This window comes from Anoplopoma fimbria, chromosome 21, assembly GCF_027596085.1.
Source record: "Anoplopoma fimbria isolate UVic2021 breed Golden Eagle Sablefish chromosome 21, Afim_UVic_2022, whole genome shotgun sequence".
NCBI lineage: Eukaryota > Metazoa > Chordata > Actinopteri > Perciformes > Anoplopomatidae > Anoplopoma > Anoplopoma fimbria.
The window spans coordinates 16,026,928-16,295,034 of NC_072469.1; the positions used below are offsets into that span (position 1 = coordinate 16,026,928).

Here is a 268,107-nt window from a genome sequence, read left to right on the forward strand (position 1 = left end):
GTCAGAATTTATGCACAGTATGTAGTTTGTGTGGCAGTCTACTGTAGTGCACCCTAGTGTACAAATTCATAAACCACCATCCGTCCAGTACACCACTGGAATACACATCGCTTATTGTGTATTTATGTGAAGTAAATCATGCAAGCTTCTGACTGCGATACAATTTTCGTCTTTAAATAAAGATGACATAGTAGAGGAGAACTCCCTTGGTGGTGTTGTTCCACACATACCATGATAGAAAGGCCCTTAAAGGCGGAGGTGGTGATGGTTGATTGTTCATATACATTTCTACGTTTGCTAATTGAATTGCCTGATAGCCCAACAAGGCTAATAAATATTAAATTGCATAACAATGGCAACTACTATAAGTAGTATCTGTTATCGTATCTATTTGGAAGAGAGCGAACAGAAACAAATAAAAACAATAGTGTAACAATAGTGTAACCAATACTTATAATAATAAGGGGCGGCTGTGGCGTAGTGGAGAGCAAGGTAGTTCCCCAATCAGAAGGTCGGTGGTTCGATACCCGGCTTCAGCAGTCGATGTGTCCTTGTGTCCTTGTGTCCTTGGGCAAGACACTTAACCCCAAGTTGCTCCTGAAGGCTTGCCATCGGTGTGGACTGGATGTTGCATGAATGTTAGTTAGAGTCTGATGGTGGCACCTTGCATGGTAGCCTGTCATCAGTGTGTGAATGGGTGAATGATATGTAATATACTACTGACTGTAAGTAATGTAATGTAAATAATGCTACTAACAATAATATCTAGAAGGGCTGCATTAGAAAATAGTCAATTTTCTCAAAATTAAACATCAAAGGTAAACTTTAACTTAAATAAAATTTTGTTCTGAGCATATCCAGCATTTAGATTTGACCTACTATTACATTAAACAAATGCAAAGCCTGGATGATTAAACAAATGTTTTCCTTAATTTGATTCATCACATACAGTATATATCTGTAAAATCGAAATATTTAAAGATAGCAAGACAGTCTAAAGTCACATATCAAGGTATCCATCAGGGGTGATGATTTATTTGTCGTGGTACGTGAAGCTGGGGATCTGAAGAGGTCCCGTTAACACTGTCAGTGGCTGCCATTAAAGCTACGGGGAGCTTTAGTATCAATGCAAATCCTACTGCCTACCAGATTAGCTCAGGCTTAAAGCTCTGCTAACGCTGCTGGGACAGACCTTTGCACGCGACCATGTGTGTGTGTGTGTGTGTGTGTGTGTGTGTGTGTGTGCGTGAGTGAGTGAGTGCATGTATGTGTGCTTACAGCAGGTGTGTGTGTGTGTGTGTGTGTGTGTGTGTGTGTGTGTGTGTGTGTGTGTGTGTGTGTGTGTGTGTGTGGTTTAACACACATTTCAGAACAATGACCACAGAGCCAAATAGGACTTACTGAAAGCCATCTGCCAGCTGCAATAGTGTATCTTTCATTGATTAAGATTAAGATGTCTGCGTTAGCGTCACCGTGGGATTTCAGGAGATGTGCAGAGCAGTGACACGACAAGACTAATGGACATTCATCATTTATGGGATGGTCGATATTAGAAAAGATAACTTAAAACATAATTAACACATAGTACAGCTAACAATTTTAACGAGTGGAAACAAGTTTGAAACAGGCGGTTGTACTCCTTTGAGAAAACAATTTGACAAAATATGCTTGAATTTAAGTTTGTTGGACTAAATTTTGATCATGGGTGGGGCCAACAGAGGTGACGACATCAGCCACGAATGACCCTGAACTGAGCAGGGGGGAAGAGTTCAAAGCAGGGATGTTGTCGTCAGGATTTGTGGAGCCAAAGTATAATCCATGACAGCAGGTAATTGTTATGTCCATGTTCACATACACACACACATGCGTACTCCGTCATGCAAAAACAATAGTGCAACTGTTTAAATCCATTCATTTTGACTAATGCTGGACTAAACAATCACACCCTGACCTTAAAGTGTTTAATACCACGTTTGAACGGATGGAGGGCTTTTTGGGGACAAGCTGTGGATCTATTTTGATCCCATAAGACTATGAAATTGAAATCCAGGACACAATTAAACATCAGACTTAAAACGCCTAAGATGCACAAAATATTTTGACAAATATATCTACTAAAATGTGTAAAAATACACAACTTATCGACTGGGAAGTATCGCAGGTGTCAGTGTAGATCTCATGAATGATCCAGAATTACACTGCTGTAAAATGTGTCAGTGTAGATCTCATGAATGATCCAGAATTACACTGCTGTAAAATTCTGAAACACATAACAGGGCTTTACAAAACACGGAAAAGCCTTGACGTAGTTGAGCTTAAAGGACTGATGAGTATTATAAATGCTTCAAAAGTGTGCACCTATCGTCAAGTAAATTACAATGTGCCAGAGTAAAAAATGGGAAGCCAAATGTGATGCACCATTGTGTGCACACTCCTAGAAGCAAATCAAGTAAAAAACGAACCAAGACACTTTGAAATACAACAGCTGCGATACTCCTCTTTCTGTAAAATACTGTATTTCTTCACAATCTGGATGATGTGTAATGAGGTGTAAATAAAAAAAACATGATATTTTCTCAACATGAGATTTTCTGTCAATCAGGTAAGAAAGGTAAGCAAATTAATACTCCATTTATTTTTTACTGATCATATTAGTGATTAGCTTTTCATTTGGTTCTAGCTTATAGTAACATGAAAGATTGTGGAGTTCAATTTCAGTGGTTTTGAGCATATATGTGTTTTGCTGGTGGCACACAAGAAGGCAATATCACCCAGTGGAGCCGAAAGCTACAAAAATCACTTCAAACTCGTGCTTTGCCGCCACGTGTCCGCTCTGTCAATCGGTTTGAGAGGGAGAACTGTGTTGCGGGACTCTGTGGGGATAATCTTTTGTTGACATTTGGATTTGGGTTCTGCAAAGTTCAGTTTGTGGTCAGAACAAGGGTCAGATGGAGGGAGGTTGTGTTTCTTCTACGCTCTCTGTAATCTGCTCTGCCCTGTTTCTGTGGATCTGTTTCTATCTGCGTTTGTTAAGCGAAAAAAGAGATGGGCACAGAGGGACGTCAAAAGGGGGCCACAGTGTTGTGTAACACCTAGGATGCTGGGAAATCCTCCGAGCAAAATGAGTTTGCGAGGATGAATGTTGACAGTGGAATGCTGATGTGAAATCAGGCAGCAACTGTTTGTTTGGACAAACAATACACAAGGCCTGTGATGGCTGTGCATGCTGCTTATTGGATTTACTTTAGTTTTGATTAACAATGTTTAAAACGTGTACAGTTTGCTGGATGTGTTAAAGTGCTGGCACGTCTTAGTGTAAAATAAGAGCTCCAGAGGGCTCAATCCTGCAATCCCTGTTCCCCACTAAATCACAGAGTCTGCGGGACCAATCATCACAGGACACACACACACACACACACACACACACACACACACACACACACACACACACACACACACACACACACACACACACACACACACACACACACACACACACACACACACACACACAGTGTAGTAAAGCAATTGCCCTAGGTGATGCACATCTGAAAAACCGCACTGGCTTGTACAGCCAGAGGCCAATGGCCACACAGAGAATTTCACAGCAATGGAACCCCTAAACGCCGGAGAAATAGAGTATATCTGGCAACTTGTGCAAAATGTGTCACTGCTGGCAGAGAGCAAGTCACTTCTTTTACATTTCTCCATGCACACACCTGGTGGTGTTCAGCCCCACCACAGCTCATTAAGTTTAGTACTTAATCCAAAAATGTTGTTAGTTTTTTTTAACAGGTGACACCGATTGGGGGAGAGTTTACTTGTTTCCGATGAAAATGAGTCACTGTGGTAAAATAATTTACAGTTTTCTACCTTGTACTAGGATAATGTCACTTGTTCCAGTACTTTTAAAAACAGATTAAATTAGGTAAATGATCTTAAGCAAATTACTTTTCAAGATTTCTGCATTTGTGAGATGTTCCCTAACATTTGACAGTTTTGGCAACATAATACATTTTCTTATGCTTATTACATTAAGACTAAATGCGCCTAAGTATATTATGTCCTATTTACAACATAGGTTTATTTTTGAGTGAAACTGTCCTCAGTGTGTCTGTTGAGGACACTGCTATAGGGAAGCTTGGGAACTAAGTGAAAATGTATCTCTTCAGGGGATCTTAACCTCGGCTTTAACTCAGAGAGACTCAGGTTCCTTCAGTCAGCCCGCTTAACCACAGACAGGAGACCACTTTCGGCCAATGAGGCAGACATCTTGGCTCAGTCTTTCAGGGTCTAACCAGTAGCAGGGGCAATTAAAAGTACGGTCAGGTTGAAAGAAATACATGTATTGGTTACAGAAATCGTCTTTCTGAGTCAGTTTCTACATCACCTCTCTAACGCACCCATGATCTATGTCCCTTGTTCCTTGCTCTACTGCATGACTACTGTATTGACAGTTACAAACAAGATAAATGTTATTCAATCCAACCAAAACCGTATGCGAATGAAATCTATTGGTAGGAAATTGAATGAGTCACTCCATTTGCCGCGCACATGCCACAGCGATGTTAATATATTCCAAATGGATTTTTCTCTCCTTCAGTTTTTTGCACAGCTCACACATGACTGTACATCTGAACACTCAATCTGCCACAGCCCTGGAGAGGAAAGCTTTCCTGCACTGAGTGATGCTTTTCATTAAACTCTACAGGAACCCTGTCGCCTGCCTGTCGGGCCAGTCTATATCCAGGTCATCAATAATGATTTCAACAACGCCAGTGTGTTGCTATTTAGTTGTGTTTTGGGATGGTCTATGTTTCTGAACTTTGGTGAAAGCGGTTTTAATCACTCCTCATTTTTAACCGACACATTTCTCAGCTGCTTTAAAAAACAAAAACACTACAGCCAACTTGGACAATGGTGTATTATACTAAATGTGTATTTCATTAAAGCCCCCCTTCACTCAAAAAAATTACTTATTTTTGAACTTCACTGTGCAGAATGTGTTAACCCTAAAGGGGAAATCCACCACCTTTTGTGTGGATGTCCAATCCATTGTGAATGTAGTTTATTTCGTGACAACATAAAGTTCGGAAGCCAATCATGGTCCAGTACACAACTTACACAAGTATGAAGTGGAAATCTCCACTCCAGATACAGCAATAACAGATTTATAAAAAGAAGACATCATGTACAGTAGTTTAACTTAATATCAATAAAGGAGGAGTATATAATAAAACCTTACTGGACAAGTTATTATTCAAAGTAGAGTAGTTGTTTTGAACATGTCCGGAGGAGATTTTAAAGTTTCAGTAGTAGGAAACTTCTTTTGAGCTCCTAGACAAGGCAAACTGACTAAGTAATATCAGTTACACAGTCAAATAAATCTAATGTTAGCATAAGCTAAGATGTAGAGTAAGGCTGTAGAGGCAAAACACCAAGTGTGCTCAAAAGATATAGGTATAGAGTTTTATTGCTGATGAATTCAACTTTTCATTTGCTAGAGAACAACGTAACATTTGTTCATTGAAAGGTTGCTATAATGTGACAACTAAAGCTGAAGAAGAGACCTCGATCAGGGAGCTAAACATACGCTTCACAGAACAGTTAATTACAGCTGGAAAAGTATTGCTCTGATCATTTATTGCCCCAATGGAAGGTCACTGCCATCTTGTGGAAGGAAGACGGCTTCACAGCAGCTTTGATTTGGTCTGCGTGAAGATTTTACACAAGCAAAGCTGGACACGATACCTGTTCTCCAACCAGTAAACCTGAGCACCAATGATTAGAGTTTGTATTCAGTTTATTTTTCATTTTGCAGCAATTCATACTGGACAGATTTGATTTGTTTTTAGTGATTTTATTCATCACCCAGACTCCTTGTTTTAAATGGTTACCAGATGCAGTACATGAACAGGATAAAATATCAGTGTGTCATCTCGTGTTTAACTGAATCCTTTGGATTTAAGACATAAATCAAAATTACTTAATATTTAGGAATGATATAGCGATCCATTGGACCAACTTTATTGATTGAGCCAGATGCAAAAACATAGAAAAGACTCAATGGAAACTATTGCTCAATGCCTCTCTTTCAAACAAAATTTATGCGGCCCCTAAAATGCTCCCAAAATGTTTTTGCCAATGCTTTCTCATGTCAAGTCCAATAAGATCTAAAACATTTAAAAAAAACATAGTTATTGCATCATTGTAATGTTTATTTATTCATGACAGCACAGTCTAAAAAATGATCCGTTTGTATCATGGCAAAAGAAGTAGCTCAGCTAAAGTCGCTTTCTCTCTCCATATTATTTCCTCATTCGTGCTCCTTTTTGGTCATTGCAACTGCGTTGAAGTCTAAAACCAAGTATTACTGGCTAATACCTGTTTTATTGCATCTTATTGCTTTACTCATGATCTCCCTTTTCTTGTCTCCTGACTTACCTTGGCATTTCTACAATACATATGCTGTATCCTTCACATTTGTTTGGATTAAATAACAATCCCTCCCTCAGCTCATGCTCTCTCTCCCTCTGCTGTTTATTTGATCTTCTCGTCTGTAAGGACTCTCTCTGCGCTCTAACCTCTCTGCGCTACATTAGCAGTAGATGTGGCAACCGTATCACTATGGCAAAACAAAATAAATCATTTGTGCTTTGTCAAACAGCAGCTGCTTTGTCAACTCAGCCAGTCCTGTCAAACCTCGCCTGCTTTAGGATTCACAGGAGGAATACTTCAATGCCGTTTGGTCCAGGAGAGTTCTACAAGGCAGGTTATCAGGGTCTATTAGGTCGTTTTGCTGAAGCGTCCTCTTGCTCCAACGCCGCGTCCAGACACCAGCGTCCAGAAGACTCCTTATTATTCATGCCTTGGCTGGAGGTCACCGGCATTTTTACTCTTATCTTAAGTACCTTTGGTGTACTTCCTGGATGGGCGTCGGGGCTGCCGGGTTATCTTTTGTTGGAAGCACGAACCTGGTGTCTCATCCAACCCGTTGGTGCTGATAAAGAAAGGTGGGGAGAGAGAGAGAGAGAGAGAGAGAGAGAGAGAGAGAGAGAGAGAGAGAAATGGATAAAGAGGTGGAGAGACAGATTATGATGTTGTCTTTGTGTGAATAGTGCTCCAATTTCAAAGTTCCCAGCTCAGTTTTTTGACACTCACAGCGTGGTTCACCTGGTTGTCTTTGGTTACTAGCGCTGCTACCAAAGGAAGACTGGAAGTTATGGATGGTCTCTTGAAGGATCTGCCTCTCTCGGCCCTGATGACAGCCAACAACAGCCATTATGAAACAGTTAACATTTTCAGGCAAAGATGACGCTCTCGCTATACTTTCACATGTCTTGTCCCTCTGGTACCAACTGTAAGTAGCTCCCTTTAGGAATTTCCATCCATGTTCAAAGTAATTATTCCTATCTCTGCTGGCTCGCATTGTTGACAGTTTGTTTCAATATAATGTGGGGTTTTACTGAGGAAAACTAGAAGTGTAAACATATATAACCTAAGCCAGTAGAGCTCCCTGGAAACACATAACTGGGGAGGAAAGTTTTCTTGAAGATGCATAATGTAAGTTCAACCAAATGCACCTTTCCAGCATTGAGCTCTGATATGGCAGCTAAGATCTGCTGTCTGGGTCCGTCCGTTTTAATGCCAAGCTCCCTCAGGTCTCCATCTGTTAGAGTCAGGAAAGCCTCCATGTCCACCTAGCAGAAGAAAAAAAAAGAAAGGCCGATTGAAAACTCTGTATGAAACATGTGCAATGAATTAAACATATACAAGGGTCTTTTTTAATATGAGTACAGAACTGTACGGTCAATGCAGTCCTTTCAGGCAATGCAGTTCAGTGATGAGGTTATGGGAAAGCAGTTTCCTTCACTTTGAGAACTCATGACTCAAAACAGAGGGGAAAAAAAGAAAGAAAAATGTTTTAGAACTCCTTTTTTGATGTAAAAGATAGAATACCTCTTGTTCCTCAAATATGGGCTGGTATTTCTCGAGGGACAGTTTCTTCAATATACCAGATAGCTCATCTGAAAAAAGACATTAACAACACATAGTGTTATGTAAGGAAAGTACATCGAGTTTGTTTGATTTCATGTGTGTCGATTTCTTCTATGTCAAGGCTCATGGTGCATGATTCATTTCAAATAACTACATTCAATAAATCTATGAATATTGTTTTCTGGCTTTCTCTCAAAATATTAACAGAATTGGTCTAAAAGTTGAATAAATGTGGAATTGATACTTGAGCTGGCCGAACATTGTGGCGTACAGAGGAAGGATTTCAGTTTATGGCAAAAACAACATGGTATCACCTTCATCAGTTATGGTTCCACTGCTGGAGCCACCGCTGCTCTTGGAGCGAGGATGAGAAGAGGCTGAGGACAGAGAGTCTCCCGGCCCAGTGGGAGGCTTTGGCGTCGGGGAAGGGGACGGAGTCAGAGTGGGCGACGTGCTCTTGGATGTGGAAGAATTCCCCGACTGAGGTCTCTTCTTCAACTCCATCTTCTAGAAAGGAATAAGCACCAGTTCGCTGACATGTTAGGAGACACTTCCTTTACTTTGGCTGTTAAACACAGTAACGACAGAGAGGAAAGCGCAACACAGACCCTTCTAGAGTGGATGTCGGGAGCCACCAGGCTGGTGTGGGAGTGGATCTCAGGAAGGCTGATATCAGGCAGCGGCAGGCCGGATGCTGAGGGTGGAAGCGAGGGTTGGCTCTGTGTCTGGGTTTGTGGCTTCTCTGGAGCTTGGGCCTTCGCATCTATCAGGCCTGCTGCTCTCTTCCTTTGGGCTGCTATCTGGGAGAGAACGCTGTCTGCACTGCCCCCTGGTGGAAGAAAGAGGCAAGGGTGGGTCATTTGGTTGTTTATGTTCCCAATGTGTCAGGGTATGTTTGTATCTATCTTCGTTAGTGTGAACCTGAACGGTTATGAGAGTCCCGGTTGATCCCTGCCACTCCATTGGAGCCTCCTGAGGAGTGGGGTGAGTGGTAGTGGCCAGAATTTGAAGGAGAGGAGGAGGAGGGCCCCTTGGGGATGCTGGGAAACTTAATGGACCTGCTAACCACGCGACTGATAGACGTCTGACATATAAAGGAGAGAGAAGGAGAAAATAGCAAAAGACGTATCAATGATGATAAACATACAGTGCGGTTTTACCAGCACCGCCCTCTCACCCTCAAACACTCACAATATCTGAGTTTCCACTGCTGTTCAGCTTCCTCTGGGGTGGCATCGGCAGCCGGGGCGCTTCGCTCTTTCCCTCCCCGAGGAGGCGTGACCGGTCTGAGCTCCACGGTTCAAAGTTGGACGGAGGAAGGAAGGGAGGGATCACCGCTTTCAGCTTGTCATTGGGCAGCCGAGTCAAGGGCGCACCACTTCTGAGCTGGAGGACATGGAAATACATACAATAACGCTACTACTAAAAACTACAACCATAAACTGTATCTATACAGCTCTTATTGAATGAACTACAAAGTTCAAACCCCAAACCTTTAAAACAAAATATGATTAGAAAATCACAAAAACACAGGGCAAAAGAAGCATCACTTTGTGATATGCTATCTTTCTGTTGTCCTATAAGGCAGTTCATTATAAGCACAAGCTTGATGAAATGTACAAAGAAGCATAGTTGACATCAAATCAAACACTCCTACCATTGTGGTTATTAGAAAGTCCTCCTTTTCTGAGGATGTCCTGCAAAGACCTGAAAAAGGAACATAAGTCACATTGACACATGCCCTCCATCACATCTTTCAACCTACAATGTCATGCATTACATCTTTCTAAATTCAAGGAACAACATGCACATATGCGAACTCAGTGGTGGAAAGTACCTAAGTACATTAACTCAAATACTGTACTAAAGTACAATATGGAGGTACTTTACTTAAGTAAGTATCTCCATTTTATGCTAGCTTTCTAATATTGTACATTTTACTCCACTTCATTATTTTGACAGCTTTAATTACTGCTTACTTTGAGGATTCAGATTAATAATACAATATAATTATGATGTATCATATACATTATTTTGAAATTTGGCCATTTTTAGTGTTGTAGTTCTTTTACTTTTAGTACTGTATTTTTAAGTTAATACCAAATTTGAATGCAGGAATTTTACTTACAACTGAGTATTTCTACTCTGCGGTATTGCTAATACTAGCTAAGTAAAAGATCTGACTACTTCCTCCACCACTGTGCAAAGCCAGTCCCACTCATCATCAGTGTCTGAACAATACTGCCAACAATCGAAAAGCAGCTTCCTCTGGAGAGAAATAAAAGTTTTATCCAACTTTTTCACTCCTCAAACGTGCACACAGACCTCTTCAAGAAGTACTACCCTGAGCCTTCCTCGTAGCACTTATTGCATTCGTATCAGTTCGCTGCACTTATTGTATTCGTATTCGTTTATTGCACTTATCCTATTCGTATTAGTTTGTAGCACCTATTGTATTCGTATTAGTTTGTTGCAATTATTGTTTTCGTAGTAATTTGCCTCTGCACTATACTTTTGCTCTGGTTTATGCTTTTAGATGCTTGTTTAAGAAAGGAGATGCACTTATGACTTCTGGTGACTAGTAGTTCTCTTGAATACCTATGTTGAATACACTTACTGTAAGTCGCTTTGGATAAAAGCGTCTGCTAAATGACTGTAATGTAATGTAATGTAATGTAAAACAGGTGGGGATCCCCTTTAACTAAACACCTGATGAATTACATACTACGTAATATTACTCTAACAATGACAATGAAATAATGTTATCGCTCTGTCTCACCAGTATCTTTGCTCTTGCCTGCCCAGGCGGTGTTGATGTCATTCCCCCCCAGGGCAGGAGTTGGTACCAGCGCTCCATTGGACACGGCAGCCGGCTTCCTATTCGCCTTCATAGTGGCGTCCAATGAAGCTTCAGCATCGTCTGGAAATGGAGCCAGGCGATTGGAGGAAAGGCCGTGTCTCAGGGTGTGAGTCAACTTAAGCCGCCGGAACCGATTGGACATCCGACTCCACCAGGACTGGAAGGGGGGGAAGGTCAAACATGTAATGGGGCGGAGATATAGAGGTAGCTTATTTTTTTTTCCCCCTTAAAATTTTTATAACCAGTCATTTTATTTAAATCAGTTTAAATTTGATCATTTTTAGATAACATTTGAATAAAATAATAATTGATCAACACAACATGATATGTATTTATATCTGCAGCATTACATAATGTACTGTTTAATATAATACCAAAGTAACAGGGCTTCTCCTTTACCTTAAGGCCTCCCTTGTCGTCAGGTGGCACCGGGACATTGTTGAGGGACTGTCGGCTTTTAGAGCGAGTCAGTAAGGCTCTGCTACGGTGCTTCAACTTGTCCTTGTCTACTTGCATACACACTGATGCTAGCAGACGCACCAGCTCTGTGTCTGAGAAAGTCCAGAGTAGACACATAGAAAATAAAGAAGAATTCACTGAGTGAAACGATTTACAAACATCATGTAAACGACCTTGCATGGACTGTGTCAAGTGCTACTGTAAGCTTGTTGTCAAGACATAAAAGGCTTCTTAGCCATAACTTGATTTCAATATGATTTCAGCTTTAAAGCTGTCCATTTAAAGAATGAATGATGTTAGGAGGCCTCGCTCATTACATATCACAAACACTGATGCATACATAAAAACAACATCCTTTTAAAAATAAAATGCCACTTATTCAAATTGCTAGTTTTGTCCAGCCAACAATCCAAAAACAGAATATATAACTTACTATTATAGACCACTCCAAAAACAAGAACATTATCAAGACTGTTACATTGGAAGACCATGAGATGCGGTTGAAAGCTAGTAAGTGGACCTTGAGCTGAAATGATTTTGTCAAAGCAAATGTTTACATTTGAGGATCTAACACCAGTGACATTTTTTTTTGCATTTTTACTTGCTTATAAAAACAAAACAACTTATATCATTTGTGAGTTATCAAATTTGTTGGAAATTTATTTTTAGTCTACTGAATAATCTATTAATCGATATAATTTCAGCTGCTCTACAATTTACAGTCAATGTAACATCTAAAAGGATTTAATTCCTGAATAGTTTGTACACATTTTGGAAAATGATGCATATGAATTATTATTGTTTAATATCTAAAACTCACATTAAGTACCTCTACCCTCTAACCTAGGTCAAAGTTAAAGGGCTATCAAGAGTGTACTGCTATTTTCACAAATAGTGGAAAACTGATTTTATTAATCCTGATATTTATTAGTTTATTAGGGAGGAGTTGTTTGTTAAGTCTGAGTACATTTTCCCAAACGGCTATAAAACAGAGTGACGATAGTGCGGGTACCTGGGTCGTTCAGCAACATAACCAAATCAAAGGCTGTGTATCCATTCTTAGCTCGAAGGTTGACATCAGCCCCTTGACTCAACAGGTACTTGACAATGTCTTTATTACTGGAAGAAGGAGGGAGACAGAGAAAACAAAAGAAAGAGTGGGAAAGGATTGACCAAACATTACACTATCCTAAATAAAGTTTAACATAATACACCAGCATGTCTTTCTTACCCATGATATGTGGCCTGCATTAAAGCCGTCCACCCATGGACGCCATCTTGCTTGTCTATGTCGGCATTCTTCTCCACCATCAGCTGCACCACTTCTAGCTGACCGCTCACTGCCGCTATCATGAGAGGCGACGCTCCCTCTTGATTGGATGAATTTACCTGAGTGGGATCCTCCTCCAAGATCTCCTTGACCAGCTGGGAGTTTCCTGAGTCAACATACACACACACACACACACACATATATGGATACATAAATATGCAAATTGATCGACTAGGTTGTGCAAAGTATTCGATTTAACTCACCTAACTTGAGTGCACTGAACACATCAGGTCTTCGCCTTTCATCGTCTGTGGAGAAAAGAGCACTGCTGAGAACAGGAGAGAGTTCTGATATACTCTGAAACAATAAATATTTATCACTGCTGAATTCAACACTCACACAACTAGAGGTGAACTTCAATAACAAGAAAAGAAAGAAGAAAGAAGTCAAACTACAGATATGTAAGATATGTTTAAACATTCTGCTGTTACAGGAACACACTGAAAACAGTTTTTCATACACAGCTGGATTTATCTTTGAAAAAATTGATAGGAGTTAAGGTTTTATTTCAGAAGTTGAGGTCATATGAAATGTTCTGTGCAGGAAAAGTGAGCCAACGAGAAGAGCTATCGGACATCAAAGGGGCTGAGAACTACCACTGTTGGTTTTGCTCTCACATCCGTGTTAATTGCTGTTCATGACAGCACACACACACACACACACACACACACACACACACACACACACACACACACACACACACACAGACACACACAAACACAAACACACACACACAGATACGAAACTCAAATACCAAGAATTCAACACAGTCTCACACAAAATTATAATTAAATATTTATGGGAAGTTATAGAATGAGCAAAACATGAAACTGTGCTGCCTCTTTTTGATTAAGATTGTACTGCTTTTTATCTACCGTTTATTACCACTATGATGTTTATCATGTAGTACTAAAGGGTTGCCTTACCGGTCTGGGGTCGGACAGTGGTGATGGAGTCCAGATAGGCCTTGATGTCTCTCTGTTTAAGCTGCATGGCTAATTCAAAGGCCGTCTTGGACAGAACATTAACCCTGTCTGGGTCAGCTCCACGCTCCACCAACTGCTGAGCCACAGCCACCTTCAAAAGACCACAGCTTAATTTGTCAGCTCTACCAGTTACTCAAAACAAAGACAACTTTCTACCAGTTATAACTTCATATGCATTTGGGCCGCAACCGTGTTTTATACAAATTTACTTGTATCAAGATGTAAATACAGCTTATGTGGTACATGCTGTAAAATGTTGTACCCAAAAGACGCCTACAGTACCCATAATGTATTCTTCGTCCATCTTGTTCATCTATCCAACCATCCATCAATCCATTGAACCCACCTTCCCACTGAGGCTGGCCACCATCAGTGGTCCCCAGCCAGTGGTCTTCTGGGAAAAGTTGACATCAGAGCCCCATTCTAGCAGCAGACGCACCGAGGCCTCGTGGCCATGCTGAGATGCCACCATCAGGGCTATGATGTCCATGAATTCTCTGCCGTTGACTCCTGGACAGCCTTCAGCACCTCCAAAACCAGCCCCGCTGTGGAAAAAGAGGAAACCACGCAGGTTTTGCATAAAAGGATTAAGAACAGTTGAAAACTTCAGGTGTTATTCGAAAGGTAGACAGAATTGCGTTTTGTTTTAGTGGTAGGCTTAATGCCTGTCAGAATAAACAACCCAAACCTGCAGCTGTTGTTGTTGTTGCCATTTGAGACTGCCTCCGCAGCAACAGCCAGATGATCATAGTCATCGACGTAGGCGCCGCTCTCCAGGAGTAGCTTTAATACGTGAGTGTGTCCCCCTCGGGCCGCCATAGTAAGAACACTTGCACCTAGCCTGTTGCGTCCATTGATCTCTGCCCCGTTCTCCAACAGGATGTGGGCAACCGTCAGGTGACCAAACCTGGGTGGAGAATTGGAGACAACAAATGAAATAGAGAGTGGGACTTAACTGTCTATATCTCCCAAGTTTAAGAAGGTTCATCAAAGATTTAAAAAAATGCATCAGGGTACTTTTCTCTGAGCCGAATCAACTTGGGATGAGAGGGCATGGTCCTCCAGTCACATGCCTAGCACCACCAAGTTAAGTTATGTCACACTTTATTGATTTCCACAGGGAAAACCATCCTAAAGTGTAAACCTAACATGTAATAGAGATGTCGGTTAGAGTTAGAGTAAATTGGAGCATCTAGTAGATTTCCACACAAACACCACATAGACAGGCCCTAGGGAGGAGTTGAATTGCTGACCCTTGCTGCGACCCACCTCGCCGTCTATGTTGTCGATCATTTTGGAAGAAAGATATACAGTACCAGTCAAAAGTTTGGACACACCTTCTCGTTCAACTACTTTGAAGAATCTAAAATATAAAACATATTCTGGTTTGTTGAGCATTTGTTTGTTTACCACATAATTCCATATGTGTTCCTTCATAGTTTGGATGTCTTCAATATTAATCTACAATGTAGAAAAAAATAAAGAAAAACCATTGAATGAGAAGGTGTGTCCAAACCTTTGACTGGTACTGTATGATGCTTGCATTACAATCAATCTTTTCAGATAGAACTTGACACAGAATTTGACATCAGACACCAAAACTGAACTGAATGATTTCTCAGAGGTTATTTGTCAAAGTTTCATGACCCTTACAGCTACCATCTTTTGATTAAATAAACATGAATATACCCAGGGGCGCCGAAAAGGGGGGGTAAAGGAGACGGATTCTAGGGGCCCATGATGGAGGGGGGCCCAGAGAGGCCCCTAATGATGATGAAATTAAAATTAAAAATCTTCCCCTACTGTACATGTCAACTGTCATGCTGTTCTTCTTTCACAAATATGGTAATGATAGTCAAAAATACCATTAAAATGCATAATTGTATGTAAAATAGCATCAAAAAATGTTGCCGCTGTGTTGGGGGCCCTGTAAAGATTCTTTTTTTAGCGGCGCCCCTGAATATACCTACCAAATACACCTAAATTAACTGTTATTTTTTTCCTCTAAAAATGTGTGTTTCTGTTTAACGAATTGAACATACGAATTATCCACTCAACACCAGAAATAATTCACCATCACCGGCATGTAAAGTTGGAAAAAATGAAATGGCCTGATATTTGAATCTTTTGTTTGTGCTTCTCTTCATACATTTAAACAGAGCATGTAGCCCCACCTAGCAGCCTGCATCAGCGGGGTCCAGCCGTAGTTGTTGCGGCTGTCCACCGAGGCCCCCTTCCGTAACAAAAACCGGACCAGGTTCTCGTGACCACTGGCCGACGCAAACTGCAGGGCGGTGTTCCCCTCCTCGTCCGTGGAGTCCACCGGCACCAGAGACAACATGTCTGCGGCGTTGCACTCGGAACCCGCCTCTGACCGCAGCCTGCTCTGCCGTCCGGACTCCTTCGGGGCACCGGGCTCCAGGATCCCCCGGGCGGTTTCATAGTCCCCTTCGTCGCAGGCACGGAAAAGCAACAGCGAATTAGCGGGGACACCGAAATTCATCTCCTCATGAACAGCGTTACTCCGTCTCCATTCAGCTGAAGTTAAGGAAACTTTTCCTCTGTCACTTGGCGGCGGTGTTTGGGAATCATGACGCACGGCAAAATAAAAGTTATTTCCCAAGTCATTCACTTATACTCTTCTCCTCAAACCCTCCTACACTGGGAGCATCTTTTACCACCACACCACATTCGTAGTATCTCAACGGGTTTGGACAAAACAACTTTCTGGCAACCAGCTGGTTCCGTTACTTCTTTAGGAACCTGAGCAGCATCAATACACCTTAAACACGACACGTGACTTCCGCCTTCACCTTTCAAAATAAAACTCGGTTCTCTGCACTCAAGTTGGTTGTCACATACGGGAACTCACACAACACACACTCCGTTGCAATAATATGGAGCAATCCACAATATTATTGTATTTCATAATAAGATATTACTTTTTTTTAATTTAGTTCCTGTTTAGTACTAATGTTAATATATTTGTTTTATTTTTTTCTAAATGTCTGCCGGATTTTATAGTATGTTGTCGTGTCTACCCGTCAACAACACACTGGTGGAGCGGGTAGTTGTCTAGTGTTGAGTTTACACTTTACTACCCCGATGGTCACATGTTGAATGCCTGTATTCTCTTGGCATCAAAATGAACTTCTATTCCATCTTATTTGAGTGTGTTTAATAAGATAAGATAAGATAATCCTTTATTTCACTGGCAATTCTGAATATTATTAATGTCTTACATGCGTGATGTGCCAGATGTGGTATTGATTATCATGCTTGTAGTTGTGCTTGTCATACATACAATTACCATCATACATAAATGAACCAAACGATATGAACTTCTATTCCATCTTATTTGAGTGTGTTTAATAAGACAAGATAAAATAAGATAATCCTTTATTAGTCCCGCAGCGGGGAAATGTACAGGATTACAGCAGCATAGGTTATAGTGCAAACAAGAGACATAGTAAAAGGAAAACAAGATAAAATAAAATAAAAAACAAGTATTATAAATAAGCAATAAAAAACAGTAAATAATCCACAATAACTGAAATATTATATGTACAGACATCTCTGCAAAACTGGGTTCATGTGATCTTTTAGATAGCTAGAAAGAGGGCCATTTCATTTGTTTCAATTTCTGTCAGGTGGACATGTTTTTTTCTTTCATTTAGGAGCGCAGCCACTAGATGTCGCTGTTTGGGTAGTCTCAAACACCAAAGAAGAAGAGGCATCAGAGACCCGGATGGACAGTACATAGGCAGGAAACGGGCCTTTCACGGTCCTTTTTTCTGAAGAGCTAACCACGCTGGTAGCTCCTGTTCCTGGCTCACCGCTGTTCGCTTGAATTTCTTCCGAATAAGTCGGTCAGGGATAATCGAAATGGTACGTGATGTTTGAATATAACCATTACTCTTGTACGAAGTTCATTGTGTAGTGGTTTTGTAAATAAATAGCTTAAATTAAACGTCGAAATTGTGCGGAGTCTGTTGGCTAACGATAGCTCCGACAGCTCATGTCGTGAAGTAGATGTCCCGCCACAACCCGTTCACAAACTGGACTCTTAAACAATAATATGTATAATGACAAAGTTATAAACCTTTCAGTTTATTCTTAAGTCTTAAATACACTATTTATAGTTCGTTAAAGCTTTAAGGTAAAATATCTTGCTTCGTTATTGTCTCTTAAAGTCACACAACTGTAAGTAAATCTGAAAATGACGTCACGCAAGCTTTTTTAATTTGGATATTAGAAGCTTTACAATCATGAAAGACGGCAACGTCACCGTAATCCGTGTATTTCAGAAACTATCATCGGAACAATAGACATTTGTCCAACACTAACTGACCACGTGTAGATTGCTACTTAGACAAACTATGAATAAAGTTAATGTACGAATATATTCAGTTTAACCTAGACAGCATTATTTACACTATAGCATTTGTTCTTCTTCTGGTAAAGCATTGGCTTATTTCATTATTAGGCGCGCCACGTGCTAACGTTAGATGGCCAGTGCTGCATTCAGGTGCTCCCCGGAAATAAAGGATGCATACAATTATCCTTTAACGGTTCAATAATCGTAATCACTTCCCAGTATTTAAACAGCAATGCAGAGTTTCATTTGGAATAGGGATACTATTAAATTAATACATTTATATTGATATCCTGAGATTATTGGTGAGTTGTGGTTTTCTTATAATGGTAAACCATACAGTTCCATGTGATGTAATCAGAGACTGGGCTGTTACTGTGTAATACAGGAGGAAATACTCAAGCCCTCTACTCTGCTGGACCCGTCAGTACATCCCCACTCTCAAACTTGTACTGCAGTACCAGGTCTAATCTATAATCTTGTGAATATATCTTCAATGTCAGGCCCAGCATTTTGATCCCTTTTTGTTTCCACATATGCAGGCTTTCAAGGACACTGGCAAGGCACCTGTTGAGACTGAGGTCGCCATTCACCGCATTCGCATCACCCTCACCAGCCGCAATGTCAAATCTCTGGAGAAAGGTAATTAAGCCCCAAATGGTTCATGTAGTGAATTGAATGTATATGTGTGCTATGAGGACAATTTCCATCTGATAAATCCTGAAGACTGGATATACGCTATTCTGAGCCATTTCTTTCCAAGTATCATGAAGTGATTGTTGGTTGCTTGTGGTTAAAACTTTGTCTGTTTATAATCCTCAGTCTGTGCAGACTTGATCCGTGGGGCTAAGGAGAAGCAACTGAAGGTGAAGGGACCAGTCCGCATGCCAACCAAGGTACTAAAGTCAAGCTTTTTATTTTTTATTTGCTTGCGTATTAGACATGGATTTGCTGTTATGTGCATTGAGGACAGACAAACACTAATTATACATGTTGAGTTATATAGTAAGTGGGTTATCAAACAAAAGCTGCTCCCTTTTTTTTTTTGTACCTGTCCCCTCTATTGTGATACTGGTTTACTATGCTAGTGTATCACAAATCTAAAAGGGTTGAATACAAAAGATAGTCAAAGAGAAGCATCTGCACACTTATTTCCTAGGCAAACCACCAGTTTATTTTAAGAGCTTTATCAAACCATTACCTGATCTTATAGGGAAACTTTGCACAAAAGTTAAGTTCTGAAGTGAGTGATGGTCATGTTCTTCAAAGTATTTGTAGTGTTATAAGGTACTAAATAGTAAACATGTAAGAATAGTTTAGATGTGGATTCCTGGTTGGGTCAAGCTAAAATCATTTTTTTTCTGCCCCTTCCAGACTCTGCGCATCACCACCAGGAAAACTCCCTGTGGTGAGGGATCCAAAACCTGGGATCGCTTCCAGATGAGGATCCACAAGCGCCTGATTGATCTGCACAGCCCATCTGAAATTGTCAAGCAGATCACCTCCATCAGCATTGAACCAGGTGTAGAGGTTGAAGTTACCATCGCAGATGCATAAACGATGCAGATGATTCAATAAAGAATGAACAAGGAAACTAATGTGGTGTTGGGTTCTTTTTTTTTTTATTTTTGGTCGGAAGCAAATAATATAAAAAAATATAAAGTGTAAAAAGCTGAAGTGCCACTAAATGGTTATCAACCAGCAAACTCCATTATTTGTGACATTTCCATGAAGAGGTGGTCTGGTAGCAGTGCATTTCTTCCACAGCAATTCAGAATGAAGTAACTAATGGAACATCATTCATCATGGGGAGAACCGAGGCAACAAAATCAGCACTCGTCTAAAACTAAATGTTTTCAGAGAATTTATAGCAATTACTGTTTGAAAATAAAAATGTAAAATACATTTTCTGAGGTAGTTTAGTTCAAGGAATTTTAAAATATAGCATGGCCATATTTCCTTCAGAACTTTTTTAGAGCTGGATAAGTAACTTATTCAAATGAGAATGATACTATGTTCATTCATTCACATAGAGCCCAAATCTGCTTTCAGTGCATGTTTTTTTTTTTTTTATTTTTTTTATTAGGATCTACAGTGGGGATGGTTTGTGTGGAGAACTGACAATTATGCAAAGTAATTTATTAAAAGTGAAAGTACAAATTATCATTCAAGGACTTTCCATTTTGAAAGTAATGAAATCTTATGATTGCATAAATGTGTCAGGCTTGCATTATAATTGTTAAATAGTATTAAAGTCAACTGCTTCTATTTGCTTTTTTTATTTTCTTTGCAAAGCTCCATAAATAACAATTCTACTGTTGACTTACAACTTACTTGCAGAAGGCACTCAAAATTATTTAGGAACTTTACATAAAAACCCATCTATCTGTATCAAATACGTTGACTAAACACATTCTCTCTCGCAAACTTTATTTTAACCCAAGAAGTAAGGGCACATTTAATTTGTATATATTTTTTTGTCTCTTACTACTTATCCAAGAAACACTGACTTAACTTTAAAATCCACTGTTGCCAGAAGTGAAAATTACAAGATGATGGTTAATTCCAAAACATGAGGTAACAGAAGCACAAGTGGACTAACTCGGTAATGTCAGTTACAGCCATTCATAGCTTTATGTAGTTCAAATTAATCAAGTAGAGCTACCGGTCTTTAATGAGATCAAGTAAAGGTGTAGCTGCAAATAAACTGAGTTTATGGATTAGACCTTTCTCACAGCAGATTTTTGACTTGTCATAGAGGGTAAAGCACAGGTGTTACTAATAACACTAACAATGTGTCTGTTGCATCCAAGTGTCCTAGTGAGAGTCACAGTGAGCCAGCAGTCACGATACCACCTTAAATTAAAGCAGCTAAGTGGAATTAAGCCACCATTCATTTCATTATTTAGATCTGTGATTAGCCTACGGAGACAAGTTAAAATGTCCTCCATGAAAAACGACAATAAACAAGGATGTATTATTTCTGCGTAGGAGTGTTACATATTCTGGCTTTACAATCCCCCTTTACAAAATGTCACAAACAGTCTTGAAACATAACTTTAAGTGACAGATAGAAAAAAAGTATTGGTATTATTTTGGTATTTGAAAAAGAAAAAGAAAAACTCAAGGCATCTCCATTTCCTTTTAAGTAGTATTATAACTTTTAATATTCAGAGATTGATCCTCGGATAAAGATTTCATCTATCACTGTTGAACTCAACCCAGTGAAGCCGGAGTAGAGTTCTCAGCTGGTTGGTCATTCCTGGTGATTTGCTTGACTTCACACCTGCTTTCAATTAAAACTAATTACAAGCTCCCCCTGGATTCTCAGTGGGAGAACACCATCAGACTTACATGTAGGTGAAATAAGTAATTCTAAAGGCCAAAATCTCTTGTGACTTGTCTTCCAAAGAGTCAGGGGGTTGTAAAATCTCTGTTGATCTTCACTTTGTATAATTAATATATAGTGAATTAATACATTAATTGAAAGACGTGTTGGCGCGTCCTTGCATCAAGATGAGCCCAGTTAATTTGACGGACGAAGACAGCGTCAATATGCAGCCTGTTGACATGGACTTAACGTGTAATATTCCCTCTGCCAGCGCTTCATCCGGGCAGGTAATGTACTTTTCAGTTTTTTGCACTACAGTTCAGAATCGCTTTAACTTTGTTCTCTCATGAGTTGTACCAACACTGACAAAGGATGCGTGTTCCTTGGCCCAAAAGGACCGAAATAAACCCTACGACTCTGCTCCTCTGCACTGAGGTTTAGGTTCTAGTCTGATTGTCTTCTTTGTCTGTAGACTGATCTGCCAGGTGGTGCTGAGCAGCAGACCATGAGAGTTTACCTCAGAGTCAGGCCCTTCTCTAAAGAGGAACTCTCTAACAAGGAGGATCAGGTACAGTGTAGTCCTGGGTATGAAATGTGTCCACCAGTACATCTAGTGCTCGATACAGAAGCTCATAATCATGACAATCAATGTGATCAGTGCTTTTTTAAACCCAAAGGGTAACATCAGTCCATAATGCTACACAGACCATGTTTACCTGTGATGAAGTTGAAATAGTCTTTTTTATTTTTGATAAGTGTTTGTTTATTTATATTATGAGTTGGATTTTCACTGAGGTAAGGGACTGTATGGAAATTGTTTAAACATATTGTATTTAATTCTCTTAAAAAGTCAAGATCCTCTCCAGCATTATTGACTTAAGTGTAATCTACTTCCCCACTACCCCATCTTCATTTAAATGTACTAAGATTATTTAATATACTAAATCTATCCAACACATTTATGTTTCTAGAGTGCTTTGTGTTCTGATGCAGATTAAAGTGGATTTGGGAGCTTAGAGATATTTGCTGAATCGGTAATAATTATAAATACCATGTGTTTCAAACATGACATATTGGTCCTATCAATTGATTTTTGATTAGGGAAATGAAACTCAGAAAGAAACTACACTGTTGACCTCTGCATATGCACAAACACAACTTTTATAAGTCATTTTGCACACAGAAGCTATCATTTAGATGCAACCGTACGAACTGTTTTCTCCTCAGGGCTGTGTAGTGATTGAAAACAACCAGATGGTGACACTGAAAGCACCAAAGGGTTCTGCCACCATGAAGAGCAGTGAGAAGGGCATCGGCATGTCACTCCATAAATTCTCCTTCTCACAGGTCTGAAAATTATGAACTTCTAGCACTGTTTACCTATCTGCTGGAAAGATATTGTAGATGAGCTTTGTGCCCTTTTAGACCAACCGCCTTTCTGTTGGCTTTTAGATTTTTGCACCAGAGATGACACAGTCTGAGCTTTTCGAGGACACCGTCAAAAGCCAAATGTCTGATTTCTTGGATGGGAACAACGCACTGATATTCAGCTATGGTGTAACCAATGCAGGGAAAACCTACACAATTCAAGGTAAAAATAGAAGTTAAACATTTGAATGATCCGACAGTCCCTGTCAGACGTTGTTCCGCCTGTCTTAAGTATGATGTGAAATGTTTTAGGATCTCCAAAAGAGCCGGGCATACTCCCTCGAGTGCTGGATGCCACCTTTCACTACATTGGAGGCTGTCGGTATGAGGGCATGGACCTGAAGCCCTACCTCAGGAATGATGCACAGTATCTGGATCCTGACCAAGTCAAGCAGGAGAGAAGCGCTAAAGCTGCCGTTTTTGCTTCAGTCAAAGATGTAAGAGAAGTCTCGCTAACTTGAGAAGTTTTATCCAGGCTTCCCCAGAAATATGGCTAAGAGTTATTTAATCGATAAGAACATGGTGCTCTCTATATTTGTTTTGCTCCCATCTAGGAGTGTGATCCTCTCAGAGCCAGTGGTGGTTTAGAGTCCTTGTCTTCTCCCTCCCCCGGTTTCTCTTCCTCGTCTTTGTCCTCCGATCAAACCGGTAGCTCTCACAATTTCTTCCCATTCTTGCATTTTGAAAACATTTTAAGCTTGAAGTTTTCCCAGTGTGGACTCACTTGAGGAAGTGACAAAAATGTCACAAGAGTGACACCAGTGCAAAGGGTCACTTCAGGATGTCATTCAGTATGATCCTTTTTAGATGTTTCTGTTTCACTCTCTGTATTATTCTCCTTTTGAGCGTCGGCAGGCGACCCAACAGAAGCAGGAAGCAGCCAGTTTGCCTTATGGGTGGCATTCTTTGAAATCTACAATGAGTGTGTGTACGATTTGCTTCAACCTTCCCTGTGCACCAGGTCCAAGAAACGTGCCGCTCTCCGAGTGTGTGACGATGGTGCTGGAAATGCTTATGTTAAAGGTGTGAGTGTGACTTAATCAGGTGTTCTTGAGTTGGTAAAAAATACACCAGCAGTAGTCTTCACGTTGCTCAAGGCTTAAAACTGAATCGAAAGAACAAACGTGTGTTTTCAAATGATTTCAGATCTCAGGTGGATTAACATCCAGACCCTGGGCGAAGCCTCCAAACTGCTACAGTTTGGAAACAAAAACAGAAGTGCTGCAGCCACAAAGATGAACCAGTCTTCGAGCAGAAGGCAAACTTTTCGTTTTATCATATTTTTGCTTGGTGCCATTTGTCTGTTTTCAAAACTCAACCCGGCTTTTCTTACAGCCATAGCATATTTACCATGAAGTTACTGAAGATTGATGGCAGTACAGTTAGAAGAATCTCAGAGTACGTATCTGCCAGAGACATCATAAATATTCATAAAATGCTTGTGTTTTTCTTTTTGTGTCTGTACATTCGTGTGAGTAGTTGTGAGAGGAATGTATTTGCAGTGAAAACATAAGCTAATGTGTACTAAAATCTACTGTACTACTGCTAATTTGAAGCAAGTCTCTAGGAGAACTATGGAAAATAAATTTGGTGGCCAAGTTTGGCACATAATGCGATTGTAATGATGATAATTAAAAGGTCTTGCAGTATTAAAAAAAACAAAACAAGAAAGCAGACAATTTAAACACTTAAAGTGCATCCAAAGACATGACTGTGACTTTATTCAGAGCCTTACTGCTTAGGAGTTATTGGACCAGATTTAAAGTTTGATCATGATTTGGCACTCACCAGCACCATGAAAGGAGCGACGATACATAAAATGATTATATGTGTGTCTAAGGTTTTCTTTGTGTGACCTGGCCGGCTCAGAACGATGCAACAAAACCAAGACAATCGGTGAGAGGCTGAAGGAGGCGGGGAACATTAACAACTCCCTTCTAATCCTGGGGAAGTGCATTACTGCCCTTCGCAACAATCAGACTGAAAGGTACAGTTGGTTCTTTATTCGTCACTGGCTGCAAATACTTGTTTGACAAGTCAAGCAAAGCAGCAACGTCCCTGGAGGATTTGGATGTTTCTGCATTGCTAATACCAACGTGTGCTTTTGCATTGTTTGAACCCTCTTTTATTTTTTTTTCCTGTGCCACTCACCAGAATGAAGAGCAGCTACATTCCTTTCAGAGAGAGTAAGCTCACCAAGCTCTTCCAGGCAGTTTTCTGCGGGAAAGGAAGAGCGTCAATGATTGTCAACATCAACCAGTGTGCTTCCACCTACGATGAGACTCTCCATGTTATGAAATTCTCTGCAGTAGCCAAACAGGTTAGTCATGATGTGAGAGGAAATGGTGCCGTTAGCTGGTCTTTACCACACCACTGATCTACACCACTGATCTGACCTATGGTGTCTGTAGGTGGTGCAGGTGATCCCAGACAAGCCACTGGAGTCTCTGGCTCCTTGTTTGGTCGGCCGTGATGGCAAGCCTCTGGTGAGGAATGGAGTGATCGACAGCCAGGCCCTGGAGAGCTACCTGTCTGAGGATGAGCTGCTTGATGAGGAAGACGAAGCGAACATGTCTTTGCTGCCACAGAATGTAAAACTGCTGCTCCATGTCACAGTCCTTGTTTCAAAAATGTATTAGAGATGGACTGTTCTCCAATTATAGTTTTGGTTTCAGAATCATTACATGTATTTTACCTGGGTGAATATACCCCACCTGCTAACTCAAACACATTTTTGCACATTGGGGAAGTTTGCCTTCAGGACTTAATGTCAGAAATCTCCTTAGATTAAGGCAACAAACCTACTTGGTCAGGTTGAGTAAAAGGTCATGGTTTGTGTTGAAAAAAACCACCCTTCTGGTAGAAAGCCATAAAACGTGACATTTTTAAGCCGTTCTTCCATTCATGTATAAGGAAAGACAAGACGGGTCAGTCTACAAGTTTGCTCCTGACTGAAATATCTCAACTATTAGTTTGTGCCGACATTCATGGTCCCTATAGGATATAGCCTACTGACTGTAGTGATCCCCTGACTTTTCCTTAAGTGCTATCATGAAGTTCACAACTTCTGGTTTTACTTTTGGTTTTATTGCCGTGAAATTTTGTGCCAACATTCATTGTGGCCAGATAATGAATCTTAATGACTTTGGTGATTCCCTGACCTTTACTGTATCTCCACCATGAGACTGACACTTGTAGTTCACTATGAGATGATTGCCATTTGGAAAACTTATTCTGTTCCCCAAAGGATGATTTGTAGTAACTTATGTTTTATCCAGCTCCATTATCAGGTCAATCAATACCTGCAAAACTGACATTCCCATCAACATCAGCTTTAATCCATGTTTAGTGCTAATTGGTAAACAAAAGCGAGAAAACCAGCTAAACTAAGATGAATGCCATAACTTCACTTATTCTAAGATGCAATGTGCTGATCAGAGTTATCTCCATTAATGTTTTACTTTTGCTCTTCTAGGACCTTGTGAATATGATTGAGAGCCTGCGAACAAAACTCCTGGCTGAGCGAAGAAAAAACCTTATTCAGGAAATGGAGATTCGCCAGGAAATGGGAGATGCCATGTTACAACAGCTCATGGAGAGCGAAGAACAGCGCATGTAGGTTACTTTTTAATTTGAAAGAGAAAGCTACTCAAGCAGATCTATGCTATTGTGTGCCGGCAGTCTTCAGATTTGTGATTCCAATTTAATGTTGGCATGTTGGCCCTAAATGCATAACCCTGCATATATATCTATGCAACCATGGTGAGGGGTCAGCAGCAACATCCCTGAGTAAACCTTTTTGTTAAAAGTCAAAATTTGGTTTGCTCTGAATGTTTAGTCGACAGATAGAAGAGCAGAAGGAGAGCTACCAAGAAAAGCTGGAGAACACTTTTGAGATGTACAAGGATGCTGTCAAAGAGCATGCCTACCAGTGTGCAATGAACAATCTGGAGGATGACTATGTACCGCTTGACGAGTTCATTGCTGAACAGGAGAAAGTGGAGGTATGTCATTTGATCAGCTGTTGTAATTGGTTTTGTTAACAAATGATGTCCTACTAAAATGTACTGCAATAATACACTGACATTGCCCATTGCTATATTCTGTTGTTAAAACTTCATATCTGTCTCTCATCGCCTGTGTGTAGGCCCTGAAACGTAAATTGTCAGAGTTGGGGACCTTAAAGTCCGGTATTGGACAGGGATTGTTTGCAGTTGCAAAAGTGGACCAGTCGTGCCAGACTCAACCATCTAAAGCAACAGAAGCAGCAGGTTAGCATACAGCCTATTAATATACACAGCTCAGCACCTTCCTCTTTCAGGAAATGCCCTCTTGGATGATTGTAGACACGTTTGTTTTAAATGGGAGTGGTTCAAAAGAAGTGAAGCCTTATTCCTTCTTTGAATTTTTCCTTTCAGTCTTCTTAAATTGACCTCCCCAGCTTTTGTTGTAAGGGCAATCAACGTCACTCGACTAATTTCTTCCCCTCAGGGGACGAACGCTGCAAACGGCTGTACAGAGAAAAATGTGCCATAGAGAATATGTGTGAGGATAAACAACAGGTAACGAGGGCAATATTTAAATTCTGGCTAAGACTGGTTATGCGATCACTTGCTCAGTTCTACATTTAATTTTCGGTTCAGTTGATTTTGTCCCTAGAAAAAAGGCTGATGGCGCTCAGTGAAACACTTCAGAAGGTCAGAGATGGCTTCCTGGAGAAATCGGCTGATGTGGAGGTTTTAGAGAGGAAGTGTGACAATCAGGTGAGATGGTAAAAATCATACTCATACTGGCTTATTGAATAATGCCTCATTATGACCTTGCCTGTATGGAAATTATTGTATATTTGTGTTTTTTTATTTTATTTTTTTAAATCATCAAGACAAAATCTATGGAGGTCATTTTACGGCAGAATGGTGAAAAGGACCGGGAGATTGCCTCACTGAAGGCAGAACTTGCCAAGCTCTCCCAGAAGTCTCCTGTACAGCCCAAAACCAAGCGAGGACTACTTGCCAACATCAAGGAAGCAGTGACTTCTCCACGGAAGGGTTCACCTGGGCGAACGCTCAGGAAAACGGTTAAGACTGCAAACCACTGAGACGATCAGCATCTGGACAAAAGGAGAGAGATTCATTTTGGTTCTTTAACTTTAACATGGACAGTTTTACCTGTAAATGAAACCCCAAGTGTGACTTATTATTTATTTTATTCAGGTATAGTGTGTTTTTTATGATGGCACTTTTAATGTTTTTTGTGTTTTTAATCAAATTAAATGGCTCAAACTTATAGATGTGAAGTAATTTATCTTAATAATTTACACATCTATTTCACTTTTTTTGATTAACCCAAATTTAAAGCTCCATTGATATGATGTAATTTCATGGCCACATGCATACAGTTTCATTTGTTGTGTGCTGTATACGCATAGAAAGCCCACCATGCACACTTCTATAGAACTATCACGCGAAGGAATTCATGCCTTGAACATGCTGAGCCTTACATCAACCTGATAAAAGAGGCCATCCATTATATAGAGCCTGAGGGAAGGTAAACCACAAAAACCCTGCTAGGACAAAGAACAATGTTAACTTCCTTAAGTGCATCAATATTTTGTAAGCTATTAGTCTTTCTTTGCACCCAACCACTAAGATCCATTCATTCTTAACCAATGCAATACAATAAATGTGACCAATAAGTCAATTATGCTAATAAAAATGTGTGTTATGTAGCCTATTGAACAATACAGTTGAGTGAATGAGGTAACAGAGCGCAGCCTCCTCTCAGTTAGTGAAAGGGCCATTGTGGTAGAGACAGCCAGCTGCTCTTCTATCTCTGTGGTCTCAGTGATACTTAATAAGATTAGCTGTTCGTCTTGGCCTGCGTCAGTGCAAAGGGGTCAATCACAGGATTAACACCTTGCTTAGGAGTTACATCAGTTTATTACACTTTTTTCCCCCTCATTACTTAGTCTTCCCCACTTCTGGCTCTTTGTGAGATTTTTTTTTTTTGATCCACCAAAGCATGTTCAGCACCCGTTTTTGCAATTCAGTCATTGGAGTGGATTTTTGCAATGCATCATGCGGCTCTGGGACTGAGTCCGTCTCATCCCTCAGCCACTGAATGAAGCATCTTCCAGGGGAAGAAGAGGAGCAGGGGCAGCCAGAGAAGTGAAGGGCAGCTGGGCCAAAATCTTGCCTGCTGTGGCAGAGTCTGAGACTCTGGACAATTTATCCTCATGCCACTTGTAAATAACAAAGTAGGCGATGATTGCACAGTTGGCACAGACAAGGCTTTGGTTGACGGAAAGGCTCTGGTGAATTCTTTGATTAAGGTAAGCTGCTTGAAGTTTAAAATATTTTGTATTTATAGCATGACTGTTTAGGACATAAAAGAATGTTGTGGTGTAACTCTGATATATTACGTTTATTTAAGTAGTATCAGTTATTTATTTTACAATTGAACAAGCAGAATATGTCAGAAAACACCTATGAGGTTGATATAAGTATTTTTTTACACTGCATTTTATGTTATAATAGTTGCTATGCTTATCCGCAATTTTTCTATCCTTGCTATCGTTTCTTTAAACTACTGTGTTAAAATTTCAGACTACATTTACACGAACATCTTAGCATCATTTTTTTCACCCCTCTGGCTAAAAAAGCACTCTCACTGAAAAGAATTACTTGGTCCACTGGGTCTTTGTGACTGTTCCAATATCTTTGCTGGATAATGCCACGGCCATGAATGGCATTTTGTCTGTTATTGACATGCATGTAGTTGTTTTAACCATCATTTACTATAATATTTTTGCTGTTTATGATGTAGTTATTTTATATGATGAAAATAGTTTTTGCACAAATTTAGCTCCACACTGAATATTTGCTTAATATGCAGTTAATCAATTTCTTTGTACTTAAAGCTTTCACTTACAGTAAGCATACTGTGTATAAGTTGCTGGCAAGTTATACAGAGACAATATGAGCAAACATATTTTCTATGGTGAAGAAAAATAAATGACAAAAATAAAAACAATACAGCATATATAGTTATCATTGTTGTACTACCTCATCTCATCTGTCCATGCTCTGAGCGCACAAGGTTGTTTTGGCTTATCTAGAAATAGATCAATGATAATGAGATTAATTGTGATATTTTTCATTGATGCCACGCCTGCTTATCCTCCAGGGCTAAGCTAATGCCTATTAATAAAACACTGTGTTAAGATTTTTAGTTCATAAAAGCAAAATTGTCCCATTTTGCATAGTTATTGTTACAAGCAGCCTCAGATAGCCAATGGATATTTGTCAGAATTGTTTCTTACCAATCCAAAGGGCCAGTATTTCATTTTCTCATGCAGCACTGATTCTGTCCAATTTGTCATTTTTAACATTATTTCAAACTAAGGATAATAATGTGTTCACTAGAGGACAGTTCTTCAGAGGGCTGCTGGGTGCACAATACATATTTATAACCAGGATTAGTTGTCTACTGTATACTCGGGCGGTTCAGTTTGGACGTGTATTGAAACCAAGCACATTGGACGTTGCTGTTGTAAACTTTGACTTACAGGAGGAAGGCACAGATTCTTGCCTCCAAAGCCTGTCTATCAGACAGTATTCAGGTCTGAGTTGTTGAAGCATAGCAGCCCCAAGCTACCAGGAAGTAAGATATCCGACAAGGACACTAACACATATTTACTCCAAGGAACTACAGAGGTGTGTTGGTTGGTAGCACACAGCTTCAGATTCCCCTACTTTCCCCCAAGGCTTCCAATATGAGTTAGCACAATTAAATCTTTAATTTTCTTTCTCCACACAGGTGGTAGCATGTTACCGACACTTGGCCTCATGTGTCGGTGGGTGCACGGACAGTTTGCAGCTACGGGAAGAATTGCGACAAACCCGAGAAAAGGCCCAAACGTTGGCCGTGTCCATCTGTAGTCATCTGACCTCACATCTTCGAAACAAGAGCCTGCCTGAGGGGCAGCGTAAGGAGACGGAGCTCCTCTGGGTGGCCTTCTCCTCCAGCCTAGAGCTCCTCCATGTTGACATGTGCAAAGTGTTCAATGTGGCTGAAATCTTCTCCCTGGCCAACACTGATGCCCTGGTGAAAACTGGCATACAAGGTAAATTATAGCCGTGCCCATCTAATTGTATATGCAAATAGTACTTCAGGGGGTAGATAGTCAAGGGAAGAAGATCAGATAAATTGTGTACACAAGATTAACCAGGGACTAAATACAACAGGACTATAGTAATCTACAAAATCATTTCAGAGATGATTTAGCTGTGAATATGACTCATCGAAATGATAATGAGTAGCAAAATGGTTATTTGTGTTAAAATGTTGGATTTCTCCCCATGCATGGTAGTATTCAGCGATTATTGGTCAGGATGGTTGAGTATCAATAAAGAGATAAGAAAACCGTTTGTACAAATACAGTGGGGCAAAAAAGTATTTAGTCAGCCACCAATTGTGCAAGTTCTCCCACTTAAAAAGATGAGAGGCCTGTCATTTTCATCATAGGTACACTTCAACTATGAGAGACAGAATGGGGGGAAAGAATCCAGGAAATCACATTGTAGGATTTTTAATGAATTAATTGGTAAATTCCTCTGTAAAATAAGTATTTGGTCACCTACAAACAAGCAAGATTTCTGGCTCTCACAGACCTGTAACTTCTTCTTTAAGAGGCTCCTCTGTCCTCCACTCGTTACCTGTATTAATGGCACCTGTTTGAACTTGTTATCAGTATAAAAGACACCTGTCCACAACCTCAAACAGTCACACTCCAAACTCCACTATGGCCAAGACCAAAGAGCTGTCAAAGGACACCAGAAACAAAATTGTAGACCTGCACCAGGCTGGGAAGACTGAATCTGCAATAGGTAAGCAGCTTGGTGTGAAGAAATCAACTGTGGGAGCAATTATTAGAAAATGGAAGACATACAAGACCACTGATAATCTCCCTCGATCTGGGGCTCCACGCAAGAGCTCACCCCGTGGGGCCAAAATGATCACAAGAACGGTGAACAAAAATCCCAGAACCACACGGGGGGACCTAGTGAATGACCTGCAGAGAGCTGGGACCAAAGTAACAAAGGCTACCATCAGTAACACACTAGGCCGCCAGGGACTCAAATCCTGCAGTGCCAGACGTGTCCCCCTGCTTAAGCCAGTACATGTCCAGGCCCGTCTGAAGTTTGCTAGAGAGCATTTGGATGATCCAGAAGAGGATTGGGAGAATGTCATATGGTCAGATGAAACCAAAATAGAACTTTTTGGTAAAAACTCAACTCGTCGTGTTTGGAGGAGAAAGAATGCCGAGTTGCATCCAAAGAACACCATACCTACTGTGAAGCATGGGGGTGGAAACATCATGCTTTGGGGCTGTTTTTCTGCAAGGGGACCAGGACGACTGATCCGTGTAAAGGAAAGAATGAATGGAGCCATGTATCGTGAGATTTTGAGTGAAAACCTCCTTCCATCAGCAAGGGCACTGAAGATGAAACGTGGCTGGGTCTTTCAGCATGACAATGATCCCAAACACACCGCCCGGGCAACAAAGGAGTGGCTTCGTAAGAAGCATTTCAAGGTCCTGGAGTGGCCTAGCCAGTCTCCAGATCTCAACCCCATAGAAAATCTGTGGAGGGAGTTGAAAGTCCGTGTTGCCCAGCGACAGCCCCAAAACATCACTGCTCTAGAGGAGATCTGCATGGAGGAATGGGCCAAAATACCAGCAACAGTGTGTGAAAAGCTTGTGAAGACTTACAGAAAACGTTTGACCTCTGTCATTGCCAACAAAGGGTATATAACAAAGTATTGAGATGAACTTTTGTTATTGACCAAATACTTATTTTCCACCATAATTTGCAAATATATTCTTTAAAAATCAGACCATGTGATTTTCAGGATTTTTTTTTTTTCTCATTTTGTCTCTCATAGTTTAGGTATACCTATGATGAAAATTACAGGCCTCTCATCTTTTTAAGTGGGAGAACTTGCACAATTGGTGGCTGACTAAATACTTTTTTGCCCCACTGTATGTCTTATGTTAAAATATGTCTTGGATTCCATATAAATGTGTAAATAGTCTGATATGCCAAATGTTCATCTAACTTCCTAATTTTGCAAATCAAACCATGATGTCATGAATATAGTGGGGGCTTTTTGTGCAGGCATCTAGCCACTACTCTTAGAAAACTACTGTTGACAATAGATCAGATTTTGTAAAACAAATGCAGTCTGATAAACAGTAGTGGAATAAATCTTACCCCATGAACACTATAATGTTCAGTCTTTGTTGAATTAATTTTAGAGAGGTGTTTTTTCAACTGTATGGTCATTTTGTAAGATTTACTTTGGGGTGATGTTGAAATGTATTGCATCATACAGAGACGTGTCACCGTTATTTGGCCCAGTGGTTCGCAACCCAGAGGGTTGTGGAGAAAAAAAAAATAATGAACATATGAAGAATTAAACAATTTTTTTTATTTTTACATTATATCGCCTGTACCAGCGAAATAACTTTCCTTCAGAAAAGGCTTTATTGAGGGTTTATGAGAGTCAAAGTAGGACTGCACATGAGTTTCTGATGGTGGGTTTCGAGCGGGTCAATGGGGAGAGAAAAGTCCCGGAATGCACAAAATACCCAATGTGCCTGGAGCACATAGACTATGCCTTCATGCTAGCTGTTCAAATTAAATAAAGTGGGGTGGTGCAAGATAAAAATGTCGAGAACCACTGATACAGCCGACCCTCATTGATATGAATGATAGAAAATAATAGAAACACTTGAACATTATAACCTTCATGAGGTTTAAATGTATTTCAGGACTGTTGTAGGCTGCATGAGATACAGTTAAATCATGTTTGACTGAATGAAAAGTTTCATTTTACTAATGCAGGAGGAGGCAGTGAGGTGGCAGCCCGGGCACTCAGTGTGCCAGACCTGAACCAGGCTCAGAGCCCAGCCCTGCCTGATGGGCTAGAGAGCCAGGAGCGCAGCACCATGGAGCGGGAGATCAGCCAAATTGACCAGATGATCGATGACATGGAGATGAAGGTCAACGTGATGCGCTGGATGGTGGAGCCAAATGGGCCACAGTATGCAGACCCTCTCAGCAGCACCGACAGCGCCTCCCTGGCTCTGCTCTCCGTCGATGAGGAGCAGCCTGGACATCAGCCTCTATGCCAGCGCAGTCAAATCTTTGTGCTCTTATTGATGTTTGCTGTTGTTTTGGTGGCAGCCACTTTGTCTGTCTGTATTGTCTTTTTCTCATGAGCAAAACCTTAATACACAAGTTTTACTTCTTTAAAACCCCTGTGATGCTCAGTACAACTGACAAAAAAAACTACTGCAAGTACAGTAGATTTCTCTTTCCATACTCTTTCCAAAACGTTACATTTTGTAATAGCAGCTAAACGAGCTACTAGTGCATAAGATCAATTTTTTTTTTTTTTTTTTAAAGATACACTGAAATAAACCTGGATGCAAAAACCAGTTTGCCATTAATTGCCATTAGTTTGCCAAATACTTTAAACTATCTTAATTGAACAAATTGACAATAAAAATACATGGTTGCCATTTGGAACTGGTTTAAAATGAAATAAATAATTCAATATAGGACAGGTGGTTGATTTTACTTTACCCAGTTGTAAAAATGATAGAGCTTATATTTCCCCTTGTTCTGTACAGTACATTCTCCTTCAAAAAAAGTCAGAAAGACACTTGTCACATTTTATTTTCCGGTTGGCCATGGAGAAGACATAGGTGCTGATGCTTTGTAATTACTATACTGTAATAAGTAGAATATTCACCTCCAATGACTGAAGCTTTTTCTGATTCCGTGTTACTTATTGTGTATATAATCTTTTCGGTAGCGAACTGACGATGTATAAATATGCATTATTAAGGTATCAACTTTGATAATACACTGTGTTGTTTTCATTCATATTATTGACTAGCACATTGGTAAAGCACCAAATAATTGTATGCAATACAACAGGAAATGTACAGAATTCAAACGACATTAAATTACTCATTCTAATATTGTTTTTCAGTTGTTTTTTTTGTTTGTTTTTACTAAAAAAAGGTTTATACAATAGAAATACTATTGAATCTTTGAAAGGCTGTGAAGCTTATATGGCTTGAAGGATACTGTAATTGTGGTTCAGACTTATGCCTTATTATGAAGAAATACAAACGGACCCATCAAATGTAACCCAAAAATAAAATGTAAGACAAAGTCATAACTAAAAACTCTACAGCTAAAACTCAAAATATATTGATTAAGAACCATTATTTCACATTTTAACAATTGTTTGTTTTATTTGGAAACACTTTGATGTCTACCAGCCAATGTAACTTCTGCTGCCTACCCAATACAATAAACATACAAGTGAGCACAGGTGAGCTTTATTTTGAAGTGAGTCCTGCATACCTCATTCCTGTCTAACTTGATAGTAGGGCGGCTATAAGTAGGGGGAAAGTTTCAATGCAGCCACGGCAGAGAGGCATTACTATGCTCTGGATGTTCACAGACGGAAGTACAGCCCTGCTGCTGTCGTAACACAAGCCTTGACAATGGTGCTCAAACAGTGTCATTCACGACTCAAACATTTGGGTGTCAACCACCCAGAACAGCGATACGACCTTTCTTTTAATCCAAACAGAGTGAGCAGTTTTGTGACAGCGACGGTTTCCCCGAACATGTCAGCTTTGACAGCTGGAAACAAATCCCGGTGTGTCGTCATTCCACCTCTGAGCAACTTTGAGAAGCCGCTGTGGAGAGGCAGACGCGCTGGACTGAAGAGTATGCACATGTCTGCAGTGAGAGGTAACTAAACTCATTCATTCTGCCTCTTTAACAACTGCCTCAACGTCAATGAGCTCCTCTCTAAACCCGCTCACAGGCTTAACCTTATAGCTCGGGTTGGTGCTCGAATGGACATAAACGAAACATTTTTTCGTATTAGTTTGTTGCACTTATTGTATTCATATTAGTCTGTTGCACTTATTGTATTCATATTAGTCTGTTGCACTTATTGTTTTCGTAGTAATTTGCTTCTGCACTATACTTTTGCTCTGGTTTATGCTTTTAGATGCTTGTTTAAGAAAGGAGATGCACTTATGACTTCTGGTGACTAGTAGTTCTCTTGAATACCTATGTTGAATACACTTATTGTAAGTCGCTTTGGATAAAAGCGTCTGCTAAATGACTGTAATGTAATGTAATCTTGCATGTATTGACAGTGCAGTGACCTTTCTAATCTCCCACACGACACATGCTCATCAGACAACACTGTGTGTGACTGTAGGACCATTCGTGATCTCTTGTTTGAGTTTCAAAATAAAAGTCCTCTACTTGCACTGCTGCCATGGATAAAATGAAAGCATCAATGGGAACTGTTGAAAGCACCAACTATAAATGTCTTCAGTAATAAATATTTGTAAGCAACCCATTGTCTTTCTAGATATATGTCTAAAGCCAGGCCCTGATGCTGCATCTGCAATGTTTTCAGTAGACACTTTTGCCCACATCCCTAACCTGTATTTACATAATATGCCACATGGCCTGCCATTATTTTCAGGTGTGTCACCACCAGAGTGTTTAGTTTTGTGTTTTTAAATATAAATGCTTCATCAATTAACTCTCTTTAAATTGTTAAAATAGTTGACATTTGTAAATTTGCTCCCACCTGTGCTCACCCACCATGTATCCTGAATGATGATGATGTTGTTGTTGTAATGGATAATAAAAATAAGTTACATAGGAGGTATAATGGGACAAAATCTATAAAATATGCAACATAAAACAGCCATACACTTTCAGAGTATCAAGTGATGTTGATAAGTGATAAGTAAAATATGATGCTCCTTAATATAAAATAAAATGACCAATTTTAAGTAAATGTATAATCCATTAAATGAGCGCAATATGTGAAAAAACTTTCCTTAAACCACCTTTTGTTATTAGTCATGTCATTGTTTACAGAATATGTAGAAAATGTGCCATTTACATTGCGTTATTAAAATGCTTCAAGACGAAAAAGTTACATTGATACAAAAGAATGTGTAGTGTTAAAATATGCAGTGAATATATTGTGAAAAACAAAAGAAGGGAAAATAAATATTTCAAAAATTCTGATGTCTGGATAACGCTTGATTTCATGTATAATCACTTCCATCTTCACATCATTGATTTCAGAGCTAAGTACCTCCATCAAAGCCCCCCAGTATCTGAAACCAGATGTACCAAACTCTGAAGGCGGGAAGCTGTTTTTTGATACCCATGCAGTGGTGCGACTCTTTGAGGAAAATGGTTCGGCTTCAATTATCACTTACATTTAAAACATATATATAACTATGCTTCATCAAAAACAAGCTGTTGATTTACCTCATAAATACGCACTTTGTTTTACAGGCTTCACGACTCAGCAAGCTGAGGTGATGGTTAAAGTGCTGGTGAGGATGACAAACTCGAATATGGACCTCATCTATAATGACATGGTAACCAAAGTGCAGCAGGTGAGACTGTAGGAGGAGGTTTGTTTCTTGTACCTTTACTGTAAATACAGAAGTAAAGCACTATGTCACCCACTGTTTGTTTCTGCTCTGTGTATCACTCAAAAAACAGTGTATCCAGTCCTGTAAAGGTCACTGAACCCAGACTATTGTGTTTATTTTCCACAGTACATTTATTAAATTAAAATACATGGTTAATTCAGGAGTTAATTCATCATTGCAATTAAATTAAAATATATTGTCGGTATTTCTATAGAAAAAGCCCACCACTGAACTCCTGGAAAACTGTGAATCTTGTGTAGACAAACCCATAGCAGGACATTAAAACAATAAAAACAATAACATGATCATATTTTTGAATATGATGCTGTGCGATTTGGGAATTCTTGTCCCAGTGACAGGAATGTCAGAGAAATCTGGAGTATCAGAAGAATTATACATCTCTCCACCATGTGGTGGTCACTTGATAGAAAAGAGATGCTTAACGTGCAAAAAGGAGTGTAACTCAGTATTCAGACCGGTGAGATTGAGTGTGCAATGTAGGCAGAGGAGGCAAATAGGATAAATTAAGGAACTAATTGTTTTATTTGTTTGATTTACCATGATGCCTTATTAGCTTAAGAAAAACCTCTACGTACTCACTTTCAAGTCTCAGTGACCGATGTGTGAGACCAAAAAGTCTAGAAAGAAACCTGACATACCATCCTGACGGCTTGCAGGATTTTTAGTTGTTCTCTTATTACATATCTTTCCTGTTTTTGTGTCCAGATGAGTAATTTGCTTTGAATAACTACGTTTTTTCGTCTTTAACTTTTGATGCAAATTTTTTGCAGGAGATCATGTTGCAGCGTGTGATGTCTCAAATAGCAGCTGTAAAGAAGGACATGATAATCCTTGAGAAGAGCGAGTTCACTACTTTACTGGCAGAGAGTGAGGTAAGTGTGTTTATCAGCAAAATTTAAGCCGTTTCCCAAAGGTAATTGTTGCACTGCACCTGGGATATAGAATATATTCAAGTTGGACAATTAAATCGTGAAAATCAATAATCTGAATAAAAAATATAAGGCACAATTCATACAAATTTAAATATATAAGAATCAGTCACACCACCTAATAAAGGAGTGTAAGTTTATTTTACATGAATAACTCTGTGTACTGTACAGTGGGTTCTGTTTGTTGTTCTGTGTTTTTAATTCATATGATTTAGGATTTTTGATATTTAACATTTATTCCAGAAACTCGAGATCCAGTTATTGCAGCTCAAGGTCCAACTTTCGGTAAGTGGTCATTCTGATTTACTCAAATCACTTTATGTCGAAGTTTAATGGTAGAAACATGAATTTAGAATCATTTCATCTCCTTTTTCCCATTCAAGATGTTTTTTATTTTATGTTTAGATATGACTTTCCTTTGTGTCTCTCCACTGCCACCTTGCAGGATGTCATGAATAAAGTGCGCTCTGACACTATTATGGACATGAATTTGGAGAAAAGTCGTTCAAAAGAGTTGGTAGGTGTTTGAGAATGATAAATAAGCGTTTGGGGATCCTTCGAGTGTCTTTTCTTCATCTTTAATTGTACATACACAGTAGATAATAACAGATAATGACTTTCTGTTTCTATTTCTCTTCTAAATAAAACATTGTTTATCATTTTCAGAAAGTAGAGCATGAGAAGATGCTTCTAGAAACGCGAACTGAGATAATGGAAATGGTTTGTATATGTGCAGTACACTGTCAGTACACATTCACATCTAATCTTAAATTCATGGTTATCTACATAATGTACCATCTGGTCAGACAATGATATAGTAAACAGTGTCGGGTACAGTTATGACAAGTGTTCTTTTAGATAAATATGATAGCCTATACAATACAATGTTGTGCAAAACGTAGTATATTTTAGTATACTAAAAGCTTTTGCAGTGTCAGTTATAAATACCTGGTAGGTCTTTGGTCTTATCTTTATGTTTCTGTCTCATCTTTAATGCTCTTCTTTTTACAGACAGCAGAGCAAGATCGTCATTTAAATCAGACCAACATGAAAATAGACACCGAAGTGGCGGGTTTGAAAACCATGTTAGAATCTCATAAACTGGATACTATAAAATACCTTGCAGGTAAGACATTGTGCATTGTTGTTATGTGGAATCAGAGATCATAGCATTGAGAGCTTGTGCTGTCACATAATTAATATTTAATGGCAACTGTTCAAAGTCTGTATTGCAGTAGGGATGAAACAGTTTTTAACTGGGTTAATATAGTTACAACTATTGCAATTTCAACATTAAGTATTATTAATTTAAAACATATTCAATACAATAAAGTGCTAGTTTTGAGTGTCTAAGCTTAAATTTCAAGGAAACTGAATTTTCAACTGTTCAGAAGTAGTTATAAACCATTTGGCAGAATAAAAATGAAGTACATGACTGACTTACTTAAGCAAATAGACTAATGATTGACCTATGCTTTTTACTCTTTTAGGTTCAGTGTTCACCTGTCTCACGGTGGTCTTGGGTTTCTATCGTATTTGGATGTAAGCAGGACTATGATTATGATTTTAAACAATCAAATCCCCTGAATCTAACAGTCGGACACCAAATGTCTTTTATGTCAGAAGGTTTGCGTTCATCGGTGCAATCTTATTATTTTGTCTGAAGAAAGAGTTATGAAATAGAGGCTCTACTGACAGATCACTTGTGGAAGTTTTGTATTTATGTTGTATGTATAGATCAACCTATATAGAGAAGATCAGAAGAAGAATGTGTCACTGTGACTCTCAACCTCATAGCTATTTTATCACAGATATTTAACCTGTGTCTATATTTATGCTTTGTGGTCTCAAAATTGTTTTAACATGATTGATTCTTTTTAATAAAATGAATTGTCAATAATTGTAAGCTTTTTGCAAAAAAATGTGTCCCTTTCAATTGATAATTTTGTGTAGGGATATATTTGATGTTACTGTTGTTGCAAACTGGCAATAACTCTACTCAACATTATAAATCTTATGTAAACAGATTTTGATTTACTGTCTTCTCTGTGTTTCAATTGATTGTTTTCACATTGATAATCCTTACAGTGGACTAACATAACATGTGATATGTGTGTACTGCAACTCAGTAATGTGGAAAAGTGAGCAAGTTCTAGTAGTGATTGTAATAGTTTTTTAATGATGTCAGGGGTGAGCTGAGTAGAAATATGAGTTGTCTTGAGGTAGATAATTTCAGGAAAATACGCAGCTGACAAGGCATGTCATAGTCAGTGTACCCTAGCTCTTATTTTGAAAAACTTCTGAACTGGAAGTGCTTGTCCTAATGAAGGATGTGTTCTCCACTTCCGACACGTGTGTAGATGTGAAATACGCGCTTATCCGCCAACAACTATCAACACTACATACAATTGTGAGTTTACATTTATGCATTGTATATGTAAGTTTATGAATGATAGTTTGTGACTCATTAAACACAGACCAGCTAACAGGCGGAACCAAAGTAACGTCATAGCAGGTAACTGATGGTTTGTGTACATTTTGCAAGATAGGTGTCGTTATCTTGTAAGAAAAGACTACAATTTCCCCATGAAAATGTTTTGAAGTGGTTGGCTACAGTTTTGCTTCATAACAGCCATTTCTAAATGTAATACTTGCCTGTACTCTGCGTGGGTTAACGTAAATATAATGCTATATGTATATATAACGACTTTAGTTCAGTACTATGGTTCAATCAGATGTATTCTACGCTGGCACAGTGAACCATTAAGGATTTTGGAAATGTAAGTTATTTTTTCCATAGCTGGGCTGCGTTGTCACCACCTGATATGCTGTAATATGGGTTATTATTCAATGTTTACAGGCACTGTTTACTATGCAACAATGGCTGACGCATTCAGCAGCAGCTCGGAAACTGTAATTCAGCGTGTGGTGGACGTCACAGTGAAGACGAGTACCCCTCTGGAGAAACTTGAAGAGCTGTATCAGATCAAGGAGACCTGCGACTTCATCAGGGAGCATCAGTTTGAAAAGGTGAGGACATACTTTATATGTATACATTTAGTCATGTAAATCAATAAGCTCATTTGTATATAAAAGCATGAAAGGACAAACACAATTCCTGTTAATAAGCTGTATAATAAGGTTTTCAGTTAAGCAGCAAAATCCCTTTGCAGGAATGTCATATGAACTTTTGAGCGGGTTTAATGGTCTAAGATGTTTTTGTGCACAGGTTGCGCTGCAGTTTCCCGATGAGCTGCTGGTGGATTCAGTTGCAGTAGCAGTGGAGATTGAGAGAATCAGTAATGCTAAGCCGTTCATTTTGGGAGATACATCCTATGGCAGGTAACTCATCAGGTTTAGCAGAAAAAAGTCTTACGTGGTTTAACTATGCATTGCCTACACAATTATGTCATTTTTAGTGCTTCGATTCTTGATGCTAAGTGAGGTGAAAAAGCAGTGGCCAGTTGTACCTTTTCTGGCGTATCTGAAAAAGACATAGACACTAAATCCTTTACAATATTTCATACAGCACACACATGCTATTTTGAATTTCAAACAGCTTTTCTCACACTGATTTACTAAGTGATGATAATAAGCTTTTGACATTTTCATTCTTTTTTTATTTTATTGATCTGTTAATCATCAACATGCATGATAATATGCCTTAGTACAGTGGCTTGTTGTACCTGAAAATACCAGCTTTAGCTGCTCCACTGTGAGTTTAAATGAGATGTTTTGCAAAGTGAAATGCTTTGATAAAGGTGTTGGTGGTTTTGGATTCTCTTGAGCAGTTGCTGTGTGGACGAGGTGGCTGCAGAACACATTGGAGCCAACTGCATTGTGCACTACGGCAGCGCTTGCCTCAGTCCGTCTAAGAGGCTGCCACTGATTTACATCTTTGAGCGAAGACCGGTGGACCTTGAGAAGTGCAGCTCTGCCTTCAGAGAACTCCACCCTGACACACAGAGTCACGTCGTCATCCTCTATGATGTCAACTATGTTCATGCTATCAGTAAGCTATTCTTCTTATCTGATGTATGAAAGATATCATTTATATTTATTCCATTATATTGTTGTTGTAGTTATTCATGTTTATCTAACGGTTCATCTTTAAATCATGATGTGTAATTCTTCAAGAAAATGTGACAGCTTTAAGATGAATATGGGACAAATTGTTTTTTGTTAATATACCTATCAGTGTACTAAAAAATATGAATTCCAGTTAAGTCATATTAACCACATCTAGAGTTTAGGTAGAAAATATTGAAATCTTGCAGATCCACATCTTAGCTTAATACAGGTTTGTTAAATGTTTCCTCTCAGTGACTGAATACAATGTGTTTTTTTATATTTCAGATGATCTTCTGACACTACTGTTGCCAGAGTATCCAAATATTGTCGTATCAGAACTTGTTGTGGAGGGCGAGCGGTGTTACAGTCACGGAGGGATTAAAAGTCAGCATGACCAGACCCGTCTGTCAGAGGGAGACAACGGCCAGATCTTTTATCAGTTTGGAAGGCGGTTCTCCTTGAAAAGTGGTTTAAGCATCAAGGATTACAGCATGTTCTTTGTAGGTCAGGAGGGAGCAACGCTGAACAACTTCATGATGACGTGGAACCGCTGCTCATTTTGTTCTTTTGACCCCATAAAAGTGACTGGCAGAACTGAGTCAGTGAGTATCAACCGTGCTCTGATGAAGCGATATTACGCTATAGAAAGGGCCAAAGATGCTAATGTGGTTGGCATCGTAGTTGGCACACTTGGGGTGGCCGACTACCTCAGCATCATCCAGCAGTTAAAGGAGACCATCCGAGGAGCTGGCAAGAAGAGCTATGTGTTTGCCATGGGGAAACTGAACGTTCCCAAACTAGCAAACTTTCTTGAAATTGACATTTTTGTGTTAATTGCGTGTCCCGAGAACTCACTGCTGGACTCAAGTGAGTTCTATAAACCTGTAGTAACGCCATTTGAGATGGAGGTGGCCTGCAACAAGAAGAGGGAGTGGTCAGAGGAATATGTCACAGACTTTCGACATCTCCTACCAGGTCAGATTCAGATTTATACACGTCAGAAAGTCCTAAATCAACTCCTATGCATGGAAATTATGATGTAGATCTATATAGTATTATAAAGATATACAATAAAGTGATTCAGTGTTATTTATATTTATGTATCATGTAAAATTTGCAAATATATTATAATTCAAGTTGAGTCTTTTATGTGGGCTTTATTAAAAAGTAGACATGCATAGCTTAAGTTGTACAAAGATGTGGAAGTTTTCTAATTCCCCTTCTAAAATGTGCATTGGTGGCTACAAGGAATATTATTATAATTCAATCAATATATGTTTTTGAGTAGATAACTCCATCTTAAATTTGTTATGCTTTTCCCCTTTTAATTGTTAATGATGAAAGGATTTGTACCAACACTTATATAGAATAGATATTAGGGTAGGTTTTTGCATTTTTGAGAAGTGAAATATAAAATTCAGCCCTTTCTCAACCTCCATAATTTGCTTAATTTAAATACAGTTTTATATTTAATATCCAGACTTGTTGAGCCTACTATATTTTTACGAATATGTGATGTATATATATATATGTGTATATATATCACCAGTAGCCTAGTGAAGGCAGTAGAACTCTTTTGCTACATCTTATTTCTACTTTTTATCTCAAACTTTCATCAGGTGGACAGAGTCATGTGCCTCTGGCCGAGCAGGAGGAGGGCGATGAGCCTGACGTGTCTTTAATCACAGGAGCTCTGCGAAGCCATAATCTGTTGAGCAGTGAGCCTGCAGTGTCTTCATTTGGCTCCTCCGTGGTCCTCAGGAACCAAACCCTGACTGTAGCCAACACCAACTCAGCTGGTATGAGACGGTCACAAACTCAAACATGCTGCACATAAGACACTGTTTGAATTCATTTTTCATGCATCCATAAGTTTATTGTAGATTTCTGCACACGTACAATAATTGCTGAATCAAACAAAACACATTTTGCTTTCTCTTTTCAGCATCTTTTCTGGCAGAGCGAAGCTGGCGTGGCTTAGAGCAGATGTTGGGAGAGACACCTGTGGTGAAGGCAGTAGAGGGCAGGAGAGGCATAGCTATTGCCTATGAAGATGAAACAACGTCTCCATGATGATGCATCAATGAACAATATGTAGACCCTGATTATTAAATGTAATTGATTCTTTATTGGTTTTGGTAAGGGGGTTCCTGACTACTTTTCAGCGTCAGCCACAGAGCTGGAGTACTGGCTCTAGCTTCTTGTTTGTTTACGTGTATTTATTTCAATTACTGGCCATTGACAGGAGCTTCTTCCACAAAGGATGCAGGAAATATACCAGTGTTCCCATTACGTTGCCCTTCAAACCAATCCTGGTTAACTAAAGGAAAATAAGAAATTATTAATTAGAATCATATTTCTCAGACAAATACGTTTTTTTTTAAATATTTTTGTGATCCATATGGCAAAAAGATAGGAGTCTCACCTTTAGAGAGTAATTTGATTTTATCGCCTTGCTGAAAGTTGAGATCCTCTGGGTTTGATGACTCATAGGAATGAAGTGCCACAAAGTGAATCTCGCTCTTTGGATTTCCATCAGTTTGCTAAAAACACAAAATGCATATCGATGATCATTTACTGCTCAATTTCATAATAACTAAAATAAAAAAAAAAAAAACTTGTTTTGCACTGGCTTCATGATACATGGTATAACTTTCCCTTAGTGAATACAGTAAGATATTGTAGCCTGTAACCTGGAGAATGAAATGCTCCTATGATAAATTCCTATATAACAATATTTAAAGACAAAAACTCCACGAAGTTCTTCTTTAACTTTTCAGTACCACCATGATAATTACCTCTTTGGCGTTACACCACAAGGTGATGCGCAGACCACTGGCACGTTTCCACACACTTTCCATTTCTGTGCTGGGGCTGATTACACTTTGTTCCGTTGCCTCGGAGGTTAAACTAAATCGCCCCAAAAAAAGGTTTGAATTTTGTTCTCTATCAGTAACACAATTTTTCAATTTAACTGTAATATTTTTTTTTAATGTGCACCTTACCTCAAAGTAATTGCAGCAGGCGGGAGATTCAGTTTCTTACTGATTTTCTCAATCAGTGTTGCATAGGGAGACCCAGGTGGTACTGAGACGGCAAAGTTAAATGTGAAACGGACCTTGACAATACACAAGTTGTCAGTAGGCCGTATATCCTGCCATTAATGAAAGGACACATTGATGGTATTAAATCAACAGAAAATCCACCCTAAAACACTTGAATACTTTACATGTTGGAACATTGTGTGGTTTATAGGTGTATCATACTCATGGGCATGTCTGGAGAAATCGAGGATTTGATTCGGCATACCTTTTGTAAATCTCCACTGCTGTTCCCACTAGGAGTAGAACCTTCGATACAGAGAATGAGTTGGTCAAAGGTCATGATATTAGGAACCAATCAGAGAATGTTGCCAGTAGTAATTATAGTTTTCTAAACTTGTGTCAGATGAGTTTACCTAGTTTCCTCTGAGGTCTGGTGGGTGGTTCTCGACTTGGACGCTGAGGTATTGCCTGTCCATGAATTATACCATCAAAATAATGCCATTCAAGTAGAAAATAAATAAAGATCTTATTGCGTAATACAAAACTTGAACAAACACCACATTTGCACCAGTTGCCATTTTAGTGAACTGCAGAGTATGCTAAGAACAGTAAAACAAGACGACTGATAATGTATTAAACAAACCTTTTAAAGTCTTAAAAATGTCTCACCTCGTTCTGTTTGGATGCCAAGGAGATCTCCAAACGTTCAAGGTAATTGTAAGGAACAAGTCCCCTCTATAATTAAAATGATAATGATGAATACTCTGAATTGATAGTAACATGAATAATGGTTTTATGTGCATATTTCATCAAACAAAATAATTGCCAACTGGAGGTCTTAAGAGACACACTAGCATAGCGGTTTCAGCTGTTAAGATTCTGTATGTAGTGGCCTTACTCTTTCGTTGAAGATCACAGATGCCCAGTTGTCGGCACCCTTCTGCAGTACAAACACAATATTGCCCGGAACTACAGCCAACTCATCACTGGTCTCAGGAACAAACTCAAACAGGACAGTGTGGGGTTCTCCTTCTAAAGCCCTGTGAAGACAGCAGACATCCACATAGCATCAAGAGCTCTGCTGGCACACTAGTCTTGAATGTTACTGTACAACAATACAGCTCTACACAGTGACTCAACATGTTACTAATATGAAAGCACAACATTTCATATATTTGAATGATATTTTTTCCATTTGTTCTCCACATTCAAAGCTTATTTTTCTATCTATCTACCATCTATCACAAGATCTCACCAAGTAATAAGGTAATGTGCAATCCTTTTTTTACTGCAACGAGGCTGAAATAGAACAACTGTAAACTAATACTATTTTTTTTATATTAAAATGTATTAACATATTTTAAATATAACTGCTTCAAAGTTACTGTTGTACCTCAGAACCTCAGGTTCTTTTGGATAAGTGGGACCATCTTCAACCTGTCAGATGTAAACAGAAACACAGCATCCAATCAATAGAGCTGAAGCTCTTTAACATAATAGGTTAATAATAACCCAATGATTTCTTTGTCATAAGATTGTATAGTCTTTGTTGTGTTTCTATTGCCAAAGAAGAGCCCATATGTCACCTGTGGCTGTAAGGGGGCAAATCCAGAGAAGGCATCCTGAGGAACGACTGAGGCAACAACCTGAAAATAGCATGTAGGTTATGTATGGAAAGTAATTATTGCATTAAGTGATTGACATTTTAGTGAATTAGACGAGCTGCTATCTGGTGAAGTTTAATAAAGCTGATATCACATTGAATGTGAATAATATAGTACCAGCTGTTACTAATGCGGTGTTACCTTTGCTTTGCCCAGGTAGTCCTTCTTCTCCAGCTCAGCAACATAGTGCTTATTCGGTTTGAATAGCACTTTTGATGGGAACTCGACTGGTTTGAAAAGTTTCTGTTTCTGTTAGTGAAAATACATTGCAACAGATTATATTTGTCAAGTATTTCAGACATTCCAGAAAATTCTGATTCAACAGAATATCACTTTGAGCTACACCAATGTAAACAAATAGCACTCTCCATGCCTCATCGTTGACTGATATTTATGTATATTTAGTTGCAAATACACTTGATGATAAGGGGCTTTATTAACAATTGTTCACTGGCTAGAGAATGTAAAGCAAAGAATCATAAAAAAAACTTTTCTGATTTGTGGGTAGGTGAATCACTTCGCTCTTAAAAGTGGCCATCTTAAAAAGAAAGTTGAATAGTCTGGGTTTGTTTATATCTGAACCACAGCTGAATAAATATCATTCTTTGTCATAAATATGATTACATTTAGAGATATTGAGTAACTGAACCAAATTTTTCAATGTTTAAAATTCCAAGATTTTGCAATGGGTGAGGACTGTTAAAAAAAAGAAGGTATGTATGCATGTTTGTTAACTGACCAGGGCTGAATCCAGAGCTTTGTCAATGATATTGAGCTTGGTATCTGTCTTGTAGTTGAGAGCCTTCACAAGGTTATCATGAGCTTTTTCCCAGTGACCCAGCTGAGCCTCAGCCAAAGCCACATTGAGGAGAACCTGAGACAGGAAACATTGATATTGCATCAGATGCATGTCACTGTTTCATTCCCTCAGGCATTTGAAGTCCACATGTTATTAAGGAGTTAAAGTGCGTCACACTGTACTTTGAAAGCCAACATCAACAGTGTCAAATAAAAACAGCAAAGCTACATTTTGAACCATTTGTTCATCATAACATTAAATTAGCATTTAGGAGAGATTAGAAAAACGTATGTAATGTATGTCTCTCAACTGTTTGACAGTAGTAGACAAAATAGAGAGGGGTAGACAGAAATATTTGTAAATTAAATAATGAGGTTTTACAAGAACCTATAAAAATGATTGAATGGTTTTGAATACTTACCTCACATGCATATAATTTGTATCTGAGACCAAGTGCTTTGTAATCTATCAGTTGGTTGCCTCTTAGTGCTTTGAAGGCTTGCTGGAAATCAGCTAAACTCTCCTCATACCTTTGAATGTAAATATTCCAGTTTATTATTTTTGCATGTAATAAACCACAAAAAATATAAAAAAATCGAATAAAAACAGTAGTGACTAGGAATCAAATTTCATGATATTCAAAGCATACTGTGTTGAGTATTTTTTTAAACAACGTTAAATATGAAAAATGAATGTGGCCATTGTATTGTAGATGACTTCCGTGCTTGCCTCTTCTTTCTGTAAAACGTCATCCCTCTTTGAAAGAAGGCAACAGCCAGATGCTCATCCTTGCCTATGCTGCAATCAAACGCCTGAGAAACACAAGTAAACACAGTGACTTCCTCAAGAAGAAAGGAGAAATGGTAAACTCTACTTCTCCTTTCTCAGTGACTTGCTCTTTCAGATTGCAACTATATCACAGTTTTTCATCTCAGCTTTCATCCAAACTAGATGAAAATATTTAATGAGTACTATTGCAAAATAGAAAACGTGGATAATTGTGTGTCATGTTTTGACTTGCATTATACCGACAACACGTCAAGACATACCTTTTCAGCAGCATCCAGGTCTTGGTTAAGAAGATGGAGACAGCCAATGTCAAAATAAATTTTGGAGTTTGGTTCTTGGATAGCCAGGAAAATCTTGAGTGCCTCTGACAAATCCTGTCTGTCAACGCAAGTTACAGCATTGTCCCACTGGCGCAAAGTGTCCACATAGGACATTGTCGCTGGTTTGGAGTACACTGAGCTGTAGATCAAATTAAGGAAGCTCTTGTGATTTGTACCAGCTAGTTCAGGAAGTGTGATGACAGTGTCTTTGTTGCACATTTGCATATAGACCATCCCCAGGTTTGAAGGCCCAATCGTTGTTTTCTGGCACTTAACTTGTCTGGAGTGTGTGTGTGTGAGTTTATATACATCCCCATATTACTTCCCCACCTTGACCATGACAGGTTTTACATGGGAGAGCCATCATCAGTACAAAGACAGAGACAGGCAATTGGAAATTGATGAAGTGTTTTCTTCCTTATGGATTTAAAAGCCTTAAATCTGGAGCGCTTGGTGGAGTTTTTTTTTGTTTTTTTTTGATTAGAATAAACAACTTTAAAAATAAAAATACAGCAAGCAATAAACACATTTCCCTGAGAAAGCATCAGACGTGTTTTGTGTGTTTTGGCCGTGTTCGCCCTCTTCTGTATCCCAATATAAACGATGCTTTTATTGTGAAAGAACAGAGACGTATGTCCGTCATTCAGCAGGCTGACCTGAGACCAGTCGCCCTGATGCAGTCGTTGCGAGCTAAACAAACATGTCTCTGCTACACAATGAGACCACGGACCTTAATGATACGTAGGCAGATGGAAACATGCGACGATCTATAAGAAACGTGCCAAACATCCAGCTGTAGATGGAGAGTCGATGCACTGTGCAGTTGGTTAGCTGTGTGTAGCCCTTTGTGACCGTGTTTACACACTGCTAGCTTAGCTCCCCAGTCAGCTAGCAAAATGGACCTTGGAACAATGTTGTACAACAACTTAAAAGATGTCACATGGAGCACCACGTCTTTGCCATTAGATCAACTTGTCAGTGCTTATAGGTTGCCTCAAATTGCCAAGCTGGATAACGGTCAGTAACTCGCTGTCACTACTAAGTTTTCTTTTGCTAGCTGCTAAGTTGCTAACTAGTTAGCAGCTAAAGGTAAACTCACGTAAGTCAAACGCAAAAAACGGAACCAACTTTTTAGCGTCTGGTTTTGTGACGTATTGTATTCATTCCCAACAAAAGTATCAAGTCAGAGCAAAAGGTTGACATTTGTTGACGATTGAGGTTGTGTCCCTTTTATTTTAAAGCTTTTATCTTTGGTGGACTCACCAGATAATGCTGTTTGCTAAGGTAGTCAGTGTTGTGCCATGTGACCTAGGATAGGTAGGTTAGAATACAACTACTACTGTTTCAGTAGTATGCCAAGTTTGGGACAACATATTGAGGCACCAGAAGACTGTTAATTGTGCAACATGGTGACTGGTTAAACATGTGTGCATGTAATTCTACTGTAAAGGCACATTTGCAGTGTGTTGCCATTTTTATATAAAAAGTGAGGGCAATGGCAGAGCTATAAGGGACAATTGTAGCAGGAGGAGTCAACTTAATTGTTCAATCAAGGCTGATCTTACACTGGGTAAAATGAGATACTCATTTAGGCAAAAACAATACAAGATGATACAGTAAACTGACATGTAGGTGAACGTAGAACAAAATTACAAATGACTGTATTATGGGGTCAGGGAATTTACCTCTACATCAGCGGTTTTGCCCAACAGTTGTGTAATAACATAAGCATGTATTTTATGTTATGTACTGTAAATATGAAGCCATTGTGAGATCTTCCCAATTTCTGTCAAATTCTGCCAAGTGTCCCATGTAGAATAGTGGTGGTGTATTGTGCTTTTAGATTGGAGTGCTTGCTTTTTTAGAGAGGAATGGATTAAGGCATCTGTCATTGGAGGATAGGGATTTAGGAGTGCTGACTAATCCAATGCTTTGGCCTGAGTGGAGCAGCCAGGGAGGCTGACAAGTGGTATAAAAGGAAGGACAGAGTAATCATGGCATTTTTTTAGGATACTGACTTTGTTTGGGATAATCATAGAAAAAATGTTGGATGTTAAAATATAAATATTGCTGACCCACACACTAATCAGGCCAATTTATACAATCGATGCTGAGCCACATTGACTAGATATATCATAACTCCAATAAAACCTAGACCATCAGTGTCTGAGATATCATACTTAATATTTCAACAACAACATTTTACTATTAATTTTTTACATTTTGCGGTTCTGATGTCTTATGACATACGTTTATGATTGTGCAAAAGGGGCATTAGTACAACAGAAGTTATTCTGACAGTTTGTTAGATTTAATGATGTACAATTGATATTTTGTCTACTACCTTGCGGTATTACAATATTTATTTGAAAGGTAAAATCTGTGTTCTGTTTTTTGTTTTCACTTCTGCAGGCCAGCTGGTTGAAGGGCTCAGAGACAATGACTACCTCTTGATTCATTCCTGCCGTCAGTGGACGACTATTACTGCTCACAGTCTGGAGGAGGGACACTATGTCATTGGGCCCAAAATAGAGATCCCAGTACACTATGAAGGTGAGCTACATCTGGGGGGATGCTCAATGCTCTTGAATTTGCTTTACATTTTGTTTTGATGATGTATCTTTGTATGTTTTAAACCAAAAAAAGGTTAAATAAATATCAGTCAACGATGAGGCATGGAGAGTGCTATTTGTTTACATTGGTGTAGCTCAAAGTGATACTCTGTTGAATCAGAATTTTCTGGAATGTCTGAAATACTTGACAAATATGACCATCGTGCTTGATCCAGTTGGTGGCATTGATATGTTTTTTCCTGTTTCAGGTCAGTTTAAGCTACTGGAGCAGGACAGAGATGTCAAGGAGCCTGTGCAGTACTTCAACAGCGTCGAGGAGGTGGCCAAAGCATTCCCTGAAAGGGTTTACGTCATGGAAGAAATAATTTTCAATGTTAAGGTACATCTAATTTGTTATAGGGAATTTTTGGGTTCTGGATTCTGTTTTGTTAATTGAAAGTAGTCTATTTCTGGAATATTTATACCATGTTATAAACCTCTCAATAACTCTGATTTCCAATTCTGACATCAGATACCATATGTCGTCTTTTCACAGATGGCTTCAGGGGAATGCAATGAAGATACCGAAGTTTACAACATAACACTAAGCACCGGTGATGAACTGACATTAATGGGCCAGGCTGAGATCCTCTACGCCAAGACCTCCAAAGAAAAATCAAGGTTCAACACAATTTTTAAGAAGATTGGGAAGCTAAACTCCATCAGCAAGATTGGTCGAAGCAAGATGCCCTGCTTGATCTGCATGAACCATCGCACCAATGAGAGCATCAGCCTGCCTTTCCAGTGCAAAGGCAGGTTCAGCACCTGTAGTCCACTGGAGCTTCAGATGCAGGACGGCGAGCACATCATCAGAAACATTGTGGAGAAAACCCGTCTCCCTGTCAACGTCACAGTACCCAGCAGTCCACCCCGCAACCAGCACGACCTCCACCTCATCCGTGAGGGTCATCGCTACAAATTGGTCAACATTCAGACGAAGACGGTGGTTGTGTGCTGCATTCTGCGAAGCAACAAAATTATCCCCATCCATTTTCCCTTTCATATGGCCATGCCTAGATTTATTATTCCAGAAGAACTGCTGCAAGGAGAGTTGTGGCTAGAAACTATGGTACATCGCTGGTTCTCCTTTTGCCAGGAGCAGTTTGACATAGACGACTATTCTCGCGCCGTCCGGGATGTGCGGACAGACTGGAACGACGATGGGAAGAGCCCTAAGAAAAGCAGTGGGAATGGCAGTTGCAGTGGAAACAGCGGATGCAGCAGCAGCTCCAATGGTTGTCCCAATCAAATGCAGATTCCCAGCTCTTTAACTTACGCCCGGGATGAGCTCACCCAGTCCTTCCACCGACTGTCCGTGTGTGTGTACGGCAGCAACCTGCACGGTAACAGCGAGGTCAATTTGCAGGGCTGTATGACACTATGTGGAGATTGGACTCTTCTGCCCTCTGACAGCATCCCTTCAGAATCAGGAGAAAATGAACACTTTTTCCCCGATCTGATGGAGAGCACAAGCCAACAACCAGCCCTCAACAAGTCGGACGTTCCTTATGAGGAGCTGTGGTTGGATCATCTGAGAGGTCAGATCCCAAAACCTTCTTTAAGCGAGGGAACTCGAGGCATCAACAATGGCTGTAGTACAACAGCAGCCCTGTCATACCAAGTGACTTCTCCTCTTGGTGCAACACCCAGTTTAGATGTGTCTCTTACTCCACCACCAGTTCCACCCAAGTCTGAAGCTGTGAGTATAATCTATCATACTTAAAGTTGTAATCCTTAAGGTTACTGTGGTAACAGCAATTGCAGTTTAAGACTAAAGCAAACAGTGGCTTCTTTGTCAGAAACAGAACCGAGACAACTGGTGTATTAGATTACAGTGCAACTAAACAAACTCACATTGTTTTAATAAAGCAGTCATTCGAAGAAGAAAAAAAAACGCGATTCTGATTTAATACTATGCACAGCGCAAGTATTTTTCCATACTACAGATGGCCACAGTAAAGTTGGTTAACTTGCTGAGTTGGAGATGTGCAGCCTGCCGTTCTTCATCTTCAACAGGTCACTGTGTCTGTTCCTTATCGCTATTCTGCTGGAAAAAATAAGAATACCCCCCCTGTTGAAATCAATGCAGGAAATGACCGTTGCTTTGAAAGGTCATGATTTCTGATAGAAAGTTGCCCTGCATGCCATGTTGCCAGGTTGCAATTTAGTGTTGATTGTGGTGACAAATACATTGTGTTCCCGGTGGCTGCTTCACAATAAAAGTCACCCTGTGCTTTGCTGGTTAAAAGCTTTTCTAATGTGAAGCAGCAGGATGTTCAGTTTGTAACTTAAGAGGGACTGACTTTGAGGCTGTTGTGAACAAGATGAGATTGCACTGGATTTTATGGATAGATTGTTTTCCTTTAAATGCCTCGGGCTAAGGAAGGCAATCTGAATGCGGCAGTGGGAATGATGGACTCTGCCACTACCAATAAAAATTATTATACAGAGAGAATTACTGAATGTAAATAAATGAATGGCTATTGCAGATGAATTGCAGACCATGAATGGTAAAACAAAGGGTTTGATTTCGTGAAAATTATAATTTAAAGCACTGTCTGACACCTTTTAGTTTTACTGAAAAAATAATGTGTTAAATTTGCCTTCAGTTTCAAAGTCAGTTCTTTTCCTTTCTAGGTGAAGGAAGAATGCCGTCTTTTGAATGCCCCACCAATTCCTCCACGAAGTTTGAAACAGATGCCATCGGTGCCCATCCTGTCTAAACCACGGCAGCAAGAGACTCGGTCTCCAAGTCCAACCCTCTCCTATTATTCTTCTGGTCTCCACAACATGTAAGAACTGGTGCCATTTCATAGCAACATTTTGACAGCAATTACACCCAAATTAAAAATAGAAAGAAAAAAGCAGGACATGCTGACATTTCATAGTTATAGAAAACAATGTTGTGTAGGTATTTCTTCCTTTTTTGTTCAACTCTTTTCTTTTCTTTACCCCCATTCGGTAACAGTCAAGTTTTTGTTTGAAATGTGAAATATGTCGAACTCATATGATGAGGTCTACAAGAAGGGTTGCTTTATAACCCCAAATTAATTTTATTCTTTTCCATCAGTAGTGGAGCATCTGAGCAAGAGGCGGCCGACACACAAGAGCCAAGCCGAGTGTGCTACCCTTGTAAATGGGTTAAATCCAACAGCACTGAGCCAAACGCTACGGTGCCCTGTGGTAGCCTGCCTTCGGATATGATGTCCTCCAGGTTGTCTTGGCCAAATCATTTCAGTGGAGGAGAATCGCACAGCATGGAGGAATTTCTACCAGCCAGCTGTCGAAGTTACTACAGTTACCCCAGAAAAAGATCCCTAAGCACCCCAAAAACCTGTACAACCAGCCTGGTTGACTTTGATGCCCAAGAGCACGCACACAGCAGTAAGGACTTCATGTTGCAGAAAGCTTCTCTGAATCAATTCTGCACTAAATCCTCAAGTTACAACTCAGAAATGTACAGGGACAAGCCAATAGAAGAATCTAACACCAAGCAGAGCCTCTCTTGCCCCATCTTACCACCGAGAACACCAAAATCTAATGCCGTACAGGAGAGCACTGATTTGCAGTCAGGCTCTGTCTGTGACAGTGAGCTGGAAAATGCCAACTGCTCACTTACTCAACATGAGCAGGGCACAAAAGACTTATTAACTCATAACTCACCATCCTTTCCCCCCACTGCACAGTGGCAGCCCCCGTCCAGTCTGGCTGGCCTTTCTATTGAGGAGGTGTCCAAATCTCTTCGGTTTATTGGCCTGCCAGATGACATTGTTTCTCTTTTTGTGTCTGAGAAGATTGATGGGAATTTACTCCTGCAGCTCACTGAGGAGATTTTGTCAGAGGACTTCAAGCTAAGCAAACTGCAGGTAAAGAAACTCATGCAGTTCATAAATGGGTGGAGGCCCAAGATATAGCTAACAGTATATGACACTAAGTTCTGTTATAAAGCAGAGAGTCATGCTTTCAGTATATATGCTATGCACACCAGGCCACAAAGAGTTTCTTTTTGTGTAATATGAATTTATGTCTTTGTTACTATATTGTGGGGACTTAAAGTCTGTGACTGCTACTTACTTACTGAATGAAACCATTTGGCACTTTCATGGAGACGTTTTCATGTTGCCTACTATGTACTTTTTTTGCCCACAGCCTTCTAGTGGTCATGTCATCACATGAATCCTAATTTAATCCAACAAATGTAAAGGAAAACACTGATGTGACAAGAGATTTGCTTAATGAAGACGTTGTACCATTCCTTAAAGATGATACCACAACTTGAATCAGAAGCTATTTCCAGGATTTCTAGAGCGCAGATGATGTACTATGGTATATGCTGTTTATTTACCATATTAAAAAACAATGTAAAAACTTTTGTAGGTGATACACAATTTGACATTTGGCTGAATTTGGAAACCAAGAAAAAGCTTGCTTCCCAAACTTGCAATTATATAGTTATGCAGTTAGTGATATATGAAGTATGCACTATTTTGACTAAGTCCGGGATGTGATGTCAACAGAAACAGTGGAACTAATTCACTCCTGTTGAATGAAGTCAGTACCATGTGCAACAAGATGTCAGATTTATAACTCTACTCATGCAAGGTCTTATTTCTATTTGATGCCTTTTTAATCTAAAGTTGAATTCAACTTGATTGCTAATTGCTTTGACTTTAAACATCTCTGCTTTAAAAAAAAAAAAAAAAGAAAACTGTTTAGAGATTATCTGTTGCAAAAGAAGACTGACTGGGGCCTGACAAATAGATATCCTTTCTCTCAAACTTACATGGAAATAACCAACAGAGGTGATGGACCATGACATTCTACATAAAATACAAATTATGCATCATGCACTTTGGTAGATTTCAGAATCATTAATTGCAGCTAAAGTCATTAAATATAAACCTATATAAGAAAAGTGTCTACGTAGAGAGTGAATGCACTACACGCTTTTTCAAAACTAAAATGGTACTTCTCCTTTGTTCTCATTGTATGTATTGTACGTGTGCTCTAATGCTAGAAACTATATAAAAAAAATAGCTTTTCTGCGCCTTAACCCATTGACCTTAATATATATAATGTTTCACTTTGGCTTAACATTTTCATTTAGCCAGTCTTTTTGTCTTGAGAATATCTTCTTACATAAACGCCTCAACCTGAACATGGGGGAATGATGTTAAGCGTGTATTTCCCCATGCCCCGAGAGGCATGTAAGCTAAAATTGAAAATGATCTGCTTAAATGAAATATTGGCTTCTATTGGTACCAAACATTTTCTCTGTAGCCTTGAATCAGAGTTGATTTATTTATGCAGTATTTAACATAATGCAAAATATGCAGATTAGTTATTTTCAGACTGTTGGTATGGCTGATCTATGAAGGTGCCTTAGCAACAACAGCCTTTCTACAACCCAGGACTGATCTGTTGGCCAACAGCTGTTGATTTTTCCCCCTGACACTTTTTTGCAGTGGGTTGTTACATATTTTACTTGATATATTTTGTATGTAAATGAAAATTTAATGTGATTTTTTTTTTTTAAAGAAAGTGAATACTAATGTTGAAATTAATTGTATTGAAAAACAAGCTTATGTTCAAATTGCTGTTCTTTTTCTTTTACTTTCTGTACATCTTGCTTTCTAGTTGGGTTTATGAATCCATGAATTCAAAAAACATTGATCATGAGGTAAGAAAATCCCTGCAAGCCTCAGTCACTCTACATGGGCAGTGACCAAAAAGAATAATGTTAATAAGCCATGTGTTCAGGTAATTTTCCAGATTCTCTTCATGAGGAATTCATGTTTCCCTCGACAATGTTATTAAATGATGATTAATGTACTATGCAATAGACATGGCCATCCAAAGAGACCATGGGAAGGAACAACTAACCCAGGGAGTGATAATGCAAGGCCATTAAGTATTATGCATATTGAAATAACTACAAATAGAAAATAGTGCATGCAAAAGGAATTATTTTAAGTCAGTCATTTTACATGGATACCTCTGAGATATAAACTGTGAACACACTACAACAACTGGCCCAGTCCCATGAATACACCATCATCAAGCAGTTAACACTAATCGGTGTTCCATGTTGATGGTGCCTGTCAACCCACCTTAATAATTAGCACATGTGCAAAAGGAGTGAAAATGACTGTGACACTGGGTTTTGACAGCATTATTTGTGAGCATTATTGAAATCTTGAGTTATGGACAGCTATCTTTGAATTAAGTTTTGTTTCCCCTATTTTTGATTGTATTAAAAATGAATTAACTGGTGTTTGTGTTTTTTCTTTTTTTTTAGTTAAGTAGCAGTTCAGGGCTGTTTATGTGGAATCAGGAAGAAGTTCAAGTTTTCACATTTAATCAGTTGCACAACAATGTCATACAAAACCTGGATTATGAAAGAGGTCTGTGCTTAAGCAACACGATACATTAGGCAATGCAAATGATTCGTTGATAAGGGTGATAGTGTTATTATCCTACATTATACTTTTTGTATAATATAACCTGTTAATATGATCATAAACTACACAAATCCAGCTAACAGATGCCGCTTCAATGTAGGCAGACATACAGATAAGTGATGAACATAATGATTTTAATGACCTCTAAAAACAAACAGGATCTGTATTGTTTTGGCACTCTTAGGGGACTAAGTGTTATTAGGTTTTAGAGCTGCAAAAGTTGATTATCAGACAAACAACCGTTAATTAACTAGCAACTATTTTAATAATTGATGAAATGTCAAAACTGACAAACATTTTATTGGCCCAGCTCCTCAAATATGACAAGGTGCTCCTTTTTAATATTGCTGTCTTAGCATTTCAATGTTCAAAGTTTATATCAGTACTTTCTATAGATTCATTTATTTAATACAGTTGCATTCCAAACGGCTCTAGAAATATTGCAAAATCAATCAGCAAATTGCATAAAGTCCTCAGCAGAGGTTTGCTGGGTTTAGTAACAAAATGCAGATCCAATCTGAAGCATTTCAGGAACCAGTTAGTACTTCATCAGTTCTGCTTTATTGAGGGCTTGCAGTCTCTGTTTCCTGTCTTACATCGCACAGGTTAACTTCTCACAGTTCAAAGAGAACTGCAGTTCTGCTTTTTATGGCTCAACTTTCACAACTGGTTTATATTTGAAGCCCTAATTATAATGATTTAAAAAAAAAAAAGCCCCAGTATTTCACCCAGTTGGCCTAGAGTTACAACATATATGTTGAAGTCATACTTGAATATCATCTCTATGGACATGCATCAAGTATTACATGTAATACTTTATAGTCAAGGTTATATCTCTTCCAAAATGTGGAAAAACAAAAGCTACATATTTATGATGCTCATTCATGAACCATATCAACAGATGTTCTGACATTTTATTAGGAAGAAAACTAGAAAACTATAACGGGTGGCGACTGATACATATCAATTTCAATGCAGTTTATGTATTTATATGTACTCATAGATACTATAGTCTGGGGCTCACTATCAAGGATGAACCTACACACACATTTTTCTCACATACACAACTATCTCTTTTACATGCTCACACAGACACATTTATAAGCACCTCGACACAAACAAATGTAGATTATTAAAAAAAAACTAATAACTAATAATATATAAAAAGTCAATAAAATGTTTTTGGGCAGCTTTTGTAGCAGTTTTAATTAATTCACTAAGTGTCAAAACCTGAACCTAACTTTAATCAGAACATTTAAATACTGAACTAATTTACAACATATCCTTTATGATCAACAGAAGCCTGTTGACCTGCAACTATTTTTATGTTAATTACATAATCTTTCATAGTGAGTGAATGTCTTCTATCGGCTATCCTGTCAGACAAGTAAACAGAATTTGATGTACAGAATTTGATTTTAACCCAGTCACTGTTTAATCTTACCTCCTTATTGTAACCAACCAACCAACCAGGACGCTCTCAGGTCTCTTGTCTCCACTCTACAAGGTAAAGCCACCCCTCCAACTCTGTTAGGCCAAATATGGATGAAAAATTGAGTAGGTGGGCCAAGTCAGCTTTATAAAAAGCCTTGAGATATGAAACATTCTCCAAGACTCCATTCAGCTGCTGACCAACCAACCAAATTCTACTCTCTGACCATTTCAACGGCCGGACACTGCACCAACCCATCAGCCACCTGGGCATCCTTCCCACAGAAGACCAGCTCTCCAAGCCAACTTCCAGGTCTGCTGTCACAGTTGATAGATTTAATTTGTATTGTTAAGATGTTGGTGAAGGGTGTGATATCTGCAAGTGAGGCGACTAGTTATAAGATACAGAGTATTTGGAGTGCATATACTTTTTGTGTCTCTATATGATGAAAAATAAATTTGAGTAGTGCATTTGTTGTAAAATTCACACCCTCCATTACTGTACTTTTTACTGAAATTCTATATCTATATAGGATTCTGATGCAATTCGATACCAAATTAACATAATCCTATTCATGGTCATCTTATTCTGCCTGTGACTTTCACCCAACATACCTCACTAACGCAGTGCTGTTGGATAGCCAACCTTACGCTACCAATGTTGGAACATCCAGCTCATGAATGCACAACACATAACACGTAACCACCACATACTGTGGTAACAGTACAGCCTTTCTTCATCTCGCTTATTAAAGAAAGTAATACTGAGCAGAGTCATAAGATGTTTTTAGTAAACCCCACTAAAGTGAGTAAAATGATTGTGATATTGTGTTTGTTGTTAGTCATGTCACCTCCAGGCCTGCTGTTCCTGCTGTTGATGTCCTCCTGCCTTGCTGTCTCAAGCACTAAGCCAGGAATTCGAAAGGGGACTTCTCTTGACGAGGGTAAACTGAAGCAAGAATCGCATCGAATCATGGAACCGTTGAAAAAGCTTAATGCCTGGTTTAAGAAACATTATCGGACTATTGGAGAGGTCCTTGTTGAAAATGTAAACCAGATACCAGTAGTTGGGCCAGGCCTTGCTCAAGCTATCAAAACCCTGTTGCTGCTAACGCCACAGGCAGGGACAATGGACGCTGTCAACTCTGAACTTAGAGTTCTTAATTATAAGATTGACAACTTTGGCTCAGAACTGAAATGGGATGCCTGGGCAGCTGGTGCCTACCAAGTTACAGTGAACAACATAGAGAAAGCCTGGATGAAATACAAAGAGCTCGAGCTTAGTTATCAGAAAAGTACTAACACAGAAAAAGAGGCACTCAAAAATATTTTTTTCACATTCTACAGCCAGTATGCCGACAGCCCCTTGGTACTGTACGAATTTCTAACAGCTAAACCAGCATCTATAACACAAAACCTTGGAGACGCTCTGGCTGATAGATTAAGATGTCATGAAAAAGATGTCAAAGCCCAGTTTTTTTATTTGAATGAACTTATGTGTAAAGGTGATATACTCAATGATAAGTACTACAGTTACAAAGGCACAAACACCGATGCCAGGGTTAATACTGCCCACCAGCTTGCGTCCAAATCTGCCCGAGCTTTGATCGAATCACACCAGAGATGCTTATCTAACAGTTATGCTTACATAGAAAGGGACATTTTTGAGCGTATTGATGACACCAAAAAACATCAAGAAATAGCAGACAGTGTCATGGCTTTTTTGGCCGAAACATACAACAGGTTTGACTGGATGGTTGTTGCATTTACAACCCAACACTCAAAGCATGACCTATCATTATTAAACAGGCATACCTTTTCAGGGTTTACAGAGGTACAGAGAGGAACAGTAACAGTGGCTGTAGCCAAACAGGTGAAAGGGGGTTACACCAAGACTGCTGCTGTTAAAGAAGCTATTAAGAAGTGTTTACCGCAGCAGTTTGAAATCTGTTCAAATGTAGTACAGAAACTCGTTGAGTGTCAGGTAACCATTGCTGGAAAACGCTTGTCTCAGACATTCACAGCAGTGCATGCCTATAAAAGAAAAAGTCAAACTTCCACTAACGCTGTGGAAGCATCAGATGATAACGACTTTGCATTCCAACAAAGCTCATCTCTTAACCCCCACCTCTATGAAGGGAAATGTGGGAATTTAATTGGGAAGTTTATGGTCTTTATTAAAAGTGACGAAGAGCTAATGGGTAAAGAACATCTCTGCTCCAAAGTAAACTGTGGGAAAAATGGCAAGTGTGTTGTTGTGGCAAAAACGTTCATAGCAATGTGTGAGTGCCAGTACCCATACTATGGTGAGCTCTGTAAGGAGAGCTTTGATCATCATAAGAGGCTCCTCCAGCAGGAACTACAGCCAAACCAAAACCCAGTGCCTCCTGCTATTCCAGGGCGGTCTGTTAATGGTAGATCTGGTCAGAGCGCCTCGAAACACCCTGTTGAACGTAGTTCTAGACGAAGCAACTCCCAACACCCTGCGGAACGTAGACCTCAACAGAGCAACTCCCAACGCCCCACTGACAATAGATATCAACAGAGCAACCCCCAACGCCCTGCAGAACGTAGACCTCAACAGAGCAACTCCCAACGCCCTGCAGAACGTAGACCTCAACGGAGCAACTCCCAACGCCCCGCTGACAATAGATATCAACAGAGCAACCCCCAACGCCCTGCAGAACGTAGACCTCGACAAAGCCGCTCCAAACACCCTGCTGACCGTAGATATCAGAAGGAAACCCCAGTGCGCTCTGACAAAGACATGATAATATAAAGTAGTTTTGTGGTACTCTGAGCCGTAAGAAAGACGTAACCACCAAATCTTAAAAATGTTTTCCGTCTCCTGCACATGCTTTGAGCCAAATGCTAACTTTTCTTAAATGACTGGATGTTGATCACATGCTGATGTATGCCAAGTGTTATGATTTACAAGTAAATTAACAATGATCATGGTTTAGAGCAAATAGAAATGAAAAAATGCGCAGCTTAAGTTGCTTGCTTATAAAAAGTTATTTCAAAGTAACTGCTGTCTTTGCTTCTTCAAAATAAATGCTTTAAAGATAAAGGTTAAAGTCTTTGCTACATTGAAAAAAGAATGATTTGAAACAATGTAATTTGATATGTCTCATTGGCATACTGTTTTTTGTAAATGCTATTATATGTGCTAATGTTGTTATCACCTTGAGTGTGGATAGACAACAGAATGTGATACAGAATTGTAATGGAGAAGATAAACAATTCTTGAGTTTTAAATACAATGTGACACAATAATATCCTAATAAAATATTAAACAGTTATAAGTTTGGGACCAATTATTAGTCAGTTCTCGGCAGCGATACCTTTTTCTTTTTTTTTTTTCTTCTTTTTAATAATTCCAACAGACGAATTGTCACCTGAATGCAAGAGCATGTCCTTGTTTCAGCAAGCGTTTGGTGATAAACCCAAGTGGGAGAATTTGTACAAATTGATGACCGACGTTAAAATGTTAGAGGCTCACCAAAGTTATAACAATTAATAATTGAATTAAAGTAAATATCTGTTCCAAATTTCCCAGCAATCCATCAAATAAGTGTTGAGATATTGCACTACAAACCGAGACGTTCAAAATCAGAACGGCTAAAGCAAAGGTCACATGATATTAATCCTTAATCCTCTGTGGACCATGAATGTACACGTTCTCATGGTCATCCAATCATCAGTTGTTGAGATATTTCAGTATGGTCCAAAGTGATGGAGTGACACTACCATCGCTTGAGTTGCTAGTGTGGCTTAAAACAGATTAAGTGATGTTTGTGTTTTTTAAGTGAAGTAACAACTCAGTTCTTTTCATAGGATATTGGGTAATATTTCAAGATAGTGCCATGATAAGCACCACAATCTCAAACGGCTCAAATGTCATCTATGCCGTTGGTTTATGAGGGTGCTTCTATAAGTCAGCCATGTACACAAAAAGTACATATGTAGAATACATTACAGTATTTTCACAACAGGGGTTCAATGTGTAAAACTCCTGCATTCATTTGGCAATATACAGAGCCTATGTTCTCTGCTCGTTAGCACAGGGGCCTACAGGGGTGAGTGTTTCATACCGAAAATGGAAGAGGATTGGTGGAGGATCTCTGTATTGAGGCGAGATTTGTCATTTCTTTGCATCATATTGGACAGATTACATATTTCAATCACCTTTTCATTTTTAAAGAGATCTGATTAGAAAGAGTTGTCTTTAAATGCAACTCCCCCTTTACATGATTTGGTTATGAGTCAAGTGATATTTTAATTCACATCATTTAAAATAATCAATTGTTGCAAGCTGGCAAATATTTATAATTTGCAAATAGATGACCAAAGTGTGCATATTTTATATATCAGCCTCTCAAGCATATTTAACATTTTTATTTCAAACTGAAGTTACAAGACGTTAATAAATGATGGTAATGATTATCTTCTAGTAGAATCAAAATCATTTTTCCAGACATAAGATTTCTTGATTTTATGTCAAGTATGAGATAACATGCTGATCCTGCCATACAAACTGCCATAACTCGATATATGAAAATGATCTATTATAGCTACAAAAGAGGAAACTTATGACATTACAGGGAACTTCTTAAGACCACTAAAAATGTATTTTCCTTTTCTTCACATTGCCTGCCCCACGGCTGCTCAACTTTGATAAGATTTGTTTCCCAATTATTGTGAAGGACTATTTTAGCAATATTTCACATATATCAAAGAATCAGAACCATGATTCCCAGCCCACCCAAACTCTGCCAAGCACATTTGGATCCATGGCTTGGTCAAGCAGACAGTCCACCTGCTTCTCCACCGACAAGCCTGAAGCTGGAAGCTTAGCACGAATGTTGTGCTCCTTAGTCCCGAGGGCCACAGCCTGCATCCCAGGGAAGGCAGCGTCCTTCTCAAAGCCCAGCTTCAGCTCCTCACTGACCAAAATAAAGCAACATCTAATCACACACGAGTACAATTCAAATGAACCAAATTATGAGTATTTTGGATTGAAACCGAAAGCGGATTAAAAAAAAATATTGAAACAAAAAATGTAACAGTGTGTCACATAGGTAGTTTTAATTTTAGAGCTGTCATATCAGATTGGATTATGTGACAGATAACTTAAACTTTCCACCCCTTGTTTACATCAAAAACTGTGTAGAACTTAATAAAAGTGTTATTATTAGTAATAGGGCTTTCCCAAACCCACCAATATAACATTTTTGCAATTCTTTAATTATAAAAATTCTCAGTGTAGTCTGACGTGAATGAAATCCTATTGATTGGTCTGCCATGTTATGATTTGATAATATACCTGGTTATAGCTGCTGGATTTGCTCCTTCTAGTTTTCTTCTGGCAAAGTTCACCTTCTGTAGGGGATACCAGTTGATTTCTTTGGTGTTCACGCTGTCCGTCCATGTGCCTCCTTTCTTCATCTGTTTCAGCTCAAAATTCTGTTCAGAGCAATGGAAATCATCATTTTCACTAAAGTTCATGTACTGTTCACTGTATAACGAAGGTCTTAGCTTAAACCTACTGTCTCGTATTGCATGAACTCTAAAGAAAAATCGGAATCACACCACATAACAAATTTAAAATTCCCATTTCTACTTACATCCTCAGCGAGATTATCAAATGCCTTTACCTTTTTTATCTTCAGTTTAAACGCTAACAGTTCAAAAATTCAATGTGAAATTTAATGTGATCTCTGCAGCAGGAGTCATTGGTTACCTTCCAGTCCAACGAGGGCTCTTTGACGAACACATCCATGGTGTTTAGCAAAAGGTCCGGCTCGGCACTGTAAGCTCGGAGGGAGTGGACCATGATGCTCTGGATCAAACCAGACTCCCTCAAGGGTTGCATTAGATTCACAAACTGCTGGGTCAGCCGGAAAGGCATGAGCTCAGGCACAGGGAGGAACTGTGAGGAAATACAAGATTGCACGGAGTGGGAATTATTTATACGAGAGATGGTTGTGTCGCATTTATACAGCTCGGCACACACACATGTAAGAACAACATGGCCACCTTCGACTGTTTGATACATTTTTATCCATGCTAGTGGTACGTCTCTGGATGCCAACGTTGGGCTGTCCATCAATCAGATCACCACTTTGGTCCGGACTGAAATATCTCAACATTGAATTAAACCGAAATGTTTTCACTTCTGCCCTCGGTGAAACAAACATGACAAACCTGTGTGGCTGAACCAAATGCATGACCAAAATCGATGCCAATCATGCCTCCCGTTTCCATGTTGATCATGAAGTTGGAGAGATGGCGGTCTCCAATTCCCAGAATCCAGTGGCTGACACACAGCAAGGCATGAGAGCTGATGAAGTGGGTGCGCAAGGAGAGAAACGCCTCAGGACTGTTGCACATCTTCAGAAAAGCTCTCCTAGACATTGAAATAAAGAGAAGAAGTTGTTTTACTGCAAGTGTTAACCTTCATGAGCAGTTTTATAATACAGAGATTCAACTTACTTAAGGAGATCACTGGGCACATACTGCAACACTTTGGAAAAGTTGTTGACCGTCTCAGTACGTTTCACTTTCCTGGCAAAGGATAAATATGCTGTAGATCACATTTGAAAAAACTGTATTTCCCCCTGTGGCATTGCCGAATGTTAAAACAAACTATATCAGATTATATATGCTGAAATAGTTGAGTTGCAAATTTCCCCGCTGCGGGACTAATAAAGGATTATCTTATTTTATCTTAATTAAAGGAACTTAAACATGAGGGGAGACTTACTTGTAAGCCAATCCATACAGTGCAATACCATTTGACTTTGGATCAGATGTTTGGAGCCATTTATTGTAGTCTTCAACACATCTTTAAGAAAGAGAAATGCAAGTTAACATAGAATGTTTTCAATAGCTCTGAAGAGGACATATCAACCTCAACACTGGACGGTGGGCTGACATCTAGGTTATTAGATTGAAATATATACCGTACCTCCCTGCCCTTTGTTGCTCCTCGTCAGTCATTGTGCTATACAGGAACTCTTTGAGAGTACAGGTATTCTCCATCCATTCAATTAGACCAATTCTGTAAAGGCAGTGAAAGTGGTCAATTAAGTTTCCAGACAGTTTATCGTCCCAATCCCTAACAACAAATTTAAAGAATAAATAATAATAACATAATTATTATAAAAAAAATGAATCTCAGGAAACTGTGTTGAGTTGTACGGCTTATTTGCTGGATGCTGCTATCAAAGAAAACAGGAAACAAGTGTGGTCTCGTCTTACTTTGACTCGTGTAATCAGAATATGCTTTAAGTTTAAGTGAAAGGACAGAAAGATGGATGGACAGCACCTTGTGGTTATGGGAATGACTTGATAGGTGCGCAGCTGCATGCCTCTGTGTGTGCATGCGGCGTCATGACTCAGCAGAATGTTCATGACAGCAAAGAGCTGCTCAATGCGTTGGTCCTGGCGGAGGTCTTCTCCACCCTTCACCAGGAAGGGATGGTCACGTTCATCGTCCCCGCGGATGATCAGACGTTTGGGGCGACGGATAGACGTCATCACCTTCACCTGCGGGACATAAATCCAAACTATCATACTGACCAGCCCACAGTGAGAACTTACATAGGGCTGCTATTGGAACATTACAATTATTATTTGACAGTAAATAACTATAAAAACATACCCTTTCGTCAAAGCCTTTTATTTTTGCATGATATTCTGGCAAAGGTTTGGATCTGCCATCATATTGTCCTACGAGAGCAAAGAAAACATCTTCATCGGTGAACAGGATAGAGTTCCATAGAATTATAATATATTTTTACAACGGCAAACATGATTTTCTCTATATCAGCCCTGTCGGATGACATCAAGTATCCCTTCATTGACACCACCATTTATTTCAAACATTTATCAATCAACTTTAACAATCTCTTTATTCATTTCCCCATCTTCAGCTGACTCAATGTGAGGATATATGTATTTAATTTAAATTAGTTGAGCTACTCTACTACTATCTCCTATTCAGACTTATCAAAACCAACAATGTGCAATATTCTAAAGACTTCGATTGCCCTAATTGTTACAGCACCAGTTTCCAACTTCACTGACCTGGGATCTCCAGCTCATTGCTGAATGTGTCTGCTTTAAATCCACTCAACCAGGGCGAGTATTCCTTAAGGTTCCCTGGTTCCTTCTGAAAAAAACCACGCATGGATGCTGCCAGTTCATCCACCTGCCGCACAAAGCTTTTATCTTTCCTTTTTTCAAACAGCTTGCTGCCTTTAGATCCCAGCAGTTCCTCCACATCTTTGGCAAATTTCTGTTAAATACAAAAAGAAAAGACAAAATAGATGAATAGATACAGACAGTGTACTTATTTGTGCCGTATACATGCTTTTTATATACATGAGAGATGAAAGCAAACTACAAACTTTGATAAATTTGGTGCGAAACATTCCATGTCTGCCTGTGTTCCAATCCCCGAGTGAAGAGTGCATCTCCTCATACATGATGCCCATCCGCTTCTTGTCAAAGCTTGGTTTTTCCAATACATTTTTCACACAATCCCACCAATCCTGTTTGGACCAAACAACAATAATCAATGACAGGCCAGTAACCACCAAGTGGCAGCTTGGTTAATTCATGGCTGAACTTGCACTTATTACTTTAAAAAGCATCTCAGGGTTTGTCAGCTGCTGCAGTGCATCCACAAAGTTCTTCACAGGTCCTCCCTTATCCAGCATGCTCCTGAGCCTGTTGACACACACACAAAAATATTAATAAGCAGACGTTTATATATATCATATTGTCATTTTCCTTTCTTTCCAAAACAGACAAAACATTAAGCAGTTTACCTGTTGACAAATCCCTGCTGCTGGTGGCCTGTAGCAGACTCCTCAAATTGGTAACTCTCACTGCTGATCATAACAGCGTAAACCAGAGCTTGAGGGTAGCTCTCCGCTATCTGCTCAATGATGCGTTGCACCGCCACAGCTTCTGGCTTGTCCAGTAGGGCGACCATTTGACTAATCCAGCCAATCAGCATCCAGCAAGGAACTGACCCCATCTACAAGGGGAAAGAAAGTCAAGGCAAAAGCTTGTAACTGCTGTTCAGATTTTTACATTGTTGTCTGATAATTTTCACAGTCCCAGCAGGGGGAAATGGATGGATGGAACAGAAAGTGCGATAAACTGTATTAATGTGGCTTTAGCTTCCACAACATCCACTAACCTCTTTCATCATGAGGTCCAGTGTCTCAGCGGGGTACAACTCAATGATCTGCAGCAGACGTGGGAACTTGAGGCGAGCTTCCTCGGAGTTCATCTTCAGTGCTTTCAACAAGCTCTCCACTACATGAACAGGCAGTGCCAACAGATCTGGAAATTGGCTTTCTGTAACAAAATGCACAATATATAAAGTTAGATCACTGGGTTACTGGCGCATGCTGGCATGAAAATACTCTAACAGTGGGTGTCCTCTACAGGTAGGGCACCATTATTTCATCTCCAGAGTGCATACATTGGTAAATCAGAATAACTGGTAAGTGTTCAACAAAGACACACAATTAGTCAGTATCATTACTCACCAGCATCACTTTGCTCCTCCTCTCGCAGCCGTTTGTCACAGAAATTAGCCAAAGTCATGTATGTCTCAATGATGCTGCTGCTTTCCACACATTCCTGAGTATAAGACTGAAGCTCTTCATCAGCCTTTCTGGTAGCATCACACAGCAACTTCAATGCTTTCAACTGCAGCCCCACTTCCACTTTCTGCAGGGAAAACAGTTTTCAACCAAATAAGTGCCTTCTCTAATTTAAATAGACTGTTTGCACATGCTCTACTGATACTGTACACTATACAGTATGTTATAAATAACTTTTAAAATGATAAAACATATGAGTAGAGTACCTTTGTATTTTCATTGGGCCAAGCAGCTCCAGAAAGCTTTGCAACTCTTTCTGCCTTCTCAGCTTCAATAGTACCCAGGACGGAGGGGCTCCTGCCTACAGCTGTAGCCAGGATGTGGAAGGATGTACCCTGGAGTATCCTTTGGGATCTGAATACTTTAGCTGTGGCACTCTGACAATCAGCCTGAAGGTCCTCTGCAGAGAGATAAAAGCTGACATGAAACATCCCAGCAGCAAACAAGAGGAGCTGAACTCACACTTATCCAGTTGTGCATGGTGCAGTTGCATAGTTGAAACTAGTTTTAAAAAAAAGTATTGTTGAGTGAAATCATCTCACCAATGTCACATGCTGATTACCTTATATTTAAAATGTTAGTTTTTTTTACTATATAGAAATGTATAGACTGCTAAACTTCAAACCTTTAAATGTTAATATTAATTAGTTGACACTGTGACTAGAATGTTTTAAACTCCAGAGCAAAGTGCAAAATGCTTAAAAGATATCCTGTGGAGTTTTTGACCACTAGAAGAATTAAGAAGCAACTGTTTTGTTTGCATTGTGTAAGCGCACAATGACATATTCATTAGAATGCCAGCGGCGTAAGTCAGATTCTGTCACTGGCACCACCAAAGGCAGGGAGGAAGATTTTGTAAACAAAAATACTTAGAAAATATGCTTTGCAAATGTTTAGAGAAAGGAAATGCACGAGTTAGGTTCGTTAGAATTAATATACACAGATGTGTTTTAGTGAGTAATACGGAATGTGCACAGAACTTTAGTTTGTTTACAATAAAACTCCAAAGGGCACCTTTAAGTTTCAATTTATCAAAATATCTGGCAAATCAAATGTAAAATTTCCTTGTGACAGGGAGAAAGACAGTAATCACGTTGAGGCTGTCTATCATTCTCTGTCGTGTAATCCATAAGATAAAGTAGTCTTTTCTCTGCTTACCCAGGAGTGGGATAGTCTTCAGCATGGCACTGATTTGTTCAACAGGACCCTGGGTGTGGCTGCGTTTCTGGTTGTAGCGGCTAAAACTGTGGACCCACTGCAGCAACCAGCCTCGGTTTGTTTTAGCTTCTTTGTGAAGTTCCTTCAGCAGCTTGGTGGCCACAGGAAAGTTATTCTGAGAACAATATTCGTGTTTTAAGGTCAGTTTATGGTAAACATGTGACGGCACAAAATAAGTAACTTCCACAGTTGTTTCTTCACCTGCTTCCAAGCGCTGTCGGCCATTTGTAGCTTCATGTTGAGCTTGCAATCATTTACTAATGTGTCAACATCTCCCGCTGGGTCTTCTGAACTGTCCACCTCCATACTGTCACCGGAGGGGCCTCTTAGTTTTACCCTGATCTTGTCCAAGAAGAAACATCTGAAACGTAGAGATCAAGTATAACACCGCATTACAATTTGTAACCTGATAATTTAAAAGATTGGTAAGCAAAATATTTTACATATTCTTTCTTACCGAGATGTAATGATGTCATCCCATAAATTCACTGGATCCGCTTTAGTGTCAGGATACCGCTCAGTCCACAGTCTGATGAGCCGCTTGAGCGAGCTCACAGACACTAACAAATTAAATACAATAAAAGTTATTTAATGTTAAGAGTAGGACAAAACATTAATTTTTGTTTAGTTTTACACAAAGACAGGTGCAGGGAATTGATTCGGCAATTGGAAAAAAAACTTTTAAAGCTTTTAACTGTTCATCATATTTGGATATTCACTGTGGCTTGGCGTTTAAAGACAACATCATCGCTCACCCTCTCCTTTAATGAATAGTAGGAAGTCTTGGATTTCAGTCAAGGCCTGCACTGACTGCAGGATGGTCAGCCGACTTTGAGTCAACAGCATATCCACACTGGAGTAATTCTGTGAGGCACAAACATTTTGAGTGCAAGCTGTGGTTGATTTGCAAGATGAATATAATCATATCTACTTATATATGCACAACATATTGTTCAGTACATACATGAACTTTGTTTAGCTCTTAAAGTAATAATGAATAAATAATGATCTTTGTCGTTCTGAAACTCTGAGGTGATAGACAGAAAGGACGTTTACAGCAGACCTGCATAAAGAGCTGCATGGCGTAGTTGGTGTAGTATGTTGCGCGGTCGTAGTCCTCCTGCAGGATGTAGAGCAAGCTGAGCTCTTGGCTGTAATGACTTTCCAGCAACTTTTTGCGCTCCTCCACCTTCATGGCTTTGTCGATGAAGCTGAGAAGAGTTTGGTCCACCTCACCCAGCTGCAGCTGCTTCAGCATGCTGCGAATCATGTGGCGCAGGTACATTTCCTGGCACAAACACAAAAGACTTACTACAACGCACTACAACTCTGGTGCATGGACTTGATACCTACAAACGGACATGATTGAGATTTAGCTACATGTTCATTGTGCTTTGCATAACATGCTACAGCATTCTTAAGCTTTTTGGTCAAATTTTCATTAATTCATTCAAGCACAGTATTTTATTCCTAAAGGTGACTGAAGAGTCTGGGAGGGGCGTTTGCATGCCATGGAGGGCTGAGATAACGTCCAATCAACAAGAGATGAAAAATACCAAGGTTGGAATCGAAACCTGCAGGACATCAGGTCTCACTGGTGCATGACTGAGAATTCCTTGACCATTAAAGGTGATATCTAGTACCTGGTAGAGCGGTTCTGACCACATCCTCTCGAGGTTGGGTGGGGACTTTGCATCTATGTACACGGTGGAGCAGTACTGAAGAGACTTCCACTCAGTCAGATGACTGTAGGCGTCCATGGCAGCTATTTCCCAGAAGTCCTTCTCAGAGTCTGTGGGCTCGCCATCACTCCAAGGCTCAGTGTTCAGGGCCTGCCAGTATGGAAGAGAGTGTGCAGTTTTACACCATAGAGCTGCACACACAGCTAGCAATCTGAGAAAACTGCACAAATCAATGCTACCTAAGCACTACACTAGATTTATTGTGCTTGTGAAAAACTATACCTCATTGTAAAGCTTCACAGCTTCTGCAAAGTCATTGTTGGCTTCAGCTTGAAGCGCAGCGCAGGATATCGACTTGGTCCCAACTTTACCACCAAAGATGCCGCGCACGACATCATAATCCTCCAAAGATCTGTAAAGCCTGGAGAAGAGAGGGAACAAAGACAGCACTAAGTCATTAGTGGAAAAATAAAGCTCCTAACATTCAGCTAAAAGCCAGCACTGACACAACCAGTATCAAGGTCAACAACGTTATAACACCTTGCTAGGTGGATCCATTTATTGGTGTCTGGTGGGATTTCTTTGCGTCCTCGTGACCGCTTGCCAGGAGGCTCATCCTGGACACCGGCATGCAGCAAGCCCTCTTCCAGCAGCAGGATGCCCGACGGCTGCTGGAGACTCATAAGGCAAGTGGCGCTGATGGCTGCTGGATCGAGCTGATGCAGCTCCTTATGCTGGTGGCACATGTCCTATCAACACAACCAGCAGAGTATCAACTCAAGTCATACGCTTTCAGCCTTGAAGTTTATAGTCTTGAGTTTGACTCTTATAATTATTCTATAAAATAATAAGGCACCTACAGTATTATTGGAGCAGTTGTGTTACATATTTACTTTCTAGCTAATTTGTTAGCTGTTCTCCCGATACATTTGAACTAAAAACTGGTCTTGCAAGTGTGTGAGACTCATGTCGTTGTGTTTTCTATTCATGCCAAAATCACAAATATAATGTAGAAGAAGAAGTATTGTGGAGGAGGCATTGTCCACCATGACAAAGACTATCCTCCAGAGGAAACTGGGATATTAATGTTAAGATCCTAAAGCCTTTGTCAATATAATACCTACTGGACATAAATTCAGTAGTATTGTGGAAGTAAATGCGGTCAGTGCAATAGATACAGGCATTTCCTTCATTTTGACACTATAAAGGAATGCTGTCATTTTATCAGATTCAAGCCAGCCAGTGTCAAAGTATTAAAATAGTTTCTCAAGGTCATACCTGCACACATGCTATGAATGGAGGGAAGCAGAGGGTGCTCTTGCTCAGGAATGTATTCATGTTGCACCGCAGCTCCTCTTTAATCCTCCCGCTCTCCACTCTTGGTTTTTGTGTTTCCACTTCTTGGAGGATGCCGGCAAACAGAGAGCTGAACAGCTGTTTGGCTAAAATTGGATCTCTCTGAAGAAACATGCATAGGGGGAAAAAATCCATTAGCTGCTTGTTTTATGTTCTTTTAAGTATATGTATTCATTTATTTAGAGTACTTTGTGGAAAGGACACAGAGAGCACCGGCTGTTTTACCTGGGCTAGTGCTTGAAGTGGGGCGATGAGGCTACTGTATGGGATCTGGATGTCTGGGAAGTCTCCCACTCTGTAGTTTCGATAGAGAGTCACCTGAGCCTCTTTTCGCAGCCTTTGATCAGCTTTGTCCACCTATGGGACACACAGCAGAACCACAGACAGTAAGCACTGGACTATACAGTAATCAATCCTTTGTGCTGCCATCCAGTCTTTAACAAATTAATTTCACTAAGAATACATTTGGAACAGCATATTGGTTGATGCGTGTTTGATACCTTTTTCTGTCTTTGTTGTTGGATCTCTTTTTGAGCAAAATTCAAGCTGACTTTCTCCTGATCCTTGAGAAATCTGCGTCTCAACCTCAGGATGTTATTGCGTTGCTCATTTGCCGCTGTTGACACATAGACAACGAATCACATTGACAGAATTCCAATCCATTTCAAACGCTTTTTCTCTATTGGAACATACTTAAAAGTCACAAAACATTGTGGACGGAGAGTGAAAACCCAACCTTTAGTGCGACTGTCCACCTCATCAGTTGATGCAGTGAGGCGCCTCAGGCCAAAGCCTTCTCCCACTGGTCTCCTTGCTGTAGTTTGCCTCTCTGGTTTCTTATCAAACGCCAACAATGAAGACAGAGACTCAGAGCCAAGTGTGTACTCTGCTAGTGTGTCTACACTGCTGCCCGTCAGCCAGTTATATGCTGTACGTCGACCTGTGGAAACCCCCCCCCAAATAATCAAGGTAAATATACATATGTTCACCTACAAATTATCTTCCCTCAAAGCTACAGATACAGCACACGCTTAGATCTTTAGTGTTGCTTCAACACCAGGATATTGACTTATAGCTGTACCTGCTGTTTGGGTTTGGCTGAACTCTAATGAGCTCTGAGTGGCTCGGAGCTTCCCCTTCATGCCTCCAGACTGCGACGCTGCCACACTCTCCGGGGCTTGAGAGCTTTGGGTTTCAACAAACATGGGAGTCATCACTGTGCTCCTGAAGCGCCAGTTGGAGTCGATCACATAGTCCTAGAGAGTAAAGAAATATGATTAACACAGCAGGTTAATCAGTAACAGAAAAATAAAAATCTCTAAAAAGCTTGAAGTCTTTAAAACTAGCTCATTTTTTACAGACCTGGAAGGTACACTCTGAAAGCGGATACTCAAAAATGTTTCGTATGAAGTCCGGACTCTTGCTTGTCATTTCCAGCAGAAGATTTGTAGCCAAGCTTAAGAAACACCTTTCTATCTGACAGGAGTACAGAGAACTTAGCACCGTCAACATTCGCTCAAGGGTCGCAGTTGGGAGGCGCTTCTCCTGACTCCAGAAGTTACGAACATAAAGCCTAAAAAGAAAAAACAGATAGGGACGGGTTTTTTCAGTCAAAACACTGAAAATTGTTTTGTAAATTGTTCAGATTACACCGTCCTGCATAATATGAGAAGGGATAACATTGAATAAAATTTGTGAGAATAGTCGGTACTTACTGAAGGCCTTGGTTTTCTTCAGACAGTCCCTGAAGTAGTGTTTCTTTAGCTGCATTCAAAACCTCTATTGAGGTGTTGTCCTCCATGCTCTCTGCATCACTGGAAGAATAACAAACAGTATATCATTAAAGTTTATACCAGAGACGTCACTTGTCACTGTGCAAACAATAGGCAATATAATAAAAGTTATCCTGGACAATTTTTTGTGTTTGCTAGTCTTGCTATATGCATTTATTTTGCCCCACATTGGTTGAATCATGCAGTCAGCCCCTGGGTCAAATCAAAAAAAAGTTATTGAAATCAATGCATTAAGTGTGAACAGAAGCTTTAAATTGTTCACAGTACCTGTAGTTGTCCTGGATCCACATGAGGATGTCATACATCCTCTCTCTGCACACTGGTGAAGGATGGGAGCCAAAAGCTGTCACAGCTCCCAGGAGCTCCTGAAGCTGAACTGGAGTCAGGCGGGCAATAATCTTGTGAATGATATCCAGACACACTCTCTGCGTGGCTTCATCCCTGAGGAGTTATGTGCAGAAACATGTTTGCAGCACAAATAAATATTCTAGTTGCTATTCATTAACACCACTTTAAACCATCTGCAGCTACCTGCAACAGAGTTTTGTCAATCCAGAAACACAATAAGCATGCAGATCATGGAGAGGAGTCTGGTTAGGACTCACCTGTGGCCCATCATTTGAATGAAACCTGTGGTCTTAAGATGCAGAAAGATGTCTGGGATGACATCAGCTCGGCTCAACACGCACTCCAAACAATGAGTCCTTAAGATGCCGTGCAACTTTGGCAGGAGGGAGAACACAAAGTTGACAAACCTGAAGAATTAAAAATAAAGTTGCAGTTACAATAAGAATTAGACAGTTTTAAAAATGACCTAATGTCTAAGCAATGGATCAGGTCGAGGGCAATTTACATACAGTAAGATTCAAGAACTGATTTATATTAGAAGGGAATCACATAAAACAAAAAGCAGAGCTACAAACTCACCGATCCATAAATGGAGGAAAGTGCTTTGACACTTTGTTCAAGCAAATAATAAACTTGTCATCCAGGTCTTTTTTCTTCAGATTTGTTATCTTACTTGCAGCAAGAATGAGAAGCTCTTGATGATGCTGAGACAAGAAACAAAAAAGACAAAAAAAAATCGGAATTTAAAATAAGAGTCTTGCAGATAAAAGATAACATTTGAAGAGGGATATGTATATACTGACTTTACCAAGGCATTAACTCCTGAAACTAAATATTGAAACATGTGAGATATTTGCTACTGAGGTGCTTTGAACTCTCCTCAGACATAAACATAAATTTAACCAAACTGGGGACGGTCTCATACATCGTCTGTTTCAGTCAGGTTCTTCAGGATGAGGCCGATAATCTCAGCAGCAGCTGCGTAGACGTCTTTATATCTTACGAAAGACACGTTGTTGGTGAGAGACTGGATGTACCTGAAAAAAAACACAGGAATGATTTAAGATCCTTTGCAAGATGCCAGTATGTGCGCTACAATACACATTTAAGAAGAAACCACAAATGTTTGAATATATTGCTCTCTCTTCCTGGTTGTTAATTTATTTAATTGATTGATTTATTTAACCTGAATTGCAACTTGATAAAATGACAGTTGTATAAGAAAAGAAATGGTGGTTTCAAACAGTAAAGCTGTCAGGTTGCACAGTATGTTGCCATTTAGCTATGCTATATATTTTACCCGTCGTATTCAATTCCACATGACACATCGTAAGCAGGGAGGTTGTTGGCCAGGATGATTCCCAGCAGCTGAAGTCCAACAGAGTTGTCTTTGCTATTTGGGTCCATGCCACGAAATCGTTCGTATATCAGACTACAAGGGCAAGAAAAGAGGTAAAGTCAAGAGGCGGTTGAAGTCCATTTCTTTGTACTAACATATCTCATACACCAGCCAGGAATTACCGTGTATAACCAGTATTTTACAGAATTATACAATGACAGTACATTTCTATTATTCATAATTAACATCTCAAGTAAATGTTCCTTCTGGCTTTGAAATTGCACTTGTCTTTGTAAAAATCATAGAAATGAAATATAGAAATCTTTTCAAATAAAAATTGAAAGGGTTTTGGGTTTATCTATATTTTACATACACGAGTCAAGACACTGCTAAGAAAAACCAGACAAGTAGATGTGAAAACCGAGTAGAGAAAGGGTAGAGGCACAAGATAATTCTAGAAAGCCTTGTGTATGTCTGCTTCAAGAAAAGCTCCAATTTCAACTACAACCTCTTTTCACAGGGTATTATCCTCCTGTGGAGAGTTAAACCTTCAGAGAACATGCTGCATTGTGTAAAGCGTGTCCGTGTCCTGAACTGGCCATTCACAATGAGATACAGGCTTGTGTCCCATAGATATCTGTTTAGTGAGAGAATGCAAGAACCACCTGTAAGGCACATGCAGACAGTCTTTCCAGCACTCGACCAGAGTGCGAATGATCTCCAGATTGTGGCGGAAAACTGCCCTCTTGGAGTGGAAGCTATGCTTCATCAGGAACTGTAACATCCGGTTAGCGAGCACTTCATCTCTGGGGTTTCCCTGGGACAAAAGAATCCTGTTACTAACAGTAATCCACCACTTATTTCATGTACTAAGAAGGCAACAATGGCTAAGTACTCTCACACTTTGAAAACTTATTTTCTGTCTTTAAATGTATAATTGATGTTTGTTTTCTGTCTTTAAAAAGTAAGTATTAGCAACCTTGGGGCTGGCCAGGCTCGTCCAAGAGAGCACTGTGACGATAATTTCCACCACCATAAAATGGATCCCTTCTCCTCCGTTGTTTCCAGAAACGACAACCTGCAGGAGCGGCCCCAGCCAGTGCTTGGCATATGGTCGGAAAACCTGGAAGGATCAACAGCAGAAATTAAATCCATGGACATTTAGTGAACACAGGAGGAGCAGCAGTATAAGGGGAGATACTTTATCATCAATTCATTCCTTTTCAAATACAATAACCGAATAAATTCACATTAAGGGATATTTACCTCCTCTGTGTTGATGATCAGCTTTGAGATGAACAGTCTAATATTCAGAGGTGTAGCTGGATTTGATAGTTTGGCATGTAGAAATTTCATCCATGGAGGAAGTTCACTAGGCACGTTTCCCTGTTTCATTAACAAAGAAAAGAGCAGTTCCAGGATATTTGCAAATTATTCTATTCATTAAAGAAAGTGACTAAATCAGTGTATTTCATTTGATGTAAAAAGGCATGCTTTTCTGTCTCCGGGGCCACTTAAAGATTAAATACAATGAACAAAATGATCCAATGTCAAAACCTGCTTTACTCTTCTTCGCTGCCACTGACCTCTTCGATTTTGGGAGTTATGTTGTTCCTGAGCATGTGTCCAATAAGAGCCGTCATGGTCGCCATGCATTCATGCTGATTTAGCTCATCCATTTCTAGATCCACCATTGTATCCTGGGAGGGATCGGTCTGCTCTGTCTCCTTGATGTACAAACATACAAACAGTTTTTAAACCATCATAACACACTAAAGCTTTTTACAAAGCTTGGTGCATATTCATTAAGGAAAAAAAAAGACTAACCCTTTTTGCAACAGTGCGTCTGTGTCCTTCAGGATTTTGGGAGCTGAAGGAAAAGCTTTGGACTCCGGTGGAGAAATCAAACTGGCTCATCTCCTCACTCAGGCTGCTGTCGGCCATGTAAGACTGGGATGACAGGTACACTGGCGCTTCTGTGTGAACCAAAACATATGATCTCATGAACATCCTCTAATGGAGATGCACTGACCTCTGTGGCCACCTCCAGTATATACTTTGTTAGACCCGTCGCATCCCATTTCATTGTAAAAAGCAGGGCATTTTCATCAGACTTAAGGCAAGTCAAATAATTAAGCCTAGAGACATTGCATGCAGTCAGGTAAAACAAAAATCTAGTCATCTGGCATAGATGGCTAAATTTAAACAGTTTAAAAACATTGTTGGTAGCAGTACATACCTCCATTCTCCTCGCTCACTTCTTTCCGAATCATGACGTATTTCTTCTTTCTCTCAAGTGGGACCTACAATGATATATAAATATATATAAAAACATGCAACTCAAAGTATAGTGTTAAACAAACCGGCATGTTAAACATAAATAAAACATACCTCAATTTCAATTGGAAAGTTGTAGGTCCTTTCAACGTCAATGATATTCTCAAGAATGAACTGATTCTGGACAAGAAAAAAGAAAACCAGAGCCAGTGAAGTCCTCAGTCACTAAGAGACACCACCTTTCATCTATACCATGGATTACATAACATTAAATGTGAAGCAAATGGGTTGTAGTGCATGGCTCCAAAATGAAGTGAGTTTGATATAATTATAGAAGCCAGTCTGTACCTTCTCTGGTTTCTCACTGAAGAGGAAGCCATTGTAGAATTTGGGCTCATTGAAGCTGGAGCTGATGACGGCGATGGCACAGTTGTACGCAGCACAGTGATAGTGTCTCCTAAGTTCAAGGATCTGAGTCTCCCCTGCCATGTTCTCAGTAAATGCTTCAAAACACGACCTAATAAAAAAATAAAATCAGCATTAATTCATGGAACAGTAAGAACACTTTACATCACTATCGTGCCACTTCTTGAATGGTAAAAGTGTCCTACTTGATCAACGTCTTGGACAACTCATTCCCCTCTGTTTTGTCTGAACGGCAGTAGGCTTGATTAATGCGCGATTCCTTGGAGTACACCTCTTCTTTGGGAAGCCGAGAATACAGGAGCTCCATCAGCTTGTAGCAGCCGTTCTTCTTCATCAACTGGATCTCAAATTCCGTTTCATTTGACTGAAATTGATAAAATATAAGGCTTAAAAACGATTTACAATGTGCTCCTTTGACCTAAATAAGTCAGCACTAGCTTTGGCCTGTGAGGACAAAAAAAACTGTGTTTGATTCAAAGCTAAACATGCCATATAAATGAACACATATCGCTAAAAAAACACAAAAATAAAACAGTAAATAACAAGCTACAACAGCTATTAGAGTTTATTGCGTTTCTTTAAATATTCCCCCTCAATGGAAAGAAGCAAACCTTTATGAAGCGGCTGAGAAGCAAAACTATTATGTCAGAGATATTCGCCACAAAGAAGTCATTCAGGGCCTTGCTGCTACAGTGAGAGGCCAGAGGCAGCAGCACCCTCTCCGTCATGGCCAGCAGCATGGAGCTCATCGGAACATCACCCTGCTGGATAACCCCGTATACTGTACACAGTAGCTGCAGCTGCTGCTCACTGCTTGACCTACGCGTAGAAAGACATTGACAAACACAGGGAGTGGACACAAAATAAGCGACTCCTGTACGTTCCAATAACGCATATAAGATAATGAGCCTGCAATAGACTTTGTTTAACCCACCAATTCAAAACACTCACACCTCATGTGTAACCTTACTGTCTTACATGAATGAGGCTTTACTTACCGCCTAGCAATTCTTTGGAAACAGGTTTGGAAGGGCTCCTCCATGATGTGTTTTCTATCGCGACACAGAATCCCTGCCATCAGTTTGAGAAGAAGTGGGCTCTGAGAAAGCTCTAGGGCATCCAGCAACTATAAGACAGAAAGAAATGTACGATTGGTCCAACATTAAAACCTTTCTTACCTGGTTAAACATGACGAGATAAACTTGCCATAAGAGGCTTTTGAGACATGTGGGTTTGCTTGTTCTAAAGACAAAAGAAATCTATCAAATACATTTTTCCCCTTAATCTGTTTTACTCTGACTTCACCTTTCGGATACAGTCCATGTAGTTGTTCCGGTGGAGCGAGCCCTTAGCAAACTCATCTGACTGCATGGGGAAGTGAGACACTACCAGGGAGTCCAGGGCTCTCTGCAGCTCAGCCAGTGGCTCCTCTGGGAGGGTTGTGAAGAAGGGCAACACTAACAAGGCCTGACTCTGAAGAGTTGAGGAAATCCAACAAAATAAAACACACATAGCTTGGTATATGGTAATTTGAAGCAATCCACTACACTGACCGTGTCAAAACTTATTCCATTTCTATTACCTTGAGATTCAGTGGCAGATTCATGTCAACCAGCAGCATGGTGAAAGTGGAAAACACCGGTCTAAACGCTTCATGGTTGATATTGGAGCAGACTGAGGAGTCAATCTGATGACAGAGGGGAAAAAAGTGTCAATACATTAACATAATAGGAAATAAAAAAGGTGATCATGTAGTGTACTGCATTGTATTGTTTTTTTATGAGCCTGGGAACATAAATGACTATGGTTTTTATTTTTCAGGGTTGTTAATGTATGCACTTATTCAGATACCTCGCAGGTACAGGTCCTAGGTAATGCGATGAAGGCTGTTTTTCTAGAGGACATGCAGTAATAAGCTTAATTATACCTGTAGGAGTTTGGAGAGCAGCAGAAGAGTGGCAGTTTTGCTCTCTGGTGTGGAGGAGTGTCCTTCCCACCACGACTGCAGACTATTCCATCTTCTAAGCACCTCTTCGACCAGCTGTTTTCCCTGAGTCTTCCTCACAGAGCGCTCTCTAAAGCTGTGGTCCAGCATGCCATTCAACAACACGCTCACCTGATGAACAATAATTCAGCAACGGAATAAAACACCCTCATATGCAGAAAAACAATAATGCTCCTTCACAGGGGCATGGCTAAAATGTTTGCACAAAAACATGTTCCGAAATGGAAAAGTGTGAAAAACAAGGAGATAGAGCTACCATGCTGGGGTTCTGAGAGGATGCTTTCATGAGGTGTGATACTGTTGTGTCCAGACTTCTCAGCAGCTCAGTGTTGATGGTCATCTGAAAGAGGCTGTAGAAGTACTCGCCGTGTGAGAAGCTCAGGAAGTTATGGCTATGACTTCCAGAGATTGGCACAGAAAGCATGATGGTGTTCAACAACAGGCCAACCAGCTGCTCACTCTGCAGAGAAACATGGATATACAAGAGCAAAGCTGTGAAACTATTGGTAAACTTATAGTAAAGTTAAACTTTTTACACTGCTGTAGTCAGTTGTTTGCAGCTCAAATAACTGAACACAGGTATTCTAAATTTCATCTGATTTGATCAAATCTAATCCAAAGAGAGGTAGCACTGACCTGTTGACTGAGAGAGAAGGCCAGCTGAAGCAATCCATCTGCCAGACTCTTTGTGTTTACGTCCAAGGACGGAAGTGCTTTCCGGTCCTCACCGGGTGCTATTCCTTTATACACTGTCATTAGAAGTTGGGACCCAAGGGATTTGGCATAGGTGCCATCCTTTAACACGACGAGAAAGACAAAAACACAAAACATATGTGTGTTTTTTATTGGAGGACATAAGCACTGTATTAGCATTTAATGATTATGAAAACTGAATTGCATAGGACGTAAAAAACGGTGCAACAAATTTAAAGCTTATTGTGGGTTAACAGTCACAAGATCCAATTTGGAAATGTCCAAGGACAAATACCTGGCTGTGCAGAATGGAGCTGAGAAAGTCTGCTTTGTGGATCTGCTTACAGGACGACAGAACCATTTCCATCTGGTTATGGCGGTTCAGGGTGCTCGAGTGGTAGAAGTCAACAGTACACAACTCCTCCACACTAGAGAGACCATTAACATCATATGATCACAATCATCATGGTCTCAAATAAATGCAATCAGATGTAATTTTTGTTACAATTTCCAAAATGATTGTATATTTATTCAGGTCTCAATTAGTTCAATTCAAGTTTGTATTTTTGTTTGCATACATAAATCACAGAGACTCAACTTTATTGATCTGCAGTTTTTGTAAAAAGTAATAAAATAGTATTTTATTATTCAATTCTGCTGTCTATTTAGTATTATTGTTGTTATTATTATATGTCGCACATATTGCAAAATAACAAAAAAACATTGCATGTGGCTTGTCTTGTTCTCTAATAGTGAAATTGAAATTAGAGTACTACTCAGAGATGATATACATACATTTTACAGGAGATTTTTGTCTGCAGACTGGTTTCAAGGCGAGTGCTGTAAGGTGATGCCAGCAGTGCCTTTAGCAAAGGAATGCACACTTCTGGTAGGTTCCTCATTACCTCCACATCTGCCATGTTGAACCCCACAGTGGATGGCTCACACACCACCAGCGCACACAGCTCAAAGAAATCTGAGACAAAAATATCTTGTTCCAGAAGCTGTGAATAAATAAAGAAAATAGAGAGGAAAAAATGTAAAAAAAAAAAAGGAGACTAAGGGGAAGACGCATGGCTTTCTTAATGTCAAGAGTGTCAAATTCAGTGATACCTTCCAAAACTCTTGGTCTCCTTTGACAAGAATCATGGTGGCAAACTCCAGGAGGCGGACAATGATGGTACACTTGCTGAAGTTGTACTGTTCCACCTCTCTTGGGCTGAAGTGAGAGGTCTTCTTTCCTAGAGGGAAGCAGCTCTCTGCTGCTGTCAGTTCGTGAGTTGCCAGCTCCGTCAAAAAGAAGCGTATAGCTTTCAGAAAGCTTGATTTCTCTTCGGAGCCTTGACAAGAAAGGATGAAAAAAATAAGTTTATTGCGTTCACTGAAGGGCCAACACATTTTCATTCATTTGATAATGTTACCTGGACAAGTCAATAATTCATTCAGTAAACATGTGTGTGCAGGTTGAGCAGGTGAGGACTTCAGTGAGATGGGATTTCTTTCTGATGACTTACTGCGCATAAGGTGAGGCTTGATTATGTGCAAGTGGATGAAGGTGTTGTAGCAGTCCAGGGCAGCCAGCAGTACGTCCATCCACTGCAGGGTGGCTCTGACACTGAAAGGACCTGTCAGGTCCCTGAGAGTGGGCTGAGAGAGGAGACCTCCACCCTCGAAACGTGAGATCAGGAAACCATTGCCATGAATCTTCAGCATGCCATCTACCCACTGAGGTGGAGACTTCTTTCCTAAGTTTAGTCAGACACATTAGAAAATATGTTCACATGTAAGTGAGTGAAACATAAATTAATGCATCACTGCCGTGTTGATATTTATTAGATTTTAAAGTGTGAAAGCTTGGATTATAATTTTGACTCCCACCTGGGAGTAGAGGTACAAACTCATAGAAGAGTTCCATGCATTTGTGGCGACACTCAGTCTGAGGTCGGCCACATTGTTCCAAAAGCCATAAAACTACATCAGAGAGGCACAGCTTTCCATCAGGTGGAAAGCCCCTTTATGAACAGGAAGGAAAAAAGATAATGACAGACAAACTGACATTTATTTATATATATATAATCTATAATGTCTTATCTTTTCATAAACATTACTGCAACTCGGCCTCTTGTAAAAAAAGGGGAGTTCAAACATACTTACACATTATGTAGTTATGAAATGTAATGCTAAATATACAAAATGTACCTTATTGCTGAGTTTCATTTTAAAACAGCTTTATCTTTTATTTTGTAGAGATTATATTCACTATGTAATACTATGGAATGGGAAGCGTCATAGCTTGCAAAACTCCATCTGATACCCATGTACACAGAGTACCAACCTTGGGATGCGTGTCTTAGCATTGTGCTGATTGAAACTGGGGGCCTTATGATTGATGATTCTTTTCAGATGATCAATGGCACTGCAACACTGCTGCAATGTACCTGAGGATGGAAGAGTGGCAAGAACAGATGAAGACCTTTTTGGAACATTTCATTATTTTTTTCCTTTAATGTGCAGCGGAACCTTGTTTAACCCACTATGAGAGCATTGTAATAAAAAATAAAAAGTATTAAATAAATACTAAATACAACTAAAAGCATGTGGATTAAAACTTTGTGCTGTAACATCGCAGAAAAATAAAGACATCATTTATGATATTGCAACATAGTGATACATCGCCTTAAAAGAAAACACTGCTTTTAATACAAAATTAACATTGCTAGCTATTCTTATGACAAGGAGACATTGATAATGATATGAAAATCTGAGTATCCTGTCTATAAAGCTGAGGTGGAGGAACAATTACCCATAGATCGCTCATCTGAGTGTGCAAGAGCCAAACTTTCCACAAATATGACGAGAACCTCAAAGATAAACTGCTCCACCAAGGACTTCTCCTCCCTGCAGAGACGAACAGACAGCAGCATTGAGCAAATACAGTTAAACTATCCATCATTTTGGTGACATAAACCATCGCTCACAATCAAATTTGTTATTCTGTCAAGAATACAAATCAGTAGGAAAACTGAACAAAAAAAAACTGTGTGAAAAAACTTGTATTTCCTTTACATGAAAATCTATTGATTTAAATATAATAGGGACAAAACCAATATCAAGATACAGCTTGCTATTCTGTAAATGGGAGTCTGCAGAGATTAAATCAAAGTGTCAAAACAGAAAGAGAAGTATGGTACCTGAATTGTCTGTAGATGCTGTTGAATGCTAAGGCGGCACCAAGTCTTTTGAAGCCATTGGGGTGGAGAGCCAAGCTGTAGATACGCTTAAACAAGGACTTCATGTTGGTAGGGCTCCTCTCCTGCTGCTTGGGGGTGGTTTGTTTGATTGACCATTTGACAAACTCTTCAATGCAGCGGCCACAGAAGTCTCTGAGGGTGCTATCCATTGGGTCAACCACGCCGTCCTGAGGAGAAAAAAAAAAACACCAATGTGTGTACTTCACATGGCAGAGAGCAAAGGAAGAGTCTTCTGGAATTCCACTTGCCTAACATATATTGATGCATAATCTCAGGTCTTGCTTGAACACTTAGCCTATACAGCCCGTCGTAGAATATAAACACTTACCATAATGGCCTCCAGAACAGCTACTGTGTCTTGGCTCTCAAACTTCTTGTTGTTTGTGAACCAATGAATCAGCTGCATGACCAGCGGTTCAAAGAGCTGTCTTGTCACCTGGTAAAGAAATGTAAATTCACAACCATTACTGCAGACATCATCATGTGAGAACCAAGCTCTGTTTGTTCATCACTTGCTCGTCTGCAACACTGAATCAGGCTGATAACAATGTAAAGACGAATAACATCAGGAGTCAATATTAAACTTAAATAACTATTATCCAACTGGAGGCTGGTTCACTGTGCATGACACATGAAAGATGCAACTTTCAATCATTTGTAACTTTAGCAGCTAAGTCAACAAGAGCACTAAACAATCAGTTCAGTTTTTAATACTAAAGTAGTTAAACGGACAGTCTACCCAATAACCAAAAACAGATATCTGTAAAACTTTAAAATAATCTCCGTTTGGATAACAATCAGTGCACATACCTGATCCACATCGCAGGCTAAACGCAGCAGCACAGGAAACAGCCTCTTGTGCAGCTTGTACATGGGCGGCAATTTATTGTCCCCCTCCACCATCTGAGCACTCTTCCCAACCATGTAGACCACCAAGCTGTGGAGAAGCTCACAAGCTGCTACCTGCAGCACGAGAGAAACTGCAGTCAAATAATAATTTCTACTGGGTGATACCATTGTTGTCATGTCTAAATTTGCATCAAATTAATTCGGGAAAACGCTTTGATGTCAGAGGACATACTTTGGTTTGTCTGTCACTCGTGGACAGAGCCAGTTCACTGATGTGAGGCAGAAATGGGTCGAGGTAGATGACTGGCTTCATATCGGCGAATGGCACTGCAAAGCTGAGCCTTTTCTCAGAATCCCAGGCCACAAATTTCTTCATCGTTTCCTCTGATGAGACCACTAAATGTGAAAATAGAGGCCTATGATCAACAAAGAACAGCAGATTTCTGGCTGGCATGTGTCAAGTGTTCTCAAACCAGCACTGTGGAGCATGGCCCGATGTGTCAGTGTTAAATAGAATGAGTCAGCAGTGGGTTTGTTAAAAGAAATCCTTACTAGTTACAAGGTTCCTGTTCAGCTTTCCTCCCAGGTGACCGAGCAACTTCACCACCCTGAGCCTCACCGTGACAAGAGGAGTGTCTTCCTGCAATCACATAGAAGTAATCAGTGAGCTCAAGGACAGGACTTCTCATGGATATATGAATCAACTACACTGATATCAATTTCTGCAAAGTGCAATAACAGATTACTCCTTAGCATTTGTTCGGAATTAATTAATAAGAGATTAAAATTGAAATTAATTTACGCCTGTAGGATCTCCTCAGATTTTTTTGGGTCTGTTAATTCAGGTTCAAATCATACGCAGCATCTTCTCCTTCTGTATTTGTGTTGTCGTGCTAATGCGGCGTTCAGACTACTCTGTGGACTGAAGTTAACAGTCCATTAATCTTGATGATAGATAGATTTAAAAAGGGTTAGGCAGTGAGAGACAATAGAGAGTAAACTGGGTATGTTATTTTTTTAAGGTTGGAAAATTGGAACACCACTTAAGCCACAGTAAGAAATAACAAAAAAAAAAAGAAATCGCTCCCAAAATAATGAAAGATGTCTTCCACGTTCCCATCCAGTACCGTTGTGAGCTGTTTCGATTTTTTCAAGAGCCGTGTCATCACTCGGCTGTATCCCCTGTCACTTCTCTGAGACAAAGAAGACATCACCTCCCAGTTGCTGTCGTCTTTGTCTGAAGACAACATCGGAATAGATTTAGGTAATTTGATCGATATTCTTCATTTACTACACTAAAATCGTTTCAAATGTAACTGAACAGATGTACCTGACCTCCCCTGAAACGATCATGGGCTTACCGTTGGAGGTGGTTTTCAGGTATCCATCCAGAAGAGGAAGGATGCTCGTGTAGCAGTGCTGCATGGTCTCCAGAGGAATGTGGGAGGACCAATCCTCGAGGGCATCAAGGGCCACGTTGGCCAAAGGAACGTGGCTCAGACCGAACTTCAGAGCCGCCTAGACGCCCATTCACACACACACAGAAACACACACAAAAAAATTAACTGTAGTAGTTTCTGTCTGAAGTACCCCCACAGCCCTGTCAGGTTAAATCAAGCACGCCCTTCTTCAACACCAGCCGTGATGTTCCAAATGTGTTAATTTTAATTTATGTCAATATGGATTTAATAATGGATGCTACATTTTTCCCAAACTGTCAATGTTAAGGCCTGTTTGCACTTGTAGTACTACCACTTGGAGCAGAAACTCTTCCATTACAATCAGTTAACTATTTCAACAGTTTATTCACTACTAACAGCTATTGAAATTATTTTACCACATATGTTAGCTATCTATTTCAACCATTCACCCATTGCTTTTAGCTTTTGGTTTCTTTTTCCTTCTCTGCTCAATTGCTAATGGCTTTCATACATCCTAATCTAGGTCACAAAAACACAATGACACAAGTTAAGGGATCCCACCTCAAGAGCAGGACAGTAGGCCTTGATGTCCAGAGCTACGATGTTATGGTGCAGCGAGAGGACGAATGTCAAGCAGGATGCTAGCAGTTCATCTTTGTACTGCTTCATTCTCACACACACCTGTAAGGAAACCTCATGTCACGTACATCCCCTGCATATTAAGGTACTCAGTAGTTCCACATTTTAGTTTATGACATTCCCAGGAAATGTTGTAAAAAGAAGCTACCTCTTTTCCAAATTTAGAGAAGAGAGCGAAACAAGCACTTTTCACTGTGTCACTCTGGGGGGATGTTGAGCTTCTCGGGCCAACACCCTGATCAAAAAGAATAGAATAGAAATGTCAATCAGCCATTATTTTTATCCACCTGGTCACACAGCCTTGATAGAGTATTCATTTTAAGTGTATATATAGGCCACAAAACAAAAGATGAGAACACAATTCAGTGTGTTAAATTAGTAAGACCAGATGGAAATCACAATTTGATATTCCTCCAACATGATCCATTAGTAGAGTGGCAAGATCATTTTTCAAATGCCCGGACAAGGTAAAAATCAACAAATGATGACAGAAATTGTTTATACTCATGGAAATATTACCTGGTAGTATTTGATTCTCTTGGCAATTTTCATGGTGACAGAGAGCAGCTTATAAAAGCCACTGACAAGTGGATTTCGTATGGAGTGAAGGATAAGTTCATGGCTTAAGGGATACATCCAGGACTGAAAGTACTCCTGGTGTTTAGTCAGCAACAACTCACTGCAAAAAAGGTAAAACAGTGTGAGACATTGTAATTGCTTAAACAGGCCCTATTATGCCATTTTCCGGGTGCATATTATTATCTCAAGCTACAGTTACAACATGTTTACATGCGTTAATGCTCATAATCCGCCTTGTTTTTCTCATCCTGGCTGTCCTCTTCTCACCCTCTCTCTGAAATGCTCCTAGCGCTTGCTCCTCCCTCCAGAAAGAAAAGTCTGCCCTGATTGGTCAGTTAGCCCGCTCTGTTGTGATTGGTCAACGTTTCACATTTCAACCATTCTACCTCCAGAGCATGACAAATGAATAACAGGTCACAATGACATTCGAACCCGGGCCTCTGGGATAAGAGACTGCTGTCTTAACCACTATACCATGGTAGTTGTGAGCTTCAGCTCCGTCTCTCTCTTTTGTTTTTTGAGGGCGGGCCAAACTAGTCGGAGAGTTTTAAGTCACGTCCGTAACATTGTGACCTCATAAAGTTACAGAAGTGAAGGAGAGAATTAATCAAGCCGTTTCAAGCAGCTCAGCAGCAGTATTTCTGAGGGGGAGGGTAACTCCTTTTAGGCATGGACTTCAGGTTTTACACTCTACGGACCTTTTACATGGAAAAAAATACATATAACACACTAAAGATGAGTGAAAAAGAATAGGGCCACTTTAAAATGAATGTGGTAGAATACACAGTATGTTACATTTAAATGTGATAACAATAAGGGTGTCTGCTGGTTTTGCTGTAAATTTTGCCACTTTTAAAAACCCTTGTGATGTCTGGTAGAATGATCTCTGATGTGTGTTGTCTCCAATACCTGCAAAAGTCAACCAGGTTGATAAAGGCAGTGAAATCTTTGATCTTATTGGGCAACAGATGAGCTGTGGGGTCGGAGGACGGCAGGACATGGGCCGCATCATCCGGAGCCTGATAGACAAGGATGCAAGTGCCATGGATTAGGGATTAATAGGGATGGATTTTAAGCCATAAACATAGGACATAATCAAATTGACTGAAACAATAACAACATATCTTGTACACTAGCCAATCTAATTTCACTTGTCTACAACTTTTTATGAATGTCAATGAAGTATATCAAAGTGGGACCTGAGAGTGAGACCTCACCTCCTCTCCCGTTGCCACTTTCTGCACAGACAAGTCCAACTTTTCCACAATTCGGAGAATTGATTTCACCAACTCGTCATAAAGCAGACGGCTCAAAGATACGAGAGCGGCATTCTGACTTTGAAAAGCTCCATCCAAAAATCCTGAATCCTGCAGAGGATGACACAAACGTAACAAGGGCAAAAAATAAAAAAACTTTACATGCAAGACCTTGGACATACTTTTGTACAATTATTATTATGCAGCGAGAGGCAGTCAAAGTAGTTTACTGCAGCCGACACATAATAATCAGAATTTAGATTAATTGATGGTGTTTATAAAATGTATAACTACTGTCTTTAAAAGGGATTCTAAGTGGCCAAAAGTTAAGCAATGTAAAATAAAAAAACAGTCTGTGCCAAAACAATCTGCTATATTTAATTATATTAAAGCTTAAAAAAGATCGTATCTGTACCTTCAGCCGATCACAGTCTAGAAGGCTTTTAAACAGGGCAAGGTAGTTCTGACTAGAAGGAACTTTCCAATTTCCAGTCCGAACTTGGGAAGACCCGGAGCGACCACCGTCTTTGTCCTGAGAAAAGAAGGACAAGAGACATTTTTTTTTTTGACCAGAACAATTAAACTTCAAATAAAACATTTATATATAGATGTGTATTAATTAAATGATGACATCTTAAAGCATGCACTGACCTCAGAGAGCATGATGGGTTTTGAACAGACACGAATCAAGCCCTGGTGCACTGAAAGATGAGCAAAAGTGAATGTTTCAGCAGATGTTATGTGCAATCTTGTTGCAGGCAATAGTCATACAAAATCATTTTATTTACTGTATTTAAGGGGCCCTTCACCACTATTTCAGTCTTTTCTCTCATTTCTGTACTGAATCAATTCTTGAACAATGATTACATCATTGTAAAACCTGTACCTGATAAAGGGCAGTGCTTTATTTAAAAATATCACAATGGCCTTTAGGTGCAATGTGGTCATGGGCGACTTACCCACAGAGCTAATGAATCCCCAAAGGACGGGTCCTTTAGAGGCCATGGCCACCAGCACCTTCAGAATGGACCTGCAACAAGCAGTCTGCATTCTCTCACTGTACTGGGGGAAGCTGTCGATCTGGACCACGAGGAGACGCTCCAGCAGTGGTGTATACACCTCTGGAATCTGGGACCAGAACAAAAAGCAGAAGTCTGAACTAATCATCTGGGTGAATTTGTCTTTCTTGCTACTGTAGGACACAACGGTGTGTATATACGCAGATAGACGTATAAATTAAAATATATGATTGTCAGTTTGATTCAGGCTATTGTTGTTACTCAAGTGAATGATGATGACCGTGACTTTGTTACCTTGTCCAGGTGAATCAGGACACTAGCTATAGAGTCCAGGAAGCTGGGCAGCTGGTAGAAGCTGTCGTCCTCTCCATCGGACTCTGTCAGATACATCTGCTTACAGCGCTGAATCAGCTCTGTGTACATCAAGTCCACGTCCTGTGGGCAAACTTTCTTGCATGGCTACAAAGGAATATATATTTATTTGCATTTTGTATAAGAAAGTCAAGATTGTACACAAACAGCAAAAGATTATCTAATGGATTACACAGGAAACAAAATGGGAAACAATGGGAATACACAAGATTAGCAACTGATGGAAATGTAGATGACAATAACTCAAGCAGAAAACATGCACTTCTAGTAATGCATGTGCATTGAATACAAAAAAGGCAATGAACGTACAGCGGCAAAGAATCCATATCCCCGGATGGCAATGGACAGCTCCTTGTGTGTCGAGTCCATGGTTCTAATGATGCTGCAGAACTTCTGCATGAAGAACTTCAACTTGCTTTTGTGCTCCTCAATATTGTCTGCTACCAGCATTGCAACCTTAAAATAAAAAATAAAAACCATTAATGTTCAGCAGAGATGTTGGAATGACAAGGAATCAAACCACTTGTGTATCACAAGTGGTTTTATTCTCATCATGCTTCCGCTAACCCGTCCAAGTGCTTGTCTACATCTTTTCTGCTCCTGTATGGAAAAAGCCTCGGTGTGATTACCTGTTTGAGGAAGGCCTCAAGTGCGTAGTAACTCGTCTTCTTCATCTCAGCGTTGATGTGTCCGCAGAGCTTAGACATGATCTCGAACAAAGCTCTGTAGTGGTCCATAAGGCAGCTGCTGAACTGGGATGCATGTCTGGCAAATAATCTGAGCCCGGCTGTTCAACAGACAGAGTAGAAGACGTATGAGTTTTTCAGGGAGTTTTCATCTTCATGTTGCTTATGGAAAAGGCAGGCCTTACCAAATGTGACAGCGTAGCGAGTCATTGACATCTACAAGAAAGATGGGAAAACAAGCGATTATAGTGGGAGTCATGTTACAGAGCAGCACAAGCAATCACAAATGACTGCAACGTGCCATGACACATTATGCACAAACATAAGGGCAAAAAAATATTGGTTTATTTCAATCTGGATGTTATGTTTACCACCTACAGTGACAAGTTTAGCTACTTGCTACGACCATTTATACCAAATAAGGATTGACCTTTGATACTCTACACATACAACTGTAAAGGACTGTTAGATAGCTGACACAGTGACATTGTACCTGGGGGCTGACGGCCTTCAGGGCATACTGAAAAATGTCCTTAGACGTTGCTGGGTCTGCAAGTCAGATACAAACACTAATCATGCACTTATCATAGAAACAGCATGTTTAGTTGAAATGTGAAATAAATAGATATAGCAAAAAATATGGACACACACACACACAAACAACATCCCACCTTCCTCCATTGTTTTAGTGAAGTTGACCATAAGAGCGGTGATTCCTCTCAAACATCCAGCTACAACAAAAAGCTTTGGTTCCTTTGTTGAGGAGGTCATCTGAAACAAGAAGATTTACAGCCACAATAGGAATACACACACATTGTACACAACTGTAGAGGAAAACAGTTCTGAGAAAAACACACAGCACAGTCATAGCCATTTCTTAAGTTTACATACCTGTTCTTTGAGCTCTCCTAGATAGGCTTTGTAGAGTTTGTCAGAGTAGTTGACCATCTCGCTGGGGTGAACCTCTGCGAGAACTCCCAGCAATTCATAGATTTTGCCGAGGACTATAACAAAAGATTACCAAAAAAAAGTATGTTATTTACATTTTTATTTCCTGTATGAATTCCTGTCAGTTCCATTACAGTGTTAAACCAATCCTTGGCCTCACGCATCAAACGTAGACTCACCTGAATCTGGCAGTTTGCTCCTCTGACAGAGCTCGCCGTAATATTTGTTGAATATATCACAGATTCGAAGCTCTGCAACCACACTGGAAGCCTTCGTTGTTTGGAGAACCTGAGGAGAGTATAAACAAGAACAAGGTCAAGCCAGCATATATTCCATATTTACAAATATGTCATACAGACTCTTGCAAGACCATATGACAAATACATTTTGTCAATAGTGGATCTTTTCTTTTGGATAGTTCATGTTGCATACCTTACCCACTAGACTTATGTCAAAGAAAATACACAGGAAGCCAGGAGAAACCAACCTTGATAAGGAGCTCCAGCACCAGAGTCCTACACTTGGCTGCTTTTTCCTTTGTATACACAGACATGCATGTGTCCTGCACAAAGAGAGAAATGGAAAAACAACATGATTCATTGGTGGCATTACATGTATACATGCACAAGTCTGTCTTTTTAGGTTTGCGGTACGGTTCAGTTGTCTCGTGTAATACTGAGAGGTGTAAATATTGGTTTGAATGGGCAGATATAGAGGAAACCAAGTGAAAGTATCAGTTTTAGTCGGACACTGAATTTACTTTGAGTACATGGATGCACCATTATGTGTGATGGTCTTTCCTTTTCACTGCCGTCACAGCAATTGTTTACTAGTTGTAGTCATGCACACATGTAAAGAGCAGATAACACCGTACGTAACACTAGCTAAGAATGAACCTTTGAACATTTAACAACTTGTTCTAAAAGGGGAACTTACTCGTATGTCAATGGAGTAAGTCTTCTCCCAACCTTTGACTTTTGGTGACACCCTGTCCAAGAACTTCTCCAAAAAACCCAAGATCTCAATTCGGGTGTCCCGTAACTAGAAAACAGATATTTCTGTCAACACAAGATCTTCTCAGTGTATGATATTATTGCCCACTAGATGTCCCTTGATACCTACCTCATCTGAAGCCAGGGACTTCCTGAGGAAGCTGAGCAGTCCATAGTCTTTTGAGAACAATAACGACATCTGTAAAGCTTCAAGAAGAAGTTGCAAAGATGGAAATCAGGAGGAAATGTTAATATTGTTTTTTTCAGTATGTGTATAACCAAACACTAAACACTGCACATTGATAGCACCATGAAATTTGTGTGATTTTAAAGCCTCTATCATCGATGTTTTGCATGTGTCTCCCAAGACTAAACACCAACTGATTAAGTAATGTGCTATAACTTCACAAATAAATAATTGATCACTTTAAGGACCTAAAACTATAATCTATAATCTATTTATCTATTAATCTAGTTGGATTAAAGTGAAGTGGAGAGCAGGAGAGAACACACACTGGATAAACAGTGAGTGACTCTGTGGTTCTAATGAGGGGAGAAGCTGGAGCCCAGAAAGAGAGATGGCCACGGTCATAAATTGTGCATGCAATATGAAATATGCAAACATAATGTTATGTTTTACATATGGTAAGAACTAAATGGCGAGTCCCCCTGAGGAAAATACTTTTTAATCCGCTGCAGCAAATCCACTAAAGTAATTTAATACTGGCACACTTTAAGTTTAAAGGCTGTTTCACTGATGTTATATTGCAGTAATAGTAGCAGCCTCCTGCACGCTGTGTTTATTGTCATATGTTCTCTTCTGACTGAGAGTTACCGCCCACCGCGGTGAGTTTTGGCGGAAGAGCCTGACATGATGCAGACAAACTATAAAAACTAAGTAAATGCGGAATTATTTAAATAATGTATGCATTACGAACTGAAAAGTACCTTCTAAAGATGCATACGCCACCTCATCCTACAAGGTGTTTAAGGCTCATCAACAACAGAAGCATGGTCAACATTAAATTGCCAGATTGTTAGTGGAGTTTGGCGCGGATTCATTGCCTTCTCATGGGGCATTGAGAGGAGTATTTAATGGACTTTATTGCCTTACCAAATTCATTCTCGGTTGCTGTCAGCATGCACTCCTGCACCAAGTCACCGATAATATCGTGGCATATCAAAGCTGCAGCTCGAGCGTCTTCGTCTGAGAGTGATTCGTGAAGTTTCAGAAGAAGCCCTTGAATGCCTCCTGCAGCGCTCCTCTCTAAAGACATGACTGCAGCTCGGCTCTAAGACAACATTAGCATCACATTACTTTCTCTCATAAGCACACGATCAGAGAAAGAACGACCACTGTCAGACGTGCTGGGGAAGAAGAGCCATTCAATCTCAAATCGTTCCTCACATCAGGAAGAATCAGCACGGGATACATTTGTTTCAAAATAAAAGCCCAGATGAAGACGGTCCAGTGAACTTCTGGTGACATGAAGTATCCTCTTGTTGCCGATAAAAGTGTTTAGCGTAAGGTTACGTTACGGTACGTTGTCAACAAGTTTCTTACATTTGATTTTGGTTTGGACAGGAATCCTTGCTATGGCAACATATCTACCACAGCTACAGTTTTATTTTGAAATGCTCACCGGAAAACGTAGCACGATAGTTTGTCTGTAATTATTCATTCATCAATAGAAACAATAAAAGCGTTTACATGGTCATTACTCTACACTGCCCCCCAGTGGCCATAGTGTGCAACTACAGAGGTTTTTTTTCTTTAAAAGTTTGATTCTATTATATCTATTATTAGTATGGTATTGTATTTATGAAGGAACAATCATTTCAGGGCTGTTTAGTGGACTAATGTTAATTATAATATTGCTTTATATTGTTTAATAACAGAGTGCAAATATAACAAACAGTATTTGTAACACATAGCAGTAGTATCTGCACCACTAATTGATACTTCTAAAGAATATAAATAAGTAATGACAGCATAACCAGTATCATTATCCATATAATGTCCCCTGAAGAATGTGTAGTTGATTAATCTACCTGTGACCACTGTCTAAAAGCCATTAACATTGTCGTTTATCACAATTTGTTAGTTAATTTCTGATTATTTCAGTATGGTCACTTTATTTTGAAAATATTCACCAGAACTCCTACTGTGTAAACATGTCTGCGTTAACGCTAGCTTGACGAATGGAATATACTGCAGTTCCACAGTTTGACCGCTGGAGGGCACTAAACACTCATTATTATTATTATTCCCAACCATGACCTGAACGGAGGGCTAGCGCTGGTGAGATTATCTACTGGTGCAGACTATTCTCAATTATTGTTTGTTTAGCTAGCAGTCCTAACTCAAATTAGCATGTTGTGTGAAACCTCACCTTTTTTTTTTATAATCAAGTCCGAAATTCGGTTTTAATGTTTGTTTTATTATACAAAATACTGGGCAGAATAAAAAAAAAAATGTAATAGTTCCTAAAGTGAATAATCTCTCAAAAAGTCATTTGACAGCATAAAGGTGTCTAAGAAAGACGGTGAACGGCTAAATGTACCATTGATGATGACCTGTCATAATTAACCATTAACTTTATATTCATCACGTTTTCATTTGTCATTGATACAAATGTTGTAAGTGAGTCAAAACCTGGTAAATAAAAAAAAAATCTGAAAATGAATATATACGAATAAAAAACCCCACACAATCAGGTATATCATTCCTTTATTATTTAAAAAAAAGGAGAGACAGAGAGTCTTTCTCAGGAGAACGCGCCCAATGTCCAAAGGTTCCTGCGTTCCTGCTCCAAAGAAACACAGTCCAGCTATTCAAGCAGGCCTCTATATAAACCGCAGGGATTTACAACCAAGCAAACGCAGTAAACTGTCTTCTGCCTCTGTATAGCAGTGTGTGCATCTCTGTCTCTGGAAGGTAAAGTCAATGCTGAGCAGTCTACTAAATGCATACAATTGGCCTTTTATCAAGTCTGCTCTCTTTCAGTGAAGTACCAATATTTAATATGTTTTATTAAATTTGCAGGTCGGTCGAATAGACTCAACTTCAATAAAATAATTAAACCAGGAGTAATAAAGAGATTTTGTGTTCACAATAATAAAAAAAAAAAATCTAAATTGTCTTTAGCTGCCCATGTTATTTTAGGATATCGCATGGTATGATTTGATGATAAATAAGTTATTAAGATGTTTCTAAATCAAATTCCTCATATATTCTGTGAATGGCTTTAAATAAATAAGACTTTGTTGACACGCAGCATGTTGCTGTAAACTCCCATCGAGGGAATTTATTTTGAAAGGCATAACCGGAGGTTTCTTGACACTTTTAAAACTTCAGACACCTGTTGTTGAGAGAGGACGAGCTCTCCAACACACACACACACACGCACACGCACACGCACACGCACACACACACACACACACACACACACACACACACACACACACACACACACACACACACACACACACACAGTCACCGCCTACATCACATGGAGAGAGGAGGCGGCTGAGCTGGAGGAGCTGAGCCGGACAGAGAGGGGTTTTGGGGAGACTGCTGGGACAGACAGGGATAACAACGCAGTGGTTGTGGAATAATTTGTCTTTTTCCCGGCTGAAATGGTTCAGGATCCGACTGCAGGTGTGTAATTCTGTCCGATACCTTTTTTGTAACATTTGTTTGTGTTGCTCCAAAAACGAGTTGGTTGTTGATGAGCCAACACTTGAGCAGAGAGGAGATGTTGGGTCTGCTTCTTCACGGAGGATAACGTGACTTTTTACTGCGAAATCCACCGGAGCTCCGTTCAAACGCGGCAGACTAAAGTAACTTCAGTGAGGGGAAATAAAAAAAAAAAAAAAAACTTTTCTTTACTACTAACACAACACTTGGGCATAACTTCAATACAAGGCAAATGTATTCCTACCACAACACCCACAGTATGAGAGTGTTCTTTGAGTCACGTTAACGTTACATGCAGATGATGTTAACTTCACACTGGTGGCAAAAAGTGGATATTTAATGAATAAGAGTGTTTCTTGGTAGAATGTATGAACGCCGAATTACCAAGCCGACCGACAGGTTTAATGGGGTTTAAGCATCGTCGTGTTGTACTCAACAATAAGAAAGAAAACATCACATTTCCGTTTTTTTAACCAGCAGTGTGGTGTTCTCTATTTAACCTTACCTGTGCACCATTTAACTCCTTTAATCTACAATTAGTTTTTTTCTTTTAGATCTATAGACACATTGAATTTGCCAAATAATGTTTGGCTTGTATCTTAAATATAATCGAATTATTTAATATTGTTTTTGTCAAACAAGGCCACATAGGCTGTAGATTAGTACAGTATGCATGCTTCAAATGTATTTCCTAATTTAATGTATTATGTATTTATAAGTCACACATAGGCCTAGTGTACCTGCTGTAGGATAACTCCACTTTCTGAGGTAAATCACAGTTAAAGACTATGTTTTGGGTTGTAATTGGTATCATTATTGTATTATGGTCAAGAATGCTGAGACTTGTTTAGCAATACACACCTACTTGACTGTATTACCTCACACATTGTTCAAAACAGTACACTGCTTGTGAAGTATCCCAGGCAGACAGCAACACTGTTCAGGAACTGTCAAGCTTCACACCTCATTTTCTTCTCAGTGACCCATTCAACCTCCCTGCAGATTTGTTATTGCTCCAAGGGAAATAAAGGAAACCCACATGTTGGATATTGTCAACGGTGTTCTGAACACCAGGAAAACCATTTACAGAAGAAGTGAAGCAAGGTGACGAGCAGTCCGGCTGTGCTTGTGTCTGTGAGGATGTCTGTCAGTAACGCGTCACACCTGATTTGGTCGAGTGATGTCATGCTATACCAAATGTTTTTGTCTCTCTCTGGCAGACGCCTTCATCCCTGTTGAGGTGCAGTGCTGGGTCTGAGAACGGAGCTGTTCTGCTGGATAACAGTCACCAGGCCTGAGGGCCCCTGGACCAACAAGACATGCTGGCTGCCATGCTGCGCCAGAGTTCTGGTGGAGGATCAGGAGGAGGCGGCGGCAGCAGCAGTGGCGGAGGCAATGGAGGTGGAACCAAACTCTCTTTAGGCATATCCCGACTCTCCAGCTCCAGCTTGGGTTCGGCAGGGCCCCGGGCCTCCAGGGGCGGCACAGTGAGCTCGGACAGCCCAGATGTCTCCGTTTCTGACCCAATCTATATCATGCAGCTGGTCAGCGATGTGCGCAAGTTCGCTGATGTGCTTCTACAACTAAAAGAAGTTTTCAGCTCCGAAGGTATGTTTGGGAAGAACTAATACTAACAATGAGAAGAATGTGGCAAAATACGCACTGCTTTCTGTCATATTCTTATTCTTATTCTTATTCTTATTGCCATTTCTGCTGATGATAAAAAGTGGTCAACATAACAAGCTCTTCTAACTGATCCAATCAGTTCTATTCACACTAATAGATTAAAATGCTAACCACTGACTTTTGATTATATACATTTGGTAGTACTTCAGCGTATAACATGCCCTTAATTCTTGTTTCCCTGTTGCTTGTGGTGACATGAAAACATCAGTGTGGTTAAACCCTGCCTTCTCTGCTTTTGTAATTATGTTTTTGGTCTCATAAATAAGATTTGTACGTCTCTTACAATCTGAACTTTTGGCAGTGTAGAGGGGTAAACAAGGGGTAATAGTGTAAGCACAACCAAAGGGATTTCTAACGGGACACTGCTGTCAGTCAGCTCTTGTGTACACACTGTTGCTTTCACCACAATGTACACAGTCTCAGGTCTATCTACCTGGATTGTACCGCTGCGGCCTTGGCTGCACGGTCAGTCACCTAGCCTTATCTCACTTTTTATTGTCGTTCTTGCCCTCTGTTTTTTCTATCCGCACTGTAAAATATACAAACGTTTCTGAGTCTCTTAAAAAAGCTATTATTGTAGGACTTGATAAATTACTAAACAGTAAGAATTTTCAATATTCTGGTGAGTTTCTCAGGTCAATTTAGGCGGATCAGTCTGAGTAAATTACCCTGAAAAGACATTGTTTTACACTGTGTAAAAAAAAAAAGATCCATAGACTGTCTTTTAAATGTTCTACATGGACATTTTAAAACAGCAGCAACATTCCAGCAGGAACTTTTAACCCAAACTTTTTAGACAGAACAAAACCCCCACTATGGCAGTGAATTATAGGCTTCACTTCATCAGTGATGAAATCATCTCCAAACCATAGTGAAGTTTAGAGACTTACTCCTGTCTGTGCGGCTTTGTATATTTGTGGGGGTGGTTATCGCATTCCTGACTTTGTATGTTCAGTGTTGGCTTTTGGATCAGACCCAGATCTGTTAATCCCCAGACCTGGGTAAGGCAGGTCTAAATAAGATGAGGTGAAGATACATTTGGTGCTGGTGGTACATTTTTATTCCCCTTTTTACCACCGTGCCATGAACCCCAAGCCCTGAAAGAAGGAATTCCAGGCTTTGTTTTTTTTTTTGTCTGGAGAGGTCAGTGAAGGTGCTTGACCCGGCTGGACACTTCAGCATTACAGAGAATAGGACTTGCAGCAGGCATCTTGTCAGCACGCCAAGGATCAAAGCAGCAAGTCATCATGTGCAAGAGATCGACGTCTGCAGCTTTACGGAACAGAAGAAGGCTTGATTTAAGCAAGAAACATACCCTGAGCTTTCACAGCTCCATATTTTCTGTTTCTGATTTAGACAAGATTAAACCAACCACAGATACAGTTGTGACTTTGGTCTGTCGCAGATTAAAGATGATCAACACCACAGCACGCACGCACAGGTTCTTGTTATGTACCGAGGCTGCGTAGCTGTCATACTAGACATTTTGCCCTCCGCTGCTTGTCTTTAAGAAACCGGTTTATCATCTTCTTCCTCTCCAAATGACAATTGCATAGAGCTTTGAAACATCGTGCCTTAAAAATAAACTCACGGCAAACACAATTTAGCAACTGTCAGCTGCACACAATTTACAGGTCCAGTAGGCTCAAGCTCAATTATGCAAATGTTGTCGCTGAGATGCCTACACAAGATTGTAAAGCAGAGTATTCCCATTAGGGGGCTTATTTTGGCTAAATACAGGAAAGGGCAGATTTGGGGAAATAGGCTGATTACGTTGTAGAAAACAAACCCGTCTGCTATTGAGCAAAGTAGCAAAGAGACCATTGTGTCTCCAAGTAATTTCAAACTGCAGGGGGAAAGAAAAGTTAAGTTGAGAAGAATGTTTGACAAATCAGGGATTGTGACATTGTGACACACTTGATCCCAAGCAGACCTCATTTTACGATCTGTGGATTAAAAGTAAAGCAAGTTTGTGCCTGTTGTCAATAACCACATTCAAAGTGTCACTGAGTAGGGTTGGCCCTCTCAGGCGTTAGCGGAGCTTTCTAACAGATTGTTGGGAGTCACTGAGTTGTGCTGTGATTAGATGTGATTTAAATCCCCCTCTAATTTATGGCCGTATTGTCTCTGCAGTGCTTCACAATAGCTCAAACCTCTCATTACCCTGGCCATTCACCAAACCCGGCTTCTTTTTTTTTTTTTTTTTTTTTTTTAACACGCAGGGCCAATAGTCAAGAGCAATATTCAGCTTAGGGCCTTGTACCCCTTGCAACAGTGCCTGCATTCACGGTCAACGATGTGAGTCTGACGTCCATTGTCCCAGGCGTCTGCTGCAGGCTAGCATGCTGCTGCTACCTGGCAGCTTTTGCAGAAATGATACTTTCCCAAGTCAAGAATAGCTGTGGCCTGTGGGATTGGTCCCTGAGGGAGGGGGGGGGGCTGTTCTTCAGCCAGTCATGTTTATTTTTCCAGCAATGAACATCAACCTTAAATGGCAATTAGAATGCTGTTGCTGCTCATTTGTGGTTGGAGGCAATGACGCATGACTGGATATATATATATATATATTTTTTTTTATAGTGCCTGAGAAGAAATTGTTTATGCGCTTCCAATGTTGTCGGGGGTCAGCATCGCCAGCATGTGACAGATATTTACAATCTTTCTCAAGGTTGTGACTTTGTCCAGCGGCCACTTGTGAAGGACGTTTCAGTAATTGGAGGGGATTATTATTTTGAAGATTGGTCTTAACTGGGGTCACGGAGGACGTTTGGAGACCAGACTAGCCGTGGAGGTGGTCCCTGTGTGGCCTTTGTGATTGTCGGTGAGTGACTGCTCTGAAGCCCCCCATCATAAGATTATCCTACCAAACATCTGGCCCTAGCATTTCCTCGTTCAACATCGTCGATTTTAGGACTGAGGTTGCATTGTTGTGTCTGTGTGACGGGGACAGGTGTGTCATCAGTCTCTCATGCTGTGACGCTGCCAAGCAGAATCTTGGCTACCTTTGTGCGTCTGCTGCTTAGGAATGAAAACAGCACGAATAAACAAATCAGTCGGTGAAGTTGAGGAGAACAGGGTGTTACAGGAAATAGTCTGTCTGTTTTATGATTACAGGATATTGATATCAAGTTGAAACAGGTCAGATGTATGAGAATCTTCTCAACTTTTTTCAATTTGATAACTTAATGCTATTCCCTTTTTCTCTCTCTGTTGTACTTCTCTTATGATAATTATTTTGCTTGGATACATTGTCACCTCTATGAGTAGCATCATCCCAGGGATATCTTAAAATGAAGTCAAATCTGCATACTCAGCCACAGTTGTTTCATCTCACAGCACCTTCTACCTCCCTCGTCCCACATACACTGCATACCTACAGCACAAACATCCATGTGTTGCTTGGAGAACTCGCTGACAGTGTAACATTTATTGTGTTGTAAATTCGCGTTTTCAGTCCTCCATTATTTGTATAAATCCAAGTCTATTTTCAACACGTGAATGTTGGACTACCCGACTGGTTGTTGCTGATTGCGTTCTCTCAGGCTCCATCAACACTAATAAGTTTTTGTTTAAAACCGGGCTGTTAAACAGAAAAAATGATCTCCGTCCACATAGGCGTTTCAGTATTGTTTTCGAAATGATTTCCGTCCATACTACCATGCCACAAAAACGAATATCACATACTTTTTAATAATAAAAGGTCATGCTTGATACTTGAGATCGTCTTCTAACATCTTCCTCTATTACTTTTTTTTTCAAACTTAATTATAACGCTGCAGGACTCTCTCTCTCTCTCTCTCTCTCTCTCTCTCTCTCTCTCTCTCTCACACACACATACAATTTACTTTGAAAATGAACATATTATACTAGATTATGGTTCAATAAATTTTGTTCCACACACATATCTCACTTGTCGTACTGGAAACCATTTCTGCTTTTGTTCCTTTACAGTTTCTTTATGAACTTCATAATAGTTCTGCAAAACAAAATAAACATTAATAAGAAAAGGAAAGTCCTTCGTTTTGTGTCCATCCCCCTCCTCAAAGCTTCAAAACGTGACCTGGACAGGCCGCTCGCTAAACGCTCCAATAACAGCTGCTTCCTCCACATACGGCAGTTGTAGAATAATAAAATGCAGAATTTAACTGCACAACAGCTTCTAGTATAGACAACAAGGTCAGCAGCCTATAATCCGTTAAAGTTGAATTAACCACTTGTAGTTCATCAATAATTAAGGCTGTTGTTGTCAGTTTTCTTCCGGAAAAGGGTCCTGTGATAGGGGCGGGACGAATCAGGGAAGGACCCGTTGTGACTGCTAAGACCCAATCAATTAGTAAACACGAGTGTCTACGTATTAAAACTTATGCAGTTACGCCTGTCAACACTACGAGGTAACCCTGGAGTTTTCAAACTAACCCGGCTTCGGAAGCGTTTCTAAACTCTTTCGTTTTTGGAACTCTCAAACTCCGGAGTAGTCTGGACGCTCAGTGTAAACGTTGCAAAAGATAAGCGTTTTCAAATCGAAACGTAGTACTGTGGCTGTAACCTCAGTGCCAAGAGGCAATCCTGAATGTTAAACTCTTAAATATTGTGCAATCCCAGTAGGCATTCTCTCTAGGAAGGATGGCTGTGGAATAAGCATTCATGAAAGCAAGGCTCCATCACAGCTCCATCATCATTAGTCACAGTTTTAATTTGTCAGTGTTAATGTATGTCTCGTAATTGCATCAGCTGTGTGTTTTGCTTCGAGTCATAAAGCACTGACTCATAAGTGTCCTCAGTAAATCATTATGGCTTTTTGAATGGAGGGTTCTGGGTTTTAATGATTACCAGGTTCCGACTTTAAATGGTCTGCAGGTGTCGTGTAATGTTTTTCGCTGTAACGCACCTGACCACTCGTTGAGCCACAATTATATGGCAGAGAGCCAGAAATGTTTCTTTTTCTTAATCTTCAGATCAATGGCAGTAAAGAAAATGGTACAATGGTTGCATTGATGTTAAACTTGACTTTACTTGCATTTTTGGCTTCATTGTTGTGCCTTTTGTTTGGGCTTCATGTGCTGTGGGCAATAAGCGCTTTTCCTCTTTTTGGAAGCCTGTTGAGTATTCTGCAGAGATGCTAAAGCTTTGTGGGAAAGTGATTCTGGTCTGGGTCCTCAGAGAAAATGCTTAAATGCTATTTTAGCGATTTGTATCCTAAATCACCCCTTGTGAAATACCAGCCTAAAATTAGCCCTACATGGGCTTTTCACTATCCATTCCAGGCCTTCTTAATGGCTGTAACTGTGCTCTGTTTAGACAGTATGTCCCACTGGGTCTGGGATCCACTGTAAAGCATTGCAAACTCCTTCTTGCCTCTAAAAAGTTCCTTTTATGGTTCTTTTACTGCCCCCATATTTAATGCCTCTGTAAATTATCTCAAGCACAAGACAACTAGCCTTCCTTACTTTAAAGTCTTCTCTTGAAGATCAAGTTGCATTGGTTTTTTGGAGGTCTTGATTTAATCATACTCTGTGCACTTATCTTGCTTACTAAGCCGCCTAACAGGATTTATTACATTACCTTAATTGATTTGGGGCGGTCTATTTTCAAAAGCACAGCTATTGTCTTAACATTAGTTGGTGCAGTGCTAGGGTTAGATCTTTGGATTGCTGCCGCCAGGGATTAAAGTGCAGAGTATTGTGACATATGGCAGGTTCATTAATCCCGTCTGACTCAGGAAAGAAACCATGAAATCATAAACTGTAGCTGGAAATCTTTCTTTTAAGCAATGCACAATACATGCAATTATGCCAGCTGCATACAGGTGGCTAAACCATGTTGACTTGTCAAGTTTAATAGCCTGACTGCACTCCATGATTTGTTCGTTGTTTTCAAGTTGTAACCCAAGTGAGCTACCTCTCTGTGTCTCTCTCCTTCCTTCCCTCTGGTAAGATTTACAGTTATGGGCACTGTTTTTTGCCTGGGCAGCTTTGTTCCAGGAGGCTGTCGATGTCTGCTACACACTAAGATAAAGCTTCAGGATTCCCACACTACAAATGAGAAGACAAGGATTGTGGGCTCTGATGAGGGGCTGTGCTTTTGAAAACTCAGTACTGGAGGATTTTGTGATGTAATAGGGATATTAAGAAGCGTTCTCAGTATTTGGTATGGCAGATTTAACCAGCACCCATTTGGTTGTGTGATCAGAAGACCTCCCCTCATCCTCCTTGGATTAGGGCTTTGAAACGAAGATGGCAAGTTTATCCTCTGAATAAGCTTAAATAGCCCTTGAATCTGTAGCCTCTATCCCTGCATTGGATTTAAGTCCTCTAGGATTAGACAAGGCAGCATTCATTTGACATCCTGTGATGCAAATTATACAGTCATTTGATTTAGAAACATCCACTGGTAGGGATGCAAGGCTTATGACGTGTCTTTAATTGCCTTTTGGCCATGTTTGTGATTTTTGATTACTCCTTTATCATTAAGAGCTCAAAAAACACAAATTTTATCTTGTATGCCAACTGACCATCACAGATTGAATATATATGGATTTTGTAGAAGATGGACATTTTTCTGGATATAAAGTAAAGGACACTTAACATACATTGCGATTTAAAAAAAGCCTGACCCATTCTTGGATCAGCAAAAGTGATGTAGATCAAAAATCCCTATATCATGAAGGAAAAACACTGGCTGCCTTCATCTCCTTAAGTCTATGTGTTTTGTTATGTAAGAGCATATCCCTGTGTGTGTGGAGGTAAGTCCACTGCCTATTCACTATCGCTGTGTGTTTGGTGAGTCAGCTTTGCAAAGGAGAATTTGTACAGAGTCGTCCACCATAGTGAACTGGTTAGATGGCGTAGGTGACCGTTGCTTTTTTCAGTTTCAACATGTCACTTAGGTACGTAATGGGTTTTATCATACTCTTTTCATATGGAAAAACCACTATGCCAAACAGCACAGGCACCAGCCTAACTGTGTTTACACACAACATAAAACAGGCATCCCAACCTCCATATTCACTAACGTTGGAGTGAGATTTTTGTCAATAGTTTGTAATCTGTTGTGTGGCAAGGGGCTATCCTGAGCATAATTGGCCTTGTTTTTCTGCCAGAGCCAACCTTAAGGTGTGCTTGCATTCTCCCGGGTCAGCCCCATGCTGGGTACAGCTCATAACTGGTTAAAGACCAATGGAGTTGAGAGAGAGGAGGATAACCAGCCGCCATTTTTGTCCACAACATTCTGTAAGTTAAGGAACCCAGTAGCTGTGCTCAGTAAAAGGAACAGAGTCCCTGTTTGATGTGGAGGTAGAGAGACTGAGCGTGAAGCATAGCCAGGACCAATCGGAGTGTGTCCTGTCCTGTGAGACTCAAATTAGGCCCCATTGGGGTGTAGAAAGGGCAGGGGAGGGAACGTAAACCTATTGGGGTGTGATTAAACTTGCTAAAGAATACAGCACACAAACAGCAGTACCCTTATCTCTCTCTTGAATCTGCTTCTCCAGACTGATTATTGCTTCCTAGGACGAACGGTGTCTTTTCATCTTACCAATTGTAAGTACGGAATTCAGGAGCTCAATCTGCATATTTCATAACTAGCAATGAATGGAGTAAGGGGCTCACATATGCAGGAGGCCCCTTGGCTTTAGAAGTTTAGTCCCTTTGACAGAACTAGCAGGTGTGGATCAGCAGTGCCTCCTCAACCCTGAATACCTTCACCCCCATGTAAGGCCGTTGTCTGCTCAAGCTGTTAATTGTAACCATGGTAAGAAACAAAACAGTACCTTGTGCACTAGTTGTTCTTGAATTCTTGATGTTCTTCTTTATCTTTCAGTTGAACCTATTCTTAAAATGCTCTGTATATATGCCACAATTCTTATAAACATTTCACTAATTTAAATGCCTTGACAGTTATGAGATTACATTTTCTAGTGCAAGCTTTCAATCACACAAAGCCAATTCTCTCAGGATTAGGATGCAAGTAAAGCTAAACAGTGTCCTCTTGTTCTCAATGCTGTGATTGTCCCCCCCAACCTCAGCCCCCTCACCTCCCAGTTCTGCCCCTTGACAGGTGTACTAAAGGGGGCCACCTTTGTACTTGTTGGACAGCACTCCCACCCATCTGGCCTGCTGATGTTCCTTTCCCTACATTGCACAGCTTGGGGAGCAACTGTGCCTGACCAGTTTGGCTGCCAGCTCGAGGTTGCGATGTGGGGGATTTGCTGTTTCTCTTAAAGAAAGCAGAGTTGGAATGCCAAACTTCAGAGCTTCGCATCAACAGTAGGCGGCGGCAATGGTGATGGTGGTGATGTGGGGGGATATCCAGAGAGAGAGGTCTTTCCTCACTGTGACAGACAGCTCCAAAGAGAAATGAAAGAGTGGGGAAAACAAATTCTTCACTCCACACTGGGTATCTCATTTATATGCGAAACAACTAAATAGAGAAATATCCAAGGGTAAACATGTCAGTTCTTGGAACATTTGAACTGGAAACCCTTGGATTTAAGGATGATTGTCAATTTGTTATTGGATCTTTATTTTCTGGATTTTGCCATGTGTCGTTATATCTTGTGTTCCTCTCTAGTAATCAAACTTCATATCCATTTACTTTTGGTCCTCTGAGCTAACAGCTAACAAGCATCACAAAGGCAGAAGCCTGCAGAGTGGGAACATAAAAGCCCCCCAACTAGGTGGAAGGTGCTATGTGTCTAGCCTAGGGCTCTTTTTTAAACACCAGCTCTTTGTGCATGCAGTCAAGGGAAAAAGAGCTTCAAAGGTGAAGCAACAGGGAATGCTTCGGCATGAGCATAGAAGTCTGGGAACAAAGTTCTCCTGCCTTTTACCAGCTGCATGTAATCTGCTTATCCGTAGAGTGGACCGCCGGTGGTCTGTCGACAGAGGTGGACCAGGGCCACTGACCACAGGAAGTATGTTTGAGGAGGAGGATATCAAGGGATGTATGGGCCACCCATCGCAGTGACCCTGCCCGAGTGTTAAAGGTTAAGTGGACCCATTTTGCGAGACCCCCTTATAGTCAGGAAAATAGGTCATATTTGGATTGAAACAAAAAGGAATTTTAAGCAACGCATATTAATACCTTATGCAAGATGCGGCCCTGGTGAGTTGGTTATAGGAAAGAATGTGGCATTTCACCCTAGCCCATTAAGGATGAATCCATTTTAACAAAGCAAAGGTTATTGAGTCACTGGTGATTGATTATTAGACCCACATTTGGTTGCTTGTCTTTTGAAGAAGGGGGCAAGTCTCAAAGGAGCCCCTTGAAACCTAGCCATACCATAGCTTTTGATGAATGCACAATTTCTTTGAAACAACTAGCTCTAGTTGGTTATTTAGGGGTGAGTAGCTGGAATGTCCAGCTGTGGTCTGACTCAATAGGACACATTGAGAGGTTTTGATTGACATTGGTCATGGCTAGCCTGTCCAATATCCTATTTAGCCCCCTCTGCCATGAGCCGCTTCCATTTGATCAGACCTCTGCAGACCCAGTTGTGACATGTTTAGTGATTTCACACTTGCTTTGTGAAAATAAGCACCCCTCCATCCCCTCAAATGTTTTGAAGCATAGATAATACATTGCTCCCATGATTTGCAATGCATGACTGAGCATAGCTAGGGCCAGAGCGAAAGGAATGTTGCCAAGTCATATTGTGTCAGGCCCTAGTTGAAGTTTTGTTCATCAAAGACTCGAGTCATTGATGCTAAGTGTCCAAACTGAGGTGTTTCCTCATGGTGGACTTCAAGAAAAAGTATCGGCATCTTTTTGGGCATTGACAGCCTTGCGCAACAAAAAAAATGTTTTCCTTTACGTTAGTCTACACTTTGTGCCAATAGTTAAGTGTTACAAGCTTGGGTCTTATATACATTGTTTTTGCCGAAATACCAACCAAACACATCCATTAAACAAACCAACAGTCTGAAGAAAAAAAACTGTGCATATGTAACTGTAAAACACAGCTGAGCATAGCTTCACTTTGGTAAGGAGAGTATATACGTACATACAAGTGGGGCCTGATATAACATTTGACTTGCACTACTTTTGAGTATTGCGTGTATTGCAAGTCAGAATTTACACCGTTGGGTGATCCAACTTGGTTGTACTGTGTGTTAAAATTGGACCAGTGCGGCAACCATACAGGTAAATATTGGACCTGCAGAAAGCCTTGTACTTGGGTGGGGTACCAAAGATATCATTTCACATTAACACTCTAGTGGACTGTAGGTCAGGGGGTGTAGGGGTACCTCATAAAGAGAATAATACAGAGCTAGAGCATTGTACTATGGCTCCAGGTTTTAATGCTCACCAACATCGGCTCCGCACATACTGCATAAACTAAATCAACTATCGTGAGTCTATGGCCTTATCTTTGTATATGTGTAGCTCCATAACATTTATGTGTCGGAGAGTCCATGCTTCAGAATGTTTTGGTATTGAGGTGTCATCTCGCTTGTGAGTGATCTGACAACGTTTTCATTATGGATCCCCCTCCACCCCTCGCTCCTGCAACTCCCGTCCCCGCTCCCAAACAAGAGACCGGAATGTTGGGTTTCCATGACGCTAATGAAGTAAAAACCTGGCAATGTGTTACTGGCAGCCTCAGAGGAGCTCCTGATCCGCGGCCTCCTTCTCATCAGGTCTGATCCCTCTGTAGCCTTCATTCACCAGGGCTTATTATGCCCAGGAATGTCTCTCACTCGCTCCTTCTCTCATAACCCCCACTACAGCAGGGATGTGGGGTGCAGGGGTAAATTTGGGACAAATCCCAAGGGAGCGTACTACCCAAGATAACCCCCCCCCCCCATACCACCCAAAACTCCTCCCCTATCACTCCTACCGCTAACCATCACACATGGACAAAGATCCACACACACAAACACACACACTCCTATCCCTCTTTCCCGTGAAAATTGAAAAGCTGCCGTTGTGATTTATTGTTCCATAAATGCTTCATGTGGCAGGCCCATGAGGCGACCAGCCCACTGTTTGCTAGTGGCCCCAGGGACAATAGTGAGTTTTCGGCACTTAAAAAAGTCCTCATGCAAAACTCAGTGGTCTTCCCTGGGGAAAACAGACCGATCTTCCTAGCAGCTTGTTTGTGTTCCAGTTTTCAGACGGCTGATGTTTGCCAATTGAAACATCATCTGTCATTGCAACTTTTACCACAAAGTTTCCCTTTCCAAACTTTATTTTTCCAGTCTTTAACATAGCAATACTACTGCTGAAGAATATTGCGCTAGTCAGCTGTTCCTTTAACCTCGCCTCCGTGGTGGGAACGAGTCTTCTTCTCTTTGTGTTTCGTGCAGAATGGCAGTTGAAGGGTTAAATAATCAGTCTCTGTACATTACCCTGTGTCCTGCTGGGCTGGTGGACGCAACCATAATGTCTTGCTAATTAGCCTTCATTTAGGATGGTCCAATAGGCCACACAACCGCCATTGAAGACTGGAGCCCATGGAGCTTTGCAAAGGAAGACCCTCTGTCTCGTGGGCATTCATGGTTTAGGCTTGTCCTTAATAAACCTCTAGCTTGCCCAGGCTTGATGCCTCCAGGACTCGGGATTCAGTTACTCGGTCGATGAATGGGGTGTATAGCCTGTGTATGGATGATTTAGGCCATTGTGTGTTTTTGTCATTGAAAGGATAATGTCCATAAATGGGATCTAAACTGACCAGGACCAATTAAGGGCTTATGGGTTGAAGCAGCTCATTGTAAACTTTGACCCTTATCAAATTATTGTGGGTCCAGGTCTCTGTTTAAGGCTGTGGGAGATAAAGTCTTTGGGAAGACTCGTTCTGTTAACAGTGAAGGATTAACAATGCAAAAACAGTAAGTTAAAGGAAAAATATATTAAAGATATTTTTAACATTTTATAAAATACGAGGGAATTGGTTTTGTTGTTTATTGTTTTAAAAAGTATTTTCTGCATTAAACAACAAAAAATCAGCTTGATGTGTGTTTTATGTAATTGCATACTTCCTGTTTAGTTTTTTAATTTAAAATTGATAAGACTTTGTTTAATTTGAGCCAGCGTAAATTTCGGAAAAAACACCATTCAAAAGGTTTGTTTTGGGAACTGAATACAGGAGTACATGTCATACCACTACAAAGTCACTTAGCAAAGTCTTTCTCCTTTACTGGAGATAGTAATTGGAAAATGTCCGAATCTGTACATAGTAATCCAAGCGACCAATGAAGAGAATGACCTTCTCTGTGCGCCCATGTGCATTGATTGAATAGAAGTTTTGAGTCCCAGTTTGATGTGTGGTTGTGCCAGAAGCACACCGCTGGCCCTTTTCCTGCCTCGTGGGGAGTTGGGCAGCTGAAACAAAAGCATGAGAGGCTTTCATCATCAAAAACCACTAGGTCCTTGGCACTGGAAGTAGCTGTGCATGTCATCTGATGAAGATGGATGAAGATGGTCGCTATGGTGAAGGATAGGACTCTCCAGCTCCTGAAGCTTTTGGCAAGCTAGAGGCAACAGGGCATGTTGGCATGGGGTAGTTCATGTGGTAGTGGAACAGTCTGGGATTTGTGCTTGTCTTATGTAATCATTTTGGTGTGTCCTGGGATTTTAGTTTGCCGAGTTGGTGTCTATGTGTGCTGATCTTTTGCAAGTGCTTGATATTCACTTGGAATTACATTGTGGCCACCTTGCAGTATTGTTTCTCAGAGTTATTGCACCTCGCCCAATCACTCCAGCTCTTTGGATTTATGTTAAGTGGCCCATTGTTGATTTGCAGGGTGTGCTGATTGAATGCATTGAAGTTGTCAGTAAAGCAGCAGCATGTATGGCCATTTGGCACATTATCAATCACAGTCTCATTCATTGAGAGAAAAAAAAGGCTGCCTGCCGTAGTGCTATAAGAAAGTTGAAACATGTATACAGAAAACACACAAGTATGCTCCTCTTTAGCTTTTTGTTGACAGTTTGGGGGGGATTTTGGCCCGCACATTTTCTTTGCTTCATACTGGTTCGTTTGGTTATTGTTGTGACCTGTCGGTCAAATTTGAACTTGTCACCTGCTGGTCAGTTGGTGGTCAGTTGGCTGGATTTCCGGGCCAGGACTCAGCTAGCATTGTCATGGTGGCCACACAGACCGAGCATTATTAGCCCCACTGGCGGCACTATTTGTCCCACTCCTAAAAAGAGGGCTAATGAATAAAAGACTAAATGAGGGACAGCTAAAGTCTTTCTGATCCCCCTACCATGAAGGGGTAATCCAGGGGTGATCGTCAGCACAAAATGTGGCTTTGACTGCCTGTATCCATTCTTTGTGTTTGTGTTTGTGTGTGTGTGTGTGTGTGTCTGTGTGTCTGTGTGTGTGTATTTTTTGTACCTTACTTTTTTCTGTTTACTAGAAAGTTAAAAAGAGATCTGACTAAGGATGAACTCAAATAGATATAACGATGGAAATCACATTTAAAGCATGTTTTGAAAACAACCTGCCAATCAACCTACTATGTATTAAGTGTGATTACAGCTAAGACAGGAACACATTTGAGTAAAAATGCCTATAATGTCTATGTGTGTGTTTTTGTGTGTGTCTCCAGTTCCCTCTTGTATCAGTCATCTTTGGTATAGCCAGCCAATGCTAGCTGTGTAATACACCTGTCACACTACCTTGCAGTACTCAGTATTTTTCTAATAAGTAATATAATAAACTAAAAAAACACCTTACTCGTAGTTCATATACTCATTTCCATTTCCTCATTCATGACCTTATTCCTCAAAAATGTTAAGAGCCCATTATCAAGGTCAACTGATAGCAAAGTTATTTTTTTGTATACGGTGGTGACTCACTGTTAGTAAAGTCCCATCTAGTCCTCACAACCACATACCTGAGATGTTTCCTTTGGATAACTAACTAACCAGCTGCTAATTGCAGACAGAGCACAGTAGGTCATGTTTAGTTTTGCTCTTTGCTGTCGGGCTAGCACCATTTCAGTTCTTTGTGTAGGTTTGCTGAGTTGTGTGCAATCCCTCTGCCTTCTCTACTATTTGTCTATGCAACTACACCATAAAGCAATCTGTCATGGCTGCCACGGTCACTCTTTCAACTCACAATGCTGGAATGTCATGTTGTAATCCTTTTCCCCAATGAGGTTGCACCATTCATGTAAAGCAGGGACAGTTCTAAATAGCTGGGTTCTAGGTCCAGTCTGCTCAGATTTTTAAAGCACATGAGTTATTGTTAAGCCTCAGTGTTGAAATAAAGTATAAGTCCCATTATTTTTCCGACTGAAGACACAATTCATTGCATGAAATAGTACATTGAAAGGCTTCTATGCCGCTTTTTCTGTAGCATAACAAACCAGGCCAATTGCACAATGACTTGTAGCCGAGAAACACTAGACAACACTGATCTCTTATCATCTCATGAGTCAAAGGTTAGCCAGGCTAATGGATAGTGATACAGTAGCTGTCAATGAGATTTCAGTGCTTGATAAACAGTGCCACTGCCAGATGATGTTTTTACTGTCTTCACCAATTCAATCATGTTTAATGGTTAATTGACAGCCACACAAACATTAACTGTTACAATAAAAGTGTCTTTCTGACTTTCCAGAGCACCAGGACTGCCTCCATCACGCGGCGCACGAGCGTCTCGGGGAGCTGCTGCGAGTCCTGAAGGCCATAATCAGCAAACACCAGAGCCTCAATTCGGTGGACATCCTCAGTACAGCTGGCACAGTAATCGCCACGGTCAAAGGTGAGCTATGAAGACCAGATCTCCCTTAAAAAACACACATATAACTCACAGCTTTCCTGTAAAACATACCAGCTACTCCTCCACTCTTTCTTCGGTCTGTTTTCTGTCACTGCTTATCTAATCCCCCCTTCTCTCATGGCAGTTTTCTCTCCTGGACATTCACTATTACCATGTCCTCTCTCTCACACCATCTTTCCAAGTCTTAAAAAGAACTTCCCAGGGAATGTTTCTTACAGCTTCAAAGCAATGCAGCCCCTCAGAAATCACTCAAGGGCTTAGAATGCAGTAGCATGCGTTTCAAACCCATACAGAGAGTAAGAAAATAATATTTGGGAGTCAGATACCCGACTCAAGAGACAGGGAGAAGCGGGTGTCCTTTGTGCTTTGTCTGCCAGTCCAGAGGGAACTACAGCGAGGAATCCTATTCAGTCTCTCATTCTCTGAGATTATGATCTGGCGTGCAGGTCAATTCTTAACTTGGCCGCCACACAAGAATTCCCTGAGTGTACCTCGTCTCAATTTGCATTGCAAAGAGGGGCATAAAGGGGCCACATAGCATTTTGAAGAGCTTTCATTTAATAAGGAATGGTGACATGTTGAAGTGAACAAAGCCTGAAGAGGCTCTGTGTATAACTGAAGCTCACCTTCGTTGAAATATTTGGAATTAACTCAAATACATATAATGATGTTAATCACATTTAAAGACTGATTTGAAAACAACCTGCCAAGCAACCTACTGTTTATTAAGTGTGTTTACAGCTAGGACTGGAACACATTTGAATCAAATTACTAGTTAAATATTATATAAAATATTTTTGTCCATACACATGGGTGTGTGCAGGCATTCGTGCCATAAACAATTATCATGTGCATGCGAGTCTCATCTCTCATGCAGTAACTTGACTATTCCGTGCCATTCAAACATGTTTATGCACAAATCTTAGAATTGACAGCTTAATAGCCGTTCTGTGAAGGCTTTTGATTTAGGCTCTTTGATATTGAATTAATTTTACATTTTTAAGATATTCTTCAAACTTTACTTAGCAACTGGTTTAGGGACACAGGTTTTATAACAGAACATGTGCTTATGATACATAGTAAACAATGATAACTGGTTCAGTATTTACAGTAGCTGTAATGCTGTAGTCTTTTCATAACTCTGTGCAGTGAAGCATGCCATGACGTCTGTACTGCCACTAGGTGGCCAGAACTGCTCACTTCTTGACCCTCACACAGCGACAAGGTGACATCAGCTGTACACACCAATATTTTTCACAGCCAAATCTCAAAGCTGCAGATGTTACACAACCTTATGATGTACGATGATATGGTTCTATCCATGGAGGTGTGTCATGTGATCAGCATGTTGTGTTAAATTCTGACGGGATTTTAATGTAAAAGTTTTTTTTTTTTAAATATAAGAGAATCCTGTGAATTTTTCTAGTGGAGTATGTATTGCATTTCTACTTTATCACACACCAAGGTGCACCTCAACACAAGAGGAAGTTTTATCACATCCTCCATCCCGTGACATTTCATATCCAGTCCCATGCCCAAGTTGTTACACCTTCACATTATACATTGAAGGAGAAGTTCCTCCTGGACCTGAATTCTTTGTAGGACTTTGAAGCTGACGAGCGTTTCAGGAGTGTTGTGCTTTTCCACTGAAACAATACCATTTTTTCCTGATGATGTAACTTCCACGTTTGGACCACTGGTTGGGGCCTGTGCATTGTATTCCAGCAAGCCTCAGGATGTCCTGTTGGGGGTAGGGGTCGGACAGAAGAGGAGGAGATGTAACAGCACAAGAGAGTTGTGTGCTTTGAACGGTGGTGGAAACAGTAGCTGGACTGGGGCCCCATGGACACTGGACCTTTTGGGATCCTTTCTGCACCCTTCCGACATCATCTTAACACTTCCTGTGCCTCTGAGTGAAGAATTTTGACATTGGATTTATTTCTGTCAAGTGCTCCTTTTGATGGATAGAGGAACAGCAAACTATTGGATCCCCTAAAGAAAAACAGCTAGTTTGGTGGCGTGTTTAAAGTGTTGAGACAGAAAATCGGTGCTGTTGTGATCAAGACGTCTTGTTTCTGTTAAATAGGAGATATGCTGAAGAAAGTTTTGAGGTGGGTAATCGGTAGTTTTGCCATTTCTAGCACAGTATACAACTCTTTCCAAAAGACCTGGATTTGATGCGTTAAAGCTGGTGAGGAATAATCTTAGTGTTTGATAGGGGTTGGTAGGCAGGTGCACTTTAACTTTCAAGGACTCGGCTAAAAAGTGAGGATTTTAAGCGTGTATGCTGTTGGGAGCAGTCCTCCTTAAAGATTTGGGAAACTATTCAAGATAAGTTGGAGGTGGACTTATAGCCAGCTTGAGGTTCCCAAACTGATTCCTTTTTTCTGCCTCTGTTACAAAGACAAGATTCACAACATACTTTCCCAACAAGTCTAAGCTAAGCTTACCGACGACAGCAGGTTTTCTATTTAAAATGTGTACTCTGTGGGTCTTTGAACTCTAGAAATCTCCATTGTTCTAATGGAAAGGAAAGGCTGAGGAAATCATGGAGGCAGCGGAGTGGTCAGTGACATCACTGATTTATTGCTTGGTGTTTGGGCGCATTTTCTGAGCATCTCTCTCCCAGTTTATTTTCTCTCTGCTCAGTTAGGACAGGAAGTTTATTGTGAAGACTGATTACAGCCGTATATACACAGTGGTGTTTTTCCCTCTTTCTGTCCTCAGTCATCACTGTGTTTAGACTTACAGCAGGAAACTACTGCCTTTCCCGATTACAGCCAAATATATGCACTTGCAGTCTTTTCTAATCTTTTCTGATTTAAGGTACAAAGTTGTTTTTGGATGTCTCTGAGGGACTTTCACTTTTAAAATGTCAGCACATTTGAGATATGAAAATCTTAGCATGATTTGAAGCGAAGAGATTTCAATTGACTCCACATTTGACGTCATGCACAGGATGATGATTCATGAACCATGAGATTCATACCTGCAACACAGCTTTATCAGTGGTACCAATGCAAGATGTCTTAAGAATGTATGGTTCAAGTTTGCCACCTGCTCAACTCTACTTATTCACTATTTGTCAGGGGTGAATTTTAAGGAGGTGAACGAGGAGAACAAACAGAAGCTTTTCGGAGAGATCTACGCTGCTATTGACACATTGGCGTTCACCTTTGGCAATGTGTAAGTATAATGTCATTACTTGGATTGCAATTCCAATGGCTTATTTTCACTTCTGTAAGCTTTCTTACTCAATCAAACTGCAGACAAGTTGTACTTTTATTCTTAATCAAGGGCAAGTTTTCCAAATGTATTTGTTCCTTCTCTATTCTGGGATTGCATAATTAATCTAGGTAAATTTGTATTCATATAGTGCATTGTAAACAATCAAGAGCAAGGCAGTAAACAGGTTACATAAAAGCACAATTAATTAATACACAATAGTCACAAAAAACAATAGAGATATAGAGAATATTGAAAGTAAAACTGAGCCTTAATATGGCAAAGCGAAAAGGAGATCCACAACAAGATAATGAATGAACTTAATATATTTCTGTGTAGATACCAGGCTAAGGAATATGTAACAGGGTTTTTCATTTCAGAATAAGTGGCACGTCGCCGATTTTATACATTGCACTTGCCAACCTTGTCATTTCAGATTTGGCTTAAAACTTTACATTTTGCATTACAAGTCTTGCATTACAAACTGGAATAGTTTGAATAAAAAGTTTTAGGTCTAAAGAAAGACGATATTTGAATTGCATTATGGGAACTGTAGGATCCCATGTTTTTGGGACTTGTGTATACTAGAGACTAAGACTCTGCCACATCTATTTAGACCGTTTTTTACCTCTGTTATGTGAGTCCAACTACTTTATCGTAGCCCAATGGAGTCCATCTTTAAAATAAAACATAAACTGATTTCTGGAAGTGTTTTCATTGATCAATGTCATACTCTCTCAACTTATGTTATTGATTTGTCTCTGTTTTTCTTCAGAGTGTCTGACTTCCTTATGGGAGATGTAGAGAATGGATCGGTGTTGGGGCTCCCCCTAACTAAGAGAAGCAGGGTAAGAAAAGTACAATATCTATGTTGTGTGGTTTTGTCACCCCTGAACAAACTGTTTAATAATTCAGCACAAGTGACGTATCAAATCGGCACGAACCACCATCCAGAACTCTAGCTGGCATCACAAATCAAAGGCTGCTAATAGTATATTCATATTGGCTTCATACTTAAAACCACATTTATTGTTTGTTCAATCACTGTCCTATGAACGCCAGGATGTGGCCTACTGCCCCTGAAATGTCAAGCCAAAGATATGAAAAATTACCTGGCAGAGTTAAAAGTTTAGGGGTTAAGTGAGCGCTTGCTGGTTGACGCATGTTCCCGAAATTGTCCAGTTGCAAATGATGAATTGAGGCTCTGTATTGTTGTTTTCCTGCTGTAGGTTTCATAACAGCTCTAAGGAGGAAGTCATGGTTCTGATAAGAGTTGTTTAAAGTATGTTAGCAGAGCGTACCGTGCTTTGAAAAGGAAATTCACCCTACCCATTGTTGATAGATTTTTTTCATCCGTCTGTTTTTCAGTCTTTTGAGAACCTCTCTGCGGAATCTGGAGGATCCGGTCCCGAGAAAGATGATCCGCCAGGTAAGACGGATCTCTACAACACACAGATCCTGTACTCTGTCGCTGCTATGCGAAAGTGTTGTGGGGGGGTGGGGGGTGTAAACTTGGCAAACGAAAAATTGTTGGAAAAAATAAATCTGTCTTAAGCTGATCTACTGTTTCTGCTGTATCATTCTGTGTTCTTTGCGCTGTTTCACTGCCACTGGAGTGTTGTGGGGTTATCTGGGGTAAGAGCACAATTGGCTCTCAAGTCTTGATTACCAGCCACCTCAATTACTTATAAACACATCCAGCAGGCAGCATCCTGTCAGCATTACTTATCATCAGATGGTATTAGCTCATATCACGCTCACCCAAGGTCAGAATATGCTTCTCTCGCCATTCATCCGTAACAGCACCACTCACTGTTACGGATGCAGCAGTGGTGATAGCCGTGTTACATCGATGTTGGTTGCCGGCGGTAATGTTAAGCCCAGATTTTTAAAACTTCACTCGCGGTGGTTTTCACAGGGCCGTCACAACCGGTTCGGGCAGAAGAGGTGGACAGGACGCTGCAGCAGCAGGACAGCGGGGTGGAATCGGCGCTGCTCTACGCCAAGTCCTGGTCCAAGTACACCAAAGAGCTGCTGGCGTGGGTGGAGAAGCGTCTCAGCATGGGTGAGTTGGGGCACAGCATTTCTGACATGTAAGGGAGGCAGCAGCGAAGTAGCAGCTATGACACTGACGTACAAAAGTCAGCTGTCATGTGTTAGTGTCAAGGACCATGTACTTAACTTTAGTACTTCCTTCTTTAAGTCTGGGTAGTCACGTCAGGGAATCTTTATGAGATGTTTTCATGGGCAGGTCATGCAAAACATCTCAAACACTACAGTAAAAGTAATTAGTAGTTTCTAATTGTTGTGACTAATTAAAAAAATGAAACAATAATTTTTGTTTCAAGTTCAGTCACCTCATTAAAAATCTCAAAATTGCAGCATTGCTCCTGGCAGCAACAGTTGGCTGAAAAAGTTTTAAAGGGATGGTTCAGATATTTTCAAGTGGGGTTGCATGAGATGCATATCCATAATCACTGTATTAATTACAGTAGATGATTCACTAAAGTCACAAAATAACAAAAACAAACTAACCCATCAAGGCAGCGGTAGACTAGCATCTTCCATGTCCTCTGATGTAAAATTACTGTTTTTGTACCACCTTTGTCTGGCGGCTTAGAGGAGAGCATAGATAGCGACTGTTCCCAAGGTAAAGGAGTGAACATTATTAAAATATGAATTTGCTGCTCATCCTTTCTGCTTCTCCAAAATGGGGGCATGCCGACCGCCATCCAACATAGGCAATACACTGACGCTGGATAAATACCTCATACAACCCCACTTCAAAAAATCAAAACTATCCCCTTTAAACTAGCCAGAGCCACAAATGTGGGGATTAATTAGGGCCAACTTCCTGAGAATTTTTTCAATCACCTGAGCTGGACTTAAAAGTGTTATCCAGGCTCAAGGTTGAGTGTGCAGTGTGAAGGCTTTTGTTCGGCTATTCGGTTAATAAATGGTCTCAGTCTAATACTTAGTCACTTGGCCAGTCAACACAATGACACAAAGCACTCAGTCAAGCCATACAGGACATTTGTTATCAGGCAAACATACATGCTGTTTGTTTAAGACATCAACTTTGGTTAATGGTTTATGTACTGATTAATTATATCATTTTTTATCATGACTCAAGGACATTGTGTGCTTTAATCAGCAAATGATTTTCAGTTAGTTGTTTTTAAGGAAGCTCCACTAGTTGATACAATAAAGGTATTTTAGCACAATGCAAATATTTGCACACACATAAATGACCATTTGTAGGCTAGTAGAGAGCACTGCATATGTTGAGAAATTCAATTAAACTTTAGTGTGATCTATTTGCAGATATTGAGTGTGCAAAGAGTTACGCAAAAATGGCAGAATCTGCCAAGACGCTTGCAAGTCAACAGGTAAATTGATGATCAACTTACACTAACATCACAATTTTGCTGCCGCCTTTTAGCTGTAAGGGATTGACATTACAACGTTCTCCTTCTCATTTAAGGAATTCATGCCTTTCCGTGAGATCTACATGGCTGCCTTCAAAAACGACATTGAATACAGCCAGCTGGTACTTCACACCGCAGCAGTACTCCAAAGCAACAAATTCATGCAGGTAATCCAACAAAGCAAACGCTGCATTTCTGAACTGGGACTTGTTGGGGTTGTATAATGGAAACAAGAGGACCGACTGACTGTGTGTGGTTTGGTGGGGGTTATGCGTTTCTTTCCAGCCTCTCGTGGCCAGAAAGAATGAGCTGGACAAACTACGAAAAGAGGTCAAGGAGCAGTGGCAGAGAGAGCAGAAGAAAATGGTGAGTCTACTGCCATAAAGGCTGCATTCTGTAGAGGGCCACACACAAATACTCACAGAATTTTAAATGTTTCCCTGACCTGGGGGCTCTGTCCAAGGACGGACGCTCTTGAAATGCCTGAACCTAACACGTGCATGCATATTTTTTTTCAAGTAGTCATTCAATCTGCCAGACAATCATTCTATTCCGCCAATGACAGAATAAGCATCATTAACTAAGCTAATAACAGTATTAAACATTTAATTAGTTAAGTACCACTAGTTAAGCGCCCATACTTGTCATTAGAAAATTAAAAACAATCATTGAACTATTATAGTGTACTGCATCTAATACTGTATACATTTCACTGGTTCTGGTTAACATTAACCAGAATATTTATAATGGTTGTTAAGTAATTATTGCAGATTATTATTAACTTAAAAAATATAAACTTAAGACATATTTTTTGTTAGCTTTGCATAGCATTGTTGGACTAATATTGGATTTCATTTAAGTGAACGGATCCAGAGGCAGAGATATAATTGTGTTTATTTATCTGTGTATGAACTTAATATGTGTGTGTCTCCAGAACGAAGCGGACAGTGCTCTGAAGAAGGCTCGGCTGCTGCAGGCCCAGCGGCAGGAGGAGTATGAGAAGGCCAAGGTGTCCACCAGCCGCCTGGAGGAGGAGCAGATAGGAGGAGGAGGAGGAGCAGCGGCGGTCAAACAGCTGGAGAAGAGGCGCAGGCTGGAGGAGGAGGCCCTGCAGAAGGTACAGCACCTCCTCCGTTGGGCCACTGGCTCTGTTAATTTTGTACATTATTGATTTCTAATGGCCCTGAACTCATCTTAAAGGCCTCTTAAATTTTTTAGTTTCTGATTAACTACGTTTTTGTTTGTTGAAGTTGGTTTTAATGATATGATTACACCTAAGTAGCATTATTTGTGTTTCAAAAGTCCATTTAACTCCGAAGCATGGTGATGATATCCATTCTTGCTTACAACAACTTGAAAGCAAGGAAACACAAAATAGGAACCCAAGTAGTACACACATATTCATGTTTTGCTTTACTTTGTTGGAATTTATTCAACATTGAAAGTACAGAGAGACAGAAAAAGGTGGACAGTGATTACGAGGATTCTGGGCCAAGCTCCAACATTTAATGCCATTGCCACAAATCTGGCTCCCCAGAACACATAGACAATCACAATTGCACTATTCTAATACATAATGTCAATTAAACTGTAGCTAACCAGGTCAGAGTTTATATAAGCTGTTGTATTTGTTATGACCTCATTATCAGCTCTCAGTTTTTCCTTTCCTTTTTTGTGACATACAACAAATCAGACACTGGAGTGAGGACAAACAGCACACAGTCAGACTTAAAATAATTGTTCTCCTGTGACACTAAAGATAGCAGTTTATTGCCAATATTTTTATTCTCTCTCTTCCCTTATGCTTCATTCTTGACGCACCTGTCTGAGCTGTTGAGCATCTTTGCTTCATCAACTTTTGACCATGTGACTTTCAACAGAAGGAACTAAACTTGCTCCGGTCAAATCATATTAATGTGATCAGTCACACAGTTGAGAATTTATATGATTTGTCTCCTTTCTGTTGAAGGCTGATGAGGCCAGGGAGCACTGCAAATCATGTCAGGTCGATGTTAGAGACAAGAGAGTCGATCTGGCCAACACGAAGAGTGAGATCATCATTCAGATCCGAGAGATGGTCTCCCAGTGCGACCTCACCCTCAAGGCAGTAAGTTCCCATTTTTTTTTGTTTTTTTTATTCTTTTTTTGGACCAACTTGAAAAACAGAATATTGTATTACATCTTGGACAGACTGATCAGCTGGCATTCAATAGCTGATGCACAGGTTAATGTTGCCTGTTCCTTGTTTCAGATGACGGTCAATTGGTTCCAGCTCCAGCAGGCCCAGGTTGTGTCCCTTCCTGTCAACCACCAGAGTCTGTGTGAAAATGCCAAACTGTACGAGCCGGGCCAGCGCTACATCGACTTTGTCAGGGGTCTACCCACCGATGGGCCTCGCCTGGAGTCCCACTCGTTTGATTCAGCCGTCACACACAGCACAGGGTGAGAAATCAAGATACAACTGCTAAGGAACACATTGGTTCAGTGGCTCGTGCTATCATTGTGGGGTTTCTAGGTGATTTAAGCAGTTACTCAATTAAAAAAAAAAAAAAAAAAAAAAAATCCATTCCTGAAAGTTAAATTGTGCAGTAAACGGAATCTTTCACTTTGAAAACATAATCATAGTCCATAATATTATAGAGTAGTCAGATATACAATAGTGAACATAACTGGAATGTCTGATGCTTACTATTGAGGGATTGTGACAAAATTGAACCATGTCAGCCCTCTTAGTTATGAGTTTATGTTTACTTTTACTTTCTATCTCTATTCTATCAATTTGAAAAGATTTCACCACAAGTAGTCTCACCACATGTAGTGTTATTATACCATTATTTTTTCTTGCAACAGCTTAAAGCTTGCATCTCAGGTTTCTTTGGGATCATGAATGTTTATTCATGGTAAACAAGTGGTAGTAAATACAGTGAAATAACTCGAATAGCCTGTGGTACCGTAGCCCTCGCTGGTGAGAGGTGGGCTGATTGAGTGAGAGAGCTTGTTTTGGAAAAAGTAAAACAATTGGGTTGGCCAGGGCTTCCTGCGGAAATGACTGCGGTCACAGCAGAGGGGACCAGTGGGCTAACCACAAGTTTCACTAAAGCTGTGTGAACGTTTTCAGTAGCTTTCAAGTAATATACACAACATTGTTTCTGACCGCCATGGAAAACATGGTTGTCATTTTACATTTGGGTTTATTTTAGTACCCAGTTCTTGTGTGTACTTGTGGTACAAAAAAAATAGTTAGTTTCCTTTTGAGTGAGTTTTGTTGACACAGGTTTGTGGTCTCTCTCTATGTCACACACACACACACACACACACACACACACACACACACACACACACACACACACACACACACACACACACACACACACACACACACACACACACACACACTGATGGAAATAAGAGAGTGCTTCGTTCTTACTTAGTTTTTTTCCCCCCACCCCTCAAATCTGATCCCTCTGATCAAAATAATTCAGCTTGGTTGGGAGGAAATTAAACTTTGACACACACACACACATCCACAGCATTGGTTTTCAAAAGGTTAATTCTAGACTGCTGACCTACATTTTGCATATCGTGAGATACATTAGGATACTTTCTTAACAATGAATGGCCTGGATTAACAAGCCTATCAGCTAATCAACGTTATATACAAATTAACTGCTGCCCATGATGGTAAGGTGGGGCTGATCTCATGATACCATTGTTATTCAGGGTCCTGTCCAGTACTGATGGAATTAGGATATACACAAATTTGATTGAATGGAAGTGCTCTGCTTGAGATTTCTCCCTTTGTCCTGTTAAATTGATATTTGATGTGTTATGCAAAGCCCATGGCACAAATTTGTTATTTTAGGTTTTATAAATCAGATTGACTTAACTTGTATTATATTAATTTGTATAGTTAGTATTATTCCATGAACAACGTCTGAAAGAATAAAGTAACCTTATTATTTTCAATCCATAATTTCCCCCCCTAGGATGCTATTCAACAAGCGCTCGCTAAGTGGCAGCCACTCGTCCCACAGTAACCTGTCACAGGCATCTGTGACCTCTGACCTTCTTGGTGCGGATGACGTGGATAGTCCAATCACTGCCCAGCATGCCAGGATTGCAGAAAGGCGCTCCAACAGTAACACTGACATCCAAGGTACGCAGGTGTACATGTAGCCTAATAGCTCCTGCTCTTATATAGTGTATTTTAATCTTTTAAGCAAGTGTGATGTTTTAGTTTAAAGATTCCGTTGAAGAACAGACCAAGATAATATCTGACATGTTCTGCAGCCATGTACAAGACAATTTCCTTTGTGAGTAACACGCAAACATTTTGAAATATGATGTGAAGGTAACCGAAGCTTAAAGTGTGACCAGTTTCCTTGTGTTCTTTTCTCCCTTTGTTTTGTTTTCCTTGTGCATGCCAGTATCATCCTCCAAGATCTTTTTTGCAGCACATTTTGCCCTAATACGTCCATCAGTGGTTAATGGGCTCTTGACTTTTAGGCCTAGGTGAAAAGATAGCAGTAATAAGATTGTGTCAATTGGCCATTACACTCTGCAGGTTTATTGGGCACTTAGGTGTTGTTATAGAGATTCAACACTATCATCATGTGAAAGGAATTTAGGAACTCTTTTTTAATGTAGACCTGTAACCAGAATACACAATCATTAAAAACGGAGATATGCACATTGCATACCCACTGAAACAAGACCACTTATGACTTTCATTAGGTAATCTTTGATTTGAATTGGAAACCAAGGTTTTAATAACATTTATATTTGATGTTTTGTCTGCAATGAAAGAAAAAAAGGAAAAGTTAGATTTTTACAACACGAGTTGGCTGTAATATTGTTCATTACAGTGTTGTAATATTTCTTTCTTCAGCACTTCGGATTCAGGCCTCGTTTCGTCCCTGGGCCTCGACCAGCCAGGGTGGAGGGATGTGCAGCGATTCGGAAAGTGCTGGAGGGAGCAGCGAATCCCGGTCTATGGACTCCCCCACAGCAAGCCCAGGTGTGGCCAATCAGGACACCAGCTTTATTTTAAGAGTTCCTTACCCAAGGTTTACCTCGAACTGTCCTTTTTGTCTAGCTATAAGTTGAACTAGTATTTTTTTTTTTTTTAATGGGCAAGTTGCTTATTAATTGATTATTGGCTTAACCATATTTTCATAGACTATGTTGTAATAGGGGGTTTGTGTTTCTTGATAACTTTTGAAGACACTAATGATATAACTACTTTAATCTTATGCATAAATCTTTACATGCGGTTACATTTGAGGTGTCAAAGAAATAAATTACATTTACCGCCTAGCCAACAGAGCCAAAGCACCTGGTTAACACCAGTTGTTACACAACACCTAGCTCTAAATATCAGGTAGTATCAGCCTTATGTCATTGACAAAGACACCACACATTTCAGAAGACAGACGGGATGGGCATTCCTCAGCACTGACTGTCTTAAGTGCCCCTGGGGTTTGCAAAAAAATGTTTTCCCTATGAACTTGATGTTTACCCAACTTTGTTGGTTTGTTATCACAGAGCCAAGTTACTAAGCAACCACAGACAGTGGTGCCTCTTTGTTGAGCAGTCAACACTCTGCTAGTCTACAACGCACGCCAACACATGAAATGGTAGTTTTGGTGCAGGTTGATTTTTTTTCAATGTTTCTTTTGTTGTGCAACAATTCAAATGTGTCACAGGGAGTTTAATGTCCTTGTACAAACCTGCATCCTAAAAAGCAGGACGTGTTTGGTCTCCTCCAAGTGTTTGCACGTACTGTTAAATGTCAACATGACTGATTAAAATCTTTTAAACTTAAGTTTCAATGGATTACCAGTAATATAAGGATTGTCCTCGACTGGGGGAGGGTGGTAGATTGTGCAATATTAGCAATACCTCAAGAAGGTGAAAATTAGTTATGTTGCTTTCAGGTACCTGATACCCGCCATACACTTCCCCCCCAGAGTGTGAACGGTGTAGGAGGTCATCCCTGATGAGCCTCCTTATTGGGCTCATTAGAAAATCAACCACATTATTAAAGTGAGGCCTATTGGAAATAACTGACCAGTCAATGAAGGTGTGAATCACCAACAATCCCCCTACTGTTGATTTGATTATCAACAACATGAAGTCGACCACGCCTTTTCTCTTGCCCCTTTAAATTCAGGAAAGTTGTCTCAGTCCAGTTCTCCGTAGTGCTCGTTCCCAGTCCAACCACTGTTCTGTAGACCACATGAGACAGAAATAAGTAGAATTGTCTTGATATAACAGAGGAAATGTGGACTTACTGGTGTGTCATGCCTTATTGCTCAGGAGACTTCAAAAGGAGATTACCCAGGACCCCCTCCACCGGCACCATGTCATCTGCTGATGACCTGGATGACAGAGAGCCTCCTTCACCCTCTGATAATGGTGAGTCAAACTGAAGACTGGAAACTTTCTCCGTGGGATTTAAATGTATTCATACACTAAATACAAGAAGAAAAAAATATAGCTTCTAATGACTTTTTTCTTTCTCTCCTTCCACTCTGCAGGTTTAAATGAGATGGTAATCGAAACAGCCAGCTCCCCAGGTCCCTTTAGAAACACCCAGATGTCCAAGGCGGCTCAAACCCACAAGCTGAGGAAGCTTAGAGCGCCATCCAAGTGTCGAGAGTGCGACGGCCTGGTGGTGTTTCATGGAGCAGAGTGTGAGGAGGTACGCCTGGTATTTTTTCTTTTTCTTTTTCTTTTAGAACTAATGGAACAAAACACCAACCGTGAGCATCTATTTGGACCGTCACTCAATGTCGTGAGTCGACAGCATTCAGAGTATTTTAAGTTCAAGATGAACATTGCCAAAGTTTCACAATGGCGTCTTTATCATTCATGTTGAGCAAAAATCTAACCAAAACAAAAGAGCCAGACCACCTCGTCCCTCATCAAAACTTTTGATAAAGGGAAAATGAACGTGGCCAAAGGCTCTCCTCAGAGACCAAATCCACCAACTGGTCTCAGTCGGGGATCGGGCAGTGGAAACTGAAAACTTTTTGTTTGACTTTGAAAGGGATCGCCTCCATCTCCCCTGTGCCCCCTGTTTATTTTGGGTCCTGTTTCTTTCCATATTTACTGGATACACTGATGATTCACAAGACCATAACAGAACGGTTACTGGAAAAACATTTTTTTTCAATGGGTTATGTAATGGTGTTAGACATATTGACAAGACATAAGAATATGACTCTGCAGTGTATTGGAATCATTCCATGGCATTGGTTCAAGGGGTTACCAGACATAAAGCTTTCTTTGTCTTAATTTTAAGTTGTTCACAACGACATTACTTTTGAGTGCACAATTTCATGCCCAAGCTATAAGGAGTACAGATGTAAAAAATATTCTCTATCATTATTATTTTTGCATTTACAGTAAGTGGTTATTTTTGATTGGTTGTTTAACTATTAACTTAAAGCTCTGTGCTGGTTTTATCCTGTTGCTTTTGCTACTATAATGATCAAAATGTTCAACTGTGAAGAATTCAGTTCCATCGCCTCAATTTTAATCTTTGCCTGTCAGCAGTTCAAAAAAGTCTTTCACTTTTTTAACTGAGATACTTTCCAACATGTTTGCAGTGTTCCTTAGCCTGCCATAAGAAGTGTCTGGAAACCCTGGCCATCCAGTGCGGCCATAAGAAGCTCCAGGGGAGGCTCCATCTCTTTGGCATTGACTTCACACAGGCAGCTAAGAACAGTCAGGACTGCATCCCCTTCATCATAAGGAAGTGTACATCAGAAATCGAAAACCGGGCTCTCAACATAAAGGTAGTTTCAGTCAAATATGAGAGATAAGAATGTGTGATAATGTTGTTCACAGTTAATATCCTGTTGTTAGGATGTTGCTTCTTCTAACTGTTCTATTTTGCTTCTTTGAAGAGGATACAATACTGTGATAAATATATATATAATGCAGTGGTCTGGCCGGTAGAGGCTGCCAGTGTTAGTGTCAACGATTATCCTAATCTTTCAAGATGAATGTTGTTTCTAAGGATTAATGACATACAAGTTACATTTGCAATTACTGGCACCAGATTGCTTTTTGTACCAAATTAATGCTAATAGGTGTCATGGTTAAAACTTTAAATTCATCCTCAATTCAAGTTATTTTGTACAAGTCTTAAACCTAAAGTTTGCACCCATTTGCTATAAATCCATATACTGAATGATGTACAGTGTATCCTATTAATAATCAGCAGCAGTGATAACCCAGTTGCTCCATGGTGATCCTAAAAATTGCATCTAATTTTCCTGTGTTGAATTCCTTTTGTTTCTGTGCTGTGAAGGGTATCTACCGCGTGAATGGTGCCAAGTCTCGGGTAGAGAAGCTTTGCCAGGCATTTGAGAATGGCAAGGACCTTGTGGAGCTCTCCGAACTTTATCCCCACGACATCAGCAACGTACTCAAACTCTACCTGAGACAGGTGGGCTGCTTTTGAAACCTTATCCTTAACATAATAAATATTGGGGTATTGTATATTGACTTACACCCGCAAAGAGGGTCATCCAAATGAGGATACGAGTTGGTTAAAAGTGTGCCTTACAGAACAAAATTCCTGCAGTGCTGTTTATTTTTTCTTTGTGTATTTTTGGTACTTAACTCCCCCTCTCATCCCCCTATTGCTTATCACATTGCTATTTCCGTCCCACTTGTCTATTTACTCAAATAATTAAACTGTGTCTGTTTATTATTAACTTCCTTGTTTCATTTGTTTTTCTGTTTATTTTTTCCCTCTCATACTTTCCTCTGCAGCTTCCAGAGCCGCTCATCCTGTTCCGCTATTATAACGACTTTATCGGCCTGGCCAAGGAAAGTCAGAGTATCATTGTGGAGGAACTGGAAGAATTGAGACTCAGTCCCACCACAATGACCCCAGCCCAGGTCAGCGTGGACCTCAACCGGGTTCTCTTCAAAATTAAGGACCTACTGAGGCAGCTGCCACCAGCTCATTACAAGACACTGCAGTTCCTCATAGAGCATCTGCACCGGTAAAGCGTCCTCGTTCAAATAACCCATAAAACATGTTTTTGATAAAAGCATTGTTAAATTGGTCATTTTACAAGTAGGGTTGTGAATTTTGTGCTTAAAAATCTCAATATGTTATTCAAGTTTTATTGAGAAAAGATCATGAGTTAAAATATAATATGTAAGCAATAATCCTTTCTCTCTTCAGGGTGACTGAGCAATCAGAGGAGAATAAGATGACAGCCAGCAACCTGGGTATCATCTTTGGCCCAACACTGATCAAACCGAGGCAGGCGGACGCTGAAGTTTCCCTCTCCTCACTGGTGGATTACCCGTATCAGGCACTCATTGTTGAGCTTCTGATCAGACACTACCAGATGATCTTTGACACCCCCCTCAGTCCACTGAGTTGCAGCTCCCCTACAGAGATTGATGCCCAACCCCGCCTCGCCCACCAGGAGAAGGAGCAGCAGCCGCTGAGCAGGCACACCAAGTCGCTGGGAGACATTAAGGAGGTGAGTTGATTTTGTGCATGTAGCAAGTTTTAACATCAAAATCATATACAGCACATTTGTCCATCTGTCTTTAACATGAAATGATAGACTAACGCTTTGATTTCTGTCCTTATTCTTGTCTGCCTGATCATTACAGCAGAGCTCTAAGGTGTTGAAGAGGCATTCCTCCATAATTCCTTCCTCCCACTTATTGGCTGAGGCTCAGGAGACTATGCCCCGCCTCAATGGAAGCGACTTTGAACCTGGTCAGTATTGTTGCAAAAAGTAGGAAACCCAATAGTTTTTTTGAGTAAACTGGCTGCTGGTTATTGTCTATATATCTGCAACATTTTCTTTTATATGTTAATGTTTAACCTCCTGTTGATCTCTCTATTTGAAGTTGATGAAGTGGATTTCGAGGCTTTCAATGGGGTTTGGTCATCAAGCGTATCAGAAGTCCCGAAACCTGGCGAGAAAGGCCTCTGTCGTTCTCAGCATATCGGCGTCTCCAGGGTCCAGCTTCGACAACCTCGCAACAAACTCTCCTCGCGCCCAGTGAGTATGCCAGCAGAACGGATACTCAACCGAGGCCAAGTAGACGAGAATAACACGCGGAACAGCACCGACCAAGACGACAGGAAGGGAGGTGGTTGCGACCAATCCATTGAAGAGGTCGACGAAACTGAGAAAACAAAATTGCGAGCGGGCACACATTACCGGACTACATTTATTGACACCCAGACGTTACGCAGAACTTGGGACAAACAGTACAAGCATGAGGTTGCTTCCAAGACTGTCAGAATTGTTGCCAGTTGTCCCACAGAGAGTACAGAAGTGGATGCCAGCAACTTATCGGCTTCTATACCCGTAGCTTCATCATCTTTCTCCCTTGGAACTGCTGGGAGCATAAGCACCATCTTCCCTAATAGACCTTACACTGTCGCAGTGCGACCTAGCAGGACTTTAAGAAGGGAGGACAATGTAACCAAGTACAATCCTGTCGCAACAGCTTTCAGGGCTCCCAGAACTCTACAGCCCCCTCCAGGGACCTTCTACAAGCCCCCGTCGGGGAGCAAAGCTAAAGAGCTGCAGAACTGTGCATCAGCTAACAGCGCAGAGGAAGAAGATGAGGAGGAGGAGGAGGAGGAGGAGGAGGAGGATGAGGAGGAGGAGGAGGAGGAGGAGTTGGGGATTGAGATAGAGGTGTCTGTAGATGAGCCTCTTGAGGAAGACGATGAGGCCGAGCAGGCAGCCATGTCTCAGTCTCCCAGCTCTAGCCCTGAGGAATTGGGCCCGAACCAGGCCAAACCAGTGTACCAGAGACTAAGGTCCAGGCGCCTCCAAGAGGTAGAACATCGAGAGGCTCATTTTGTGTGAGAGTCATCACAGATCTAAAAAAAAAAAAAAAAACGTACTCGAACACGAACAATATGTGCCATATTCTAATATACAAAGAGTAAGAAACATCTGCAATTGACTCTGCAATTTCCAGATGTGCTTTGATTGTGGGCATCGTTTTGACCACTAAATGTACCTTTGGTCATCAATAAACAAACAAGATGCACTTAAAATGCTGTATATTCTTTAACATTATTCACCAATATTTCATTCACCAATCCCTTGCCCAGTACACTCTGGCACCTGGTCAGAATATTTATATATTTTTTTAAACTGTGCAATTACATTTTTATTTGAATATTTTGTACCAAGTTCTTACAGGCTCACTTTGTATGTTTATATACCAAAAAAGATATGTTTGAATCGTTACAATAGTGCATGTAGCCACAACACTGAAAAAAGTTTGGTGCACTTATCAATACTCTTCCACAAATCTCTCTCTGAGTCGTGTTTCTACCTACTGAGAGTCAGAATGTTTTTTAAACTGTTACATTTAGGTTATAATTAATAATGTTGCAAATAACTTGTGTTGTTACATGCTGTACTGGGTACCTGCATTGGCATTTGGTAATGTTATGAAGCACTAGTTGCAAAGGGTATACATCCACTTGTTTTTAGACTGTTGAACTTTTGTCAATTTACACTGATCTGAAAAGCTTTTAGAAATGCCGCTGGACTGTATAATGGCATTATCTTCCTTATTTTGATAACTTTTAAATTTCTTAATAGCCAAAGCTGTTTTTCTTTTTACAACTGAATTAGTTTTTAATCAGTAACCTAAACCTCACAGGTTCTTTGTAACAGGAAGTGCATCATTTATTTAAATGGTATCTGATTTTCATGGTCATTTACAAGGTTGACAGGATGTTGAAAGGTTCAGTGTAAAAAGACAGGTACATGAAACACCCTTTTGTAACTTATTAAAATATATCTGACAATTTCCATGATGGTCTGTTTTTTTTCTCCTCAGAATTTTAAAACTTCTGCAATTTAATTTAACAAAGAAGAATAATTACCATGATTACTAGAAGTTATACAATTGTATTGTTTAGCAAGAAAAACTTTATAAATGTTATACAGTTATCTGATAATTTACCACACAGCATGACAGCCCGTGAACCTATATAAATGCTAATATTTGTTAAATTGTAATTAAAAGTTTCATATTAATTGTTTACCAGTTGTGGGATTATAACAGGTGGGATTATGCAGTATAACGTAGGACAGGTGGTTAGGTCATGTAGGCCTCTGCTAATGCTCTCATGTGTTTGTAGTCTCCCGGCATTGAGAAAGAGGATTATATCAATCTGCTTAACTATTCACAAGGTCTGCATTCTAGCTTTGTAGCAACCCCAAGGAGCACTCGGTAGAATATGTGGTGTTACGCTTTATGTATTGGGTATCGCTCTACAGTGCAAGTGTTCTTCTGAGGTAAGTGATATGTAATTCTGGACAATAGCCATGCTTAGGGATTTATTCAATATATATATAATTTGTAATGTGGTAGCCATAACATTGCATTATAGTTGTACTTGACCTAGATTAAAGTTAATTTTGTTACATGTACCGGGAATGTGCGATATAAAGGATGTTGTGATTTTAACCATAAATAGTACTGAGAGAATTGTCAAAGACTGTGGAAAGGTCTATTCTTGTTATGCTGACCGTGTGAAGTGTCTTGAGCTCATTAACCTCATTATAGAGCTTCTGCTAGCCTTCACATGGCTTACCCACAGGAGGAATGGATGGACACAGGAGTTCATCCACAAAATCTAGCTTTCCAAATACAAATTATCTTTTAAGTCATAAATGTTTTTGTAGAACTTGAGGTAGCTTCATAAAGTTCATAAGAGCATTGTGGACTGGTTGGATACAGGTTTGTTGGCCGGTGCTAGCCCCTGTGGGGGTTGAAAGGAGGTGCCATGGGGGCAGGAAGAGCGGTCAAACTCCTGCTGTGGAAGAACTGGACTATCCGCAGGAGGCAGAGGGTAAAATCCACTCATCCATCAATTATACACTCCATTTATCCCCGTGGGGGTTGAGTTGGCTAAAATGCCTTTAATTGTCTTTGTCTGTAGATGATACCAACTCATTAACTGTCCGAAACATAGGGACTGTGATCAACTGCAATATGTTTGTTATGGAATAATGCAAAAGCCCTAATACACTATAGGAATTGCTTTTTAGCTACATTTTAAAGGCAACTAATACTTTGTAATGTATCTTTTATGCTTGAAACGAAAACTGACATTAGCAATAATAGTAATAATAATATGACTTCCAAAATTGATGTGAAGTGAAAATATCTTATAGACCAACACAATACTGTGGTGATTGATCAAAGAACTCTGTCGTATCATTTTGTTGCTTTTCATCATATCACTTAGACTACTTTCTATTGTAGCTACTCATCTGAGTTATTATCTTTTTAGCTTTTTCATAGTGCTGGGGCATTATTGGCCTATCGGAACAGTTTACCAATCATCGTACCATAAGCCTAGATATATCCATTGTCTGGAGGTCCACTTTTTTGCATCTATTTCATCCAACAAACACTTAAACATCTGAATGACTCACTCACTGCCTTCAAACAACATTTAGAAAAAGATGCAGTTTAACAAAGTTTATGTTGTACTCTCCAACCAGGTGCGTCTCTTCATGGAGATTATGTGGCCTGTTATGCTGTTCATGGGGCTAGTGTGGCTAAGACGAGTGAATCCACTCTACCGTCAACATGAATGTATGCAAACATCTTTTTACCAGAAAATATACAAAAAACATTTAATCTATGAAATATGGTGTCTTATTTATAAATATTCATAAATTCCTTGTGTAAAGCACTGAAAGCCAACAGTATCTCCTCTACCCCAGGCCACTTCCCCAACAAGGCCATGCCCTCCACAGGTGTCCTGCCATGGATCCAGGGAATCTTCTGTAATGCCAACAACCCTTGTTTTCAATACCCCACCCGGGGAGAATCTCCTGGCCTGGTGTCCAACTACAACAACTCCATGTAAGCATCACCCTGGGCTGGTAGACAGAGGTTGTTTTAAACCGGAGGTGTTGAATTCCTATAAAGCATTTGATCTGAAATGAAAGGGCAGAATTATGTAATGAAGTCAAAGAGAATATGTTTAATGTGTCTGGATTATGATCTAGTTGTTTCAAAGCGTCTGCGTGGGCATACAATCATATGTGAAGGTATATGCTGTTATTCTGCTGTTAAACAAGAATAATGTGTGGGATTTGTTTCACCTCAGTTTGGCTCGGTTCTACACGGATGCCCAGGAGCTTCTTTTGAGTGACCCAGAGTTTCTGAAGCTCGGGCGCCTCTGGAAAGAACTGAATGCTATGAGTAACTTCATGGACACCCTGCGCACCCATCCTGAACAGCTCTCAGGTCAGTGCTCCAGCCTTTCATCAACACAGTGCATAAACATAATTGTCTGTAGAGTCAAACCCAACGTCAGCCAAGTTATTCTGGTTAGTTGTTTCACTGGAGGAGATGTGACTTCTTGATTAATCTGTATGTTTTTTTTTTCAGTTTGAAGTTGTATAAATCTTAAATCAAAGCACGATTTAGCATTGCAAGCTATTCTTAGTATCCTATTCCTGGAAGAACATGTTAAGAGTTTGGTTCCAGGTACTTACGCCTTTTCTCCTCATAATTTGCTGTCGTATTTTTCAAAGATATCATGAAACTCTGGAATTTCGAAGCATTATCTGGTCAAAAGCCACGTCACAGTCTACATCATATTTCACACATTTTCCCATCAATCAGAGTTGTGCAGTTAAGCAGATCACATCACACTGGTTAAGTAAAAGGCCCATAATGTAAGCTGCTGACTTTCACCCCATTGTGTTGTTTGTTTGCAATTCGCGCACCCTCCATCCATGCTCAGGAGCTGTGGAAACACAGATCCCATCACCATGCAAACAATTCTGTTCATGTCAACATATACATGTACATCTACACTGTCTATACAGCATGTTTCCCAGGAAAAAAATAACCTTAATGATGGGAGGGGAAATAAGGCTGAGTGCATTCCAGCCTGTGAATGATTACGTCTGGTTGCTCTCTATGCTGCCACTCTCATGGAGAAATATGTAGATGGACTAACAGAGCTGACAGAGATATGAATCCACATTCCAAGACAAGTTCCCATGAGGCCTGGGAAAGAAAATTGAATCATGTTGAGAACCAAGTTATGTAATTGTTGAAAAAAGACACATATTAAACAGAAAACTTTTGAGTGGACTTGAGCTTTTTATGTGCAAGACCCTTGATTGTGTGGGGGTACATGTTCAATTGATGTGCGCATGCACCTGTATCCATGGGTATATAGTTGTATACGCCCCATAAATATTTATCCTTAAAGAAAGGCATGCTGTCTGATGGCCAGTGATGGCACTTTGGATATTCTTAAAGGAACAGATTGACCTTTGGAAGTACGCTTATTAGCTTCCTGGCAGAGAGTTGGATGATAAAAACAATAACAACTCTGTCCCCTAAAAATAGCTTAGCACAAAGACTGGATCAGGGGGAACTGCTATTTTACAAGCATGTGTTAAGTTCACTAATTAACATGTTTTATCTTGTTTGTTTAATCCACACAAGAATCAAAGTGTATGAATGACAGTTAAGGTAATTTTGTGTCAGTGATAAGAGCGTCAGCGATTTCACTTGTTGTGCGCAACCTTAACATAAAAAACAGCTTTGTCTCACCACCTCTTGGATAGAAACAGGACTTTTTAAAACATATCCATGTACATTTCTTAAATTCTTTAGGGCTTTTGATAATTAATCCTTTGTCCTCTCCCTTTCTTGCTTTGTGGTTTCTTTGTGGTTTCAAGTGAGTGCATGAAAACTTAAACATGAAACAAGTCAATCTAGGGCTCAACCTGGATGCAGGCCACACCAGTACTTTGCTTGGCAGAGAAAACTTTATTCATGCACAGACAAGTCACTGAATAATGAGATGGTGTAGAGGTAGAGTGTCCTCATCCTTTGTTCCTTACTTTTTAATACAACAGATTTGTCACAACTTGCCCAAAAATGTGTTCTACTAAGTATCCCAATTTTTCCATGTTATCCAGTGTCCACTGCCTGATATTAGAGTGTGCTTTTGGGGAACACAGACGACAATAGTTTGGGTAAATTCTCATATTTGTGACTTGGGTTGTTCAAACTGGAGCGTTTTCATTCACATGAACTGCCTCTGTCTCTCTATGTAGGCCGAGGAGTAAAGGTGGAGACAATCCTAAAGGACGATGAGACTCTAACATCATTCCTGCTGAGAGACATTCCTCTGACAGAGTCTGTGGTGTATCAGCTAGTCAATGCCCAAATCAGGCCTGAACAGGTACACTGGCGCGTGCACACAGACACACACACACACACACACACACACACACACACACACACACACACACACACACACACACACACACACACACACACACACACACACACACCCAAACATAGTTTCGTCATTAATTCAACATCATTTTGAGACATTCCTGTAGTGCTGGAAACACAACCGATGAAGAGAAGACTGTCACCATCTGTCACCCTTGACACCACACTATAGATGCCAAAAGCTACTCTTATGCCTAGGAAGTATTCTACAAGTAAAGACTTGCTCCCATTGTAGTACCTCTGGTAACAACTACTCTCTGATTCAATGTTATCAGTAATGTTGTCTGAAAAACAACTGTAAGAAATATCCCCTTTGTAATCCATACACAGGAACACAAATACATCACTGCATGCCACTTTATCCATCATATGTGGCCAGCTGCTAAGTATTGCGACGGGGGCAATAGCAACTTATTTAAGCCACCCAAAAGAAAGTTTCACCTAAATCTAGGGTTAGGAATCTTAAAAAATATATATATTTGTGGAAATTCTCAAACCATCCCGATAGCAATACATAAATCAAATGCTCTGAATTTTTCAGTTGAAAAAAATCAGCTATTTTGATCGTTAGTCATTATGTCGTAACCATCCAAGGCAGATTTACCACGAGTTTGAGATTATAAAACATGAAATATGATCCTGTCGAAGCCACAAATACGTATGATATAAACCTGTTTTATTTGCGAGTCAAGGAAAGGTACTATACCACCCAAAATCCTGTGTGCAACGGCAACGTCTCCGATTGGTGGAGCTCGATGTTACCATTGAAATGTTTACTTCATCCATGAACAGCTAACAACGATACGTGCTCATATCTACAGTCTATGGCTCATATATATGCTGCTCTATGTTGTCTGCTCCCACATTTTTATTTAACATGCGGGCTCATTTAGAAACTTTCTGTTATATTGCAAAAAATAGTTCACCAATAGTTCTGAAAAGATTTGAGGCGAGAAACAAATTGCATGATCTGTTTTCATCTTCGATCAACAACGTTGGTTGTGGTTATAGTTTCATTCACAATGGTTAACTGGATGAGTAGTTTCTTTACTCTTAAAATAACACAATCTTGTGTCTTTGCATTTTATTCCATTTCCATTTTTTTTCTCCCAATCAAAAGTTTTATGGTGGTGATTCACTCCTTGATTTGGTTCTATGTGGGTTACATGCTTTAAATCAGTGAGAGGAATACCCTGGGGCTATCCGGGCCTTACACTCTTAGCACACACATCACTAAGACTTATATTGTTAACAATAAAGCCACTAACACAACTATACAACCCAACAACTTTGCTTAAAATCTTCATACTTAAACTTTAACTCCTTATATAAGGATTTTCTGAAACCTTACTGGATTAAATGAATGGGAAATTCCCTTCCGAACCAGGAGTTGTTGAAAGTGGGCTCTCAATGTAAAGCAGCTTGTCTACCTGCCAGCCTGTGCGCTCTCTGCCCGTGAACTCATTCCGGGTCACAGGAGTCTTCCACAAGCTGTTAGCTTGGAAGCTGTGAATTCAAATAATAGCCATGTTTGTTGTTTGCGTTAAATAATATATGTTTACGTTCATATTGATCATTTTGGGAGGAGTTGCTTTGGAGGGATTTCTGAAGTGACTGGCTGTCAATGTGGCCGAATTGGCTACGTACTCTCTAGATTAAGGGACTTTTTGAGCTAGTGCTGCTAAACAGTTGGCAACATTGGGCTGAGTATTTTGGTCGGATCATTTAAAAAAAAAAAAAAAAATCTAATGTAGGCTACTCTTTCTGCGCAAAATATTTATAATATTTTCCGACGACGAACTGAACTGACAGTGAAACTAGACTGTTTTGTCAATGGAGTCCTGTGGCATTAAAGAGAGCACAGATATGTTTAAGTTCAGTTCCCAGTCGGAAAGGGATGCCTGACGGTAAGATAAAGCAGTGAAAATATTCTAAATATAGCTTACACTTAAGCTGATCTTTATTAGGTGAGCCTTTCATTTATGTAGCTCAAATTTGTTTTGCTGCTGCCCCCATCCAGAGCAGTGCTTAATTTTGCTCCCCTGCTGGAACTCCTGTCTGCTTCTCCAAACTGGAGCCATTCAGGGCCACATAGTCTACTATAGGTAATACACTGACTATGGATATACAGTACCATTTCATTTTTTTCAGTTTGCCTTTGGGGTTCCAGCCTTGCATTTAAAGGACATTGCCTGCAGCCTGACCCTCCTGGAGCGATTCCTCATCTTCCCCAGCCGCAGAGGACTCTACTCTGTCCGCAATGCCATGTGCATCCTTACCCCTCAACGGCTACAGATCATTGAGGACAAATTCTATGCTAATGTCGACTTTTTCAAGGTCTTCAGACTGGTAAGTGTCAAGTTATCAATGTCATGAATTGTGGTCTTGACTATATAACGTTCATAGAAACATCATTTAAATGAGTGAAATGCATAGATTTTGACATAAGTTATCCATTTAGTCTATGAAGCAGAAAGGCCAGGATAGGGCTGTCGTTGGACGCGTCCCATCTGAGCTGTTGCCATGGTTTTTAGCTTATTTGCAAAGATTTTCAATGGCTATTCACCAAAGGTTGAGCCAACTGTTCGCTGAATGACTTGAGGTTAAGCTGTCATCAGGCAATATAGGATAGGGCAGGGTGTGACATTTTTCAAAATAGTTATCAAGCAGTGCTATGTAAGCGTTCATTTATTTGTCGGAATAATGAATTAATCTTAATGACAAGTTAATAGAGTGTTTATTTTTTAAGTGATGTAAAAGACCCATGAATAAAAATCACATCCCCATGTTAGAAATTGAAAATGAATTATGTAAAATAGTATAAACATAATATATTAATTGTCTGCATTTTACAGCCATGTTTATTGTACAAAACATTGAAAAGGCGACTGTTTTAAAGATGTACACCTAATATTTTTGAGTCATCATAATTTAATGATAAGGCTTAGTGCTTCGTCACACAGCTTTAACTCAGTATCAGGGAATGTCGCTCATATTTAGTAAATTCAGTGGATCAGGTAATGTTTCAGTCTATGTCTGACTTGACATTAGCAGGTTTTGCTCAAATCACATCTGGATCGAAACATAACAAGTCCACACAGGCCTACCGTACTGCATTTATGGTCAGGAGCCCTAGTTGATAAACAGCTGGTATGACTCACAGGGTGGGACAAATAGTTCTCAGGGAAATGCAAGTTGGCTTTGTGTCTTAAGTAAATACAGTCTACTATGCTCCAGGAACGTTAAAGAACTTTGCCTTACAAGAACCAAAATGTGTACATTACAGATAAGCATGAAAATGCATTTCAGGTGACTGTATTTTAATATTTCAAAAAGGCTGGAGTATTTAAAATATAGATATCACCCTGCATTTACACCCGGTATGTTGTTATTTTGAAATGAGCATATGCAAAGTGGTTATAATAGTATGATAAGAAAAATACACAACCATAATCTTTTACTACAAAAAGGAAATACTAGTAATAAATATGCAGGAACTTAAACTGAAAAAACTTCCATCTATCGGAATATTTATAACAATAATGACGCAGGCACCCAGTGCAGGGTAAACTCCAGTTGTTTACCAGTGACTTAATGTCTTAGTAATTAAAATGAATTTTCTAAATACAGCAAACAAACCCCTGACAAAATTTCAAAATGCAAACATTAAAATATCCTCCAATAATGATTGATGATTAGATCACCTAGTTACTACTAGGTCCTAGTAGAATACATTTGTAAACATTTAAGCAGGGCCTTATTTACCTGCAAAAGCTTTAATTAAGACTGTGCTGAAGCTCTCCCAACATGCTTCAAATAGGTACAGGTGATGTGAAACAGCCATGAGCATTAGCTGAGCAGGCAGACGTGGCCTCTGTATGTAATTAGCTTACTGAAGAGACACTCCTCTATTTCACAGGTCACTTTGAGTAAACACGGGCCACAATGAGCCAGACAGCAACAATGGCTCTGCCTCATCTTTATCCAGGCACAATCACATGGGACTGGGCCAAATGTGTTTAGTTCTCTGTCTACCTCTATCTTTTGCTATAGCAGCGAAAAAGCTCAAATGCATTTTGCCATCATTTCATGCCATTTTTTGCCAAGATAAAATAATTTCCTCATTAAATCTAAATGGTTGTTCTGTGTTCTGTTCTGTGGATAAATATGATAGCTTTCTCTGTGGGAACAGTTTGTAATGTCCCCTCCCAGTAGGGAGGGTGAAAATGGTGTCCAAGTGGACATTTTTGGAGGTTTGGAAAGATAGGAATGGACGATATGGTCTTTTACATGTTACGTGCTTATCTGAATTAATTTATTGGGGGTTCGGAAAAAGATAACCCTCAAAGATAGAAAGCTTCTAAGGACTTGCCAATGTTTAAGTATTGTTTGTTTTGTTACTGGATTGTAAACAGCTTAGAAGCAAACTCTTAAGGAAATTGTGAATGTCTGTCTGTGCTCACTGCTCTCTGATAGGCAGAATATATGTAGGTAATAGTGGAGGATGTCTTCTCTGGCAGTCCTGTGTCTTGACCTCATGCTGCTTCCTGGAACTTTTAGCCCATTGTGTTGTGAGCTGGCAGGAATATCTCTGGGCAAACCAGCAGATCCGCAAGAGAAATAAATGCTGATTAAGGATCCAGGTGTTTCTCTCTGGTCCACTAAGACGTGTTAAAGTCGATGCATATTTATCCACCTAATTTCACCTATTTTCATAAAATATTTTGTGTATCAATCTGTTTATCATAAAACATTTTTTTGACATCAATCATAACACATTTTTATGACATTTGACAAAAAAGAAACAAGATCACTTAGATAAATAGGTATCTCCACTGCATCCGCAGAGTTTCAATTGCTTTACAAGACAGAACTTATTTTTAAGTACACTATGTATCAGAATACTGTCATCAAGAGCCGATATCATACTTTCCTTTTTATATCATCAAAACAAACAAAGTGACGCCAACGAGGGGGGATATTAGTAACTTAGTAATTTTGAGAAACAAAAAAATACTCATGTAAAATAATGCATTTGTGTTTCTCTCCAGCTTCCTCTTGTGCTGGACAATCACTCTGAAGGCATTGAAATTCAACTCTGGGTACAGGTCGTCTCTGCTGTCTCGGACAAACTGCGAGAGGTAAAGAAGGGTCCAGTCTAGCACCATTCAAAAGTTCACCGCACGATATTTTTAGCTGTCAGGAAACAGTTGCTTCCTCGTGCAAACACAGACAGTGGGGGGATATCATTTAGTGCGTAATAGGAAGGCTAAATCCAGAAAAGGCCTGTTAGGCCTTTAAAAACAGATATATCATCATTATGGGGACCATCCCAATGGAAACCACTCTGTGGCTGAAAGAACAGGTGAAGTCTCTAAACATGGAAAATGTTAAACATCAAGGGTGATTGAGGGATCTGTTTGTGTTTGTGTGTGTCCTATGTTTTCAATTCTGTGAAGGGTCTTGTTGCTTGCCAAAGTTAGTTTTAGCTTGGTCAATACTAAATGAGTTATATGCAATGGACAAGGTTCATTGTCTATAGAAATTTGGACATTGTTTCTAATTGGTTCTCTCATTCAGTGGGTGTGTTCATAAATATTGTTTTGTTTGTTGTGGATATTTCCATGGAATATTCATTGTAGCTGACAGTCTGACATCCTGTTGGCACGACACTTGTCTTTGTCTTGAACATAGACCGTCTAGAGTAGTAGAGACAGACTACTGTGTGACCAATCAAGGCCAAAAAGAAGACAAAAATAAATTGTTGCTACGTGAACATAATAATATTTTAAGTCACCGTAGTGTCCCTATCCAAAATATCAACAGCCTCTTCATTTTTGAGCTTTGTGATAATGCGTTTTTCAGAAAAGTGGGGTGTAGTAGGGTATTAGGTGGGATCAAGATTTTCTCAACTTATAAAGGAACATGTCATGATTCAGTTTACCTACAAATAAAAATTGTAAAAACGGCATAGCATCAGGGTGAGCCCCTGTATTTGCACTTTACACATTTGAAAATTATAAGCATACAGTTTCTCTATCTGGTAAACAGGTAGTCATGCAAACATAGAAGTTTGTTCTGTAATCAGCCAGAGGTGCTAATCAAAGCCGTGGCAAATTGCACAACATTGAAATGTTGCAATCAGGAACTAAACATTGTACTGTAGTACTGTAGAATTTTGAATTTGAATTTTTACCAATGAACCAGATTTTTGTCCATGCAGTTGTTTACTATCTGTACTGATAAATCCACTGCGATTGCTCCTTAACATATCTTTTACACATACTGTATCTATTCTTATTTAAGCTCTGTTTTACTTTTATCTCTCCACAGTTGTACCAGAGGAATAGCTCCAGGGAGCTTCTCCAGGTTATGACTCCTCTCTTCCAGAACAATCTGTCCTTCAGGCAGGTGATGGCCGCTGCCTCCAGCCTGGTATGTGGCTACAATGAGGGCGCTTTCTCCCGAGTCACCTCCTTTAACTGGTACGAGGACAATAACTACAAAGCTTTCCTGGGCATCAACAGCCACAGGGCACAGGACCACTACACATACGACAACAGCACCAGTGAGTAGACCCATATAGCACTAGTATGTTAGTATGACAGATGTTAGAGTAGGCATTGATCCATCCTCAAGCTTTTGGATTTACTTTAAAACCAGGGGTTTGTTTTTGAGACAGGACCTAGGGCTCTGTTCCTACTCTACCCTACTATAATTCATGGTTTATAATATCAGTGGGTCTCCTGGTTTAGTATGACAGACTCACTGGATTTGTACACTACAAGTCAATTACCTATACCAAAAGGGATGATTCTGGTCCTACTCACGTGTGTGAATTTGAAAGATATCTCAAAACCTTAACATTTTGAATACAATTTGGTGGAAAGTCAGGCCATCTGCAAACCAAAGATCAAGTAGAATCACGATGAGGCCATTTCTGAATCCTGTTATGGCTCATACATGGGCCGTCTCATGAAATGTGTCATATAGTAGCAAACATTTTGTCCTTTTATTCTTTATTCCCTCTTTCAAGATTGACAGCCGTTAGTATTTAAAAAATCTTCATCCCTTTCAAATATGAGACAAAATGATAGTGCGTTTGGTTGAGCATCAAAACATTTTTTTCACTTCCCATATTTTCTTTCATTAGAATGTATTAAATATATAATACATAATCTTTCCCTGCAGCTCCTTTCTGCAATGATCTGATGAAAGAGCTGGAGTCAAACCCTGCCACTAGGATTATGTGGAACTCTGTCAAGCCGATGCTGATGGGACAGATCCTCTATGCTCCTGACTCGCCGGCTGTCCGGCAGATCATACAAAATGTAAGCAGCATTGGCCACTCTGTGGATGCATTTTTCCCAAGCATGGTGTAGAACCATGATTTCATACACTTAACTCATTCTGGGGGGATTCTGCAGTCCTTAAATTATAGATTGTTCGGTCTATTGCTTAAGTTTCTTTTAGACAAGACATGATGCATTTTACTTTTTGGGTATTATTTTCAATACATGGTGGAAGAACTAGGTAGGTGGTATTATTGAACTAACAAATAAAAAGTGGCATCTACTCAGTCACAAAGATGCAAAGATAATGAAAAATGTATAAAGATAGATACAGATTCCCCAAATTACAACCTTTTAGATGATGTCTGTTACTCCTTAACATCTGTGTCTTTGATTTTTTTTTTTTGGTGCAAGCAAGCCTACTGCACTGAACAATGCATTTTCCCTCCAAAGGGGATCAGCTTTCCTCATGTCATGTCCAGCCCTTTGTATCTAGATGTAGATACGTGTTGGTCAAAGCCCTTCAGGGGGTCAGCAGTCATGGATGGCTTGGTTGTAAAGGAAGAACACGGGCTGATCGGCTGTGGTGGCTACCACACAGTCCACTGGCGCCACAGCTTCTTCACTGTTATATAAGCAGAAAAAGTCTATCCTTAAAGACGTGTGATCACGCGCACAAAGAAACACACACACTTGTGCTTCCTCTTTCCTGACCTTTATTGCCCTCTATGTTTTCCTCTTCCCTTAGATTGGGATCTTAATTGCACTAAGAAAGTAATGACCAAGGGGTTAATCCATTACTTTACGAGACCAAAAACATGGCCTCTACAGGCTCTTTGTGTTCTTCCTCTTAACTCTGTCATGCATCAGTTTGTTTCAGAAGAAACTCCAAGTGAAGCACTTAGACGTATGTTTTCATGCTTTATGTGACTGCTCTTGTGTGATGATGAGCTATGCAGCTCTGCCATCACTGCTAATTTACTTGGTTACTTTCAACAAGCACTGGAGTTACACAAAGGTTGTATAATTCAGATTTGCATAAACACATCAAGCTTGATATTTCTTCACAGTACAATTTAATACATTGATCATTTTCAGAATGAAATCCAAAGTAAATATTTGGTACAAACTTTATGGCTCGACAGTGGCCTAACATGTCATGTATGCATCTGTGTAGTCGGTTTCAGGGCACCACAAGTATTTTAGTAGATAATACTTGTCAAACTTAACTTGCTACAAGTGTTCACTTTGTTGCACCATATGTACTGTAGGTATATGCTAAGTAAGGCAGAAAATAAAAGCAGAAAATACCCCACATCTTGGCAACTACAGAATTCCTCCACTGCCCCCTTTAAGAAATGCCCTTAAGGAAACCCCCAGTCCTCCTCCTGCTTTGGCTTGCTGTTTTAAACTGCTCCGGGGAATGAGGAAGCACTCACTTGTGGGAACCTGACTGGGATTCACTGGGCAGGCTGAATGCATTCGGCCAGTTGTCACCACAGCCTCCATTGTCACCCCCGCTCCATTGTGCCCATTGTCACCCAAAATCAGACACACACAAGAGGAAGGCGTTTAATTGGGTGTACTCTTGAGCGCTTTCATCCCCCACTGCACATGACTGAATACTGAAATAGCCAGCCTTTGGTATTTTCCACACAAAGCACTGTACCCACACACATCCAGGGTTTTAATGATAAGCGTGCAGTAAATATTTGACGATTTGGCACAGAGTGCATTTGTTGCACAGTTGCTGGTTATCTGAACGGGCCCGCGGGAATTCTTTGTGTGAGAATGTGTGTGTTGTCTTTGCAGAGCCTGTTTTCACAGAGAGTTTAATGTGGGAATGGTATGTAGCAGGAGATTAGGAGGGCTGTAACAATGTGAGTATTTGAGTTTCTAAATGTTGTTTAGGCCTACACATACGTGTGTGTATACATGAGTGGATTTTAAGTTCCCCCCAACATGTGTGCAAATTTTTCTTTGCAAGTGTTCCCATATTTCTGAATATTGTGCACCCAGATATGGGCATCTGTGAGACTAGTTGTGTGTGCATGTTTATTTTTGATAACAATTTCCTGTCCTTCCAATGTTGGGACACCAACCACTCACACACACACACACACACACACACACACACACACACACACACACACACACACACACACACACACACACACACACACACACACACACGCACACACAAACATTTCTATCTCCCCTGCAGGCAAACACAACATTTGAGGAGCTGGAGAGGCTGAGGACGATGGGGAAGGCCTGGGAGGAAGTGGCTCCTCAGATCTGGGCTTTTTTCCAAGATGGAGTCCAAGTCAACATGATCCGGGTAGGACAGCAATATAGTGTGACTGAATAGTTAGGTTTAAACAATACACAATAAGAAATGAAGACACATACAGTGTCTTTGTTGTAGAAACTTCTTTGAAAATGCAACTGAATATAGGAAGAATCAATGAACAAAACAAAAGATTGCTTGCAAGATCGCTCGATTTGACTTACTTAAAACTGACAGCTGATTTCAATTGTGGTGTAAAATGACATCCAGCTACCAGTTTTACTGTGCCTAATACAGTAGATATGATCAGGATCTACCATTGTGTTTCCATTCAGTTGACATCCAATCTAAAACAATTGTCCCTTTGAATAGGGTGATTGATGATGTTGTTATTTTATCCTGATCCTTTCCTCACTGATAATTTTTTCTGAGGTCTCATGAGTTCACAAAGTGAACTCCTGCTTGAATATGAACCTTATCTTAAGAAAATATGCCATCTTCTCCCTCTTTTCATCTATCTGCCTCTCTTTAAGTGTCGTTCACTCCTCTTATTTTCTCCTTTTGACCTCCCTTTATACCCAGTTTACTTACCTTATTCGCTTACCTCTCAGTAAATGTACATTAACTATCAATTTTGTTTTAATTATTTTAATCAGTTACCCTTCTCTTAACCACCTTTACTTTTCTAGCCTTTTCTGGAAAAGACAAATTTCATAACAATGTTAATGCTTTGAATAAGTAAATTTTTTTTCATTGATGGTGCTATTTCTTTCCCTTTTCCAATTGGAAAAAAGATCTTGCTCTTAATGGAAAGAACCCCAGGGTAAATAAAGCCTATCCCCTACCTTCCTTTTGTTTTTAGGACACCATCGGCAATCCATCGGTGATGGATTTCATTGACAGGAGTCTAGAGGAGGCGCCGTTCTCCTCCAAACACATCCTCAACTTCCTCTATAACGGCCCACCAGAGGACCGTCTGGCCGACGTGCCTAATTTTGACTGGCGAGACATATTCAACCTCACTGACCGGGTCATTCGGATGCTCAACCAATATGGTGATGTGAGTAAAACACATATATGGTTTTAGCATTTCCTTGTCTTGTATTAGGCAATCTAGCCTCTCAAACACCTCTGCTTTCGATTTTGAGAAAAGTGTGCCAGCATGCAGACTCATACTAACTAGTCAAAGGGTGTCAGGATTGTTTTTGCCAACTTTTCCCATTGGGCTCTGACAGCAAGAATGTGGGCTGTTTTTCCACTTTTCACTCCACCTGAGATGTCAAGTTCTAGGACAGGCCTATTCATGAAATAATCCAACTAAGCGCAGGTCTTGTCACTTGTTGATTTCAATACCCTGGCAGGCTAACCACTATGTGCTCCACACAATTCTTGCTGCGATGTGAGCATTTAGATGAGCTGTCTTGGGGCTCTACAATTTGTCTGCCCGTTCAGAGAATTGGAAATCTACCCAGGTGGGCGAGAGCCAGAGCAGCAAACTAGCTGTCGAGTCTCTTTTGTTTACTGCTGATGGAGTGGAGGATTAGAAAAAAAATACAGAAAAACATCACAAACCTTCTCTTGTGAGTGCCCTCCACATTTAGTGGACCAATGCATTTGAAACAAAGTTTAAATCACTCCTTTCCTTGCGAAGGCTAATCGGGATGAGGGGCCTATCACACTGGGGGGTGACATGGGGGGCACCTTGGGGCATGGCTGGGTGGATGGTTGGTGCTCTTTGTTTTTGTCCAAGTTGAAGCTTACAGCACTTGAGTGTGACAGGGAGAGTGGGAACGATTGAGGCCGATTAGCTACAGCTGTCACTCCACCCACCATCCTTTATAAAGCGACAACAATGACCCTGGGCTTGATGGCTGGTTGGCTGCACGTTGGTGGTATGCATGCGTAACACACCACACAGTGGGGCCGTAGTGTTGGTAGGTGAATGCTTGGGCAAATTAAGGGATGGTCTTTGGGATTTGAATAATTAGTTGGGTGTGTTTAGTGTACATTGTGTCTGTGAATGCATATATGCATGCATTTTGGATGCAAGTCTGTTTTTTCAAGGCAAATGTGTGTTTTGGGTTAAGGGGTATCTGTCCATGGGATCTCAAGGGTAAATTGTTGTTTTGGAGTGTTTCCTTTTGGATCAGGGCCCTCCCTATTTGCATTAGGCTACAGTGAATGGCTATATCAGACACGCTTTGCAGGGAAGAGACAACCACTGCTGAAGTTTCTCTGCAAATGTGGATGTGGAGTGTAGATCACAGTTCTCAGTTTTTCACCTTTTTAGCCACGCTAGCAGCATGGCTATCCGTGGGTCAGTCCACCGCTTTTGTCCAGACTGTAATATCTCTAAATAACATTCATGGTCCCCAGAAGATGAATCCACGAAGACTTTAGTGATTCGCCGACCTTTCTGTACCGCCACCAGAAGGTATATATATATTATATATACCGTATTTTCCGCACTATAGGGCGCACTGGATTATAAGGCGCACTGTCAATGAATGGTCTATTTTCGATCTTTTTTCATATATAAGGCGCACCGGACTATAAGGCGCATTAAGCGAAACAAAACAGTCAGTCAGTCAAACTTCCTCCACTTCCGTACCATTGATTCATTAATGTTGAATTCTCTCGCAGCTGCTCTATTCCCATGTTCTACTGCGTGACTGATAGCCTTGAGTTTGAAGTCCGCGTCGTAAGCGTGTCTCTTGACAGGAGCCATTTTGGGGTCCTTATACACACACACTGTAATATTATGGTGAAGTATGTGTTACTCCTGACGCTCCTGACTACGGTAGCTGTAATGCTGCTGCGGTGCGGCTTTGTAGTTTACCAAAGTCGTACTGAAACATGTTGACAGAGCGCCGTGTACCACACAAAACCGCTTCGAGGTCAGTAAGCACAACCAGAATTAATCCATATATAAGGCGCTCCGGATTATAAGGGGCACTGTCGTTTTTTGAGAAAATTAAAGGCTTTTAAGTGCGCCTTATAGTGCGGAAAATACGGTACCTGCAGGTATAGATATAATATATTTCAAGATTTCCAATTTTGTACAGACATTCATATATGTCTTATTGCCTTTGGTGTTCTTGAAAAAGTTTGGCAACTGTTATGTTATTAATAATATCAAATCTGGTACAGACATTTGTGTTTCTCTCAGTATGTATTGTAATCACTTTGGTGATCCACTGACTTTTCCTCTGACGCAAAGTCAGATACAAATTTAAATGTTTCCAATACTTTGGTTTATAAAGAAATACCTGCAGACCAAGTAACATTCCCTTCAGCCTCAGTTGTCCTTTATTTTTAGTGCTAATCTGCTTAGTTTAGCATGAAAACAGTTTAAAAGATATGTCAGAAGATATGGTAAACATTACCTGCGTAACATCAGCATGTTAGCATGCTCATTATCAGTTTTTTACTATGCTAAAGTAACATTTAGCTCAAAGCATATCAGTGCCTACAGTAATTACAGCCTCATAAAGCGGCTAGCATGGCTGTTTAGACAACACACTGACCCATGATTTGGCTAAACTCTACAACCAAAGAATTGACCACTGAGGGCATTTTCAGGTTTTTTTGTACTTTTTGTGTAAAAAACTCTTGTTTCACATGTAATCATATCAGTTCACACTTAATACTGTACTTTTTCAAAAGTCAGTTTAATTGTCAATACGTTTGACTTATGAAGGTTAGACATGTTTCTAAAAATCCTTCAGAAAGGCTTTTGATTGCTGGATTGTTGACCTTTATGGCTACAATTATCCTATAGTGTATGTAAAACTCAAGCAAGTTACCTAAAGGGAAACTGTTTTTGCTTTCTTTAAAGGGAAATCCAATATTCAGTTAAACAGACATCACTTAAAATGTCCAAATGTCCCGTTCATTTTTATGTCTCTGTTTTGTTCCTTCTCCCTCACTCAGTGTGTGCTTCTCGATAAGTTTGTGGCTGTACCCGACGAGGACACCGTCACTTATCGAGCTTTGGACTTGTTGGACAACAGCAAGTTCTGGGCTGGCCTTGTCTTTGTAAATATGCACACATGGACCACCAATGTCCCGCCTCATGTTAAGTTCAAGATCCGTATGGATATTGATGCAGTGGAGCGCACCAATAAGGTCAAAGACAGGTTAGAGTCAAAGTAAAATGGAAATGATGGGTTTAGTATAATGATGATAAACTTAAATACTAAATATGCGTGTTTTGCTCAGGTATTGGGACCCTGGCCCCAGAGCTGATCCTATGGATGACTTCCGCTATGTTTGGGGCGGCTTTGCTTACCTCCAGGACATAATAGAGCATGGGATCATCAAGACTCAGACGGGAAAGGAGTGGCCACTAGGTGTTTACCTACAGCAGATGCCCTACCCTTGTTATGTGGATGATCTGTAAGTGGAAAAGTTGATAAACAAAGTTCAATCAAATATAACAACCAGAGCAGAATGTTTTGTTGACTTTCTTCTAGTTTGTGATTTCCAAGGTACAGTCTCGATTTAGAATTACAATAGTTTGTTAACTAATCTTTTAAAGCGAACCGGATAGATTGTGAGAATAACACCTTTCTGATTCCTCACCTCAGTAACTGTGTCCCTCTCCTTCATCTTATTTCTCCTTCCCCTCCTTTATCCAGGTTCATGCTGACATTGAACCGCTGTTTCCCCATCTTCATGGTACTGGCCTGGGTCTACTCTGTGTCCATGATTGTCAAGAGTATTGTCCTGGAGAAGGAACTCAGGCTGAAGGAGACCCTGAAGGCCACAGGGGTCACCAACGGCGTCATCTGGTCCACCTGGTTTATTGACAGCTTCCTAATGATGGGCACTAGCACCGCTCTTCTCACCGCCATCATCATGGTGAGGAAGGCTTTTCCAGAAAAGCCTCTAAAGATCATACATCCTCTCACATTTCTGATTACCTTAATTTTCACTTAAATGGCATTTAATTGTCAGTTTCACCATAACAATTTGTACTACAATCCATCTTTGGCCAGACACACCTAATCTTCCTGGGGAGCTAATTAGCCTGTTCAAAGAATAATCCAGCATGTCTCTTCTCATGATAACTGTCACCCAGTTTTACTCTGAAGCAGTACCAGATCTTTTTCCTTGAAATAATAACAATAGTGGCTTACTGATTGCATACATATAAATCATTGATGGAAGAACTGTGAATACCATGACATCATGGGAATTATGTCAACAGCTTTGCAGGAATGGACAAGTCAATGATTAACTTCTCTATGTTGTAAGTCACAATGAGTCACAAGTCATCTCTTGTTGCCAGCTAGTGGCTCAACTGACATATTGTTGTAAGGTGGGCTATTGGGACCTCTAGTGGACCATAAGTGTTTAGCAATGTTTTAATTTTACCCAAATAATGTCTATTTGCATGTTACCAATGTGGTATTTATTAGATATTATTTCACAAGGTAACCAGTTTTACAATACTGTTAAACTTAACAATATTTTTTATATATTTCAAATAGTCTTTGAACAAAAATGGGTTTGATTCAAATGATAATGCAAAAGACATGTGAACACTTTAGATTACTCCATATTGATTTTAAAACATGATGTCCTGGACCTCAGTTTTATAAATAATAGTAACAAAATATTTCACATAAGTTACATTGTCATACAGTGTGAAATGTTTTTAAAATAATTCTCAGCTTTGAAAATCTATGTTCAAGAACCAATTATTGAAACTTTCTCCAAAGCAATCAAATCAGTTTTTGGTAAAATTGAGTCTCATTCACTTCTGCCAAATAATAAAACAGAAACATTTACCTTGTTGTTTTTTTAGCAGGGACAATGCCAAAAAAACACTGTTTCTCTCTGTCTTTGGCCTATAGGGAGGAAGGGTACTGAACTACAGCGACGGCATCATCCTCTTCCTTTTTTTGCTCACCTTCACCACGGCTACCATCATGCAATGCTTCCTCCTCAGTGTCTTTTTCAACCAGGCCAATCTGGCAGCAGCCTGCAGCGGCATCATTTACTTTGCCCTTTACCTACCGCATATCTTTTGCTTTGCCTGGCAAGACCGCATCACCAAGGACATGAAGATCTTGGTGGTGAGTGTCACATCTCAGCATCTTCCTCTATCAAGGGAAAATGCTTAAATTGAAAAAAATGTGAATACCATATATACAGTAGTTAATACATTTCAGCTATAGCACAGGATTTATCTGCTCAGATTCTTAATTTTTTTGCTATTCTGCCAGTATTATCACACACAGGAACTGATTTTAGCACAAAATCTTCAAATACAACTAGTTGTTGTTCCTTAAATGTATCAAAGATTTATTAGAGCCCAAGACATTATAAGTACTTAAGACTAAAAGTGATTTAGAGGCCCATCACACATTGATACAGTCTAAACTTCTTGGCCATAGTCTTAGTTCAAACACTGAATTGATTAAGTTTAGGCTATAGATGATTGAAGAATTGGCCTTAAATGTAGAAAAAAGATGAGTTTACCATTGCCTCTCCTCGCAGAGTCTTTTGTCCCAAGTGGCGTTTGGCTTTGGGACGGAGTACCTGTCGCGGTACGAAGAGCAGGGCCTGGGTCTGCAGTGGGACAACATCCAGACCAGCCCTCTGGAGGGGGATGAGTTCTCCTTTCTCACCTCCATCTGCATGATGGGCCTGGACTCTGTGCTGTATGCTGTGCTGGCCTGGTACCTGGACAATGTCTTCCCTGGTCAGTGTATAAGAGAAAAATAAAGGGTTTGATACAATTTTGATTTTACTGTAGCTCATGTATTAAACTTTTTCATCACAGGCCAGTATGGAATTGGTCGACCATTTTACTTCCCCCTCCTGCCCTGTTATTGGCTCAACAGTGTGTCTCCAGCTTCAGGTAAGCTTACTTGCTTACCATTTCCCCTATTCAAGTACTGTGCATAATACAATATGTATGCTTAGAGGAGAGTACAGATCAGTCCTAAGTCAGTTTTAAATCTTTTATTTGTTCTCCAAAGACAACAACAAACTGGAGATGGATAAAAAAGGCTTTGATAACCTGACAAACAAAGAGCAAGGAGTGCAGCAAAAGCAAGAGGAGGAGGAAAACCAAGATCAGGAGAAAGGCCAGGAGAAACCCAAGACTCTCGAAGAGACAACGTCATGTGAACACCAGTATCAGCGTGAGAGGCTGGAGGAGAACCAGGCTGAGGCCGAGGAGAACGAGATCAAAGACGGTGTGCATAAAGCTGGTTTTGTTACACAGAGAGGTGCAATTTGTAAAATTCATAACCAAAACACCTTTACGTTGTAACCTCCTGTATGAGCTGCATTTCATATTCTACCCCAGGGTATAATAGTTAAACAGTTTTATTATGATTTTATTATTGCACATTACAGCTGCATTTTATTTCCTATCATCATCTTTGCTTATTTCTGAAATTTAAAAAAGCAATTACAGCATTCTTCCATATATAATTCATTACACAACTTATTGATTATGTAGATGTAATTTCTCTCCGAGCAAACACTTAATCTCAATTTTGGATAGAAGCCATCTCTTTATTTGCTCTCACTTTCCCTCTCTTCCAGTCAGAGTCATTGTGTGGGAACTCAGTGTCCTTGTGTGTGTTTGCACTTGCTGGTATATGTGAACACACACACTGCTTACTTCTCAGTGTCATGCTTAGTTAATAAGTATTTAAACTGTTATGGCATTCCAGTCCCCTGATCTCATATGTGTCTTTCATTAACATTTGTGAGATAAAACTCCCAAATGTTTATTTTAAAAAAGGGAAAGAAGTATAATATGTTAATGTGATTGTCACTTTTTGCAATATGGTTTGGTTGTGGTCGGTTATGTAAGTTGTCTTCACTTTATGCAGGTCAGCCATTCTTTGAAGCCGAACCAGCTGACCTGGTGAAGGGTGTCTGTGTCAAGAACCTGGTCAAGGTGTTCGGCAGTAACTCCACACGGGCTGTGGATGGCCTTAGCATCAGCTTTTATGAGAGCCAGATTACTGCCTTGCTGGGCCAAAATGGTGCTGGGAAGACCACCACCATGTATGTCACACAGATGCACCCTCACACAAAACAACCATAATGGCCGAACTTTTAAAAGTAGTCTCCACTTATTTCTCTCTTTCTGTCTTCTCATCCTAGGTCCATCTTGACCGGTATGTTCCCTCCTACCTCAGGGACAGCCACCATCTATGGCAAAGACCTCCGCACAGACATGGACAACATCCGTCTGTCTCTGGGAATGTGCCCTCAATACAACATACTTTTTCAGCAGTATGTAACTCTCCACACAGTGTGATTAAAAAACATGCTTGCTGTGTATTGTATGTACAATTGTATAGTTGTTATAGATTTATTCTTCTTTCTCTTGTTTTTTGTCAGTATGACTGTAGCAGAACATATCCTCTTCTACTCGCTGTTGAAAGGCCGTCCAATAGCAGAGGCCGAGGAGGAGGTGGAGAACATGCTGCAGGATCTGGGTCTTCCCCACAAGAGAGATGAACTGACCCAGAACCTCTCAGGTCTGTAAGGATGCTACTTCATCTGCCCCAAAAACCTCTGTAAAGTGGTTTTTTTTTTTTTAAAGCTGGTCCACACCTAGTATGCAGGTGTATGTACAAATTTATTTAAGCTTACTACCACACAAACCACACACACAATTATAGGTGCGCTGTCAATACTTTATGATGTTCTAATCCAGGGGGGATGCAGAGGAAGTTATCAGTTGCCCTGGCATTTGTTGGTGGGGCAAAGGTGGTGATCCTGGATGAGCCCACTTCAGGGGTGGACCCCTACTCCAGGCGCTCCATTTGGGACCTGCTGCTCAAATACCGTACAGGTAAGGCTGATCCTAGCTGTCTAGAAGAAGGTATAGAACCCTAATGTCATGGTCAAAAATAGTTAATTAAGTGACCATAAATCATTAGATATTAGTATGCTTAATATTCTTACCTTCTTATTATGAATTAGGTTTCATTATCAGGTTTCCTTGGCAACTATTTTTAAACATTGCATATAAACCAATTAGAAGAGATCTGGGGTGAAAATAAATATAAACAAAGTATCATTGTAGCTTGTCATGTAGAGGTGAGATGATTACTACCGAAAATAATTAAGCCTGGGTCCTGAACAAAACATTGTATCACTGAGGCCACTAGTGACAACATGTCAGACAGTTCTTCCACTAAAACTGATATCTAAAAATGTGCTGAACTAAATATGTTATTTACACAATAAAAGACTCTCTGTCTTAAATGCAATCAGTTTAAACATAGTAATTATATTATATATTTTTTGGCTTTCTGAATTCAAGATACCACATTCAGTCCAGCTCAGCTGATATTTTTCAGCCTTAATCTTTCAAAGCACAACAGTATTATAAGATCTGGATTGAATCATCAAACATCTATGCTTCTTTCATGTGTGTCTATTTACCCTTGCGCTCTTGTTGCAGGGCGCACAGTGATCATGTCCACCCACCACATGGATGAAGCTGACCTGCTCAGTGACCGGGTGGCTATCATCTCTCAGGGCCGCCTCTACTGCTGCGGTTCCCCCCTCTTCCTCAAGAACTGTTTTGGTGCTGGCTTCTACCTCACTCTTGTACGACGAATAAAACATACTCCAAAGGTGGGAACTTGGAGCCTGGTGTGTGTGTTTGCGGGCATTAGGATTTAAATGGTCCAGAGTGGTAGCTTTAGAAGTGAAATTATGAATTTGGGTTGAAGATGTATTTATTATACTGCCAGATTTATTTTTTATTTGTATGTTAATGAGTCCAGAAATACATGTGTGTGTATAAATATATATATATTATGGTTTCTGATAACATTTTGTCCTGCAGGCCAGCTGTGATTGTACAGAGGATTGCTCCTGTACATGTTCAAAGTGTTCAAAGTTTAAAGTGGACCAAGAAGAGAGCCAGCCTCCAGAAAGACAGATGGATGGTAGGTTAATTTATTGTGTTATTGTAATTTAAAAGATCAGTGTGTTATGCCAAATTCTTGTCAGTCTCCTTAAACCTATTTTTAGTCTTGTCCACTTCAAAATTAAAACTGTAATGGAGCATAATCCCTTTGTCTCTTTTGCACTGGATTGTAGTAGGTCTACTTACTGGAGTTGCTGCCATCACACCTAGAAACACCTTACTAACTCTACTCAATGTACTACTGTAGACATTTTTAAGGTCAATTTGATATTGATATCAGTTTTGCTCAACCAATGCTGTAATGTAATGCATTTTTCTACATTCACTGCTTTGATTTTGGAGGCCCTTAATTTTCTTACACCACATTTTTACTCATCAACTGTCAGTTATCTGATATTCTGATTTCTTAGCTGTTATTTTTACTAATATTGTTGGGTGGGCATACTTAACTTTTTAAGTATAGGAGCGGTAAAGGGCAGGCAATAAGATATTAAATTAAACGATCAAAGCCATTAACATGTGATAGAAGCTGAAGTTAAGCAAAATCATTCCCTACCACTCATCTCCAGGTAACATGGAAAGCATCACAGCCCTGATCCACCATCACGTGCCACAGGCTCGTTTCATCGAGGCCATCGGCCAGGAGCTGACCTACCTGCTGCCAAACCGAAACTTCCAGCCGAGGGCCTACGCTAGCCTCTTCAGGGAGCTGGAGGAAACCCTGGCGGACATTGGCCTCAGCAGCTTTGGTGTGTCCGACACATCGCTGGAGGAGGTGCATGGAAATAATAACAGAATAAATGCTAGCAGCTGAAGTAATCATAGGACTGCTTGTATTAAACAACCATATGCAGTTTTATTTATTAGGAAAATGTAAAAAAAAAAAAGGGTTATTTATGTTTATCAATTTCGATCTGTAGTCCCACGATAAAAAAAATTAGGCAATAGATCAAACTGACAATTACTACCCCCTGAATAAGACAGATTCTTAGTTATAATACAAGTACAAATTACATTCTCATTTTTAGTGCTAAACAGCAATTTGATCGCAAGGAGAGTTTTATTGGGACAATCTGTCATACAGACACTTCCTGACATTCACCTCTACAATGATTAGGCCCTGTTACATGAGGCTTTGTAGTGAAGACCATCTGTTAATCTTGGATCCTGACAATAAAAATAAGCTATTTCTTTGTAGATTTTCCTGAAGGTCACTGCTAATGGAAATGCAACCAACAGGAAATGTATACCAGGTAAAAAAAATGCACAAAGTTTTTGTAGCACTTTACCTTAACTCCTCTTTCTCTTCTGTTGATTTGTTGTCTGTCTGAATTGTACTTCTCCTAGCCCCTAATTTGAACTACATCCTTTGCATTCCATTCTCTAACTCTCTTAGACAAGAAATCAATGCGACAGGTCTGTCGAGCTAGTCTCTGTGGATTCAACAGAGTGGCAGTTGATATGGAACCACCGAAAGGTGACATTCAGCTTTAAGCTAACGGCTCTGGACAAATGCTGCTGTTGTTGGAAAAGCAAATTAATTTCTGGGATTTAACAGGGTTAACAGAACATTATGAATCATAAAATGAAACAATTCAACCTTCCTTTGTTGAATAAAAATAATAAGTGAAGGTCAACTAAGAAGTAAACAGAATAGTACGATACATTTGGAAATGTCCTCGCATTTTAACTTGCATGTGTATGATGAGAATATCGATACCACACACGTCTTTACAGTAAATAGGAGTCTACAGTCAGCAGCTAGATGGCTTATCCACCGGCTGTTGGCTGCTATAGTGCTTTACCTGATCTCAGCATAAACATGTTTGTGTTATGTCAATTTATTATTCCCTGCCAAAAAAAATAACACCCTTTAAAGGCACAAGATATCGTTTCTGCAATTCTTTTTTTGTTGTTGGATCAATTTAACAAATGCAATGTAACAAAATTAGTAAGATAATGCTAACAGGCAGTTTTGGGGGGTTGTCTTTTGATAGAGCAAGGCTAGCTGTTTTGTCCTGTTTCTGGTCTTTGTGCTAAGCTAAGATAACCGGCTGCTGGCACTATCATATCTAATGTACAAACACAATGTGGTATCAATCTTTCCATCTAACTCACGGCAAGAAAATGACTGAGCTTATTTCCTGAAATGTCAAACTATTGCTTTAAACATACTTTAATTCATTCCTGAAAACATGTTTTGGCAAAAGTGTTTTTCCAGACAACAGTGTAATGCAGAGAGCATATGCTTGGGCATTTTGACTGCTGATGTAGGCTATTCATCATAAATATATTTTGTTCTGGAGCCTTCACTGGCGCACTAGTAACATGCTTAGATGATGAACTACATCCCTGAGGCAAGTAGAACACTGCTGGTAAATGCTTTTTGATCACTGCTCACAGACGACATGCTTGGCTCGCTGGCATGCCTCTTTAATCTAGCATGCACACTCCCTGTGCAAGTGAGTGTGCAACCTGACTTGAGCCCTTAATTCCAGAGACAGATGGGGCATTGCACACCAATGGCCTGGACCCTTGTGATGTCCCAGAAGGTAATGCAGGAAGGGGATCCCAACAGGTCAGAGGGCTGTGTCTCACCATCAAACAGTTCTTTGCTCTGCTGATCAAGAGATTGCATCATGCAACACGCTCCTACAAAGACTTCTTTGCCCAGGTAACTTTTCTATTATTTAATCAAACCATGGTCTAATGCAGCACTGTCAGTAGTCTTAATAGCATTTTTTGTTTCAAGTGTTTCTATATGGGATATTGTACATTTACTTGAATAAGATCTATACTTGAAAACAAGGCTGGTTATGGGGTGTAAGCAGAGTTACTTGTTGCATAATATTGCTATTCAGTTTGAGTTGAATATCCAACTATTACCAGGGCCTTGATCCTAATTAGAATTGCATTTTTTGACTGTTTTTTTAAATCTGTCGTTGATAGATTGTGCTTCCAGCCAGTTTTGTTTTCCTGGCACTGACCTTCACGTTGATCGTTCCACCTTTTGGAGAGTATCAAAGTCTGACTCTCAGTCCCTGGATGTATGGGAGACAGTATACCTTCTTCAGGTGGGAATAATGGACACAAGGTCACCAAGCTCTATTAAGATGATATGAGGAGGCTTGCCAATTTAATGAGATCAGTACAATACTTTTTATTGAATTGAACAAAAATGTCTCCATATATACTTTCTGATTTTGTCCATTGCAGTAATGAGCGTCCTATGGATGCTCGGATGAGATACTTTGGTGAGGTGCTGTTGGACAAGCCTGGCTTTGGGACTCGTTGTATGGCGGATGAACCACTGAAGTGAGTACCCTTCACAAATCTAGATCATGCTGCTCTGTTCTGTCTTGTTTGACTAAATCAATCATTTTCTCCCACTGGTAGAGATTTCCCATGTAACAATATCACCACAGACTGGGAGATGCCCTTGGTAAACCCTGCCCTGATAGAAATGCTGGCCAGCCCAGAATGGAACTTCTTCAGACCGTCTCCAGACTGTCAGTGCAGCACAACCAAGAAGCTCACCATGCTTCCTGTGTGTCCTACAGGAGCTGGAGGCCTGCCACCTCCACAGGTGGGTGGTTGGCTCAGTAATATTGAAAACGGCAACAATAAACGTATACACACACACACACACACACACACACACACACACACACACACACACACACACACACACACACACACACACACACACACACACACACACACACACACACACACACACACACACAAAAACACAATCATACCTCTCAGTGCACTACTAAATTCCTTCAGCAGACAATATAATATGTATTGTGCATTCATTGTGTCTGAAAATGACATTTGGAGGTCCAGCATTTAGGACGAGTTTCTCATATTAAATAAACGCTGCATGTTATTTTGTGCATTAGAGGATCCAGTCAACAGGAGATGTTCTCATGGACCTTACAGGCAGAAACATCTCTGACTACCTGGTGAAGACATACCCCAGCCTCATCAGAACCAGGTATGAGATTGTGTGCACCGATTCAAAAGGAAGAACTTACTTTCTTGTCCAAAAAGTAAAAAACGCATGGAAACTGAGATGAAATGCATTAAGTAACTTAATCTAATAGTATAAATTCACATATATTTTCCCCTCTAAATTCATCTTCATTTTTAGAATGTTAAAATAAACTATAGTTGCATAAAAAGAGAAAAACTATAATTCTATTACATCAAAGGTTCATACAAGATGTGTACATGTAAAACAAATATTAAGGTATTGTTAATGTACAAAAGTATTTTTATAAAGTTGAAATGTTAATCTCTTTCAGCTTGAAGAGCAAATATTGGGTGAATGAACAAAGGTAATTTCACATTTTTATCTAACTGCTTTATTGTCAGATTACAGTTATAAACATTTTTAAGTATATTACATGGATGGATGGGTTATCTGTAGTGGCGCAGTTCTCCCTCCAGTGGTTGTTATGGTGTGGTACAGCTTTGGTCTTGAGTAGCTGGAGTTACAGTGAAGCGCTGTAGATGTCAGTGGGTTTTTCTCTGTGATGTCCAGGTATGGAGGTATATCAGTGGGAGGACAGCTTCCTGTTCTAGAGCTGCAGCCAAAGACCATCCAGGATCTAGCAGCACAGCTGGGACAACTTCTCAATGTTACTGGGGTATGGCTTTAAAATGCAACATTATGTGTATGCTTATCTCTTTGTGCACTTTTTTCCTGGTCTCTGTGCGTTCATCACCTTGCTTTTCTGTGATTTTTTTTTTTGTAATTCGGCCTTGAAATTTTGGTTGCAGGGCAAAAGCTCCAAACAAACGCTGAAGGACATAGGGAAGTTCCTCAGGTACATGGAGACTCAAGACAATGTCAAGGTCAGTCCAATATAGGATCATCAGGATGAAACCTCCATCACTGTGATCCACCTGCCTCATTGACTGTTCAAAATTTTCCCCAAAATAAACGCTACAGTAAATAGATGAAATGTCTGTTTTATTAACATTATACATTTATTTAAACTTTCAACAGGTGTGGTATAGCAATAAGGGCTGGCATGCCATGGTTTCTTTCATGAACGTGGCCAACAACGCCATCCTCCGTGCAAACCTGCCCAAAGGAGCTGACCTGGACGAATATGGAATCACTGCCATCAACCATCCTCTTAACCTCACCAAAGAGCAGCTCACTGAGATCACTGTGTGAGTGACTAGTAGCTGGACATGTATCCAATTACACTTCAAAGTCTGAAACTTTTCTAGGCTTTTGCAAGGAAAAGTAAGGAGTTTCTAAGTAGTGTCACCAGAGTGTGACACCAGAACAGCTTCTACTGATCCAGTCAGGTTTTTTAATTTTCCTCTATTCTTTCCCCAGCCTGACCACCTCAGTGGATGCAATGGTGGCCATCTGTGTCATCTTCGCTATGTCCTTCGTTCCAGCCAGCTTTGTCCTCTATTTAATTCAGGAGAGGGTCACCCAGGCCAAACACCTGCAGTTTGTCAGTGGTGTCAGTCCATTGGTTTATTGGATGGCCAACTTTCTCTGGGACATGGTACAGTGACGCTATTACCTTATGAGATGTGCACGATTAACTTGAAATGTCATTAATAGTCAAGGGCATGAATTAATTATGTTTATAAGAACAACAAGGGTAAAGACACCCACATGTCAATAAGCTTTCTGATCTTCATGAGCATTGTATTTATTGTTTTTTTTCTCCAGTTGAATTACTCCATCAGTGCAGCGATGGTGGTGGAAATATTCATCTTTTTTGATAAGAAGTGCTACACCTCTCCAACCAACCTCCAACCACTTATTTTCCTGCTTATGCTTTATGGGTAGGTTTTTGCTTTTGTTTCTGTATTTGTTCAGTCTTTTTCTAACAACAAAGGATGTACAAGGAGGGCCAAACTAAAAAGCAGAATCAAAATATCCTCTGAGTTCCTTCTGAGTTTACACAGCCAATAACTTTGGCTAATAAATATTGCAAATTTTGTGACACTATGCTTTATTTTTTACATTCTTGTCATGTAGAAAAGCAACATAATTAAGCTCATGCATTTTCCTCTTTTAGCTTTACAGGGTCTGACAAAATCAAACACAAATGATCCTTCCATATTAGTGAAATTTAAAGTTGAAAGCTTGAATTGATTTTACAACAACTGGCTGAATTTTACAGTGAGGTAATACAGGATTTATTACCCTTTTTCTTTCTGTTCCCACAATGATCAGTTGTTTTGTTGGCTTGATCAGTTTTGACACTGGACACATGGATAGATTTTTGGATGCCTCCCTTAGCAGATACTTTTCATCATCTAGCCTTAATGTGAGCTTCTGTCATCACTGGATTGTTGTTACACTCCTGTGGGTCAGCTTTACTCCACAGCTCACGCTAGCTACTGACATACACAGCCCAGTGCCTGCTACAGTCAAAATATCAGCTGTGATGGATGCCATAAAATCTGTATTTTTTCACTGTGCATGAATATGTATATGTATTACCGAAATTACACTAGACACAATATACTAGACACAAGTGTGTCTAGAATATCATTGTGTAGTGAAACACTGGTGATATTAGATTATGACATTTCTTGTGCATAACTGATATTTTCCTTAAATCTCTTTCTTTTAGATGGTCTGTGACACCCATGATGTACCCAATGTCCTTCATATTCAGTGTCCCCAGCACAGCCTACGTCTCTTTATCATGCATCAACCTCTTCATTGGCATCAACAGCAGTGCCATCACCTTCATCCTGGACCTTTTTGAGAGCACCACAGTAAGACCACAGGGCTTGTCTCTGTAAATCCCGTCTCCCATGCATCTTCCAAATCACCATATCACCCTAATTTGGATTTCTGTCCAGGCTCTGTACAAGTTCAACCAGCTGTTAAAGGCCGTGCTGCTCATCTTCCCACATTACTGCCTGGGCCGAGGTCTCATAGACATGGCCATGAACCAGGCTGTGACTGATATATACGCTCGCTTTGGTAAGTACAGCTATTTTTACACCTCACAGACCAGCCTCCAACTGTCAGCCACAATCTCAACACTAAATGAATGTTGGGTCACTTACATTTACCATCAAGGCTCAAGCCAACTGCAGAGTTGTAACACTCTCAAGACTCAACTTTTGCACCAAACGCTCTGCAACAGATTTGGTTACAGTGAAAAATACATCTTGGAAGTCGAAAGGTCAAAATATGAAATATCACAATACAATTACAATCACCTATTTCACTGAAAAATATATTCAAGATAAACTATTCTAAGATTCTATTGTAACTTCATTATGTCGAAGAAAAAGTGTTTATACCGTGACTGAAAGGTTTTTTTGTTATGGGTTTCATCAGGTGAGGACTACAGTCCAGACCCCTATAACTGGGACTTTATTGGAAAGAACCTATTCTGCATGGCCGTTGAGGGATTTGTCTATTTCATCCTTAACATTTTGTTCCAGTATCGCTTCTTCATGGATCACTGGTAAGTGTAGTAGTGTTTGAATTAAGAAACAAATTTGCCAGGTGTAGTTAAGTAATTGCTCATTAAAAATTACATTGTGTGTAATGAATTCCCAGATAACACATTCTCAGTGTGATGTGACTGCAGCATAGAATGACTAGAAGGTGATTTATTGAGTTTTTATTTCCTATTGGCAGGATATCAGATCGCCCAAAGCCTCCTATTTTGGAGGAAGATGTAGATGTGGCAGAGGAAAGAGAGCGACTTTATAGGAGTGAAAAAACAAATGACATTTTACGCATACGAGACCTGTCTAAGGTGAGACATTTTTCTTTGGACAAAATGCTAAAATTGATGATCAAAAAAAGATTTCACACTCAAAACAAAACCACCATTTTGTTCTTATTTTGTTTTCATCTTGACTTGCCAGACATACACAGGAACAGTCATGCCTGCAGTGGATCGAATATGCGTTGCAGTATCTCCTGGAGAGGTCTGTGTGGTCAAACCGATGCAATTTACTCTACAGAAGAAGCATTCTGGTCACTTCATTGTTCATCTATCATGTTTTTTCTCTGAACCCTCTGCAGTGCTTTGGTCTACTGGGCGTGAATGGAGCAGGGAAGACCACAACATTCAAAATGTTGACTGGAGACATTGATGTCACCTCAGGAGAGGCCTCAGTTGCTGGTCACAGGTTAGTAATATATTGTTTTTAAAAGTAGTAATTGATAAATATTTAATTTGATACATTTTGAGGCTTGTAATCAGCATTTTCATTGATTACACAAGATTTTCCCCCTAAATCTTCAGCATTTTATCCAACATCCTTGACGTCCACCAGAACATGGGATACTGTCCACAGTTTGATGCCATAGATGAGCTGCTGACAGGTAGAGAACATCTGCACCTTTACGCCCGCCTCCGTGGAGTTCCTGAGTCTGAGATCAGCCGGGTGAGATGCAACATTTGCCAGAAAATAAATCATTTTAAACTGGACCTGACAGTTGTACAGAGCAATGTGAAATGATAAATTTGATGAGTCTATCTTACATAGTATATATAATGTGTGTGTGTCAAATTAACACAAGCTAACTTATTAATCATTGGGCACCCCTTGTGATTTTGTCAATTAAAAAACAAAAACAAATGAAAGAGGTGATATTTTTATTTAAATTGCAAGCAGAGTAAAGTAGCACATCCTTCCACTGCATTAAGAAAAAAATAAGCTGGTCTGATTAAGAGAGGAGCGTAGTGGGGCATTAAAGCAGTAATCCAATTTCAATAATGCCATAATTTGGCCAGAGAAGAGATACCAGCAATCAGCCGTTTTAATCAGCTTGACATAATGTAATACTGTTGTTCATAGAACCCAGCAAGTTCAGGTAGAAACCCTGTGTATGTGTGCATAGTGCCATCTCAATCTATAAACCTGACACATTTTGTTTGACTTAATTATGACAGGAGGCACTTACAGTATCCTCCTCATGCTCAGGTTGCAGAGTGGGCCATCCAGAAGCTTGGTCTGTCAGAGTATGCAGGCCAAAGTGCTGGGACCTACAGTGGAGGCAACAAGAGGAAACTCTCCACAGCCATCGCCTTTATAGGCTGCCCTGCACTGGTGCTGCTGGTGAGGCGCAGTCTTATGACAGTGCTTGGTTTGGATTAGAGATGTAGGATGGGGAATGGTGAAAGGTAATAGACAAGATGCTAGACGTTTCTGTGTGTATGTTAATGTGTTTCCTGTTACTATTACTGTATATTAGGATGAGCCCACTACAGGTATGGACCCTCTCTCCAGACGCTTCCTGTGGAACTCCATCATGAGTGTTATCCAGGATAGACGAGCTGTGGTCCTCACCTCGCACAGGTAACGTATCTGGTGTGAGTGTTTGACTGTGTGTGTGCATGCATATTTATGAGCTATAATTTCATTATCTGTCTTTACAGTATGGAGGAATGTGAGGCGCTGTGTACCCGCTTAGCAATTATGGTTAATGGATCCTTCAAGTGTTTGGGAACCATTCAGCATCTGAAGTACAAGTAAGTGATTTTACTTCATCACATGTCGCATATGAAATTTCTAAATGTATTGACATTTCTGTAACATTCATGTTTCAATAAAACATAAATTCAATCATAATAGCATTCTACGAGTTTGCCGATCTTTGATTTTTGCTTTTGTCTCACATCAATGTAAACGTAGGTTTGGTGATGGCTACGTGGTGACCATGAAGATCAGGGCAGCTAAGCCTGGGTGTGCTCCAGATCTGAACCCTGCGGAAGCCTTCATGGAGAGCACCTTCCCTGGCTGCATCCAGAGAGAGAAACACTACAACACTCTACAGTACAAGATCTCCTCCTCTTCTCTGGCCAGGGTCTTTCAAATGGTCCTGGCTAACAAAGAAAAGCTCAACATAGAGGACTACTCCGTGTCACAGACCACTCTTGACCAGGTAAATGACTATAGGAAAACAGGACGAATTATGAAATGGGAATTTAACAGAGGTTTACATTTATTCCTTTCACATTTTTTCAGGATGATCGGATAGCAAATTAGTCCAATTTTGATTAATTTAGTATTTCTTTACTTTGAGCCTAACTAGGCTCTACGCATTTAGTTCAAACACAGCTGTTCCTAAATAAAGCCTCACAGGTGCATTATATTTCATATCTTTGCGTTTTGATTCACTCTTTTAATTGCTAGATATTGAGAATTCCTCATTATACGTCATCTGCCAACTTAGTTCAGACAAATCTTGCTACTCCGGCGACAGGTGTGGCTTGAGGCATCCACCTGGACTGAAGGATAAACTGATACATTTTTTTGGGGATCAAAATTCACTTTGAAGTCAAATAACTAAAATAAACAAAGGCTTTGAATATTTCTCACTGAAGCTTCAAGGCCCCCAAAATGGTATTAGGCACAGTCCTATGGTGTCCTATGTCATAAAATGTCATTTAACAGTCATAGTATAGTATACATTAAAAATCGTAGAATATTTGATGTTATCAAAATGTTGTGGTATAACAAATAAATAAATAAAATATCGGTAAAAAGTCAGACAGTATGTCCTAAAAAAGTCATAGTATTGTATTCATAAAAAATAGTATAGTATAGCTTGATCTTAATGTTTTTCTTTACTTACTTGTAGGTTTTTGTGAATTTCGCCAAGCAACAGTCAAGAGAGGATGACACCATTGTTTTGCATCCAAAAGCGGCTGGGGCACAGCGATATATTGAAACCACACCCTTCAAGTCTTTGGAGAAGTGAACATATCTCAATGAGCCCAACCGGAAGACTTTCTTTGGTTTTCATTTCATTTTAGAAGCCACAGTGTGTAAAGAATGCGCCCTATGGATGTATGTGTGCTTCCGAGGACTGAAAGTTAGTTGGCAGAACTAAAGTAGAAGATTTTCTACACTGTCATTATGAGGCCCTGCCCCTATAGCCTGGTAGAGACAAGCGACTGGTGCATGATCAGTTTGGGGATCCTAAAAAAAAAAGAGGATTAACCGGTTTACTCATCTGCATTTGCAAGACCCTTTGGAATGGGGCAGTCTTTGTTTAACCATTATGTGCTTATAGGCCTTGAGATGCAGTCTGTGAATGAGGCAGCCCCGTAAATGGGACATGGCACATGCCATGTGTGACTGATGATTCGACATGCAACAATACTTTCCTTTTACAGCAAATGGGGTTAGTGGGCTTGAATTTGGAAAGTGTGGAGCATTTATGTGCCTGCTATATGTTCCACGTTCTGCTCACCTGGTAGGCCTTGCAAACTAAATGAAACAGCTTGAGATTTATGACAAGGACCATGACGTTGATTGATGACATGAGTTATATATCTGGTTTTAATGGGATAGTGAAGAAAGCATAGGTCCTGTGTATTTTTTTGCTTCAGATGCCAAGCAAGATAATCTTTTTTTGCCTTCTGTAGATAGGTGTAATAAGCACTCGGTGAAGCATAGCCTTAGCACTTTATTGAGGCAGCTTTAATTGAAGCTTCATAATTCATACGAAGATGTTCTGCTAGTGCGATACAACTAATGATTTTTACAAAGTCCTCTTGCTGCTATGCAATCATTTTGATATTATGTGATATTTTCTTGCCACCAATGTCTTTTCTGTCTTTGAGCTTATTCATATATATTTTCAACTCTGGTAAACTGTCTGCATTCCACCGGCACCTGGAATAAATATAGGAACTGTGTGTTTATGAGGGCATCATGTCAAATAAAGTTACATTTTTCTGTAAGATGTGGGCCTTTTTCCCCAGACATTCTGTTTGATTTGTTTTTACAGGAAAATTGCTTGAGGTTACTCACATTCACATTTGTACAAACATTTGACAGTTTAATAAAACCTGAGATTAGACAGTAAGGGCTGGAGAACAACTGGAATTATTACTGTCTATTTGATAAGCCCTCTACACATTAATGACAGAAGTTACACTTTTAAAGTATAGTTTCCTTTTCTCTGAAGAAAACAATCTGAGATGTACAGTGGAGAAGCTTAATATTTGCATAATTAAATGTCTGCCTATCAGCTTTCCTCCTGAGAACTTAAAAGTGATGTTGCACTCTCAAATAGATTCCATTACATTTAGAATTTTAGTCTGCTAGTTCGCTTGGACAGGCACTTTATTATAAGCTAGAGTATTTGTTATTTATTTCCCTTAACCTGAAAAGTTCATCACTGCTGGAAGCATTCATTATTGAAAAGAATTGGCACAACCTGTGGGTTAAAAATCCCGCTTTCAATGAGAACTACTCACTTGTTTGAATAAGGGTTTCTAAAATGCTAAGGTGATATTTTCAACCTCAATTCAAGTCCTGAAAGAGACAAATATAAAAAAAACAATATGTTACCAATGTTAACACAAAAAAGTATATGGCAGCAGTGAGGATATATCTAATATCTTTACCATCATATCACAATCCTAAAATCAAACTCCCATGAAGAAACTGAAACCCTTGGTTGCAAGTAAACAAATTATCCCAGCTATGTAAAAATACTCCAGTATATTGCTATAATACTATCACTCCCATTCCCACTCCTTTCAGTTCATAGATATAATAAAAATGCATAATGCTGGTCTAAGCAGCAGCAGCAGCAAACTTCTTTGTTTTAGTGAAAATACCTTGTGGCAAGTGAATATACACTCTGTATCTGCTACAATGGTTCATGTTTTGATCTCTATCAGAGAATCAGGGGGATAATGGCCATCCGGAGGTTGGGGTAGTCCTTGAACTCTCTGCTGTAGGCTCTGTGCTTCCCTTTGGCCCAGATGGTCATCTGAATGAACCCCAGTAATGTGTACAACGCCACTGGAATACAAACCAGTGAAGTATTAGGACAAACACATTTTGGTGCCGTAAGTGGATTTATATCAACAGAACGTAATGTGCCGTACACACCTGGCAGACACTGGGTCAAAATGGAAAAGCCCACCCAAGCTCCAACCTAAGGTATGTGTCAAATATACAGACAGGCAGAGAGGTAAACACACAAGTATGGTTCACATTCATTGCCATTATGAATTACTATAAATGCTTTCTATTACCTCATATGTGTAATTTGGACAGGATACAAAGAGAAATAGCCATGTGAAGGGGTTCTTTGTAGGCACAGGAAACCGTCTGCCCCTGGATCCTGAGAAATGGTTTTGTGAAAAAACATGATTAAATTAATAATAACTATAACAATATAATCCACGTTTCCATGATAGATCAATCAAAATAGTGTTAGCATGGAATACTGAGCAAATGGTAACAAGTGAATGGCTTAAGATGGTTTTAGTGATTTTATCACACAGCATCTAAACTGATGGATTGGACAATGTATTCAAAACTTGGTGTATTCCTCCTTTAAGTAATGTGGAAGTAAACTGAAAAAAAAACTCACCCTCTCCTCTGAGATTATTAAGAGTCAAGTGAATGGAAAAGTTTCCCAGCTCACACATCTGGATCGGGGGTAAGCATTTCACACATTACTGTCATACATGCATGTGCACTTAATGAATGTTGGTCCTGATGAATACTACTATACGTACCACAAATATGACTAATGAATAGTTGATTTGTAGTTCTCCATATGCTGTGAAGAGAGATAGGCTGGTGTAGATAAACTGCAGAAAATTGCGTTATGTGTGTGTGTGTGTGTGTGTGTGTACATGGACTGACTTACATGGAGGTGTGTAAAGAGGGTGGTTTATATAGTAAGCCAACCAAGCAGAGAAACCCCAGTAATAGGCACAATTCTGAGAGGGGAAACAAACAGATGTTTAAATACATTAAAATAAAATACAAAAAAATCATGATCATGAAGCATGATCTACAACGAACATGTCTATTGAAATGAAATATACTTACTTTGATTCAATTTCTTTTTTTGAACTACTAAGACAAACAAAATAGAATACCTATAATAACTCATCAGGACACTGCACTGAGACTGTTGTAAGCAGCATTCTGTATCAGAGGTTGTCCTGAGGCTAAACTCAGTAACACAACAGCTTGCATGGGACAGAGAAAAGGGGCTACACATTGAGAAAGGGTTGAGCACATTATCAGAGGCTCTTCTTTTCAAGGGTAGTCATGTCCTCACCCTGACAATTGTCCTGAGAGGCATGGTCCCATGGGAGAAACGATGCACAAAGATAGTCTCTATCAACCTCTTCATATAGTGGAAGGTGTGACAGGCAAAGGCTAGTCTGAGAGACAGAGAGGTGAGGATGAGCTTGTAGGTACAAGTATATACATTTAACTCAGGTGCTTACATTCTTGTTGTTGTGTGACACTTCATCACACTATCTCTATGCAGCAGATTTAAACTTGAAATGAGAAAAGATTAAATTTAAATGAACCATGAGTGACAAAGTGGGTCACTGCAGCAACAAAACTTTTGTGATTCAACAAAGAAAGTGCAATCTACTGTAAATAATAGAACACACTGGAATAATATAAACATACGCAGTTAGATGCAACACTACAATATCGAGAAACATTGTATAAAAGGGAGTGAAGATGTTAGAACAAACAAAAATGGAAGACAGTAGTTAAAACTCCTTTTTTGTAAGGTTAGAAATTTCCTTGATACTTCAATAAAATGTAAAATCCTGAGGGACAGAATGTGGAATGTGAATAAAAGAGATTGTCCAAACCATTCTGTAACAGCAGCATCAAATATTGATTTTTTTCAACAGTTATATTATCTCATGTCAGTGTAGATGGTACACTGACATGAGATAATACCTTAAGTATTTCAGATGCTGATTTAATTTTACAGAGACATTACTCCGAAATAGATGTAATTCCATATGTAATGAAGCATGCTGTAAAGAACACTACATCACAACTATGAGAGTGGTATCAATCTTCTCATCTGTCCTGACAAGAAAGTGAATTGGCATATATCTAAACACATGGAAGTATTCCTTTAAATGTGGTTATTTTTCTAGAAAGATAATCAAAATTGTGTCTTTAACCTTGCCTTATGTCTTCAGGTTGAAACCCACAGCCTGTAAAAACCTTGCTAAAGCTGGAAGTCTTTTTTTCCCCCACTTACCTAACAACAGGATGTGGACTGGCGGTAAAGGCATACTTGTGTGAATAAATGTATGGTACTCGAAAATAGAAGAGGAGGTAGGTGAGAAGTGGCCCAATGCACTCTGCAAGAAACACCTAGAAACAGGAGGAGAGAAAAAGTTGTGCAGCCGGAAAGGTGTCAAAATAAAAAAGAGGAAAACTAAATAAATACATGCGCTCAATTTACATATATACATATTTTCTATCCATGACACCTTCCTTGCTTTGCACCCTGTACTGTACTTAAAAACAATATCACAAAGATGATAAGCAAACAAACAGAAAAAAACATGTGGCATTGTTCTAAGTAAAAGTAGGTTGGCAAAAACAGAGATATCTTGAACAAATGATGAATCACTTGATTTACGTACCTAATTTTATGTCAGTCAACATTAAGTATATGAACCTGCAATTCCAGACACTGATCTCTTTGTTCAGCTCTCTCAGTACTGTTACATCAGTAAGCTTTAGGTGTACTCTTCTTACCATAGTCCAACCTAACTGTGGACCAAGATCTCTGAAGTACATCGTTGCAGTAGTCCCAACAGGTAGATTCTGTAAGACTTCCTCGTCTCTGAGTGATTTGTCCTCTGCAAAGGCAGAAGAGAAAACAGCATAGGCAAATATTTTATGTACAAATTCAACTTTATCTGAAATTGTACCATGAATTATTCTACTATCAACTGGAAATCATTGTCTTTAGATTATCTAGCTTTGTAGAATTTAGAAATCACCATATAGACAGAATTTGCAATAGAGGTCATGCTGAATTTCAGTATGAATATGTAATTTATCAGTCGTGTGCAAAGACTAGTGGCTTAAACTTAGTGTTTATAATAAATGTGTGATCAGTTTTTCAGCACACGTCCTTCTACCTGCAGCTCAGGGGGCACGGCCACAGATAATATGTTGTGCTAATTGGATTACATTTTTAGAATATCACAGGGGGGGAACTGGCCCAGATAGCTTTTAACCAAAGTCTGTGCTTTTTAGTGACAAGAAAGCCCTAATAGTCCATTAAAAGCCCTGAAACATCACACCTCATCCTAGGTGGTCTCTCTTTATGTATATAATGTGATGCATTTGCCTTTACTGTATTAATTAGGCTTAAAACTAATGGAAAAAGGATGAACATCAAGCAGTCTACCTTTCATTGTGAAAATAAAGGAAGAACAGACAGTGGTTTCCACGGTGATGGTGGCTATGTAAAGATGTGGGGCGCTTTTTAAGGTCTTTATTCCATTCCAGAGACAAGGTCATTACAAATGTTATTGAACATTCTGGGTGATTTAATTTCAAAATCTCCCATTCAATTCACCCATTGATCACATCTATGTTTTTCAAGATGTCATTAATATTAGGCCTGTGGAAACATTAGGCCTTAGATCACATAGGATGCATTTTCCAGTTATTTCAATGGCTTTGCTGGTCATACATGTTTCTTCTGAACTATGCTGCACTGGTGTACAAAGCTGAACATGTCTCATGCCACAAATTGAGTGTCATGTAAAGAAACAGTAGTGCTTTGTTCGGTGGGCCATATACATTTTTCAAAAAATACTGTTTAATTACTTCAGACCTTTTACAGAGTCGACTCTTTATAAAAACAAAAGCTTAACTGTCCCTTCCCCATTTGTATTCTAAACAACTTAATGCCTGTGTTTGTTTCAGATTAGCTTTCTATTGATGATTACAGCTGCATAGAAACAAGTTTCGTGTCACACAAGACATTTACAGCTGCGTTTTGCCGAAACAAAATCTTCCATGATAATTGCTTCTAAGTCAAAGTATAAACACACTAAAGACTATAAACAAGATCTTGAATCCTGATGGTCAATCACATTATGGGACTACAGCAGCATCATATCCCCACACAATACATTGTCCTATTCTGGTGAAATAAGTAAAACCCTACAATCAAATCATAAACTGTACTCTGAATAGTAGCGAGAGAGCTCCCATTCCACAGTTGAACACCTCCCCTTTTCTTTTTGTCCAAAGCATCAAACACCGGATGGTAAATATACGATAGCTGTCTGCAGTTTACGGATACAAGCATAAAGTATTTGTGGCTGATGAAGTCCAAATTGTTCAGTATTAAACAGTAAATAGCTTCCACTCACTGCATTTTGGAGCCACATTGCCAAGTACAGCTTCAATGTTGTTTATGCGACACTAATACAAAGAAATACAGTAAATGATCACAATATGGCTACTTACTGGCATCAAGCATCAGGGCCTGTCTTGCTGGATACCAGTGAGGATCTGAGAAGATCAAACAAATACACACACACACACACACACACACACACACACACACACACACACACACACACACACACACACACACACACACACACACACACACACACACACACACACACACACACACACACACACACACACACACTAAAATACAGGGTTGGATAGAGCTGGCATTGCACACACAGATTTTGGCCTCAAGCCCAATAATAATTGATCACGATGGAATAACGTTGAGCTCTGCTGCTCTGATGGAGTCTGATGGCCTCAGGCATGGCAAACATTTAGTGATATTTCTGATCAGACACAAGCTGGTGACAGAACCACTGCAGGCTTCAGAGGAGTAAACAAGGAATAGTTTTTAAGAGGACCTGTCTCTCGGAATGTGTGATATGATATATTGTAAGATGATTCACTCAATAGCCTGGCAATTTTGTCAATTTTATCTACTAACCATATTCAAGTTATAGTTGACAGTAAATGTGCAATGAAAAATACAAAAAACAAACAAACAATACAAAAGTAAAAAAACAAGTTCAAATTGATATATCGGATACTGAGCTAACTTTACAAATCCGGCAAGTTTTATACAAGTGCACCAGAGTACTTTATAATATATTTTTATTGTCTCTATCAGGGATCAACATAAATCATAGGCCAGCAAAGAAAAAACACTGAACAATAGAACCAGAAACTACATATGAACACTCACATGATTTGTGAAAGAGGCTCTTGATGTCTCCTATTGTTGAATGGGGATCCACCTGAATGGGAAACAAATATTTAGTATGAACCCTTATCATGTTATCAGTGAAGATATTGACATTGTTACTTGTGTCGAAGAACCCCTAAAGTTTACAATCATTACAAACTCTGCTGTGCAGCCGAAAACTGTTCAAAACCAAATAGTTTTATTTCAAATTCTAGTGGGGACCACAATGTTTTCAACAATAATCCATATGTCAGGCTGAAATGTGCAGGAATGTATCTCAAATGATACAATAAAACATGAATCTGGCGATGGAATATTTCACTCAATGTTGCCATGACAATATGTCAGCATACCTTATCTAAAAAACAAAGCTGCTCTTTGGTCTTGGCATCCAGGACCCTCACCTGAAAAAAACACAAGATGCACTGCCTTTATAAAGCTCAACAGGTAGAAGATTTCACACAAATATTTGAGAGGTTTTCATTCATGCCTCAGATTCATTCACAGGAACATTCAGAATATGGTAAATTGGATAGTGGTCTGTGTACTCTACATGTCACCTCCGCAACAAAGCCACAAGCAGTAAAAGCTAGACCTTCTTTCACTTTGCTCTCAGAATAATTTGTAAAAAATGTGCCTATCCATTACCGGAAGGCTGGAAGTATGTGTATGTAAAGAAGCTGATTCTATTTGTATCTCTATCACACAATATTTCTACACACCTTTGCTGATTTATATAATCACATTTTCTCATAAGCCATCCAGCACTTGATCTTTACTTATAAAGCCTCAACATGTTAAACAAAAACATTCATGATATTGACACAAATATTTCAATAAAGATCTATACATTTTGCCACTTAAGGGCTTACATGGTTTGAACTAAATCTAACCTACATATTGACTTTTCTTTAGACTGCTTGTCTTATACGAGCAAGCAGGGGGGTTATAGGAAACGTGGTCTCAATTTTACAAACTCAAAATCAAATTACAGCACATTTGAATGAAATATGGAAAATTGGAAAGAAAATTGGTCCCTTAATGAAATATTTCTTTCTTAAAGCAATGAGCTTTTCACTATTCTCCAATCAACCATAGAAATATGAAGGAAATATGATATGGCTAAGCACAGCTGAGATTCTTCTCAGTGGCTCTGCTGCTAAGTGTGTCCAGTTTCCCTGACCAAGTACAATAATCTCAATATGAATGATGAGGCTGTTTGAGTCTGGAAGGAAAAAAGGATTTGTGTTGTCCTGCTGCTTTCTTGCACACGTCTTTTTCATCTTAATTAAGCCATGTCAGTGGTGATGTACAGCATATGCAAGGAGGATGGTGGTTGGCGGCCCACAATTTGCCCTGAAAGCACTCCATACTGTGCTGCTCAGCAGAGCTGTCCTAGCTAAATTGGTTCCCTTACTGGACAGTGTAATAACCCGCTAATGGATACCTAAAGATTTGCTGAGTGCACAGTTGAGAAAGGGAGAATGAGAACGAGAGAGAGAGAGAGAGAGAGATGAGAGAGAGAGAGAGAGAGAGAGAGAGAGAGAGAGAGAGAGAGAGAGAGAGAGAGAGCTCTATACCATCTGCTGTTTGCATTGCAAAAAACACAAATTTGATAAGTCATTTAATCTTGTGTCAGGACTTATTTTACAATATTCTATTCATGAATTGTTTCTTGAATCGTGTCAGTGGCACTTTCATCTACATGGGAACAATTACATTGAAATTGATATTGCATTCCTCTTTATTAAAACGAGCAAATGTCTCTAAATAAATTACACTCCCCTGTAATTCTTGCAACCAGCAAAACCCACAAGAACTGTGAGATTTCCACAGAAAAATACCCTGCAATGCACATCTTGTCACTCTTTGCAGTGTGTGTCATGCTTTGCAGGATCTGAGCACGGCATGCTGACTTCTCAATTAAGGGCATCCTGAGAGACTGGTTTGTTTTGCTCTCCATCCTCTAACCTTTCCAACTGCATTCTAGAGGCACATGTTGATGCATCTGCGTGTTCCCAGAGAGCATCAAGGGTGTCATTAGGGCTGTGTGTTGTAAAATGATGTGCACTCGGTTGTGCTGTGCCCTTGTAAATCTGATTATCAGACGCCCCTGTCCTCCCTTGGGAACACAGGGCACTGCTGACAGCATATAACAGCAAAGGTCATGCAGAACATGTATACGTGCTTGTGAGGGACTTGTCTAGGTGAGGGGGATTCAAAATGTTTTTTCAAAAAACCTTGAAAAGTTTTTGCCTGTCCACACACATCCTGAAAAGCATAGTGCTAATATTGAGGCAGAGCATATGCTGAAGCAATTCTTTGCAGTACATTTTAGAAAATACATATAGCCTATTCATTGGAGAGTTTGATGAGAAGATCAGACATAAATGGAATCAATTTTCCCATTTAAACTTATGAGTTCAGGCTTTGGAAACATAAATCTTTCTCATAATCTAAATGTTTGCTAATTTGGCATGCAGCCTTTATGTGACAGTTGCTGAGAGCATGGCACACATCCCAGAGCATGTTGTAAATCAGCTTGAATTCAAAGGCCTTGTCTTGTCAAATTATTCATTAGTTGGTTACTTATAAAGCCTTGTGAGACAATGTTAAGACAATAGAATAGTTTTGTTTACTCTGACACAGAAACGTTTTACTTCTTCACTATTTTTGCAATACAGCAAGCCATACTTTTGTCTTTCTAATGTATCTTCAGGATCCTTAGCAGAGGGGTTGATCTTATATCATTAAAAGTCACGATGCTAGCTCCCCACTGTAAGTATCCCTTTATGTGTTGTACTCAATGTCTGATCAGATGAGGGTCAACATGTGGTAGTTTGTCAGCTGGACAGGTATTCATTAACAAAAAAATCCTCTTGTTATTATTGTAAATGATGCACTGCAAGCGAATGTCTGAGTTTAACCGTCAGAACAGTGTTTGCAAAAAAAAACAACTAAATTATAAATGCAACCTTATTAATTATTTCCCAAATTCTGCTTGATCTCTACCACATTTTGCTCAAAGTGACCCTCATGCTTGAGTGAGGCCCTGTGAAGCAAAGTAAGCTACAACTTTGAATCATCTATCATAAAGTGGCAATTAAAAGTTTCAGTTCATTTAAATGCATACTGCGGCACTGATCTTAATACCTTACATTTAGACTTACCTCAAAAAAGGTGGTCCGACTCATGGCGGTGGATTATTATTATATCCTCTGTGTGCAGGGTGAAAAATGAGCTTAAACATCAGTACACAAACACAACACACACACACGCACACATACACTCATTCCTCACACACATACAGAAGTAGTTCCTCTCCTATCGAGGACAATCCCTGGACTGACCCCTTATTCTTCCCAGCTTCCTTTTCTCCCTCTCTTACTCTCTCTCTTCTGCTCACTCTCTCTCTCTCTCTCTCTCTCTCTTCTCTGAGATAGTGCAGGGACACATAATCACTAGAGGCACTCCAGAAACCCTGCACATGCTCTCCCCCCTGCTTTTCTGTCCTGCTGCTTCCTCCTGCTTTCTCCTATCCGTTGTTTTCTGTTTGAATCTTGGGAGAAAAGCACTTGGCAGAGGCCAACTCAGCTCAAGTAAGCAGATACTTACCTGAAAGTGAGGCAGCTGAATAGTGGAAGAACAAAAAAGAATAAAAAACACAAGATGGAAAAAAGTGTAATATCTTTTTACGAACTAGGAATCTTCAGGAACACCAACCCCAATAAAAAATTGTGCAACACAAGTAGCAAATGGATTCCATGTTTAAATACACTAGTGAAAAATGCAAAAAAAGTACCAAACATTTAATATATATGTAAATGCCATTTTATTAATGTATTCCCTGACCATGTACCACCTTCGTCCTCAGCTGCAGTGCTTAGTTGTGTCAGCAGAAGATGAGCCCACCAGGGCTGGACTGAGCACCAAAATATCCCACACAAGTAGAGGTGAAACTATTGGGGGTCAAACTGTACTCTGTATATCTAAAAGTGAAATGTATACTTTGCTCAAGCATGCGTGAAGTTGAAAATGCAGTATGCAGTTTAACTGCGCTGTAAACGACAAGGACATCAATTTTCTTTTATTAACAGTATTAAAAGACTAAAGTAGTGTGTGGTTGTCATGAATAGGTGCTCTGTAAATCAAATGATAGGCTGACATATGCATTTGATAAACCTATCAATGGGGTCACCAAAAACTCATAATTCACACTCAATGGGGATCATGAATACTGCAAATTGGATGGAAATTTGCCTAGTAGCATTTGAGATCCATTGTTGTGGACCATGATCCCTATAACAGCACAATTTAGTGCTCAGTTGTTCCTTAAATGTAGTTTTGAGAAGCAGGTGTTTCTAGCACACCTGTACATTGTATTTCGACACTCTAGTTTGCAACGCAGGGTGGATCAATTATCATATACTTTCTCATTCCAGCATGACCCTCTGTGTTGGTTTTATTTCTACTATTTTCTCATGTGTAGAGTGTTTCATCATGAAAGCGAGCATTTATTGATAGGTGTTGTGGGTCTAGCTTTTTTTTTTAGCAGGTGTTACAGTATAAAGAAGCAGCACAGGGTTTGTATCCAGGGACTTATTATACTTGCTGTTTGATGATGTGTTTAATACATTTTTTGGTTTGTACTGAATAAAAGAGGTGAGATTTGTAGCCTACAATCGCACTTGGATGGATACATAACTGATAGTTCTTCAGTGTGAGAGACTACAGAACATCTTCAGTCACCTCTATCTACATTTCAGTGTGTTTGAATTAAGAATGTTACCAGCTTTAACAGCTTAGTGCACATCTGGACTTTACTTTGAGGATGGCAACAAGATGGTTGTTACTGTCAAACAACATTTGAGTGTCTGTTTTAAACATAGTTTGTGTATACACAGCTAGAACCAGGCTGAATCTGTTTTGGCAATGTTTATGGTCAAATGGCTTTATATTAGATGCATTTAGAGCTAAGATATGAGTTAACACTAAAATTACTTGAAATTATGGATGACAGAATTGGTTATCTCTCAGAGAAAAAGTGTGATTCCCTCCTGTCATACAACCTTGGTGAGAAAAGTCTTGAAGTTGCATTTCATGTTTTCATTACCTGCGTGGTGAGGTTTTCTTTTAGCCTGCTTTGCCCTAGAGTCTTTCACATGTGCTTGCTCAGCTGTATTTATCTCCACTTGTCCCCTTCAAAAATGGATTCACACCATGAAAATCAAGTTGTTGTCGTGCTGCCTGAGGGGATTCAATTTGTGGGAAAAAGTGTAAATATGGAGCTGGACAGGACCCTGAAGGCCTCAGGCAAACGTAAACCAGGATGGATAGCTTGAAAAATGAGAAAGACAGACAGACAGCAAGGAGACGTGTTGGTGAATGTAAACATCTGTTATTTACAATGTCAGGATAGAGGAAGAGGATTCTTTGGAAACAACTGTGTGACATATGTATGTGATAGAAAGGAAGGCAAGACATGGAAACAGTTTAATCTCCTTGTGCAGCCTCAGCTAAAAATACCACACTTACAGGCAGCAGCATATGCAATTTTAAACAGCAAAAATATATCTTTCTGTGGACTCTATGTGAAATGAATCAACATTCTAATCAGGAGTGCTTTTAAATTAGAAACCATACCCTTTTAAAATTAGACCTCTTTGAAAAGCATGACAGTTAACTGGTACACCTAAACAAGGTCAAACTGATTCATGAAAAATGACTTTGAAATGTCAACGGTAAGATAGCTATCTGGTTTCTAGGATAATACGATGTACACATTGTACTTTCAATTAAAGCGGATCTGTAATAAAAGATTGTAGAGAAAAAAGTAGTAGAATAGAAGATTTCTTTTCACACATTTAAGTTTTTGCGACTGAGTCATTAATTAATTAATTAAGTTGACGAACATTTTCTTCTATGACATGGTATCTGGAAGATTACTGTTTCCGAAGATGATTATTAATGTTTTCTTTGGGCCCTGACCCCCTGACCTTTCCTCCGACAATGCAAATAGGCACAGCGATGGAGTTAACCCACAGATACAAAACAAACTGGATACACTCTCCATCCTCAAACGCGCTCACAGGCTTCCACCCTATGGGTTGACACTGTCCTCTGCTGGTGCGTATGACCAGTACTGATCAGTATCAACTAATGTCTACTTCCAATTTACCATCACATAAAAGCAAATGACCAAGTAATGGGTTAATTGAGTTTTGAGTTGCTTTCAAGGCAAATACATAAATCTTTACAATAAAGGCACAGCAATTATGTCTTTACCTTTTTAATGTAATTTTTTCAATCAGGAGGGATTGTGTGATCTTTAAAGATGGTTGTGTCCTTTAATAAAGTTAAAATGTAATATTCTTTGAACTTTGTGGATGATTAACTTTGCAATTAGGACAACATTTTAGGAAAAAGTTTGTGTGACCAAGCCATAATGTTTCTCAGTAGTTCACAGCTCAGTAATGACAGCTGCCTTCTATGAGCAGAAGTTGCAGTCAGGAGCCAAAGCATTTTGCCTGCTGGTCTGGTGGGTCATTATTGACTTACCCATCTTTTTTTTTTTACTTGTTGTGTTATTGGTCCTCTAAATGAGCAACCCACAGTATGGTATCACGATGTGGAGTTTGGATAGAAAGAGGACTGGAAGCTATACCTAAATACAGTCAGCACACAGCAGGGTAAGTGGCTGTGATGTTGGCTGGCAGGATGTCTCCTTCCACTTTCCCTGCAGAGATCTGAGGCTGTGCAGGAAGAATCTGCCTGTAAAGTACATTCAGTACATACTTATCTGTTATCCTTCTGAAATATAAAATGTAGGGGAGACTGTTTTGATGCTTGAAGAAAATGCACAGTGTATGAGACGTGTGTGTGCATTGATGTTTATTTACAAGGTATTACAGAGTGTTTTTCATTTATTCCTCAAGGGTTCATGAAGGCACCTTTCTAATTTCCAAGCGGTGCAACTGCACCTGGGCTTGTCGCATGGAGACTAATCAAATTAGGGACTTAATATCTCAATGGACCTTCTAGTGAACACAACCAATGCACTCATTATAAAAACCTTGATTCAGCACAGATACCAAACTATTGCCGTCTGCATATGGCTAAGCGCACCTTCATGAACCAAAGTAGTCTTTTTGAGGTAACTATCTATCACTATTAGATATATATCAAAGGAAGGCTAAAATAAATATAAATTTAGAATGAAAAATCAAATCCTTACATCCACATCTTACACTCCCCTCTAGTCCCTTATAAATATGGTCTTAAAAGTTTTAATTTGTATTTCAAGGACAAATGAATCATTAAAAAACAGTAACTTTTTCCTTAACTGGATTGCAGTCTGCCCCGCTTTGTGACATAGAAAGGTTGGGGACCCCGCAGCAGTTCTCCCACCTGGTCCCCATGTGATCTTCTTATGCCAGTGCTTGAAGTGTTACAGAATAAAAATAAGCCCGGTAGTTGCCATGCCTGATGTATATCAGCCTGCGTAGCATTGAAACTGGTGCACCCTTTAAGTCATTTATTTTTTATTTTTTTATTGTCCAGCAATTAAACTGTTCAACCTCTTTACACTGCAGTGGGCCTGCTGCAAATTGCAATCTATAAAGTAATCTACAGTAGAGAGACTATATATTAGTCTTATATGGTCCACTGCACATTATTTGATCGTGTTCTCAAATACAAATGGTGTTTCTCCAGTAGGGGGAGATGGTAACCTAGCACTAGGCAGTACAGGTATCCTGCAGAATCAGTTATTAGATAGACCAGGGATCTCTTAAATTCTTAAATTGCTCTCTTTCATGTATTTCTGTTTGATCATCTTTCATAAAGTATCTAGCTCTCGAGGACGACCAGTCTGCCAACCTTCTTCTTCTGTTCTTCTTAATGTTTAGATGGAGTAAAGTGGACTGAAAGTGAAATGTTTGCAGCAGGTGAAAGGGAATGTGATAGGATTGATGTTGTGAAGAAACTTGATTATTAATAGAGGAGAATTTCCACTTTGGCTGCTATGAACCAAGTATACAGAAGTGTAATGATTACATTGCATCATTACACAAAATACAAGTTACAATTTTTATTTGTAGTAATTACTAATGGCTGTCTAAGAAGGAATGTGACATGTGTGTATAAGTATAAAATGCAAAACAGTTAACTATGAAGTGTGAACATCGTAGTTTTTACTCCATCAATACATACATTAGAAAGACATAAATTAGGAAGTAAATTTAAAAAAAAGAGCAAGTTGAAGTCACCACTTATGTTACAGTATGTTTGTATCAAGAATTGATATCATCAAATAGGTTTGGAACACAAGTAGAATCGAAGTACAAAGTTTTGAAAGTATTTAAATATTTTATTGTTTCCAGAGCTTAGCCAAATACTTCTGTTTAGAAGTCTTTCTCCCCCGCGTCACCATTGAAGAACCAAATAAAGTGGCAGGTACTTACGAAAGCAACCTTTCAATTACGATTTTAGAAAACTAATGGGTTGTTAAAAAGAAATCTGTGAAATGACCTTAATAAAAAGCCATTTGCATGGAAAATATCAATGTAAGTCATTCACCACAATGTCAGAGTGATTCATTTGTGTTCAGTCACAAAGCATATTGCAGATGAATATGACTGAAGTAGTGATCCAACACCATCTAATGCAGACCAAATCAATTCCATATTAGCCAAAAAAGAATTGCGTCTTGCAGAATACACACACAAAAACCTGAGCTAATCTGACCTGATCTAACAATATGTCAGAGGCAATGCAGAGGTCATTATTTATTATGTGTTATCTGCTATCTGCTGCTGAAACTTTTGCTCATTCACTTTATATGCATTCTTTGTGATCAAATTTGACTCCATCACATGTACAAAATAAAATAACTGACTCTCTAATCTCTAAAAGCTGCACGGTGGTGTAGTGGTTAGCACTGTCGCCTCACAGCAAGAGGGGCCTGGGTTCAATTCCCGGGCCAGTGGAGTTTGCATGTTCTCCCCGTGTCAGCGTGTGTTCTCTCCGGGTTCTCCGGCTTCCTCCCACAGTCCAAAGACATGCAGCTTAGGTTAATTGATGACTCTGAAATTGCCCGTAGGTGTGAATGTGAGAGTGAGTGGTTGTCTGTCTCTATATGTCAGCCCTGCGACAGACTGGTGACCTGTCCAGGGTGTACCCTGCCTTCGCCCATTGACAGCTGGGATCGGCTCCAGCACCCCGCGACCCTTAACTGGATAAGCGGTTACGGAAGATGGATGGATGGACTCTCTAATATTATAAATAATCAACAGGAGGAGGGTGCAGTGGGTAAACAATAGAGTCTGCATCACAGCAAAGACGAAGTAAATGTTTCGCCACATTAACTGCAGATATGAGGCTCTCATAAGGAGGGATGTCATCGCTGCTTTTAGTTGCATTGTCAGGGCTACAGGGAAAAGATATTACTATTGCTGCGCAAGATATCAAAAGTAATCAGTCAACATATTATGATGTGTCACTGCAACCTCACACATCATTGTTTTCATTTGTTTTACTCACGTAATGTCATCTTCATTGTCCAGACAGATGGTAAAGCAATCAGTTGCAGTGGCAGCCATCCTCAACATTTTATTGCAGCCCCCAGACTGTGGAGGCAAGAACCAGCGTAACCCCCCACCACTGACACCCTCAAATCTTGCAAGAGAGTCCATCTTTATCCTTTGGTTTTTTTATGATCATGTGGTTTTGTCTGTGATTTGTGTTGGGCCTATGTGTCTTTACTGTGTATACACACAACCTCCGTCAAGTGTTGCTTTGTAGTGTATTTACTTATTTAGACATTGCAGCAGATTCTGGCTGGAGAATTGTTCACACAAAGCATACCCTTTAAATCCCAGTTATCTTTGTTGGCTGTAAATGTAGTTTGTTTCCTCAATGTTTTTCCCCTCTGGTAGTATGGTAAGTCAAGTGAGTAGAGTGTGAGGGATGTCTCTTAGCTTCTCTGGCCCCTCTATTTTTGTAGAGGTCTTGACGTCCCATGTTTTTGCCACACTTTAAGTACAAATATATGAATGTGTTTGTTGATTTGGTGTACACTGAAAGATTTAAAGGACAAAACACCGTACAGCCTCTGGACCCCAGAATCATCATTTTTGATATTCAAAAGAAATGAATTAAAACATTTCTTTTGAGTAATGACCTTGCTTTGGATACAATGGAGTTAGAATTACCTCCAGAATGACCACATGCAGGGCCGCAGCAAGGATTTAGAGTACAAAGATTAGGAGTCAGTGCCTATTCTTTACTATTTGGATGGTTTATACATTATTTGGTAAATTTGCTTAGCTGTTCAGTTATTGTTTTATATATATACCAACAGCTTATGAATTAATTCTCCACCGACAGTGAAAGACCTGTCTCAGAATATTTGATCTATTTACCTATGCATAGTACAAGATGACAAACAGTATTTATTTCCAGGAAACTTCCTAGACAACCTGTAGGTTTATTTTGAACACAGAGATATAAATGCCTTTTCAGAGCTCTTGCCATGCTGTCAAGAATACGGCGGTGTGGTACTGAATACTTTATTTTTTTATTTGGCCTTGATTTCAAACAATTTCTGCTTGAGATAAAATCCAATCATAATCACCTTTAATAAGTGAACACTATTAAGACAGAAGGTAGAAGAAGATGATACACAGAAGAAACAAAAATCAAGCACTTCAATGTCTAGGCTGTGTCCCTCCAAAGTATTTGATCTTAGAGTCAGTCAAGGGACTGTATCAGTGCAAGTGAAGCACTTCATGTCAGCTACAGCAGCTAAAACAGCATTATCTGCACTACTGATTTCAGTAACAGTAAATATGATTTTTAATCTACAAGTTTTTTGGGATAAAAAAGCTTCTAAATGCTGGATTTTTTTTTTTATTTTATTAAGCATTTTCAACCGTTCAACAACAGTGTTCCACTGCGCTACAAGTGGAGCGTTGGCATAATAAGCTTTTCACCACCAAAGCTAAAAAAGCTCAATTTTTAAGCAAAAAGAAAGTGAATACAGGCTGCACGGTTGTGTAGAGGTTAGCACTGTCGCCTCACAGCAAGAGGGGCCCGGGTTCAATTCCCGGGCTGGACAACCTTCTGTGTGGAGTTTGCATGTTCTCCCTGTGTCAGCGTGGGTTCTCTCCGGGTTCTCCGGCTTCCTCCCACAGTCCAAAGACATGCAGCTTAGGTGCATTGAAGACTCTAAATTGCCCGTAGGTGTGGATGTGAGTGTGAGTGGTTGTTTGTCTCTATATGTCAGCCCTGCGACAGACTGGCGACCTGTCCAGGGTGTACCCTGCCTTCACCCATTGACAGCTGGGATCGGCTCCAGCACCCCTGTGACCCTTAACTGGATAAGCAGGTTACGGAAAATGGATGGATGGAAGTGAATACAAAACTGTATTGTCATGCCAGTAAGTATTACCACTTACACATTTTCATGGAGCTCTGGGGTAATATTAACTTGCCAGCTTGCCTGAGTCTAGTTAGTGGTCTATGACTTTACATCAGTTTATAAGGAATTTATAGATAGAGCAATTCCTTAATCAACTTTACAGGTACTAGGAGCAATGAGTGCATATCATATTACTGGGATGAGTAGGAGTTTAAATTATTCAACAGGACTAAAATTATCTGTGACATCTACAGCAGCAGCAAGACAGATATTATTTCTGATTTCTGAGCAGACCTGAGATCCGTATGTCAGTAGATACTTTTTGCACATGCAAATCTGAAGCGGAGAAACAATAGCTCTGACCCTTTGGTGTTGTGGCACAAATTTTTTTTTCCGTCATATTCCTTGTCTGCAGCTTATGCAAGATTTAAGTCAATAATAATAATAAACATATTATGCTTTCCTTCCTCTCCAATAACTACAGCCTACGCTGGTAAAGTTGAATGAGGTTTGGTCAATTGTTACATTGGCACCTATAATTCTTACTGTAATAAGGACTCTCTGAAGTACCTCCATGTAGAGATAATAACAACAACAATTAGCTCTATGTAATATCTGAAATGCTCAGATCATAATACCACAGATTCAGATTCAGACAAGTTTGTTGCCGAGGAATATGATGGCTGAATCAAATCCAATACACAACAATAATTACATTATGTAAAACAGCTGTATGCTTGCTGCTTAATTGATGTATACTTACAGTAACAGCTGCATAACCAGAAGTAAGTATTCATTTGACATCATAATACTACTAACGTTGTTAATATTATTGCTTGATCTAGCAAACCATGCATCCCATTTCTTCTATTCAGGTAAAAACAACTGGAGAAGCCTTTTTACATAAAACAGTCTCAACTGGGGCCTTTGAGTTTGAAGTCTGTAGGCCCTTCCTGTGTCTGCATGGCTTTCCCTCTGGTGCTCAAGTCCAAAGACATATTGGTGAGGTGAGTTTCTGGTGTGTTCATTTAAATGTACGAGTTGTCTGTCTACATGTGTCAGCCATGTGATAGAATGCTGATTTTCCAGATTGTCCCTCACCTCTCCAAATGATCGTGTTGAGGATAAGTGGGTTAGACTGATTATATGTAGATGAATGAATCAATGGCTCAGTATAGGGACATGTTTCACATGATAACCAGTAGTAGACTTTTGGCACTCTTTATTTAATAATTATTTTTTTAAACCAGCAATTAGTTGGCCCCTTTAGTGCAAAATAAAAACCTGTAAACACAGTCTGACATAATATCACCTCACAAAGTGATTGTGATGAATTAATTTGGAGTCATGTTTCAATGAGCTGGAAGATGATAAAACGCTGCGCACACCATGCATTTGATCCATATCCAACAAATAAATATTGACTGGTGAAGCTGTAAACCTTCATAAATATATACATTTCAAGTATCAACTTAATAATTCATGTCATTGAATCAATTAACATGAGAACAGAGTGCCACCTTCTTTTTTATTTTAGTACCTAGCAATATCTTAACAGTGCAGGAATAATTGTGCTTCCCACCTAAAGTAGAAATAAGGTTTTTACAAACTGTAAATGTTAATAACATTCCTCCTCCATTTAAAATTGATTTCAAAGATCATCTTTTTCAAAAGTATGACTGACATCTATAATCCCCTGTTAAACTGATAGTTTGTGTATATCACTGCAAATCTGAACATTAAACGCCAGTTTTCAATCACGTCATCAACTCCCATTGCAAATCAGGATCTTTTTTAATATACACATATTAAGTAAAATGCAATAATGTAACACAAGAAATAAAGAAAGGCCAAAAATAACATGCCTTTAAAAAATGTGTGAAAAGCTCTGGATGTTAGGGGTAACTTCCTTTGTGTCTTCCTCCACCTGGCTGCTTTATAGAACCAAAAGAGGAATTCCTTCTTCTTCTTTTTACCTTCAGGCTCTGCTGCTGTTGGTGGCTCTGTAACAATCTCTGCAGAGAAGACCTCCTCCCTGGCTTCTGCTCGCTTTTTCTGCAGAGACAGCTTCAGCTCCATTGCCTTTCCTTTTGCCTATGTTTCTTATAGTTTGATGGGGATGTTAAGTTTATATAAAGTCCCTTCTCAAGGCTTGGTGTCTGCCGCAATGCACATGGTAGGCTTGAGATTGTTTATGATCTGTGTGGCTATGAGGCTGCAGGTCACCAAGGCAATCTCAACATCCTCAATCAGACCCTCTCTAGTCGGTCAGGTGTTAGGAGAAGCCTCCCCAGCGTGACTTTCAGTGGCTGGCACCGTCCCCGGATCAGTTTGATTTCTTTCTTTGGGTGGTCAAGGTATTTGAGGTTTTAGAGGCAGATAGTTTTTTCCGTCTTCCTGTTTGCTTTCTGGAACAAATTGGTTGATGACCTGAGATCTGTCATAACTGTGTCCACATTAAAAAGCAAAGAGATATTTTTCTGTTCTCTGTGGGTTATGATTAGTAGCTATACTGTATGTGTGTCAGAGGCAGTTGTGGCCCATTTAAACCACAGGGGACGGACTGGGGCCAGCTTATATTTCAACTGAAGGAAAAGTTTAACATTCGATAATACTCTCATGTCTGAATGTCACGTATGAAGATAGAGCTAGTAGGCAATTAGCTTAGCTTAGAACAAAGACTGGATGCGGAACTGAATGTCCAAAAATGGACATTATATGTTATGTTGAAGGGTATCTTAGAAATTGCACAAGACAAGAGAAATATAGTCATTGATGTATTATTTATGTATAAATAGGCAAATCAGTTTAAAATATGGGGGACATTTTTTCATTGGATTTTATTTGGTTCTTGCAGCAAACACAGACTACAGCCTACAGTAGTTACTGCAATGTACACAGGCACGGCCACTGAGGACTCCTGTCAAAAGAAAGATGATCCCGTTGATCCATGAAAGGTACAGTACCGATGCCAGAGATATAAACTCCTCAGTTAGACATAAAGCAGTATAATTACTACCAACAAGTTGTCATTTTATGCTGTTCTAGCAACACTTGCCATAAAAATGTTTGATACCTCATGAATCCGTCTATATTACAGTGGGGCATGATTAGAATCAAAGACAACATAAGGACGGATGTTGAAGCTCAGATTACACACCCAAATATAAATGAACACAGATTACTTCCATTAATTTGTGATATTACAGGGTTAAGATCCCAGACTAAATATGTGAGTTCAGCTTGGACCTTGTTGCGCATTTAGAAAACTAAGATAACCAAGGTGATGAGAGGACTAATTAACCTTTATGAAACCTGCCAAACGATGGATTATTTATGTCAAGTTATGAACTCTACATGCTCACAGATCCTGCCTCACACAGAGGATTTACACTAGATTACCATGTATTTATTATTTAACCAGGAACGTACCTCACTGAGATAAATCTGTGTTACAGGGATGTCCTGGCCAAGATAGCAGCAGCACAGAAGACAGAACATAGAGATTCTGAAATATTGCATCGCAGACTTTTTATAGAATAGATACACTATACAATAGAGTAATTAAGAAACAGTAAAGTTGCAGAAAAACCAAAACAATGAGCTGAAAGAAGCTAAAATGACATTGAAAGCTGAGGAAACTGCAAATTTGTGTAATATTTATCTGTTGAGTTAACATTGCCCATAATAATTTTTTCATTGTCAATATAGAAATATTGATTAGCGCAGTTTTAATTGAATACATAAAACATTTGAATAGAGATCAAAAAACAATTTTGAAGTTTTCAAATGTTTGAAAAAAAAGATGTGTGGCTGCTCATGCTGTTGCAAAGTTTTTAGAAAGCTGTACAATATCATAAAATACAATGTGAAGCAAATAAAGCAGCACTAATCTGTCTATGCTGTAGGGCAGGTTTTAAAAAAAATGCAAGGGCAGGTTTTAAAAAATGAAATGAAAAAGAAAGAAAAACAGAAACCGGATTGGAAAAGTCAGTACAGTAAATTAATTAAATTAATTTTAATCAGAAGCATATATGGTTCTGTCACCCAGGCTTTTTTTAAACTGTTAACAACAGAGGCAGCCAATGCAATGCTTCAGAATGCTCAGTGGGAGTTTGAGATAAGATCAAATCCAAGACTTTGACCTATGGGTTTACTGTGCATGTTAGCAGGTAATGAGATGTTGCACTCCTCTGACTGCCTTGTTAACAGAGCCACCTGGGAGAAAATCTATAGGTGTTAAACTGCAAGAAAAGAGTAAAAATTAGGAAATAGAAATGGCCTTCTGGGCAATAACCAGCTACGTATGGTAAAGGTCAGAATCAGGAGAGCAGAAAAATGGAACAGCAAAGATGGTAATGGGAGAGTGAAAGCCACTGGCACAATATGTTCAGACTTACAGAGAAAGCAGAAAGTGAAAACTATTCATTATATCAGGTAAAGAGAAAGGTAACAGATGGCTGACAGAAAAGCCACTCATGGAAGCAGATTTGGAAAGAGTGGGGCTCATGTGAAGGCAGAGAGAGAGGCAGCAAGAGACATAACAAGAGTACCTTATTAGATAAATTCTGAATTATTTTAGGGTAGAAACACAATGACGCTGAAGGTATAAGATAAGACAGGGCAAGGACAAAGTATTGAATGAAAATAAAAATGACAGCTACAATTTGTTAATTGTGGAGATTAAAGTGGAGAAGAAAGACAATATAAAGAAAAACTAGATGAATTTAAAAATAAAAAGGTCTCTCTGCAAACAAAGCCCTTCAAAACATTGTCAGCTATTGGAAGGAAAAAAAGAAAGGAAAAAAATGGTTGCAAATCAAGCTCATTCTTAACAGCCCAATAACTATAATAATACTTGTTGTTGTTCTTCATCTTCTTTTCATTATTATTATATCAAAGTACCCCATTGTGTTTGTGTTGTAATCCTAAAGTGAACCACAACAAGTGCCACATAGTGATACTTTGTCAAGAACCTGCCACCTGCGTCTATCCAAGCTAAAACGCTGGGGGGATTACAGATGTCGTCTGAACAGACGGCTCCTCCTGTGACCTCAGAATGATGGTCTTAATCCAGCTGTGACATACCTGCTGCTGGGATAAACATGTGTCTTTGCTGTAGCAATTTTCCATACTGAAAAAAACATTTTATTCAGTCAAGTCATTTAAGTGAGCTTTATGTGGGATGTAGATTATTTTCTTCAAGCAGAACAACACATGCAAGTATCCCAACTAACAGGGCATTACAGTAATGCGTCAAAAAGGGCAATTTTTTAAGCAGCATACATCAAATCAGTATTTTTAAGCCATGTTTTTTTTGGCACGCAGAAGGAAATATTCACAGATTTGTCCTTGGACACCGGAGCACATCAGGAGGAAATAATAATTGGGATGTGAGCAATAGACTGAGGTCAGATTGCATGGTCACCCCATTCTTCCTTTATCATGTCTTTGATTTGAAGACATGATTTGATTTTACACCACTGGCTCACAGCCTCTAGAACTAGGTGATGGTAAGTTCTCCTTATATTGACTGAAGTAAGAAATCATCATCTCAATCTTTTCTTTATTACGAACTTAAAGGGTCTTGATTTTTTGAATATAAGGCGTTTTTTTTAAGGGACATGAATCTTTTTTTTTTTTTTTTTTTTTTTTTTTTTTTTTGCAATGTGCATCATCATCCTTAGGGAACAAATGCAAACTGCTGACCAAAGATTTCATGGAAATGTCAACAAATCTGGATACTATGTAAGTGTTGTTTCCACTAATAATGGATCAGCCTGGTGGATTTAAAAGACTGCACCAGTGGTTTTGCATGTCTTGGACCATTAACTACAAATTGCATATACTTTACATTGCTGTCAACCATTTTCCAAAGCATACCCCAAGTTCTAGACAGCCATTAGTTTCAGTTAATTTCAACAACCAAAAAAACCCCAATTTGCTTTAGATAGGCAATCAATCACAGTAGACAACTTACTTCCTTTGTTTTTGTGTAAAAGTTAGTTAGTTGCAGTTGAGAACTGAGACTTTTTGAAAACTTAACTGAACCCAAACAAACACTATACTGCAGCTTTTTTTTTAGAAATGTGACTTGATCCTTTTCTACAGAGGCACACTGGTTGTCACAAGCTTTCCTGAAATCAGTCCAGTTTGAGTTTCAAAAATCATTGTGCACTGAAATAAACAGAAAGCAATGATGGCAGCCTGGACGATATTTAATTCATTTTTAGGCCAACAATGAAATAAAAACTCCAACGATTATGATTTCACTTGTTATCTGTTAATGTATTCACTAAAAGCATACAAATGCAGAGTCATGTAATGTGACAAGTGATGCAACAAGTTGACTTCCAGTATGCAACGAGTTGCTTGCTCTTTCTATGACTGAGCCCTGTAGAACTGAGCCCCTCTTAGCTGTGTCCTGCAATGTCACTTATGCAAAAATGATTTGCTACTGCAACTCCTTTAGTTTGGTAACTGGGCCTTCATAAATTGCTTACTTCTGTGCTTTTTTTATTCTGTTTCTCATTAGACCCTGTATTGCTGCATTAGAATTGTTTCCCTGGCGCCCTCATTATTAACTTCAAAAATACTTTTGCCTGAAAAAAAAGGCAGCAGATGAACTATCCACTACAATTTATGAACATGCATAAGACTCCTCAAGATTTCTCTGGATTTCATCACACTTTCCCCAAAAAGTCAACATGCAATTAAGGCACTATTATATTTTTGGAAAATCCAGAAATCTTGCTAAGACTATGCTAACTGCAGTGTATGTGCTAAAATGTGTGGGGTGCTGCCAACATGAGTATTTAAAAAGTAAAGATGGATCCGTCAACTGGGCATCTAATTCTAGTTGCTTGAGTACCGTTGTCAGCAGTGTTACTCCTCTGGATTAGACACTAAAAGCTCTCCATATGATAGCCTGAAGCTGTCCCATTCCCTTGGGGGATTGATTCAACACTGCTGTCCCAAGCCATGACAGAAAAAATGTCCGCACATTTAGACTCATCTATGGTTTATTCAGCAAGCCCCTAGCTCACAGCAGAGATACACTGTTGTTTTTTTCTAGAAGTTGAAAGGGCAATGATATCTCTGTGAGATGTGGGAGTTCTTCTATAGGACACACTGTCAAAGTGTTTTGACACTCCTCTTCCGGTAAGGATATGGTTTTGAATATTAACTCTGTGCAGGAGCGGCTTTCACTGAAGGCAATATGTGCCTCAAATGCATCATTTCTTAAAAAAAGCTGTCTTGACTTATTATGCTAAGACCTCTACTACATTCAATATGATATCCATAAAATTGCATCAATCAATATTTTATTAAAAAATGGACAACACTAATACATCTACAACTACATCAAAAGCAAAAGAAGTTGCAGATATTTTAACCCACAGAGACTCATCAATCCTCTCTCTCTCTCAGATAAAAGAGCCAGATACTTCCCTCAGGTGTTAGTGAAGTCCAAAAACAGAGCCAAAGGGAGTGTGAATATTGGACTTTATTGGATGTGTAGGCAGCTGTATGCTAACAAGTTTGCCATCATTTGACGATGATAATGTCAGTGTTGTGTTCACCAATTGTTTCTGCTGCCCCCAAGTGGCCTAGAAATGAGTTATAAGCTATTGAAAAACGGGTTACCTCTTTGGCCTATTTTGTTTTACTTCAAACAACAGTCGTGTCCTAAGCACATCTCAAATTTTGTCTCACATTTAAAGATCTCTCATGAATGGAGAAACAAATAAAAAACAGAGGTTTTGTTGGTGAGACCATAGTTGGCTCGGTCATTGAACTGTAGACAGCATCCAAACAAAAATGGAAGGAATCGCTGTAGCTATCAAGGCTGTTGCAAATGAACTATCTGAAATAACAGGCCTAAATCCCAATGTACATTGAAAGCTTTAAGCTTTAGAAGAAAATGCATCTTTGGTGTTCTCTCCTCTTGTCTCTCTGGTAGGAAATGGGTTGGGAGGATAGTTGTTTCTAAGTTGATAGCACTATGGTTGATCATGTAATCAAACTATCTAAGCATTAAGGACATCGCTCAAGATGACGATGTTTCTATAATTCAGTCTTAATATCAACCTACAGTATTTAATGAGTCTTTTTATTGCTGTCTTTAGATTGTCTTTGACATGTGCTCTACGGGTATTTATCACAGAACCAAGGATCAGTGATATTGTCGGAATAAATAAGCAACTGGTTGATGTGCTGTTTAAGCAGTGAGCAGAGTGTAACTTTTTTTTTTTAAATCACCAAACACCACATGATCAGGGAAATCAATTTATTTTATTAATTTGAAACAATTAAAATCAGTAATCAATAATTCCCTCTAGAAGCTGCACGCTGCCAATCTGAGCCTCTGCTGGATTTCTTTTGTTACTCAAATCCATCTCTGAGATTTTTGCCTTAGATACTGGCAGACAATGAATTTTAGGTATGCTCTCAAGTTTCAAATATGATTATGAAATACTTAAATTATTAAAACTTTATGTGCTTTGATGTCTCATCAAACCAAACTCCTCTCAACATTATTCCAGCAATAAAGTGAGGCTGACAGTAAAGGTGACCTGAAGGCTATTGTTCTCCCAGTGAAGTCAGATTAAAGCTTTAGGTATATAGGATGGAGGTGACCTAGCCTGGGGCTAAATGATCTGTGTGCGTCCCAAAAGTGATTGTTATCCAGCGGTGAGAGGAACCTGTGGTTGAACTGTCATTTCACATGAATTTTCAAACTGATCCTCTAACCAGAGTAGCAGTTAACATGGGACCTACAATGAACACTCTTCCGTGTTGTTTTCTTAAGCATCGATGCACTACTATTTGCAGTTAATAATGACAAAGGCGAAGTTGGAAATAGCTCACATGTGCTGCCACAACCAATCTTCCATTCTTGGAGCTGCTGTCGATAGGGAATGGAGCACAGTGAATCCATAATGATACACTCTGTTGTGGCATGCTATTATAGCTATATCCTATCACAAATAGAACTATCCTGCTGTTCTCGCACAGCTGTTGTATGTGAATGTCTGGCATAGAGGCTGTAAGCATAGCAGTATCCTATAAGTTCAATCAGTTTTCTTACTTTTTCATCCACACCAACCCCAGAGGATTGTCAGAAGTAAGAAAGCAGGAGGCAAAGACAAAGCGTGGCCTAAAGGCAAAGCCAAGCCTGCCTCAGAAAACAACGATGGAAAAAGCTCTTTCTTGCATGTATTTTTCTCATGCTCCCAGCTTGGTAGCGAATAGTGTAACAGGGCTGGGCATGGTATGGGTGATTAGCTTCGAAGACAAGAAGCTGGCTCTTTGAAGACCACGCCTGTGTGATCTGCCAACTCCTGAGGCCTCTGCTGAATATATACATGGCTCATGTTGATGTGTCTTTAAGATTAATTTGGTATTTTTAACCTGGACCCTATTTTCCAAGTTGTTGTGTCTAAGTGACTAATGGGGACAACAATTTTTGAAATTGGTCCAGTATTGAAGGAGAACAGCTGGCATCCGCTAAACAGGCTGCAATGTAATCATATTGGGCAATTTCACATCGTCAATTTACATCCAATAAAAGTGATTGTTTTTTTCTACTGACATGCTGTGATTGTTATTTTTATTCCACTTAAACATACAAACACATTGAAATAGGCTCCAGGTTGAAAAATATCACCTGACCTTAAGTTACCTTTTAACTTTAAGGTTTATGTTCTATTAAAAACGTTGCAAAACAATGTTACTGATGCATGTTTCATTTAAACTCTCTCCTAAGCAAGATATTTATGGAATAAAAATAGGATCAAAGGTATTGTAGCATAAACAATTGCAAAATAATGTTACTGATGCATGTTTCAATCAAACTCTCTCCGAAACAAGATTTTTATGGAATAAAAATAGACTAAAAGGTATTGTAGCGTAAACAGTTTTCAAATGTATATATGTGTAAAAACGTTCCAAACTAATTAATTCAAATGTTGAAATGTGTAAAAAATTACTGAACAAATAGTATTTTGAATCCAAAAGGAGACGTGTAATTGTGCATGACATTTTGTGAACAAATGAAACAAATTTGTATAAATAATTTTCAATGTGTGATGTGTGTTTTCAGTTATAAAAAAGTTTTTGGGTAACAAAAAAGAATGAAATCTACAGGGTAAAAATCAAAACTACGACTTAAAGTATGTTTTTTAAAAAAAAAAGTATTATTTCACTACTATAATAAAAAAACAATCAAGGAAATATGACTTCTTATTTACTCACTATCCTACCAAACCTGTTTTTTTTAATACTTTCATGTCTAACAGGTGGAGCTGAAGGAATTGACTCTATTGAGCTGGTGCATCACAGCTGCACATGTGTGGCTGGATCAGTGGTGTGCAACCACTGCGTTGCTCTCCTGAGTACCAGTGATTCCCCCAGTACTCAGTTGTACAGATGTGAGTGAATAATAATTATGTGAAAGTAAGCTATATAGAGAGGCACACAGAATGGCTTATATGTTGTTTTCCATGCTGTGCTTTTAACAGGTGCACATTGTACAAAGGCATCAAAGGATACAATTGGCTACTGCCGGGCCATGCTGCAGTGAGACAGAGCAGGTGTGTTATGACGATTTAAGTTGCCTTGCCAAAAAATGCGTTTTAAGTAAAACATGGCTGAATAAAAAAATTACAATGCATATATCCATTTCAAAATCATCAACTTAGCATTTTAAAATGGAAATGTATTTCTGAATCTCAGCGGAAGATTTATGGATTCCGCATTGAAAAAACAAGTGTTTAACTGAGAACTATATCTATCGCATGCAACAGCTTACATGCATAAGCATTAATGTTTAAAGTAACCACAAACTTATATTCATATTACAGTTAATTATCAAACATTCAGGCCAGTAGGCTGAGGGCTGATCACTTACTTTGTGCTGTTTTATTCAGCAGCTGAGCTGTCATCACTTTTTCTGCACAGAGCGATTGTTTTTATCTCTTAACCCCCCAGGTTGATGGTAAGTTGCTGCTCTGTGCATACAAAACCTAGTGCCTCGGCAGCATGCCAAACTTACTTATTCCGTGACAAAGGGCCCTTGGCGCACCTATAGCGAACCTGGGCGCGTTTGATCAGAAATAAAGGCCCAGAGAGACTTTAAAGCAGAGAAAGAGGTTTTAAGTGATTCACATTTTTTGTGTGGAGCTGTGTGAAATGTTTTCAATGCCTCTGTCTCCTACACGCCTGTTGGTGTGCAGGACAAACTGTGTATAATAATTCAGCAAAGCGTCACATTTTTAAAGTGTACATAAGTATCGGGGGTTATGTGTTTGTTTTACAACAGTCTTATTACACAAAATGTAACCAGTGGTTCCCACATGCGTAATTGTGGCTTGACAGTTTCCAAACTAAATTGAAAAGTTGTCTTCCTTGTAAATGAGTGTTTTTGATAATGTTTTTATGATGACATTTTTGCATCAGACTTAATTTATTATGGAAAGTCATACAGAGCCATATCTTGTCGAACCTTTTTAGTAAACAGCATCTGTGCTCCGCCCTCGGAACGGAGAGTGTGTCAGCTTGTCCAGATGCTCCACCTTGTTTTTACCTTCATACATCATCTGGAATTGTGAATCACTGGAAACTTATCTCTCCGCTTATAACTCTATCAAGAACGTTCCTTCTGATCCCATCCCATTCCTATTCCAATGTATATGCTGTACAAAGTACAGTATATGCTATACAAATGGTGAAGCCTTTTGGGGCAAATTTGTGATTAGTGACATTGGGCCATACAAAATAAAATAAAATTGAATTAAATAAAAAAGGGCGCCATAGGTGTGCCAAAGGACCTTGGCCACGAAATTACCAAAAGAGCGTTTCACATTCTGCTGGCGCAATGGGTAGGGTGCACTTGACTGCGATCTGGCCGTGCTACTGGGTTCAAGGGAGTGGAGCCTGTGGTGTCCTCTTGTGCAATCTGAGCAGCAGCTAACCATCTACTTGTGGGGGTTAAGCGATAAAAACAACCCCTCAGTGCAAAGAAAGTACTGACAGCTCAACTGTGGATTCTGAGGACAGAAAAGATGGATTATCTAAAACATGATGCATTGTTAATAACATGAATAAAACACCACAAAGTAAGTGGTTATAAGCCTGTAGCTTGTAAACTGTTTACTCTCAAGATTAATATGCATGCATGGAAGCTGTTGCATTTACGTATCCACTTAAAGATATAGATAAATTATTAGTAATTCATTTTTGTCTCTGTGGCATCCAATATTCTTGCATTATTGCCATCTACTGGAGAATTCTGGGTCTTCTTTGCAGTTGTGCATTTTGTGTCAACTATCAACAGTCTCAAAAGGATTCAGGCGAATCTGTTTGAGATTTACAAATTCCTTTCCATTTTAAAATGCTAAGTTGACGATTTGCATATGAATATAAGAATTCTGATTGTTATTAAGCCATTCAAATGTAGATGTAAAAATATGACAATGTCTTTGGAGAGCTGTTTGTGTATATTTAAAAATGATCATATGCAAGTTGTAAATTACAGATACAGATTTAGAGATACAAATCACTCCCCATTCTCTTGTGTATTGTTTTTTACGAGATACGAGTCATGTGACATCTTATGAGTGGTATGCTCCCTCTATTTTTGTATTTTGTATGAAACAGCAGGGTAAAACAGTCTCCAAAGAATCAACACAGGGGTGGGGATAAACAAATAGATTTTTTCCCTTTGAAAAATGTATATGCAAAAATGATTTATGAGTTGTCAATTATAGGAATAGATAAAGATTCAGTTTTACAGAAACAAATCACTCTGCATCTATTTGTGCATCGTGTTAAAACGAGTTATGTGAACGTGAGTATACAATTTCATTGTATTGTGTGTCATAAAAAAGTAATCGTGAAGTATGCTACTAAGATGTCATAGTAAGCAATGCTATAAAAAAGTCATATAAAAAGTCAATGTTTAAAATGTACAATGGGCCATACAAAACTGCTTTAGTATGGTCTGCCATAAAATGTAGTAAATGCTTTAAAAATGTTATAAAAAGTCATAGTACGGTTAGCAATAAAAATATCATAGTATAGTGTGCAACAAAATGTAAAAGTATTGTATGCCATTGAAATTAATTAAAAAGTAAATGTATAGTATCTCATATAGTATTGTATCTGTAAAGGATTTATAAAAAACTACCATAGTTTAAATACTTTGCTGTAAAAATTAGATGAAATAAAAAAAATCATAGTACAGTATGAGAAAAAGGAATATTGAATGGTGTAAAGATGTCATAAAATGTCCTAGTACACAATATAGTATGCCATCAAAAATGTCCTAAAATCTCATAGCACAGTGTAAAAATAATAATAGAGTGATAGTATAGGATGCTATGAAAATGTCATGAAAAATGTCATCATTGAGTAATGCCAGAACAATGGCATGAAAAAACGTCATAGTATGCCATAAAAATACATAAAAAATGTCACTGTACATTATGTTGTGAAAAATAAAATAAAAGGTCTTGGCATAACATTTTTTATACTATATTAGGCCATATAAAGGTCTGTTTTCTTTGCTTATGTACCAAACAGCAGCGCAGAGTACCCGGCCTTCTTGGAGACTCTGGGTGGCGTCCTGGAAAGGGTGACAACTGGGGACTCTTAAGTTCTGTTGGGGACTTCAATGCTCACGTGGTTAACAATGGAGAAACCTGGAGGGGGATAATTGGGAGGAACGGCCTGCCTGATCTGATCCCAAGGATACAGGGGTCGTTGCTACAAACCATCAGGAGCTTGTATAATCAAAGTGAAAAAGTGTCCGATAGGAGTGGGGAAAAACATGTATCATCCGGAGATACAGGTGTCCTGCTCTTTGCAGATGATGTGGTTCTATTGGCCCCATTGGACCATGACCTTCATGGTGTATTTGGGTGGTTTTCAGCTGAGTGTGAAGCAGTTGGAATGCGTATCAGTACCTCCAAGTTTGGGGCCATGGTCCTCTACAGAAAAAAGGTGAACTTCACCATCTGGGTTGGGAGTGAGTCACTGCCCAAAGTGAGGGAGTTCAAGTAACTCTAGATTTTGTTCACAATGATGGTAAAATGGAGCGTGAGATACTGTCTATTCGATGTGGTGTCAGCAGTGATGCAAGCGTTGCACTGGACCGTTGTAGGTAAGAGGATATATATTTCATAAGAAAATGTATTGTATAGTATGCCATAAAATATGATATACTTTGTCAAAAATATAATAAAATGTCATTGTGTAGTATGTATATCAGTATAGTAATATATACTGATATAAAAAATTTCATGGAAGTGAGTGAGTGTGATATTATCGTATAGTATGTATTGAATTTATCATAGTAAAGTACTTCATAAAAAATGTCAAAGTATATTTATAAAATTTCATATCAATATCAATATAGTACAATATGTAAACAATTGATAGGACGTTATGACAAAAAAAATCACAGTTTAGAATGTCATAAAATGTCATAGCATGATGTCATGAATATGTCAAATGTATCATGAGTCATAAATAAATGTAATTGAATAGTATGTCATGAAAATGTCAATAAAGATATTATAGTATAGAGTATCATAAGAATGTTGTATGGTATGTCATAAAAATGTCAAACATGTCAAAGTACATGGTCATATAAATGTCCTAGTAAAGATAATCATTAAAAGGCCATAGTATAGTATGTCATAAAAATGTCATAGTATAGTATGCCATAAAAAATATCATTGTATAGTAAGTCATTAAAATGGCACAATGGAGTTTATTTAAAAAGGCATAAATAAAGAAATAGTATAGATTGGCATACATTTATTTTATCATAGAGTATTTCATAAATGTATCATAGTGAAGAATATGGTAAAAATGTCAGTTTATGAAAATAATGTCATAACCAGATCATACTATAATGTGCCAGGGAAAATGTTGTTGTATGATATGTCAAAGTAATCATATAGCTTTTATAAAAATGTCATGAAAATTGTAACACTATAGTAAGTCATTAAAATGTTATAATATGAGACTTCTTTTGACATACCATTGTTTTACATTTTTGGTAAGTCATAATTTGGCATATTACAGAATGGCATAATAAATGTCATAGTAGAGTATGGCATAAAAATAAAGTATATTGGGTAATAAAAATGTCATAGTAATTTGTCATCAAAATATAAAAACTTTCATCGTACAGTATGTCTTAATGTCACAGTATAGTTTGTCAAAAAAGTTGTAAAAAAATAAAATAAAATAGTACAGAATGTTGTGGAAAACATATCAGCAATTGCGTCGTAGATTTATTAAATTATTTCATAAATAATGTCATATTATATTACAAAATGTCATAAAAAATGTCATAGAATGTTGAAAAGCTAGTACCAATGGCTGAGAGGCTTACAGATAAGGTCAGGTGCTAAATCCAAGAACATGACACGTTTGAGTGATCAAATCCGGCCTGGAGAAGTGGCCTAACAAGAAAAGGTGAAAACTACAACAAAAGTCTGACATGAATGGTCAGTTCCCCTGTCAAGCTAAAAAAAGCTCTATGATACAGAATTCAAATGTCTCAGATCAGATAACTCTGGGGGTTGTGTGTTCCATCATTATGTGGTGCAGTGAATTTTGAGGTCAAACTAGAAGACGTTGGACGATGTGGACAGGTAAGGATACTCAGTCATCCTCCCATCTGGGGAGAAAAGAAGAGAAGGACGATGTAACAATTTCCTTCACATTCACAGATATCTGTGCCTTACAACTACAGCAACATTAAAACCAGCAACTCCAACAGTGGTTGTAAAAATGTTGTCAATTCAGGTAGCTATCATGACATTTTTTGTAGCATCCAATGTTATGACTTGGATTTTTTCTTATGACTTTTATTTACATACTTTATAATTTTCTATATACTAGAATACTATAATATGTTTTTTTCTAAATACTATACTACAACTGTTTTTCACCTTTTTTAAACATACTATTTTTCTCCCTTTTTTGACACTATTCTATGACTTTTTTCATTATTTTTGACTAACTATAGTAGGCCTTTTTTCCTTTTTTCTACATACTTCTATGTTTTTCTTTAACTATTTTCAACATACTATTCTATGCCTTTTTTTCCAAATGACAATGCCATGATTTTGTGAAGAGTGTTTTTTCCCTTTTTTCAACATACTATGCTATGACTTTTTCTTATTATTTCAAATAACTATACTATATCTACTTCATTATTTTTTACTAACTATAGTAGGCCTTTTTTCCTTTCTTCTACATACTTCTATGTTTTTCTTTAACTTTTTTCAACATATTATACTATGACCTTTTCACTTTTTTTGAGATACAATACTATGACTTTTTTCAACATACTATAATATTATAGTTCTCAACATACTATACTATAACTTTTTTCCTAAAATGCTGACATCACTTATTACTGACTTTCCACAGATGTTTTGTTTTATTAATATTATACTTTAAATAAATGTTGTTCTTTATTAACTTTACACTTGTGTGGCCTCCCATTTATGTTGCACCCTTTGAGCCGGGTTGTAACACATAATATGACTTTCTTTCTTACTATTTTCGAGATACTATATAATGTTTTTTTTTCGATAAACAATACTATGACTTTTTAAAAAACTTTTTTCAACATACTTTACAATGACTGTTTTTTCACTTTTTACGACATACTATACTATGACTATTTCAAAAACTTTTAACAACATACTATACTATACTTTTTTCTACAAACAGTGCTATGACTTATTTTGACATACTATACTAATACTATACTTTTTCCGACATAATATGGTATGATTTACTTTTTTTTACTATATTTGACATTTTTTTCCCCTGTTACTATACTATACTAGTATTTTTTCCATATACTATAACTTTTTTAAACTTTTTTTTACACTTTATGCTATGATTTTTAAAGTTTTTTTAACATATAATACTATGACCATTTTTGAAATACTATACAATAATGTTTTTTTTGCCATTTTATGACTTTTGACAATTATTTCTACATACTATAGCTTGACAATTTCTCACAAATTTTGACATACTATACATTTTATGACTTTTTCTGCTCTCCTGTCGATATAACACATATTTGTTGTTCACATGTGTTATATCAGACCAGCATCCAGAAAGCATTAATGCCGATCTTACATATTTTTACTGAATATAGGCAGATGATGATCGACAGTAATACATTTTGTCAAACTATGTTGGTTAAACTGTGAAATGTATCCGCAGTTCACAAGACTACCTGGTAATTTTCCATATCCGTATTACTCCCGCGAATATAAGGCTAGAGTGTTGGTTCCCGCGCTTAAAGTGAGCGACACAACTCTCTCAAACACACAAAGCAAACCGGCGTACACACACGTGTTATGTTACTTGCGTAAGAGCAGATTTTACAAACACAAACAGCGTGTCGTGTTGCAGGGATCAATGCAGGAATCAAAGACCTACCATAGATATCGTGGCTTTTACAACTCTTATGGTTATGAAACCGTGACTTATATGGCCGCAGTTAAAGCTCAATTGGTTAATCCCAACATCCCTGATTGCAATCGTAATTGTTGATATAATAAAAGATTGATACTTGGCATTTATATTCAATATTATATGGAATGCTTATGATTTTTTGACACACTATACTATGACTTATTGTTTTTTTGACATACTATACAATGGCTTTAAATTATTTTTGAAATGCAGTTACAAGGCTTTTTATGAATTTTATGACATAATAACTTTTTTACAAATATACAATTTAATCTCCCCACAGGGATCATTAAAGTTTAATCTAGTCCTCCTGTAAAGCCATTTATCTCACAGGTCTCACTTAATAAGGCTCTGCGAATGTTAAATGAAACTTTACTTTACTATGATTTTTAGATTTTTACTTTTTTTAACATACTATACATGACTTTTCTATGATTTGTGCATACTATACTTTCCTATTTTTCTGACATTCTTATCAAATTCTTTAATATGATGTTTTTTTAATGACATTTCAATTTTTGTCAACATGCTTTATTTTTAAAGAAAATCCAAGGAATATCTGTCTTTTTGTATTGTATTGGGGTATGTGGTTATGTCCATTGCAACATCTCAAGAACCTTTCAACTAATCTAGAGGCATAGTCGAGTAATGTTTACCTGAGCAGAGAAAGAAGTCACCTTCCCTCTGTGTGTGTTGTAATCTGACTTTCTCCTTGCTTTGTTGATATAGCAAGGCCAACAATGTGAGATTTTAATGCATGTTAGTGCATGTGAGTGTGCCCCACTTGTTATTTTAAAGCTGCTGATCTGCACTTCTCTCCTACAACCCATGAAATAATGATAAAAGAGAGAACAGACCTTTTTTTTCTCTACCACATATACAGGTGCCTGAAATGTCTGATTTATTACAAATAATGCTAATAAACAATGAATGTTGAGAATTATGTCTTGTGTTTTTAAATCACTGAATTTTTATCTCAAGTAATGAAATACAGATTAAGAAAGTAATGTTCAGACAAATGTTTTTTCATGTTCAGTAACCTTTAACATAATTCATTACAATTTAATTTATCAAAGCTGACACGTGCAGGTTTTGTTAAAATGTTTTTTTTTTACCTTGTCATAAGCAGTAAGTAATTCATAACACACTGGTCAATATTTAATACAAAATCATTATTAGCATATAGTTCATACTCCTGTGAAGAAGTAAACTTTGCCTGTAGGATGTAGAATTAAATTCATACCGGCAAACAGATGAACCAGGTACAGGTGAGCAAGGTTAGGATATTAAATAATATAAAGAACAGGTGTGGTTAAAGCTGCCACTATCAATTATTTTCAATAGAAAATATCAGATTATCTTTGAGAATTAGAAGAGTTTGATTATTTTTGGCCTTTTAAGGAAAAGGACTAGAAGTGAAACCTCTCCACACGGACTCTTAAAGGGGAAATGGACTGGTACTCAAGAACATCATGCGCTAACATTTGGTTTCCTTTAGACGGAAGGGCAGGCCGGTGAACTTTGCAAGAGACAAGGTAATTTGCTAGGAAGCCCTTAACAACCATAACAGCCATGTCAGGAGACAAGAGAGGTATAATGCCTGACAGCCTTAAGGTATTTTTGTCACTCACAGAGCGACTGACACAAATGTCAGTGCACCATGTGGTGCCATGCCTACCATGGCCTTAAAGGTGCAGTGGGTCATATATAAAGATAAAGAGATTACCTGGATGTCTCCCTGGAATCATGTGGAAGAGTGCTTATTTTTCAGTTGTCATCCTTGTGCATACAGATCCTAGCAGGCAGTAGAGGACGTTTGCCCCTGTTATAATGATTCTGTGTGATGGATATTAAAAATGTGCTCCAGCTCCCTCTGGGTGCTCCCACTTGACAGGTAGTTCAGAAACAGGGAAAACTCATCTATGGGGACTTGTTTCTGATGTGGGAGAAAAGGGCATGATTAATATTACACGGTATTTCCTTTTATAATGCTCCTCTGGCCCTTGTAGCCTGTACCATCCTTGCTGTCACTGGTTCCATGAGTCAAAAATGCCATCAGATTATAGATGATCAAACAAAATACACATTGTAGTTTTTCCTGACCTACTATTCTATTGTGATTATTCTTAAGACAAAAAAACAATATGAAAACTGAACAAATCATTTAAATTCAAGTGGCTTTGAACATTTAAGTTGTAATGATGACTTAAACCAGTGTTCACCTTCTTCATGGATCTGTAGCACAACGCCCTCACACAAATTTCTGTACACCTGGCTTGGTATTTGTTGGATATTCAGAGGATACACAAAGTTGGTTAATTAAAAATGCAGACACTGTCAATACAGCCAAAATTTGTCTTCCGATCTGATTTGATAGTGTAATGATTTGGTAATCTCAGCATTAAAATTGGCTACCAATCAGGAACTATCAAGAAAGGGTCAAAAACATTTGTACGCGTAGGTTTGATTTGTTATCGTAGATTTGATTCGTAACCGTATAGTTGAGATCCACACATAGGGCTAAAATCTAATTCTGTGTGAACATTTTCCACCCACAGATCGATAGATGTGTAACTGCAAACCTATTTTGTACCTGAAAACCTTTGCTGTAACCAAAAACTTGTTTTTCAACTAAAAACCTTTGTGCAATGCACTCACACATTGAAAATTATTTGTGCAAATCTTTTTTTCATTTGTTCAATAAATGTCATGCACAGCAACACCTCTCCTTTTGGATTCAAAAATGTAACCTATTATTTGAGATATTTTTTTACTGAGTGATTAATTTTCTTTTAGCCAGATGTATCAGCGGTATCAGATTTATTATCCTGTGCTGGCAGCTTCCAAGTTTTTGGGTTTGAGTGTGTAATTTATGTTTGCAGTGGGAGTGATGAGAAATGATGAAATTTGTGTTGCAGCCTCAACACATGACATGCATAAAAACACAAGAATATTCCTTCTCCAGCCCTGTGCATATGTTTCTTTCTCTTTCCAGGCTTAGGCTGTTGGAGCACGATAAGGAGGGTTAAACCAGGAGAGTAATGACTTTCCTCCCCCTCTTATGTTCCTCGTCTTTTTATAGTTGACCCTTAAAATGTCACTGCAGCCCAAGAATCTCTCAGTTATTTCAATCTACAGCGTATGGATTATTTTATGGAGAGAAGTCTTCCTTCCTCATCGTGCACCATAATGATCCAGCAGAAGTGGATTCCCATTGAAGGAAGCTGGTGGCACATTCAGATAACGCCCTTGGTGACTTGATTGACTGCTCAATTTAACCCTGTCCCTGCTTCTGACCACACCCTTCTTTACTCCTTGTGATAAGTCGTCAGCATTGTAGATCTTTCCTGTCAGTGTTCCATTTGTTTAATACAAATATACACCACATTGTGGTTTTCTTCCTCATGCTCTCAAAAATGCTAAATGCATGCTTACAAAATGTGTAAAGAAAGACAAATTAATTGAGAGAAAAGGCCAGAGTGAACAGATGGGAAAGAGGCTGAGAAATGCAACACTATAGAGCTAAAACAGTGTTTACTTAAATCATTTCTTGATAAAAGGCATGGAATGGTGTGTGTTGGTTCACTTGTTTATTCTCACTGCCCTTTATTAGTGTTAATTAAAACCTCTGCTCGTTCTGCCTGCAGGCACAACTCCTTCACTGCACTCTTGAACGTCAATATGGTATGGTTGATGCATCGAGCCTACAATGAAAGTTCAGTGTAGGCTGGGGATCAGTTAGAACTAGACCCTTTTCTATTCTGTCTATTTCTGTCAAATGCAAAACACTCCCTGTAGTTGATTATTTAAAAGAAATGCATAATTCAAAATTATTTCTGTATGTTGTTTCATATTTCAAAATGTCACTAACTATTGCAAGGAGAAACTATCCACACAGATTACTGAAAACCAACACTTTACCCAGAGCGACTTACAATGAGAGATCAGGTAAGGGGTCAGTTGCTTGCTCAGGGATACTTGCTCAGGACACGTCCCGTCGATTGACATTGATTGTTGGAAGATTAAACCAGGAACCTTCAGGTTACAGGACTGTCTGTCTACCCACAAGCCTGTTAAATAAATGATGTGGGAATAGCAGCAGAAAGAAGAATAGCATGGATAAAAGCATTTTTTTTAGAAGAATAATGCAAAAAGAAAACCCACCTAAAAATTGTGCTTTAACAATGATTTATTTTAGAAATGAATTTACCTCACCTATAGGCTGATATGGCAAGGTCTTTCAGAGTGCTGAGACTTTACAAGACCTCATCAACTTTGGTTTTCAGCCAAGGCTTAACTTGGAAAGTAATGGTGCATTTCAACAGCAGCGTGCTCTCCCTGCTGATCAGAAGGCACCTACAGTATAAAGGGTTTGAAATCCCTATAAAACTGCAAAGTAATCGGGACAATTAAATCACATTTTGAATCTTAACTGTACCTGCAATATGTTAATACTAAAACATATAAACAAACAAGGAGGGTTAGGGACAGGGAAACTAATCCTTCCCAAATCTCCTTCAAATAACATAGTGGTAGTAAATCGGGATATTACGAGAGTCTATTTGAGCCATTTTTGAAAAGCTCATTGCTGGATCTCAGCCAGTCGTCTTGATTCTAGAGTCGGTATGAAGTTTCACAAGCCTGTGATTATCATATCATTGTCATAGTAGTCATTTTCTCCAGCAATGTCAAACGATCAAACTAACATTGTTATGCTCAAAGTGCTGATAAACCCACTCACATTTCCACATCAGAGTCAGAAACATTTTTCCCCATCAAGCACAATGAGCACACAGGGAAATAAACCTGGTTAATTGGTGCTGAATGCTGACACATTGGAGGACACTTACAACACTGAAGCACAGAAAAAATTAAAAGCCCCCTATGCAGTGTGGTGCAGACATGAAGTGCTGTTTACCGGTAGAGAATGAATTAGGAAACCAAAGAACTTTGGTAAGGATTAGTTTGCGTTGTGGTACTGTCATGAAGGGTTCACAAAATATTTTTTTTCAGTGCATGTTAAGTCTCACCTATACACTAGCATGGCTGTAGTCTTTGTCGTTCCTATGGATACCTGTCAACATCCAGGTCAACTCCACTGCAGCAGCAATACATTAGCAGAAAATATTCCAGCTACTCATAAACACTATATGTTGGTGTCAGGCATTGAGTTATTTATTTTGCACCAAAATTATGTAGGTCTAATTAGATGCATTTAAAAAAAAGCATTGTACAAAAGGCCGTTTCTCCAGACAAACCATTTTCTCCACAGACAGTAAACTAGACAAAGACTTCTAAAGGGACTAGTGGAATAGAATAGAAAAAATTAAAATTACTGAGTGAGTATTTTTTTTCCATGTTTTTGCTTGTTGTGCATCAGAATGTCTGAGTAAATATTGTTTTTTTCCCACTTGGATGAAAATGGGATTGTTTAATGTTTATGAATAAACTGTGCAGCCATGAAATTCATCTCCGTGGATCTGTTATCAGCAGCCTGTGGAAAACAAAATACACTTCATCAGCTTTTTTGCAGTTTGAACAAATGGGTACAACACTGTGGCATTTTTCTCTCTTCACTCTCACTTTTTTCTCAATACAGACAAAACAACTTGCCATCACTCTCTATCACAGAGACCTGCAAAGTAATTTGAGAGAATATAGAAAATCAGGAGCTGAAATAGAAAAAGTTCAAATAGGTGATGTAGAAAATGTGTCTACACTGAGATAGTAAATTACAACCCTTCATCACAAATAAGTCCTGGAATGCACTGAAGGGTTTGGTGACATATCATTGGTGATGTATGTGCGAGAATCAGGGGGGGTGTTTGTCCTTAAAGCAAAAGTTTTGGATGATACCTGAAGGCACACTTCTCATTAGAAGATGAATCCGTAATTTTCCATCCTCACATTATATCTCCAACCTGTCACAAAGTTAATGATCCACTGATGCTGACTAGATGATAGGCGCAGTGGATAGATTTTTTTTTTGAATACCAAAGCTTTTGGGTACAACGCCTGTTTAGTGCTGAATTTCTTTTGGTCTTTTAAAGAATATACCACTTGCTCACAATGCTGATAAAATGATGTAACGTCACAAAGACCTAATAGGCATTTTTAGCAGCGTGGTAATAGTTATGCCAACCAATTTTAAACAGCATCTGTTATTGTTCTTATCTTGGCAATGTCTTTCAACATAGCACAGTCAGAAGGCACACGCTAGGATTGTGGAGGCAGGTGACAGACACAGGACATCAGTTTCCTCTGATTACACAGTCTGGTTACAGATCCGCCAACAACTGTCAGAATGCAGTGAGTTTACTGCACTTTGAGCAATGCGCTATTGATTGAGGAAAATAGATTAAAAAGTTAACCTGAATGGAAAATATTAATTATTTTGAAGCACAAGATACAAGTGCAATAAAAGAACAAATAGGCAAGGGAGACGAAACAGTTTACATGTACAGAGAGATACATTGTTTAATTTAGACTCAACCTCAACAGTGTGATTAGTGATAATGATAGGTGAAAGATACTCTGACCTTACCTAATCGTTAAGGTTGTGCAGGAGTAAGAGACAAAAACAAGCTGTGTATTTATGTTAATTATAATGTGCTTCTAAATCTTTTTTCTCACAGCCTTCAAATCATAATGCCATGTAACAGTTACATCCAGAACCAGTTTAGAACATGATGGCTCTCTCCTATTCCCCATCTGCCACAACTTGGATTCACATACTTTTATTATAAAAATATTCACTGTTTGAATACAAAAGGCCTGTGTTTTATTTTTGCTAAATAATGCAGGCAGTCATAGCCTACACAGCATGGAAATTGTATCAGGGATACAAACCTGGACTAATTGCCTCCTTAAAGTGAGGCCTGCAGGTAGAGCCTGTGGCCTGAATCAGGTAGAGAAGTGCTTGTCCAACATGTCCTCGCATCTAATTTCCTTGTTGGGCTGTTTCTTTTCTGTTCCGTATTCCTCTCTATTTTCTGCCTAGTGAGCTCCCTTAATGTATCTCCCTTGCCTGAGCTCTTTGGTAAACCATGGCTTGTTGCTGTTGCACACATGAATGCAAATAAGCTCTCTGAAACCACAGAAGTTTTAAACCTTACTCTATTTGTGATACTGCCATGGATTATACATCTCAAAGCAAGCCAATTTATACAACTGTACAATATACAGACATGTTTGTGTTAAGGAACTTATACAGAGTCCTTTAATCCAATGTGTCATGTGCACTAGCTGCAGGATCAAGGCATGAGATGAGACAAAATATGATGAACATAAAACATACAAACTTACCTGGTTTCCATTCATATTGCAACTTTAGATCATCTATATTGTGGATGCATCCATCTCACTGTACTTCACCAACACTGTATCTGTGAAGTAAAAAAAAACAGGCTTGGATATTTTTCCTTGTGCTATCCTCAGCACAAAAGGTCAGCTCTGTATTTTCACACTGTTGAAAAGGCTTTCCAGCAACACTGCTAGTGACCCTGGTTGTCACAACTTTTAATGTGGTGGAAGCAACTACGCCAGAGGTCAATTGATTTGTGGTCTTGAGAGAGATCTTGCTTAAAACGAATCTGCAGTCATAGTTTGGACCTGTTACATAACAAGTGGATTTAGGAGGTTTGCCTCTTTCTCTGCGTGAGGAGCAGGCTGAGGACTGCAGCCTGGAGAGCGATGGCAGCACCAAAGGGGCGTATTATTTAGAGGGGTTCTGTTGTGAAACCCAGAATGTAAATGAGAGGAATGCTACAAGACCAACACATACGCTTACAATGAGGGGATATAATTAGTGCATGTAGAAATGCTTGCCTCTTCCAATCAAAATTTTCATACAGAGTTCAAGCTTTAAAGGAGCTGTATTTAACATTCTGAATATTAAAATAACAGCAAAAAAGTATTTGCTTTGTAAAGACTTAGTGGAGTAATGTCTACCTGAGCAGACAATGAAGTCACTCTCCCCCTGTTTGTTGTTATCCGGGCTTCTCCTTGCTTTGTCGGGCAGGCGCACGGGCTCACATGCACTAACATGTTAGTGCATGTGAGCGTGCCCCACAAAAACATTTCCTGCTGCTGGTGCTTCACATTGAAAGCATTTAATTTGCAAAACACAGTGTGGATTTTATTGTTCGGGAGCTACAAGAAATTTGTAATTTGTAATTTGACAGCGATTGTGAAGTAATATACCACTTAACTCTCATAGGTGTCATGCATGTAAAGCTTGATAAATTTATGCTGGTAGTTATGAAATAGCTAGAATGTATGGTCCTATTTTATGTTTTTTCCATCCTATAGCAATTAAGAACTTTGCATATGACATTTTCTTAGAAAAAAATTACTCAATTATACTGATGTCAATTTTCGGCCTTAGAGACCCCATACAAATTGTTACCCTTTTCTACTGGCAGCATCATCACTTTTTAATGGTGGCATCAGCCGCTGCTTTGTTGCAACTGCGTGTTGTCAAATACAATATGTTTCCTATTGAATCTGTGCCTTGTATGTGTTATTGTTCTGTTACATTTGTATATCTGTGGGGATGTTAATAAAAGGGGCAAATAGTTATCACCCTGCTCTGGCTGATGGTAAGCGTTGGCAGAGTGAATTGATAGAGTTCCGGCTCAAGAGGAGTCACTGCAATTCAGTCACGTACTGAATGCTAAACACTGGAATATATCAGGGATAGTGGGTGAGATGTACAAGAACATTTCAAATAGCTTTTATATGCACTTTGTTCCACTTGTTCAAATGGAAATTAAAACTGTGGACAAGTGCTTTTTGTTGGAGACGGAGGACACTAAGAAGATCGAGTGTTTCCTTGGGCACTCCTGACAGCTTATAGAGCTGGTGGAGAAAAGTGGCGTCAACAGGCCTCTCGGGTGATTGACACATTTTGGCTAGAAGTCAAAGCATTTACAGATTCTGGGGGGATATAAGTACTTTAAAGAATCAGCACAGGATGCCATCTGGCCACTCTGTCCATATCCAATACTGAGAGAGAGACGGTTAACCTGGACATAGCTTTTTTTCCAAGATATATTAGTGAGCTCTGGCCTGATCTGTACTATTTACACAGCATCTGTGATCAAGCCTTACTGGCAGCAGCTGTGGAAGTGTAATCAATCAACATCTTAGGAAATACAGCTGGTGTTGAGTTCACTGTGAATAGTTCTCAATCGATGCATTTGGGTAAGTTGAAAGGTTTCTTTCTACTAGACAATTAACAAAGTGTAGACACGTGTCCCAAAAATGATTACATTTACAGGAAACATGGGTTGTAGCTGCTATCTGTGCCTATATTGCTCTGAGTTAGATCTTAAACTAGTGCCTACTCGATGAACGGAAATGTCAGTCTGTTAGTCGGTTGGTCAATACTAAAATATCTCAACAAATGTTGAACGATATTTACGTTCTATAGAGGAATAAGTTCATTTATTTTGATGATAGTCTGACTTTTCCATCTATAACCAACATCAGATTAACATTTTTTGTTTTTTAATTCAAAATGTCTAAACAATGTTTAGGTTTTGCCATGACATTTGGTAGAGAGGATGACTTTGGTGAGCCCCTGACTTTTCTTCCAGCAACTACAGTCAAAGCTTTCACTTGTATGGTGAATTACCTCAACATCACCACTAGCATATCGTTTTGCATATGTATAATGAATCCCAATGACTTTGACTACCCTTTAAGGCCACTCACTCGAGAGGTTGACATCTGTGGTTAAGGCTGAAATGTCTCAAGATTCTTTGATTAGATTGCAATTGGATCGCCTTGAAATTGTTCTTGTCCTACTCAAGATGAATTGAACTAGTAAATTGCTAATTAAAATTGGTATTTGCACCATCATCTGCTAAAAATGGAAGTTGTCATTTATGACAGAATACCTGACAAACTTTAGACATTTCCATCAGACTCAGCTGTACTTTGTGTTTGGTTTAACTTAGCATGCTAACCAATACGGTAAACATGCCTTCTAAATGTCAACTTTGTCATTGTGAGTGTGTTCTTATTCTGGTGTTAGCGTAAAGCTTAAAGCACCACTGTCCCTCAGTACAGCCTGTATATTTTATCTATTTGTTATTTGGCTTTTGTTTCTATAAAATTACTGAAATTCATCTTATAGTATCTTCTAGCATCTATCGTCCCATGTTCATCCACTGTTGCGAAAGCTTGAATATTATTATCTACCTATATTTAAATTCTTTGACCTTATGAAGTTCTGTTTTTCATTTTCTGAAAAAAAATAAAATAGTTATAGTTTCTTGGTTTTTTATTGACATGACATAACTTTACCAACATTTCTATAAGCACAGTACATAAATAAGTTTTCTCTGGTGGCCTTTGTAAAGTTTTAAGAATCTCTTTACTTCATTTATCAGTGTCTCTATGCAGCATCACTTTCACTTCTTCCCTGACATTTCTGCTCTCAGACAAATACCAGCACTAATCTGATCTCTCCTTTGCTCTCAGAATGTGGCTAGCGGGAAGTGGCAGTTGCTGACTGTGAAATTGGCTCCAGACTTAGTAAATCTGGTGCTAATTACATGCAGATTGCTGATGTAAATTCAATGTATGTAAATCTGTTGCTGAATATTTGTCAGAGGAATGTATAATAACAAGATCTTTTCAGAAGCACACAAGCTAGAGATGGCACCTGGACTGCAGCTCTTGTCTGGTACAGTATCTATAGCAACTGGTGTGTCATCATGTGTAAGCACCAAGTGTCAGGAAAAGGACATGAGAATATGTGCAAGGGATGCTCTTTATGTTCTCCAGTTTGACCTTTTGGTTTCTGTCAATTAGAGGAGGAACAATGTGAGACCCCCCTTCCAATTAAGAAAGAAATGAGTCGACTATGGCTTTTTCCATGCAAAAGAAACAGTATTTGCATTTCTGCTGCCCACATTTGCATTTATAGTGTTTTAGTAGGCTTGTTTAGTTGTGTGTTTAATCATCAGGGATATTTAGATGAAAGGAGGAGCTCATTAAACTCTTGTAAAGTCTTGTATCAATACAGTTGGCTTTTATCGATGTAAACAGGTGGAAAAAGGGGGTACATTTCTACACTCAAAGTTTTGATGAGGTTACGTTCAGACAGGGCTATCACATATCCAAACTGGAGAGTCTCCAGAATTAGTGAGATTTATGACAATAATTTGGCTGATACAACTGTGGACACATTGGGCGTAAATAACAGCTGCAATGATTAATTTACTCCAAAAAGTGACACATTGAGCAGAGAGGGTGCAGAATGACAAGTAGGATGGTGAATATATTGAGTCAGATTTCATTATCAATAGAATTACTCTCTCCGCTGTTATTGCAAGTGTGATAAAGACAAGCCACAAGGTTGCTGAACTCATCCACTGCACTTCTGCACTGCCATACTTTTTAATCAGATGGCTAAATTACTAGTATAGGCAATCGCACTGTGTATAGCGTAGATACATAAAAAAAACATAAGCGCATGATGATTTTTTTTAGAGAGATCACCCATAGAAATTACATAGTTTCATTGACATGATTGTTTTAGTCTTGCATTGAACTTCAAATCTTGTCAAGCTATAACAAAGTAGGGTTTAATTGCTAAGCCTATTAAGTGCTATAGTTTCACTCTACGGCTACATCCACACTAATACGTTTTTGTTTAAAAATTGGGGTTTTAATACGAAAATGATCTACGTCCAAAATGTGTCTGTTTGAGTATATATATACTGCTCCCGACCTGTTCAGGCAGCGTAGTAGTGTGGATGTAGCTGCATATAACTATCTTATCACATACGTTTTTGGGGTGTTTAATTGACAACTTCATGCAGTAAAACAACAATACAGACCAAGAATCTTTCTGATGAACCATCCTGTAGAAAAAGGGGGAACTTCTTGGTAAGGCATCTGATTTCTCAAGGCGGTGCCCATTTTATACATCATGAGTCCTGTGATCAAGATTCAAAGTTTACATACAAATTATTTGATGTAAGTGGGATTTTCTTAATTAATTCATGCATAAATTATACATTTATAATTTAGCTAATAAAACCACATCATTGCAGTTAGAATTAATTACACTTTTGTGCAAAAGACTTTCATAATTCCTTTGCATTATTGTAAAACGTATCTTTCCGCCTGGTCCTCCAGGTTCTTCCCACACAAAAACATGCAGGTTGGGATAATTAAGTTAACTGTGGTAAAGGATAAGCGGTGACAGATGATGGATGGATAAATTGATGAATGGATGGATGGACAGAGAGGCTGTCTAAATTCGGTCAAAGCTTCCTACAACCACAGATCAACAGTCCTACAGACAATTTAATACAGGACACTATACAAAATATTATAGGAAATGATCCGGAAAGCTTGTGATGATTAAACAAAATATATCAAGGCCGACAGGGACCAGGAGTAATTCCAGTCAAGGTATTGGTCATTATTTTTTAGTGGCAGTACACCAATTAGAAAAGGCGTTGAATTATGGGTTACTGCATCCTTATTATACTATAAGTCAGGGTTATAAAGAAAGCAATTCTTTGTTTGTCCCCTTTTCACTGTAATCACAATGTGGTTATGAGGTAAGAAGTTATGGCTGTAAAATGAAGCAGTCCCTTGGTCACCCCTCTGTCAAGTCATGCAACATTATATTCAGGTGTAATAACACAGAGCAGTTATATACAAATCCTAAAACAGATTGGGGTTTAGATACTGCATCCAACCAGACACCAAGATGCACGACTGAGCCCCAGTTAGACAGGATTCATTCTCCAAGGAGACATTTTAATTAGCGTAACTGTAATTATTATTGAGTTATTTGTTAACATTAATCCCCTCCAGAGTAACCGCGTAGGTTATTTTTTCCACCTCAACACAGGTATTAATTTCAGCAGCTCATGCGCCCTTGAAGGTGGTCCAATAACCTGAGTCCAATCCGCAGAGACTCCTCTGGGTTTCGTTTCATTTGCACATGATTTGGGTGTCAATCATTCTGCAGCGTTTCGTGACTGCAAAAGAGCGTCTTGTCTGTGAGAAGGAAGACAGGCTGACATTAAAGCTTTGGAGCAGTCACTTTCTAATTCAGCTGCCCGGATACCATCACCAGCTCTACACGTTGGAAACCATTAAGGTGAAGACGAAGTTAAAGTCCTTCAGGGGAGGTAGATCCTGCAAGATGCTATGATGTGTAATAGTAATAAAACTAAGTGTATAAACCTACTGCATGATCAGCAGGGTTGAAGAGTTGGGAAAACTTATTCATATTTTCAGTTACTCATTTACAGTGATAATTCTGTTCAAGCTTCCATAATGTAGCTAATTAAATCTTTTTAGTTTTTTTTACTAAACCCTTTTAAAAGTCCCCTGACACACAACTCAAAGGAACTGATTTTATCTGTGGGTTAAAGATGGGTCCCAGAGCTGAATGTTTTACCAAAATTTATTATAATGACTAAACTATAACCTGTGCAACCCCTATGCTCTTAGAACATGCAATCCCCACTGTTTAACAATAGAAAAAGACTGAAATCTTCCAAAACTTAATCACCCATGTTCCCCTGTATTCCGTCTGGAAGCGGCTCTACAGATGAAGTTTCAACTCTGTGACAGACAAAGTTAAGCTACAGTAAGTGACAGTGACATTGACTGCAGGCTCACCCTTCCATAAATCCAATAGAGATGAATGCAACAAAAGCAGAGCCATAGCTGAGACAGCAAAGTAAGAAGAAATCCGATGAGGATGTCTCTATACGAAGCATATTGATGTGCTGTAGTTAATATCTGGCAGCTTGCCATGAAAGAGCACTGGCTCTGAAACTAACGCACACCTGTGGGAATAAATCAATGACAGGCGCTCATTTTTTATGGAATTGAATTGTAAAGTAATACCATGACAGTTGAATCCCTGGATACATCTCATTAAGCGCTGTCTTCTTTCAAATTTCTTTAAGCAGGATCCTAAATGATTCAGCAAACCTTCCAGTTCCTGTTTTTGCACAGAGGCACTCAGATGGCTTTGTGTACTCAGCGGTTCACTCTTCAGTCTATACCAATTACTTTGATTCAAACCGTTGAACTAACAATATAATGCTTAAACAGAAAAGAACAGCGGATTAAAACTCAGTGAAAACGGTGAAGCTGTTAGCTTTGCCGCTCTTCATCTGAGACATGTTTCACATAAATGAAAGACATTCTTCCATGAAAGCAAATGAAAAAGCTTCAATAAATCTCTCTCTTGTAGTTAGCATGTGTGATAGACAAGCCGTATCACACAGTTGCTTTGATTTGTGTCCTTGGTTGTTTTTGTTAATTATTTTTCCTCCTTTGGCTCTGCTGTGATCTACGTGTACCCGCAGTATATCTTGCTGTGCCACTATCCTGATATGGGAGCCATTCATCACCTGATTAGGTCGGGTGATGAATGGTGAGGTCACTGCACCTGATAAAACAGCATTGTCAATGTGGTTTGTGCATGACAACAGAGCAATTATGAATTTATGTTATTACTCAGAACAGTTACATTAATAATTGTCAATCTGTATTCCAAAGGGAAACAGAAAAAATAGAGATGAACAAGTGATGCAATTAAGGATTAATAACTGGAGTTGTGCTAAGGAATTAATTATGAAAGAGCATGCAGTTATTTTTTGAGAATAAAGACAAACTGAGCTTCATAATTGATAACAACCACCCTAAAAGATTAATCTTTTTATTATGATAGAACCCTGTTCTCTGGTGTTTGGCTTTAGGAGAGGCTGCTAGTTGCAGTTCATGAGATACTTTGGATTTCACTCACAAGTTTTAAATGAACGCCTCCCGGTGAAGAATTATCTATAACAGTTTATCTGAATTTAATTTAGGCCATAATACATATATATGTTGTCTAATTACTTTCCTGTTGTAGGCCAGCTTTGTGATGTTATTTGAGCATATTATATTGGTGTATTTTAAAAATCCTCTTCCACTCAAAACTTTTTTTTTCTTATTGTTACTTTACTTTGGTGTTTGAGCTTCTGCATGATCATGCATTTACAGAGTTTGACACTAGTAGGACGTTTTCTTCTGCTGAAGGGGGAACGTTTCTCTGTGCTCATGTGCACGAGCATGATTTTGTAACCCAACATGTGGTAAAATGAACAAAAGTGAGTTTTGATAACAAAAAGCTGCTAGCAAAAAACAACAACTGACAGGCCACCAAAAAGCTTAATTGAGGACCTACCTGTATGACATAAGGAACACCAGTAAGAAACACAGACGACCCAACACTGAAAGGGTGGGGCAGACAATCATAAAGGCAGGAAAACACCAAAGAAAGGAAGCAAAACCAGACATGACGCATCAGTAGAGTGACCTTTAAAATTAAACAGGAAACACACAAAGCTATAACCCAGGACCATGACAGATCCAGTATGCAACTTAGACAAGTGTGATGTGGTAACTTGCAACCTGCAGTGAATGCACTCGTAGAACGAGGTGGAAGACATCTTGTGTAGTTATACTTCTGCAATCAACATTTGCATAATCATACATTGTGGAATTTTTAATGAGATATATTTAAATTTTAAGGAATTTAACAAGGTCCTTAACTTTTAAATGTCCATTTTATGGGGGAAATTCACCAAAAAGTATTTCCATAAATACTAAATAGATATGGTGCAACATTTCTTGTTACCCCAAAATTTTGTTTGTTGTTGTTTGCAGGTTAAGCAGTAAATGTTGAGAGAATGAATGCATTATGAAACCCACGACTAGATATCAAATATTCTCATAAAACCTTTTATAAACATGCAAGTTGATGTAGTTATGCATTCTGCAAATGCATGGGTAGGCCTACCTACGGCCCCCGGTAACCACAGAGTGTCTGCAAAGGAACATACAGTATGTACCACCTTGATGCTCACATTAACTTTAGCTGCTAGCTCTAGCCTGTAGAGCTAATATTATCCTGTTTCTGTGTATTGACTCCCCCCTCCAAGCAGCACAACAAAAAGCTGCCTTTGTTTGCTGTTGTGTGGTGTGATTTTACATGTAATACCCTGTTGTGTTTACAAGTGGCAGGCAAGCAGAAACTTGTTTTGTGTAGGCAGTATTGATAAGGAGCCAGATCAACACAACCCCCATGCTAGGCTGGCCTGGGGGTTTATTGATGTGGGCTGAGGGACAGGCTCTCACAGCAGGTTAACAGCTCCAAAGTAGTCATAACTTTAATGAAATACATAAACCACCAGCACTTAATGGAGTTTAGCATAGTTACAATCATGACACTGATATGGCATTGAAATTGATCCCGTTTTGTCTTTTGGATAACAAGTCACACAGTGCAGCTGTGGGAAATGCATTTTCATGTTTCCAAGTTTTTTATCCCTGCCTTCTTACCTGTTTTTCATCTGGCAGCTACTCAATAATTTGTCTTAAGTAATTTTTTTAATGTAAGACAGCTATCAGCGTTTTATTAAAAATCTGTGGTATGATCTACTGATCAGCCTAACAATAACCCTACCTGTCAGTGCAAGTAGACAACATAACTTGTACAAGTTCAAGCCTTTAGGTACATGGAATGTTCCATGGCAACCGTCATTGGCAATAAAAAAGATAAATAGCAAAGCTTGTCTATAATTTATATGGACATCAGAACAAGACCTGGACTTTGCAACATGAAATGAAAATTGTACCTTGGTGCTGATATGAGACTTCAATTACTTTTGTTTTGGTAAGGTGACAATGAATCACACATGGATACCTTCTCTCTTTATGGGAGCAGAGGGGAGACAATGATGAAAGGCAAAAACATGTCCCACATTTCTTCAGCCTGCTTGAGTTCATGTTTTCAGGCTGCACTTTCAAAAAGAAGAAAAAATGTCCTTTCCTTTTTTTTCCCATTGAGTGAGCTTTTCGGCATCGAGAGCCAAATATTGCTGAAAGATTAATAGCATTCAGCTAAACTTGGCTATCTCGTTTGTTTAATCTTCAGAACAAAAGATAATATATATATATAAATATATCGCTATATAAAATTAAAGTATTATTATTATTATTATTATTATTATTATTATAATAAAATAAGAGTCAACCGAATCATCTCTTGCAACCTTGTGGCTGTACTTTCAAAGCCAACATGAACTTTGATGTGCCCTTTGAGACATAAAGTATCATTCCCAAAGGACTTGACTCAATAGATCGTTGAGGGATTGTAATAGATGCTTTCTGTGAGGTAATTTACCTGACCATAGGATTCTGAATAAAAGCCGACAGAGCCGATGTAAAATTCTATACATCGTCATGTCTTATTCAGAAATACCAATGCAGAGATGGAACGAGGATTCACACAAACACTAATAGCTAGGGGGATGTAGGCAATGTAATATGATAATTGGTCCTGTTTTTTAAATTTTTTAAAACCTCTCTGCCCTCTTTCAGCAACAGATAATATTCTGGCTCCATTACAAGGCACGTCAAAGCAGTCATGTTGAGAGCTACAACGTTTACTCAGGGTGACATGATAATTATCTATGCTATGAGGTCATTCACAGACTCTGATGGCCATGAAACTCCACAATATGGAGACAAAAAGAGAGCAAGAGATCAAGAGAAAGAGAGAGAGCATTCTACAAGACAAAATTAGCTGTTTATTTGGACTGTACTGTGGCACCTAAACTCTCACTTTGCTGAAGTGGCTGTGGATGTCTTTCATAAAACGTATATGCCATTAGGGATTTGAGGAGATGACAGGGGGGATTCCACAATACAATTGGAATATATTAGAGAAACTTCAGTCTCTTTTGTTGATGTGTCAGCAGTTGCTTTTTGTTGCGCGACTGTAAAATAGTTCTGGCAGGTGTTTCCTGCCTCCTTTTTCTTGACTTCAAGGAAATTACTATCTCAAAAGTGCAGCACACACTCACTTTAGCTGTAGCTTCCCATCTTCTGAGGGAATTGGCATACATCATAAGGCAAATCTGGATAGACGACAGAGAACAAAGTAATGCAGAAAAGTGAGTCTGAACACAAGCCCTTCGAGGTAAAAGTTTTATAGGGAATTGAAGGTAGAAGTTTCAAGGCACCCTGGTTTGTTGTCCTAATCCAGGATGAGATGAATTTGAAATCAATTATGAGCTCAGTAGGAATATTGACAGATACCACCTAGTCATTACAGCATGTGAACAAAATTACTTTTCTTGGGAACTTCCATTAATTTAGCTGAAATGGAACAGAGTGCAGCAGCCCTGCAAAGCCACATCTGGATCAATGAAAAGGAACCACAAAACAATCCCAATTGATCCCCTCTGCTGAAATACACCAGAAGGTACAACGTGCTCAGATGGATTCCACAAATCCTTCACACAACTATGAGAGCGCAACAGAGAGCATGAGTAATGAACATTAATGCTCTACCAGCATTTCTGCATTGACTGTGAGAATATAGTATGTTAAAGGAAATTGTTTTTGCGTGTTGTGTGTGTGAATACATGGAATTTGTGACAGGTATTTGTAATGGGAAGTCATTTTTGTAGATGGTGACATCCAGTGTCATGTTTGTGCCATTTCAAAGGGGTGACTATGGTGGACTGAAAATAGTCTTTCAGATAGGGCTCCAATTTACTAGCAAACATGCAGATCAAAATGCACAACTTTAGAGACTGATACCATGTTATCACTGACTATTACACTCTATTCTATGCTATTTATTCATGTAAAACATCTTCTATATTTTTTTATTTTCTCTTGCCTGAATGCCTGGTACGTTTTGGAATCGTTCATTGTCCCAAAGACCAGCCTAGCCATACTTTTGTCTTTTTGCATGACATACTATGATCTATGGCCTTAACATTTTCATTCCTAAATTTGGTTGCTTGTCCGACAGAAATCCAAATTGCCGTTTGTTGTATTTAGAGAGAGAGACAATTATAGCCACCTCCTATTGCGTTTTTTCCGTTTGTCTGTTTCCCACTTGGCACAGCTACTTTTTCAGCTTTTGACTCTAAAAGAATCCAAATGAGCCCAATCAAAAAAAACAAAACACATCTCAGGTGAGGCCAATAGCCTGAAGCCAATGCTGGCCTGTTCTGATACAGTCTGATATAGTAACCACTGGAGCGTATCCAGCCTGCGCTGTGTATCCTGTGACAGCCGCTGAGCACAGATAAAAATGCGTGTGGTCAAACATGCAGACTTTGATCTGATGCTCCTGTCTCACATGAACAAGCGACCAGCCATCCAAACAACGACATTGCTTTGTATGGAAGAGTGGGGAGATCAATGCTAATAAATCTCTCTGCATGAGCTATTCTTTATTTAATAAAGATCCAACAATGAAGATTTTGGTCATTTTTTCATTGTTGTTGTCACTGGTGCAGGTTGAGACACAATGGGGATGCACGTAATTTTACTGATTGACACTTGTAGCCTGGATCACGAGATGGGGGAATCACTAAATGAGGACGAACAGCAGAGAGGGCTATTTAAGAACCCAATCACATAGTCGGGTGATATTGTAAACCCATAGACTAGTTCTTACAGAGGCTATGAATCTTAATTCTTAAAGCAAAAAAGACCGTTACAAAGTTGTATTTTAATTACAGGACACCATGGTGATACATTACCTCTAGTCTCGAGACATTTAAAAAAAAAAAATCTCTAATTAGCTAACTTGCTGCTTTTAATATAGAAAACGTTCCAAATTAAAAGCCATTGTATCAGAGTATTGTGTCAGAGGCCAGTCATTGATGTTGCAGTTTCTTGTGATTACTGATGAAGGTTGATGAAATTAACAGATTACAGCCCACCTCTGTGTTTGTTTATGACTGAGCATGCAGATGTACTTTGCCAGGCGTGTTTCATTATATGTGCGTGAAGACGTGACTGTGTTTACCCATAAAAAAAAAAAGATAGACCACACTGTGACACATCAAAACCCACCATCAGGTACCATATATCACACGACTCCTTGTTATTGAGGATACTGTAGAGACACGTTAGTGAGGAGATGGAAATTATAGTCAACACTGTGAATCATCGCAGCGGTTCATTGCCACTTTATGCTGATTGGAATGCCAAAGGATGAAACTCAATGCCTCACGTTGAGAGGAAGAAATCCCTTCCTCCCTGAGAGATAATGCCATCACGATCATCAGTTACCACTATCTATTCAGATTTGTCCTTATATTGAAAAATATAAAGATGGGCTCTTTTTATTACGTACATCCACTTTATCCTTAGCACCATGATAACCTCCTTGAATTATGCGTGTCACTCCTGTTTATTCCTTTCAGTGAACCTTTCCCATTCAAATAGTTTTTTTCGGTTTCATCAAAATCAACTACAAACCGTAAAAGACAGATTAATATTCTAGAGTTGGAATCATATTTTCCTGATTAGAATAGGCTGGAATAATTCCAATAATGGATCAAATTTCCCCCAGAGAGATGATTGTTTATCTATCAGATCAAGGCGGAACCATTTTAATGAAATGTACAATATTTTAATTTTAATGAAAATGCACATATATTCTCATATGGGTTTTCTTTTATAAAAAATACAAATGTTACAGTTACATACATGACAGCAATATCTTACAAGCCCATCTTTAAAAGAATGGCTACTACATTTTATTATCGACTAGCTTAATGCGGTAGCAAATATGTAGGAGAGGTTGCGTTTAAGGTTTCAGTAGCTTTAAATAGACTTTTAAATAGACAAAAATGCAAACACTGTAAGCTGAACACATTTGCAACAAAACACGGCATAAATCACTGCAGATAAAATGTGGACATTCATGCAAAAGCTTTCTGAATTGTTTGGCTGGCAGACCAAACAAAGCAAATAAGGCATTCCAGTCTGATCAGCAGCAAAGAAAAAGTCTAAAAAATGTTTAACATGTTTTCCAGTAAGGTATCAAGTCTCTGGTGTCCATGCTCAGTTCAGTCAAGAATCCAGAGCCAAAAATTAGAAAGGTTCAAGAAATGGCAAGTAAAGATACCATAGTCCGTTTCGACAAAAGAAAACATGGTTATATAAGGAGGTCCTTGTATCACAAATAATGGTGCTTTAGTTGTGATTGGAAAAGTATCGTGTTTAAGAGTCATCATCGGTTTTTATGACATGGAAGAGGGTGACATTAAATATTACCTGGTGTCCATTATTCCAGGCATACAGTGCTCTCTCTCTGGCGTTGTAGTCAAGCATGGAGATATGAAAGTACTGGTTGTGGAAAGGTATGTCTATGTATTCGTAACTTGAAGTCTTCGTAGAGTACGCGTAGTAAACCTTTGCCCCTGACAGGTGAGAGTTAGTGATATAGAGCGTCCCACAGATCATGAATGACTCACCCGCATTCCTTTTGGAGTACTCAGTGTTCCAAGTCTTCAGTACATGCAGGGTGTCAGGATCTATCTGGGAGATGACGACATTTCCAGCATTTTGATTGGTTGCGTACACAACCCACATTCCCAGTTCGTCCGCCATGACATCGATGTCGGAGTACCCCCCCCATGTATATGGGTACATGTTGTGGAAGCCGGCGAACTCCAAAGCTCGCTGGGCCAGCACGCTGCCTGTCTCGAAGCTGTACTTGACAATAATGTTGCTCTGGTACTTGTTGTAGTAAAGTGATCCATTGTAGACAATGTGATTGGTTCCCTCCCATTTAAATGGGAGGCTGTAGGTTCGGGAAACCACCCCTGCTACAAAATCGTCCATTGTCTTGTACTCACGCACAATCTTGCTGTTAGTGTAACTGTCCATATACCAAACCTAGATCAGAGAAGATGAAGAGAATGAACGGTGAGAAACAGCCGACATCTGATATAGCCATCAAAATAAACTATTTCCACCCTCTTTTAAATGATAATTATTAAAACATTTATATAATTCTATTACATATTGCCGAAATGTAGGAAAAATTTGCCTTTTAGTTGCTGAAATAAAACCCACTCCATGATAACAGTCCCATCTTCAGCTGTTGAGATATTCTAAAAAAACAACACAAATATATACTGTACACACTGCACAGCGCCCAGAAAGCACTCCCCTGGTTTCATAACTCACCCTGTTTGATGCTAGAGGATCAGTCAACCATGCCCCAAACCGGGTTCCAGATGTCTTTATTGTAACAGGTCCAGTGATTTTCATTAATTTCCCACACGCTGTTAATAAAGAAATGCAGCGATAAGATGTGCTGTGGTGGTTTTTGTCTCTAACTAGATTTCTCAAGTCAATTTCATGCCTGTGCCACCAGAGAGTGTGCCCTCTGTGCATACTAAGATAGTATGCAGAGAGCTGCTTTATTTAACTTGAAGCATAATGGTGCAACTGCTGTTTGTAGTTTCAAGCAGCACAGCTTTCTCATGCCTAGCCCATATTGCTTCCTTTAATGCACCACAAAATTATGTATACACAGACCTCAGATGTCTTATCATCAAAATCTTTAGTTACGAGCTGCTACATGTAAAGTGTAACACATTTGGTTTGAGCACAATAAGCAAAGAACACACACAATTTTTTTTACAATAAATTAAAATACCTAACTTAATATTTATATCATATTTATTCTCCACAAGATGCACTTTTCATACAAATTCAACCAGTGCCCCCAACTCACATTGAAAACTAAAAATATAAAATACATAAAATACAAGAGTCAACATATTTATATATATCTATTTACTTTTCACATATTCAATATAGGGTATTATTTATTTAGAAAAGTGTGGGAGAAACACATTTGATAATAGTCTGATGACTTCCTGTAGTATAAGTGATTGCTTTGGTTGTAAATATCAAGTCCACAACCAGCTTTCTTTTCTACCCAATATAAGGGAATTGCGGACTATATGTTACTTGAACTTTATTAAAATAGACATATACATACAGCTCATGCGTGAAATTTGACCTCTTCATTTAACCAATCCAGCATTTAGGAGCAGCTTTACGGAGAGCAACTTGGGGTTTAGTGTCTCCCTCAAGGACACTTTGACATGAGGACAGTAAGAGCCGGTGATTGAACCGGCAACCTTGTTGTTAAAGGATTCACAGATGTTTTTTGTTTTTTTTAAAGAAGGCTTTCACTAGGCTCCTTTGAAAGATTTTGGAACATCTTATTATTTTTTTAAGGGCAGTCCACAAGAACAAAAAAAAAGTGTTTCTTTTTTTCAATGGCATTGGATCAAGTTGAAAACACACTGCCATTAAACACAGTTTTTGGAGCATATTTTATGTGTAGGATGTTACAACAGAAAAAAAGCATTACAGCCATTAAAAATGGGTTTCAAATAGTTACCTGCTGGTCATAGGTGCAGTTTTATTAACACAGGTCATACGATCTTATACTTCATAACTACAAGGAAGTCAGGCTACAGAGTTTTCTTTAAAGATCTACATTTCTCCTTTGGTTATTTTCTTCAGCCGCAGCAACAGCCGTATACAATGATGACAAGACTCTTATGACAGTGATGTAGTTGTTTCAATTTATGAAATCTTGCAAATACAATTGTAATGCCACTAGTACTTTGTATTCACCAGCACTATCCTTAATTAGACAAAAAAAATAAAAATAATTAAATCACTATACACTCACACATGCAGTGTTCACCACTTACTTAGTTTGCCCATACAGTTGCGGAGCCTGTTGTCCAGTCGTAGGACTCGCTGATAGAGCTCATCGTAGTCAAAGGCCCCAAGCTCCTCCTGGATACCTGTCAGCACTGCTGAGAGGTTCCTGATCTCCTCCTTGAAGTGGGAAATGAGCGCAGCATCCATCTTGTACTGCTCGAGTACAGGGATCAAGGGCTTCAGCTCGTCCATCTTGTCCTTAAGCTCCTGGAGAAGTGACAGTGACAGCAGCAGAAATGGAAAACAGAGAAGTGGAACAATGTGGATAGATGTCATGGTCAGGGACAAGCAAAACTACAGTTTGTTTGACGGAGGAGCAAGCCCTGCTTCAGTACATATTAACTATTTGTTTGCAAAAGAATATACCTGTGTACCTACTGGTGAGACTTGACCACTGGTAACTGATTAGGAATTAAACACGTACCTAGTCCCAACACCCTAATGGAACTGTAGGCAAACCATGAAGAAATTAATTATTCATTCATTCATCCATGCATAATCCATAAAACATGCCGATTTCCTAAAACATCTATTCCTGTGTTTAAATACAATTTCCTTATGAAATTCAGATTTGTTTGAGGCCAGCCTTCTTTTTTAAAAAACATGGCTCTATCTCTGCATTCTTGCCTTGCTGGTGGTTGTTCCACACAGTTGAGTGAGTCCAACTCATTCAGTGTCTTTCAACATGCCACACTAGAGATATCCAAAATCCCATACCAGCTGTCCAACCTGAGATTGTAAGCGCTTTCTGCATTAGTGAACTTCTTTTGTAGTGTATGTATTCTTTAATTTCATGTACAAACAAAAGGTTTGCATGCTGACAAAGGAGTTATATAAGCTACTTATCCAGGCTTTTTCTCAATCTGATCTAAAGGTTGAGGGGACTTGATAACACCCTCATGGCAGTGCAGTAACTATGACTGTGTATGAAAACCATTGTGTAACAATTTGTGGTTTTAGAGGGTTGTGTGCCGTTTCTATTTCTATTTCAGAAGTTGCCTTCAGACCGAGCCAGTCTGGTTGTTTCCCCATGTTTTTCATTCTTTATACTGAACTAAGCTAACCAGCTGCCAGTTGTAGTCATATATTTAAGATTGAGTCAATGAGAGTTGTATTGATCCTCTCAAAAAGAACTGTAATGGCATTTGTGAAATGAATGTCGAATTAAACATTTCAGGTAAATATAGAGAAACTAAATAGAAAAGATCACTTGAACATTTGATTAAATTAGGCAGTGATTAAACAAGGGTGAAGAATACCTGGAAGTTTCTGGCTATGATGGATTTCCTGTCATCCTCAATTTGTCTGAACTTGGTCCTCAGGCCCTTCATCTGGTTTTCCATCTTCATGACATATTGGAAATCCCTCTGAGTGCGCAGGTTCAGCACCTCGATTGACTGAGACATGTTCTGCACCTAGAATAGAACAATGATAAATAATCGTCCCAAACAGGGTTACTTCACAAATCAACAATTAGCAGCATAGTTTCTCTGGTGAGGCTGTGTATGTGCCTGAATGTGTAACAGACAAATTTTGAAAAAGAACAAATGCAGCAGCATACCTGTGGTAAATGCACATGATAAAACAAGTTTTAAGAGGAGTAATAAACTATTTAAAAGAACAATAAAGCTTTTAGAGCTTTTTCCCTTCATAATTCCGATCTTTAACAGGAGTGTGTATTTCTGTGGGCTCATGCTGAACTGGGATGGTATATATCCCCTTTTACATGTGCTTACCTTCTCTAGCAGCTGTCGGAGCTGTCTGCTCTTGGCATCTCTGGAGCACAGGCTCTGTTCTGGTGCCACCACTGTGCAGATGCAGCGGCCATCAGCATCCTGGGCTGAGCTGTACACCTGCCATCCCTCCTTTGGGCCGATAGTCTGCAAGCACAAACATATACGCCCTAAGGTTAGATCGATATTTTAGATTATGTATTGCACAATCAATGAGTTCATATTCATGTGACACTGGTTCTCTTTGGAAAGCTGGTAACCTCAATTAATTCTAAGCATAGCAGCAAAGACATGGTGCTACATATGCATCCTCTATGAAATTACCTAGGCAGACAGCATTGGTGCCAATAGTGGTGTGCAGCTATACACCTTGCAAGAAACAATGATCATGAACAAATTCAACTTAAATCATATTATTATTATAATGAGTGGGTCATAAACTGGATGTTTGATGTTGGATGCTTTTAAGCTGAACACTGACACACACCCTGCCATTTCACTATGACTAAACACACTAATTAGTTCCATCCCTAGACTAGTATATCAGGTATTTCTTCACTGAGATAATCCCCTTATTAAAACATGTGGGCATCTGGATTGCTGACAAAGCACAAAGAAATATTTGTTAGGGAGAGGGTAAAGTCGTCTCTCAGGTCTGGATCGTGGACAAAATGTATAGATATGTGACTGCGTCCACTCTAAAACGTCTTCCTGTCTGCCATTTATCTTGCAAATTTCTAACAGTCGATAAAATTTACTTAGTATTGATGTCTTTCCTGGTCTTCTGTCTGTTGGAGAGGATTGAGTGTGCATGTCTTCGTTTACAAACTCCTTATCCATACTGTTTGGAAGGGCAGCTTACAAAGCCTACTTGGACAAGCAAGACAGATATTCGTCACATTTAATTGGTTGTAGTAAAAGCTGCGTGAGACAGCATCACACAGTGGACGTGCTATCATCAACCAAGCTTATGACCTGTAACCCCACAGAGGACAAAATGCTCCTTGGCCTTTGAAGCAATGTTAACGGTGGGTTACCACTGTAGGTAGTGACATATTAGCCAAACATACTTTCTTACACTGTGTTTTACAGCTTGTGTTTTTGGTTTAGGCCAAAAACAGACACCACCCTGAATCTCTTTCTATACAGAGTATCAGTCTTAATACAGCTCATGGAGAGCCCTTCAACATGTGGAGAAATCAACAGCTTGACAGACTTGCTTTTCCTAGGTAAGGTTGCTAAGCTATGATTGGACAATCACTGTTCATGGGAGGGGCTTGGTATATGGTCAATCGTCCTGTGAGCAGTGCATTCTTTTACATAACTACATGGGTCGGAGTAGCATATTTATAACATGCCCATATGTCATGGATCAAAATCTAAGTTTTGTTTATTCATGTTGTTCTATGACCTAAAAGGTTGTATTGACAATACCTTATCTTTCTCTAACTCTTGCTTAATGTTTTTCCTGTTACTATGTCACAGCAACGCCACTATTTCAAAACTTTGGGGTTATCCAAAGTAAATGCACACAATCTTGTCATTCTGAATCAATCATCTCCATTTCCATTACACAGTGCACTTTGAAAAATTCAGACAAACACTTTGAGTAACTTCAAGTACTTTTTCTCAATTATTCATTGAACCTCTGGCCATGCACTCTCTAGCAATGGAGATATTTTGCTGACGCTTCAATCAAGAAAAAACAGACAAACAAGCCTGAAGGTGCTTTTGTACTCATATAAATATTTATGTACTTTGTCACCAAGGTCTCTGATGGTAAACCTTGACATCCACTATAATCCGAGTGACATATCTGAGAAGGAGGTTAGTTAGGAAGAAGGGGGGTTTATGAACAAGTAGAATAGTTGAAGAAGTGTTTATGTAGGAAAACAGTAGATGGAAAAAACCCCCAATGAAAATAGGACAATGCTGACAAAGAACAAGAAAGAGGACTTGACTGTCAATTAGGGGGAAAGAGATAGAGGAAGGAGAGTGGGTATGCAGGCACATCATGACAGAGATGTAAGAAGGCAGCTAGCATATTATGATGAGATGGGGTGAGGAATAAACAGGAAGGGCGCCAACGTGTACTGAGGAGAAAATGAAGGAAAACAGACATAGAAGTAAAAATAGAGAAATAGGCAAATAGATGGCATTGGCAGATCAGTCCATCTCACCGATGCTTATCTATTAAAAATCAATTAAAAATCACTTACTAATGCATGACAACACAGACGTAAAAGGGATGGTTCCATACAAGCATCGACATTATTCATTATTAGATTAGGACAAATTATTACTGCATCACACAAACAAGAAGCAACATGTTTTACCTTGTCTAGTTTAATAACATTCTATATTACTTATGAAACTATGTTGTTGATGAGGCAAAGACAAATTTTTCAATATGTTCTATCTCTCGCTACGTTAGATAGAAGAAGATCAGACTCCAAGGCTACAATGGTTTCACAGAGCTGCACGCCAAAGACTAGTCATTAATCATCCTCACAAAACAGTATACAGCAGCTCAAAGCTCTCCCCAGCCGAAGAGTTTTGCTCTCTGCACAGCACAGCATCACTTACACTTACACACACACACACACACACACACGCACGCACACATGCATGAGTGGTTACACACAGTATGTTATGCACACACAAACACATAAGAGGTTGCCAAGACACATTTGTGTTTCCTCTGTAGTTCTCTTCTTGATCACCTAGTCTTTCTTGGCCATGGTAAGACTAATGGCCGTTTTAAGGCTGCTGTAGGTGCAGTAGTCATCAGAGAAGTTGCCAAAAGACAATATTTTGTGTCAGTTTTCAATATATAAACCAGAAAACAACAGCCAGATGTATCACTCCTCCATGTTTTATCAAAAAAGGGATCCCGTGGTGCTCTGGCCACTAGCCCAATCAGCACTAAGATGCATTAACGCTTTCTAAAACTCATACCAGATTTATTACGTCCATCAAGAATTTACATGTACATTGACTAGGCCGAGAGCTAATAATCTCACTCCCTGGTGGTTTTAGAATTTTCTTCTTTAAACATCACACAAAATAAGATTTTTCATTGCAGCCAACCAGGGTTCCTGCCAGCAGGTGAGGCAGAGGTTGACTCCCTGCCGGGGCCTAAGCATTGGGGATTAAAAAAAGTTTTTATTTATAAGATGGTTTTTTTAAACCAGAATTTACAAGATCATGACTACAATTTGCAAACTCCTTTAATGTAGCGTAATGTTAGCAAGTGTGCGGTTGAGAGAAGGAGAGACCAAGAGAGAGAAATGATGCGTGTCAGAGGGTTTGTATGAAGTTAGCACAGGCAGCGGTTTATACAAACCATCATTTTGTCCAATTGTTTGTTATGGCATCCACCCAACATCCAACAGGGTTATCTGATATTGACCTGTTTTTTAAAAAAACAGCTAAAACTTCCCAATGATTGAATACAACTTACTGACTAAAAGATTTTAAGACAGCCCAATAGCCACTAATAATGAATGATCATGACTTTATTACTTTTATTGCTGCACACAAGGTCAGTCTTACTTCTAGTCCTACCTATTCGAGCCTCAGTGAAGCCAAGAGTGTCATATACAGTACAGCATATTATGACTGTATCTGTCATCTGGCCAACAGGGAATAACCAGATGACAGGAAAGAAGATTGCTTCAAAATGTTGTATTAGACATGAAGGAATGTTTGATTTGTGCAGGGTCCATGGTCATGGATTAGCCTCAGAGTCCTTCATTTTTGGCATTCAATATGTGTGGAGGCTCTGCATGAATGGAGGTTAAGACGAGATTGTCCTTTTAACTTGTTCCCAAGTCCTGTGGTAAAAGTCTGAACCGTGGTTTGCATGAAGTTTTCCACATCAGTACTAGCCAGTCACTAGCAGTGTGGCTCAATTGGTGCCATTGTATCCCTAGTTTCACCACTTTGGTCCAGAATAAATCCCTCAGCAACCTTTAAATAAATAGTTATGGTCCCCAGATGAATCCCATTTACTTTGGTGATCACCTACCTTATTATTATTAACAATAATTATTTTATTATTATATACAACAGCACCAGCAGGTCAAAGTTTTTAGACCTCTGCATTTTCTTGATGGTTTGGCAGACAGTCATGGTTAACAGACAATATAGCTTCATGAATTTAGACATCTCTGACTTGTCCTTTTAAGTTTTGATTATTTTACACTTCAGTCTGTTGCAAAATTGCCACAGAGACTTCTGTTCTTATGTGTACATCAAACAAATCATTTTGATTCATAATGATACAGTTTGTAATGCGGAGTTAAGAGTACGCACAGTTCCATCAATTAAAAAACATCTCTCCACACAGCCAACTCCCTGAGGACCATCCCTTACTGCCAGTCCTCACCTGTGTCTCCATCCAAAACACCTGGTAACCAGGGTAACTCTGCATACATCAGTTTTTCATTTTAATGAGTCTGGCCAAATTGTTGCCTGCAGCTCTGCATTTTCAATTGGTAGATATGTGGCTGTGATAGGCAACACAATAAAATTAAGATAATTTTTGTTACATTTCATAGTATAATTCAAATAAGGTGAAGATGATTATTTGTAAAGAAAGCAATTTATTTGTGGTCCATTACCAGGATCAGGAGATTAAGCAGGCGACTTTCAAAAATTGTCAGCAAGTATTTGCTGTTCTGAACTCTGAAAATTAGGTATAAAATGTATTAAATACGATTGGTAGAGTTTCCTGTTAGGACCTGTTATAGTTGGACTTTCTCATTGCTCGTAAATATATTTGTTGAAGATGTTAGATTAAAATTGTAGAACAGTCAGCGCTGTTGTCTGTGTTATTTTTTATTTAGACAACTTTGTTTGCTCACAGCTGACATGCGGTACAAAAGTGGACTTGATTTTCCAAATCTTGGATCACTCGTTAGAATCATGGAAAGTCAACAGCACCCACAAAGCATAAACTCAAAGAATTTGAATGAACTTCTCCCTGTGGAAGATATATTTCATGCTTTTCACAGCAGACAGGTATCCTGCCAATTGCACATTTAGTTGAATCCCTTTTGCTGTTTGTTATTCTGTCATAAACATCTGTTTCACTTTGCCTACTTCACACCTAATGTTTTGTGTGATTGAGGAAAACTTGGAGGAGGTTGATGAGGGAGTGAGAGTGAATGGATAGGTGAATCTGGGTAAAATGGTTAAGACTGAGTTAGTGAATGATGTCAGGGAGACTTAGCTGCTGTCATCAGATCTGAATCACTTGCTTTGCCCTCAGCCAAGACCGTGAGCAATTTACGATTACAGTTTTGAAAAGAGGAAGAATATTAGGGTGTGTTGCTTCCTGTGGCTTTACTTTTTCACGGACATTATCAGTTCAAAGTCAAAGATGTTTGTTTGGTCTCTGTCGTCCTTTTGCATTGCATTCTTTTTTATTGCATACATTTTTTTAATCAAGTTCAAAAAAATTAGTTGGTAAAGTTCTGAGGATAATCCAAATGACTTGCTATGTATACTTAATACTTTTTCAACACCAGTTATTTTAAAATGTTTTAACATTTCTTTAAAATCATAACACATCTGACTTGACAGAATATATTATTGCTGCAAAACTATTTGGACTCCAGCAGACAAACTATTCTGTTTAGTGCTGTTTTAGCCACTGCCAAGATTCCCAGTAAGTCCATGTACTATAGATGACTGTCTGCACAGTAAATGGATCTCCACCCTGCTGAGTATAGCCTTGGTCTCTTAAACTAATTTATTTGGCTGGTCTCATGATTGCTGATTCCATTTGCAATACTGTAGAGGTCTGACAATGGGAGGAGCTCCCCAGAGGGATACCACAGGTGAGGTTAGAGGCTGTCCCTGAAAATTAAAAGATTGTCGATGGCAGTGGAAGAAATCAATATGTTATAAATACAGTCTAGATAAACACCTTGAGAGAAATCCCTCAATCCTCTCTGCAGCTGGAACTGCAGTGAGGCAACAACTGGACACAAATAATCTAATTCTAAGTAGCCATTATTATTGTTTAGCCACTGGATTGTAACATGGTAGTACACGTTTACTCTAAGCTGGCCATTATTAGCATTATCTGATATTAAAACTGAAAAAAGAATAGCCCCATTTATACATTTAGAGACACATTTGTTTGTCAGTGATGCCAATAAAGCTAAATCTCATATCACAGTAAGGCTGCCGTCCCACCTGCCACAAGACAGAGACCAAAACAGATGCTATCTATCCAGTCATCTATCAACCTGTCCAAACAAAAAGCCACCAGGGTATTTGAGGCAAGTGAAGTGGAATGCGCATGTCAGTTCTGTAACTGATGATCATACTGCTTAAATGAGTTAACATTTTAGCTCTAATGGCAGGGGAAAATGAACTTGCATGTGCAGCCAGCTCTGTAACCAGACTGATGCCGACATCCAAGACAGCCGTGACAAATGGTAACACCCCTAAATACAGCAGCAACAGCAATCCTGGCAAACTATGATCCTGAGACCAAAAAGGTTCCAGTAAGATACTGACAAAGAGATGATGCATACTATGGGGGTGATGAGGGAGGGGAAAAAAGAAACAGTGAAAGAAAATGCCATCTTTTCTCTGAAATGTGACTGTGATGAAAGGCGTGCAGGGAGATTAATTTCCTCGAGGCGTTCCACCTTCTTGCCCATTTTGACCCCAGCGAAGAGAAGATTGAATAGATAATTCTGCAGGAACTCGGCACATTCTGCCCTAGACAGTCTCTGAATGAGCTACAGCATTATCTTGTTCCCACCCTTGTGCTTCTTCTCAAGGGTGTGCTTCAGTGAGTCTTGTGGCTGAACAAGACGGCATGTCAGTCATAAGCACCACGGAGGATGATAATGAAACGGTCATCAAACATTATTGGTGGAGTAAAGTCAGCGGACATTTTTTGGGCCACACTGACTACTACATGCATACATAAGCAGAATACTAAGCAGCTGTGACATTACTCTGACATAAAGCCTTTTCTCAATATGCTGAAATGAAGTCAGGTTGAAGATGTCTCAAATTATGATGGGTAGTAGAGGGGGTGAATCAGTGTAACCAAAATTAAAAAAAAAAAAATAGGATGTAAGATAAGACTGATGTATTTGAAAAAAGAAATTTAAGCACCCTCGTCTTGAGCAATACTCTTTTGGGATAAATCTCACCAAAGTATGCCCTGTAATTGGGATTTTTACTTATGATGTTGGTTAATCTAGTGGTGCATCTACCAGAATGAGAACCCTTCTTTAATTGAAGCCCAAATCAAATCTATGTCATCAACATGCGCATGGCTCAGCAGCTTCTCGGGGTAAGTGTTTGTAAAGTGAGTGTGTGCTCATTAGTAGTGCGTAAGAAAAAGAAATTTGAATCTGGGAAAAGGACATTCATGCCATATTAATGTCACAGAATCTGCAGAATCTGTTTAAAAAAAGGTTGCAGCAAAGTTAGTTCACCTGATTATTTCTTCTAACCTTTGAATTTTCTCATTCTAATTATGCTCCGCAGTGGTGTCAGTAAGGGGATGTTGAAGCAGTGCCAACAGACTCTCCCCTTCAGCCTCCATTCTAATGTAGAAGCAGAAGAGTGTGGGGAAAATAAGATTATGCATAAATTAAGGATGTATGTGTTCACACTGGTTTGATATCAGCGGGGCAATAAGCAATGATCGCAATTATAGGATCTACTAGGATAGAACCGTCAGAGGAATGCTTTAAACTCTAAGATACCATTTCATTAGTATGTTCAGTGCATTTCAGGAGGTCCTTTGAAGTTATATGGCAATTTATTTGCTGTAACTACTTAAACTTACGTCCTATACTTTTATTCAGTTAACCATTTGATGTTTCTTAGAATGCCTTTCAGCAACTTTGAGAGTGCCTTATTGCTTCAAATGTGAGCAGGTTATATAGACATGGTGTACAGTCACAGTAGCTTGCTGGCTAACTAGTTTGTGGACTCTTTCATGTTGCTTAATGCTACTGCTGCACTGTATGAGTGGTGAACATGTGTGAAAAATTGTGAGAAGAGAAACAAGCGCTTCTTTGATTTTGAAGAACAGACACCAAAATCGGGTACTGACAATTAACTTTTAAGGCTGGTATTAACCTCCATTGTACAGCAACTGTACTGGAAATGTACAATTGACCATTATGACGTCCCCCGAACAGTGATTGTCCAAATATGGCTAATACACAGCAGGTCTGTCAAGCTTTGGATTTCTCCACATGTTGAAGCTGTGTGCATGGGGTCATAGCAAGAGTGATACGTGACATCTTCAAAGTGTGGAGGGTGATTTTCCAGCCTTTCAAAAAACAGAAATACGAGAGCGAAGATGTAAGGAATGGATAAGATAGTGGGTTAATTTAATCTTTAAAGCCTGGCTTACAATCTTAATGCCTACATAACGGAGTATTGACTTCTAATGAGCACATTATGTCAGCTAGTGTGTCAGCTTAGCAGCCAATTCTTAACTAGATGTACAATGCATTACTTGTATCTTCTACAAGGATCATCAACTGATTTTTTGCCTGGTACATGTAGTTTTAGCAAAATATCATGTATGTAACCATCAAATTCATTATAAAGATTACAACATTCTCGTTTAAACCGAGTTATCTAAAGCTGATCAGTTCTGACAAGTTGTCACTTCAGCTGTGAAAACTGATTTTTGCTTGCTATATAACGAGAATCAAGGAACAATTGTTCCAAAATGTATATTTTATTTATTTCGAAGGTATAAATCTGCCCCAGTTATCAGTGTTTTAGCATATAAACTGTGCTAGATTGAAAAGCTTAGCAAAAGGACTACGAAAGAAAACCTTAAAATACACCAAAATACACAATAGACACATTGCCAGTAGCCTTGTGGTATACTTTAAGTTTTAGGTAACCTACTTTAAACTCTGCTCGAGAACTTCATAATCAGCCGAGATCTGCCTGTCTGTTTAAAGCTACTTAATAAGTTATATTGCATTTTATCCTCGCTAGTAGGAAATTAACAAGCAAGTCCATAATCATCTCGCTGGTTGAATGAGTCCAGTATAAATTCATTGAGACCACAAATGTCTTCCATTCCTCCCAAGGCCAGCTCTCATCCAGTGACATGCACGTGATATGGGCTCCGCTTGGGCTGTAATTACTGTAATCGGGAGGGCAACAGAGGGAGAGGTTCATAACTATGCCCCCGGTAGTTTCAACATCATGTCTCACTCCTGTAATTATGGCTTAGACTATTATTAACTGAGGTGCATTCACCCAGATGAGTAAAAAAGAGCTCAAAACAGGGTAAAGTCATTTAAAAGACTCATAATCAACATATATAAAAGGAGAGCCATTTTAAGAATTTCATAATGACACACAGTCATATAATCTCTGTAGATGTATCTCCTTTTAGATAGAATAGTATGGACTAGAAGCTGTTCAGACGTACCTGTTCGTTATTTGTCACTGTCAATACTTGGACATCTTATTACTTATCAACAGGATTAATTCACTTGCCTGACAAACATAAGCTCAATAGAATTATTCATAAAATGTTCCTGCCCCACATACCTTACAACTGACACATCCTAAAGAACGTATTAAAAGAAAGTGACAGGCAACTCATTACGACCTCACACAGACTCAAATCGTCTACCATATCTCTAAGGCTGAGCAGAAAGCGCCTCATATTTACCCTGCTGCTGGTGTAACCAATTCACATCCATCATCAGTGGACTTTCTTTATTTCCAGTCCATCAGCTCCGACTACCCCCTCCCTGTTTCAAACATGAAACATGCAGCGTCACAACTAATGACTTTGTTGGCAGCCTTGTGGCGGGCTGTTTGCTTTGTTTGTGTTGACACATATATATTTAGAGGGTGTCATCTGTAATTCGGCCCCTGGTGGAAACAGTGATGTGAAATCAGGAACGGTTGTGTTCATGTGTAGGTGTGTGCCTACAGCATCTCTCATCTTTTAATATGGCATCTGTGGCAGACAAATTCTCCTACCGAGCCCGAGTGTATCATCCACAAAAATGCTAATGCAGCTGGAAAAGAGTCTCAAACAAGCAGAAACAGCATCGGCTCCTGGCAGACGACACCTTCAGCTCTACAACACACTATCAATTCAGGGAATGCCTTTTTATGCTTCATATGATTAATGATCAACAGGATGTCATATTGATGAGTTGACTTTACATTTGTCTCCCCACCCTTTACAGCCATGATCATATTTGTGGGCATATTTTGATCACACATAATCAAAGCCTGAAATATTTTAAACAGAGGCTGAAAACTGTAACGTTATATATTGGCAAATGTGGAATTTACATTACAAGTAGAGTAGACTTTGTGTGTGAGTGTGACTGCATGTTGGTGTGTGTATGCTTGCTTGCCACCTACTCACAGTGGCTAACACAAAGGGCAAGTGCCTACACAAAGCTCCATCCCACTGGTGTTAGAACGTGAGCCCCAAGAGAAACTGCTCCTAAACATCGACATCATTCAGTGTTACTCCAGTTTTGTTCAATGCTGTCCTGCACATCATTTATTGAGGTGCTTTAAGGTTGGCTAGGCACCCGTTTGCTGTTACTAACCAGCTGTAACTTCATATCCCATAAAAGAGACTGACACGTATCGGGGCGAGGGTTAGCCCATACTGTACAGATACCATAGGCTTCTCTATATGTCCTCAAACCCGAGAGAAATACAGCCATTAATAGTGAGCCATGACTGTAGCAACGCTCTGAATTACTTTTTGTGGCCTATTTCAGACTGGCATTACCGGATCATAAAAAAGGGTTATAATGAAAGACAATGTTGAAAAAAACATAAACTATAACTTACATAAAATCCATGTGATTCAACCTAAAATCTCAAAATTGTTTTGTTTTTTTACACTTTTTGGTCATTAGCTGTGACGACCAAGAATTTCAAGTGGGCAGTTGAATTCTGGCAGCGGTCTGACGTCAGATTCCTGGAGTCTATTAAGTCTCTCTCTCCAATCGATATGTCCTCCAGGTGCAGGATATAATGTGTAATCATAAAACACAAATTCTAGTCATCATTTTGATCATGATGAGAGTAACACAATGCCGTTAGCAGTCGCTGTGTAATTACCCGGCTGGCACAGACCATAAGGGAAAACTAAACTATGCAAATATTTCATATTCTCACAAAGGCTCCTTTGGGATCTGTTGTGTACAATGCAGAGGTAATATCTGCCAGGATCATGCAACACCACAGCAAAGGGGATTCTATACCATCAGCCTCAAGTTTGGAAAGTTCATCCAGAATAAATCTGGGTTTTAAGAGGTTATTTTATGGTTGCTAAACTGAGCCTCTGGGGAAAAAAACAAAAAGAGAGCAAGAGGTAAAGGCTGCCACCCCTTACTATAATGAACAAAGCCTTGTGTACAACGTCTGACAGCCTGTGAGTGACAGCTTAATAATTTCAAGCTAAGCGTATTACTATAAAAGGTTTGTCTTTCCAGATCTTTTTTAACACTGAAGCAGAAAGGAACGTGCAAGCAATTTGCATGCAGGTCTCGCTCCAGCAATATCTCATATTCCGAAATGGCAGCGGTGCATTCATTGATTATCAAAACAGATAAAACATTTTGAAACTGAACTGAATGATAGTCATCAGATGTAACATTGCAGAAATGTATTTCTAAAATGTAAATAAGATGACAGTAGATATCCAGAGCTCTCTGGTCACACAATAAAAAGAACCTGTGGACCAGGGATGCACATGGCTGCAATGTTTATTCTCATATCTAGTTCATGTATCCATTACATTTTCACTGAATTGCTTAACCTATAAAGTGTTAGAAATAACAAAACCAAAGGCATCATATTGCTTTTTCTGTAAGACCACCAGGTAAAACAAAGGGCATGGAAATCATATGAAACTGAAAAAGCAGTAAGACCTCACATTGGAGAAGCTGAATAGGAGACGTGGTATTCTACTTGATGACAGTAAACTGCCTAATTGATTAATCACCTAATTGTTTCAGGACTATAGGATCAATGATCTCAACACTATGTATAAAGCAGTATCTGCCATTGGATGTACTCTCATCAGCATCATTGAGCTACTACATGATGGATAACGTTTTCTCCTCTTCTGTGGGTTGCTGCATAGCCAGAGAGCTTGTGTGGTGAAGTTTCAGCACCAGCGAATGCACAACTCCACAGCCTCACGACCAGAAGACCCAGAGCAACATATTGATTTCTCCATTAATCATAGGGGACTTTGAGAGGAGTTGTCCTTAAGTCACGGTTATTTCAGCTTGCCCTTAGTACAAAACTACAAATCACTGCCCATGCAATTCCAAAAAATTTACTTCATGCAATTTGCTCAAAGATAAACCAAATTCTGACAGAAACAGGAACACAGTTTTTAATTCAGACAGAAGAGATACAGTCCTTGGCGGGGGACGAAGAGGTTATTCCTCTGAGACTGAGTCTTAGGCATCACTATGTGCTAAAAACAATCAATAGCCTATGCTGAAATGAATGTCTCGCCCAATGCACTTGCTCTCACAATCTCAACATAACATATTTATCTTATAAACAAAAGAAGATCCACAAGTGGGCAACATGTGTGCATGTGAGGCTGAAAGGTGATTATTCACAAAGGTATTGAGTCCCAGCATACATTCCAATCTTGGAACATACAATTGATATTCAGGGAAAGTAAGACGCTGATTCGATGCTGTGCCTATTGTATGCATGATACAGGACTTTCCATTTCTCTTAGAAAAGAAATGCACTGAAAGTGGCGGTTAAATGTTTTCTTGCTGTTAGGGGAAAGATTATTCTTATATAACAGCACTTCAATACCTTCCCGAATGAATAGGATCTATTTGTAAATTCGTCATACCCATAATTCCCGAACTAGCAGGGCATTTTCAAAAAGATCCCAAGTTTAAGAATTGATTCATATCACTGGTTTCTGCCCACCTTTGTCGAAGAGCGCTGCAGGCATACTGATTAAACTATTCCTATTTCAAAATCATTATTATAATGTGAATAAGTACAGCTAGGTGTTTTACACCCACACCGAAGTGCAGTGCATGCTGTGGGTTTGTGAAGCGCGTTTTAAATCTTGTCTAACCACGTTTATATTACTGCTGGTAAGAGAAGCAATATAGAATTGTAGGACTTTTGATTGAAGTTTGGCTTGACAGCCTTCATAAAAGAGACTGACACGTATACTGTACAGATACCATAGGCTTCTCTATATGTCCTCAAACCCGAGAGACATACAGCCATCAATAGTGAGCCATGACTGTAGCAACGCTGTGGTATTAAACAAGTGGCAGCATGCGATTAGAAAAATATAAAGAAATAAGAAACTCACCATAGAGGGATATAATCCGAAGATGGTGAGGGAGAGGACGGGGTACAGGACGCTCAGCAGGACCCGCATGGTGACCGGTGCAGTCCTTTAACACAGAGCGTCTGTCCTCTCGGTCACCTCACCGCGCCTCTACTGTAGTCCAACCACAGAGGGAGCACACGTTCACCGGCATCACACCCACAGCTCCCCGGTGCTCCGTCTGAAAGCAGTGCCGAGAAGAAAAAAAAAAAGTTTTGAGCGAGAGGGAAATATTCAAATATTTCAGTTCCAGCAGACTGCAGGGGAGGCGCACCAAGGATGTGACATCACTTGATGGGTTTATCAATCCATCTACCCATCTATACTATATATCTATATCATCGTTCTATATATAGTATCTTTCAATATATAGGATCTATCCATCTGTCAATGTATGTATCTATTTATCAATTATCTATCTCTGTAGTTAATACCATGACACTTGGATATTGATGACCTTCATATTCACCTTCATATATTATCTAGTTGTCTTTCAAAGGAAAAATAGGAAACATGCTTGTTTATTTCAGTGCCCATACCTCTTACTATCACTAAGCTAAGATTCTGCCAAAAAACTACAGCTGTGTGTGTGTGTGTGTGTGTGTGTGTGTGTGTGTGTGTGTGTGTGTGTGTGTCATTTAGCTCTTACTCAAATTGCTATGCATAGACATGATGACGATGACGATGATGATGATGATGACAAAAAAAACGGCAACAACAATTGTGTGATAATGTGTGATTAGAATGTGTATCCATGAACAAATAGTTTGTATTTGCACAAATGATCTGCAATTGGTGCTGGCCATCAATACATTGTTCATCGTGTTACAATGGGCATTATGCTGGCAGAGATTCAGATCAATTGATAAGTAGAATATGAACTTGCCCTACAATTTGCACACAATCTAAGTGGTGTTTTCCTACTTGTTTCTCTTTTGCTTGGCTTAGATGTACTATATTTAAGGTCATCAGGAAAAAAACAGATGGTAAAAAGGGTGCAGCAATAACAAAAAAAAGACTAGATAAGACTATGGTTCCTCACATTTTCTTCAAAAAAGGAGAGGGAAGCAATTGAGGGAGCCTGGTTCTTTATGACTCTCGTTCAGAGCTAGAGCTGAGAGGTTCTTATTTACAATGCTGACGGGTGGGTCCTACACACATCTGTGGTTACCTTCATACTGTATAGTTTCATGAATATCTCATGCCTGAGTTATTCATGAAACTAGTCATCAGTGGAGCAGCAGTGGGGAGATGAGATGCCAGTGCAGGCTGGTGTGAAGATGCATGCCTCTGGGAAAGCAGCGGTACAATGCCATGAGATACAGTGCTGCTGGCAGTTGTAGTCAGTTGAAGTCTTGATAATCTGGTCATCAGCTGTGTGACATTTTGCTCCAGGGGTTCTCCCACTGTGTCATGAAGAAGAATCTCTCCACAAAATCTCTCATCACAGCAGCGATGTATTTCTTACTTTCTGGTCTGTAACTCCTTATATTCAGTTACACGTCTATCAAAACACAAAGCCAAGGTCAGAATAGCTTTATGTGTGCTTTTTCTCATCTGGTAGTTCCTCGTGAGAATGTTGACCCGTATATATCACTAGAAATACAGTACAAAAAGATGAAAGTAATACACCAATTGAAGATTGTTCTATTGGTCACTGGGATTATCTATGTTTTCTTGTAAGCTTTGGTACCATTTTACATACCTGGTACAATTTTAACATAGACAGTTGGCGTGGAGTGAGAATAGGCAACTATTTTAAAAGGAGAAACTGAATTATTTCCAGCTTTGAATCTAAATACATTTTCAATTGCATGCAGCTTTGTGTATCGTATGCAGAAAATTGATACAAATGTACATGAAAACAATTCTAAAAATGCAAAAACAGTCCCCCAGAAGACAGTGCTTCAGACTTTGGTAATTGCCCGGACGCAAACTCTAGTGCCACCAGCAGGTACCAACCTTTGGCTTTTGGTAATGTCTTGAAAAAGTATTGAATGGATTGCTAAGATAAATCAAGTACAGCTCTGTGAAAGCATCACAGAGTTGCTAGCAGGAATGAAGACTCTTGGTCTCATTAAATATGCAAGAAAGTTTCATTTAAGAATGCAACCATGTTTTCTTCTTTCTTTCAATACAACTTAACTCAAGGAAAAATGATCTTAATATAAAGGTTCTGCTTTTTGTACCAAACAGGATGCAATCATGTAGAGGAACAGAGTGAGGAATTGGAAGATGAGTGTAAAAAATCCTACTTACATGTCCAACACCCCTCCAGTAGCACTCTACTGGAGGGGTGTTGGAGGACTAATTGTTCTGTAGAAGTACCGTGGCTTCGCAGAGGACACTCAACTTGTTTAGTTGCACTAACAAACACCTTAAGTTGGTGTGGGAATAGCAAACTGAAGTGGTGACCAACCTTTCTGTAACTCGGTGAGTATGAGAGACTAGGGGCCTTTATAACTAAAGGAAAACTTCTCCATAGGTAACTAAAGATCTGCTCAATCTTCATATGCAGAAGGTTGGGGGGAATGTTGTTTCTTAATACTTTAATTAGCAGGATTATGCATTTTCTTATTCATCCATACAGTTTATCTGGTATGTTTTGAGCAGTCTGCTGTTTAAGGTGCCATGCTGTGTTTGGACTGCAACACTGTTTTCTGGCAGAGAGAAAAATGCTCCTGTCATAGTTTAAAGCGGGGGTTGAAACTGCTTTTCAATACACCACTAAGCGCTGCTTACCAATGAGCTCCTCAGAGCCCTTTGTTTGAAGAGGAAACTTTGACACTGAAAAGGAAGCAGGCTTACATCAGTGTTTGCATGTTAATTAAACAAGTGTGACCGCCAGTTTTTGGGTGAAATGATAAAAGGAATTTAAATCTAATCTACAAAGTATATTGGGGGGGAAAAACAATCCAGGAGTGATGCAATGCCTATTCACACCAGTTTAATGGAGTGTTAATGGAGCAAGTTTTAATACAGTTCATATGGTTAAGATGTAGTAATTAAAATCAAACAGACCTTCTACTGGAGGAGACAAATAGACTTAATTCTAAAGCCATGTTTGTGAACTGCAGGTTCTGCTGTTGGTTATGCGTAATGCTGTTAACATACATTAATATACATACATTTGTACATACATTTAGTACTTTATACGCTATTTGATTTGTTATTAACAGCTTCCATCTCATCTCTGCTCATTTATACCTTGAAACTGGTCAAAACTCTCTCTCCTTCTCATTTACCTCTTTTCTGCTGTCTTTGATTCTTTGGGAATTATTAAAGACGTCTGTAAAAAACAACAGAACTGAGATGTTGCATGTAGCAATTATTTAAACTGTCGCGTTTACACAGCGCCTGCACACATGTAGAAATGTTTGCATGTGTCTGAATTTATCAGATTATAAGGCGCAAGCTGGTGGTAAAGGTTAATTGTGCATCACTGAGGGATAAGCATGTGTGTGTATGTGTGTTGTGGCATTTTAGTCCATCTAATGAGTAGTCTGAGGAGTAAGGATGCTTCATGTGGCGGTAAGTTGGAGTCTTGGTAAACAAAGTATACTACCAATACTAACCACAGCGTTGTCTTCCAATGGCTTCGGTCCGAAGTGCAGAACTACCTGTAGCATTAGCTAAGCATGGATGACTATTTATTGTAATTTATCATCTCATAAATGGCAAGAATCACATGAGCAGGCATGGAGGCATGAGCAGCAGTTCAAATACTTGTGCTGTGACCATAACATTTGCCTCTCCTACATTTGGAAAAGTTCACTCTCCAACTCTTGTCACTTCTGTTAATGAGATGTGTGACACTTTAAAGAATCTTTCCATATCCCCAGAGGTAGCCAGTATATGTGATGTAATATTCACTTTTAAATGTCTTTTCATCATTTCGAAACACACAACTACAAAACATCTGAGAGCATCAACAATATGCAACCTGACTGTACAGTATCAAAGCCTCAACAAAGCTAGGGAAGGAGGAGGAACAATAACTCCAATAATCCACCCAATCCAAGTCACAATCAAATCACTTCTTATCCAAGCATTATTGATATACAGCTCGCCTTCACCAACATTAAAGGCGGAACAGATTCCAAAGAAAAACCTGACCACTAACCACATGAAGACACAATCCTCGGTGAAAAAGTCATAGATAGCTCAACAATATACAACTCAATATCATCCATCCACCCCATACAGCAGATAAGCCCGTCTTAGAGCAGTGGCATTCCGCCTTAATAACCCCAAAATATAACACTATAGACAAACAGTGGGGTGCGGTCAATAAGGGGCATGGACAATAATGTAAAAGGGCACAATAGTGGGTTGCAGTTGCGTGATGCATTGAGTGTAGGTTTGAGTATTGTACACACTCACATACAGATAACTATCCACAAACAAATGTGGGAAATGTGTGACATTATGGCAAAAAATTAAGAATTAATTAAAATTCCCTTCAGGATGCCCCTTCAGACGAGTAAGGGTCTCATGTGTTGTCAGCTTTTGGTAAAAGGTCACAGCAGGGCAGCTATTGTACAAACCAGAGGGGTATTTGAGGCAACAAAAGAAGCACCTGGGGGGCACTTGGACTTTGAGGTGGTTTAATTTGAGGATTGCACTTGAGATGGCCAAAGTGCATCTCCGCTGTGACATGAAGCACGGCAATACTCCAACAGGGAACATACTCTGGTCCAATGAATACTTTTTAAGGGGCATTTCTGCACTTAAAGCAAAAGGGGCAAGAGTCAGTTTTCCTCTGAATAACATTCTGAAGCAATATGCTAAAGAACAGAATCATGGAACGAAAAGCAAAGCACAGATGAAACTCTACCTGTCATGCATCTGACACTCTTCAACACCATTGCTGACAGCTACAGATAATACGGATTAAAGCAAATAAAAAGCAATAAAACTGGTCCACACATTTACTCATTTGACATCAGCAGTCATTACAAACGCATCATAATGGCACTCAGGTCATAAGACAAAAATCAAGCACTAGTACTGCAATGCATCAGGGCAATAATGAGCAATCATCCCCGCAGAAAACCGGGGAAGAAGCACGATTGACCACTGAAACTTGCATGCTGCACGTGCGCACACACACACACACACACACACGCACACGCACACGCAATGTTCCCTACAATGGCACTTAACTAGAACAAACACCGACCACATCTGAATATGCAAGATATGTCTGAACTATACAGTATGTGATAGTGTATGTCCTGTTATACCATATGTCGTTGTTTTAGTAAGAAATGTATTGATCATTACAGATATTTATTACACGTACACTTCAGCCTGTGTTTCATGTTTCTCCTGTCATAGCTTGACAGCATGGACAGACCAATATCCAATCTGTATTAAAATTGTTCCCATTACTGCTTACTCTACTTCCCTTTTCCTCTTCTGTCTGTCTTCTCTGTCTCAGAATTACATTCCTGCCCTTTTGCTTTCCTTATTTGCTATTGCTGTATCGTCCTTCCTCTGTCATTCCCTCCACTGTGTTATTCCTTTTCCATTCTCCCCCTTGTTCTATTCTGGCATTAGTTGCTCAGCAACATCAAGTGGTATTTGGTGGGACAGAAAAAAATAGAGGGGAAGAAACAGCACATTCAACGTTAGGGGTCTTTTGTCATTCTGCAGTAGCTGGTGGGTCTGAAAAGCACTTGGACCTTTGAGTGAACACCAACCAAGGCTGTCATTCACTGATTAAACAGTTCTGCTACATGCCTTTTTTTCAAAATAACACATTGTATATTAAATGGAGCTAATTATTGGTACCTTTTGGACTTTTTGAAAACATATGGTGCTGCAGTGCTGCATTGTTTTTATTCTATAGTGCAAGGATGCTCTTATTATAAGCACAGTAATCTGTTGAAGGCTGTAAAGATACATTAAATAAAAAAGAAGACGACTCCAGATAGTTTCACCAACACATTCAAAAAAAGTTTGGCAATGTTTAATGAGGTAGGCATGTCTGCTCACCTGCACCTACATGTTTATACTTGATGATAATGAGAGCTGCTCAGGTTGAAGGTGGGTGGAGACATGCTGCAATTATGTGATGTTGCAATAATACATATATTAATAAGGCTGGATGCGCTCCAAAGCGTGGTTTCCAACGGTACATGCGTTCTTTAACCTATGGCCCTGTAACATGTAAATCCTATTCCACATCTCCCAGGATAATTTACAATACTGAGAAATTTGATACATATTTGACATGGCTAGTTAGAGCAGCTGAAAACAAATTATACTACTGTACTCTCTCTGTCAGCACTTGAAGGCTGTGAAAAGATTACACAACATCTGTATCATCTGCAGATTCACTATCATAGCTGCTCCCTTAAATGCTGCTTACACTTCACTTCAAGTTTTAGGGAAATGGGGGCTCACGGTGTTTTGGTAAGAAACGTTAGACGTAAACTGTGTTGGTTTCCGATTGAATTGAATAAAAGTAATGAACTTCACAATAACTATATAAACATTTTTCATGGTATACTGTGCTAATACAATTTCACCGTCTTTAATTTAGAGAAGTGTTTTTTTTATTTATGATTACTATAGGATATAAAAAAGTCTTCTTGACATGGTGTTGCTTCTTCAAATGAAACTCAAAAACTTTCAACAACAACACATTGATCAGTATGTGCACAGCTAATTACAACATACAGTGTACCAATTAGCTCTTATATAATTGCCTCTTGAATGCTGATAGTAGAGTGGCCTCTGGAGAATGACTGCTCCTTTGTTTGAACCAGATATATATCTCTGTATTATCCTCCGCAATAAAATATGCCTTTGCTTATTAGTCGCATTTTAATATCATATTTGAAAAAACGGCAAAGTTGTGACTTTGGAGTGTAATGCATCCCGTCTTTGCATCTTGCTCTCACAAGATTATGCTAATTTTGCCAAAGGGTTAGAGCAATTAACTGAACACCAAACAAGTTTTTCTCCTTTTCTACTTTAAGCTGCTGTAATGAATTTATGTGTATGTCTGGGAGGAAACGCAGTATTCTCTGTGTGGTTTTCCTAGAAATAAAAGATCTCTAACACAATAAAGTGCCCTTAAAATGCTAACACATAAGAGGAACATATGCAGTATGCTAATAATTGTTATTAAGTACAATTTAATTAGAGTTAATGCTTTAATTATTATTAATCAGTTAATGACCTACAGTTTTGTCACTCTCCGCGGAACAACTTCAGCAATATTGGATCTTAGCTGGATGGCCAACCATAGTATATAGTATATGGCAATATAAAATAGACAGACTTGAAAACAATAACTTTCTTTCACACTTTCTTTCCCCTATCAATCATGTATAAACATGTTATAAATGATTTACAACAGACCATAATGTAGTTGTTAACAGATTTAAGTGTTCATGAATGTATTTGTTTACAACTTTAACTCCTATGTGGAGTGCTGTATGAAGAAATAATACATTTCAATATTGTAAAACACATGTGTAATCACGTAAAATATGATTTTATGGGAGAAGTTATAATTGTAGAAAAGGACTGTACTTAAACAAACACTTTAAAAGGCCCTTATATTGTGTAGTGTTATGAGTTATTTTTTAAATGTTAAACATTTTGAAATAACATATCCATATTAGTGGAGACTTTTGCCTTGGCCTGAGAATCTGCTGTCCAATCTTTCATGTCAACTGCTTAGACTTAACATCATGCCGTACAGCGCAGTGACCACTGATGATGATTTTCCAACTGATTGGTTGGACAGTGGTGCTGCAGAAGTCATAATAGACTAAATGCTTGCAGCATGATACTTTCTTTAATCTTCACTCTTTTCTGATGTGTCCTTTCCTCAGGTCGCTTATCTCTTCATGATACGGATTTGCTTTTCTGTTTGTCATGAAAAACTCTATGCTGCAGAGATGTGTGGCAAAACAATCAGTCTACCTACTTGCATGACTGAGAATACCTGGGGAAATGTCAGCTTGTCCATGCTGAACCACAAATGAATCATAGTGCTCGAGTGTATCCAGGTTTCATTTTTATGAAATTACAAACAGCTTTGTATTTCAGTCTTCAATGACACTCACTGGTGACTCTGATTAACTGACTCATGGCAGCAGTTAATGTTCCAATATTTGCCCCATATATCATAACAGTATTGTATATTGAGCAACCGATTTGCACCTCATATGTAAAAGGTAGTGAGGAGGATAACTGTTTCCCAATCCCCAAATAAAAAGCTAATTTACTTGTCTGTACTATCACCACCAGCACTCATGCTCTCTCCACCTACACTTTTTGAATCAAAAGCTGGATGCAACAAGTTGAGGCCTTTTCTGTGGGGATTGTTGAAAGTCCTTCTGTGAGACAAATCATTAACCGATGAAGGAGTTAGAAAGTGGCTAACAACAAACACATTTCATTCCAAAATGACTGCTGCCATATATTATCACATGCTGATCAAATCTCAAAGCCTTATTTAATTCAAGGCAAGGGGTTTTCATTATGACCAGCTATTTTTTCAAGGCTGATATTTCTGAATTTATCAAGCACTCATCTTCATATGGCGATTAAGGTCAGAGAATAATGCAGTCAACAAGGTGAACTTACAAATTGTTATTAAGATCTCCTCTTCATGTTAATCAAAACTCTCATCTCTTTTGTATAATATAATACTGATTTGCTCAATATTTGTTCTGATAGAAAACACTTAAATGGTAACTTTGGCATTTATCAACCTGGACCCTATTTTCCCATGTTTTGTGCCTAAGTGACTAATGGGGACCACAACTTTTGAATTGTTCTGGTAGTGAGGGAGAATGCTGCAGACGGCAGATGCTAAAGAGGCTGCAATGTTGCTTTGGGAAACTCCTCACCTTCAGTTTATGTCCACTATATGTTGCTACTGATGAATTCAAATAGTCTGGCAAGATTATGGAAAGCACCCTACCGGGAAATAAAACATTTTTCCGTACCTTTTGCTTGATCCGGTCTTTGTGTTATTGTGGGTCTCGCTGGGAGAAGTCTCCTTCAGAAATCCTGTGCTCTCTCCGTGCTGTGTTGGCCCCATGGATGTATACTCAGCTATACAGACGGCTAACCACTCTCCTAATCAAGGTCCAATGAACTGACCGATGTGTTGCATTTGGCAGTTTAATAGGATTCATTGTAAAACTGTGGACAAAAGAGCAAGTATATACAGAAGGAAATGCTGCCTCAGCACACAATGTAAAACAAAGCTTTGTTTAAAGACTATATTAAATCTTTCACCAAAACATACAAATAAAGGACTAACAAGCTGTATTATTGGCGAATTGCAAGGTAAGGCTGTGAATCCAAAGGATGACTATTTCCTCATATGTCAGTAAAACAAAAACAAAAAAAAGGATTTTACTGTACTAAATCACAATAGGGTCAACCATACTTATGCAAATAAACAATGCTACTTACAGAATATGCCATGTATAAACTGTGAATGTGTGGATGTCATTAGATTGTGGCCAGCAGTAACATGTGGCTGCCTTAGGTAGGCTATAGAAAGGAAGTGAAGGACTTCCTGTTTCCAGGTTTATCAAGAGAAACTACACAAAACAACCACAAGTGGGTGACAAATGCAATTCAAAATAGATCGGGCTCCAAAACACTCCCTACCTAGCATCTTTAGGATGTCAAACTTTAAGTTAAACAATTTTCACTTTGACCTTTTTCTTTTAACTTTCCTTCATCACTAGGAAATGTTTTTGTGATCAGTCCTGTGGGCCAGTAATATCTCTTAACTAGGTTGTCTTTTAGCAGGACAACATATCCACCCAGCAGATTTGTTCATTCTGTTCTTCATATCTGTCGAACCTTAAAGCCACTGACATCTGAAGAAGTCACCATGATCAAAGTTTCCCAGAGGTTTATTTATTTGGCTATAACCGTAACCTCAGCCATCATGTGTGAGCTTGAGGAACATTGTATCAAGCGTCAAACTGTGTGTGGTAATGATCATCCTCTCCACTTGGTTGAATCCACTTGCTTGTTATTGCAACCTCTCAAGCCAATCTGAAGTTCCCTGCCGGATCCTATAAAATTGGTTCCCCAGTCATATCTCAGCTGTATAAACAGGCCCTCTAATTCTGAAGAAGCGTCTAAGGGCCTTAATGAAGCTGGATGAATCCATCAATTTAATAACCTCCATGTGTTTGGTGCACAGGCTCATACAAATGAAGATGATGATAAAAAAAGATGAACTCTAACCATTTGCCAGGCCTCCACGCATCCTTCTTGAGGTGACACACCATGGCCCAAACACATCTTATCCAACTATGGTGAAAGGAGGATCTATGTTCAAGGGATCAGCAAGCAGATCATGTCACATAATTGTTAACTAAGTTGCTAACAGACCGCTTTCCTCCAAGAATCAAAAAATATGCAGCCCTTAAAGTTCCTTCCGTCAACTGCTGTCCTTGATGGCAGACTCGGGTAGTGTTTGATGAGCAGGTTGGTGACATTGTTTATTGCAAATGATGTTTGGCTGAGCAGGCTCTTTTTTTGTTACCGGTTCTCCCTTTTGGGTGCACTGTTTTAGCTTTAGGTAATGCATCACAAAATATGCAGATTTCAGAGGTGTTCCATCTTTGCAACTTTTCAAGCTTCACCTGGGGAAGTAGGGTATCCCATTATCAAATGTTAGTGGTTCATTCTCTCAGGACAGAACAACCTTGAACACTGAAGGGAGCAGCAAATCCTAAAGGGTCAAATAAACTGGTAGATCACATACCACAACGTGTTAAGGGCTTTTCATTAGCAGAAACTTAAAAGGTCAGTGTGTATGTGTAGCAAGGTCCCATCCAAGGCCCAGGCTGCTTTAGAAGGAAGGTCCAGACTCACATCCAGATCTTACAGGTTTGTGTCCATGTCTTTAGCCAGGAAAGCTCTCATAACCTTAAAACTGCTTTAGGCATTCTTATGCAGTCTGGAAGGGACCGAGCTAAAATGTCTTGGGCTCCTTTCCCTTGATGGCTTCCTCTGTGCCGGGTAACGATTTAAGGCCATCATCAACATAGAAATGTCAAAGCTTGGACATAGTCAAGATCATTTTTCAAAATAAGTTACTGCCTCTGTCATAAAGCAGGACACTAAGTAAAGTGGTGTGAGTTCTGGGCCCTGTAGCAGCAACTCATGCATTGTTGTGCCCTTGATCATCTGTGTGCTTGAGTCAAAGACAATACTTAATTTCTCCAATTTCTGCTTACCCAAAGCTTGGAAAAAGCATTTTTCCATCAATTCAATAACCTCAAGGGCAATACTCTTTCTTAGCCTCTGGTGGAGGAGTTGGCTCAACATGTTCATGTCTGAAGATGTCCTCCATGAAGTCCAAAAAATGGTGTTTGATCTCCAGATTTCTGTCCAGTGTACGACGGCTTGATATCAGTCAGCTGAAGGCTTGTTTTCTATCTTCTTCTAATTTCTGTTCTTTAAGGAAGCTTCTGCTCTTGCAAGGCTAGAAGTTACAGGGATGCTTGTTTTTCAGGACAATAGTCTTGAACATATTGACAGTTGGGCAGTGGGCCACTGCCAAGGAAGATGGCAATCAACTATGACTAGATCCAGTTGTTGGGAGTAGGGTGCATCATGATGACCATTGCACTGGCTGAGCAATTTCTGTACACAGAGGATGTCTCTGCCAAGTTATATTAGAATCTCAACAGAAAAGTCAAGAGGAGGAATCTTGTCAGCTATGGGCTTGAGATGCATGTGGCTACATGCAACCTCTCTTGTTAGGATTTCTTCCCTGTTTTGGTAATAAGGTTGCACTCAATAAGGATTGGCAGTGGTAGGTGAAGTATCCCATTAGCTGACTACAACATGACTCAAGTGGCCCTGCTTCTAACTGTGTCTTTAATTCCTACGCACATTTGAGGATGTAGGCAGAAGTGTCACTGTGGTTGTCAAGCATGTCAGAGAATGCTGATCTAGCTGATGACACATTGCTTAGATCATTCTGTATCACGTATGTCCCCATCCTTTGGTCAGGCTGCCCCTTTGGATAAAGTTGAGGTTTTCATGAAGGATTTGCCTTTTAAGACCCTCACCACAGACCCTTGTGCATGAAGATATTTCTACATCCGGAGTGTGTTCTGTTTGCGCCCCATGTTGTTCCGCAGCAGGCGTATTAACTAGCAGCCCAAGGTACTGGTCCTACACGGAGTGCTGAGATGTGTCGCATTTTAAGCAGCAGGTGACAGCTTTACACTGTTTAGCCTTGTCTGTAGTCAGAACACACAAAGTTCTCTGTGAGGAAGCGCCTCTGATCTGCAAGACCTCTTGAGGAAATTAGGTTTCTTGTTGGGAGGACACTGTCTATCTGGATCCATGACAGGCCCTTAAGAGGAGTCTGTGGAGGAGGGGTTTTACTATTTAAGATGTACGGACCTCTAAGGTTTGGCTTTTCATCGTTTGGATGGATGCCGTCACTTTTGAATGCAGCTGAGCTGGAGGTAAGGAGAGTATAAAGTCTTTGAGGAACCAAAAAATCGGGTATGGAACATGGTGTTCCCTCCGTTAGATAGGCCCCTGAGTTATCCACTGTTCCAAGATGTTTTTGGGCAGTTTCTACAGAATAGGGTTTATTCCCCTTGCTCTGTATAGAAAGCTGAGTGGTAAATAACCCAAATTCTCTGCCTCTTTGATTTTTTTAACCCTCTGATAATCTCTGTTTAAAAGCCTTGGGAATTGGTCCAATCTATTGAAGAGAGAAGCATCAATTTTTCACTAAAGCATGTCTATCCCATAGACAGATGAATTGTGTGAACTGCTCTTATCCTCTTGGCATGGTGCAAAGACTCCCCAACAAGCCACACTAAATCTGGAGCTGCCTCAAACATTTAAGCTCTGCTGAGGCAGCCTAGGCTTCACACTATTCTTTTAATGCATTGAATGTAGCCTGTGTGCCTGCCTTCTCCACTTGCATATCTATTTGATGCTTTTCATATGCTGCTAATGTGGTAGCAGCTTCCGCTTTGACACAAGCTTGAGTAGAAGCTACACTGGTTGAAGACTTACTTTAAGTGCAGTGAAGATGAGGATGTCTCCAGAACATCTTGCATCACATCATCATTACGGAATCAAGTATTGAGCTAAGACCTAAACAATATTTTAGATAACACAACGAAATCAACACCAGTGTCATTTGGCACCCCTCTCTCCAACTCTCACACAGGCTTCCACCATTGTTGTCCGGCAACAAGTCACATGACAAAATAATAAACAGAAAGCAAAAGGTAGAGAAAAACATTTTGTCCTGGATGAGTGGCTAATCTTAAATTCCTCTTTATACCTCTACGTCTATACTGCAGGAAAAAACAACACATTGCAAGAACAATACTATTTATTTTTGTGTGTCTTCTACATCAACCATCAACTGGTGATGATCCTGAATTTTTGCCTAGACATGTACTGTATCCTAACTTTTAATCTTTTGACACAATATCATGTAACTGCTATGAAGCCATCAACGGCATATTTAGGACCTCTTTGTTTTTGTCTATTAAGGTAGCTGGAAACATTCAAATGTCAGCCAGAGACAGCTTTGTCAACCAACTTACTAAGCTTACCCTGGCCAAAGTAACCATCCAGCTATAGCTGACAAAATCAGCTTGAGGTGTCATTTCAGATGGCGAAATCAACAGCAGGAAAGAAATGATGCCTTCCTTTGTCTGAAATCAACCACCAATTGTTTAGAAAATTACTATGAAATTAAGTTGTAACCTTATTTGAACTCAAATGGAAAGCTTAACAGGCATAGCAGTTTCTTGCAGGAAAATCAACTGTAATTCTCAGAGAATGTTTTGTTTGTTGGGTCAGGGTCCGGTGGCCTGTCCTTCTACTGATCTCATGTGGTTCACTGCAGCTTAATACAGGAGATGCATGTCTCTCCTCCCTTTCAGCCTGCCCTGGCATGCATACAATGCAAACTTGGTTCAGGGGGATGGAGCGCGCAGTACCTATCCCCTCTTCATTATGTCAAGGATTCGAGCACACACATTGTCGCTGAATCTGTGTCTGTGTGATCAAGGTGAGGGTCAATTCATTCTTTTCAAAGGAGAGAAGTGCTGTGATTCTTCCTTCTATAGAGCCATACAGATGTAAAATGAACCCTGATACGTGTCCTTAAAGCACAGCCCTGCTGGCTCATGGTCAGTTGCTCAGTATTTTTCAATTTACTTCTCTGCAGCTCATGCTTTCAGTTTACCACCGTCCCTGAGCGGTTTAATTTCCAGTCTCAATGAGAATTGTCTCCATTTTCACATTTAAAAGCAGAAATATTCCCTGCTTCTGTCCGCAGTCTTCATTTCGTGGAATTTATTGTCAATAAATGCAGTTGCAGTCAGATGTAGAAGGCTCTGCCTTTCTCTACAGCCGTCTTTAATCAACTTGGGCTGAAGAGATTAGGCTGTTCAATGAAATTCACAATGGATATGGATATAAAATGTGAAGAGACTCGATTCACTTGAAGGCTGGAACAAAAATGTGTCCTTATTCCTCTACACACATTTTTCTCATCACATAAACAGAAGTAGCCTATTGTGTGATACATCCTGGATAAACTACTTATTATGTGAGAGAGTGTGGCTGAATGAGCATAATAGCTTAGATTTGGGCGGCTGTGGCACATGAGGTAGAGCGCTTGTCCCGTAACCACAAGGTTGGTGGTTCAAGCCCCTCTACCAGCAACATGCCGAGGTGTCCTTGAGCAAGACACCTAACCCCAAGTTGCTCCCCGGGCGCTTCATTGCAGCCCACTGCTCCTCTGGGATGGGTTAAATGCAGAGAAATAATTTCCCCATTGTGGGACTAATAAAGGATTGATTATTATTATTATTATTATTATTATTATTATTATTATTATTATTATTATTATTATTATTATTATTATTATTATTATTATTATTTTCATGCCATTTAATTATGAATTGTGAGCATTTCAAATCAGCAAAACAACTCATAACTCGTAGTAGACAACAGCAGGCGCCTAAACTTCTAGCTGACTGTATATATATATATATATATCAGGCCACATATACAGTACATTAGGCATCGTTTACACCCGGCAGCAAGGGATACCACACAGTCCTGGCTGGGAGAGCTGCTTCAACTCAAAGGATTAGACCACTGATGTGTGACATCATCAATTTTCAGCTCAAATAATGGATTTAGCTCACATAAGTATTCCAGTGCCTGGTCAAATAGAAGAACAATTGCCTCTAAACATGTCTGCTGCCAGCACTGACCGTTTTGTGTACATTTATGAATTCAATATTGATTCTTAATGTGAGTCAGATGAATGTGAGCTAGTTTTGAAGCTGCAGAGTGAAGCAGCCATATAGTAATGTAGTACTGAGCATGTTATTATTTCAGAATTGATGTTAAGGTCACCTGTTTTGCAGATCTACACGATTTCAATGAATAAAAAAAAACTGTGATGGGAACAAGGAATGCTAATCATTTTCAGCAGTGGTGAAATAAAAAAAAAGGGTCTAAACATAATGTGAGAGCTCCAGCACGACGACAGCACTTTGCCGGCGTATAGTTTCCTTCCAAATGAAAATGCCAATCTCCCAAGTAGAATATTTTCCGTCTCTGAATGTGACAGGACTTCAAATGGCTGTGATGTGAGTAAGGCTGTAGAGGAGATGTGGGCTAAATATCAAATCCATCAGAGGAAGGTCGATAGGTGTGACCTTGTATGGAACAATCTTTCTAACTTGTCTCGAAGGGAACACATTTCTCATGACTGTGACAACAGAGCAGCATCATTCTAGAAAGATTTTCATGGCTTTCCCTTATTCATGTCGGCTACACAGTGGAGTGTTTCACTTGAGTAAACATAGCAATACTACACTGTACAAATATTCAGGGGCATTCAAAACCGTACTGAACCGAAATAATTATTATTACCAGAATTTACAAAAAAAGTATAAAAAGTAAAGTAATCATTATGCAACGGTCCCTCAGACGGCTATATTATTATTTGATTGTTAATACTGATGCATCAAAGCATGAATATCATGTTACTGTTGTGCTGTAGCTGGTTGAGGTTTTAATATAGCTTAGCTAGTATAGTGGTTCCAAACCTCGGAAAAATGGTAAATCTCTCTTTAGTGAAATGGCTAAAACCTCATAGACATCTGAATTATGGGAAGAAGCCCCATGACACAGTTTTTATGTACAGAAAGTGGTCACAAGTACAAAGCAAATTCTGGGAAACACTGGTTGATATTTGATATCAATTCATCATTATCATATTATATGTTTTTAGGTAAAAAAATCGTAAAATAAATGTTGTAGAATGTTGTCTACAATATTTCCCTCTGAATCAAAGTAGAAGTTACATAAACTATAAATGGTCAAGAAAAGTACCCAAATTTGTATAGAGCTTGAGTTAATTCCCGCCACTCTAATTTTTCCGCCTATTTTAGTTTATGTCAGGATGATTTGATTTCATCCAGATGTAGACAAAATTTAACACAATTCCTAAAAAAACAGCAGATGTAAATATTAATTTAAATTTCTATTCACTACTGTGATGTTAATATAAAGACAACAATATTTCTACCTCAGCGAAGCATAACAAGTTTTGAATTCTGGCCTTAACTCAAAGGTTTCTTATGTGCAAATTGAAAAAAGACACACTTATTGTGCATTTTATCGGTGTTACTGGACACAATCAACCACAAAAGAGAGTAGACAGATTACTTAAGCCATGAAAACGTTAGGAGTTAGAAAGAAAAGAAAACTTTCAGGCTGAGAAGTGATGGAATGCGAAGCTGCAACAGATAATGCCAGTAGAACAGTATGTGAATGTTGAATAATGTTAAAACAGTGACGTCAAAATGTAATGAAGTGTAGAGCAGGATAAGTTGAATGATTACCTAAAACTGGGAAACGGTGGCGTTAAAATGTAGGACTGTGTTGTTACCAAACCAACCAGTGGGTTCCACTACTCATGAAGTTTACTAATTAAAGTTATCGTCCCTAACACTCTGAAACAAAATATTGAGAGAGCAACAAAAAAGAAATGGAGAATTGTACTATTATACGCATGCACATTAAACACACATACTGTACAGAAGTAATTGTCCAACCAACCATTACCACCAGCATTTTCAAAGAATTAATAATTCACTGAATCAATTTTTCAGCCCATCACACAAAGACAGCCAAGGTTTGCTTCAGAGTCCATAACAAGCTTAACTCAATGTTTTCTCTTTCATAATACACCCAGGCCAGGCAGGTGCCAGTGTAACCAAAGCATTATTAATAGATAATTATTAAGTGTGGCTTTAAGGAGTTGCTTTAGCATGATGCGGCTATTCTCCTTATTGTCAGATTTGTCCAACAATATTAATGAAATGTTAGTATGAACTTAGAGATTTATCACTTTCTCCTCTACCTTTATTTTACTGAGATCCACTCTTACCCTTTTCGAGTAAAGAAATGGCTTTTGAAAAATCTTCCTGTTAAATGTTTTAACAGGTGCTGCCAAGATCTATGGTGCAGTGGTTTCCCCGTCCCGTGAGATTTGCCTCCCTTGTCCTTGGCTGGTAAACACAATCTTCACGCTTGTCCCTTACCTGCTATTTAAGAGCTCACCGGCTCGCTACCTCCCAGGAGATGCACTAGGATTTATTGGTAGGGAGGTCAGAGAGCCTGTTGTCCTGTTTGGGATTCATTGCCATGCATGGATACAACACCTCGTGCAAAGGATGGGCGAGTGCAGAACGGTGCTCATCTGAACTTGTTCAAATGAGAGCTTGTCTTTGAAGTATTTCATGGGGTGAGCTTTGTTATGGGTCCCCTGTGGATGGGCTGTTGACAGTCTCTCAGGTTTTCTAATGAGTAAAGCCTTGGCATGTGCCTCAGGGCTTGTTCACAATCACTTGCTGTGCCTCTCTGATCAGTCCCTCCACTTCTTTATCTCCCTTCTCAAATATGGCCTTAAAGTCCACTTGAGGATTTTGAAAGGCAAACACAGAGCAAGACGGTATACGCTAGGTATCGGTTCAGAGCAACTACAGGAGTGTCATTTTGTCCACTGGATTATTAATGTCAGGCCGAGAGTTTTCTACAAGGATGTTCTGAGAGTGACTGATGCCTGGAGTCCAGTCTGACTGAAACAATGGATTCAGAAAACTCTTTACAGGCCTCTTTGCTGACAGTCACTATCTGTCACAGGATTACCACTGCAGGGACTGGTAGATATTTCTAGGTGATGTACAGGAAGAGTTGTTACAAATGATAAACATTTAGTGAAACATTATTGCATAAGTACAACTCTTTCTTTCAAAGAGTTGGATGAGAACATAGACACCACTGCTGTGTCTGTCCATTAAATACGAAGCTACAGTGAAAGCTCATCTTAGCTTAAGACTGGAATCTGAGTGAGACAAGTACAGTGACATATCAGCATTTAGGCTTTTTAAAAGGATAAAACAAATAATATATAATTTGTTGATTGGTGAACTTTGAGCCTAGCTGTTCCCGTCTAAAAGTATTTTTGCTAAAATAAGTCAAAATAATCTGATTATGATAAGACTATTAAACTTTGGAGAGCAGCCCACAGGGGATGGATGCAAACGCATAGATAGATGCAGATGCAGCAGAAACCATTTAATGATTTATTTCAAAATTACTTACAATCATGAATCCAACATAACGGCAGGAAACATCAGGCAAACTAGTTAAAAATACCCAACGTCACTGAAGGCACACCATCACAGAGAACAGAGGACCCAGGCGATGTGTAAATAGGGACAGCGTAATTGCAAAGTGGGAACAGGTGAGCAGGAACGCAGGTGACTTCTGGGCTGTCGGGTGACAGGTGACACTACTGAGGGCGGGGCAGATAATCACAAAGGATGGTCAAGCAAAGGAAAGGAAGCCAAACATATGACTCCCATATGCAGGAGCATATGAGAGTCTTTTCATCCTAAAAGGTGAACACATGGTGACATTCTGTGAATCCTGAAGCATCATACTTTATTACCCCAAGGCTACACTGCAGCTGTGGATACAAGAAATGTACCAGGACGGAAAATCAACAGAAGCCTTTGATTTGGTTCATAACAAAGACAAATTTGTGTAAGGTAACAATGTGATGGATATCGAACAGATAATACTCAACATAATTTAGAGCATTTGATATATGTGCAAACATCATCTGCAATAATCATATGATTTATACTATTGTCATATTGTAATTCAGTTTAGTACAAAATAAACTTATCCAACCATCCATCTAACTAACTAGATTGTATTATTTTACTTCATGACAGACAGAAAACTGTATACTTTACAAAGTTCTATGTTTTATATTTAAGAGATGTTGAGTATCAGGACTTTTTTAATTTATATATAGTGATATTAAGTTAAACTGAATTAATCTCTTCACCTCCTTGTGGATAAATGTTTTTTTGTGTCACAGTGTTTTTAGCTAAAGATATTTGTTTTTCAAGGTAAAACAAAAGCTCAGGTGAGTGATTTACTGAGAGGGAGATTGTTTTTGCAATGTTTATTATCCACTTGAAACCTAGAAATCCTCAAATACCTCTATGTTTGACAGGCTTTTATCCACCGTTTAGCTCATGATGCCCCCCGAATGTGATGAGAATGTTAAGGAAATAATAATGCTGCTTTCGACGTCTACCTCACATTTCTGTTTTCTCTTGGCAGGAGTTAAGAATTAGTCTACACCCTTTAAAGTTTTTTATGAGAAAGGTGTATAAATAACTGCTTTTCAGTTGGCCGGTTAGAGCCCTGCCCCTACATGACTCTAAACTGGGGACCTTAACAGAGCCAGACAGCAGAAACCCTTCACAGTCCCAGAGCAGATATGTGGCACTGACATATACAAATGTAATTGTCAGATGTCCTGAAAGTAATTTCAGCTCAAATGAAGAAGTAAGATCATTCCCTGGTGTTTCCTAGCCCATCAGTGTGTTGAGCAGATTCCCCAGGTTTCTTTCTGAAAACTGCGTGGAGCTGAGAGCCAGGATCCTGCCTTGAAATGATTGCCACTTCATCCCTATCTGTGCTGACTGAGCACTATGCCTGCATGTTTAATGCACTGCTTTGGGTTGGAGCGTCTTATAGGAATAGTGAAAATGAAGTGTACATGTGGTAGCGATAACCCATTTGTCATGTAGAGATGCTCAGTTTGCTCTGCAGCAAATGTGAGGAGAGATCAAGTGGATGAATTTAAATGTGGTACTGTACATCAGTGCATGTGTGAGGGGATTATATATTGTTAGTATCTGAGGATGGGGAAAGGGGTGGGGGATGGGGGGGTTTCAGGCAGCATTAGAGGTCTACTAGAGGAGTTTAAAATCCACCTTTGTCGGGGACAGACGTCGTTTTGTATTAAGGCATTTTAGCTCTGGTCAGCAGCATCACAATGTATCATTGGTCCTGATTGCCACCAGCGAACTGAGTTGGCATTAAAGCTGGAAAGCCTCCACTCAGCTGGTTTACCTCATTCAAACCAGAGGAGCCACTGCTGCAGTTGGCCGTTCAGAGCCCATTGGGACTGTTCTGACTCTGACAGTCGAAACATATTCAATTAAAGCCCTTTTAACTAAATTGCATTTATTTGTGGAACGTCATAAAGAACATTTTTCTTGGTCTACTTGAAAAGACAAATATGACAATTGTGTAATACAAAACGTTTAATTAATTTTCCAATATACTTACTTGATGTAAGCCATCGACGGCCAACAGAAAAGCGCTCCAGGCTGTGAGTATTTGCTGCTGACATTTAGGCTTTTTTTTCAGCCCCTCTTTATTACATTATTATTACATTATTATTACAGTCATTTAGCAGACGCTTTTATCCAAAGCGACTTACAATCAGTAGTACATTACATATCATTCACCCATTCACACACTGATGACAGGCTACCATGCAAGGTGCCACCATCAGACTCTAACTAACATTCATGCAACATCCAGTCCACACCGATGGCAAGCCTTCGGGAGCAACTTGGGGTTAAGTGTCTTGCCCAAGGACACATCGACTGCCGAAGCCGGGTATCGAACCACCGACCCTCTGATTGGAAAACTACCTTGCTCTCCACTACGCCACAGCCGCGTAGTGGCCAAAAATCCCTATTGAAAAGGTGACATGAAATACTAAAACAGAAATACCCTCAAAGAAAAAACAGTTTGATTCATTCTAAAGTCCATAGGATATGGTAGAAATGTGATTTTTCAGAAATCAGATAATGATCTCACCACTACCTAATGTACATAAAAAGTCACAGTGGCTACAAAAAGTATACCTGAAAATAGACCTGAAAAGCCAAGAAAACCTCTTGCTGCAGAATGTGAATTATTAAGCTGTTTTTACCACCAAAAGCACCCACACATGCCCAACTACGAGCTCTGAAATGGTTTCACTCTCCAACTCTACTCAAAACACAAGCTGCATAGAAAGAATTAAAGGGCCCACACCTAAAAACCTTATAAAACACTGTCTTCAACTAAATACCTTTGTGTCAGTGTCTGATGGACACAGGATAAAAGATGTTCTATGTTTTTCTCAACAATCAATCTTTTTACTTCACTAGCAGCACGGCTCTACTGAAGGCCGAGTCAACCAATGGGTGATCCCTAGATGATCCCTAGAGGATGAAGACAAGTGACAATAGTGATCCCCTAACTTTTCCTCTTGCATCACCAACAGGTTGTCGTTTTTTTAAGTAATATGTCTTAAACACTATAAGACAAACTGCAAAGAAATTTACCTCGGGATGAATTGTAATCACTTTGGTAATCCATTAACTTTTCATGATGCACCATCATCAAGGCAGAATTTAAATTTGTCCAGTATTTTTGTTTTTGACCAAATACCTGTAAAAGACATTACCAATTAGCCTCAGATTGCAAGTGTACGTGCAAAACTTAGAATGTTTACTTGCCAAACTAACAGCGTTCACATTGTAACCATTATACCTGATAAGCATCAGCATGTTAGCATTGCCATTGTGAACATATTAGCTCTTAGCTCAAGGCACCACATATGAACACAGTCTTAACGAGCTGCTAGCGTGGCTTTAGAGTCTTAGTTGTGTTTCATTGTCCTTTTTGATTTGTTTTTCCATTTATTTTTTGTTCTATTTAAGTTTATGAATCTGTAATATATCTATGCATAAGTCACTAAAACATGATCCCCATTTTTATGTCACAATGTCGGACACATTTTGACCTACTTTTGCGTATCTAAAATCAACTCTGACCTGAGACACTTTCTGTCTAAAGGGCTGACACTATGTCTCAGGGTGATGAAATGTGAGTGCGATTGTGTCTTTGTGGGTCAAAATGGAGGATTGCTGCTCTCAGATGAGTATCTTAACTTTAAAGCCCAGTGCAATTGTCGTGGTCCTGTGTGATCCCTCGGGTGTTGCATAATGTGTTCACATCCTCTGATCCAGATGATGGTGCAATTTGGACAGCCGTAAATGGGTTTTTTTCTCGGGGCAACTTGTAGTGCTGCTGAAGATTAAATGGTGCCTAGGAGTGATGTCATTGTAATTATGTACATACTGAACCCTCAACTAAAACTGTCACTGACAACAGTCAATATAAAATAGCCCAATAAGGTTGGTGCAGGAGTTTGAAAATGTACAAATTGAAAAAAAAAATTGTTTATGTTAAATTTTGACTGACCTTTGTCAGTTTGGTTGCTGTGATCTGGATGGTAGCCATTTAGAAAGGGATATAATATGTGAGACAGACAGCTACTGGAGACACTAGAGAAAGCTGGGATTTAACATGTGTGTTTGCCTCTTGACATTTTAATGGAGCTCTTTCAAAAAATCTATTTGTTGCTTAGAGGCAAAGGTTGTGGTATTTATGAAGCATACTTCTAAGCAATCATCTGTCAGTCAAACAGTTGTAGAGTGATGATTTATTTCTATTGATTTACAATTAATAAAGCATTTGTTTAAATGTATATCTTTGTCTGTTCAGCCATGGCTTCTTCTTCCTCTTCTTCTTCTCTCCTCACTTTATTTGTTCTAAACAATCCATAATTGAAAAAAAACAAACAAAAAAAAAATCACTTACTGCTGCTGACACTTATTTATATGTTAATGTAGAAGATTATTACTATGATCTTCCACAACAACTAAAAGAAGTTTGATTGCTTCATTTAAATAAATTGTATGTCCTGAATATGTAAAAGGACCCATTAAGGATGCAAGTACTGTAATCTCCAGAGACAAACATGGTATTTACTCCAAAGCTAGTTGTAGAGTAACATGAGTGTGGGGCTGAATTGTCCTCTGAAGCCACGGAGAGGCTTTCTTGATTGTTTTCACTGTGTGTTCGGTTCTACATGAGTATTCTCTTTGGTCGTTTCTCTACAAAGACCCCCACTCTAAAGAAAGAAAGATAAAACGAGAACATAAAGTCCATTTCTTTGGCTCAGAACAGACTCGTCAGTTGTTATTATGTGGATTTCTTTTGCACTCTTGGAGGAGAAAATAAAAGGTTTAGCGGTGGTCAATCCTTTGAGGTGACACAGCCCATCGCTTACATTTCTTTCAAGGAGCCTCAGGAGGACTGAATAATAATTAGGCCTGTTTTTTCCCCCTCATAATTTCATGTAGAGACGAGGAGTTGCAGGATGCAGTGATCTGGGTGTAACCACCAGCATGGGTGTAAAATATTCATATATAGAAATACTCTGGACACTCAGCATAAATCCAATGAAATCTTTAAGTTAAAGGGGCAGAGATTAAAACTTGAATGAGTAGTTTGACATTTTGGGAAATTTTCTTATATACTTTTTTTTAGAACTTTCAGTCTTTATGCTAACCGCTACATATTCACTGTTTAGATGTGAGTGGTGTCACATCTGAATGTAATGACCACGATGTGGATTGCATGTGTGAGAACAAGGCTCCCTTCCTGTGCTTTGCAGCAGACAACAACCGCTTTCCCCCAGCAAGACATTCCAAATTGTCGGACACAATTTCCCAATTTTCTCACTCAGAAGTCACACATGCAGTGCATCTTTGAAGAAACAATCAAAACACTCGCAGGTAATTTAAAGGTGGTGATGAAAAATCTCACATAGCTCTACAGCCAAATTGAAATTCAGATTTGGTATGTTTTTGTCATAGAAAATAATTCACATTAAACACACATATGCGAGGATTACTGTGCTACTCTATGTGAGCCTTTCCCTCTTTTCTGTATAACAAGCCTTTATATTTGCCACTATCTGAATTAAATAAAATACACTTATTCAGCGGAGTTAAAGGGCTTTGTGTGTGTGCTTCTTGAAAAGGCAAACACTTGTTACACTCAGATAGTGAACTATACCTCAAGTCTATAGCCAATCCTTCTCAAAGGACATGGAAATAAGCAGCAAATATAGGAACATTTAAATAAGGAAGTCTTTCTATGGCAAACAAAAGGAGACATTTTATTCACGTTTTCATTCATGTGCTCAGAATGAGAGAAAACTATTGTAAGATGGTTCTTTATTGGTTTCAAGAGAGATGGAATTGCAACAGCCCAGAGTCTTAGTTGAAGTAACAGATCCTTAATTTAAAGCATTTAACATGTACAGTGGGTAGATCTACTCCAAAGTCATCTTACACAAACCATTGAGACATTCAGTTCACTGTTGTTTAGAATCCAGTTTTTTTTAATATTTAAATGAACTATAAAAAGTACATTAAAACATTTTCTCATTGTAGTTACAAAAATGGGTCACCTAAAGGGCTTCTCATTGCATTCACAGAAAGATTTGAACAGTGGATGTCTAACAGTTATAGTATTTCTCTCTTTAAAAAATCCCCACCCAAATATATAAACTTAATTGCTTAACCAAGGTATATACAGGGCATAACATCCTTGCATCTTACAGGTTATCAAGAAAGTTTGAGGTATACAACCAAAATAAAAAGCCTGTCAGAAAAATAAACTGAAAAAAACAACAAATAGAATTAAATAAAGGAAAAAAGAATGCCATGATTGCTTCCTACTAGCACAGGATCACAACATTAGTGGGAGATGTTGCCGTATACGTGCTGGTGTGATAGTTCCAGGTGTTTCACCTACGGTCATAAGGGCCAAACAGCAAATAACCTCAAGCTTTGGACTGTCAATATATACAATGGGAATACAGTCTAATTTAGCAATAGAGAATTGTTTGAATGCTCACTTTATTTGCTTTATGACAAATACACATTATAAATTTATTTGATTGGATGATGTCTTTAACTTACACTGTATATCTTTGAACCAACATTGAAATTAAAGAGCCGGAAGCAGAATCTGATTCACATGCAAGTTTTGAAAGTGGATTCAGAAATAACAGTATTGTACAAAATAATAATTACAGGTTTTTTTTTATGATTATCAAAATACACCTTCTTTCTTAGCACCTCTTTATATTTTTGTGTGTTTTGAAAAAGCACCATTGTAGTCGTTTTCATACAGCACCTAGAGAATCCAGAGAGGAGGTCTG

General features: G+C 39.3%; 13 protein-coding genes and 1 non-coding gene across 21 annotated transcripts; 9 read left to right on the plus strand and 5 right to left on the minus strand.

Moving 5' to 3' along the window:
- Positions 1-5,796: 5,796 nt before the first annotated feature.
- LOC129110698 (ankyrin repeat and SAM domain-containing protein 6-like) lies at positions 5,797-16,448 on the minus strand. Its single transcript, XM_054622872.1, has 18 exons — positions 15,808-16,448; positions 14,322-14,540; positions 13,980-14,178; positions 13,574-13,724; positions 12,851-12,895; positions 12,549-12,753; positions 12,330-12,436; positions 11,258-11,409; positions 10,778-11,015; positions 9,656-9,705; positions 9,190-9,384; positions 8,920-9,082; positions 8,607-8,827; positions 8,313-8,505; positions 7,960-8,027; positions 7,584-7,700; positions 7,162-7,258; positions 5,797-7,000 (listed from the first exon to the last, which is right to left on the minus strand). The coding sequence occupies exons 1-18, from the start codon at positions 16,134-16,136 to the stop codon at positions 6,951-6,953; spliced, it is 2,799 nt and encodes a 932-aa protein (XP_054478847.1). The 5' UTR covers positions 16,137-16,448; the 3' UTR covers positions 5,797-6,950.
- A 962-nt stretch (positions 16,449-17,410) lies between these two features.
- On the plus strand, positions 17,411-19,606 carry rps20 (ribosomal protein S20). The gene is made up of 4 exons (XM_054622982.1): positions 17,411-17,521; positions 18,551-18,650; positions 18,831-18,904; positions 19,383-19,606. The coding sequence occupies exons 1-4, from the start codon at positions 17,519-17,521 to the stop codon at positions 19,563-19,565; spliced, it is 360 nt and encodes a 119-aa protein (XP_054478957.1). The 5' UTR covers positions 17,411-17,518; the 3' UTR covers positions 19,566-19,606.
- Positions 18,696-18,762, plus strand: LOC129111135 (small nucleolar RNA U54). The gene has a single exon (XR_008532314.1). It is a non-coding gene; the product is annotated as a small nucleolar RNA U54 (small nucleolar RNA).
- Positions 19,607-21,209: 1,603 nt separating the features above from the next.
- On the plus strand, positions 21,210-27,994 carry zgc:56231 (uncharacterized protein LOC406257 homolog). Of its 2 annotated transcripts, none has more exons than XM_054622981.1 (18): positions 21,210-21,626; positions 21,812-21,907; positions 22,567-22,686; positions 22,792-22,930; positions 23,020-23,204; positions 23,322-23,415; positions 23,623-23,790; positions 23,914-24,025; positions 24,103-24,165; positions 24,608-24,754; positions 24,922-25,087; positions 25,179-25,358; positions 26,243-26,382; positions 26,606-26,771; positions 26,915-27,038; positions 27,259-27,329; positions 27,411-27,530; positions 27,650-27,994. In XM_054622981.1, exons 1-18 carry the CDS (start codon positions 21,525-21,527, stop codon positions 27,863-27,865), a joined length of 2,409 nt encoding a protein of 802 aa, XP_054478956.1. In that variant the 5' UTR covers positions 21,210-21,524; the 3' UTR covers positions 27,866-27,994. The 2 variants fall into 2 exon arrangements, with proteins under 2 accessions (XP_054478956.1, XP_054478955.1); XM_054622980.1 differs by having other exon boundaries at positions 21,214-21,626; positions 23,614-23,790; positions 27,650-27,992.
- Positions 27,995-28,616: 622 nt separating this feature from the next.
- rgs9bp (regulator of G protein signaling 9 binding protein) lies at positions 28,617-34,051 on the plus strand. Its single transcript, XM_054623408.1, has 3 exons — positions 28,617-29,098; positions 30,586-30,892; positions 33,675-34,051. Exons 1-3 carry the CDS (start codon positions 29,003-29,005, stop codon positions 34,049-34,051), a joined length of 780 nt encoding a protein of 259 aa, XP_054479383.1. The 5' UTR covers positions 28,617-29,002.
- A 1,213-nt stretch (positions 34,052-35,264) lies between these two features.
- mcur1 (mitochondrial calcium uniporter regulator 1) lies at positions 35,265-40,283 on the plus strand. The gene is made up of 9 exons (XM_054623218.1): positions 35,265-35,606; positions 36,978-37,091; positions 37,194-37,297; positions 38,128-38,229; positions 38,530-38,571; positions 38,732-38,803; positions 38,953-39,006; positions 39,298-39,412; positions 39,777-40,283. The coding sequence occupies exons 1-9, from the start codon at positions 35,354-35,356 to the stop codon at positions 39,830-39,832; spliced, it is 912 nt and encodes a 303-aa protein (XP_054479193.1). The 5' UTR covers positions 35,265-35,353; the 3' UTR covers positions 39,833-40,283.
- Positions 40,284-40,615: 332 nt separating this feature from the next.
- Positions 40,616-44,430, plus strand: dph2 (diphthamide biosynthesis 2). Of its 2 annotated transcripts, none has more exons than XM_054623033.1 (7): positions 40,616-40,696; positions 41,147-41,316; positions 41,516-41,628; positions 42,078-42,298; positions 42,643-43,332; positions 43,977-44,156; positions 44,303-44,430. In XM_054623033.1, exons 2-7 carry the CDS (start codon positions 41,167-41,169, stop codon positions 44,428-44,430), a joined length of 1,482 nt encoding a protein of 493 aa, XP_054479008.1. In that variant the 5' UTR covers positions 40,616-40,696; positions 41,147-41,166. The 2 variants fall into 2 exon arrangements, with proteins under 2 accessions (XP_054479008.1, XP_054479009.1); XM_054623034.1 differs by lacking the exon at positions 40,616-40,696 and adding an exon at positions 40,718-40,801.
- On the minus strand, positions 44,200-49,131 carry ncf2 (neutrophil cytosolic factor 2). Its single transcript, XM_054623032.1, has 15 exons — positions 48,914-49,131; positions 48,594-48,676; positions 48,286-48,394; positions 47,805-47,939; positions 47,207-47,314; positions 46,988-47,047; positions 46,795-46,838; positions 46,300-46,441; positions 46,071-46,136; positions 45,815-45,869; positions 45,667-45,707; positions 45,363-45,511; positions 45,156-45,267; positions 44,783-44,900; positions 44,200-44,677 (listed from the first exon to the last, which is right to left on the minus strand). Exons 1-15 carry the CDS (start codon positions 49,085-49,087, stop codon positions 44,586-44,588), a joined length of 1,488 nt encoding a protein of 495 aa, XP_054479007.1. The 5' UTR covers positions 49,088-49,131; the 3' UTR covers positions 44,200-44,585.
- Positions 49,132-49,664: 533 nt separating this feature from the next.
- On the plus strand, positions 49,665-57,858 carry garem (GRB2 associated, regulator of MAPK1). Of its 4 annotated transcripts, none has more exons than XM_054622844.1 (6): positions 49,665-49,990; positions 51,386-51,526; positions 51,795-51,925; positions 52,058-53,284; positions 54,223-54,377; positions 54,656-57,858. In XM_054622844.1, the coding sequence occupies exons 1-6, from the start codon at positions 49,870-49,872 to the stop codon at positions 55,497-55,499; spliced, it is 2,619 nt and encodes an 872-aa protein (XP_054478819.1). In that variant the 5' UTR covers positions 49,665-49,869; the 3' UTR covers positions 55,500-57,858. The 4 variants fall into 4 exon arrangements, with proteins under 4 accessions (XP_054478819.1, XP_054478820.1, XP_054478822.1 ...); XM_054622845.1 differs by having other exon boundaries at positions 54,659-57,858; XM_054622847.1 differs by having other exon boundaries at positions 52,082-53,284.
- Positions 57,859-63,889: 6,031 nt separating this feature from the next.
- Positions 63,890-95,683, minus strand: prkdc (protein kinase, DNA-activated, catalytic subunit). The gene is made up of 86 exons (XM_054622581.1): positions 95,427-95,683; positions 94,443-94,519; positions 94,257-94,361; positions 93,808-93,882; positions 93,500-93,608; positions 93,264-93,376; positions 93,044-93,143; positions 92,866-92,921; positions 92,558-92,588; positions 92,316-92,473; positions 91,996-92,142; positions 91,609-91,773; positions 91,255-91,423; positions 90,947-90,996; positions 90,711-90,827; positions 90,257-90,406; positions 89,949-90,058; positions 88,980-89,139; positions 88,609-88,695; positions 88,383-88,502; positions 87,762-87,918; positions 87,528-87,637; positions 86,953-87,040; positions 86,633-86,796; positions 86,362-86,514; positions 85,880-85,987; positions 85,492-85,718; positions 85,104-85,198; positions 84,636-84,738; positions 84,179-84,312; positions 83,815-84,045; positions 83,414-83,640; positions 83,096-83,304; positions 82,596-82,728; positions 82,244-82,402; positions 81,864-82,067; positions 81,530-81,718; positions 81,185-81,289; positions 80,908-81,075; positions 80,601-80,728; positions 80,214-80,421; positions 79,788-79,966; positions 79,525-79,693; positions 79,291-79,356; positions 79,139-79,202; positions 78,727-78,875; positions 78,486-78,626; positions 78,166-78,285; positions 77,879-78,022; positions 77,565-77,716; positions 76,861-76,992; positions 76,486-76,597; positions 76,140-76,264; positions 75,818-75,967; positions 75,480-75,653; positions 75,135-75,233; positions 74,782-74,992; positions 74,501-74,675; positions 74,156-74,359; positions 73,920-74,035; positions 73,645-73,776; positions 73,342-73,521; positions 72,604-72,812; positions 72,346-72,484; positions 72,025-72,213; positions 71,445-71,669; positions 71,137-71,245; positions 70,839-70,941; positions 70,583-70,742; positions 70,322-70,496; positions 69,370-69,563; positions 69,047-69,230; positions 68,692-68,852; positions 68,315-68,526; positions 68,126-68,213; positions 67,892-68,035; positions 67,569-67,779; positions 67,144-67,211; positions 66,808-67,028; positions 66,448-66,540; positions 66,244-66,324; positions 65,973-66,044; positions 65,685-65,886; positions 65,221-65,409; positions 64,804-64,943; positions 63,890-64,423 (listed from the first exon to the last, which is right to left on the minus strand). Exons 1-86 carry the CDS (start codon positions 95,587-95,589, stop codon positions 64,219-64,221), a joined length of 12,330 nt encoding a protein of 4,109 aa, XP_054478556.1. The 5' UTR covers positions 95,590-95,683; the 3' UTR covers positions 63,890-64,218.
- Positions 95,684-97,805: 2,122 nt separating this feature from the next.
- Positions 97,806-132,910, plus strand: arhgap29a (Rho GTPase activating protein 29a). 3 transcript variants are annotated; one of them, XM_054622837.1, is made up of 23 exons: positions 97,806-97,973; positions 99,233-99,620; positions 114,268-114,411; positions 117,519-117,615; positions 118,430-118,502; positions 119,023-119,083; positions 119,573-119,719; positions 120,979-121,043; positions 121,139-121,249; positions 121,368-121,448; positions 122,017-122,199; positions 123,052-123,189; positions 123,334-123,524; positions 125,069-125,238; positions 125,971-126,099; positions 127,401-127,499; positions 127,622-127,785; positions 128,696-128,884; positions 129,403-129,540; positions 129,870-130,105; positions 130,291-130,597; positions 130,734-130,842; positions 130,977-132,910. In XM_054622837.1, exons 2-23 carry the CDS (start codon positions 99,332-99,334, stop codon positions 131,951-131,953), a joined length of 4,098 nt encoding a protein of 1,365 aa, XP_054478812.1. In that variant the 5' UTR covers positions 97,806-97,973; positions 99,233-99,331; the 3' UTR covers positions 131,954-132,910. The 3 variants fall into 3 exon arrangements, with proteins under 3 accessions (XP_054478812.1, XP_054478813.1, XP_054478814.1); XM_054622838.1 differs by having other exon boundaries at positions 130,737-130,842; XM_054622839.1 differs by lacking the exons at positions 97,806-97,973; positions 99,233-99,620; positions 114,268-114,411 and adding an exon at positions 116,307-116,540.
- A 986-nt stretch (positions 132,911-133,896) lies between these two features.
- On the plus strand, positions 133,897-168,589 carry abca4a (ATP-binding cassette, sub-family A (ABC1), member 4a). Its single transcript, XM_054623342.1, has 50 exons — positions 133,897-133,962; positions 134,621-134,714; positions 134,846-134,987; positions 135,235-135,374; positions 137,210-137,337; positions 139,545-139,742; positions 142,445-142,534; positions 143,727-143,961; positions 144,585-144,724; positions 146,910-147,026; positions 147,838-148,035; positions 150,909-151,114; positions 151,197-151,373; positions 151,616-151,838; positions 152,837-153,058; positions 153,483-153,687; positions 153,769-153,846; positions 153,968-154,186; positions 154,835-155,012; positions 155,112-155,243; positions 155,352-155,491; positions 155,671-155,808; positions 156,424-156,599; positions 156,814-156,916; positions 157,467-157,672; positions 158,096-158,150; positions 158,294-158,374; positions 159,396-159,571; positions 159,847-159,971; positions 160,114-160,212; positions 160,294-160,483; positions 160,803-160,897; positions 161,208-161,240; positions 161,447-161,552; positions 161,686-161,760; positions 161,915-162,084; positions 162,257-162,434; positions 162,605-162,720; positions 163,518-163,665; positions 163,753-163,876; positions 164,240-164,369; positions 164,546-164,666; positions 164,779-164,841; positions 164,939-165,045; positions 165,162-165,303; positions 165,844-165,978; positions 166,115-166,218; positions 166,299-166,391; positions 166,555-166,804; positions 167,504-168,589. Exons 1-50 carry the CDS (start codon positions 133,897-133,899, stop codon positions 167,621-167,623), a joined length of 6,987 nt encoding a protein of 2,328 aa, XP_054479317.1. The 3' UTR covers positions 167,624-168,589.
- A 966-nt stretch (positions 168,590-169,555) lies between these two features.
- Positions 169,556-178,163, minus strand: tecrl2a (trans-2,3-enoyl-CoA reductase-like 2a). Its single transcript, XM_054623149.1, has 13 exons — positions 178,087-178,163; positions 175,270-175,320; positions 174,917-174,968; positions 174,163-174,207; positions 172,429-172,532; positions 171,923-172,038; positions 170,963-171,068; positions 170,543-170,615; positions 170,409-170,452; positions 170,261-170,318; positions 169,920-170,008; positions 169,774-169,819; positions 169,556-169,683 (listed from the first exon to the last, which is right to left on the minus strand). Exons 1-13 carry the CDS (start codon positions 178,108-178,110, stop codon positions 169,556-169,558), a joined length of 936 nt encoding a protein of 311 aa, XP_054479124.1. The 5' UTR covers positions 178,111-178,163.
- Positions 178,164-224,694: 46,531 nt separating this feature from the next.
- Positions 224,695-252,114, minus strand: olfm3a (olfactomedin 3a). The gene is made up of 8 exons (XM_054623022.1): positions 252,033-252,114; positions 251,558-251,756; positions 242,565-242,763; positions 229,199-229,342; positions 228,722-228,877; positions 227,450-227,669; positions 225,900-225,997; positions 224,695-225,605 (listed from the first exon to the last, which is right to left on the minus strand). The coding sequence occupies exons 3-8, from the start codon at positions 242,631-242,633 to the stop codon at positions 224,928-224,930; spliced, it is 1,365 nt and encodes a 454-aa protein (XP_054478997.1). The 5' UTR covers positions 242,634-242,763; positions 251,558-251,756; positions 252,033-252,114; the 3' UTR covers positions 224,695-224,927.
- Between the last annotated feature and the right edge of the window lie 15,993 nt (positions 252,115-268,107).

Bases quoted from the DNA above. Each gene is read 5' to 3' on its own strand.
- LOC129110698 (XM_054622872.1), bottom strand. From the start codon at position 16,136: ATGAATTTCGGTGTCCCCGCTAATTCGCTGTTGCTTTTCCGTGCCTGC. The intron at 14,179-14,321 runs GTTTGGGTTGTT...CTTTTTCCACAG, and splicing joins AACAACAACAACAGCTGCAG to CGGGGCTGGTTTTGGAGGTG. The intron at 7,701-7,959 runs GTATTCTATCTT...TTCTTCTGCTAG, and splicing joins CCATATTTGAGGAACAAGAG to GTGGACATGGAGGCTTTCCT.
- rps20 (XM_054622982.1), top strand. The intron at 18,651-18,830 runs GTAATTAAGCCC...TATAATCCTCAG, and splicing joins TGTCAAATCTCTGGAGAAAG to TCTGTGCAGACTTGATCCGT. The intron at 18,905-19,382 runs GTACTAAAGTCA...TGCCCCTTCCAG, and splicing joins CAGTCCGCATGCCAACCAAG to ACTCTGCGCATCACCACCAG.
- zgc:56231 (XM_054622980.1), top strand. From the start codon at position 21,525: ATGAGCCCAGTTAATTTGACGGACGAAGACAGCGTCAATATGCAGCCT. The intron at 25,359-26,242 runs GTAAAACTGCTG...TTGCTCTTCTAG, and splicing joins TGTCTTTGCTGCCACAGAAT to GACCTTGTGAATATGATTGA. The intron at 27,531-27,649 runs GTGAGATGGTAA...TAAATCATCAAG, and splicing joins AGAGGAAGTGTGACAATCAG to ACAAAATCTATGGAGGTCAT.
- rgs9bp (XM_054623408.1), top strand. From the start codon at position 29,003: ATGCCACTTGTAAATAACAAAGTAGGCGATGATTGCACAGTTGGCACA. The intron at 29,099-30,585 runs GTAAGCTGCTTG...TTCTCCACACAG, and splicing joins TGGTGAATTCTTTGATTAAG to GTGGTAGCATGTTACCGACA. The intron at 30,893-33,674 runs GTAAATTATAGC...TTACTAATGCAG, and splicing joins GGTGAAAACTGGCATACAAG to GAGGAGGCAGTGAGGTGGCA.
- mcur1 (XM_054623218.1), top strand. From the start codon at position 35,354: ATGGTGCTCAAACAGTGTCATTCACGACTCAAACATTTGGGTGTCAAC. The intron at 39,007-39,297 runs GTTTGTATATGT...TTCTTTTTACAG, and splicing joins GAACTGAGATAATGGAAATG to ACAGCAGAGCAAGATCGTCA. The intron at 39,413-39,776 runs GTAAGACATTGT...TTACTCTTTTAG, and splicing joins TACTATAAAATACCTTGCAG to GTTCAGTGTTCACCTGTCTC.
- dph2 (XM_054623033.1), top strand. From the start codon at position 41,167: ATGGCTGACGCATTCAGCAGCAGCTCGGAAACTGTAATTCAGCGTGTG. The intron at 41,317-41,515 runs GTGAGGACATAC...TTTTGTGCACAG, and splicing joins GGGAGCATCAGTTTGAAAAG to GTTGCGCTGCAGTTTCCCGA. The intron at 43,333-43,976 runs GTCAGATTCAGA...AACTTTCATCAG, and splicing joins CTTTCGACATCTCCTACCAG to GTGGACAGAGTCATGTGCCT.
- ncf2 (XM_054623032.1), bottom strand. From the start codon at position 49,087: ATGTCCTATGTGGACACTTTGCGCCAGTGGGACAATGCTGTAACTTGC. The intron at 46,839-46,987 runs GTGACATATGGG...TACATCTGACAG, and splicing joins TTGCCCCCTTACAGCCACAG to GTTGAAGATGGTCCCACTTA. The intron at 45,268-45,362 runs GTAAGGTGCACA...GGGGCGATTTAG, and splicing joins CCTGCTGCAATTACTTTGAG to TTTAACCTCCGAGGCAACGG.
- garem (XM_054622844.1), top strand. From the start codon at position 49,870: ATGGACCTTGGAACAATGTTGTACAACAACTTAAAAGATGTCACATGG. The intron at 49,991-51,385 runs GTCAGTAACTCG...TCACTTCTGCAG, and splicing joins AATTGCCAAGCTGGATAACG to GCCAGCTGGTTGAAGGGCTC. The intron at 54,378-54,655 runs GTAAGAACTGGT...CTTTTCCATCAG, and splicing joins TCTTCTGGTCTCCACAACAT to TAGTGGAGCATCTGAGCAAG.
- prkdc (XM_054622581.1), bottom strand. From the start codon at position 95,589: ATGTCTTTAGAGAGGAGCGCTGCAGGAGGCATTCAAGGGCTTCTTCTG. The intron at 73,522-73,644 runs GTAAAACAGCCG...ATGTTTCTTCAG, and splicing joins CACTTCAAGCACTAGCCCAG to AGAGATCCAATTTTAGCCAA. The intron at 69,564-70,321 runs GTAAGCAGAGAA...ATCTCTCTGCAG, and splicing joins GAAGACTATCCCACTCCTGG to AGGACCTTCAGGCTGATTGT.
- arhgap29a (XM_054622837.1), top strand. From the start codon at position 99,332: ATGCTGGCTGCCATGCTGCGCCAGAGTTCTGGTGGAGGATCAGGAGGA. The intron at 125,239-125,970 runs GTACGCAGGTGT...TTCTTTCTTCAG, and splicing joins CAGTAACACTGACATCCAAG to CACTTCGGATTCAGGCCTCG. The intron at 127,500-127,621 runs GTGAGTCAAACT...TCCACTCTGCAG, and splicing joins TCCTTCACCCTCTGATAATG to GTTTAAATGAGATGGTAATC.
- abca4a (XM_054623342.1), top strand. From the start codon at position 133,897: ATGGGGGCAGGAAGAGCGGTCAAACTCCTGCTGTGGAAGAACTGGACT. The intron at 160,213-160,293 runs GTGAGTACCCTT...TCCCACTGGTAG, and splicing joins ATGGCGGATGAACCACTGAA to AGATTTCCCATGTAACAATA. The intron at 165,046-165,161 runs GTTAGTAATATA...CTAAATCTTCAG, and splicing joins GCCTCAGTTGCTGGTCACAG to CATTTTATCCAACATCCTTG.
- tecrl2a (XM_054623149.1), bottom strand. From the start codon at position 178,110: ATGAGTCGGACCACCTTTTTTGAG. The intron at 172,039-172,428 runs GTAAGAAGAGTA...TCCTGTTTCTAG, and splicing joins CACAGTTAGGTTGGACTATG to GTGTTTCTTGCAGAGTGCAT. The intron at 170,453-170,542 runs GTAAGTCAGTCC...CTCTCTTCACAG, and splicing joins CCCTCTTTACACACCTCCAT to CATATGGAGAACTACAAATC.
- olfm3a (XM_054623022.1), bottom strand. From the start codon at position 242,633: ATGCGGGTCCTGCTGAGCGTCCTGTACCCCGTCCTCTCCCTCACCATC. The intron at 227,670-228,721 runs GTATTCTTCACC...TCACTTCTCCAG, and splicing joins TCATAGCCAGAAACTTCCAG to GAGCTTAAGGACAAGATGGA. The intron at 225,606-225,899 runs GTGAGTTATGAA...TCTCTGATCTAG, and splicing joins ATCCTCTAGCATCAAACAGG to GTTTGGTATATGGACAGTTA.